This window comes from Pelophylax lessonae (assembly GCF_965119305.1).
Source record: "Pelophylax lessonae genome assembly, chromosome: 13".
NCBI classification, from domain to species: domain Eukaryota; kingdom Metazoa; phylum Chordata; class Amphibia; order Anura; family Ranidae; genus Pelophylax; species Pelophylax lessonae.
The window spans coordinates 19471153-19721152 of NC_138780.1; the positions used below are offsets into that span (position 1 = coordinate 19471153).

At 43.2% G+C, this 250000-nt stretch overlaps 4 protein-coding genes across 4 annotated transcripts in view; 2 read left to right on the plus strand and 2 right to left on the minus strand.

Moving 5' to 3' along the window:
* The first annotated feature begins 48933 nt into the window (after window positions 1-48933).
* MRPL24 (mitochondrial ribosomal protein L24) lies at window positions 48934-58811 on the plus strand. Its single transcript, XM_082242727.1, has 6 exons — window positions 48934-49030; window positions 52257-52444; window positions 54368-54463; window positions 56076-56179; window positions 57310-57440; window positions 58532-58811. The coding sequence occupies exons 2-6, from the start codon at window positions 52259-52261 to the stop codon at window positions 58666-58668; spliced, it is 654 nt and encodes a 217-aa protein (XP_082098853.1). The 5' UTR covers window positions 48934-49030; window positions 52257-52258; the 3' UTR covers window positions 58669-58811.
* Window positions 58812-73799: 14988 nt separating this feature from the next.
* LOC309569106 (Fc receptor-like protein 5) lies at window positions 73800-119722 on the minus strand (the record flags this gene model as incomplete). Its single annotated transcript, XM_082274870.1, has 8 exons — window positions 119630-119722; window positions 96000-96020; window positions 92733-92987; window positions 91788-92042; window positions 88965-89207; window positions 85539-85702; window positions 74811-74836; window positions 73800-73968 (listed from the first exon to the last, which is right to left on the minus strand). Exons 1-8 carry the CDS (start codon window positions 119682-119684, stop codon window positions 73800-73802), a joined length of 1188 nt encoding a protein of 395 aa, XP_082130996.1. The 5' UTR covers window positions 119685-119722.
* Window positions 119723-130377: 10655 nt separating this feature from the next.
* LOC309569107 (uncharacterized protein) lies at window positions 130378-176436 on the minus strand (the record flags this gene model as incomplete). Its single annotated transcript, XM_082274871.1, has 7 exons — window positions 130378-130535; window positions 135743-136000; window positions 139877-140122; window positions 143077-143322; window positions 146019-146267; window positions 159014-159034; window positions 176355-176436. 7 exons carry the CDS (start codon window positions 176434-176436, stop codon window positions 130378-130380), a joined length of 1260 nt encoding a protein of 419 aa, XP_082130997.1.
* A 67269-nt stretch (window positions 176437-243705) lies between these two features.
* LOC309569108 (uncharacterized protein) overlaps window positions 243706-250000 on the plus strand; it is a gene marked incomplete at both ends in the record, with an annotated part of 152652 nt that continues 146357 nt past the window's right edge. Inside the window, 4 exons of the mRNA XM_082274872.1 lie at window positions 243706-243747; window positions 244612-244705; window positions 247175-247192; window positions 248771-249019. Of these exons, the coding sequence (XP_082130998.1) occupies window positions 243706-243747; window positions 244612-244705; window positions 247175-247192; window positions 248771-249019 (403 nt within the window). The remainder of the gene's footprint in view (window positions 243748-244611; window positions 244706-247174; window positions 247193-248770; window positions 249020-250000) is intronic.

Below are 250000 nucleotides of genomic sequence, written 5' to 3' on the forward strand. Positions count from 1 at the left end.
CTGTGGCTCGCCTGGGGTCCCCCATCCCAACCAGCCTGCACGGCCGCCGAAGACCTGATCAAAGCCGCATTCTGATCGGGTCTCCATGCAAAAACCCGGAAGTTATGTACTGGCGCCAGATTAAAAAAAAAAGACAGCATTCAAAACAGCCAAACTTGGTGTTTTTGAATGCTTTTAAGCGCAGAGGAGGGCTCTTCTCCCCCCCCCCCCCCCCCCCCCAGTTCCCTCCACAAGAGTACCTGTCAAGAAGAAGACATATTTTTTTTTTTTTTTTTAAATGTACAAAAATATCGGCCAATATGCATTGGCCAAAATTTCAGTATCGGCAACGAAAAACCGATATCGGTCGATCTAGTCCAATCTTTCTATAGTGATGCACTGAAATGAAAATTTAGATACCGAAAAATCAGCATGCACTTGGCCAAAACTGAAATTGACGTTTTTTATAAAAAAAAGTGTTTTATAAATAGTTGTATTTAATTTGACTTTTTCTGAAAATGTTTTTATTGAATTTTAAGAAAGAACAAACAGTACAAGTAACATGGTGGATAACAAATAACATGTCATATAAATCACGCATAGACATTGCGTTCGGTCAATGAGGAAATTAAACGTACACATACAGAGCAAGTTATCAAAAAGAACATTACAGTGCAGTATAATCTGAGAAAAGATGTCCATAACGAGGAGGAAATCTGAGAGGGCAGCAATCCGCCAGTACAGAATTGAAAGGTTCACATTAACTTCTTGTCAAAATAAGTGCCAGAGCACCAAGGGTCCCAATCTCTAGAGAATTTACTGTGGCGTCCGTCTCTGATAGCTAGAATTTTTTCATACATGAACATCTCATTCACAAGTCTGATAACCTCTTTAATCTCAGGGGCAGTTGAGGATTTCCAATGTCTCATCACCGTTAGACGAGAGGCATGTAATATAAACATACACGTAGGCCTAAGGGAAGAGTGAAGGGCTGTGACTCCCAAGCCCAAAATAGCGAGTGCAGGGTCAGGTTTCAAGAGGTGTCCGGTAGTGTCGGACAGCATACGAAAGACCGCTGCCCAGAAGCTACGAAGATGCAGGCAGGACCAAGCCATGTGGAGCAAGGTGCCCACATGTCTGCAGCCCCTCCAGCATTGGTCAGAGGGGGGTCTACCTGATGGGGAGGTGAATTTAGCTAATAAGTATGGGGTGTAATACCACCGTTGGTGAAGCTTCTGGGCAATTTCCGTATGATTGGCGCATCTAGTAAATTTATAGTTGCATTGGATTGCTTGGAGCCATTGGACATCAGTGAATGACTTGTTAAGGTCCCTCTCCCATTTCATCATGTATGAGGTTTTGGTGAATGTCGCTTTGGACTGTAGTAAGGCGTAGAATAAGGAGATACCTTTACGTTTGGGTGGGTCTGCGGTAAAAAACTCCCAGACTTGGGAGGGTACAGTCACAGTAGCATAGTGGGAATTTTGCAGCAAATGTCTAAGCCGCATATATGTAAACTGTTCAGTTTGTAGGCGTGGGTGTGAGAGAACTATGTCTTCAAACTTTAAGATAACATCTGCCCGGTACAGGTCCTGGACATACAGAAAGCCAGAATCAGTCCAAGGGGTCAGGTCTAGGTTTTCCGTTAGGTAGGTCAATGACGAGAGGGGAGTAGGAATGGTTTGGGTGTTGGAGGGATTTATTGGTTGTGAGATAAAGATCTTCCATGCTTCCAGCGATGCCGAAAGAGTGGGATGGTCGTGATATTTGTGGGAAGGTAATTGTGGGGAGATTATCAAAAGGTTTCGTAAAGAATTAGGGTATACTGCATCACCCTCAATGGACAACCAGGCTCTGTCCGCGGAGGATCGGAACCAGTGTCGCAGTTGGTCCAGAAGGGATGCCAAATAGTAGTCCTTCAAGCATGGGAGACTCATGCCCCCCACCTGTTTTTGTCGAAACAACATAGTGGCCCGGCACCTGGGTCTCTTACCTGCCCAAACAAAGCTCGAGAGCAGAGATTGTAGCTTCGCAAAAAAAGAGGCGGGAAGGCGGATAGGAATTGTCCTGAAAAGATAAAGGATTTTGGGTAGCGATATCATTTTAAACGCCGCTAAACGGCCAGACCAGGAGAGAAAGTAAGATTTCAGTTTAGATAGTTCCCTTGTGATGTCTTGAATTAGTGGTTGGAAATTATACTGATAAAGGTGTGAGAGACTGGATGGGAGACATATGCCCAAATATTTAATATGATCCTGAGCCCACTGAAATCGAAACTGTTGGGATATCTTAAATTTGATGTCTGCTGGGATGCCCAAGCTCAGCATTTGAGACTTGGCGTCATTAATTTTATAAAATGAAATCTCATGGAATGTGGATAGGACACGTTGGATGTGTAGGAGAGATTGAAACGGGTCCAGCACAGACAGAATCACGTCGTCGGCAAACAACGTGATCCTGTGCTGGACACCTCTGGAAGCAATGCCAGAGATTAGTGGATGTGATCTAATTTTCTCGGCTAAGGGTTCCATAATCAGTGCGAATATTAAAGGAGATAATGGGCAACCCTGGCGAGTGCCGTTCGTGATTTTAAAGGGAGAAGAGAACATGCCATCCACAAAAACATGAGCCGAGGGTGATGAATACAACGCAGTAATCGCTGAATGGATTCGACCTGTAAAGCCAAACTTGTCCAGCACGTGCGACATATACCCCCAATGGACCCTATCAAAGGCCTTCTCTGCGTCCAAAGACAGGAGCAGAGAAGGCCTTTTCGATTTAGAAGATAAATGGAGCAAATTTAGCATACGTCTTGTGGCGTCGGGAGCCTGCCTGCCCTGTATAAAACCTACTTGGTCTTGGTTAACTAGCTTAGGCAAAAGTGTGGAAAGTCTACATGCTAAAAGTTTGGCATAGATCTTTACGTCCACATTTAATAATGAAATGGGACGAAAATTTTGCGGTTTGTCGGGGGACTTGCCAGGTTTGGGAAGAGCAACAATGGTTGCCGCCAGCATTTCAGGGGGGAAGGAGGAGTGATCAGCTGCTTCCCTAAAAATGGACACCAAATGGGGCAGGAGAAGCGGACCGAAGGATTTATAGTATTCCGATGAGAAACCATCGGGGCCAGGGGACTTTCCCGACGGTAGGGAGCCAATAAGCTTCTCAATTTCTTGTGTCGAGATTGGAGCATTGAGGTTCCCCAGGTCCTCTTCGGACAAGGAAGTAAGCTCAATGCTCGTTAGAAAATCCGTTATTCCAGGTGTTGAAGGTTGTGGGGTATTGGGGTCAGACTGTAGATTATACAAGGATGCATAGTAATGCATAAAAGCATCCGCAATGTCTTTGGGGTTATAAAGTTTATTTTTGCCGTCGGCATCTAGAATGTAGGGTAGTTTCTGTCTCACAAACTTATCTTTTAATTGGGTGGCTAGCAATTTACCTGCCTTATTTCCATGTCCATAAGAATTTGCTTTGAGGGACCTAAAGGCCCTGTCGTGTTGTTGAATAAGTAACAGGCGAAGGTCATGTCTAGCCTGAAAAATGTCTGATTTTATGGAACTAGAAGGGGAGCGTTTGTTCAGGGTGTCTAATGTAGTGATGTTCGTCAGGAGGTCATTTATCTGTTTTTGTCGTTGTTTTTTAGCTCGAGAGCTGAGTTGTGTGAGAATGCCCCTCATGTAAGCCTTGTGGGCGTTCCATAAAATAAAGGGATCCGAGACAGATGAGCTGTTTATGTCAAAGAACTCTCGCAAAGCGGCAGAGAGCTCCAGTTTTAGTTGCGGGTGGGACATGACGTGAACATCATTCCTCCACCTGTTGGCTCTAGTTTCTGCTCCGGTTCCCCCCAGCACCACAGAAACCGGAGCATGGTCCGACCACGTGATTGTATGGATCGTGGATTTGACTATCTTTTGGAGTAGGAACTTATCTACCAAAAAAAGGTCTATTCTCGAGTAAGTTCCATGTACCGGAGAGTAGAAAGAAAAATCTCTCTCAGATGCATGCTGGCAGCGCCAGACGTCGAAGGTGTCGGACTGTAACATGAATTTACAGAGAGTGGGCCTAGTCACCTTCGAAGTGTGGGCCGAGGTGCAATCTAAGGTGGAGTCGGGAATGGCGTTAAAATCGCCACAAACTATCAAGTGCCCCTGGCGAACCCTGGCTATCTTCTTCCAAAGTTTACAAATGTAGCGTATCTGATGAGCATTGGGGAGGTATAGATTAACAATGGTGTATAACACATTATTGATCACACAAATCAAAATAATAAACCTTCCGTTCTCATCACAAATAATTTCCTTCTGCTCAAAGGAGACGGAATCTCTAATCGCAATTGCTACCCCATTCCTCTTCTTAGTAGAGTTAGAAAAAAAGAGATGCGGAAAATGGTGGTTAGAAAAGGAAGGCGGGTTTAGAGAAGAAAAATGGGTCTCCTGTAAGCAGAGGACATCGGCGTGGAGGCGCCTCGCCTCTCGCCATAACATACTGCGTTTGTGGGGGCTGTTTAACCCTTTAACGTTAAACGATGTTACCTGAAAAGACATGTTAACGCTTTAGAGTAGAGACGACAAAGGGATAAGCTCAGCAGGTGAGGTAGTCCTTTGATACTAGTTGCTCGGAGTAACAAAACGTCCAGGGGTTAGCCTGATCCTTGAGAGCACTGTCGGACAACAAGGAGAAAAAACAACCAAAAAAAAAACAGAAGAGAAATACTAAACAACAAAACAGATGGAAATAGAGTCAACAATAGATGCAACCCAGGAGGATGCAAATGGCCCGTTAAGGGCAAAAATGTGGTGGTAGGTTGTTCCCACACCATAAAAAAGGACGATTCTATACGAATCCGGGCGGTCAATCTTGAAGAACCGCTAATGAAACGGGGGTCCAAATAGAAAAAGAAAATGCAAAAAGTCATACTGCAGGGCTTACCAGTCCTGAACAATAATCGTAAGTGGTTACGGGCAGCAGGATCAGCCCATGTTATCTTCCTGGTGGTGTTGCGGTGCCCGAGGGGTACTTGTCGAATGGGAGCGTGCATCGGACTGCGGATCAAGTATCTTCCAATCCTGGAGCAGACGAATGCCCCCCTTCAATGTGGATACCCAGTGTGTGGAACCTTTATACGTGATCATCAATTTGGCCGGGTAAATCCACCGATAAGGAATACGATGGTTGAGGAGGGGTTTGGTGATTGTCGCCAGCTGACGACGTTGCTGCATCGTGTATGCAGACAAGTCTGCAAATAAGGAAAGATCTGCCATGCACGCTGGACTTGAGTCCTTATTTCTGGCCACTGTTAGGAGTTGTTCCTTGATGTGAAAAAAGTGAATGCGGACGATAGTATCCCTGGGAGCATCCTCCGGGATGTGGTTTGGTTTTGGTAGTCGGTGAATTCTATCCACCACCAACTCCTCTAACGGTGCTTCAGGAATGGCATTCTTGAGGATATTGACCATAAAATGTTTAAGATCTGGAGGCTTCACTGACTCCGGGATACCGCGGATCTTAACGTTGTTGCGTCGCGATCTATCCTCTAAGTCGGCCAATTTTAGTTTGATTTTGTGGATTTCCTCATCCCTCTCATTATGTGAGTCGACCATCTCGTTGAATGTAGAAGCAAATTCGCCCATTTTATGCTCAATGTGGGTCACCCGTTGGTCAATTTCTGCCACTTCAGATTTAAATTGGCGGGCCAGCGTAAGAATGTCGGCGTGGATCGTGGTGCGTAGAGAAACCAGCATATCTTTCAATATTGTGTCCATCACCGGTTGATTAGAGGTAGGGAATTCAAGAATTGAGTCCTGCAATTCCCTAGTAGTATCAAGGGAGGAGGTGGATGTCTCCAAAATTTTGGAATGTTTATCATCATGTAGCTTAGGTTTAGTCTTAGCCGGGCTAGAGGACGTTGAAGAAGCGCTGGATCTGGCATCACCTGAATGTTGATGTGATTGAGAACGGTCACCATTAGGGTTGTCCGAGAAATCTCGTCGGTCCGATGGACCAGGAGGAGAGCCACGAGATCCAGTAGGGGATCCATGCATTTGGAATTTGTGTGGCTTATGGAAAAAGTCAGTCATTTTGCCAGGTCTAGACATTCCCTTCCTCTTCTTAGAAGACATAATCAGGCACACAAAGATATAATAAGGCCAGATAGGAGAAAATTGAGGTCCTGCTGCAGTAGTGTGACTGGCTTACCCGCAAGCTGGCGCTTCAGCAGTGCATGTTATTTACGGGTATTCTGTGTTTGCCAGGTCTAGAAATGTATGGTGTCAAGGAGAACAAAAGATAGTGTCCCACTATGTAGTTGGTAGAGACCAGAGTTCAAAGCCTAAGATGAAGCTGTAACGTTTGTAGGAGAAGGAAAGGTGGCCCGTGGTAGTCACCTAAGGGGAGGCTAAGAGTCCCGCAGCCCGGTGGAAAGGGTGAGTTGCACTGGCTTACCGAGTGATCGGCGGGTGAGTGAGAGTCCCGGTGCTGAGCAGGTCTGATGAGCCTCAGTGCAGGGATATTCCGGTTCAGGGCCGCTTCTGGGAGAGTGGTTATGGAGCGGGAAGGCCCGGGTCCAGGGCCAGTTCACAGAACGTCCTTACAGGCAGCCGCCCGCAAGGAGATCTCCGGGAGTGCCCGGCGTCCTGTGCTCTCAAGTCGGGAACCGGCGGTGTAGATCTACCGAGCCTCCTCTCCTTCAGATGCCCGGAGGATGGGCGGGTCGGGACTCGCAATGCAGCCGGGCCGCGCCTCTCAGGAAAGGCCGCGGCTCGCCCGTCTGCCAGGCCGCACTGACTCGCGGGAGGCAATCCGGACGGATCTGCTCCAAAAAGATCCCCAATCCTTTCCGGTAGGGGACCGTGTCTTGTGGGCACCTGGTCAGGGCTATCTGAGACCTGGAGACCGGAGGATGGATGTAGATTTCAGTCGGTTAGTGCGGAGCTCAGTCTTAGACGTCTTGCTCCATCGGCTTCCGGTCACGCCCCCCCTTAATTTGACTTTTTAATATCCTCATGAATGTAAATGAATAGGAATTGTCAGCCATTATTGTCACCTTTTTTGAAGCAGTTAAAAATCCCGCTTGATGGATTTTGGTGTATATTTGGCAAACCGCACCAAAAACCCACCTCTCCATTGCCATGTATTGAAAATGCAGTATTGCTTTTTTTTTTTTTTTTTTTTTTTTTTTTTTTGTGTCACATGGCCTTTTGAAAAAATCACGGCCATTATCAGCACTTTGTTCTTTCGGGAACAACGCTGAAAACCCTATTTTCGGACGATAATTTTCGGTGGACGAAATTTCAGTGCGCCACTACTTAATTTTTGGCAATACCATGGTCTGGATGGATTTCTGCCAGTCACACGCTGTCGCATCCTTCCAGCCTGTGTCTTAGAATAAGAGGGAGGTAAGGTTTCCATCAATCTACATGTAATATCCCGCCCTCATTTATCTGGAGGCGGGGGTGAGGAAATAGGCTGTCATTTCCAACTATGTATACGCCCACATGTGTGACTCTATAGTCATATGGCATCAGGAGGAAATGGGAAGCATAGAAACTCACTGAAAACTGAACATGTGCAGATCTCCCAACACTGCTTTGCAACATCCCTGGCTGAATTAAGAACATGGACAGAAGGGGGAGGTAGAGAGCAGCAGGATCAACCAGGTTTTTTTTTGCAAAATACAGAAAATGAATCTCGTAGTGACAGAGAGAACAGCATGCAATGCATTTCATCATCCTCATTATTATTATTTATTATTATTATTATTATTTATTATTTTTTTTTTTCTTGTGTGTTTAGTGACACTTTAACGTACCCTAAATGTATTTCTAGTCACTTTTTTTTTTTTTTTTTCTTGTCAAAGTGGCTCCTTTGCCACCAGGGGAGGATGTTTGAAGAGCTTTTCAAATCGCATTGTAAAAACTTAGTGGGGTAGAGGCCACAGCCATCAAGTATGGAACAGGAATCCTTGCATTGTTTCAGGATGGACAAATGTAACTATACAAAAAAACAGAAACCAAAAAACCATAACTACAATTCAGCTAGAACTGTTCCACTACATAAGTGGGTTCTGCTTCCTGCTTAGCAATGACAATGGTTTGGCCTTATCTTTCCTCTACACATGCAAGCATTGCAGCCACATGATTGGATTTTTGTAATGGGAAATGTTTGACTGCCGTTCCAATAAAGCACCTTTTTTAGAAAGGTAGAGATGGGTTGCAGTGTCGGTTTTGAAGGCCTGGTGGGAGAATGGCCAGCACCAGTCTGTCAGGGGCAGAGGAGGGAGCGCTGTACAGGGGATGAAGTGCTGATGCGGCAGTTTATATTGGGTATAGCTGCCTGGGCAGACTCTGCCAGATGGCTAAGAATACTCAGCCTTTGAGCGCCTGGCAGACTGCAACGTTCTTCGTAATAAGATTCTAGCTGGCTGCAGTACAGGAAACTGTGATAGAGCCTGGAGAATGGAAGGCCTGTGCTTCTCATAGTGACCAATCACATTCTAGTGCAGCAAAGAAATGTTATACCTGTAAACCAAAAGTAAGATGTGTGGTGGTTTTATATTTTTCTGGAACAGTCCCCCCCCCACTCAGAGTGGAATGAGAACTTTGCCATCGGTCGTGGGATCGCTCAATTCTCAGTCTTAAAGCCAGAAGAGGATAGCTGCAGCATCACACCACACCGATCCTACAGCAGAGAGAGGAGTATGGTTTAAGCACTTTCCATCCACACTATAGCTGATAGATTGTTACAGCAGGGACCTCCAGTTCTGGGAGGACGTCCTTCCATGTGTGTGCGCCTCCCACACACCCCTGAGATGCACATTGGGTGTGCTCTGTGACTGCCATGTGCTTTGGACACAGCTAATCTGGGTAAAGGGCTAACCCCAGCTGCCATTTATGTGATCAGCTGTCAAAATGTAAACAGCAGTTTGCTATTTATTGGCTGTTAACGCCTGATCGGGCCCCGCCGTGGTTGCAGCCTGATCGGGCCCCGCCGTGGTTGCAGCCTGATCGGGCCCCCGCCGTGGTTGCAGCCTGATCGGGCCCCCGCCGTGGTTGCAGCCTGAGCGGGCCCCCGCCGTGGTTGCAGCCTGAGCGGGCCCCCGCCGTGGTTGCAGCCTGAGCGGGCCCCCGCCGTGGTTGCAGCCTGAGCGGGCCCCCGCCGTGGTTTCAGCCTGAGCGGGCCCCCGCCGTGGTTGCAGCCTGAGCGGGCCCCCGCCGTGGTTGCAGCCTGAGCGGGCCCCCGCCGTGGTTGCAGCCTGAGCGGGCCCCCGCCGTGGTTGCAGCCTGAGCGGGCCCCCGCCGTGGTTGCAGCCTGAGCGGGCCCCCGCCGTGGTTGCAGCCTGAGCGGGCCCCCGCCGTGGTTGCAGCCTGAGCGGGCCCCCCGCCGTGGTTGCAGCCTGAGCGGGCCCCCGCCGTGGTTGCAGCCTGAGCGGGCCCCCCGCCGTGGTTGCAGCCTGAGCGGGCCCCCCGCCGTGGTTGCAGCCTGAGCGGGCCCCCCGCCGTGGTTGCAGCCTGAGCGGGCCCCCCGCCGTGGTTGCAGCCTGAGCGGGCCCCCCGCCGTGGTTGCAGCCTGAGCGGGCCCCCCGCCGTGGTTGCAGCCTGAGCGGCCCCCCGCCGTGGTTGCAGCCTGAGCGGCCCACCGCCGTGGTTGCAGCCTGAGCGGCCCCCCGCCGTGGTTGCAGCCTGAGCGGCCCCCCGCCGTGGTTGCAGCCTGAGCGGCCCCCCGCCGTGGTTGCAGCCTGAGCGGCCCCCCGCCGTGGTTGCATAAGTCTGTCTGCATATAGAGGAACAATGCTGCTTCTTTGACTGTATGGAAAAATCCTACAGCTCTTGGGAAATGTACAGCATTTTATGACTCGCTTTAATTGAAGGTTAGCTTATTGCTTTGATTGCACACCTAATGATGAGTTTGTTTACGTCCTAGTTAGTGCTTAAAGTCCCTAGTCATTGGCAGTGGGCAGGTTTGTGCCTTTTTTTTTTTTTTTAAGCCGGTTCACACCACAAAAGCATACTCTTGATATTTCATTTTAAGTGCGCCTTTTCCCCCCCCTCCTATTTTTAGCACTGCAATGCCTGTGTTCCAGTGCATTTTTGATGCGTTTTTGCTGTGTTCCATTACCAGTCAGTGCAGAAAAAATGTAGCTCATCAGGGTTTTTTTTTTTTTTTTTTTTTTTTTTTTTTTGGAACGCACTGCGTTTGTGTGGACTATGCTATTGGAACCCATATAACCTGTCGATGCAGGAAAAAACTGCAGTCCACAGTGCATCTGGTGTGAACTGGCTCTTTAAAGTGGTTTGTAAATCTTTCCATATACCCAGTGAAGAGACTTGTCTCGGGTGATACAGAGATTAAATGGATTCTCCTACATAAATTGTACCGGTTTATCTGCAGTCTTCTGTCCTGCACATCCATTCAAAGTGTAACATTTACACAGAATCTCTCCACTCTGAAAAGCAGGGGGCTGAAGTTACATCAGTGAGGAGAGCTGATTGGAGGGAAGGGCCCCCCCCCCATGAACAGAGCTGAGGCTGTCGCTCTGTCACAATTTTTCTCTGTCAGCATGATTCACTTCTGACAAGTTTTCCTAACAGAGGAAGGAGGCAGTGGACAGAAATGACACTTAGTGCTCTGGACTGAGACAAGTACACACTTTAGAGGGATATGCTTTGTTCATAGTTCATATCTGAGGTTTACAACCACTTAAGGGTCAGTTCACCTCAATGTGGTGTTTTTTTTAATACAGCTGGAAGCTGGGTCAGTCCCTGGCTTTTCATATGTCTTGGATATTCCCAGCAGTGAGATCTTCCTGCCATTTATCTTGAGTCTTGCTGTACACGTGAGAGTTGGGGGTACTGCAAGTACACCAAAGTAGTTGCAGTCCCGGAACTGGATTGCACGCTCGTTTTGTACCATGCACTGCGTTTGGTATGTCGCTACTTTTTTTTTTTTTTTTTTTTGTTTTGACATCTGCAGCTGATCGCAATGAACAGTGTGGTTGCAAACGCACAGGGGTCGCTGTTTCCCTTACCGTGCATGTGTTCACCTAGGCTGATGGAGAGACTCTTACTTTGGAAGGCTTTACCATCACTTCCTGTCCTGGGGACAAAAGGAAGGATGACATTTCTGTGGTGAAAAGGACCTTGTGGCTGTATGCGAAGACCTGTGGTGAAAAGGACCTTGCGGCTGTATGTGGAGACCTGTGGTGCAAAGGACCTTGCGGCTGTATGCGGAGACCTGTGGTGAAAAGGACCTTGCGGCTGTATGTGGAGACCTGTGGTGAAAAGGACCTTGCGGCTGTATGCGGAGACCTGTGGTGAAAAGGACCTTGTGGCTGTATGCGAAGACCTGTGGTGAAAAGGACCTTGCGGCTGTATGTGGAGACCTGTGGTGAAAAGGACCTTGCGGCTGTATGTGGAGACCTGTGGTGAAAAGGACCTTGCGGCTGTATGCGGAGACCTGTGGTGAAAAGGACCTTGTGGCTGTATGCGAAGACCTGTGGTGAAAAGGACCTTGCGGCTGTATGTGGAGACCTGTGGTGAAAAGGACCTTGTGGCTGTATGCGAAGACCTGTGGTGAAAAGGACCTTGCGGCTGTATGTGGAGACCTGTGGTGCAAAGGACCTTGCGGCTGTATGCGGAGACCTGTGGTGAAAAGGACCTTGCGGCTGTATGTGGAGACCTGTGGTGCAAAGGACCTTGCGGCTGTATGCGAAGACCTGTGGTGAAAAGGACCTTGCGGCTGTATGTGGAGACCTGTGGTGAAAAGGACCTTGCGGCTGTATGCGGAGACCTGTGGTGCAAAGGACCTTGCGGCTGTATGCGGAGACCTGTGGTGAAAAGGACCTTGCGGCTGTATTCGGAGACCTGTGGTGAAAAGGACCTTGCAGCTGTATGCGGAGACCTATGACGGTGTGGACAATTGTAGGACTTGCCTGCCAAGAGACCTTTGTCACACTTGTAGTCGCAGCCTGAATTTGGTCTCTCGGGGTCACAGCTACAACCTGCAGAGTGGAGTACACAGGTGTGCCGCTCTTGTTCTTGTTCTTTCTATCAGCAGAGGATCTATAAAAGCATACAAGCAACACCCATTGCCCTCAGGAGACTCACTCCTAGTACAGCGAGATTACCGCCAACTCCACTGCAAGAGGCTTAAGAGTTTAACACCCTGTAACATGTCAACACCGAGCCGTAAAACAGATTTACACAGAGCCAGCATGACTGTGCAGCCTGTCCCAATGCAGCTAGGAGCTTGCCTGTGTCAGGTCAATGGAGCAATGTCTTTTTGTAGGCCCCGTCGCTGCCTGTACAGCACAATGTCTTCTAGAAATCGCTCACTCGCGTGGCGGTCTGTAATATCCATTCACTATCCAGCTGCGTTTTTTTTTTTTTTTGTTTTGGCTTCCCCCTCATGCTGTGGTGATTTGACAATTACTCCCATCTTGCAAAATCTGTATTACTTTTTGTTGCAGAATGTAGCAAATAAAAATGTAGGGACAATTCAAATGCACCCAAAGTTCTGCTTTTCAGAAATGAGGTGATGGCTCTTTCTGGCGCAGTTTTGGAAGCGAGGCAGCAGCATATTGGTCATGAGGTGGTTAATCCCCATTTCTCTAGCGCTCATCGACAGACGTAGTCCTCGGTGATACACCACCTTCGGGTTATGTTACCTCCGCAGGAGCAGGACTAGACAGGAAATTAAAAAGCTCTGGCCACACCCTAGGGGCAGTCCCAGAGGGTATATCCTCTCTCTCTCTGCCTCAGCAAATCAGTTATTTTCTGTCTAGTTAGGAGTAAGGACCTAGATACCTTGCTGGGATCTTAGGTCCTGGCAAGAAATTTTTTTCTAAAGATTTTTGGACAGCTTTTTTTCTCCAGTGTTCCTGTGAGATCTTCAAGCAAGAAAGCTGAACTGGGCGACGGGCTGGATGTTGAGATCCGGTGGTCACCCCAGTTCAGCCTACGAGCGCGTGCAGGCCATAGCTCCGCGCTGAGTCGGCCGCGACAAAGTCCCATTAAAGGACTGAACCCGCGAGTTAAACGTCTCGCTGAAACGCCAAAGACCATGAGTCACGGCGTCTGTATCGGTCGACAGCCCTCCCGCCCCGGTGGAGAGGGGTACTGTCAGGAGTTGGTGCCCGCCTGGTTCCGGTATGGTGAGTAGTATGTTCCCCCTGTTTTCCCTGACGGGTTTTGTGGTGAACGCGGGCCCCTCTCTGTATGGTAAGAAAGAGTTTCTTTCTATCCTATAACATGTCACAAATCCTCCTACTTTGAGTGTGATTTTATGTGTGCAAAAGCCAGGAGGCTTGGTTTGGGAGCTAACAATCTATTGTATACATGTTTTAAAGATGTAATCTGTGGCATTCTGGGAATCTTATGGGTTAAGTATAAGCTACCTACCAGTCAGAAGCCATGGACATGTAGACTGCCTTCCAAGTCAGATCTCCAGCTAATAGCAGGCCTCCCGAACGGCCATGCGGTCCGCCAGGGCCGGTACCGCCAAACACGCCATATCCCCATGCAGAGAGAGTGTTGTGTGCCTGCAGCACACCGCTAGTCAGCACAGGCCGCCGCCATTTTTTTTGCTGGATCGCACGAGCCGCCATTTTGGCGTAGCCTCGTGTCTCCAGCATGGGGGCGGCCATGTTTTAGGTGATTCTACACCTCGTGGAGCTTGGGGGAGGCGCCGGAAGGCGTACAGAGGGGCGGAGCCGCCTCCTTTCTTCCTGGGCAGCCAGCCAAAAGACTTCCTGTTTGTCTAAGACAGCGCTGTAAGCTGTTGCAGTTCAACTCTGAACATCAAGTGGTGAGCCTGGGGGTCTATCTCTCTCTCTCTCGATCGATAGGGATCCCTAGCAGGTAACACTAAGGGGTTTTTTGTGGCGCTGAGGGTCAAAAAAAAAAAAAAAAAAAAAGTTTTTTCTTTACTTTGGATTATATCATCCAGGAAGTAACTGGAGTTATTATGGACCCTGCCACACAGATTCCCCCACCTGTTTCCCTCGAGGGGGCCTCGGGACCCGCCGGTGTACAGAGTATAGAGTCATTTACAGCAATTTTGGAGTCTATGGTGGCTCGGGTGGAGGCGGCCTGTCAGGGACGGGGGTCAAGGAAGCGACCCCCGCCTACCCCTATACTATCTGACACCTCTGACTCTGATTCAGAGATGGTCACTGCAGTTGCAGGTTCCTCTGCAAGGGTTGCTATCCCAGGTAAAGCCCCCTCAGACAGTGAGGAGGACGCTTCTTCTCCTGCTATAATTCAGGAAGAAGCATTGGTGGACGCACTAGTTGTGGCAGTGCAAGAAACCTTAAAACTTGAGGCTTTACCGGCAGAGGCAACTGAAACAGAGAGGCCTTTTGGGACTAATAAGCCCATCAAGACGGCAAAGGCTTTTCCTGTACCTAAATGTTTTGGAAATCAGATTAAAGGAGAATGGGAGCATTCTAAACGTACCTTTACTATTTCCAAGCGTATTGCTAGACGCTATCCGTTTGAGGAATCCATCATTAAGAAATGGACGGTACCACCAGTCGTGGATCCGCCTATTTCCAGGCTGAATAAAGCCACGGTTATTCCAGTGGAGGACACTTCGTCCTTTAAGGATCCGGTGGATCGAAAGATGGAAGCGGAGTCCCGCACTATCTTTTCTCTGATAGGGTCAGCATTTAGACCAGTAATTGTTATTGGTCTAGTTTCCCAGACACTTACAGAATGGGCGAAAATGGTACGCCAAGATCTTAGGGGAAAAGATATTCCCCAGGAGACATCTGATTTGATAGAACAGATCATACAAGGGCTATGGTTTATCTGTGACGCAGCCTTGGACACTACTCCCTTGTTAGGGCATGCATCTAAGTTAGCAGTGATCCTCAGACGTGTGCTGTGGTTAAAATGCTGGTCAGCTGACCTAGGTTCCAAAAAGACTTTGACCAATCTCCCTTTCCAGGGGAATCGTCTATTTGGAGCCAACCTAGATGAAATCATTAAGGATGCCACCGGGGGCAAGAGTACTTTTTTGCCACAGGCTGCAAAAGCTAAGGAACCTCGCAATAAGCGAGGACCTTTCTTTACCGCCCATAAAGGACGCCCGGCTGGTACTTCCGGGAAAGGCAAGACTCCTCCAGGAGGGTTCAAGAAGGGCTGGTCGGACAAGCAGAGGACCAACCCAGCCAAACCCGAAGTAAAGGAGTACACAGCCTGAAGGTGCGCCCCCACCCAATTTCAGGGTGGGGGGACGTTTTCACCGGTATTCAGGACATTAGATCGAGCATCAACCACTACTACCGGTGCGATTCTTCCCTTCCAACATTTAAGTACAGGAAGCGGTAGTTACCGTTCCCTGTATAGATCTTTTCCTTTACCTTTTCCTAAGATTAGTCCCGATACCTCACAGGAATCGGATCTGATTGACCAGATAGGCCAAGTAGCCTCTAGTCGGGTGACTTCGGTCCCTGAGGTTCAACCAGAAAAGATCACCTTGCCTGATAACTATCAGGTATCTGATAAATGTGTGGGAACAGAAAACGACCAGACTTTCTCGGATGGTCGGGGCCAGATACCTCTAGGGACGCCTGGTTCAGATCCAATCAGCGCCAGTGGTCCTAGAAATTCTAGGCTGGCCTCTTCAAGCCGGCCTGGCCGACTTGGACAGGTTAGTCGCAGACGTTCCGTGGGAACTTCGTCTCAGGGAGTGTCTGTAGTCTCAAGGACCTATTTACCTTCGTGCTTTACAGTCGCTGGTTTTAATGGCCTGGCCATTGAGACCCAAGTACTGAAGGACAGAGGTTTGTCTACTTCTGTCATTCCTACCCTTATTAAAGCAAGGAAAGCGACTTCCAGCAAAGTCTATTATCACACATGGAAGACTTATATTGCGTGGTGCGAATCTTTAGGATTTCCTCCACGTACCTATTCGGTGTCTCGAATATTGGCCTTTTTGCAACAAGGGGTTGAGCAGAAGCTAGCCTTGAGCACCATCAAGGGTCAAGTTTCAGCATTAGCAATCTTCTTTCAGAAACCTTTAGCTACCAAATCCTTGGTGCGGAATTTCATCCAGGGGGTGCGGCACCTGGCTCCTCCAGTCCGCGCGCCCTTACCGCCCTGGGATCTTAATTTGGTTTTGTCGGTTCTACAGAAACCTCCCTTTGAAAACATCAGGGAGATTCCCTTGCTTACTTTATCCCAGAAGGTGGTCTTCTTGGTGGCTATTACTTCTGCTCGCAGGGTGTCAGAACTGGCTGCATTATCATGCCAGTCCCCATACCTAGTGATTCATAGGGATAAGGTAGTACTTCATCCTAAGCCATCTTTTCTTCCTAAGGTGGTTTCAGATTTTCATCTGAATGAAGATATTGTACTACCTTCCTTGTGTCCTCAGCCCAAGCATCATCGGGAACATGCGTTGCATTCCTTGGATGTGGTTCGGGCAATCAGGGTATACCTGAAAGCTACGGAATCATTCCGTAAGACGGATTCACTTTTTGTGATCACGGATGGCCCCAGAAAGGGTTTGCCTGCATCTGCCGCGACCATTGCCAAATGGATTAGACAAACGGTGGTACAGGCTTATTCTATTAAGGGTCAGAGTCCTCCGTTCCCTGTTAGGGCGCACTCCACTCGAGCGCTCAGTACTTCCTGGGCCTTTCGCCATCAGGCGTCAGTGGTCCAGGTATGTAAGGCGGCCACTTGGTCGTCGGTACATACCTTTACTAAATTCTATAAAATTGATGTGACGGCATCGGCGGATGCCTCATTTGGCCGCAAGGTTTTGCAGGCCGCAATTTGAGGAGACCGGTGGTCTACCTCGAGGGTTTTTTTCTGTTTGAAAATTTTTTTTTTGTTGAGTCTCATCATTTAGGATGAGCATTGTAAACTTCTAGTTGGCACCGGTTGGGCCTTCTAGATTGGGATTTGATTTCCATTTTCCCACCCCTCAGTTGTGATACTGCTCTGGGACGTCCTGAAGGTGGTGTATCACCGAGGACTACGTCTGTCGATGAGCGCTAGAGAAAAATGGATTTTTGTAAAATCTTACCGTAAAATCCTTTTCTCTTAGCTCATCGACAGACGTAGTCCCCGCCCCTCTGTTTTGGAGTTGGGTTGGGTTAAATTCTCTAAGCACTGCTTTTTCACATAACTGATTTGCTGAGGCAGAGAGAGAGAGGATATACCCTCTGGGACTGCCCCTAGGGTGTGGCCAGAGCTTTTTAATTTCCTGTCTAGTCCTGCTCCTGCGGAGGTAACATAACCCGAAGGTGGTGTATCACCGAGGACTACGTCTGTCGATGAGCTAAGAGAAAAGGATTTTACGGTAAGATTTTACAAAAATCCATTTTTCACACTGCTGCTGCTTATCATGCAACTTGCGACACAAGCAGAGCTGCATGACAAGTCACAGCACATTCATTTCAAGGGGTGCCGTCTTAAAGCAGAATTTCACTCTCTCAATCAGCATTGAATGTTAGTATTCCTTAACCACTTGCCGACTGCCTAACGCCGATCTACGTCGGCAGTCAGCCCCCTCACAGGCTAAGTGACGTAGGGCTACGTCACTAGCTTGTGAGGGTCTAGGGAGCGAGCGCGTGGTCACGGACCCCTCCCCCCCCCCCCGCACGTGTGACCGGCAGACCCGATGTCCACCGGTCACTCTGCGATCGGTGGGGGAGAGGGAGAAAGTCGGGCGGCTTATGTAAACAAGCCGCCTGTCATTCTCCCCTGTGTATGAAGGATGATCATACGGTTCTACTATGTAGAACCGTTGATCACTCTTCATACATCTGAAGCCACAGCCAATCACAGTAGAAAGCACGCCCCTAGGGACACACATAGCCCCTCCCTTTCAAAAAAAGTTAACCCCTTCACTGCAAGTGTATTTTTACAGTAACAGTGCATATGTATAGCACTGATTACTGTAGTAATGTCACTGGTAACCCCAAAAGTCTCAATGTCAGTCAAGGGTCCGATCTGTCCGCCGCAATGTCGCAGTACCGCAAAAAAAAATCGCAGATCGCGCCATTTCGCGTTAAAAAAAAAAAAAAAACACAAAAATGACAAAAATCTTTCCCTTAGTAAACGCAATAACTTTTGCGCAAACCAAAATACGCTTTTTGCATTTTTTTTTTTTCCAAACATGGGTAGCATAAAACAAATTGGCCGAAAATGTTAAAAAATTTTGATTTTTACATTTTATTTGGGGGGAATTTCATATAAAAATATGTGAAAAATATTGTTTTGCAAAATTTACGCTCTTTTTTTTTTTTTTTTTTTTTTTTTTGATTATAGCGCGTGATCAAAAAATCGCACAGGTGATCAAATACCACCAAAAGAAAGCTCTGTTTGTGGGAAAAAAAGGACGCCAAATTCCTTTAGATACAGCGTCGCACGACCGCGCAATTGTCCGTTTAAAGTCACGCAGTGCCCAATCGCAAAATACCCCCTGGTCAGGAAGGGGGTAAAATCTTCCGGGGCTTAAGTGGTTAAGGCCTTTTCACAAGATCGGACCGATGGGGTCCGCCTGTCCATTTTTCTCAAGTCGTCTTCCAGGAAAGCCCATGAGACTTAAGGCTCCTCGGCTGTCCTGGAGGACTCGGAAAAGGAGTTACCAGTAAGTCTAATGGGCCATACACACAATACAATTGTCTTTAGATTTACCAAAACCATATAATATGAGGTCAAATTGAAACTCTTTCCATTTGTATGCAATCTGGCAGCCCCTTGCACTACATAGTTGAAGGTAAATCTAAAGGCAATCTAACAACAAAAGTTGTATAGTGTGTACCCAGCTTTACTCTGCTTTTCTTTTTTTTTTTTTTTTTTCTTTTTTTGCGGACCTGGTCAGGCCACCTATTCTTTATGGGGAGGCGGATGTCCACTGACACTGGCCTGGCATCAGATCTGACAAGATCCACTGAAAACAGACGAATGGCGTTATGTTCGCCATCCGCACAGCGCGTTGGATCGGATGAAAACGGACAGATTTCTTTTTTTTTTTTTTTTTCCCATCCCATATTCCCATAGTGGAGAGCGGGACTTGTACAGGTCAGTCTCTGCATGGTGAGTGGAGACGAACATGTCCTTTTGGAGCAACTGGAATGGTATCAGATCCAACAAGATCCACGGAAAACAGACAGGTGGCGATGCGTTCGCCATCCAGCCGATCGGATGAAAATGGACAGGCTGTCTGTTTTCATCCCATCTCCCTCCCCATAGAGGAGAGCAGGACTTGTACAGGTCAGTCCCTGCACTGTGGAGACGGATCTGTCATCCAGAGCAATTTCTCTCCTCCCATAATCCACCCCCCCCCCCCCCCAAGCAAGCAGGGTCCATCAAAACGCATCTGCCCCACTTGAAACGGGCTTTATGTTGCTAGCATTTCGTAATATGATAGGAAAGTATATCGTGTTTACTTGTTGTAATAGAAATAAGGATGACCGGTCCTCTTTAGGAAGCGGATGGCTTCACCATTATCCCAGTAAACTACTTGCAATTCCCTTAAAATCTTTTAGCTAAAGATAAGCAAAGGGTTACATCCGGCCCCAGGGCCACAGTTTGGAGACCACTGCTAGTTACTTTATTCAGTAAAATCGTCAATCGAATAGCCAAAATTTCTCTTCCAATTTTTTGATTTGGGACCCAATTTTATATCGCATTTATTTGAACTATTCTCAGCCAGAGTAGAAAATTATTGATCACGTTGCATCAATCGGCGCGCACTGGGATACTTTGTGCATCAATCGGCGCGCACTGGGATACTTTGTGCATCAATCGGCGCGCACTGGGATACTTTGTGCATCAATCGGCGCGCACTGGGATACTTTGTGCATCAATCGGCGCGCACTGGGATACTTTGTGCATCAATCGGCGCGCACTGGGCTACTTTGTGCATCAATCGGCGCGCACTGGGATACTTTTGTGCATTCATTTGATCGTATTTTTGATCTGAATATGAGTACATTGTGGAAATGCAGACGCAAGCGATGACCTGCGATTTGCATCCTCCGTCTGTGAATTGCTATCCACTTCCCTATATGTGTCCTATCCATTGAATGGGTTGTAGACTTGAAATTGATTTCCTACCAGGAGAGCGCAGTTGGAAAAGACAACAATCGGTAATTGAAGTGAGTGTGACCTCCCATGACTGCAGCCATTTTTATACTTGACCTCTGACAGGTGGGGAGTGGAATGTTTGCTTCTCTTGAAGAGCTCCAGGTGCTGATATGACACTTCCAGTTGTGATGAATGGTGTCTTTGGTTCCTCCTGCCGCCTTCTATTATACACTACAGAACACAGAAGTTATGTATTGGCTAGTGGGAAGAACCAGAGCGCTCAGCAGGTGGATGGGCTACCCAACAAAACCTAGAAATGTCTGATTGCAGTCTTGATGAGCTCTCGGTACCAATGCTAAGTTCTGTGTATAAAAGATGTCAGGATGAGTATAAGAGGTGGCAGGATGTCATTGCTTTATATTTGGCATGGTGACAGGTTCTCTCTAAACGTGTAGTCTACATATAGTCTATGCATGGATTGCTAGCTGACCTTCAGAGCAGCCTTTCTCAACACAGAGAAACCCTTTAAATAATTTTCAGGTCTCGGAACCCCTGATACATTACAACTCATGATACATTAGTGTGGTCAGTGGGATGAACTCTCCTTACACTTGTGGACATTGGGAAGAATTACCTTCTTCCAGATAGCTAAAAAGATCAATGGTGTCAGAGGGAACTTATCTGAGAGGCAGAAGCTGCCCATTGCTCAAGGAACCCTTAGCAACCTCAGGAGGAAGCCTGGTTGAGAAGCTCTTGAGTAATGAGTTAGTAAGCAGTGTATGTGTGGAAGCTGCAGCCCAATGCCAGTCCCCATCCTCGCTCCCTCTTTGTAAATTCATTATTTTTTCTCAGCTCAGACAGGCAAGAAAAACATTGGTTTCCTGCCCACCGCCTGCTGGCTTTGATCATTGGCAGAGTGAGAGTTATTCCTCCTGACAGCCTTCCTAAGACTGGACACATCACAGCTCCCAGTTTTCTGCACCCTCTCCATCTCTCTAATGGTTTTCCTGAGGTTTTTTTATAATACGCCATGAAGTGTTGTAATGTGATGCGCGCTCTGGAAGTGCCGCCGTCCCATAAAGGGGGTTGTGGTGATTCCACCAGCAATAAAGCCGTATGCGTCCATAATATTAACGCCTCCCTGGCCTTGTTAGTATGTAGCCCGTGGGTGTGGAATGACACACATGCTCTGAATGACGTGTACCCACGCTGTGCCGGGTGAGCACTACAAAATGAGCTTTGTTTGGTACTCCCGGCCAAAAAATTGTCATTATTCATGCAGAACTAAAAAAAAAAATAAGTCAAACACGGGTTGTACGAAGTCAGAAATCCACCCCATTTTCCTATAATCTGAGCTTCAATTTAGAACATCACTTAATCAACTTTGACTATTTTAAATCCTTATGCTGCTAGCATTATTATATAGATGGGGGAAGGATAGATAGAGATATATATATATATTCATATAATCTATCCATATCCAATTTTGCCAGGCCAGGAGGCAGAAGAAATTGAAACCCTGTGTCCTGAAATAAAAAAATTAGCAAAAAAAGGTTTATTGCTAGATAGATATATATAGATAGATATATATAGATATATATATATATATATATATATATATATATATATATATATATATATATATATATATATATATCTCTATCAATAAACTTTTTTTTGCTAATTTTTTTTATTTTAGTACAAAGGGTTTCAATTTCTTCTGTTACTTCCTGGTTTCTGGCCTGGCAAAATTGGGTCTTACATCCCAGGAGCTTTCAAGAGAGGAGGGGTCAGCTAGGCACACCCTCCTCCCTGCATGCCTGAGCGAAGTAAATGCTACATGAATCATCTGCCCTTACTTAAGATGGCCACGGCCAGAAATTCTAGGGAGCGTTTTTTCAAAGTGATTTCTCTGCAAAATTAAAGCATGGTGGCATGGATGGAAGGGGAAGTTGGCTTTTGAATGTTAAAAATGAATTAACCGCTTGCTGTGACCGTATGACGTCATCGGCTTACAGTGGCATCAATCCCGTTATCAGAATTTTCAGCTGGCGATTCCCTTAAAGGCAGAAGTGATTAGAATGGCTGAACAGCCACTTCTGCAGGCGGTGGAAGGGGGTTCTCCATCCCACTGCAGCCTTTCCCAGGTTCTCCCATCCAATCGTGGAGCATGGGAGTGATGCGGCCGGCTGTGACGGCTGCACAGCACAAATGGAGAGGAACTGACAACTATAGATAAGCGATATATGCACCATATATTTATCTCGTGTTATACTTGCCTGCTCTGGTTAACTGTGTTAAGCTCCAATCCTCCCCCCCCCCCCCCCCCCCTACTCTTCCTCCTCTTGGGGTCCCCAGCTGGTGCCCCCCCCCCCCCCCCCAGTTAGGTGGCTCCATAGCAAGCTGGCACTTGTGCGTGCCCGCCCACGCTGCCTAGTTAATTGATACACGCACACAGCTCGGCCTTGCCCCACTCCCTCATCACAGAATTTGATTGACAGCAGGGAAATAGTGGGGTGCCCCCCCCCCCTTAAGGGAATGCATTAAAGTGAAAAAACACTCTCTGCTGTAAAACCACATTAAGCCCACTTCTGCGGGAGCTTAAATGTGTATAATTTTACAAATGTGTGTAACAAATACATTCTTCCGCCTATTGGGTGCATGTAAAGGGAGAACATCAAATTTTAAAGTGATTGTAAAGTGTTTGTTTTTTTTGAAAAAAAAAAAGTGTTCTACTTACCACCTCTGTGCAGTTGGTTTTGCACAGAGCAGCCTGGATCCTCCTCTTCTCGGGTCCCTCTAGGACTCTCCTGGCCCCTCCCTCCCTTTTGAGTGCCCCCCCACAGCAAGCAGCTTGCTGTAGGGGCACCTGAGCCGAGGCACGGCTCCCTGTATCCATTCAGACACACAGCTGCGGGTTCGGCCCCACCCCCCTTCCCTCATTGGCTAACTGACTTTGACAGCAGAGGGAGCCAATGACACACCGCTGCTGTGTCTTAGCCAATGAGGGGAGTCCCAGATGAGGCAGTTGTGAACAATTCTGGATGCAGAGGGAGCTCAGGTAAGCATTAGGCTAATGCACATAGGTTTTTAACTTAATGCATTAAGTTAAAAACTTTCTGACTTTACAACTTCTTTAAGAATTGGGACTCGGCCGCACCATGTCTAAGCTATACTTTATCTGCATAGTTTAGTGTAAGGCAGGGGGTGTCCAAACTACGGCCCTCCAGCTGTTCAGGAACTACAATTCCCATGAGGCATTGTAAATCTGACATTCACAGACCTAGCTAGGCATAATGGGAATTGTAGTTCCTGAACAGCGGGAGGGCCATAGTTTGGACTTAGTTTAGTGTAAGGGCACATAGAGATCAGTTGCTCTCCATATAGGTGTGACGGTGAGCACTATGTAATAAAACTATGCATTTCGCAGCACAACACACTGCACACCGCATTGTAACATAACAATGTGCATAGAATTGAATGTAGGGTGACACAAGTTTAAAAAAATAACTAAACCGTGCATTTTGCTGTAACAATGCATTGTACTACCCAGCCCCTACTTTTGTACCCCGACACGTGTTTTAGGGTAGGTTGGGGTGAATTGCTCTTATAGTAGAAGAAACGTCCAGTACTGATGCATTCCTTACAGGGTAAACATTGAAGATTCTGACTGGTAGAACTCCTCTCTCAAGGAAAAAGTATTTTGCCTGTGATCTTTAATGCAGCTCTCCCATCACGTAACGTCTCAGTGCTTTGTATTAGCCAGGCCTGCTACCACAGGCTCATTGGATTTGTACTCTATTTTTATTCCATGCCAGCATCATGACCCCTTTTTTCTTTTTTTTTTTGTCTCCTCCAGATTGATGAAATCCTTGAGCCAGCGGCTAAGCCCACATCTATGAAATACCAAGTGTTCTTCTTCGGCACACATGAAACGTAAGTGGCTTAAAAAGATCTTTTTGTGTATTAGCCTTAATAGTGAGCAAATTCAGAATGGAAGGGCTCAGTGTTGGCTGTAAAACAGAGCTGAGTCTTGTTGGCCACCGGTCAGGACTGTTTTTAGGAAGGATCTATATTTTTACTCATAGTAGTAGTGCTACTTTTTTGCCTTTTTATACATTGCTGTGTGCTTTAATAAACTTGAATTCTCTTCCTTTCAGAGCAGAAATGTTAACCGCTTGCCGACCACCTAACTGGGGAAATACGTTATTAGTTTGAGGTTTAATACCAGGGTTATGGCTGCAGCTAAATGCCATAACCCCACTATTAAAATTTTTCTCTAAACAAAAAATTAAAAAAAGGAAAAATGGCCTTGTTTAGATCGGGCATGAAGGGAAGCGACACCATGGTCCGCCTAAGCCACAGATGAGCGTCAGCCATCTTTCCTCTGTACATCTGTGGCCAGCTGCCCCTGAATCAGTTCTCTGGCTTCATGAGAACCACCAGAAAGCAGCAGGAGTGGCAAATCAGCTGCTTAAAATCACTTGGCAAAAAAAAGTAATTTTAACCAGCTGATTTGCCGCTCCTGCTGCTTTCTGGTGGTTCTCATGAAGCCAGAGAACTGATTCAGGGGCAGCTGACCAGAGGTACAGAGGAAAGATGGCCGCCACTCATCTGTGGCTTAATTGAACTATGGTGTCGCTTCCCTTCATGCTCGATCTAAACAAGGCTTTTTTTTTTTTTTTTTTTTGTGCTTTAGATCAATGTTTTTTTTTTCTTTTGCATGTTTTAAATAAAAAAAAAAAAAAAAAAATAAAGGAACTGTAAAGAAAAAAATAGTAATGCCAATTTTTCTTTTTACACATCCAGTGTTGGTAAGCCTTACCCCCCCCACTCCCTCCTCATAGGAGTTTGACAACAGCGGGAGCCTATGGCTCAGCTGCCCTCAGTGTTTCCTATGAAAGCAGGGAGTGAGGGGAGAGGTGCTGTAATCAGACATAACCACTTTAACTCCGGGTTAGTGCGCCCATAGAGGCTCTCCTGTCACCCAGACTGCTAATGGGCAAACTTTTTAACAAACTGATACTTCAGCTTCGTTTCTTGTATTGCTGACAGCCTCTTTATGACAGTGTTGTTTTTTTTTTTTTTATTTGCCTTTCTGTTATGGATGCAGAGTTCAGGGTGGCCTGACAGTACTGTGCTGGTAGGGAGAGAATTCTAGTAAATACTGAAAAGAAATATAAGAATATGATGCACCATTATATGAAAAAGTGAGTGCAGAGTCTGCTGAAAAAGTAGAGAAGATGTGGTTGACGGGAATATCTGCTGTCTTTAGATAGCCTCATGTTTCAGACACTTGGGCTGGGTGGTGGGTCCTCTTCATGCTCTGAACTTGAGATGAATGGAAGAAGCGATCAGTTTAGATTTATAGCTCTAACTCGGAGGAGTGTCATATATATATATATATATATATATATATATATATATATATATATATATATATATATATATATAATATATATATATATATCATTTTTGCACTGTAATAAGCATTTTATTCCTATATGTCAGATATACAAATTGTGAAGGGGAAGCCGGGGTACGTTTTGTCTGAAACAGCTGGGATTTTATTTATTTTTTTACTCATTTACTTTTGTCTGACTGCAGTTATATATAACACATATTTATTTTTTCTGTTCTGTTTTTCTTTAGCGCATACCTTGGTCCTAAAGACATCGTCCTGTACGAAGAGACAAAAGCGAAGTATGCAAAGGCAAACAAGAGGAAAGGGTTTACCGAGGGCCTCTGGGAAATCGAGAATAACCCAACGGTGAAAGCATCTGGATACCAGGTACTACAACCTTTTCTGAGCCCTCTCACAGTTGCAATATTCTGGTATTTTTGTTCCCAAGATCAAAGTGTGTGTGTGTGTGTGTATCTTGTACACTTAAAGAGGAGTTCCACTGGCTTTTGTGTTAAGTCAGCAGCTACAAAAAGTGTAGCTGCTGACTTTTAATAGACACATACGCACTCGTCCATTGATACGGCCGGGGAGAGCTGTCCCTGCACAGAGAAAACAGTGAATATTGCTAGCTGCTCTAGCCGCTGGAAATATTTGGATGAACGCTCTGACATACTGGTTATAACCAAGTCAGTTGATCGACTTGACTTTGGGTACAGTCAGCCTGCCCATGCGTGGTTAAAATCTCAGGCCAGTCCCTGCAGAACCAGCTGTGATTTGGGGTGTTTTGATAGTTAAAAAAATATAAAATAAAAAAAATTCCAAATAGTCAAGTGGATCAAGCCTGCCGCCTTGTTACACAAACCACAGGTTTTTATTGTGCAACATTACAACTTTGGGCACTGTGTGAGCCAGTTGCTGGCATCTTAACTGATGTCATCTAAAAAATTCCAAAGAAACTGCGAAAGAAATGCACGCCATGACACCACCCACCACCTCTTATATATGAAATGCAGGCTTATCCGCTACAAGAGGACCTTCCAATGAAAGGGGTCAGCAGAGCATGTGGCCATTCAACCAAGGACCATTCTGAAGAATACTCTCGAGGCAGACAGTTTAGACAATGGCTGCCCAGGCAACATGCAAAAGATTCATCCCCGGGACATAGAAAAAAAATGCTTAAAATAGTGTAAAAACTTCTCAATATATTCAAATTGCACTTGTATTGATTTGTATAAAATATAGCACTATACAAACATCTATATTGGCAAGCATACATGGCAGCATGTTGCTCCGCCCTGCGTGTTTCGTCACACATCACGACATAGTGCCCTGGATGCCGCCGCGTGGGACGAAGCGCATAGGGAGGAGCAATGTGCTGACATCGCATGCTCCCGGAAGTGTGGGTGTATTCTGTACGCTCGGCTGATGAGGTTTGAGAAACTCTGATCTAGTTACAGCCATCCTAAACGCTGGATAATACCTTTTTAATGGCTGCATGCTAAGTGGGTTATTTTACAAAGAATGAGATGACTGCTCTAGAGTTTAAACCTTCAAAAATATACCCACCTTCAACAATAAAAGAAAATAACTTTGCTAACATGCTGGAAAATACAGGTTTTAAAATAAAATTTTTCCATTTAACCTCCTAATATTTTTAGCGTATTGATGTAGTCAGAATATGTGTGAAGAGAAAAAATAACAATACATGTGTATTTTGTCTGACCTCCTTTCTACTCGCCTGCCTTTGTGATCATTTCCTGGCCACAAATATAACTTTCACGTTTTTTTTGCTTTTCCAGCCCACTTCCCGAAAGAAAGGCGCTAAAGCTGGAGCTAAAGGTTCTAAAGATGGAGAGAAGGTATTCAATATTTATCTTTTTTTTTTTTTTTTATGTATGTCCATCTAAACCTCCAAAAATCTATGTATATGTGGATGTGTATATATGTGTGTGTATATGTGTGTGTGTGTGTGTGTGTGTGTGTATATATGTGTGTGTATATATGTGTGTGTATATATGTATATACATACATACATACATACATACATACATACATACATACATACATATGTGTATACATACATACATACATACATATATATATATATGTGTATACATACATACATACATACATATATATATATGTGTATACATACATACATATATATGTGTATACATACATACATACATACATATATATGTGTATACATACATACATACATACAGAAGAGAGCTGGGGTTTCCTATACAAGTTCAGGAAATATCATGGGCGCACAAATAGTCCCATGCTGCAGGTAGTTTAGTCCTACCGTGTATTTGGGTGTAGAAAATGATGGGCAGAAATCTAATTGTTTTGCCATCAGCATCTCCAATTGGGTCTAATCTGTCAGAGAATGCAACCTTGGGATAAGGTTTGCAAGGTGGTGACCTGGCTTCGGTTCTAGAGGACATGGAGACATTCATCAATTTTGCACATTTTCTATGTGGCGTACTACGAAGGGCCAGACCAGTTGGCAGTACATGAGATACAGTCAAAACACAGGGGGTGGGGACTGACCAGGTGTGGAAGGAGAAGCATCTGTCACATGTGCTCAGGGTGAACTTGCTCTCATCTGTGAAAAGCACAGGGTGCCAGTGGTGGACCTGCCAATTCTGGTGTTCAATGGCAAATGCAAATCGTGCTCCATGGTGCCAGGCAGCAAGCAGAGGGCCCACAGGCCACCCTCTTGAAGTCAGTTTCTGATTGCTTGGTCAGAGACATTCACACCAGTGGCCTCCTGGAGGTCATTTTGTAGGGCTCTGGCAGCGCTCATCCTGTTCCTCCTTGCACAAAGGAGCAGATACCGGTCCTGCTGATGGGTTAAGGACCTTCTACGGCCCTGTCCAGCCCTCCTAGAGTAGCTGAAGAGACAAGAACTCACTGCTCAAGGTGGTGTAATTGCCTGATGACTCACACCGGTGCATGCCCCGGCTCACCTCCATGAAAACTTGATAAAGGAAAAGGAATTGGCAGCACTCCAGGTTTGAGTCCAAATCCAGATTTATTGACTGGACATCCAAATATGACAATCGTGACAAGGTAGACGCGTTTCACACACTGCTTAATCATTAGTAATGATTAAGCACACAGTCAGTGTGTGAAACGCGTCTACCTTGTCACGATTGTCATATTTGGATGTCCAGTCAATAAATCTGGATTTGGACTCAAACCTGGAGTGCTGCCAATTCTTTTACCTTTATCCTAGAGTAACTGCCTGTCTCCTGGAATCTTATGCTCCGTACACACGTGCAGATTATCTGAAGACTTTTGTTTTCAGATTTACCTTTTCTATGTAGTGCAAGGGTCTGCCGGATTGCATACAAATTGAAAGTGTTTAGGTTTGACCTCATATTATATGGTTTTGGTAAGTCTGCAGACAAGTCTTCAGATAATCTGCACGTGAGTATGGGGCATAATCCATGCTCTTGAGACTGTGCTGGGAGACGCAGCAAATCTTCTGGCAATGGCACGTATTGATGTGTCATCCTGGAGGAGTTGGAATGCCTGTGCAACCTCTATAGGGTCCAATAATTAAGATCAGGAACTGTTTCTGTCAATGAATATCAGAGACATAGATTTTACGGTAAGTCCAAAATCCAATTTTGTTTCCACAAGAGGGCAATAGTGCTGACGGGGTTTTTTTTTTTTATCCCCTCTCCCATTTCAGCCAACTCCAAAGAAGAGCTCAAAAGATGAAGATGACGAAGATGCAGAGGAAGATGAAGATGAAGAGGATGAGGAAGAGGAGAAGCCAGAGGATGATGAAGAGAAGAGGGGGAATGCAGATGGCAGCAGCGATGAGGAGGGAAAATTGGTGATTGACGAGCAGTCCAAGGAGAAGGGAGGAAATAAGAGGAAAGCTGACGATGCTGCGGAGGTAAGTTATTAAATCAAGGCTTTGTGTTAAAATCTTGAAGTATAGGGGCCGTTATTGCTTCTGTAAATATTGTTATACCATTTTAAAGTTTTTGGAAGCCATAGGGTGGGTGATCATGACAGCCAAGCAGCTAATGTGTGTGTGTGTGTGTGTGTGTATGATATATATATATATATATTTTTTTTTTTTTTTATTAATAATAAATATATTATATATTTTTTCTAATTATATTTTTTATTATTTATATATAAAATTTTTTTTTTTTTTTTGTTAAGACTAAAATGTAGATCGTTGCACTATTTTGTCACACATTATTTGCTCTGTGGCCTTTCAAACTCTCGGAGCGGGGGAGGGACTTTATTGAATATAATAAATAACATTTACCCCTATTTTTCGTATAATGTGAAAGATTTTTACACCGAATAGTTACCTAACATGTCGTCGTGCTTTAAAATTGCGCATGCTCCTGGAATGACGGCAAACTACAGGACTTGGAAAAACTCCGTAGGCGACACTTCAAAGATATACCTGTGCTCAAATCCCAATGGCTTGTACATATATTTGAACTATCAGGTGCTAAAGGGGTGGGAAGGGGGGGTCTGGCGCTCATGCTTGAACTATTACCTTACATGTGTAGTTTGAACACTGTTTACATATACATATTTTTTACTTTAATTTTACACTGTCCCTTTTTTATTTTAATTACTTTAAGGCTCTCCGTTCACATCTAGGCGTTTTGGGGCGTTTTTGGGGAGTTTTTCTGCTCTAGGATCAGCTCTCAAAACGCCCAACTATTCATTTCAATGGCCCCTGTTCACATCTGAGCGTTTTGACGCTGTAAGCAAAACGCCCAACGCTCAAAAAAAGTACATGAGCTTCTTTTTGGGCAGATTACAGGCGTTTCCATTGGTTTCTATTCAATCTAAAAACGCCTGTAAATCGCGGTAAAAAAACGTGCGAAAACGCTACGCTCAGGTGTGAATGTAGCCTAATTCCTATTCCAAGGAATGTAAACATCCCTTGCAATAGAAGTATGACTGCCCCTCTGAGACTTGGGAAAATCTCGTAATTTACCTTTTTTAAAAGCAAGAGACATTTTTTTGCTTAAAAAAAAAAAAAAAAATGGGGAGAGATGGGGGGGGGGGGGTTTTAGATTTTAGATAAGAGAGAGGGAGAGAGATTCTCGATTTTGATAGAATGGCCTGGAAACTGGAATCGCCCTGGTCTTCCAATGGCATAGAGATAAGTGGTGACCTTCTTGGCTCCATTTTTCTCATAGCCCAGCTAACAGCTGCATCAGATTGCTCCTGAGCTTTACCAATGGGTCGGGAAAGCCTGAGAATGACTGGGGAGCGGCAGGTAGGGGGCAGCACCTCGGGCAATCTGCCCTCGTTACCACTTTTTTGTGAAAGGCCCAGCCATAGTAAAACAGTACTGGGGGTTATGTTAGCTAGCTGCTGCCAGAACACCTGTATTTAACATCCAAGTAATTACATTTTTACTATGGGTCGGTCGGCAAATCGTTAAACTTCGCTAAAACATCAGAATTCGCTTTAAGTTATGTCCTAAATCCCCCTAAATGCGTTCTCAAACCCTTTGCCAGTTAACAATAGGTTGGCTGATCTCTTATAGGGAGAGCTACAGGATAAGTGTACCCTGACTTGTCATGTCTTAGATTATAGGTGCCAAGTTTGTCTTCCTGCAGTGGGATGTACAGGAGGACACACGGGGTTGCACCTCCGTTATATGCTAGTGTAAGGATAGTGCCACCCTTGACTCTAATTTTCCTTGCCCTGTTTTTGCTTTGCAGAGTTCCCCCAAAAGGGTGAAACAAGACGATGACCAGGAAGCAGAAAAGACGGAGAGCAAGGAATCGGCGAAAGAAGCAGAAAAGCAGACGCCGGAGGCAGATAAAGAAGACAGTAGCGAGGCACCCAAGATAGAGGATTCAAAAGTAGAGGAAAAGGCAAAGGAGAAGGCTGTAGAAGAAGAAGAAAAACCCAGTGAAAAGGAGGCAAGGTAACTCCTCATAGTGTTATAGCTACTGGAAAGCTTCCAAGGAAGAGCGAAGAGAAGAATAAAAAAAAACGCCTATTGCTCTATGAATGGCTAACCAATTAAAGAGGAAGTAAACCCTATGATAAGACTTGCCTATAGGTACTGTAAATATCTCCTAAACATGCACCGTTTAGGAGATATTTACCTTACATTCAGCCAGTGACGTCACTGGCGCATGCACTCTGAAGGACCGGCCGCTCGTGCCGTTCCTTCAGAGTTCCGTGCCGTGACCGTCGGCTCCCGCGCGTGCGTGACGTCACCGCGGCTCCGGCCAATCAGATGGAAGACGGGCGACTGGACATGTCGCCCATCATGCAGGTAAGCGGACTGCATGGCGGGGGCTCGTTCTAAGGGAAGTATTTCATAATGAGCTAGTATGCGATGCATACTAGCTCATTATGTGTTTCTCTTGCAGGTTGCAAAAAAAAATAAAACATTTTTGGGGGTTTACAACCTCCTTTAAGCTCCATGCTTTTTTTCATTGGCACCTTTGTTGACATGTAAAAATTTGCTAGAAATATAGGAATCCCCAAACATTTTTTTTTTATATATATAACTCAGAGGCCCTAGAGAATTAATTGGTGGGTGTTGCGATTCATGTCGCATTGGTATTTGTGTAGTGGGTTTTCAAATGTAATGTCTCTATCGTTCATTGACAGACGCAGCAAGTTCCCGGCCCCTGGGGGTTGGTGACTGGGGCAGGGATGATCTTTGGCTCCCGGCGGTGGTTATAGGCTTAGGGGGGGGAAGCGGATGTTTCTTCATCCGAAGGTCTGCGTCTCATGTGTCTGGGTCGGGCCAAAAATTTTGTTTGTGGCCTACTAACGCTGGTCCGGGTACCTGAAGTAGCTGACTGGCGAGTGCCAGTCGGGGGGGGGGGGGGGGGGGTATATTTGTATGTTATGTGCTCTATTGGTATTTTCAGAACACCAATATTGCTTTTTTAATGCTTTTTTTTTCTATTTCTCCCTTGCAGTTAAAATGATTTCTTCACGACTGGGCAGGATCCTGACAACCTTTTCCTATATTGGGAGACGTGGGTGCTTTAAAGAGAAAAAATACTTTAAAAAAAAAAAAAGAAATACAGAAATTTGGGAATATACACTTCATCATCATTATCCACACCTACATATGCAACCTGACCAATTGGACGACAAAACGGCACTTTCAGGACCGAACTGGGGGGACAGTGGCTGGAATCTGATCACTCTGAACGAAAAGAATCTGTTCTCAGCACGTTGTTTTTTTATTTTAAATCTAAGGTTTAAATTTGTAATGTTATCACTGTCCACCTGTAACTGCCAGCGCCCCCCCCCCCCCCCCCCAATCATGATAAAATGTCCTGTTTTTATATTTGTCTATTGACTTATCTGCTCTAAGTTTGTTTTTCAGTTAAAACTTCTTCTTTTTTTAAAAAAAAAAATTTTTATCATGAAAAGAAAATATAAATGTAACATAGTTCAGACAAAATTTAACAAAAAAAAGCCTTAATGGGCTTCTAAACCTAAAAACAAATTTGATTTATTGCAGCTGATCTGTCATTAGATGTGGTGGCAGCGGCATTCATTTTCAGACTTTTATTTTTTTTATTTTTCCATTTTCACATGCCAATGACACACCTTGTCCTATGGTGACACTTTTCTGTATCTATAGAGGGGAGCCATGGTTGTCACCCTGGGTTGCTCTCCTCATTTTGACTACATAGAGCAGGGGTATTGAATTAAAATTTACAAAGGTCCAGTCAGTAAAATATTCTTCCAGCAGAGGTCCGAATCGCATTTTTGTGCAATGACCGCCCTGTATCCTCGCAACCAATCACCTGCTTGTTAACTTGTATAGCCCCTGCCCTCTGTCTATAGCTGCCCTGCCTCCAGCTTTTGGCTCTGTGAGACTGGCAGTGGTGATGGCTGTGGGCAGAACAGGTCTAAAGGGTGGGACCGCAGGGGTCCGGATGAGACATTAACTGGGTCCGGATTTGGACCGCGGTCCGCCATTTAGTGGTGCCTGACATAGAGTATGTTGCCAGCGTGCTATGTATCCATATTTTTATTCAGGGCCATACAGGACGACTCCTCCAGGACAGTTCTAAGTATCCATGGAGGTTGATTTGCTGAAATTGGAGAGTGCAAAATCTGGTGCAGCTTTGCACAGAAACCAAAAAGCTTTCTAGGTTTTATTTTCAAAGCTTAATTGAACAAGCTGAAGTTAGAAGCTGCTTGTCTACCATGCAGAGCTGCACCAGATTTTGCACACTCCAGTAAATCAACCCCATGGTGTCCTAAAAGTCCAGTGACTCAGCCACAGGCATGACATGCAGAGATATGGGATTTGTAGTTCACTACAGCTGTAGTTCTGAGGTTGCCTACCCCTGTTCTTGGATTTTCCCAGTAAAGGTTGATACACACTATACAAATTTTTTTTCCTTTAGATTTGCAAGAACCATATGAGTTCAAACCTACACACTTTTTTTCAATCTGTATGCAGTCCGGCAGGCCCTTGCACTACATAGTTGAAGGTAAATCTAAAGGAAATCTAACAACAAAAGTTCTATAGTGCGTATCCAGCTTAGAGCTGGATACACACTATACAATTTTCTTTACATTTTCCAAAACCATATAATATGAGGTCAAACCTAAACTCTTTCAGTTTGTATGCAATTAGGCAGGCCCTTTCACTACATAGTTGAAGGTAAATCTAATGCAAATCTAACAACAAAAGTTGTATAGTGTGTATCCAGCTTAAGGCCCTTTTTCAAACGAGCGGTCTGAGTCCACCTGTACAATTTTTCAGGCGGACCCGAACGGACCTTCCATTCTCCTTTTATGGAGCCACGGATGTCAAATAACTTGTCTCTAACCTCCAATCTGATCTGGCAATAAACAAACTGAAGGGGATCTGTTCCCCCTACATCTGGCTGGATCGGAGGGCAGTCTGTTTTCATCCAAATTCCTATAGAGCAGGGTGGGCTGTGTCCGTGTCCCCTCTGCATTAGCAGACACAGACCTATCATTTACCCGCTCAGCAGGCGATCAGCAGACAGATCCCCCTGCTGAGAAAACCGGATATGGCCAAAGTGAGAGGGGCTTAAAGCGGCGTTCCACCCACAAGTGGAATTTGGCACCTTCCGGGGGGGGTATCTGTTTTTGACGGGTACCCTTCCCCCACTTCCGGGAGACGGTGCCGCCCTATCAGAAGTTTGTCCCCTTCCCCTGCCGCCGAGCCAATCCGAATGCACAGCGTGCATGGGCAGTAGGGACCCTCCCATGAAGCCACAAGGCTTCACTGCTGGGTTCCCTTACCGGCAATGGCAGCGGCACTCGACTGCCGATGGAAACATCGGCTGCGGTGCTGACATTGCTGGACTCCCAGGACAGGTAAGTGTCCTAATAAGTCAACAGCTACAGTATGTGTAGCTGCTGACTTTTTTAATTTTTGGAGGGGGGTGGAACTTCGTGGAACCCTGCTTTTAAGAGGTGTGATGGGGACATTGTCCTAATCTGGACTACAAAAAAGCATTCCTCTCCGTTATGTTGCTGGGGGGGGGGGGGGGGTGGACTTGTAGTTTACAAAAGATGGCTTACAAGGAAGATAAAATTGTGCATTCAGCTCACAGGAAATGACAAGCACACTGTCTTTCTGGCAGGATCCTCATGTGTTTTCTGAACTTGCTGAAAAAAAATGAATGCAGCCACCACATCAAAGACATTGGTAGGCTAGAATGTTACATTTTTCATTTAGGGTTTAGTTAGCCTTTACATTTGATTGCAGCAGAATTTGAAAGAAATTAAACCGCCATCTAGGACACATCCAAATCTTGTGCCCCTCCCACTAATCGGTGAAGGTTCTTTTTAATCCCCGCCTTCCAGACATCCCAACGCAAAACTCGGCTCCGGGCCGCACCAAAGATGTTTAATATTTTTCTTCCGCAGCTGCTTGTAAAGTCTGCTTCCTGCACCTGGCGTAGTCTAGAGAGATAAATATTTTATATACAGGGTGGACAATACCACTAATTTTATTGTGCTTTTTTCTTTTCTCCTTTTTTCTTTGTAGAGCCTAGACATTTGATTTTGTATAAAAAAAAAATGCAATTACTTTTAAAATGTATCTGTGCTTTTAAGTTTGAACTAAAACTGGATATTTTTGCTTGCTCTATTTTTGTATTTGACTTTTTATTTTTCCTTTTTAAGTTTGAATTTTCCAATTAAAACCACTCTTTGGGGGTTGATTTTTACTAAAACTAGAGAGGGCAAAATCTGTAGCATGGTAGCCATTCAGCTTTCGAACCTCCAGCTTGTTCGTTTAAGCTTTGGCCATATAAGCCTGGAATCTGGTTTCTTTGCAGAGATGCACCAGATTTTAGTAAAACAACCCCTTTTGTGTGTTCTTGGAATGTTTTATCGAGGCTTGTCTGGTGGGTGTGACCTGAGCAGCGCCTACTTGAAAATTGCTCCCAGAAAACGTGTCGTTAATATGGTTGGCTTATGGGCACGGACGGCGGTGGAAGAGTGTGATTTGCGTTCTTGCGTGTGCATCACTCTATGGCAGGGATCCTCAAACTACGGCCCTCCAGCTGTTGTGGAACTACACATCCCATGAGGCATTGGAAAACTCTGATATTCACAGACATGACTAGGCGTGATGGGTATTGTAGTTCCTGAACAACTGGAGGGCCGAAGTTTGAAGACCCCTGCTCTATGGGATAATCTTTCTTAAAGCAGCAGCTGTACTATTATGTAAAATGAAAAAAATAAAAATTGAACCTAGACATACAATTCCCTTTAAGATGCCACCACCTTTTCTCCTTTACGATATGTTCAAGGAGAGAACCCTCTGGCGTTTACAGGAGCGCCACCAACCACTTTTTAAAACTTCCAGTGCCTGGTACTTAGGAATAGTTATGTATTGCTCCCACTGTAGTTCCTCTTATAGATAAGCCCATTCACACTTATGAATTCTTGTCTTACACAGGCTTCTCTCCTACTCTGATTTCACTGCACACAGTGAGCTTCTCATAATGTGTTTTAGAAGCTGCAGCAAGTCAGAGCCTGTCTAATTTCCTGGTCAGGTGATGACCAGAAGAGCCTAGCCCTTTTCTTCACAGCCTTGACTGTCCCTGGTCTGTCATGTTCCTTCAGTTTTGGAGACTCTGCATCACATGTGGGTGTTAACTAGGGCGGTCTGTATGTAAATACAGTCTGCTAAGGAACGCCCACTATTCCAGTCTGATATCCACCCATCAGGGCATTATATTTGCATAACTCCTCCCAAGAGCCAGCCCGCTGCTTGCATCACAGCTCGAGGCTCTTTGAGCCAACCCGCTGCTTGCTTCACAGCTAAGGGCTCTTGGGGCCAGCTTGCTTCACAGCCGAGGGCTCTTGGAGCCAGCCCGCTGCTTGCTTCACAGCCGAGGGCTCTTGGAGCCAGCCCGCTGCTTGCTTCACAGCCGAGGGCTCTTGGAGCCAGCCCGCTGCTTGCTTCACAGCTGAGGGCTCTTGGAGCCAGCCCGCTGCTTGCTTCACAGCTGAGGGCTCTTGGAGCCAGCTTGCTTTACAGCTGGAGGGCTCTTGGAGCCAGGCGGCTGCTTGCTTTACAGCTGGAGGGCTCTTGGAGCCAGGCGGCTGCTTGCTTTACAGCTGGAGGGCTCTTGGAGCTAGCCCGCTGCTTGCTTTACCACTGGAGGGCTCTTGGGGCAAGTCCACTGCTTGCTTTACCGCTGGAGGGCTCTTGGGGCAAGTCCACTGCTTGCTTTACAGCTGAGGGCCCTTGGTGCCAGCCCGCTGCTTGCTTTACAGCTGAGGGCCCTTGGTGCCAGCCCGCTGCTTGCTTTACAGCTGAGGGCACTTGGTGCCAGCCCGCTGCTTGCTTTACAGCTGAGGGCACTTGGTGCCAGCCCGCTGCTTGCTTTACAGCTGGAGGGCACTTGGTGCCAGCCCGCTGCTTGCTTTACAGCTGGAGGGCACTTGGTGCCAGCCCGCTGCTTGCTTTACAGCTGGAGGGCACTTGGTGCCAGCCCGCTGCTTGCTTTACAGCTGGAGGGCTCTTGGGGCCAGCCCGCTGCTTGCTTTACAGCTGGAGGGCTCTTGGGGCCAGCCCGCTGCTTGCTTTACAGCTGGAGGGCTCTTGGGGCCAGCCCGCTGCTTGCATTACAGCTGGAGGGCTCTTGGGGCCAGATTGCTGCTTGCTTCACAGCTGAGGGCTCTTGGGGCAGCGCACATCTTGCTTCAGAGAATGAGAAACTGGGGATGGCAATAATAAGTATAATCTAAGGCAGTGTTTCTCAACCGATTTTCAGCCAAGGCACCCTTTCAAATTATGGACAATCTCAAGGCACCCCATTCTCACTGGTACTGACTAGTATTCCATGGTTTCTCCTCTACCTCAGTTTCTTTCGATCACTCGGCTAATGTGACCCCAGTGTTGACTGAGAGGGGCAGAGGAGGGTCAAACAAGGATGCTGGGCAGGCGATCAACACCCTTATCACTGATGACATCACTTGTTAGGAATCGATGCTGGATGGTTGAAATGGTGCACAAGAAAAACCTTTGGCTTTGTGTAACTAAAAGGCAGGCTGGAGCCACCTGATAGCTTGTATACATTTTTGGGCACCCTTTTTGAAAAAGGCTGATCTAAGACACCCTTAGAATGGGGTTGCCAATGCACCAAAATAAATGGGGGGGGGGATGTTTAAAAAGAAACACGTAACATACAGTGTGTATGTTGTGCTAATGGTTCAGCTCTCTACTGAACAATGCATGGGGGTGCCATTCACATTAAATGGCACCACAGCACACACCAATAATGCATTGCTGTGTGTTGGTATCACATGTTATAATGCACGTTTTTAACCTGCATTGCCCCCTAGCATATCAGGGTGCAACCTATTTAGTGTTGGCCAAAAAGAAGAAACACTGTGGGCCCCACCGACTTTGATTGGACTAAAATGTCAACTCTGCTTCCTTACCCACAGTCCCCCTGCCCAATGGGAAAGGCTTTTGTTGTATATTAAAGCACTCTCTTCAGATATGGCGCGAAACCCCCCCCCCCCCCCCCCCCCCGGCAAAGCACCTTTTCCCCATGTTGATTAGGTGGACAGAGCTTGGCTGCAAAATTGGCCAGTAAAAGCATTTGAAAGGGAATTTACAATAGCACAGTTTCCCTGCTTTGGTTATTCAATCAAAAATACTGTCTGGATGTTTTACAGAGATGACTACACTGGCACACTGTCATTGAAGTGGCAGTCAGTGTTGTCACTCATCAGCTATTTGAATACCATGGGAAGTGACCTGCCCGCACTTGAAGTGCCTGGAAACCTCAGCATACTGTTCCCATCTAATTGACGTTTTTGGAGGGCTTGGAAAGCACAGAGGGCAAAAACTGCCATTTAGAGTCAATTTTAAGATAATAGTTTCAGTATTACTTTACATTTAACCTGTGAAACTAGTCTCAGAGGGGCGCACTAGACCTGCTGGTAAGGTGCTGCACCCAAAGCTAGCAAGGATAGGGCTTGAAATCCAAACTTTAGGGGTAGCTTCCTGTCAACTGCTGTATCCTTGGGGGTAAGTCTTTATTATACATAAGTGGCTTTTTCCCTTTCCTATGTGTTTCGGGAGCTGAAACTCTTCATCAGGGCTTAAGGCTACGTTCACATCTTGGCGTTGCTATTACAGGCGTTTTATGGGCGTTTTTTCAGGCGTTTTACAGGCGTTTTTAGATTGAATAGAGACCAATGGAAAACGCTTGTAATCTGCCCAAAAAGAAGCTAATGTACTTTTTTGAGCGTTGGGTGTTTTACTCACGACGTCAAAACGCTCAGATGTGAACAAAGGCCATTGAAATTAATAGGATTTGTCTTGTTGGGCGCTTTGAGAGTTGATCCTAGAGCAGAAAAACGCCCCCAAAATGCCTACATGTGAACGGAGCCTTAGTGTTGGCAGTAAATTAATAATGCTGGCCAACGCATTGTGTAATGAAAGGAAATTAGGTGTTACCTTCACTGCTCGGTGAGCTGCGTTAGCACAACGCATATCCTTCATTTTGGGATTTGTTTTCAAGTATTACTCATTTACTGCCATCACTGAAGGCCCGATGAAGGGAGTTTTGGCTCCTGAAACACGTTAGCCTTTATTACACATAATAGAAAAATAAAAAAGACAAACAAGACTTGTATTAGGTCTTTATTACACATAGTAGAAAAATAAAAATGACAAACATGACTTGTATTGGATCTCTTTAGCAAGTATAAGAGGAAAGGAAAGCCAACGTATTTCAGAGGCTGAACCTCCCTTCATCAGGGCTTCAATGTAGGCAGTAAATGAGTAATCCTGAACAACAAATTCCAAAATAAAGGCCATGTGTTGCGCTAATTCGGGTCACCAAGTAGTCACCCCAAGTACCACACCTCGTATTCTCTCATGCAATTTTGTTGTCCAGTATTACTCATTTACTACCAGGCATTGAGGCTCTGATGAAGGGAGTTTCAGCCCCCGAAATGTGTTGCCCTTTTGAGCTTTCGTCATATGCAGTAAAGACTTTCATTAGATTTGTTGCGCTCTCGTTTATTTCCATATTTATCAGTGGCACACTTTTTTTTTTGTCCAGTCAAGGTAGTGACTTGCACACTGTTCTATCAACTTTTATAAAACAGTCGCTAATCAGGGGTCGGTCCCATGTCAGTTCTTTATTGCGGTTTGGGGGAATCCCCCCCCCCACTTGTCCCAGTGACCGTCAGTACTCCGCTGTGATCTAAACTTCTTCCCTTGATCCTTTTGAGAAAAGAAGGCGATTCCACCTACGTTTCCGGTTCTGGCCCATAATCCTTCACTGTTCTTGGCCTGTCTGTGCTCATTTCCCTCTCGGGTTCTAATCCCTTGTTACCGCAAATCCCCCCCCCCCCTTTTTTTTTTTTTTTTTTTCTTCAATGGTTGCATCTTAAACCGGTTTCTGCCCAAAATGGTATCATTACAGTTGTACATCGAGTGAATTTAAATATAATTTTGTAGCTAATGTTTTTAATAAAATAAAAAGAGGTATAAAAAAAAAAAAATATACATCTGCTATGATCTATCTGGAAGAGTTTTTAGTTATTTTCTAGGTAGTTTTATATAATTTTTTTTCCCTCTCTGCTTTGCCTGGTTCTTTGTCTTTCTGCTCATCGTCTTTTCTTGCTATGTGATGTAATCCTTAAATTTGTAACATATGCAGAAAAATACAGGCTTTTTTTTTTTTTTCCTTTTCTTTCATTCTTGCGGCTGTGATGAGAGCAGTTGTTGAAATTTTAGCTTTTGGTATAGTTCTGAAAACTGTAGACTGAAGTTCTTTTGGACAAATAAACAGATTATTATTAAAAAAAAAAAAGGCTTGATTCTTTGTTCAGCAATCGAAAACATTTCTCTATCATTCATTGACAGACGCAGTTCCTGATGCATTATCAGTAGGTTATACTGCCCCCTACAGGAGTAGGACACTAGACAGAAAAAAAAAAAGTTCTAGCTACGCCTATGGGCAGTCCCACAGGGTACACCCTCTCTTCCTGCATAGGATGTCAGTTTGGCGGAGAGGGGTCCTGTCGGTTGATGGCGCCCGCCTGTGTTCCTGGTATGGTGAGTAAATGCTCCCTTCCCCTGGCGGATTTTGGTGTTGAACGCGGGCCCCTCCCTGGGACGGCCGGACTCTCACAATCCTGGGTTCCCCTCTGTCCTGTCACGCACCCCCTCTGTTACCTGCCCCCCATGGTGGGGGCTGTTGGGCCTAACTCCCTGGGGCTAAGCCTGCATTTCCAGGCCGAATGGGGGTCGGGGTGCGCCGGCGGACGAACAATCGTGTGGGGGATGGTCTCAGTCTGTACCTCCCAGGGCCCACCTGCTGATTGATCCCGCTGTGCAGTCGGGGGGCCTAGCGGCCTGCGAGCTAAATGTCTCGCGAAGTCGCATACAACCGTGTCTTGGCCTGAGTCGCATCATTCCGCCTGGCTGACAGCCCCCCCATTTTGATGGAGAGGACATTTTGTCTGGAGCGGTGCCTGCCTGGTTCCTGGTATGGTAAGTAACTGTCCCCCCTGGAGGGTTTTGGGGTGGATGTGGGCCCCTCCATGGGACAGCTGGATTCCTGGGTTCCCCTCCTTCCTGTTAGGCACTCCCCTCATCAGTCTGGTGGTCCCTGTGGGCCATCCCACCCCCTCTGCTGGGGCTGAGGGGTGGCCTCGTCCACCGCCTAGGGTGGAGGCAGGGGGGTGCGCTGCCGGCGGCTGGGCGATTGGCTGGGGGGGGGGGGGACTGTACCTGGTTGGGTGCTCTCTTCCCGTCTGTGCCATTTCTGAGGCCTAGGGATCCCTCCTTGGAGCCATGTGGGGCAGCCCTTTGCTTGTAGCCTGTGTGCTTCATGCACAGCGGACATTTTTCGGTAGTTTGCCATCTGAGAGAGGTGCCCTGGCCAACCAAGAAATGCGAGGACGTGCCCCGGTCAACAAGAGTCTGGGAAGTGACCCGACCAACCAAGAGATGCAGAGAGGTGCCAAAGCCAACCAAGCAATATGGAGGGAACTCTGCATGAGCCAGGAGAAACAATATAGTGTAGCTAGGGCTCTGGGATTTAGCCTTGATTTGTGTAGTGCTGGGATTTAGTTAAAATCCCAGGAGTCGGGACAGTCTGGCTGAATCTGGGATGATTGGGGGAGGTATGATACCTAGTCCTTTAGGTCCGGCCAATCAAGAGATGTGGGGAAGTGCCCTGGTCAACCCAGAAATGCAGAGAGGTGTCCTAGCCAACTGTAGCACCCTCCTAGGTAGGTGCTAGTGAGAGAGTATAGTTTTGAGCTCTGTCTGCTTACCAGAGGGGCTGCAGGTAAATCTATATTGTTCTCTGCCTACCAGAGAGCAGGATCTGTTAGTGAGGTTTGCTCATTGTGCTCAGTATGCAATTCATTCAGGCTAGAGAGTGTTTCACGCTGGTACAATAGGGAGGCATGTTGGACAGTGGGAGGAAACCTGATGAATGGGTGCATAGGCTTTTGATACAGTCCTGATGATTGGCAGAGGGTAGGTTGCCTTGGTGCATGCTGGGATACTATATAAAAGCACATGTGCTCTGAAGTCTTTCGTTGGAGAGCGGAGTACCGGAGGGAGGGCGGCTGCCTCCTCCTCTGTAGAGGTGCCATGCGGTCTCAGGAGGTCATTCTGAAGACTGGAGAAGTGGTCGACAGGAGCTGAACCCAGAGGTTCAGGGAAGCTGACTTGAGAGGGGAGACACTGGAGATCCTGTTTCTGCAGTATTGTGAGTACGGGACTCGTGTCAAGGGGCCTGACTTGAGGGGAGGCCACCCCTGCTCATATGATACTCAGTGGACAGGTGTCAGCAGAAAGAGGATGCTAGGGAGAGTATCCTGAAGATAAAATATTGTTCATTAAGTTGTCTTGTGAGAGAGGATAAAGAAAGCAAGAGACTTAACCTTATTCATCTAAAGCTGCAGGATTAATTAACAGCCTGGCTTTTCCATATCTACAAGTGGAGTTGTGAAGATAGAAATCCTCAGATATTGTGAATAGTTAAATTGGAGTATCCCACTGTTCCCTTCTCCTATCCCAATCTACAAAATAAACAACAAAAACCTTAATACCCCTGGACTGTTTATTCTTACCAAGAGGAATGTAGGAACTGTGCTTATTTATAACCGTGTGTTGGTAACCAGGGGAGCCCGCAGAATTAATATCCAGCAGTCCCTACGGGGGCAGTGCTACACAACCAAGAGATGTGAGGAGGCGTCCTTGCCAAAAAAGAGATGTGCGGAGGTTCCCGGCCAAGCAAGAGATGCTGGGGAAGTGCCCTGTCAACCAAGAGATGCTGGGGAAGTGCCGTGGCCAACCAAGAAATGCAGAGAGGTGCCCCGGGCCAACCAAGAGATTTGGGGAAGTGCCCTGGTCAACTAGAGAGATGCAGAGAGGTGCCCCGATAACCATGGGAAAGGGGGAAGTGCTGTGGCCAACCAAGAAATGCAGAGAGGTGCCCCGGCCAACCAAGAGATGTGAGTAAGTGCCCTGGTGAACTAAGAGATGCAGAGAGGTGCCCCAGCCAACCAAGAAATGCAGAGAGGTGCAGCGGCCAACCAAGAGATGTGGGGGAAGTGCCGTGGTCAACTAAGAGATGCAGAGAGGTGCCCCGGCCAACCAAGAGATGTGGGGAAGTGCCCTGGTCAACCAAGAAATGCAGAGAGGTGCCCTGGCCAACCAAGAGTTGTGGGGAAGTGCTCCGGTTAACCAAGAGATGTAGGGAAGTGCCCCAGCCAACCAAGAGATGTGGGGAAGTGTCCTGGTCAACCAAGAAATGCGGAGAGGTGCCGCGGCCAACCAAGAGATGTGAGGAAGTGCCCGGGTGAACTAAGATGCAGAGAGGTGCCCCAGCCAACCGAGAGATGTGGGGAAGTGCCCTGGTCAACCAAGAAATGCAGAGAGGTGCCCCGGCCAACCAAGAGTTGTGGGGAAGTGCCCCGGTCAACCAAGAGATGTAGGGAAGTGTCCTGGCCAACCAAGAGATGTAGGGAAGTGCCCTGGTCAACCAAGAGATGCAGAGAGGTGCCCCGGCCAACCAAGAGAAGTGGGGAAGTGCCCTGGTCAACATAGAAATGCAGAGAGGTGCCCCGGTCAACCAAGAGTTGTGGGGAAGTGCCCTGGTCAACCAAGAGATGCAGAGAGGTGCCCCGGCCAACCAAGAGAATTGGGGAAGTGCCCTGGTCTACCAAGAGATGCAGAGAGGTGCCCCGGCCAACCAAGAGATGTGGGGGAAGTGCCCTGGTCAACCAAGAGATGCAGAGAGGTGCCCCGACCAACCAAGAGAAGTGGGTAAGTGCCCTGGTCAACTAAGAAATGCAGAGAGGTGCCTTGGTCAACCAAGAGTTGTGGGGAAGTGCCCTGGTGAACTAAGAGATGCAGAGAGGTGCCCCGGCCAACCAAGAGTTGTGGGGAAGTGCCCCGGTCAACCAAGAGATGTAGGGAAGTGTCCTGGCCAACCAAGAGATGTAGGGAAGTGCCGTGGCCAACCAAGAAATGCAGAGAGGTGCCCCGGGCCAACCAAGAGATTTGGGGAAGTGCCCTGGTCAACTAGAGAGATGCAGAGAGGTGCCCCGATAACCATGGGAAAGGGAAGTGCTGTGGCCAACCAAGAAATGCAGAGAGGTGCCCCGGCCAACCAAGAGATGTGAGTAAGTGCCCTGGTGAACTAAGAGATGCAGAGAGGTGCCCCAGCCAACCAAGAAATGCAGAGAGGTGCCGCGGCCAACCAAGAGATGTGGGGGAAGTGCCGTGGTCAACTAAGAGATGCAGAGAGGTGCCCCGGCCAACCAAGAGATGTGGGGAAGTGCCCTGGTCAACCAAGAAATGCAGAGAGGTGCCCTGGCCAACCAAGAGTTGTGGGGAAGTGCTCCGGTTAACCAAGAGATGTAGGGAAGTGCCCCAGCCAACCAAGAGATGTGGGGAAGTGTCCTGGTCAACCAAGAAATGCGGAGAGGTGCCGCGGCCAACCAAGAGATGTGAGGAAGTGCCCGGGTGAACTAAGATGCAGAGAGGTGCCCCGGCCAACCAAGAGTTGTGGGGAAGTGCCCCGGTCAACCAAGAGATGTAGGGAAGTGTCCTGGCCAACCAAGAGATGTAGGGAAGTGCCCTGGTCAACCAAGAGATGCAGAGAGGTGCCCCGGCCAACCAAGAGAAGTGGGGAAGTGCCCTGGTCAACATAGAAATGCAGAGAGGTGCCCCGGTCAACCAAGAGTTGTGGGGAAGTGCCCTGGTCAACCAAGAGATGCAGAGAGGTGCCCCGGCCAACCAAGAGAATTGGGGAAGTGCCCTGGTCTACCAAGAGATGCAGAGAGGTGCCCCGGCCAACCAAGAGATGTGGGGGAAGTGCCCTGGTCAACCAAGAGATGCAGAGAGGTGCCCCGACCAACCAAGAGAAGTGGGTAAGTGCCCTGGTCAACTAAGAAATGCAGAGAGGTGCCTTGGTCAACCAAGAGTTGTGGGGAAGTGCCCTGGTGAACTAAGAGATGCAGAGAGGTGCCCCGGCCAACCAAGAGTTGTGGGGAAGTGCCCCGGTCAACCAAGAGATGTAGGGAAGTGTCCTGGCCAACCAAGAGATGTAGGGAAGTGCCCTGGTCAACCAAGAGATGCAGAGAGGTGCCCCGGCCAACCAAGAGAAGTGGGGAAGTGCCCTGGTCAACATAGAAATGCAGAGAGGTGCCCCGGTCAACCAAGAGTTGTGGGGAAGTGCCCTGGTCAACCAAGAGATGCAGAGAGGTGCCCCGGCCAACCAAGAGAATTGGGGAAGTGCCCTGGTCTACCAAGAGATGCAGAGAGGTGCCCCGGCCAACCAAGAGATGTGGGGGAAGTGCCCTGGTCAACCAAGAGATGCAGAGAGGTGCCCCGACCAACCAAGAGAAGTGGGTAAGTGCCCTGGTCAACTAAGAAATGCAGAGAGGTGCCTTGGTCAACCAAGAGTTGTGGGGAAGTGCCCTGGTGAACTAAGAGATGCAGAGAGGTGCCCCGGCCAACCAAGAGTTGTGGGGAAGTGCCCCGGTCAACCAAGAGATGTAGGGAAGTGTCCTGGCCAACCAAGAGATGTAGGGAAGTGCCCTGGTCAACCAAGAGATGCAGAGAGGTGCCCCGGCCAACCAAGAGAAGTGGGGAAGTGCCCTGGTCAACATAGAAATGCAGAGAGGTGCCCCGGTCAACCAAGAGTTGTGGGGAAGTGCCCTGGTCAACCAAGAGATGCAGAGAGGTGCCCGGCCAACCAAGAGAATTGGGGAAGTGCCCTGGTCTACCAAGAGATGCAGAGAGGTGCCCTGGCCAACCAAGAGATGTGGGGGAAGTGCCCTGGTCAACCAAGAGATGCAGAGAGGTGCCCCGACCAACCAAGAGAAGTGGGTAAGTGCCCTGGTCAACTAAGAAATGCAGAGAGGTGCCTTGGTCAACCAAGAGTTGTGGGGAAGTGCCCTGGTGAACTAAGAGATGCAGAGAGGTGCCCTAGCCTAGTGGTCCTCAACCCTGGTCCTCAGGGTCCACTAACAGGCCAGGTTTGCAAGATAACTGAAATCCATCCCAGGTGATATAATTTGCTGCTCAGTGATTGCAGTACTCTAGTCTGCATCTCCCCAAGGTAATACTTAAAATCTGGCCTGTTAGTGGGCCCTGAGGACCGGAGTTGAGGACCACTGCCCTAGCCAACCAAGAGATGTGAGGAAGTGCCCTGGTGAACTAAGAGATGCAGAGAGGTGCCCGGCCAACCAAGAGATGTAGGGAAGTGCCCTGGCCAACCAAGAGATGTAGGGAAGTGTCCTGGTCAACCAAGAGATGCAGAGAGGTGCCCCGGCCAACCAAGAGATGTGGGGAAGTGCCCTGGTCAACCAAGAAATGCAGAGAGGTGCCCTGGCCAACCAAGAGTTGTGGGGAAGTGCCATGGCCAACCAAGAGATGTAGGGAAGTGCCCTGGTCAACCAAGAAATGCGGAGAGGTGCCCCGGCCAACCAAGAGATCTAGGGAAGTGCCATGGCCAACCAAGAGATGTAGGGAAGTGCCCTGGTCAACCAAGAGATGCAGAGAGGTGCCCCAGCCAATCAAGAGATGTGGGGAAGTGCCCTGGTCAACCAAGAAATGCGGAGAGGTGCCCCGGCCAACTAAGAGATGTAGGGAAGTGCCCTGGTCAACCAAGAAATGCGGAGAGGTGCCCCGGCCAACCAAGAGATGTGGGGAAGTGCCCTGGTCAACCAAGAAATGCGGAGAGGTGCCCCGGCCAACCAAGAGATGTAGGGAAGTGCCATGGCCAACCAAGAGATGTAGGGAAGTGCCATGGCCAATCAAGAGATGTGAGGAAGTGCCCCGGCCAACCAAGAGATTGCAGAGAGGTGCCCTGGCCAACCAAGAGATGTGGGGATGTCCCCTGGTCAACCATGAAAGGCAGAGAGGTGCCCCGACCAACCAAGAGATGTGAGGAGGAGCAACCAAATCAATATGGGGAGGTGCCTGCACCAGCCAGGAGAAACAAATTAGTGTAGCTAAAGCCTCGTACACACGCATCGAAAATTGGCAGGGAATGTTCATCCGACGACCGATCTGTCGATTTTCGGCTTGTTAGTATGATGCTTCCGACAACCGACTGACTTTTCGGCCGAAAAAAAAATCTGGTGTGCAGGCTATAAAATTTTTGTTGGCCGTCAACATAACGTCCGATTTTCGGTCAGTCAGTACAGATTTCGACAGGGAAAAATCTGATGAGCAAGTCTGGGCATGCTCAGAGAAGAAAGAACACAAAGAAAGCAACCCAACACATGACATCACTTCTTAAGTAGAATTTTGTCGGGCGAGAAAATTCGTGTGCAGTCTAGGCACATTCCAACCAACAAAACACATCTCTGGACAAAAGACGGACGATCGGTTGGCCGATAATCGTTGCGTGTGTACGGGGCTTTAGGCTCTGGGATTTAGCCTGGAATTCTGGGAGCCAGTTAACATCTCAGGACAGACCGGCTGAATCTGGGACTATTGAGAGGTATGACACTTGGTCCTTTAGGTCAGTGGTCCTCAACTCCGGTCCTCAGGGCCCACTAACAGGCCAGATTTTAGGTATTACCTTGGGGAGATGCAGACTAGAGTACTGCAATCACTGAGCAGCAAATGAGATCACCTGGGATGTATTTCAGTTATCTTGCAAATCTGGCCTGTTAGTGTGCCCTGTAGGCCAGGGCTGAGGACCACTGCTATAGGGCAGAGGGTCCCTCTCCAAAAGCCAAACCATGCCCTTTAGGTTTGCTATGACTTTTTAAGGGGTCCCGTTCCCTTAAAGGTATACCAGACCCTTCAGATCTGGCAAGGCTTTTAAGAGGAACCCCAATTACTTAAAAAAAAAACCAAACCTGTGGGGTCCCCTCCTCAAAAGCTATACTAGACGTTTAATCGGAGCAAACTGCGGGCCCGGAAAGGGGGAGGGGAACATGTGCTCACCCTCTTGAACCATACCATGTGGTCACATGTCCTCTATATGAGGTGGGGGGACCCTGGGGACCCCCCCCCCACAATAAAGCACCTTTTCCCCATGTTGATGAGGAGCCTCTTCTCCACAACCCCGTCCGGTGGTTTTGGGGGTGACTTATAGGGATCTGGAAGCCCCCTTAACAACAAGGGGGTCCCCAGATACCGCCCCTCCCTCGAATTAATAAGAAAGGGGTCCCAATGTGTTACGCATTCATAAAAATAAACAGTTACAATAATAGTAAGTAAGGACAGCACACTGTGATGAAGTAATTTATTGATGTGACACACAGACACCATAACACTCCTTTAGTGGGGAGACTTCCGGTGTCCCCGACCAACTGCTAATCATCCTGACCGCTGCGTATTATCGCGGGAATACGTCACGTTACATCTTCCCCCCCCGAGAGGAGACCAAATGTACTGCTAATGATATCAGTGTTTGGTTGTTCACACCGAGAATGTTCAATAAAGCTTGTTAGAGTAAAAAAGAAAACACGCAAACTACAATTCCCAGGATGCAGTGGACAGGCTGCGTGCTCAGTGATAGGACGTGCGAGGGAGGGCGGAAGTGACGTTACTCCGGCTTCCTGTGGGGAGGAGGGGAGGTGTCATTGCTGTATGGAGGTGAGTGTGTGATCGCTGTGTTCTGCAGATGATGGAGGGCGCTGTGTGCAGGGAGGGGGGCTGCAGATTGACACCTGGATCATGCCTCCTAGGAACCCCTTCTCATTCTTCTGAATCCTTCTTTTTGGGGGCCCCTCCTGTGGATCTGGCTTTTCCAGGGGGCCCCCTTCTTCTGGATCTTGCATCCCCAGGGGGTGGGGGGGGCATCTTCTGGATCTTGCATCCCCAGGGGGGGGGGCATCTTCTGGATCTTGCATCCCCAGGGGGGGGGGCATCTTCTGGATCTTGCATCCTCGGGGGGGGGGGGGGGGGGCATCTTCTGGATCTTGCATCCTCGGGGGGGGGGGGGGGCATCTTCTGGATCTTGCATCCCCAGGGGGGGGGCATCTTCTGGATCTTGCATCCCCAGGGGGGGGGCATCTTCTGGATCTTGCATCCCCAGGGGGGGGCATCTTCTGGATCTTGCATCCCCAGGGGGGGGGCATCTTCTGGATCTTGCATCCCCAGGGGGGGGGGCATCTTCTGGATCTTGCATCCCCAGGGGGGGGGGGGCATCTTCTGGATCTTGCATTCCCAGGGGGGGGGCATCTTCTGGATCTTGCATTCCCAGGGGGTGGGGGGGGGGGGCATCTTCTGGATCTTGCATCCCCAGGGGGTGGGGGGGGGGGCATCTTCTGGATCTTGCATCCCCGGGGGTGGGGGGGGGCATCTTCTGGATCTTGCATCCCCAGGGGGTGGGGGGGGCATCTTCTGGATCTTGCATCCCTGGGGGGGGGCATCTTCTGGATCTTGCATCCCCAGGGGGTGGGGGGGGCATCTTCTGGATCTTGCATCCCCAGGGGGGGGCATCCTCTGGATCTTGCATCCCCAGGGGGTGGGGGGGGGGCATCCTCTGGATCTTGCATCCCGGGGGGCATCCTCTGGATCTTGCATCCCGGGGGGCATCCTCTGGATCTTGCATCCCCAGGGGGTGGGGGGGGCATGCTCTGGATCTTGCATCCCCAGGGGGTGGGGGGGGGGCATGCTCTGGATCTTGCATCCCCAGGGGGGGCATCCTCTGGATCTTGCATCCCCAGGGGGGAGGTGGGGGGCCATCCTCTGGATCTTGCATCCCCAGGGGGGAGGTGGGGGGCCATCCTCTGGATCTTGCATCCCCAGGGGGGAGGTGGGGGGCCATCCTCTGGATCTTGCATCCCCAGGGGGGAGGTGGGGGCCATCCTCTGGATCTTGCATCCCCCCAGGGCGGAGGTGGGGGCCATCTTCTGGATCTAGCATCCCCAGGGGGGAGGTGGGGGCCATCCTCTGGATCTAGCATCCCCAGGGGGACCGTTCTAGTCCGATTCCCCCATAGAGGACAGTGGGGACCTGACAGCGCAGAGACAGAGCTGCCATCCGCCTGCTCAGTGGGGGGATCGGCAGATCGATCTCCCGCTGAGAAAAACCGAGTCCGTCGACGGACTCCCATGTGTGAAAGGGGCCTAAGGCCAGTTTTATAGCTCCTTTAAACAGCACAACAGTTTTCAGCTGTGCCAACATTATTGTACAAGGGTTTTGTAATCCTCAAACAGCCTTTTAACCACTTAAGCCCCGGAGGATTTGGCTGCTAAAGGACCAGGGGTCTTTTTGCGATTTTTTACTGCGTGACTTTAACGGACAATTGCGCGGTCGTGCGACGCTGTACCTAAACGAATTTGACGTCCTTTTTTTCCCACAAACAGAGCTTTCTTTTGGTGGTATTTGATCACCTGTGCGATTTTTTGATCACGCGCTATAAACAAAAAAAGAGCGTAAATTTTGCAAAAATAACAATATTTTTCACATTTTTTTATATGAAATTCCCCAAAAAAAAAAGTAAAAATCAAAATTTTTTAACATTTTCAGCCAATTTGTTTTATGCTACCTATGTTTGGTAAAAAAAAAATCGCAAAAAGCGTATTTTGATTGGTTTGCGCAAAAGTTATCGCGTTTACTAACAAAGAGAAAGATTTTTGTCATTTTTGGTGTTTTTTTTTTTAACGTGTAATGGCGGCGATCTGCGATTTTTTTTTTTCGGTACTGCGACATTGCGGCGGACAGATCGGACCCTTGACTGACATTTTTGACACTTTTGGGGTTACCAGTGACATTACTGCAGTAATCAGTGCTATACATATGCACTGTTACTGCAAAAATGACACTGGCAGGGAAGGGGTTAACTTTATTGGACAGGGAGGGGTTAAGTGTGTCCTAGGGGCGTGCTTTCTACTGTGTAGGGACATTGCTATTGGTGTAAAAGCAAAGATCAACCGTTCTACATAGTAGAACGGTCAGATCTTTACTTTTACACAGGGAGAACTGACAGGCAGCTTGTTTACACAAGCTGCTCTGTCTTTCTCCCTTCACAGGAGCGATCGCAGTGTGACTGGCGGACATCGAGTCCGCCGGTCACACGCACTGACTTGCCTGTGAACGAGCTGCGGCGGGCGCGCGCCCGCCCGCGATAGGCTCGCAAGTCAGTGACAGGCGAGTGACGTACCGATACGTCACTCTGCCTGGCCGGGGCTGACCGCCGCCGTATATAGTCGTGCGGCGGTCGGCAACCGGTTAACATTAGATTAGCTAACACAATGTACCATTAGAACACAGGAGTGATGGTTGCTGGAAATGGGTCTCTGTACACACCTATGTAGATATTCCATGAAAAATCTGCCGTTTCCAGCTAGAATAATCATTTACCACATTACCAATGTCTAGACTGTATTTCTGATTCATTTAATGTTATCATTGGAAAAAAACAGCGCTTTTCTTTCAAAAATAAGGACATTTCTAAGTGACCCCAAACTTTTGAGCGGTAGTGTGTGGGATATACAATCGTATTTAAAATCTTTCCATTTTATTACAGATTTTATTTTAGAGCCAATGACGTCATTACTGGGTGTCTGTGCTTCTCCTAGACCAGTAATGGTGAACCTTGGCATTCCAGATGTTTTGGAACTACATTTCCCATGATGCTCAGCTACACTGCAGAGTACAGGAGCATCATGGGAAATGTAGTTCCAAAACATCTGGGGTGCCAAGGTTCACCATCACTGTGCCTATACAATGTAGGCAGATCATGGCTGGTTCTAGTGATGTGCTCACTCTTTCTGAGCTGCTGAGTCAGGAAATGGCTCTGAAACAGTCGTCAGACTTTATATCACACCGTATAAGCAAGGTGTACTCCAATATTTCCAATGTTTATTTCTAGACATGCGTCTGACGGGGCTCGTAGCGATGGCCTCCAAGGTGGTCAAATTACCTCATCTGTATCGGTTTGGTACCAGCCGGCCGTCTACCTTGGCTGCTCAGAAGAGGAACCCTCCGGGGAAGAGAAGACCCAGAGTATTGGTGGAGCCCATCAGCAAGAATGAATGGAATTACTTCCGAGGTGATGTGGTGAGTGGGTGTGAAGTGATTTGGGCCGAGTTGTTGAAAGGATAGTGGATGGCCCAATGTCTGATCGTAGGTGAACATACAGGGGGTTCTATATGTTGTTGGTGGTGGTGTTGGCTGTTCGTGGTGGTCGTGTTGGTGGTTCTTTGTGTTTTGTGGCTGTTGGTGGTGGTGGTTGGTTGGTTGGTGCTTGTTTGTTGGCGTTGGTTGGTTGTTTGTGGTGGTGGTATTGTTTGTGGTTGGTTGTTGGTGGTTCTTTGTGTTTTGAGGCTGTTTGTGGTGGTTGTTTTTTGTAGGTTAGTGCTTGTTTGTTGGCGTTGGTTGTTGGTGGTAGTTGGTTGCTTGTTGGTTGTTGTGTGATGGTGGTTGTTTGTGGTGGTGGTATTGTTTGTGTTGGTTGTTTTGGGTGATTAAAATGTATAATTCCACGCTATGGATGTGATCAATGTATGGCTGCTGCCCCCACTAGGACTAACCACCTGGGTGGCATCTAAAATTGATTTATGCAGTATATATTTTGCAAATATCTGTTTGTTGGGTGTTGGTTGTTTTTGTTTGGTTGGCGGTGGTATTGGATGATGGTGGTTGTTTGTTTGTGGTAGTGGTTTGTTTGTTTGTGGGTGGTTTAGTTTGTGGGTGGTTTGTTTGTTTGTTTGCTTGTTTGTGGGTGGTGGTTTGTTTGTTTTTTGTGGGTGGTGGTTTGTTTGTTTTTTTGTGGTTTGCTTGTTTGTGGTGGTGATTTGTTTGTTTTTTGTGGTGGTGGTTTGTTTGTTTGTGGGTGGTGGTTTGCTTGTTTGTGGGTGGTGGTTTGCTTGTTTTGTGGGTGGTGGTTTGCTTGTTTTGTGGGTGGTGGTTTGCTTGTTTTGTGGGTGGTGGTTTGTTTGTTTTGTGGGTGGTGGTTTGTTTGTTTGTGGGTGGTGGTTTGCTTGTTTGTGGGTGGTGTTTGCTTGTTTATGGTGGTGGTTTGCTTGTTTGTGGGTGGTGGTTTGCTTGTTTGTGGGTGGTGGTTTGCTTGTTTGGTGGGTGGTGGTTTGCTTGTTTGTGGGTGGTGGTTTGCTTGTTTGGTGGGTGGTGGTTTGCTTGTTTTGTGGGTGGTGGTTTGTTTGTTTTGTGGGTGGTGGTTTGCTTGTTTATGGTGGTGGTTTGCTTGTTTGTGGGTGGTGTTTGCTTGTTTATGGTGGTGGTTTGCTTGTTTGTGGGTGGTGGTTTGCTTGTTTGTGGGTGGTGGTTTGCTTGTTTTGTGGGTGGTGGTTTGTTTGTTTTGTGGTGGTGGTTTGTTTGTTTTGTGGGTGGTGGTTTGTTTGTTTTGTGGGTGGTGGTTTGCTTGTTTATGGTGGTGGTTTGCTTGTTTGTGGGTGGTGGTTTTCTTGTTTGGTGGGTGGTGGTTTGCTTGTTTGGTGGGTGGTGGTTTGCTTGTTTGGTGGGTGGTGGTTTGCTTGTTTGGTGGGTGGTGGTTTGCTTGTTTGGTGGGTGGTGGTTTGCTTGTTTGGTGGGTGGTGGTTTGCTTGTTTGGTGGGTGGTGGTTTGCTTGTTTGGTGGGTGGTGGTTTGCTTGTTTGGTGGGTGGTGGTTTGCTTGTTTGTGGGTGGTGGTTTGCTTGCTGGTGGTTGGCTGTTGGTGGTCGTGATGGTCGTAAATTATTATCAATAATGAAATAAAAAAAAAAATAAAAAATTCCTATTTTTTTATTATTAAATAAACTGTGTCTCACTGTGGCCGCTGACTAGCATTCACACAGCAGTCACTGATTGTGTATTATCTGTATGTATAGACAGGTGCGCCCTCTAGTGGTACATTTCCGTATATGAAAAATAATCTTGAAAGATATGACACGCACACCTTGAAATGTAAATGTATAATTTTTGGGTAGATATTTTATTGTCATTGTCTGAAGCCGTACTTCATTTTGGGTTTCTTTTCATCCAAGGTTGAAGTCCTTACAGGCAAGGACGCCGGGAAGCAGGGGAAGGTGACACAAGTCATTCGTGCTCGAAACTGGGTTGTGGTGGAAAATCTGAACACAGTAAGTAATTTAATATATGATGCAAGCTGATTCGTTAGCCATTTAAAACTGTCGTCCCCTTCGGTGAGGTAGGAGGTCCTTGATTTTTGTGCACTGCAAGAGAGCAGATCAGTATACAAGCTCACACCTAAAGCAGAACTCCGGCCTTCCCCCCCTAAGTCTTGCACAGTTGTACCGGCTCCCCCCCTGTGCTGAATCTGCTTACTCTGATTTCACTGCACACTGTGAGCTTCTCAGTGTGCATTAGAAGCTGCAGCAAGTCAGATGGAGGTCTCCTACTCCTATTGATCTTTCACTGTGATAGGCAACCCTGCTTGGCAATAGGAAACCAAAGATTGTGTGGAAGGGGCAGGCATGCTTCAGCACTAGCAAAACTTTGCCAGAACCGCCCGAAGTTTGGCAAATCTGAGCATCATTAATATATATATTATAATATAATATATGACATCTCACCAGACCTTCTATGTGGTGGCTGCATTAGTTTTAACCGCTTCCTGCCAGCCCGCCGCAGAGGGCGGCTCTCCTGCGCAAACTGATGTAGGTATACATCAGTCGCGCACCTGCAGCTAGGGGGTGAGCATGCGCCGCCGTCGTGCTCCCGCCCCCACTCGTCAGCGGGGACTCTGATGCACGGGGCAGGAGGCTCTGATTGCCGCCTGACACCCGCGATCGCTCCCCGCTGAGAGAGAAGGGTCGGCTGTTGTAAACACATCTGACCGTTCTTCTCTCTGGAATGATCAGAGCGCCTGTGATCCTTCTATATATGATCACAGGTCTCTATGGTCATTTCACAAGCCCCGCCCTCCCACAGTTAGAATCACTCCCCTAGGCTCACATTTAACCCCTTGATCACCCACACTGTTAACCCCTTCCCAGCCAGTGTCACTATTACAGTAGCAGTGCATATTTTTAGCACTGATTACTGTAGTAATGTCACTGGTCCCCCCAAAAGTGTCAAAAATGTCAGTTAGGGGTCCGATCTGTCCGCCGCAATATCGCAGTCCCGTTAAAAATCGCAGATCGCCGCCATTACTAGTAAAAAAAAAAAACAGTAAAAATTACATCTTTTCCGTAGTTAGTAAATGCGATAAATTTTGCGCAAACCAATCAAAATACGCTTATATTTATTTATTTTTTTTTCCAAAAATATGTAGCAGAAAACAAATTGGCCTAAAATGTTAAAAAATTTTGATTTTTACATTTTTTTGGGGGGAATTTCATTTAAAAAAAATGTGAAAAATATTTTTTCAAAATTGTCGCTCTTTTTCTGTTAATAGCGCAAAAAATAAAAATCGCACAGGTGATCAAATACCACCAAAAGAAAGCTCTGTTTGTGGGGAAAAAGGGACGTCCATTTAATTTGGGTACAGCGTCGCACGACCGCGCAATTGTCCGGTAAATTCACGCAGTGCCGAATCGCAAAATAGGGCCTGGTCTTTGAGCAGCCAAATCCTCCGGGGCTTAAGTGGTTAAAGTAACGCTGTGCCGCATCGCAAAATATGGCCTGGTCATTAAGGGGGGCAAATCCTTCCGGTCCAGAAGTGGTTAATTTTTAGGGTTTATTCACTCTTGAAAATTTTAATTCATTTTTTTTTATTCTTTTGCTTTTCAGCACTACCGTTATGTCGGCCGGTCGGGGGACTATAAGGGGACGTATGTACCGAGTGAGGCCCCTCTGCTGGTAAATCAGGTGTCACTAGTGGATCCCACAGACAAGTAAGTTTCCTCTGGGATCATTCCATACTGTGCATAGCCCGTTGTCAAAGGCTCGTGTTGATGGATGTTCTTGCCAAATGCTGCGTTTTGCTAGTTGAATGCAAACAAATGCATTCAGAGGCAAAAGCTACATTTGGTAAGCAAAGGCTGCATTTTTATTCTGCTTTGTGTGCAGTTCAAATGCACCTCAAGAGGTCACGCTGTATCTAAAGAAAAGCAAAACGCAGCAGGTCCAACGCAGCCTCTGACCTGCCATCTGCAAATCCATAGCATTTTGTTGACTTTTTGACATGTGTTCCAAATGCAAATCAAACCCAGGAATAAAACGCCTGTCTGCATGAGCCTATAACATGGGTGCTGTGATTTTTATAAATTGCTTTATTGAAATTCTATTGCAGCTGCTAAATGTAAAAAAGAAGGTAGGTTGAGGTACATATTGTGCATGACGTCATCGCCTGGGAGCCAAGATATCCTTAGACAACTTAAAGCAAGGGTAGGCAACCATGGAGCGGCGGAGCTCCACCTGAGGCCCGCGGGAGCGGCGGAGCTCCACCTTAGGCACTCGGGAGCTCCACCTTAGGCACTCGGGAGCGGCGGAGCTCCACCTTAGGCACTCGGGAGCGGCGGAGCTCCACCTGAGCAACGTGTTAACCAGTTTCTGCCTTCGCAGAAAGATGGCTACAGCATGGCTTTCCAGTTCTGGGTGGACATCCATGGACCCCCCTGGCGGTGCCCCCTGGGTGCTCTGTGACCATTGTGAACACAGCTGATCATGTGATAAAGGGCCAATGACAGCAGCCCTTATAGAGGCCACACCAACCAACTTACAGGACTTAAAGGATCTGCTTCTGACAGCTTGGTGTCAGATAGCACAGCATACCTTCAGAGGTCTAGTAGAGTCAATGTCTAGAGGGGTCAGGGCTATTTTGATGGCAGAAGGAGGACCTACTTAGTATTAGGTGGTCATCAAGTTATGGCTGATCAGTGTATATTTTATTCAGGACTGTCCTATTGTACATCTGTGCTGGTCATAGATTCACTGACCTCCTTTCTTCTTATAGAGCCTCCATAATTGTGTGATTTCTGGGATGTAATACATTGCTTCCTACTAACCGTACCATGTTCTTCAGGAAACCCACTGAGACAGAATGGAGGTTCACAGAAGAGGGGGAGCGGGTGAGAGTGTCGTTGAGAACTGGCCGGATCATTCCCCGACCCGTGTTCCAGAGACGAGATGGCATCATCCCCGAGCAGTGGAAAGGTGAGGCCCATGAATATAAATGCACACCATAATTTTATTTGTAAAAAAAAAATTGTTGGAAATCATTTATTATTTTCCTTCCACTTCACAATTATGGGACACTTTGTGTTGGTCTATCACAGGGATCCTCATACGGCCCTCCAGCTGTTGCAGAACTACTCATCCCATGAGGCATTGTAACACTCTGACATTCACAGACATGACTAGGCATGATGGGAATCGTAGTTCCTGAACAACTGGAGGGCCATTACTGACATCAGTAATTTATTCACTGCACCTGAGCAGTGCATTGTGGGACGGCTTGTGACGTCAGGTCACTATATAAGAGCTGTCAAAATCAAAACCGCTCATTCCTCTGGAGAAGCAGGAGCTTCTTCTTTCTTCTTTTCTTTCTTTTTTTTTCTTTTATTTCTTTCTTTTTTTTTTTTTTTTCTTTTTTCTTTTTTTTCTTTTTTTTTTTTTTCTATTTTTTGGGCGGCCAGGCAACTGATCATCGGGGGACAGTATCTTTTTTTTATTTTTTAGTTAAAGACTTTTCCAAAACTGGCTTTTGTCATCTATTTTTTTTTTTTGTACACAGTTTGAAGACCCCTGCTCTAGACTATTGTGTTCTGATCCATCACATAAAATTTAGACTAACAAAACATTGAACTTAAGGCTGTGTAATGTAACCAAATAGGTAAGAAGTCAAGGGGGGTAAATACTTTTGCAACTGGAGGGCCATAGTTTGAAAACCCCTGGTCTATCACATAAAATTCCAATAAAATACATTTAGATTTTTGGTTATAACACGACAAAATTGTGGGAAGTTTCAGAAATTAATACTTTATTAAGGCACTGTATTATTGGTTTTACATCAGGAGAGTTTAGTTCTATTCATTGTTGTTTATATGCTTCTGTGTTAGAGATAAATATCTTATCTGCATACTCCATTACTTCTTTCCCTGGTGCTTTATTCTTGCTTGCCTGAACTTCCCCCATCTCTTCACTAGAGGTCGCCATTCTACCAGTGCACCACAAGAGGCTGCACTACCACTAACTCTCCACAAGATGTCTCCCCATTACCATCTTTTTGTTCTGCTTTTGTTTAGATGGCCCCAAAGACACCTCAGTGGAAGACGCTTTGGAGAAGACCTTTGTCCCATCACTGAAAACATTTCAGGAGGAGATCATGGAGAAAATGGGCATTGTAGAGCCCAGAAGGCAAAGGAAATCCTTCTGGTATTAATGGACATGGACAACCTTCTGTCACTCGCTTTGGACTTCAATGCCAGCCCTGTTTTAAGACTTTTATATCGGATGAAGAATGTTGAAGATTGCTTCCAAGGAAAAGCTGTCTGCATTGTTAATATTTATTTCGAGGGGTGACGGCTCTCCTGACGGTAACCTGTCCACATGTCGGTTACATAGTGTAACAAATGGCAGCCATTGTGTGATAAGCTTTTTTTATTTTTATTTTTTTTGTTACAATAACAGTATAAAAAAAATAAATTTTGCAAATACATTGGGAGAATTTCTTTCTTTCCTTCATGGCTGCAGCAGGACTTCTCAGCACTAGTCCTAAGCGCGGGACCACCAGGTCATGTTTTCCTTTACTTCCAGGTAGGAGCACACGTGTGTTAAAGTTCAAGGGCGGGGTCAAAATAATTGGCAGCTGTGGCACCCCCCTTGTCTCAGCAGTGGAGACAGAACTCCTCCAGATCCTGCGATAATCTGTGTAGGCAGAGAGAGGCTTGTCCCTGCCCCCACCTTGTCTCAGCAAGCGGCAGCAGAGAGGACCGAACTCCTCAAGGTCCTGCAATATTACATAGAGTTATGGAGAGGCTTGTCCCTGCCCCCACCTTGTCTCAGCAGTGGGGACAGAACTCCTCCTCCAGATCCTGCGATAATCTGTGCAGGCAGAGAGAGGCTTGTCCCTGCCCCCACCTTGTCTCAGCAAGCGGCAGCAGTGAGGACCAAACTCCTCCAGGCCCTGCGATATTACATATAGCTGTGGAGAGGCTTGTCCCTGCCCCCACCTTGTCTCAGCAGTGGGGACAGAACTCCTTCTCCAGATCCTGAGATAATCTGTGCAGGCAGAGAGAGGCTTGTCCCGGCCCCCACCTTGTCTAAGCAAGCGGCAGCAGAGCGGACCGAACTCCTCCAGGCCATGCAATATTACATATCGCTGTGGAGAGGCTTGTCCCTGCCCCCACTTTATTTCAGCAGTTGGGAAAGAACTCCTCCAGATCCTGTGATAATCTATGCAGGCAGAGAGAGGCTTGTCTCTGCCCCCACCTTGTCTCAGCAAGCTGCAGCAGAGGGGACCAAACTCCTCAAGGTCCTGCGATGTTACATATAGCTGTGGAGAGGCTTGTCCCTGCCCCCACCTTGTCTCAGCAGTCGGGACAGAACCCCTCCTCCAGATCCTGCGATAATCTGTGCAGGCAGAAAGAGGCTTGTCCCTGCCCCCACCTTGTCTCAGCAAGCTGCAGCAGAGGGGACCAAACTCCTCAAGGTCCTGCGATATTACATATAGCTGTGGAGAGGCTTGTCCCCGCAGTCGGCAGCAGAGAGAAGGACAGGACTCCCCCCTACAGATCCCACACCTTTGTGCGTTCAGCTGACTCCAGTCCTTCTCCAGACCCTAAACTTTCTGCTTCCCATCTCCACCCCCAGCTTCTTCCTGGCGGCAGCACACGGTAAGGGGGATGTTCTGTGATGATAGGGAGGGTGGAGGACTCCTGACTTCTGATAGTGGGAGGTGCTTGCTCAGGACATCTATTAGTACAGATACAACCGGCTCTTTGAGGGCAACCATAATGCTGATCCGTCCCACCATGAAATTGAGTGTGACACCCCTGCCATAGGGTGTCACTTGAAGTGGTTGGTTTTGACTTAACCGCTTTCGGATCGCCTGCCGCAGAAATACTGCAGCAGGCAGCCCCTCTTGCGCGAACCGCCATAGGTATAGGTCGGTCTTGCGCCTGCAGCTAGGGGGTGAGCGCGCGCCCGCCCCCCTCGTCAGCGGGGATTCTGATGCAGTGGGCAGGCGGCTCCAATTGCCGCCTGACACCCGCGATCGCTCCCCGCTGAGAGAGAAGGACGGTCGGCTGTTGTAAACACATCTGACCGTTCTCTCTGGAATGATCACAGAGCCCCTGTGATCCTTCTATAAAGGCTCACCGGTCTCTGTGATCATTTCACAAGCCACGCCCCCATACAGTTAGAAACACACCCTAGGTACACATTTAACCCTTTGATCGCCCCTGGTGTTAACCCCTTCCCTGCCAGTGTCATTAGTACAATAACAGTGTATATTTTTAGCACTGATTACTGTAGTAAAGTCACTGGTCCCCCCCAAAAATGTAAAAAATGTCAGTTAGGGGTCCGATCTGTCCGCCGCAATGTCGCAGTCCCGCTAAAAAACGCAAAAAAAACAATAACAATGACACAAATCTTGCCCATAGTTTGTAGACGCAATAACGTTTGCACAAACCAATCAAAATATGCTTATTGGGTTTTTTTTTTTTTTTTTTTTTTTTACCAAAAATATGCAGCCGAAAACAAATTGGCCTAAAATGTAAAAACATTTTTATTTATTTTTTTTTTATTGGGAATGTTATATAGCAGAAAGTGAAAAATATAGATTTTTTTTCAGAATTGTCGCTTTTATTTATAGCGCAAAACATAAAAATCGCACAGGTGATCAAATACCACCAAAAAAAAGCTCTATTTGTGGGGGAAAACATGACGTAAATTTTATTTAGTTACAGCGTCGCACGACCGCGCAATTGTCCGTTAAAGTAACGCAGTGCCGAATCGCAAAATATGGCCTGGTCATTAAGGGGGGAAATCTTCCGGTCTAGAAGTGGTTAGGTACGAATTGCAAAAAAACTTTTTGCGCTTGACTTTTCTTCTATGCAAGTCACTGCAAAGCCCTGCCCCCCCCCCCCCCCCTCTGTGTGACTTGCAGCTGGTAAAGGAGACCCCCCCCCCCCCTCCTCAGAGCAGTGAAAAATGGAGAAGGTGGGAGATATGTTGTTGTATAGTCCTAAAACCATTCGATAGGAGGATAAAGCTGCATCACTAGAGATGGATATGTCAAAATTATTTCACAATTACAAGCTGAGATTGTGCTTCTCTCTTGGGGTCCCTTTGTACAGCAGCTGGTCATGTGTCCATTCTAGGTTTCACCTCCAAATAAATGACCCGGTGGAAAAAAAATTAAAAATATCATTACCTGTAGTTGGTTTAATCTTGTTTAGTGTATATATATATATATATATATGTGTGTGTGTGTGTATATATATATATACATACAGTGGGTACGGAAAGTATTCAGACCCCCTTAAATTTTTCACTCTTTGTTATATTGCAGCCATTTGCTAAAATCATTTAAGTTCATTCTTCTTCCTCATGAATGTACACATAGCACCCCATACTGACAGAAAAACACAGAATTGTTGACCTTGTTGCAGATTTATCAAAAAAGAAAAACTGAAATATCACATGGTCCTAAGTATTCAGACCCTTTGCTCAGTATTTAGTAGAAGCCCCCTTTTGATCTAATACAGCCAGGAGTCTTTTTGGGAAAGATGCAACAAGTCTTTCACACCTGGATTTGGGGATCCTCTGCCATTCCTCCTTGCAGATCCTCTCCAGTTCTGTCAGGTTGGATGGTAAACGTTGGTGGACAGCCATTTTTAGGTCTCTCCAGAGATGCTCAATTGGGTTTAAGTCAGGGCTCTGGCTGGGCCATTCAAGAACAGTCACGGAGTTGTTGTGAAGCCACTCCTTCGTTATTTTAGCTGTGTGCTTAGGGTCATTGTCTTGTTGGAAGGTAAACCTTCGGCCCAGTCTGAGGTCCAGAGCACTCTGGAGAAGGTTTTTGTCCAGGATATCCCTGTACTTGGCCGCATTCATCTTTCCCTCGATTGCAACCAGTCGTCCTGTCCCTGCAGCTGAAAAACACCCCCACAGCATGATGCTGCCACCACCATGCTTCACTGTTGGGACTGTATTGGACAGGTGATGAGCAGTGCCTGGTTTTCTCCACACATACCGCTTAGAATTAAGGCCAAAAAGTTCTATTTTGGTCTCATCAGACCAGAGAATCTTATTTCTCACCATCTTGGAGTCCTTCAGGTGTTTTTTTAGCAAACTCCATGCGGGCTTTCATGTGTCTTACACTGAGGAGAGGCTTCCGTCGGGCCACTCTGCCATAAAGCCCCGACTGGTGGAGGGCTGCAGTGATGGTTGACTTCCTACAACTTTCTCCCATCTCCTGACTGCATCTCTGGAGCTCAGCCACAGTGATCTTTGGGTTCTTCTTTACCTCTCTCCCCAAGGCTCTTCTCCCCCGATAGCTCAGTTTGGCCGGACGGCCAGCTCTAGGAAGGGTTCTGGTCGTCCCAAACGTCTTCCATTTGAGGATTATGGAGGCCACTGTGCTCTTAGGAACCTTAAGTGCAGCAGAAATCTTTTTGTAACCTTGGCCAGATCTGTGCCTTGCCACAATTCTGTCTCTGAGCTCTTCAGGCAGTTCCTTTGACCTCATGATTCTCATTTGCTCTGACATGCATTGTGATCTGGAAGGTCTTATATAGACAGGTGTGTGACTTTCCTAATCAAGTCCAATCAGTATAATCAAACACAGCTGGACTCAAATGAAGGTGTAGAACCATCTCAAGGATGATCAGAAGAAATGGAAAGCACCTGAGTTAAATATATGAGTGTCACAGCAAAGGGTCTGAATACTTAGGACCATGTGATATTTCAGTTTTTCTTTTTTAATAAATCTGCAACAATTCTGTGTTTTTCTGTCAGTATGGGGTGCTATGTGTACATTCATGAGGAAGAAGAATGAACTTAAATGATTTTAGCAAATGGCTGCAATATAACAAAGAGTGAAAAATTTAAGGGGGTCTGAATACTTTCCGTACCCACTGTATATATAAAAACAAAAATTTTTAATCATGAATATTGCTTACTTCTTTGCTCAAATACAGTTCATGTTGGTAGAGCCTCTGATTCAATAGTGATAAAGGGGGCAAAATGTCTGTTTTTTTTTTTTTTTAAATTAGTTATATTTATGGAAAAAAAAAAAAAAAACATTTTAAAATCATAATTTATACCCACTTCCTCTAGTGCTAAAAATTTAGGCAATTGGTCATGTAGAGTTTATATTGGTAGAGCATCTGATTCAATAGTGAACAAAAGGGGCAAAATGTTTTTTTTTGTATTTTTTTTTTTAATATAGTTACATGAGCAGTGCTGGAAGGAAAGGTTACACAGAGAAGCCCTGGCATAGGCAGTACAGCTTCCACATATATTTGCAAATGTACGCAACAAAATCCTCTGCTTTAAGACCCCGTTCACACTGGGGCGACTTGTCAGGCGACCTGGTCGCCTGACAAGTAGCCGTGGGTCGCCTGCCATAGATTAGCACAGGAGCCGTTCTAATAGGAGCGACACAAGTCGCTCCGACTTAGAAAAAGGGTCCTGTACTACTTTGGGGCGACCTGGAGCGACTTGCATTGACTTCAATGATATGAAGTCCGTGCATGTCGCTCCGAGGTCGCGGTGCGAGCTGTGCACCACAACTTCACAGGTCGCCCCAGCAAGTAGGGTCACCCCTATGTGAACCGGCTCTTAACATGAATTGTTATAGATAGGGTCAATTTTTTTTTTTTTTTTTACAGGCTAACTGGTAGGTGTGCTGGGAAATGTTTGCCTGTTTGTGATTCTCTCTAAAGCCGGCCATAGACCAGCAGAATTTTGTTTGAAACTTTTCTTTTTTGAAATATTTGTTTGATTTTTTAATGGTTACATAGTTAGTCAGGTTGAAAAAGTCCATCTAGTTCAACCAAAAAAAAAAAATTCATACAATCCCATATACACAATCCTATACCCGCAGTTGATCCAGAGGAAGGCGAGAAAACCCCAGCAAAGCATGATCCAATTTGCTACAGCAGGGGGAAAAAATTGGCTATACTGCCAAAGTGCATTAATGGTGACTATTCTGGGTCTAGGCTAGCTGGGACGTACACTTTATATGAATGATAGGGGATAGTAGAATTGCTTTGTAGGGGCAGTTCTTTCTTGTAATCTTCTGAAGGATATCGTTGGGCCCCATAAGCAGCGTTGGTGCACTAATCAACAGTCTTGCTGAATTAGCATGCAGTGTAGTGGTGGTGTGTGCTGTATGGTGAAATTTGCTACAGCAGGGGAAAAAAAAAATTCCTTCCTGATCCCCCCGAGAGGCAATTGGATATTCCTTGGATCAACTTTACCTATAAATGTAAAAGGTTAATAACTCCTTTTATTAGTCCTTATTCATCCCTCCTTGCCAAGACTGTTACCATAGATTGTATACAATATCAGTTTTATTTTCGTTGAACGAAAAAAAAAAAACAGCTCAGGTCGGAGTCACTGTACTAACAATCCGATGTTAGTGCAGTGATCTCCCCTGCTGACAGGGGACGCCCCCCCACACCACCACCAGAGCACTCTGATCAGCGCTCTCAGCCATTGGCTGATCAGAAGTCGGTTGGCTGCTGGTTTTCCAGCATTCTCGTTTGACAGAAGCCGGCCAAACAGCCGGCTTCCATCAGACCAGCTGCCATACACACGGGCTAAATGTCGGTAGGTTTTTTTTTAACTGGCCGATGACGCCCAGCATTTGGCCTTGTGTACTAAGCTTAAGTGATTTTAGCACAAGAATAACGTTTTTGGAGCTGTTTCTTCTTTTTATGTAGAAGTATAATTAGCATGAGGTATGAATAGGGGAAGTACAAATAAAATGGGAAGTATATGACTTAAGGGAAATGTAAAATTAGAGCATAAAGAATAAGGCTTGAGTCACGCTATGTAATAGTTTGGTTTGTATTAAATGTGGAAACAGTTTTTAAAACGAATAAATTAAGAGAGTACTGATATTTGTGCATACCTGCAGATGTGATTTGGTAAAAACCAAGAAAAGAATTCTGAAGATCAAGCTGATAGGTTTGTAAATAAGGGGCAGAAAACTGACATGACTATATAATAATTCAACTATAATATTAGATCTGGTGATGGGTCATATTAAAAAGTAAGAGAAATATACATGTATTTATTTATTAATCAAAAGTACTGTAACGGATCAACCGGCACCCGACCGGGCACCTCTGTTGACGGATGCTCCTAGTTCTTCCCGAGGGCTCCAAGCACTCCACCAGACACCATAGCCACCTCAGACCCCACAAACCACCGCAGCTTGGTTGGGGTCTCGCCGTCTCCTACCCACCCTGGACCTACGACAAGGCTCCAGGTTCCAGTGGGTGAACCTCTTTTTTCCCTAGAGAGGGCAGCAGGCACAGGTACAAGCTCTTACACAAGCTCTTACAAGAGCTTAGTGATTATCCAAGGGAGTATGAAGGACATAGCAATCCCTTGTAGCATATTCCCCCAATGAAAGACAGGACTCTAGATTGAGGGTGAAGTATAACTCAAACTTTAATGGTACAGCTGCTCTTTTATAGTTTTCCCCCACAATGTTACGGCCCAGGTGGACCTTGTTGAGGACAGGACATGACATTCACAATCCAATAGAAACAGGGTTTTACACTCAGTCATTCCCATACGGTGTACACAATCCCTCCCCCCTAACCTAAACTAATTATCTAGCCATCTGGACAGAACAATGTGAGGTCATTAACATTTAACAAGGAGAGTATGAAGGACATAGCAATCCTTTGTAGCAGATTCCCCCAATGAGAGACAGGACTCTAAATTGAGGGTGAAGTATAACTCAAACTTTAATGGTACAGCTGCTCTTTTATACAGTTTTCCCCCACAAGGTTACGGCTCAGGTGGACCTTGTTGAGGACAGGACATGACATTCACAATCCAATAGAAACAGGGTTTTACACTCAGTCATTCCCATACGGTGTACACAATCCCTCCCCCCTAACCTAAACTAATTATCTAGCCATCTGGACAGAACAATGTGAGGTCATTAACATTTAACAAGGAGAGTATGAAGGACATAGCAATCATTTGTAGCATATTCCCCCAATGAGAGACAGGACTCTAGATTGAGGGTGAAGTATAACACAAACTTTAATGGTATAGCTGCTCTTTTATACAGTTTTCCCCCACAAGGTTACCGCCCAGGTTGACCTTGTTGAGGACAGGACATGACATTCACAATCCAATAGAAACAGGGTTTTATACTCAGTCATTCCCATACAGTGTACACAATCCCTCCCCCCTAACCTAAACTAATTATCTAGCCATCTGGACAGAACAATGTGAGGTCATTAACATTTAACAAGGAGACAGGCAAAATCCACATTCCATTTCAATACAAAAACAATAGGCAAGTCTGCCAATGTCTGTGTGTCTCATAGACAAGCACATGGAATACCCTGTGTAAGGTGTACATGTATATGAATAGATAATTAATGTGCAACCACCAAAATTACAGGAATATTGCTCAGAAGTTATAGCTAAACAGATCTATCACTTTTAGTTTTGTACACAAAACACCACATAGCACTGAGGAAAGCCAGAATTTCCAAAAAGCCATAAACATGATACAAAATGCCATTAACACTAATAAGGTTTAAGACTTAGGAGGAGTAGTGTAGACATAAATTGCTTAGTGATTAAAAAAAAAAAAAAAACACTACGATACGGAATCATAATGTGGCTTTTTTTTTTTTTTCATTGCTGTTAGTTGGTTTGTTGTATTTATTTATTTTTTACGTAATGCTATATTAAGATATTTTGTTAATCACTTTAGCCCCGGAGGATTTGGCTGCTCAAGGACCAGGCCCTATTTTGCGATTCGGCACTGCGTGACTTTAACGGACGATTGCGCAGTCGTGCGACACTGTACCCAAACGAAACTGACGTTCTTTTTTTTTTTCCACAGAGCTTTCCTTTGGTGGTATTTGATCACCTGTGCGATTTTTATTTTTTTTGCGCTATAAACAAAAAAAGAGCGACAATTTTGAAAAAATAATATTTTTCACATTTTTTTATATGAAAGATCAAAAAAAATGTAAAAATCAACATTTTTTAACATTTTGGGCCAATTTGTTTTCTGCTACATATTTTTGGTAAAAATCGCAATAAGCATATTTTGATTGGTTTGCGCAAAAGTTATTGCGTTTACTAACCGGGAAAGATTTATGTCATTTTTATTGTTTTTTTTTTAACTAGTAATGGCGGCGACCTGCGATTTTTTTTTTGCGGGACTGTGACATTGCGGCGGACAGATCGGACCCCTGACTGACATTTTTGACACTTTTGGGGGTACCAGTGACTTTACTACAGTAATCAGTGCTATACATATTCACTGTTACTGTAAAAATGACACTGGCAGGGAAGGGGTTAACAGTACTGGTGTTCAAGGGGTTAAGTGTGTCCCTAGGGGCGTGATTCTAACTGTCAGGGGGCGTGGCTTGTGAAGTCATCACAAAGACATTCAATCCTATATAGTAGGATCGCATAGCCTCTGTGATCACCTATTACATTCCTCGTAATAGGAATAAAAATGATCAAATTTTATTATTTTTTTTAAAACGGAGTAAAAATAATAAATAAAATAAATAGTAAAAAAAAAAAAGAAAGCCCCCTGTCCCCGTTAGCTTACGCGCAGAAGCGAACGCATACGAAAACCCCGCCCACATATGTAAACGGTGTCCAAACCACACATGTGAGGTATCGCCGCGATCGTTAGAGTGAGAGAAATAATTTGAGCCCTAGACCTCCTCCGTAACTCTAAGCTGGTAACCTGTAGACATTTTTAAAGTGTCGCTTATGGCGATTTTTAAGTACCAAAGTTTGTCGCCATTCCGTGAGCATGCGCAATTTTGAAGCATGACATGTTGGGTATCTACTTACTCGGCGTAACATTATCTTTCACATTATGGAAACCACACGTGAGGTTTCGCCGCGATCGTTAGAGTGAGAGCAATAATTTGAGCCCTAGACCTCCTCTATAACTCTAAGCTGGTAACCTGTAGACATTTTTAAAGTGTCACTTATGGCGATTTTTAAGTACCAAAGTTTGTCGCCATTCCGTGAGCGTGCGCAATTTTGAAGCATGACATGTTGGGTATCTATTTACTCAGCGTAACATTATTTTTCACATTATGGAAAAAAATTGGGCTAACTTTACTGTTTTCTTATTTTTTAATTAAAAAAAGTGAATTTTTCCCCCAAAAAAATGCATTTGGAAGACCGCTGCGCAAATACGGTGTGATAAAAAACTATTGCAACAATCTCCATTTTATTCGCTAGGGCAGTGATGGCGAACCTTGGCACCCCAGACGTTTTGGAACTACATTTCCCATGGTGCTCAACTAAACTGCAGAGTCACTGCTCTAGGGTCTCTGCTAAAAAAAAATATATATATATATAATGTTTGGGGGTTCTAAGTAGTTTTCTAGCAAAAAAAAAAAAAAAAAACGGATTTTAGCTTGTAAACACCATGTGTCAAAAATAGGCCTGGTGGGTAAGTGGTTAATAGACTTAGGAGATCTGAAACAAGAAGTGTTGAGTCCTGGCTATTTAAAGCTTTAAAAGAGTAAAAGAGGAAGGAAACAGGTGACCACATTGAATAGGCATATAATGAGCATTTCGAGAAAAGTCAACTGTGAAAATTTTTTTTTTTCTTGACACGTGATGAATCGTGAGAACACAATTTATTTTGGCCAACGTCTTTACTCTAAATTATTTGTTTTTGAGAAGAAGCAATAATGGTTTGGGGTCAGTTTTAGTGGCTTTTTTAAGTTTATGAATTTTAAAATGGTGCAATATATATATATGTATATTAGGTGATGATGACAAAATCCTAGATGTAGTCCTGGACCAGACTCCCTTAAGGGTATAAGCTTACCAGATTCAGGTAAGAGAGAAGCAGATGCTCTATAAATCTTGTCACCTTGACACCTTTGAAAACGTCATCTGTGACGAAACGTCGTCAGGGCACGGCGCACTGACGTCATCCGATCGCGACCAGAGAGTGCGGGCGAGCGAAGCCGTCCGGCCGGCGGCTGCACACAATTGCTCATTCTATCCTGGTTTCTGTGAGTGTTCTTGCTTTTTATTTTTGGAATAAATTTTACTGTTTTACGCTATGGGAGCCTCTTTCTCTCTTTTTGAATGGTGAACTTTGGGAACATCTGAGGATCAGTTGCTCAAGTCTATGGTCGGACCCCCAACCATTTAATAACATACAGGCGTGGTTGATCAAAAGATCTGGTAAGAGGCGACCCCTACTGGTTCTTTTCCGGTACTGAATCTTGGTGTCTTATTGGAATTTGATTTTTACACACTTGGTTTTGCTTTCACATGGTAAGAGGCTCATCTAGCTGGTGATGGTTCTACACCTATCTCTCATCATTGTTTTTTCACTTTGGCTTATTTATCATTGTCGTCTGGTAAGAGGCAACTTCAGCTGGACTATATTAATTGTTTTATCTGCATCAACCCTTATTTTTATTTGGTAAGGGGTACATAACACATATCAATTTCTTCATTTATACACTTGTTCACTGACAATAGTGATCTTTGGTGGTGGTTTAATTTACACACATGTTATCCTCAAGTCACATTGGTGATATTTACCTAGTTGTTGGGTTTTACGCTATTGCGTATTTTACATTTTTTTCATGATCCAATGACCATTGAGTCTATCGCTCACGTGGGCCTGGATCTTCTTTCAAGGTGACAAGATTTATAGAGCATCTGCTTCTCTCTTACCTGAATCTGGTAAGCTTATACCCTTAAGGGAGTCTGGTCCAGGACTACATCTAGGATTTTGTCATCATCATTTATTATTGGGACTTTTTGGACTTTACATCTCCATATATCATACTTAGCGCAACTTAATTTACAAATATTCTACAGGGTGTGGTCACACTTGAAGTTGCTGCTGTTCAAAATTACTTCCTTTAAGCGCGGTTAATCCCCCTCTTTATACTATATGTATATTAGGGATCGTCCAATTATCGGCAAGGCCGATATTGACTTTTGCTGATATATCTGTATCGGCCCCCGGAACTGGCCGATATTGCCGATATTCCAAATATTGCTCATGTAAGGGTAAAATTATGTCACATAGCATAATTCCATTTACAAGTGTTATTGAATATGCCACTCACATATGTACAAATTAGGGATATAAGCAATGAAGTGATGTCATGACTTCCGGGAACTCTGCGCCAGATTAAAAAAAAGTGAGAGCATTCAAAACAGCCAAACTTGGTGTTTTGAATGCTTTTAAGTTCAGAGGAGGGGTTTGGGGTCTTTTAGACCCCCAGGTCCCTCCACAAGAGTACCTGTCAAGAAAAAAAAAAAAAAAAAAATGTTTTTTAAATGTATGAAAATATCGGCCCATAACGGCCGATGCCGATATGTAATGACCAAAATATCGGTATCAGTATTGGCAATGAAAAAACGATATCGGTCAAGCACCAGTTTGCATATCTTCTATAGATAATGAAAATATCGGCCGATACCGTTATGCAATGGCCAAAATATCGGTATCGGCAACGAAAAGCCGATACCGGTCGATCACTAATATATATATATATATATATATATATATATAAATATATAAACTTTCATTCATGGTGAACAAATAATTTGGGGTGTTTTAAAGAAAGGGCAAAGCAGATACTGTTTGCTGTTAGACCCTTTCTCTAGTTGAAACTTTGTAAATGAAATGAATGACTGCCTTGGCCCATCAGGTTGACTTAGCAAAGTAAATTTTCCTTTGGTAAATAAAGTGAACCGATGCCCACGTTGAATATCAGGTTTGAAGTTCAAAGTTGGAGGATATGCTTGGCTTTTAGTCACAGATAGTTGTTTTGGTAGCCTTACTGCCCTTTTTAGTCTTAGGTGGATAGGAGTCCTCAGCTTCTCTCTTGGCAGAAGCCAACAGCATTCTTGTAGCTGGACCAACATTTAAACAGTGGCGCAAGTAGGAGTGCCTTTAGATTAATGCAAGGTCCATTTTACAGTCCTTACAGCAACAGGCTCTATTTCGAAGTTGGGATGTGCACAGTCAAAATTCTCAGGGTGAGCCTGGGGGGGAGCAGAAGCAGACTCCAGACAAGCTAAAAACAGAAAAGAAACAGGCGCCCATGAGTGCAGACTGCTAGTTGCTTCAATATTAAAACAGAAGAAAAAGGTTCACACAAAGGACAAGGTTAGTAGGCACATAGGGTAGTCCAGTGACTGGAGGCTTTGCTTGTCCATCTTGGGAGCCGTCCTGGGACCAGATCCGCCATTCGTAGGACCTTCCTCGGCAGCATGAAGTGGCTGTATTTTTGGTATGTGGGAACGAGGGCTGGAACGCAGGCTGAGACACAGGTTGGACCACAGCATCGCCCGTGATGACGTCACCGGCCTGCTCATGACGCGTTTCGGAGCACTAGAGGGATACTGCCAGAGTGTGCTCCTTCTTTAAGCTTGAAGAAGGTCTACTAACCTTGTCCTCTATGTGAGTGTTTTTCTTCTGTTTTATTATTAAAGCAACTAGCAGTCTGCACTCAGAGGAGCCTGTTTCTTTTCTGTTTGTAGCTGGACCAAACTGTATAAGTCAGTGTTTCTCAAACTTTTTTCAGTCAAGACACCCTTTAAAAATCATGGCCAATTCGGAGGCACCCTTTAAAAATTATGGACAGTCTTTTCACAAAATTCACGCCTCTGACTCCCCGGACTGCTGGAGATGCGAGCGATTTCATCCATATATTCTGGACTTGCCCGGAGCTCTCCACTTACTGGACACAGGGGTTCTCGGTGATCTCCACCATCCTTCAGATTTCGATAGACCCCTCTCCTAGACTTGCCCTACTGGGCTTGTTGGACGACCTGCTGCCCAGGGTGGCTGACCGTACCCTCATGGGTCTCTTACTTTTTTACGCTAGGAAAAACATTGTGCTCCACTGGAGACAGCGCCCCCCCCCCCCCCCACGATCCAGCAGTGGAGGGCGCTGGTGGATTCGTAGACATGACTGTACCGTGACACTTAGTGCCATAGAGGTCGCCCTAAAAAACATGATGGGGTCTGGGCCGGGTGTCTGGCAAACTCTTCTGCAGCATTGGTTACCTAGCTGATGATTATACCTTTTGGCCCCTTGCCTCGAGGCGGCCAGTGATTTGGTGGGTTGCTGTCTGATCCCCCCCCCCCCCACTATCCAGCAGTGGAGGGCGCCGGTGGATTCGTAGACATGACTGTACCACAACACTTACTGCCATAGAGGTTGCCGCAAAAAACATGATAGGGTCTGGGCCGCGTGGCTGGCAAACTCTTCCACAGCATTGGTGACCTAGCTGATTATTATACCTTTTGGCCCCTTGCCTCGAGGCGGCCAGTGATTTGGTGGGTTGCTGTCTGATCTGCGGCCCTTCATTCACTCCTGCGTTGCTGGTTGCCCTCCTTTGGCCATTTACCTCGGCCCTGAATTACAATGTTATTTCTCGCCCCTGCGTGGGTGAACTGCAGCTGACTGTCATGATTACTCAACTTGTACTGTGAACCTAATGCACTTGTTTGTTGTTGTGTTTTGAAACTCCAATAAAAAGATTTTCGAATTAAAAAAATTATGGACAGTCTCAAGGCACCCCATTCTAAATTGTAAAAACTATTCTAACAGTTTTACATAACCCAGCACCATCCACACACGTAGGACACCCAACATTAGAGGTGATTTATTCTTCCAAAGCACATACACTTGCAAACTGGTGCTGACTAGTATTCCAATGTTTCTCTTCTCCCTCGGTTTTTCTCCATCACTCAGCTAATGCAAACCCAACACTGATGGAGAGGGGCAGGGAAGGGGGATACAAGGATGCTGTGCAGGCGATTGACATCCTCCATATCAACTGGTGGTGACTTTAGGATGCCGGCAGCTAGAAGGTTGTAATGGTGTACAATAAAACTCCATATCAACTGATGATGCCATTGGTCTTTAGGATGCCGGCAAGTTAAAGGTTGTAATGGTGTACAATAAAAACCTGTGGCTTTGTGTAACTAAAAGGTAGGCTTCATCCACATGCCATTTTGTATACAATTTTTAGGCATTGTGCCAAGGCACTCCTGAAGAAACCTCAATGCACCCTGGTTGAAAAAGGTTGGTATAAGGCATCAACACTGTCTAGTTTTGTAGTTCGTGGCCATAGGCAGGCAGATATTACCAAAGAAATACAGAATGGCTATTGCATTTAATTCTGGCACCTGTCATAATACATTGCTTGAAATTTTCAAGTCATTTCTGGCCTTAAATCAATGAAGGAACTTGATAAGATAACACAGGTCCACTTTGTTGTTGGTAGACTCTCAATATACAAGTTCCTCACAGTCTCTGGATTCGTAGAACCTCACAGTCTCTGGATTCGTAGAACCTCACAGTCTCTGGATTCGTAGAACTCAGAAGAGAATTCAGAAAAACACTTTGATCCTCTAAAAGGCAGGTGCTGTAGACACATCAGGGCCTGGACTGGATCATCTTCATGTCTCCATTTTCGACTTGATATCAGAGTAGACAACCTGCTAAAGAACAGAGAAGATTTGTAAATACATATGGGGGGACTTTTCTATTCTGTTGCCGACTTCTAGTGTGAATGTAGAGTCAGTACTGTATTAGGGTTGATTTACAAAAGGCAAATAGACTGTTCACTTTTCTAAGGGTATTTTCACCAGAATTTAGGGAATGAGGGGAAACTGCTTACTTCCATCATCTAATCGCGTGCAAACAAAATGCTGTTTTTTTTCTCCATGCCTGACGAAGGGGTGCTGCGCGGCTCCAAAACGTTGCACTATATTTTTCTAATGTGATCTTCTTTGGAATAAAGTTTTTGGACTGCTTTTGCAAGATCCTTGGTGTGCTGGCGAATATGTATCTACTAGTACCAGGTCGCAGTCTTCAGGATCACCCTACCAGGAGATGAGCAAGCCAGGGTCCAGTAGCAGATATAGCAGGTAGGGATCAAGCAGAAGCACAGTCAGTAAACAAGCCAAAGGTGAGGAACAATTGATTGAAGGTTGGGATCAAGAGGTCAAAGGTCAGTAACGGTGGTAGTGAAGATACGGAGATATTGGCTGAAGAAGAGCACAATAATCTGGCATACAGAAAGTGCAAAGGCATGTCTAAAATGGAAAATTCATAGGAGGAGCAAGGAGTTTGATGTTCATCAGAAAAAAGATCAAAAGTATGTTTGTCCAAGGTATCGGGCAAGGCATTGTCCTGCATCTCAGGTGGCTCAGCAAGAAGCTCACCTGCCAGATGCAGCAGAGGTTCTGGGTTCAGATCCTGGTCTAACGCTGCTAAATGTTAGTAAAATATTTCTTTTGAATAGTAAATAAATCGATAAGTCATAAATTTAACTTACATTTTTGGTTTCTTTTGGGTGTGCGCCTGAAAAGAAAAAGCAAAGTAGAAATGAATTGCCAAGAACAAGGGAATTTATCTGAAAATGTCATATCATGGTAATTCCACATTCGAAATTAGTCATTTTTTAACTTTTATAAACCATAAAGAAATATCTGCTCTTTGGATCTTTAAGATGGTAAAATGTCCACGTAACATGTGAATGAGAGGAATCACTGCACACCAATGGCTAGTAAAGAGAGATAGAAGAGAAGCGGTTTAACCTTAAACTGTGTAAGGGGTTCTATACCGTCAGAGCAGTAAGGATGTGGAATTTTCTTCCACAAGCAGTGGTATCAGCGAGGAGCATCGATAGTTTCAAAAAAACTATTAGATGGGCACCTTAACGACCCTCACATACAGGGGTATACAATGTACTATTGACATAAACACACACACACTCATCATAGGTTGGACTGGATGGACTGATGTCTTTTTTCAACCTCACTAACTATGTAACTATGAAGATACTGTACAGCCAATCAGAATGACTCACCTTTTTTACTGATAACAAGTTTAGCATAAGATATTTCTTCCTCCTCTGTGCTGGGGGCTGAAAATGAATAAAAGTATGGAGTCAGTGTGGCCAGGGCTGGGACGAGGGTTACAAATATCTCTATTGTCTTCCTGCTGACTTGCACAGTGGTTGGGCTTATTTGCTCCTCTAATCGCAGTGTAAATCTGTAGACACATCTGTCAAAATTTCACTTTATATATTATGGTTTCTATGGGAATGATTCACGGAAACAGGGAAAGAGTGCAACATTTTAATTTCTGCATAGCATCAATCAGATTTCTTGTTAATTTTCCAATAAAAAGAAATAAAAACTTGATAATTTTCTATAGATCATGGGTCCTTAAATGTTCCAAATAAAGGACTGGTTTACTCTCCTTCAGACCTTAAGTATACTGGACTGTGGTCAGTGTGAGTAAAAAAAAAAAAAAAAAATATAGCACCTGTATTCAGTAGGAGGAGGAATAGTGCCCTATCATTGGTATTAGTGGAAGGAATAGTGCCCCATCATTGTTATCAGTAGAAGGAATAGTGCCCATCATTGTTATCAGTAGAAGGAATAGTGCCCTATCATTGGTATCAGTGGGAGAAATAGTGCTCTATCACTGGGAGGAGTAGTGCCCTATCACTGGTGTCAGTGGGAAGAGCAGTGCCCCATCATTGGTATCAGTGGGAGAAATCGTGCCCCATAATTGGTATCAGTGGGAGGAATAGTGCCCCATCATTGGTATCAGTAGAAGGAATAGTGCCCATCATTGGTATCAGTAGAAGGAATAGTGCCCTATCATTGGTATCAGTGGGAGAAATAGTGCTCTATCACTGGGAGGAGTAGTGCCCTATCACTGGTGTCAGTGGGAAGAGCAGTGCCCCATCATTGGTATCAGTGGGAGAAATCGTGCCCCATAATTGGTATCAGTGGGAGAAATAGTGCCCTAGCATTGGTATCAGTGGGAGGAATAGTGCCCTATCATTGTTATCAGTGGGAGGAATAGTGCCCCATCATTGGTATCAGTGGAAGGAATAGTGTCCTATCATTGGTATCAGTGGGAGGAATAGTGCCCTATCACTGGGAGGAGTAGTGCCCTATCACTGGTGTCAGTGGGAAGAGCAGTGCCCCATCATTGGTATCAGTGGGAGAAATCGTGCCCCATAATTGGTATCAGTGGGAGAAATAGTGCCCTATCACTGGTATCAGTGGGAGGAATAATGCTCTATCATTGGTATCAGTGGGAGGAGTAGTGCCCCATCATTGTTATCAGTGGGAGGAATAGTGTCCTAGCATTGGTATCAGTGGGAGGATTAGTGGCCCACCATGGGTATCAGTGGGAGAAAGAGTGCCCCATCATTGGTATCAGTGGAAGGAATAGTGCCCTATCATTGGTATCAGTGGGAGAAATAGTGCCCTATCACTGGTGTCAGTGGGAAGAGCAGTGCCCCATCATTGGTATCAGTGGGAGAAATTGTGCCCCATAATTGGTATCAGTGGGAGAAATAGTGCCCTAGCATTGGTATCAGTGGGAGGAATAGTGCCCTATCATTGTTATCAGTGGGAGGAATAGAGCCCCATCATTGGTATCAGTGGAAGGAATAGTGTCCTATCATTGGTATCAGTGGGAGGAATAGTGCCCTATCACTGGGAGGAGTAGTGCCCTATCACTGGTGTCAGTGGGAAGAGCAGTGCCCCATCATTGGTATCAGTGGGAGAAATCGTGCCCCATAATTGGTATCAGTGGGAGAAATAGTGCCCTATCACTGGTATTAGTGGGAGGAATAATGCCCTATCATTGGTATCAGTGGGAGGAGTAGTGCCCCACCATTGTTATCAGTGGGAGGAATAGTGTCCTAGCATTGGTATCAGTGGGAGGATTAGTGGCCCACCATGGGTATCAGTGGGAGAAAGAGTGCCCCATCATTGGTATCAGTGGGAGGAATAGTGCCCCATCATTGGTATCAGTGGAAGGAATAGTGCCCTATCATTGGTATCAGTGGGAGGAATAGTGCTGGGAGGAGAAGTGCCCTATCACTGGTGTCAGTGGGAAGAGCAGTGCCCCATCATTGGTATCAGTGGGAGAAATTGTGCCCCATAATTGGTATCAGTGGGAGAAATAGTGCCCTAGCATTGGTATCAGTGGGAGGAATAGTGCCCTATCATTGTTATCAGTGGGAGGAATAGAGCCCCATCATTGGTATCAGTGGAAGGAATAGTGTCCTATCATTGGTATCAGTGGGAGGAATAGTGCCCTATCACTGGGAGGAGTAGTGCCCTATCACTGGTGTCAGTGGGAAGAGCAGTGCCCCATCATTGGTATCAGTGGGAGAAATCGTGCCCCATAATTGGTATCAGTGGGAGAAATAATGCCCTATCACTGGTATCAGTGGGAGGAATAATGCCCTATCACTGGTATCAGTGGGAGGAATAATGCCCTATCATTGGTATCAGTGGGAGGAATAGTGTCCTAGCATTGGTATCAGTGGGAGGATTAGTGGCCCACCATGGGTATCAGTGGGAGAAAGAGTGCCCCATCTTTGGTATTGTTCGGAGGAGTATTGCCCTATTGTTAGTGTCAGTGGAAGCAATTGTGCCCCATCATTGGTATTAGTGAAAGAAAAAATGCCCCATTATTTTGTGTCAGTGCCCGCCAAAGGTTAATTGTTACAACTACTGTTTGGTGTTCATTTTCTTTTCTCCAATTTGCATGAATCAGTCCCACTGGAGTTTAGCACCATTGAAAATAAAGGATTCTCGAAGATGGTGACATAATAGCAATCAGAATTATCACCTACCATTTTTGTTATGGGGAATATTTGGATGTTGAGTTTCCTCATCCTTGTCTTGGTCTCTGGATGTCACTAATGACACTAACAGAAATGATAAGAGTTACAAGCAGTCCTCCTACATTTTTTCAATCAGAGTGGCACAACGGTAAATGCATAATTGCCAACTCAATGCCAGTTTCCTGCTCATAGAAAAAAACTTTAAGGTTTTCTGTTGAATCTACTGTATGTATCTCTACTTTGGAGAAAAGTGGAAAAACAGTGTCGGACCCATAAGATTATCTTATTGGTTTTGCTATCTTAAAGCGGAGCTCCAGCCCCCCCCCCCCAAAAAAAAAATGAAAGGGCAGTGGCTACAAATACTGTAACTGCATAATGTCAGCACCCAAGTTGATTTTTCAAACTGCCGGTTCTCTACTGCGGGGAAGGAGGAGGGGGGCCGGACTTCTAGGGGACTTCACCGTGGCGAGTTCTCCCAGAAGATGGGATGGGTACCTGTCAAAAACAGGTACCCACTTCCTCCTTCCCCCCAAATATGGCAGTGGAGGGGGAGGGCGGGGAGGAAGTAAACAAGTGGAGCTTCCCCTTTCGGGTGTATTGATGGTGATGTAAATAATCTGGTTCCTGGGTAGATGGCTTCTACACCCCAGAGGATCTCCATTCCATGAGGTCCAGATACAACTTTATTTAAATAAAAGTCAGGGGGGCAATCTAATGGGTAACCAACGCGTTGCCAAAGCATCTGCTGCCAGGCCCAGTGCTTGTTATCACACTCTTTGCTGCTTCACAGCCAGCTTCCAACTGCACATGTGCGAGCCATGCTGCACTTTGTAGTTGACCCCACAACCTGCTTGGACCTGCAATGTTCCCCAGAAGGCTGTAGGCAGGTACCTACTTCCCTGCAAAAATTAAAAACATCCAAAAGTGTTAGAAAAGGGTGGGAGGAGGACATAAAATAGAACGTCCCCTTTTAGGGTGAAATTCTACTTTAAGGACTTCCAGCCCAAGGACGTCATATGAAGTCCTTGACTTTGAGTGGAGATATGTGAATGATGGGTGCAGCTGCAGACATCATTCAGATATCATCTTTTTTAGCATGTGATTCCCTGAACCACAAGAACAATCATAGCGGCACTTCAGCCGCTTGATCGTCCTACAGGCGGTGGGAGAAAACGTCCCCCACCCCCTGGCACCCTCCGGTGCTTCTACCAGCTTGCCCGTGCGATTGGCGATCTGGAGAAGGAATCCGCCGGCGGCAGAAGTTTACCATAGAGAATACCAAGGACCAGCTGGTCCCCGGCAGTCTCTATGACCTTCCTCCCGGGTGAAACGTTATTATGTCACGTTCGTCCCCATAGTTGTAAACACTGCCGTGTACTCGGCTGGATAGGCCGAGATCATTTTTTTTTTTCATCTCAGTCTTTCCAGCCTAGACCCCACATCTCTCCATAAAGAGGACCTGTATTGCCTTATTCCTATTACAAGGGATGTTTCCATTCCTTGTAATAAGAATAAAAGTTATAAAAATAAAGAGAAAGTGTAAGAATATAAAAATAAAATAAACAATAATACAATTTTTTTTTAAAGCACCCCTTCCCCGCCTGCTTGCATGCAGAAGTGAATGCATACGTACGTCGCGCCCACATATGTAAACGGCATTCAAACCACACATATGAGGTATCGCCGCCAACGTTAGAGCAAGAGCAATGATTCTAGTCCAAGACCTTCTCTGTAACTCTAAACTTGTAACCTGTAAACATTTTTAAACCTATGGAGATTTTTAAGTTTCCAAGTTTGGCGCCATTCCACGAGTGTGCGCAATTTTAAAGCGTGACATGTTAGGTATCTAATTACTTGCTGTAACATCATCTTCACATTATACAGACAAATTGGGCTATTTTATTTTTTTTTTATTATTTATGAAACTGTTTTTTTTTTCGTTCGAAAAATTACGTCGCAAATACCGTGTAACGTAAAAAGTTGCAACAACCACCATTTTATTCCCTAGGGTCTTTGCTAAAAAAAACATATACAGTAAACCCCCCTCCATTGCGGAGGTTACGTTCCGGGACCCAGCCGCGAAAAGTGAAATTCCGCGAAATAGAAAAACCCTATTAAAATGCATTGTAGGCATGTTTTTTTTACTGTTACTGTACGTGTAGAAGCATTTTAAGGTCTTTAAACACACTTTTAAAACAATAGAAACTCATTTAAACACATAAAAGATACTAAGAGACATAGCAAGAGCTATGGAAAACATATAAATATTTCATTTTTAATTATTTATATAGTAAAATAACATTACAAAAAAAAAACGCGAATTACCGGGACCGCAAACACTGAACCGCGATGGAGCCGGGGATTACTGTATAATGTTTTTGGGGGTTCTGAGTAATTTTTTAGCAAAAAAAATCTGATTTTTACATGTAGGAGAGGAGTGCCAAAAAAGGCACGGTATGGAAATGGTTAAACTCTGTTTGCACATGGTCAAATGTGCTACCCTCTAAGAAGCCCCAAATGGTCTAATCTGCTATCTTCTAGGAGGCCAATATGGTCCAAACTGCTACTCTCTAGGAAGCCCCAACATGGTCTAATCTGCTATCTTCTAGGAAGCTCCAACGTGATTGAATCTGCTACCTCTACGAAACACGAACATGATCTAATATGCAACCCTTCAGGCAGTCCCAACATGGTCTAATCTGCTATATTCTAGGAAGCTCCAACATGATCTAATCTGTTACCTCTAGGAAACATGAACATGATTTAATTTGCAACCCTTTGGAAGTCCCAACATGGTCTAATGTGCTACTCTTAAGGAAACACCAATTTGATCTAATCTGGTACCAACAAAGAAGCCCCAATCTTCTACCAATTAGGAAGCCTCCATGTGGTCTCCTCTGCCAAACTCCCTAAGAGGTCCCTAACATAACTATCTTCTAGGAGGCCAATATGGTCCAAACTGCTACTCTCTAGGAAGCCCCAACATGGTCTAATCTGCTATCCTCTAAAAAGCTCCAACATGATTGAATCTGCTACCTCTACGAAACACGAACATGATCTAATATGCATACCTTTAGGAAGTCCCAACATGGTCTAATCTGCTATATTCTAGGCAGCTCCAACATGATCTAATCTGCTACCTCTACGAAACACGTACATGATCTAATTTGCAACCCTTTAGGAAGTCCAAACATGGTCTAATCTGCTACTCTTTAGGAAACACCAATTTGATCTAATCTGGTACCAACAAAGAAGCCCCAATCTTCTACCAATTAGGAAGCCTCCATGTGGTCTCCACTGCCAAACTCCCTAAGAGGTCCCTAACATGGACTAATATGCTACCCTCTAGAAAGTCCCAACTTAGTCTAATCTGCAACCCAGTTGAAAGCCCCAGCACAGCCTAATCCACATCTGGCTCTTAAACTGTTTGCAAAGATTAGGGCATGTATGATCTCAAATAATGTATGCAAAGACATGATATGACAGGTGTCTAGTCCTGTATATCCAACAACCAAAGTCACTTACCTCTTCGTGTTCTGGCCATTTGTCTTTTGGAACTATGTGACTGGAACCATTTGCATGTGAAGAGGAAGACAGCCCAGATAATAAAAATGGCAAGGAATAAAAGAGGGATGGCGATTTTTAAAATGAAGACCTCCGCTTTCCTCTCTTTCACTAGAAGGAAAACAGGACTTTTTAGAGCCTCCTAAACTTTTCTACGAACATAATGTGCCATTTGGCCAGAATTAACATGCATGTAAACCAGAAGCACACACAGGAATATTAGACTGATTAAAGAGAATGTTTAGTGGTTCTGTAGTGGTTCTTGAAAAAGTATTCATACCCCTTGCAATTTTCCACATTTTGTCTTGTTACAACCAAAAATGTAAATGTATTTTATTGGGATTTTATGTGAAAGACCAACACAAGGTGGCACATAATTGTGAAGTGGAAGGAAAATGAAAAATGGTTTTCCAATTTTTTTACAAATAAATATCTGAAAAGTGTGGCGTGTATTTGTATTCAGCCCCCTTTACTCTGATACCCCGAAGTAAGAGATAGTGGAACTAATTGCCTTCAGAAGTCACCTAATTAGTAAATAGAGTCCACCTGTGTGTAGTTTAATCTCAGAATACTGAAAATGCAGCTGTTTTGTGAAACTATCAGAGGTTTGTTAGAGACCCTTAGTGAGCAAACTGCATCATGAAGGCCAAGGAAGACACCAGACAGGTCAGGGATAAAAAGTTGTGAAGAAGTTTCTAGCAGGGTTAGGTTATAAGACAATATCCAAAGCTTTGAACATCTCACGGAGCGCTGTTCAATCCATCATCCGAAAATGGAAAGAGTATGGCACAACTGCAAACCTACCAAGACATGGCTGTCCACCTAAAATGATAGGCCGGCCAAGGAGAGCATTCATCAGAGAAGCAGCCAAGAGGCCCATGGTTACGAAAAGAAGGAAAAAATTCCTCTATGCTAACGGGACTATATGGGGCAATTTCCAAATTTATAATTATATAGTATTAGATTTTACCAAAAACATGTAGCAGAATACATGTTGTAAGGGGGGATGGGTGCGCTGATAGTGTGTTGAAGCTGCTCCCGGTATTCAGTGCTTTTGAATATGGATAAATGTGTATGTAGTGTGGGGTGCGCTAAACAACAAATAAATAATGAATATATAACATATATCTATATGTGAACCAAATCAACAAAAGTAAATATATATAACATATATCAATCTGTGAAGCCAATTAATATACAAATCAATTGGTGCATAAACATAAAAGTTCATAAGTGTCCATAAATATTGTGCAGGTGAGTAGAATTGTATTCTATCCAAATAATACGTGTATCCACCACCGAGTGAAATTCATCCTTACCAAACGGAAATAAATAAGGTACAACTATATTTTCTTGTGCTGAAAAAATATCCAATCTCCTTGTGAACAAACACCACGTGTAAATCACCAAGAATTAGCCTCTTACCAGATGGTAATAGGTATGCACTTGTTCAGTGAAACCACCGCCTTGCTTCCTCTTTAAAATCCTGAAGTGGGATGTAGAAGTCTTATGGGAAGAAACCGGTCAGATTAGGAGGCGCACACATCACACACAACTTGCGGTCCGTGCTGCAGCCGGCCGCAAGCCTTTGCAGGAATTCGTATGCCTATGTTTATGCTGAATACAAGACATCTAATTGTAAGTGCAATATCAACTGTTTTTTGAATAAATCTCAAGGGTAATACACTATTAGTCCTCCTTTTTCCTTTAATACACGGTGGTTTTGTGAGCATGTGAAGAAGGAGGAGGTTGCGTTTCTTGCTGGTACTCGTTGCCATCTAGTGGAGAAAGAAAGGTAGAGCGGTTCTACATCCCACTTCAGGATTTTAAAGAGGAAGCAAGGCGGTGGTTTCACTGAACAAGTGCATACCTATTACCATCTGGTAAGAGGCTAATTCTTGGTGATTTACACGTGGTGTTTGTTCACAAGGAGATTGGATATTTTTTCAGCACAAGAAAATATAGTTGTACCTTATTTATTTCCGTTTGGTAAGGATGAATTTCACTCAGTGGTGGATACACGTATTATTTGGATAGAATACAATTCTACTCACCTGCACAATATTTATGGACACTTATGAACTTTTATGTTTATGCACCAATTGATTTGTATATTAATTGGCTTCACAGATTGATATATGTTATATATATTTACTTTTGTTGAATTGGTTCAAAAATTTGGTAAAATTTTACCAAAAACGTAGCAGAATACAAATTGACCAAAATTTTTGAAGAAATAATATTTTACAAAAAACGTAGCAAAATACATATTGACCTAAATTTTTGAAGAATTTCGATTTTACCAAAAACATGTCACAGAATACAAATTGACCTAAATTATTAAAGAAATATTAGATTTTACCAAAAACATGTAGCAGAATACAAATTGACCTAAATGTTTTAAGAAATTAGATTTTACCAAAAACATGTAGCAGAATACAAATTGACCTAAATGTTTGAAGAAATTCGATTTTACCAAAAACATGTAGCAGAATACATACTGACCTAAATTTTTTAAGAAATTAGATTTTACCAAAAACATGTAGCAAAATACAAATTGACCTACATTTTTAAAGAAATTAGATTTTACCAAAAACATGTAGCAGAATACATACTGACCTAATTTTTTTAAGAAATTAGATTTTACCAAAAACATGTAGCAAAATAAAAATTGACCTAAATTTTTGAAGAAATTAAATTTGACCAAAAACATGTAGCAGAATACATACTGACCTAAATTTTTTAAGAAATTCGATTTTACCAAAAACATGTAGCAAAATAAAAATTGACCTAAATGTTTGAAGAAATTAGATTTGACCAAAAACATGTAGCAGAATACAAATTGACCTACATTTTTGAAGAAAAACTATTTTAACAAAAACATGTAGCAGAATACATATTGACCTAAATTTTTGAAGAAATTAGATGTTACCAAAAACATGCAGCAGAATACATATTGACCTAAATTTTTGAAGAAATTCAATTTTTCAAAAAACATGTAGCAGAATACGTATTGACCTAAATTTGCTAAGAACCCATTCATAACCCATTCATAACCCATTCCTCTACATATGGACGTAAAACATCTAACAATTCCAGCTAGTGAAGGGAGACTTCGATTAGCTACAGCGAATAAAGTGAGGCTAGCTCTCTAAGCCTTTATGGTCAACGCAGCTTTCCAATATACATCAGTGAAATATCTCCTCCCCCTAGTTGTCCATATATATATAGGGGATCCCGACGCCTGCCCAGAAATACAGCTCTCCAGCCTGCCCTAAGCCCCTTGTGAGGCTTTTATCAGGTCGGCATTATTTAAAGCCATTTATTACTGTTTACACCAAGTATATGATGTGATTATAATATGTGATTATTCCCTTACTTCTTTAGTGCAGTGTCTTTCTGGTCTTTGTGGTGCCCTGAGGAAGCTATAAATTGCGAAACGCGTTGGCTTACCGGGGACCGTCAGACTGCACACATGTTTAGATCTGCATGATCTGGTATACTGTATAAACCACCTACAGTGGAAATCATGGATCTAATTTTTATTTATATATATGATGTGTAATTTGTGATGTCATGTTTTTTGTCTTTTTTAGTTTTCAATAAAGTTGTATATATTTTTTAACCAAGTGTGTTACTTGCATGCATCACTTCAATTGCTTGATGCCGATATAGTCCCGCTTTTCTGTCTTTCCTTTGTTTTTGCTATACCATTGGGGGCGATTGCACAAATATTACGGTACCTTTTTTTGCTCTAATTGGAAAGGATGCTTCATCGGTAAGAATGACATTTTGATCCCAAAATAATCTTTTCTCACATCTGTATCTTCCGGATACATTCTCCGATCCTGGAAGAATGAGAGAACCTCCTCTAGATGTCCTTCTGACGCCATCCTTGTAGAACGTTGTCTGGTATGGAACATACCCAGGAGGACTATGACATCTGAGGGTCAGTTCTTTTCCCTGGGAGATGTTGGATGGGGCCTGTAGAATAACTGGTCCTGCGATGATAAATTGACATCAAACTATTAAAATGCAACTAAAACAGTCCAAATAAGTCTCAAATCCAGTCACTTTGTCATGAAATGAACAAAAAAATTCCCATTACTGTCCCTGATTGAGCCAAGCCCTCCTTCATTTATGTCTCACACGCTCCCCCTCCCGGACACTGCAGCTCCCAGTGGGAGGGTTTCAGCAACAGAGGCGGTGCTGTCAGTCCAGTGGGCAGGACTAGGTGCAACCAGGTGAAGATTGACAAGTTAAAATTTTATAAAATCAGCAGAGACAATGCTATTAGCCCCTCCTCTTCCAACATTTTTTTCGTCTCACTTTTATACACAGCCTACATGAGAGTGGCAACTCAAACAATCTTAGGAAGCTGCATTGGGTGAACTTCACTGGCAGGATCAACAAGCATTTAACCACTTGCCTAACCAGCCGCCGGTTCCCGCGAATTGCTTCGGATCGGTCCTACTCGCCCACTCACCAGCGGGGAAGCCGATCCACTGGGGCCGGGCACCCGCGATCGCTGCCTGTGAAGAGAGAACGGCGGTCTGCTGTTGTAAACGCAGCAGACCGTTGTTCTCTCAGGAATCAATGCAGAGCTCCTGTGTTCCTCCTATTTAGGAACACAGGTCTCTGTATCGATTTTACAAGCCCATCCCGCCACAGTTAGAAAACGCCCCCTAGGCCACCTAGGCCAGTGATGGCGAACCTTGGCACCCCAGATGTTTTGGAACTACAGTTCCAAAACATCTGGGGTGCCAAGGTTCGCCATCACTGGTCTAGGCTCACACTTAACCCTTTGATCACCCACAGGGTTAACCCCTTCCCTGCCAGTGTCATTAGTACAGTAACAGTGCATATTTGTAGCACTGATTACTGTAGTAATGTCACTGGTCCCCCCAAAAGTGTCACACATGTCAGTTAGGGGTCCGATATGTCCACCGCAATGTTGCAGTCCCGATAAAAATTGCTGATCGCCGCCATTACTAGTAAAATAAATAAATAAATAAAAATGACATAAATCTTTCCCCTAGACGTGATAACTTTTTTCACAAACCAATCAAAATACGCTTATTGGGATTTTTTTTTACCAAAAATATGTAGCAGAAAACAAATTGGCCTACAGTAAAAGGATGAAAAAATTAGATTTTGTTTTGGGAATGTTATATAGCAGAAAGTGAAAAATATTGTTTTTTTTTCAGAATTTTCGCTCTTTTTTTGTTTATAGCGCAAAAAATAAAAATCGCACAAGTGATCAAATACCAAAATTTTATAAAATAAACAAAAAAAATGATTTTTTTTTTCAAACTTTTAGGTCCTTTTCTATTTGTTTAGCAAAAAAGAATAAACCTTGCGGTGATCAAATACCACTAAAAGAAAGCTCTATTTGTGGGGAAAAAATGAACATCAATTTTATTCGGGTACAGCTTTGCACGACCGCGCAATTGTCTGTTAAAGTAACGCAGTGCCGAATCGCAAAAAATGCCCTGGTCATTAAGGGGGTAAAACCTTCCGGTCCAGAAGCGATTAAAGGACTTTTCAGTGGCACTAAGATAAAACTGAAAAAACGTTTGTGAGAAGATATTGGGGATTTTAAAGACATTGACCCCCCTTCTGCCAGAATGATTACACCAACATGAGTTCACTTCATTAAAAACATATTTTCTATTACAAATTTATTAAAAGATTTCGGTATCAAACCTAAAAAACATCAATACAGCATGCCACACTGCTAAATGCCAACCCTCAGGAAATATGGCACCCCACTTCTCAAGTATGAATTATATTGTACATAAGATCTATTTGTATAACATCCAAATATAGGTAATCCACAATGTCCTGCATTGTAGAAAAAGATATAACGGGGTGCCTGAATCGAACACGTTTCGCCCTATGGGCTTCTTCAGGGATATATATGGGGTGCAGAGAGTGTGGTTGATTTTGCTTAGCTTTTACTTAGTACATGTTTTTACTTAGTTTAGGATAGGTGGGTTATCACATGTCACTGCGATAATATGAAACACACATTACATTACTTTTCTGTATGTGGTGCACATATTTAAATTTTAATTTATATTTAATGATTATTTATCTTTCATTATGCATAAATACCAGTCATGGATTATTTGTGTTGGCTCTGAACTTTTTAATTTGATTCTTTAATTGGCCGTATGGATTCTAAGCACTAGATGGAGCAGCACCTTTTGTACACCTTATTATGTACCACATGTGTGTAGCTTACGCTAGATCCATTTGCATACGATCCTTTGTTTCACTAGATTAGCTAATTACTACACAGACTGTGTTTCAATGGAGCGTGGTATCTGACGTTCGGCCTGCCCCTGAAAAGACATCACCGATGACGAAACACGTTGGGATTGGCTGTTACTGAAGACATCACTCTTGCTTAGCTGTTACTCTTTGCGTCCTTTCTCATGAGCTGACATTTGTGTCTGTTTACAGCTTATTGAAGGTACTTCATATATATTTTAAATAAAAGGACTTAAATGTTAGCAGGCTTTACTATGCTTGTTCATTTTTTATATTCTCGAGTGGATGGAGATGACAATCAGCGCAGGACCTCAGTGTTCCCCTATTTGATATGAGCAGAATAATAATTCTATACATATTTTACATATACGCTTTACATATACATTGCACATTCACATCAGTCCCTGCCCTCAAGGAGCTTACAATCTAAGGTCCCTAACTCACATACATACACAGTAGGGGCAATTTTTTTTTTTTTTTTTTTTTTACAGGATCCAATTAACCTACCAGCATGTCTTTGGAGTGTGGGAGGAAACCCACGCAGGCACAGGGAGAACATGCAAACTCCAGGCAGGTAGTGTCGTGGTTGGGATTCGAACCAGCGACCCTCTTGCTGCTAGGTGAAAGTGCTAACCACTACACCACTGTGCCGCCCATTACTTCACAATTTTCTATGAGTTCCTTTACTACTTACTACGCTTAAACAGTGTTTTTTTCTCTTCCGCATGTTTATTGTTTCTTGTCCATTGAAGAATTCCAGAAGCCACTGCCAGCTGACATCATTATACATATTGACATGCTGGGTTCATCTTAGTGTATGTGAGTGCAATACCTACCTTTCTGACATTTTTTTCCATCCGTATAACTAGCTCTCTCCCCCCTATCCCATTTTTTTTTGCCTTACAGGTATTGACCCATTCTGTAAATAATTGGAGTACAACAAAGGAGGAGTTAAAATACAGTTCTTTAAATAAAAGACCAACTCACCATCATTGACATCCAGTCTGAATGAGGCACTATTACCGAGATTGGTCCGGCATTGGTAGATCCCGCTGTGTCCAACCTGGGCAGATGTTATTGTAAAGTTCTTTTCTTCTGCAACCACCATACCATTCTGGAACCACTGATAGGTCACATCACTTCCTCCATGGCATGTCATTGTTATATTGTCTCCTGTGAGAAACTTGTTCCAGTCTGGTGTAAAGGTCACTGGAACTCTCCCAACATCCTCTACAAGACGAGACACAATTTGAAGAAGGAGAAGGCAGTGGTGGGTTAGAAGGTGAAGTGTCTTTCCATATAATCTCTAAAATTGTCAAAATATTTTTTTTTAAATATATTTTACTAATATTCCCCAAAGTAACAGGAGTTAAGGAAAGTGGATGAATAATGTTAGACCCATAGGGTTACCTTATGTTAAGGTACTGATGTAAGTAAGCTTTTTAACCGGCAGGCAGCTTCTACAATCTTAAGCAAAAAACTAAGTTGCGCTAAATGTGAGATATTATAAAAATTTACACAAATATTATCAAAGTATTGTGACAGAAAAAAATTGAAGAGTGAATTAATGTAACACCAGAAAGCAAGGAGACCAAAGCTCTTGATCAAGGTGAACGTCAGTGATAATCCAGGAAAATATGACTTGGTATGTTTCCGACCGATAGTTGATAAATGGACCGAAAACGTGAAGAAGTGAAGACTCCACCACCGATAGCAGGCTCCACCACCGCTCATATAACCTTCAGAAATGAAGACCACAAGGGTCAAAAACACTAGGATTATATACCAACATAGGCCGTAGTATCCTAAGGGAAAAATGAAGACCTCTCCTCTGTAATTCTCCAGATGGTGGGCAGCTTTTGCTGCTGTAGGTCTGCCGGCACCTGTGGTTCCACAAGCTTGTGATTATTTAGTTTCTACAATCTGAAAGATCTCCAAAGTCTCCTTGGCTTACAGTGTATTGTAACAAAAATGTAAATTAACCACTTCAGCTCCGGAAGGTTTTACCCACTTAATGAGGCCATTTTTTTGTGATTCGGCACTGCGTTAATTTAACTAAAAATTGCGCTGTCGTGCAACACTGTACACAAATACAATTGATGTTTTTTTTTCACCCCCACAAATAGAGCTTTCTTTTGGTGGTATTTGATCAGCTCTGTGGCTTTTAAATTTTGCGCAATAAACAAAAAAAGTAGCGACAATTTTTAAAAAAACGCCATATTTTTTACTTTCTGCTATAAAACATTCCCAATAAAAATTTTTAAAAAATCAATTTTTTATCAGTGTAGGCCAATTTGTATTCTGCTACATAAAAATCCCAATTAATTGGTTTGCGCAAAAGTTATAGCGTTTACAAACTACGGGATAGATTTTTGGATTTTTTATTTATTTTTTGTTTTTATTAGTAATGGCGGCGATCAGCTTTTTTTAGCGGGACTGCGACATTGCGGCGGACAGATCGGGCCCCTAACTGACATTTTTGACACTTTTTGGGGACCAGTGACAATAATACAATAATCAGTGCTAAAAATAAGCACTGGTACTGTATAAATGACACTGGCAGGGAAGGGGTTAACACTGGGGGTGATCAAAGGGGTTAATGTGTGCCTAAATGTGATTACTGACTGTGTGGGGGGGATGGTTCTGTGACAGGCACAGAGAGATCGGGGTTGTAGCTTAGCTGAAACTTCTGATCTCTCTCTGCCTGTCTAACAGAAGACTTGCCTGCTTTGTTTACATAAGCAGGCGGGTCTTCTGTCAGTTTATCTGACGATCGCGGGAGGCCGACGGCAATCGAATCGTCGCCGCTCCTCCTGCAGCCCTTAACACAGCGGGATCGCAGGCCTGGCGGTGCGCGCCGCTGAGACCTCGTGCACAAAATCACATAGTACTACGTTATTTTGAGCAGCCGAGCCGCCCTGCCGCAGTAACACTACGGTGGGCAGTCGGCAAGAGGTTAAAATGCCACACTACTGCTAAAAGGTCCAGATATGACTTTATTCTAGGTTACGGTCAGGAGGACGATCAAAGAAGTACTAATGCGCTTTGGGGTCCAAAACCAACCCTTCCATCAGGGCTTGAGATTAAAAATAATATAAATAGACTAATAGGGAGCTGGACCCTTGATTGTATTTCTTTCGGGGTGATTACAAGTAGACATGTGGGATTCATTTCGTACGAATCAAAATTTGGTCACATTTTTTGTTATTTGGAGATTTAGAGGTATCCAAATCTCCGAAATACAATAGTAATAAATTTCAACATATCCAAAATAAGAAAAACAACCAATTCACTTGTATTTTTTGTTTCATTTGGATGACAGGATGAAATAGTTTGGGCCTGTTGTTAATGTTTAACCATACAGATATACTGCGGCAGGTTATACGAAATTAATTCTGAATATATGAAACAAATTCCGAAAAAGAATTGTTCTAACATAACGCATATGACGAAGCAAAAAAAAAAAATGGAACAAATGAGTTCCGAAACGAAACCAAACAAATTTTTTTGTCATGCACATCTCTAATTACAAGCACAGGTCTTGTTTGCAGCTGGTTTGGCAATTTTGCTATTACTGCCGCGCACTTATTTTTATTTACAATATTGGCAGGGATTGGAATAATGGATGAATTTACTATTGGTTTTCTCAGTGAGTAAAGAGGTTGATGCCTGTGAGCTAGCTAAAGTTGGATGGAAAGCTTTGTGTGGTTTGTTGGGCAATTTTGGTAGATATCAGAATGCGGTTTGAATTTAAGTTCTGTTTTGTTCTTTTCCAAATGCTACAAGTCATGTTCTTATGTTGAAATCTACCTGTGTAAGAAACATGGATCTCATCGCTGAAAATACGATCTTTATGATTGAGCACTTCTTTTGTACACCTGTAAATGGCGGTCCCATCTGTGAGATTATTATCCAGTGAGATAGAGTCATTCATTGATGTCTGTAGGATTTGCTGATTCTTGTAAAATGTTGTCCGTCCCGTACGCTGTCTAGAGCGACTGTAACATCGGAGAGACACCGTGTCACCTTCTTTCACATGGACTGGTGCCTGTAGGATGACTTGACCTGAAAAGCAGAGCAACACAAATGAGATTAACAATTTATAATTAATGTGTGGTTACTGTATGAATATATATGGAAATTAAAACATGTACACTATATTACCAAAAGTATTGAGACGCCTGCCTTTACACACACATGAATGGTAATGAAATCCCAGTCTTAGTCCGTAGGCAGTGGCAGCCCATCCATTCGCCCCCCCCCCCCCCCTAATCCATGTGCTCGGCCCATAATCTACATGTAGGGCACCAGACGCATGGATTTCAATGTTTTTTATTTTTTGTAGAAGCACATGATTAGAGCCGGAGGCTCTAATTGTCTTGAAAAAGGGTGGGCTAAGGGCACAGATCACTGTGCCAAAAGCCCTCCCAGTTGTGTGACATTAGTGAATCAATATTCCCTAATGTCTTGCTGTTTCTCCTAATGGGCATTCAGGAAGCAGGCATGAGTCCCAGTTATTGTATTGTAACTGTATTGTCTTCCCTCACATTGTAAAGCGCTGCGCAAACTGTTGGCGCTATATAAATCCTGCATAATAAATACCACCAAAAGAAAACTCTATTTGTGGGAAAAATGGCCCTATAAAAATCTAATTTTAGGGGGCGATATATATAGAATCAGATCTGTCATTAGCAACTAATATATTCTTTCATACTGGAGGTTTTCTTTAATTGATTCACATTCCCATTGACTCACCATCAGTAACATTCAGTGTGATGGGTTCACTTCTATCACCATCAGGGACCTGACACTGGTAATCCCCGCTGTCTGATATCCGGGCATTGTGAATGTTATATTCTCTATCTTCATGTATGTTTTCATTATCCTTGTACCATAGGTAGGTCAGGTCTCCTCCATCTCTATCACCATCACAGCTCATTGTTATATTCTCTTCTGTGAAGATCTTGTTCCAGTTTGGGGTGAAGGTTAACACAGGCCTCCCTGAAGAACCTACAGGGCAACGCAGTATAAAACAATACAAAGTAAAACTCTTCTCATTAAAACCAATGGGGTCACCAAGATAAATTACGTTGTATAATTTCTAATGTGTCTCCATTACAGGACAAGCAAAGCATAACCTTTTAGCAAAAGTACCACACATGGCTGTTTCAACGAAAAAGGAAATTTCTCTTTTGGGTGGATCCTCAGTTATACATCACATAGAGAATCCAGACTTGAGATCTCTGCAGTTTTTAGGTTCACTTTGTAGGAGAATTTTTTATATTCTACTTTGTTGAGTAAATCAGGATACACAGGTACATGTTATCCAACATATTAAAAAAATGAAATAATTAGGCTGAAACGTGTGTAGTGCCCCCACCTTCAGAGACCTGATGGTGGCCCCCAGAGACAGGGAGGGCCGAGATTCCTCCTCAGGGTGTAGATTATTATTATTGGGCGCCAGTCACTTTTATGCTTAACCAAAGAGAAGTTTCTTTCTTACAACAGGAACAAAATGGGAGAGAAGGGTAGGGCACAGGACACCCTTAGTGAAAAATGGCAGATTGGCAGACTCCTTAGACACAAGTGTAGAATAGGCAGACAGCAGTACAGAAAAAGAGCCTTTAAGCGATGGACTGACCTGGGAGGCAACTCCTCTCCCCTGGGTCCAGTCTCCTGTAGCAATCTGTACTCTGTAGCATAGGATGTGGACTGACCTGGGAGGCAACACCTCCCCCATAGGTCCAGTCTCCTATGGCAATAGTATGCAACTAACGGAAGGTGCAGGAATTCTGTGGATGATTCGCTCTGGATGCTTTCCCAGGCTCTCCATGGTTCCCCGGTTCATGGCAGAGTCACCACTGGTACACCATCTCAGGTCTTCCTCCCTTCCTTCACCCTTTCAAGCAGTGTGCAGGCTCTTCCTTCCAGGGCCCTGAGCACATGGTTAGGCCTCAGACTTCGGGCCTACCCAGCAGCCGCTACTCCTCACACACCCATCCAGACAGGGGTCTGGGTGGTAAGAGACAGATCACCCGACTCCCTCCAAATAAATTGCCTCTCCCAGCATGCTCAGCTACCATTGTGATTGGCTGAGAGAAACATACATATTCATACCTGACTCATTGTAATTCATCACACTAATGCCAAAGGTAACAGTGCCACCTACTCACAGAAATGAGAATTACAGCCAAACCAGTATTAGGAGGGAAATCCAATGACCACAAGAATATAAATCAGCCAGACTAGCTACCACCTAGCACAACTAAATTTACTAGCAACCCTGCTTAGGACAAGGGTGTAGTAGTATTTCATTACAGAAGCTTGCAGGCGTTTTTTGTACCTTAATTAAACAAGAAGCAATAGTCCTTTTGCACAATTAAAAAGCCTGTACATATTGTAATGCTTACTAATGAACACACTTTGTGGATTTAAATCAATACAGTGTGAGAGTTGTTTTTTATGCTGGATTGTGGAACATGCTGGATGTAGACATGAGGATTGAGGTCATATTACCATAGGGAAGGACTTTTTACAGAATTTTGATTCATGAGTATTAGGACAAAAGGTTAACCCCACATTTTTGGAATTTAGTAGGACAACCTCGAGTCTCATATGTTACTTTACAGAGAGGTAGCACTTTATTCATCAAGTTTCTAGGCATTATTTCCTTGGGACTTCAATGGATGTCCAATTTAGAAATATTGTTTTCCTGGCATAAACAAAGTTGTAAACACGTGTTCTTGGCAATGCCCAAGTCAATATCACCAAAGATACCAAAAAGACACCACTTCATATTGCCAATATAGGGGATGGGAAATATATACATTATTTTTCCCCAAAAGCTTTATTGGACAAAATTAAATAATGTGAACAGACATTTACATTACGATTGGCAAACGTTGAAGACTAGGGTGCCCATGTGGGAAACAATTCTAGTGTCACCTGACTTGGTTTGACTTTGGGACATCCTAGACCATATGTAAAATGTTCCCACCTGACACCTGGCATTTGTGACAGATGGGGTGTATTGTTTTTTACAGGTAGACAGGAGTGAAGTGCGTCCCATGGAAATTATGCAATGGAATACGTTTATCCAACCATCCTAAAAAAAAGGATTAGACAATTCTTTCCAGACTTGGTCACTCCAGTCTGGGATATCTGCATTCCAACATTCTTGTATTTGGGGCAGTTTGAGGGTTTACCCTGCAACACATTACTATAGATTCTGGAGATCAGTTGTGTATGATTCGGTTGGGGCAAAATAGTCTCTGAAAGACTGCATCACATGGCCCTAACCAAATGTCAAAGTTGGAAATGCCTAAAATGCCAGATGTTAGGAATTTTGAAATCCTGTTTCAGTAAACAGAAGGACTTCAAGGTACCTTGTGAATATAGAACAAACAAATGGCCACTGCCCTCACCTATAACTGGCTTTTGCAGCAAGGAGCACATGGAAGGGCAACCTAACCAAAACAAAACCAAAGAAATTTCCGGCTCAACTTACCGACCACCCTGCTAACCAACCAAAGTTTCCTGTCTAACATTATGCATTAAAAACAAGGGTTTAGTTTGTTAATACAATCGTTGAACATATTTACACATCAACTTAGCCCTCTGGGGACCAAATGAAACCAATAAAAATACTCCAGTTAAAAATTAAACGAAAGGAGATTGTTAGGAGATATGGCCTGGGTCAATGGTGGAAGAGTCTGCAGATCTTTTTTTTTTTAGATGGCACATGAGGTATGTTACGACTGAAGTCCACAAAGGCAAAGCAACATAAGCAGCACTCAAAGGCAGCTCCTAAGAGATGTGAAGGGATCTCAATGATGAAAACAACAAAGAGTGCCAGTCTGGGTGCAGCATTAAAACACTACAAGTTTAATAAAATTATCAATTAGCCGAAAGTGACATCAGAACATGGGGAAGGAAGGGGGCGTTGCTGAGACAGGCCCCCTTCTGCCCCCTTCCTTTCACTTAGAAATTTCACTGAAGAAGGCATGAAAGACAAAAGCTTACCTGGTTTTCCTATTGTTAGATCTGTAAGAGAACACAGAAAATATTAGCGATATGGATTCTGTAGGGGATTGGAGCTATTTATAGTTTCAAAGCAACTTCAGTAGGTACATTCAGCCTGCACATACATGGTTGGAATCTTGGCTGATTCCTGCTGACCTGGCCGAGATTTGAACCATCTATGACCGGCCTTAGTCTACAGATGACTTACCTTCCCTTCCTTTCCTTACCATGTAGCTATTTTTCTTTTGCATTGATTGATCAACTTGGGTACAACCACCCTGTTGGATTTTATATGTGGTTATCACTAGTGGCTGGTATACCTGATAGCAATAATCATGTATAATGGGGAGGAAATACTGCGCCAACTATCAAAACTATTGGACACCTGCTAACACCACAGAAGACTTATCTGTGTACAAATATAAAAGGAAAAGAAGTGCACCCCAGATTATGTCTAATGAGACGAAACGTGTCAGGTCGTAACCTTGATGCCACTGCGATACCCATGATCTTTTGAGGTTCTTTGATACAAGCGCTTGTTGTCTTCTATTTTGAGTGAAGGAGATTACCATCGGCTGTATACTTTAATTGGAGGAGTTGAGGCGGTCACCGCTGGCTGTTAATGCTTTATTGGCCCATTGGGCGCATGCCTATTTGAGCCCACTACATCTGGTAAGCCCCCCTCTATTATTCGTGGTGGTTTATACATGAATGGATGGTCTTTAAGGATGAAATGTAAAGACTGTTGAAATCCATATAGCACTCTCCCCGCAGAGCTTTATCGCGAGGGATTTTGGACAGTTTTTTCTATTATCAATTTTTTGTACATGTTTTCTTTTGTTTATTTGTCTTAATTTGCACAGGTGTATTTAACTTTATAGGTCAGCACACAGTAAAAGCCAATCTTCGGGCCTAAACCAATTTTTCAACACAATATATATTTTTATTCTTATGAACATATTTCTATATGTTGACACATGGTGTAGGGATTATAAAAACTTTAATTCCATTTTAATTAAATTTTATCTTCACATTTGTGATATTTTATATATATCCAGACTGAGATTGTTGCAGGATTGTCACACCTGTTGAAGTCCCAGTTCTTTAATTATTTATTTATAGCGCTGCACTTCTTTCCCATTTATGATAGCAATAATCATTCTTTTTTTTTTTCCCAGAGGGACACATTTTTGTTTCTATTGTAAAGCATAGCAAAGTTATTTACCAAAAAAAAATTAAGACTTTTTGTAATTAAAGGAATTAAAATAAAGTCTAAAAAAATCAGGTTAAAAGACTTTATCCTTGTTCCTTACTAAGGAGAGTGTCTGCTTTACCATATGTGATTATAGGTTTGTTTTTTATATATCTTATATATAAATTTTGGATATTAGCATCTTTGATTCTTCTGTATTCTGTGTGTTAAAAGTATGTAATTGTATTTGCATATTTTATGAAAATGAAAATAAATATTTAAAAAAAAATAAAGATTTTTCAAACAAAATGTTTTTGTTTATTTCACAAAAAAAATTAAGGACCAAAAAAAAAAAAAAGAATATAAGAGAGTAACTATAAACCATATAATAATATATATATATATATATATAAATATATATATAAATATATACATATATATATATATATATATATACACACATATATATCTTTAACATGTTTATTGTATTTATTTCTGTACTTGCTGAAAAAGCCATCACAAATAAGAACTGCTGTCATAGATGACATTTTTATTTTTTGATTTAGAGGCACTTTAAATAGGAAAACACTTTTACACTGCCAAGGTTGCTGGAGCTCACATTTTACTAAAATGAAATACACTGTAACAATATTTTACAATGCATTTAAGAATTAACAACTTTTTGAAGCCTTCATTCAGAAGGAGTCACTTCCATTGTGAGTACACAAGCTTTGTTCCCATTTACATTTATCTGGTTGATTTGTTTTTTTAAAGCATATCCACTAGTTTGGCATTCAGTTTAAACAGGGACAAAAATTTACCAGAATTACCAGAAATGCATAGAACTAGACAAAACTACTACTGGCTTTAATATTATGCTACCAAGCAAATTTACTTCCCCATGGCAATCATCTCTTTAGCAATGAATTAAAATCAGAGTGCTACAAATGAGTCGATAGAAAAAAAAATCTTTAAAAAGTAATGGAATAGGATGGCATAGGATTAAAACTGCCTATGTTATTTATCCCAATTACCTGAAATTAATTGAAAGAATTAAAAACAACAAACATTTTGAATTTGTAATGGGCAGAAGAAGCATTGTTTGAAAGCTATATATAGTATATAGATAGGGCAGGGAAGCTCCTGTTAACTATTCCTGGCCCTGTCTTTGTGCCAGAAAATATCCCCTCATTAGCCTCATTATATTACTTTTCCCAAAGAAAGAAAAAGAGAGCAAAAAAAAAAAAAAAGTAAATTAAAGTAAAATGACCTCACACAAATAACAGTAACACACGTAAAAAAGTAAAATACAGTTACAAATTCTATGAACACTAAATTAAATAAATGAAACCAACTAAACTACCAAAAATAAACCACCCTAAATAAAAAATAAAACAAATACATAAATACTTATACCTAATAAATTAAAGAAAAAAAAAAGATCTCTCTTTTTTTTTTCTTTAAGCAATTGAACTTAAGCAACTCAAGGAGCAAAATTGAAAGTTTTGCAATTTTGCAAAGTCCTTGACACATTACTATGCAAAATCTAAAATAAACCACAGTATAAAAAAATCCTAACCTTCCACACGGTATTAAACTTACCTCTATCATTACCCTGGCCCCACATGAGAGTCAGAACACAACAGCTCAGAGGGGGAGATGGCTGTACAAACATCAGATTGTTAGTACAGCGCGCCCCAACCGGAGCTGTCAGTTTTTTTTCATTCAACCTGCTGGGTTGAATGAAAACAACTAGTGCTGTGTACCAGGCTTTAAGAACATTGGCAGGGACTCTACATTATGATACACATACTAAAGACACAAGAACTCAGGGGACATTGGCAGGGACTCTACACTATGTTACATATTCCAAAGACAAAAGAACTCAAGAGACATTGGCAGGGATTCTACACTACGATACATATTCTAAAGACACAAGAACTCAGGAGACATTGGCAGGGACTCTACACTACGATACATATTCTAAAGACACAAGAACTCAGGAGACATTGGCAGGGACTCTACACTACGATACATATACTAAAGACACAAGAACTCAGGACAGGAGACATTGGCAGGGACTCTACACTACGTAACATATTCCAAAGACACAAGAACTCAGGAGACATTGGCAAGGACTCTACACCAGTGGTTCTCAACTCCGGTCCTCGGGACCCACCAACAGGCCAGGTTTGCAAGATAACTAAATTACATCACAGGTGATCCCATTTGCTGCTCAGTGATTGCAGTATTCTAGTCTGGATCTCCCCAAGGTAATACTTAAAATCTGGCCTGTTAGTGGGTCCCGAGGACCGGAATTGAGAACCACTGCTCTACACTACGATACGTATTCCAAAGACATAAAGAACCCAGGAGACATTGGCAGGAACTCTACACTACGATACATATACTAAAGACACGAGAACTCAGGAGACATTGGCAGACACTCTACACTACGATACATATACTAAAGACATAAAGAACTCAGGAGACATTGGCAGGGACTCTACACTACGATACATATTCCAAAGACACAAGAACTCAGAAGACATTGGCAGGGATTCTACACTACGATACGTATACTAAAAACACAAGAACTCAGGAGACATTGGTAGGGACTCTACACTACGATACATATTCCCAAGACACAAGAACTCAGGAGACATTGGCAGGGACTCTACACTACGATACATATACTAAAGGCATAAGAACTCAGGAGACATTGGCAGGGACTCTACACTACGATACATATACTAAAGACACAAGAACTCAGAAGACATTGGCAGGGACTCTACACTATGATACATATACTAAAGACACAAGAACTCAGGGGACATTGACAGGGACTCTACACTACGATACATATACTAAAGACAAAAAGAACTCAGGAGACATTGGTGGGGACTCTACACTACAATACATATACTAAAGACACAAGAACTTAGGAGACATTGGCAGGGACTCTACACTACGATATATATACTAAAGACACAAGAACTCAGGAGACATTGGCAGGGATTCTACACTATGATACGTATACTAAAGACACAAGAACTCAGGAGACATTGGCAGGGACTCTACACTACGATACATATTCCAAAGACACAAGAACTCAGGAGACATTGGCAGGGACTCTACACTACGATACATATACTAAAGACATAAGAACTCAGGAGACATTGGCAGGGACTCTACACTACGATACGTATTCTAAAGACACAAGAACTCAGGAGACATTGGCAGGGACTCTACACTATGATACATATACTAAAGACATAAGAACTCAGGAGACATTGGCAGGGACTCTACACTACGATACATATTCTAAAGACACAAGAACTCAGAAGACATTGGCAGGGACTCTACACTACGATACGTATTCTAAAGACACAAGAACTCAGGAGACATTGGCAGGGATTCTACACTACGATACATATACTAAAGACATGAAGAACTCAGGAGACATTGGCAGGGACCCTACACTACAATACATATACTAAAGACACAAGAACTTAGGAGACGTTGGCAGGGACTCTACACTACGATATATATACTAAAGACACAAGAACTCAGGAGACATTGGCAGGGATTCTACACTATGATACGTATACTAAAGACACAAGAACTCAGGAGACATTGGCAGGGACTCTACACTACGATACATATTCCAAAGACACAAGAACTCAGGAGACATTGGCAGGGACTCTACACTACGATACATATACTAAAGACATAAGAACTCAGGAGACATTGGCAGGGACTCTACACTACGATACGTATTCTAAAGACACAAGAACTCAGGAGACATTGGCAGGGACTCTACACTATGATACATATACTAAAGACATAAGAACTCAGGAGACATTGGCAGGGACTCTACACTACGATACGTATTCTAAAGACACAAGAACTCAGAAGACATTGGCAGGGACTCTACACTACGATACGTATTCTAAAGACACAAGAACTCAGGAGACATTGGCAGGGATTCTACACTACGATACATATACTAAAGACATGAAGAACTCAGGAGACATTGGCAGGGACCCTACACTACAATACATATACTAAAGACATAAGAACTCAGGAGACATTGGCAGGGACTCTACACTATGATACGTATTCTAAAGACACAAGAACTCAGAAGACATTGGCAGGGACTCTACACTATGATACATATACTAAAGACATAAAGAACTCATGGGACATTGGCAGGGACTCTACACTACGATACATATACTAAAGACAAAAAGAACTCAGGAGACATTGGTGGGGACTCTACACTATGATACATATACTAAAGACACAAGAACTCAGGAGACGTTGGCAGGGACTCTACACTACGATACATATACTAAAAACACAAGAACTCAGGAGACATTGGCAGGGATTCTACACTACGATACGTATACTAAAGACACAAGAACTCAGGAGACATTGGCAGGGACTCTACACTACGATACATATACTAAAGACATAAGAACTCAGGAGACATTGGCAGGGACTCTACACTACGATACGTATTCTAAAGACACAAGAACTCAGAAGACATTGGCAGGGACTCTACACTACGATACGTATTCTAAAGACACAAGAACGCAGGAGACATTGGCAGGGACTCTACACTACCATACATATACTAAAGACATAAGAACTCAGGAGACATTGGCAGGGACTCTACACTACGATACGTATTCTAAAGACACAAGAACTCAGAAGACATTGGCAGGGACTCTACACTACGATACGTATTCTAAAGACACAAGAACTCAGGAGACATTGGCAGGGACTCTACACTACGATACATATACTAAAGACATGAAGAACTCAGGAGACATTGGCAGGGACCCTACACTACAATACATATACTAAAGACACAAGAACTCAGGAGACATTGGCAGGGACTCTACACTACGATACATATACTGAAGACATAAAGAACTCATGGGACATTGGCAGGGACTCTACACTACGATACATGTACTAAAGACATAAAGAACTCATGGGACATTGGCAGGGACTCTACACTACGATACATATACTAAAGACACAAGAACTCAGGGGACATTGACAGAGACTCTATACTACGATACATATACTAAAGACAAAAAGAACTCAGGAGATGTTGGCAGGGACTCTACACTACGATACATATACTAAAAACACAAGAACTCAGGAGACATTGGCAGGGATTCTACACTACGATACGTATACTAAAGACACAAGAACTCAGGAGACATTGGCAGGGACTCTACACTACGATACATATACTAAAGACATAAGAACTCAGGAGACATTGGCAGGGACTCTACACTACGATACGTATTCTAAAGACACAAGAACTCAGAAGACATTGGCAGGGACTCTACACTACGATACGTATTCTAAAGACACAAGAACTCAGGAGACATTGGCAGGGACTCTACACTACCATACATACAACTAAAGACATAAGAACTCAGGAGACATTGGCAGGGACTCTACACTACGATACGTATTCTAAAGACACAAGAACTCAGAAGACATTGGCAGGGACTCTACACTACGATACGTATTCTAAAGACACAAGAACTCAGGAGACATTGGCAGGGACTCTACACTACGATACATATACTAAAGACATGAAGAACTCAGGAGACATTGGCAGGGACCCTACACTACAATACATATACTAAAGACACAAGAACTCAGGAGACATTGGCAGGGACTCTACACTACGATACATATACTAAAGACATAAGAACTCAGGAGACATTGGCAGGGACTCTACACTACGATACGTATTCTAAAGACACAAGAACTCAGAAGACATTGGCAGGGACTCTACACTACGATACGTATTCTAAAGACACAAGAACTCAGGAGACATTGGCAGGGACTCTACACTACCATACATATACTAAAGACATAAGAACTCAGGAGACATTGGCAGGGACTCTACACTACCATACATATACTAAAGACATAAGAACTCAGGAGACATTGGCAGGGACTCTACACTACGATACGTATTCTAAAGACACAAGAACTCAGAAGACATTGGCAGGGACTCTACACTACGATACGTATTCTAAAGACACAAGAACTCAGGAGACATTGGCAGGGACTCTACACTACGATACATATACTGAAGACATAAAGAACTCATGGGACATTGGCAGGGACTCTACACTACGATACATATACTAAAGACATAAAGAACTCATGGGACATTGGCAGGGACTCTACACTACGATACATATACTAAAGACATAAAGAACTCATGGGACATTGGCAGGGACTCTACACTACGATACATATACTAAAGACACAAGAACTCAGGGGACATTGACAGGGACTCTACACTATGATACATATACTAAAGACAAAAAGAACTCAGGAGACATTGGCGGGGACTCTACACTACGATACATATACTAAAGACACAAGAACTCAGGAGACATTGGCAGGGACTCTACACTATGATACATATACTAAAGACACAAGAACCCAGGAGACATTGGCAGGGACTCTACACTACGATATATATACTAAAGACATGAAGAACTCAGGAGACATTGGCAAGGACTCTACACTACTATTCATATACTAAAGACACAAGAACTCAGAAGACATTGGCAGGGATTCTAAACTACGATACATATACTAAAGACACAAGAACTTAGGAGACATTTGCATGGACTCTACACTACGATACATATGCTAAAGACACAAGAACTCAGGAGACATTGGCAGGGACTCTACACTACGATACATATACTAAAGACACAAGAATTCAGAAGACATTGGCAGGGACTCTGCCCTATGATACTTGTGGTCGGCTAATTAATGATGATTAGAACCTGCAGGTATGGATAAGTCGGTGTGGTGTGCCGGAACCGACGTAGGGGGTAGGCCTGTAAATAAAAGAGGGCCCACCCGAGGGATAGAGTATTAAAAAAGGGTGAAGGTGGGTGGGGTGACAGCGTGTGACGCGGCAGGCGGGGAGGGGAGGAGCAGCGTCTTAAAGGCACGCTAGCTCCTCCCACAAATATAGGCCTGCGGCCTAACACTTGTGGTCGGCTAATTAATGATGATTAGAACCTGCAGGTATGGATAAGTCGGTGTGGTGTGCCGGAACCGACGTAGGGGGTAGGCCTGTAAATAAAAGAGGGCAAAAAGTAAGCGGTAAACACACTAATACTTGTCACAACTCACGATACAAGATTCTTGAAGGCTAACCTTACCTCTTTCCCCGGGTGAGGGGTGTATGCGTGGAAAATAGCTGATTCCCATCGCCCTGGTTATAATTATGTGCCCTGGTGTATTGGCACTAGAAGCAGCTGAAGCCGCCCCTGTTCTGAATGAATGTCCGGAATGCGAAGAGGGGTCCCAGCCTAATTCAATGCACAAAGAGCGAATGTAAAACATGAATTAGGTAGTGGTTAGGGGACTACCTGTCAGGGAGAATAGCGGAGAGCGGCTGGGAGAGCCCCGAGCTGGAAGATTCTCCGGATTCCAATTAGGCACCAGTTAACCTCGGTCGGGTAGACGGGGATGCCAACGGATGGAAAGTCTGCCCGGCCTATGAACGTCGGAGTGAAAGGACAGCGGACCTCTACCTACCTAACCTCTCGAGGAGGCACGATTGCCTAGCCGACCGGGTTGCAAAGGTGAAATCCCGGGACCAAGAGCCCATGGACTAATAAATGGAAGTTGATGACTAGGAAGTATGAGGTTCGAATGGTGACGTGTCCAGTACGCCAGAAGGTCCGGAATTCCCATCTAAGGGCAGCGTTTTATGTCTCGTGATGCTCTCCCTACCAAACCTGCAATACCTTCTTCACTGGACAACCCTGAGGAAAAGGAGAAAGGCTTGGAGCAGATGACAAAGAGTGGATTGTACGCTAGACAAAGTAAGTTTGCCCGTGTTAAAGAGAAGTCTGAGCTAAAAGGTGGCAAAAACAGCGAATGCGACCATGGTGAACTGAACGACCGTGTAAGACAAGTTCAATTGAGAACCTTGGAAGATGGTCAAGGCTCTGGCGTGAGTCCTCCTTGTGTCCGCAGATACGGCCACCCGGGACAATTGTCACCGTGAGCCAAAAACCGGGCTAGCCCAGGATCAACTTGACGAACTTGGGGAACTTGTGAATATCGCCAAAGAGGAAGAACTGACCGGTGGCTGCCTCCCAGGTCAGCCAGCGAACCAGCCTCATGATGATCAAAGAAGATGAACGGCCCTACTTGATCTCGTCTCGGCTGCCTAGTTGATACTAATACTTCACAGCCATACCTGTCCAGGATTGCCCCATGCGAAAGCCGGCGTTACTATCGGTAAAACCCTAAAAAGGCCGAAGTCTCACGAGAGGCGGATAAGTCAAGAGACCTAACCGGCCAACAAACACCTAAAGAAGAGTTTATGAGTGCTGCCAACCCGGTAACGGCGGCTGCGTCCGGCCAGACGTAGAGGGTTCGCCAAATGTGGAGGATCGGGCGGATCCCGGTGGGATGAACATGGAGACCCCATGCTGGTGAACCAGGAATACCAATCACATAGCCAGGACTACCCTAGCCGGGGAATCTGAGCGTCCAAGGTACATCTGGAAGGCCCGTTGATAAGCCCAACAGCCTAGAAATAAATGAACTACCTTGGGGAATAATGCGCGTAGCAGAATTCAAGGAACCAACCAGAATGAAGATCCTTACGAATAAGTTCCAACTAGTAGGAACTTAACTACTTCCTAGCGAAACGCCCGAGTTTGACCACGGGGGGACTAGACTGTGTGGCGTGGAACGAGTGTGACGCCTGAGAGGACTAGACTAGTGGTGGGTACAGTAGTCTTGTCTAGTGACAGGGGGAGGCCTAAGGTAGTGACGGTGCTACAGTGCCAAGGGATTGACAGGGTTGCAGTCGCTATGTGCGACCAACAGGAAATCATCCACGTGATGAACATCGTGGGGCAACTAGAGAAAAAGAGGAGGAACCAGCAGGGAGTCTCAGCAAGTGACGAAACTTCCCAGGCTACTCAAGGCCCCAAACGTGAGACTAACAGGAAGGAACATACTACTGCCCTTGACACCATGAACAAGGAAGGACGAATGGGTAGCAATTCAAGGCGTAGGGGTGACGGACTAACTGAGCCATGCGGCCCTACCTGCCTTCAAGTTGGCTTGGATGGCATGACCAGGGTGAAACGGTAAGGAGAGAATGAGTAGATAGAATGAGGGGAAAATACAGGCTCGGGTTAGTGGACGAACGAAGAGCAGACAGATAATGACAAGATGTTTATTGGAATATGCGCTGGAGCCTACCCCAATAGAGTTTGGCGGCATAGCAGGCCCATGGATTTGGCATGGGCCCAAGGCATATGGAACAGATGTGCAGCAGACTGCAGGCACTAAAATTACAGGCACCTCCATAAGGGTAAAGCACAATTGAGCCAAACAAATGACGGGACGACCAAGCCTGTCCCTTAGGCTACGTAGATCGGGTTTGCTAGCTCCCCCATGAGGAACCAGGAAAGGAGGGATCAGCCTCCGAGGGGCACAGGTCGGCAGTAGGAGAGGTGGAGGAGCAGACTGCCTAAGCCTGCGAAAAAATGCCTGAAAAATAGTTCTGAGCCCAAGAGGCTCCAGTGAGAACGGACGTAAAACTGGGCCAAGCTGCCACTGCTTGCTGATACAGATTGTGGAAGTCGAAGGACAAGAAAACCCCCGTACTGCCGCCTAAGTCAACCACCACAAGAAGTTGAAACCTAATACCTTCCGGCATTGCAACGCACGGAGCACGCAATGTCCCTGTGGATGCCGAAGGCTAGGACAAAAACTGGTATGGAAGCTTGTAGAGTCTTGGGTCTCCGGCCTTCATCATGATGGCCGAATCACCGTAACTGTACACCCAGTTTCCTAGATCAACTAGGGAGGCAGATAGTAAGGAAACCAGGTACACGTCCACCCCTCAAAAATGTCCTAGCGGAGTGCTGGGGGGACAATGTGCCGGGGAAAAGATAGGGGAAGCAGAAGGGAAGAAAGGCGAGGCTGGGGGCCTACTCCATCAGTTGTTAGGAGTGAGAGCCTGCAACGGCTTAGAGGGAAGTGGGACCATGTGGGATGGTCAGCGTTTCCAGTTTGGACAGTCTGACACTGTTTGATTGTAGTGAACAGAAGATGGAGTCTAGCGTCCTTTAATGTCCGTCCGAGCCCCCCCCCCCGAGAGCTGGTACCCAGTCCAGGAACCCCAGGATGTGCTGAGAGCTGTACACAGGATACAGCCTCCTTGCCGTAGCTGAAAAGGGGAGCCCGTATGGCTAAAAACAGACGAAGACCTGGGGATGGTCCAGGGTCTTACAAGGGGCCTGGCGTGGAAGGTTCTCGGAATTCCCTGGGGGTACCAGTTCTCACAGGGGTGGTAGGCTTAGCGGGTGTGCCTGGAGGGGATGACCCTTCGCCTACGATGACTGCTTGAGACATGCTGAAAAGAGAAAATAACACACAAGAAAAATTGGTTAAACAAACACCGTTGAGCTAAAACAGAACTGGCTGGCTAACTAGTGCCGAGGCGAAAGCTGACTACCCCGTGACAGGTGAGGCCCTGCTAGTTGCCGAGCGGCAGATGAGAGGCTCTATCTATGATTTGGGCGTGGGGCACGAGCCACTAGCGTGGTGGCGGGGGGTTGGCCTCTCGGTGACTGGTAAAAGATTAACGTGTGGCCGTGACAGGTGAGGCCCTGACTATGACCCCAAGAGATGGGTGGATGCGAGGCACTAACTATGATTTGGCCCGAGGGCGAAAAATCTCCGTGTTGAGATTGGGGTGTTGGCCTCGCGGGACCAGCTACCAGGGAGACTAAGGCCAGCGCCTAGCCCTAAATAGCCAGTTCTCTAACCCTATACGGAGGCTTGATGAAAGGGTAGTGCAACATACGAAGTAGTAGTAGTACACACGGAAGTAGTGTACGTAGTGTAGTAGTATGACAGCGGCACCACCTGCGTGCAGGAAGTCAAGTAGTGTAGCAGTGTAACCGTAGCACGGCGGTGGTAACAGCGTAGGTAGTGAAACAATAATGTATAGTGGTCATGTGGTGGGAATAGTAGCAATGATGATATAGCGTGGCCGTATGGTAGCGTCCATGGTAGTGACATGCATGACGGCATGTAAGCAATGGAGCATGAAGGAATGATATTGGCAGCGCCTCTGTAGGTGTAAGCAGTAGCGCGTGCGGTGGAAATAGAAAATGTGGCAGTATATACCGTCATGGTGCACACAGTACCGGCATAGCAGTGTATCGGCACGCAGTAGTTGTGGTATTTAACAGTATAGCCGTGTAGCTGAAACAGTAGAACACGACATGGGAGTGAAGTGGCACGAATAGCAGTAGACCAAAAAGATAACAGCAGTAACAGTAGTGACAATACATAGCAGCAGTACCCATGGAAATGGTATTACGGAGTAGTATGCCTAGTACCAATAGAGTAACAATACCCGTGTTGACAATAGTGTAAGAGTAGCAATGCCCAAGGCAAATAGTATAGCAGAGTAGCAGTACCCCTGGTAGCAACAGTATTAAGGTAGCCGTGCCTATAGTAACAATAGTATAAGAGTATCAACCCAAAGCACAAGAAACAGTAGTAGCAGTACCCCTAGTCACGACAGTATTAGAGCGGGCAGTGTCCATAGGCAGGGCAACAGAACCCAAAGTAGCAAATAGAAAAATAACAGTAACAGTAGAAGTACACAGCTAGTACAGTGGTACGGACAGAAAGAGTAGAAAGAAGCAGGGCCGTGGCCTGGTGCAGGCAAGGCAGAAACAAGACCCCCCAGAGACCCTCGTATGAAGTGTAGCCGAGGCCTGGAGCAGGCAAGGCAGAATCAAGCCCCCGCAGGACCCCCCCAGTAACATCCTCCCCCCCCCAGCAGTACCTGCCGCCCGGCGGCCGGACGGATGGACGGGCCGCCCGAGCGGAAGATGACGGTGCATGAGGCTGGAAGCAAGCTGCAGGCAGGCCGGGAGGAAACAGCGGTGGTGGCGGGGGCGTCAGCGGAGTGGCGGTGTTGGCCGTCAGCGGAGATGGCGGAGCCGGCCGTGACAGCGGAGATGGCGGTGACGGCCGTGTCAGCGGAGATGGCGGGGGCAGCGGCGGCTGCTGCCCAACCGGAAGTTCGGCTGTCCGGGGTGACAGCGTGTGACGCGGCAGGCGGGGAGGGGAGGAGCAGCGTCTTAAAGGCACGCTAGCTCCTCCCACAAATATAGGCCTGCGGCCTAACACATATACTAAAGACATAAAGAATTCAGGAGACATTGGCAGGAACTCTACACTATGATACATATTCTAAAGACAAAAAACTCAGGAAGCATTGGCAAGGATTCTGTACTATATAACATATGCTAAAGTCAAAGATAACAAACAAGATATGAAGAGTATTCAGAGTTCTCAGAAAGGAAGCGCATGTTACCACAGGCTCAGTGGTCATAAATAAAGCACCCTAAGAACAGCCAAGTGCAGGCCAAATTTTCCACACACTTGTTTTTTTTTTTTATCAAAGACCTGTGGCCTCTGGTTTTCACACTTATGCATACAACACAGCACAGAAGGGATACACATCACGCACTTATTACTATTATCTAGCCACGTGCAAGAAAAAAATGCTGTTAATTTCCTATTTCTTGGGTGGGTATTCTTTGCAAAGTAAAATATCACCAAATTCACTAAGCTCTGAAGAAAACAACATTTCACAGCAGAACTTTTTTTTTTTGATTATTAAATTAACCCCTCTGTGTTGGAGATTGCCTATAGACAAAATAAACACATAGCAGTGAATTAAATTCCAAAAAAAATGTACGGTGTTAATTTGTAAATATGATGTTGACTATTACATTTCATCTATGGGCCTATTCATTGATTGAAAACTTTATGATAACTTATCCCCTCTGAGCCTAAGGGTAAAAAAAAATATAAATGTCTAAGCACATTTTTGCAACTTTGACATTATTGTTGACATTGTTAGTAAAACTGCACAAATTATCACAACTACTTTGTGCATCCAGGTGGATTGTTTTTTCAGGACATATTGGGGTTTAATTTGGTGGTAAATGGTATTGGATATCTCTTGATTTTTTTTTTTTTTATTATCAAAGGAAAACTGGCCCAGTAAAAAAGTAAGAAAAACATTTTTTTTTTAAATTTAGCTGTATATTTCTTGCTAGTACCAGAACCTACTACCAAAAAAAAAACCCAAATTCTCCTGCTCTTACAATTGCAGTGATAATAAGTATGTGTATGTTAGTAGTTGTTTGTACCCGCAGTACAGCCCAAAAACAATAGTGCGCATTTTGCTTTTTTTTTATCCTACCTAAACACACTGACAATAATACTAATTTAAAAAAAAAAAAATCTAAGGACAACTGGCCCAGTAAAAAAGTAAGAAAAAAAATAATAATTTTTAAAAATTTAGCTGTATATTTCTTGCTACTACCAGAACCTACTACCAAAGAACAACCTAAATTAAATTCTCCTGCTCCTGGCAATTGCAGTGATAACAAATATGTGTATGTTAGTTGTTGTTTGTACCCGTAGTACAGCCCAAAAACAATAGTGCACATTTTGCTTCTTTTTATCCTACCTAAACCACACTGACACTGATACTAATTTAAAAGTAAATCCTGTAAAAAAAAATACTGACCCTGACCTTTGACCCAAATACTAACCCCGCACTGACCTAGATCAAACCTTGATCTAGGTATTTTTTTATTTTATTTTATTTGTTAATATTATTATTATTTTTTTTATTACACACACTGACCTATATCAAACCTTGATCTAGGTATTTTTTTATTTTATTTTATTTGTTAATATTATTATTATTTTTTTTATTACACACACTGACCTATATCAAACCTTGATCTAGGTATTTTTTATATTTTTTTTATTTTATTTGTTAATATTATTATTTTTTTCTATTACACACACTTTCTCTGCAAGGAGAGAGAGATACTAAATATCTCTCTGCTCCATTCACAGAGAAAGAAAACACTGGGGCAGGCTTCACAGTGACTGATCATTGTGATAGCCAATCACAGAGATCAGGTGACCCAGAATCAGGAGATCCAGGTCCCGATTGTTAGTACAGGGCCCTGGGCTCCCACTGAGACCTCGGTCCCTGTGCTGGGAGCACACCGTGCAGCACGCTCCCATCACAAAGGGAGATATGTGGCCCCTATGGGAAAAAAAGCCCAGTCCTGGGGGGCTTACAAATAAGTCTTTATTTTGACAATATTGTCTTGAAAATAATATTCCATTTCTTTGCAATCTATAGACAAAAATTTAACAAAACAGAAATAATATAATATATTAAATTATATATATATAATAAATTAAAATTAATATATAATAAATTATATATAAAATATAATATAATAAATAATATATTTCTTCTAGTTTTACTAATGTTCATTTTAAAGCAACAGGTGTTCCTGTTGACAAAAAGTATATGTTTTTATAAGACAAAGGGCAGGATAAACTATTACCCCAAAAAAAAGTTGCGGACTTTAAAGGCACATTATGGACAGGCAAAACAATTTTGTTTAAAAGATTAACATTTTATTGAAATATTTTTTAAAAAGGAGCCCAAAAATTATATATACATAAAATAGTACATTAAAAACAAAGCTAATGCTGGAGAAAGACCTCCATATGAGTACATAGTGGGTATACAAACATTGTACACTATTTGTTTGAAGAGGTAAGTATATTTTACTGGTCTGGAAAGGTCGACGCGTTTCACATTGCGCTTCTTCAGGACCAAAGACGGTTATATACTCTCTTAACAAGATAAACAAAATACAAAGTTAATTAACAATACATAGTGTAATATGCTTACATTATATATCACTTATTATAGTGACTAAAATATGACCATACGTTTTAATAAATCACTTCCCCTGTTTATAATGACAGTATAATTGTGTTTCTATTACAAAGCATAGCAAAGTTTTTTTCCCAATAAAATACAATTTTTCTCCAAAAATGTATGGGTTTTTGTTTTTTCCTTACAAGTGATCATTTCTCAATCACTCTGATTGTAGGCATGGGGGAACCGCATGCTGATAATTTACATAACTACTTTCCGCAATTGTTAGCATTTTGGTATCACTTTCATGTACTAGTAAGTGCCCCTCACGACTTGAGGCCAAATTACTTAACCGGGCCCCGCACCGGAAAATTTCCATCTTTTCACTTGCCAGTGACTCCTGTCCCGACACTGACTGCAGAGACATTTTTAGAGATACCGCATTGTTTAGCCCAAAGGCATGGAGGGAAGCTGATGTATACTTCATGAAGCCTCGCACTCCATGGTCCAGGCCCAATCCCTAGGAGAATTCTGTGACCAGATGTTATGCAGTGGGCCATAATATAGGGACCCTGCCACTTAGAAGGGCAAACCATACAGCCACCGGTTCACCCCTCCGACAGAACCTCCATCACTCCTCTCCTCAGCTGGCTGTTCTTCCTTCCCTTTATTTCCTACTCTCCATTACCCAGAAGGTAAAAATGAAGGTTTACACTTGGTTCTGCATTCCCATTCACTGTAGAAGCATACTTTCATTCTTTCTTCCCAAAGTAATTCAGACCAGATTTTACACTGAACCAGTAAAGGAAAAAAGGGAAGAACGGAGGCGCCTCTAAGTGTAATAGTACAGGATTTATTGGAGAATAAGCATTAAAACAACTCACAAGATACGAGGAGTTGAAAAGCCTGAAGATGGGTGTCCTGTGTGAACTGCCAATATTCCGAATGCGAAAGGGGGGGACCATGCTCCGTGATGTATCAGCTGGCTGTACGGTTGCAGAGACTTCCCGACTGATGCTGGCTGGTTGGTAGACGAGCCGCGATAGAGGCCTATAGCGCAAACACCTTGCTGGAGGAGGAAGTGACGTCACAAAGCCCAACGCGTTTCCAAGCTGGCTGGCTGGCTGCGATGACGTATGCAGCGACACTCCTTCATCAATAGCGAGGACAGTAAAAGATTGATTGATTTCTTGGACTTTTCATTTACTGTTGCCTCATTTACCATTGTTCTTTTCTGCTCTCCCATGCTTAATTTTTGGATGCCTTAGGGTTCATATCATGGTCCTGAGCAATTGCGTTCTTTTCCTTGTGTCTGCACTGAACCAGTACCTTCTTTTATTGAAGGAATTAGTTGTCATACAGCACCAATGTTCCAGTACAATTCACAAGACGATACAGTTCAGGCAACCATGACATTCTCCACTTTCCCTCAAGTGCCGTGGTGTTCCATACCTTTGTAAATAAACTTGTTTTTCATAAACTGGTCAATAAAGTTCAGTTCAGAGTCCTGTATCAGGGTCCTTCTCTGGGGTAGTCCCAAGCTTGATCACATTTGATGTGTAAAGTCCTTCTCCTAACTTCCCACAGACCAAAAAGAGAGCGCGGTCCAACCTTCAATAACGAGAAGGATTTGAAGGTACCCTGTGAATAAAATTGTTGAGCATAATTCAGCTTCAACTTCAACAAGCCCACTGGGGACCATGGGGGACCATTAAACAATGCTACAGTTGCAGATTATACCAAATGGGATTATTGGGAGAGATGGCTTGTGTCAATGGTGGAAATATTGGAGTCTGCAGATATTGTTTTTAAATCTTATATACATGTCCAGAATGGGGGTACTGTCAGTGGTGTGGAGAAGTTGTCTATGAATAAGGTGTAATGGAAGGAGACTATTATTCCTCCATGGCTGTAGCAGAATCACTCAGTTGTGGGAATAATCACCATTGCACAAACACCAGCTAGGAAGCAGAATCATTTATTTGCAAATTTGGTAGCGCCAAACTCCATATATAAAATGGAGAGCTGTGGGCAGACAGCCACAACATTGAGCAGATTTCATTATGCTCGTCTTCCCTAGCACTAATGCCCAGACTAAATCCAGGCAGTAGTATCTGATCTCAGATAGAGACATCTGAAAACTGATAAGTCATGTCTCTTATCGCTGATTTTAGGCAATTGTTTTATTAAGGTCTGTAAGCAAATATGTAATTAGGCTTTTATATTTACACCGGGTTAAGACCGGGTTCATACAGTATCTCACAAAAGTGAGTACACCCCTCACATTTTTGTAAATATTTTATTCTATCTTTTCATGTGACAACACTGAAGAAATGACACTTTGCTACAATGTAAAGTAGTGAGTGTACAGCTTGTATAACAGTGTAAATTTGTTGTCCCCTCAAAAGAATTCAACACACAGCCATTAATGTCTAAACCGCTGACAACTAAAGTGAGATACTGTATATATATATATATATATATATATATATACATATTTTACAAAGCCATCTACAGCTTAGCCCCCAGCTACATCACTAGCCTAGTCTCAAAATACCAACCTAATCGCTCTCTTCGTTCCTCTCAAAACCTCCTGCTCTCTAGTTCCCTCGTCACCTCCTCCCATGCTCACCTCCAGGACTTTTCCAGAGCCTCTCCAATCCTATGGAACTCCTTACCCTTATCTGTCCGATTATCTCCTACTCTATTAGCTTTTAGGCGATCACTGAAAACCCTCCTTTTCAGAGAAGCCTTTCCTACCCACACTTAACAAATATACCTCCATTTTCTCCATCAGCCCATCCTCCACGGTTATTGTCTTTTGTTTCACTTGACCCTCCCTTCTAGATTGTAAGCTCTAACGAGCAGGGCCCTCTAGTTCCTCCTGTTTTGAATTGTATTGTAACTGTATTGTCTTCCCTCACATTGTAAAGCGCTGCGCAAACTGTTGGCGCTATATTAATCCTGTATAATAATAATAATAAATAAATAATAATATATATATATTAAAAAAGAATAGCGCGCAAATGCAAAAGAAATTACTACCAAATCTGAAGAGAGTCCATAAATAAAAATGGGGGTTTGGTCCCACCATATGGCCATATCGTGCTCAAGCCCACTACTGCGTCAAAGTACCCCATTATCAGTGGGTCCTACACTATCCATGAAAAAGAGATGAATCCAGCCTTTCTAACCCTTGGAGATAACACTCCTTGCTGGGAAAAATGTGCAAATGCACTACAGGGGACTCCTCCTATATCCACTTGATGGTGGACACTGATTGAGTACAGGTGTGTGTGGGGGGTGGGGAGGGCTGCTCAACCTCGATAGTCTGGTCAGACCGAATACATAATAAACAGGCAAATTTTTTTTTCTAGATTGTAAGCTCTAACGAACAGGGCCCTCTAGTTCCTCCTGTTTTGAATTGTATTGTAACTGTATTGTCTTCCCTCACATTGTAAAGCGCTGCGCAAACTGTTGGCGTTATATTAATCCTGTATAATAATAATAATAAATAAATTATATATATATATATATATATATATATATAAAATTTTCGAGCTGGGACACCTCTGCTGTGTAACAAATTCTTTTAGAAAGGATTACATCTGATGTGGCACTCCTTTGCTTCCACCAGACATTCATCAAAAAAATTGGAGATGCAATCTCAAATTGTAGATATTTTGTTTTACTACATATCTTCATGCATTTACAGGTAAATATACGATTAACAAGAAAAAATACATAATAAAATGTGCACTTTTTATTAAGAAACCTTAAACCTGAAAAAACATTTTATATATATATATCTATCTATCTATCTATCTATATATATATATATATATATATATATATATATAAATATATATATAAATATATATTTATTTATTTTATATATATATATATATATATTTATTTATTTATTTATTTTATATATATATACACACATATCAAAAAAATTCGAGATGCAATCTCGAATTGTAGATATCTCATTTACTTCATATCTTCATGCATTTGCAGGTAAATATACATTTACAAGCAACTGCACAGTTTCAGACATGCATATGCTGCTTGATGAAGGACATATGCAGTCACTTGTAAATGTATATTTACCTGTAAATGCATGAAGATATGAAGTAAATGATATATCTACAATTCGAGATTGCATCTCAAATTTTTTTTTGAAATAAATAAATAAATAGATATATATATATATATATATATAAAAAATAAATAAATATATATACATATATATATATATATATATATATATATAAAATGTTTTTTCAGGTTTAAGGTTTCTTAATAAAAAGTGCACATTTTATTATGTATTTTTTCTTGTTAATCGTTTAAAGTAAACGAGATATCTACAATTTGGGATTGCATCTCCAATTCTTTTGATATATATAAAATGTTTTTTCAAATTTAAGGTTTCTTAATAAAAAGTGCATATTTTATTATGTATTTTTTCTTGTTTATAATTACATTAACATGATGTTTTTAGTTTAAAGGAGTGGTCAACAACCTACGGCCCTGGTACGGGATGCGGTTCTTTCTTACCTTTATATGGCCCCTGAGGTATCATTCCTGCCACTGACACCAACAATGTTGCATAATTCCTTCCACTGACAACAAACATGGGATACTATTCCTCCCAACGACACCAACTGTTTCTCCCCCTAAATACCTAAAAACTGGCCATTGTTTTCTCCCACTGGGCACAGTGCGGCCCCCCTAAAGTCTGGAGGTCAGTAAACTGGCTCTTAGAAAGTTTGGAGACCCCTTGTTGAAAGCATAGCAAAGGCATTAACCAATGAAATAAAGACTTTTAAAATAATGTTGTGCTTTTTTTGAAATGCGTCAGTAAAAAAAATAAGGAGCCAACGAATGAAAATGAAAAAAAAATAATAATAATAATAATTATCAAATGTAAAAGAATATAAATATTTTTTTTAACAGTTTTTTTTCTATACTTGCCGAAAAATAAATTGAATGCAGCCACCATATCTAAGGATTACTGCAACATATTACTTTTTTGTTTTTGAGTTTAGATGAGCTATAAATAGCAAAACATTTTTTACAATTCTGAGGTTGCTGGAGCTCACAATTTACCACAACTAAATGCACTGTACCAATGTTTTACAATTGTATGTATCTACAAAACCTCAATAAGGATGCCTTGAAGGAGTTTTTGCTCCTATTTACATTCATATGGTTGATTTTTTTTTTCTACAGCATATCCACTAATTTAATATAAGCAGAGGATTTTGTTGTGCCTACCCTAAAGAAAATTACTCAAAAATGGTGATCGTGATAAACCATCAAATCAATAAATAATTACGTATGATCAACAGAATAAAAAAATGTGCAAATATGCAAAATGTGCAAAAAGAGTCCCAAGTGAATATCTCAGTCTCTGAAATCTATAATCTTTATAATGTGATTTTCATTTCATCTTCTTCCAATATCTGCAGTGACTCCCGTTACCAACACACTCATGCATTCACCTATAGGTATGGACCTACAAAAAATCAGGTCACCTCTCTGGGACTACGCTCTAATTCACCTCCGCCAAACCTTCTCTCCACTCTTTTCTTCTGTAAACTCTAAGGGTGAGATAAACTGTATCCACATAAGTAGATGTATGGCCTTGGATCTCCCTGCAATTAAGCTCCCACAGCACAGGGTTCCTGTAGGTCACCATTTATTTATTTATGTATGTGGTTTGGTTGCGCGCTGTACCCCCCCCCCCCTTTTTAAAAATTATTCACGTTATTCACGTTTTTACGTTGCAGCTCACAGTTGGAATCCCCTTTATTCCAAACACAGCACATTGTTCACATACACTAATTTATTTATTATTCATTAGCGCAGATTAACACCAAATTTTTTCCACAAAAAAATGATTATGTATAGTTAAATACATAAATAGAAAAAAATTATATATATATATATATATATATATATATATATATATATATATATATATATGTATATGTATATATATATATATATATATATATATATATATACATATATATATATATATATATATATATATATATATATATATATATATATATATATAATTTTTTTTCTATTAATGTATCTAACTATATATAATTTTTTTTAAAATAAAAAAAATACATATATATATATATATATATGTGTGTATATATATATATATATATATATATATATATATATCTCCACATCTTCCATTGTAGCTGTATGTTTAGAATTTCTAAGGGAGATTAATAGTTTAAAGCAGCATTTCTCAACCAGAGTCCCTCCAGAGGTTGCTAGGTATTCCTTGAGCACTGAGCAACTTCTGCCTCTCAGATAAATTCCCATTGACAACATTTATCTTTTTTAGCTTTTTATAGGCGGGGGATTCTTCCTTTTGACCATCGCCCTAATGTACCATGAGCTATAGATATAGTCATTTTAAGCCGGGGTTCCCTGAGACCAGAAAGTTATTTCAAGGGATCGTCCATGGTAAAAAAAAAAAAATGTTAAGAAAGGCTGGTGTAAAGTTCTGCAATAATTAGAAGATGTCATTACAGTAATCCCCCGCTCCATCGCGGTTCAGTTTTTGCGGTCCCGGTAATTCGCGTTTTTTTTTTGTAATGTTATTTTACTATATAAATCATTAAAAATGAAATATTTTTGTGTTTTCCATAGCTCTTGCTCTGTCTCTTAGTATCTTTTATGTGTTTAAATGAGTTTCTATTGTTTTAAAAGTGTGTTTAAAGACCTTAAAATGCTTTTACACGTACAGTGACAGTAAAAAAAACATGCCTACAATGCATTTTAATAGGGTTTTTCTATTTCGCGGAATTTCACTTTTCGCGGCTGGGTCCGGAACGTAACCCCCGCAATGGAGGGGGGTTTACTGTAAAATTAATTTAAGTCAACGAGGAAGGCAAACATAAGGTGTTTTATTCACACTTTTAGGAGCACAGTGGGCTTTTAATGGTTCCTGTGGGGTAAGAAAGCTCAGTTCAACTATCCTGGCTCTGTTTTGTGCCAAAAAATGGCCCCCCATTAGGCTCATTACATTACTTTTTCCACAGAAAGAAAAAGACAGCCAAAAAAATAAAATAATAAGAAAAGTAACTGCACACAAATATCAATCACACACACTTAAAAAAGGAAAATAAAAACACAAATTCCATTAACCCTAGACTAAATAAAATAAATTACCTATAATACACCACTAAAAATAAATAAAAAATCTTACAATTAAAGAAAAAAAAAAAGCAATTTTTTTTTTCAATTAATTTAACTTGCAAAGTTCAGGGAGCAAAACTGAAACTTTTCACTTTATAAAAATGTTGAAATCTGCAGTTTTGAAAATCCCTCTGCCCACCCATATTTATCAATGAACAAAACCAAAAAATAAACCAAAAAAATGCTAACCTTCCACACGGTATTTGGCTTATATCTATCATAACCATCCTGGACCCCGAAAAAGACCAGACTCTACACTACGCATGAAATGTAAGACACGGAGCTCGGGAAATATTGGCAGGGACTCAACACTATGATGCATATGCTAAAAACAAAGAGAACCCAGGAAACATTGGAAAAATACTCCATACTTACAGATAATGATAGAAAACTGACATGGAACCCACAGTCTGCACATCACTCCAACCATTTCTGCAATCTTTCATGTGTAGGACAGCTATATAGAACTTAACACAAGATATGAAGACTATTTATAGCTGTCAGGGTAGGCGGAAGGAAACTCAAGTGACCACAGACTCTTCGATAATAAAAGAAGCATTTTAAGAACAACATAAGATCAAACCCTTTACACTTTGATTTGTGGCATCTCAAACTTTTATTTTTTGTTAAGGGCCAAAGCGATCTCCAGTTTTCACAATGATGCATGCAACTTAAGACCGAAGGGACACACAGAGCTTACTTATTATTAGAAGTAATGATCGACCGATATAGTTTTTTTAAAGCCGATACCGAAATTTGGCCATTGAATATCGGTATCGGCCGATATTTTTGTACATTTAAAAAAAAAAAAAATATTTTCTTGACAGGTACTGTTGTAGAGGGATCTGGGGGTCTAAAAGATCCCAAACCCCTCCTCTGCACTTAAAAGCATTCAAAACGCCAAGTTTGGCTGTTTTGAATGTTGTAATTTTTTTGAATTTGGCGCAGAGTACCCGGAAGTGATGTCGTGACATCACTTTCGGGTTTTTACATGGAGACCCGATCAGAGCCGAATGTGGCTTTGATTAGGTCTTCGGCGGCTGTGCAGGATGGTTGCCGGGGTCTCCTGGTGGGACGGGAGACCCGAGCAAGCCGCGGAAGGTGGCGGGAGGGGGGGACGTCCTCTCCCGCTCCTTGTAATGACAGCCGAGCAGCTTCTCAGCTGTATCGGTTGTCATTACAAGACAGCGGACCGTCGGCTATGGACGCCGGTACCTGGGTGATGCCTCTAGCTGCAGGTATCACTCCGGTACAGCACATTCCCGAAATATGGGCAATATTGGTAATGGTAACCTCAGGGGAAAGTGCATATCGGCCCCCGATATATCGGCATTGCTGATAATCGGTTGATCCCTAATTAGAAGCACTGGGGTTGATTTACTAAACCCTGTTCACTTTGTAAGAGAAGTTGAACTTTGTAAAGGAATTTTCCCTAGAGCTTATTAATTAAGGTGAAGCTCTGCTGACTTCCATCATCTAATCATATCCTAGCAAAAATGCTGTTTTTAAAAAAAAAATGTATTTCAGGTATTTATGTTCTTTGCCAATCAACATCTGCCTTGACACATTCAGTGGTGATTGGATTCAGGCAATTACATTATCCGTGTAGCCATAAATGTTTTTGGCACTCATTTTGATTGAGGAGGACACATGAATGAGTGGTGTGGTGAGACATCTTCAACATTGCAGAACTAATGTAGTTGCATGTGCTAACTGCTACAAGCCAACACTAATCTATATATCTGTCCAGTGTCATTACTGTGAGTGTCATCCAATGGCAGATGGAGGATTCTAGAGGGCACACTCTCCACACTGTGAGTGATACTGTGTGATACTGAATATAAAGTCAAATTTTGATTTAAAGCAACCCTGCCTAAAAAAGATCAAAATGGCAGGTCCCGGCAATATAATGGGCTATAGTACTCATGTCTCTGGTGGTCTGTGTCTCCTACAGTCTTCATTCTTTATACAAACCTGCAGCCTTGGTAGGGCTCTTCACCATTCAGCACTTTCAGGAGTGTCAGATGCCTGTGTCCCTCCACTGTACTCACTGCAGTAGTGATGGGGGGGTCAGAGGAAGGAACCAAGATGACATTGAAGAACACTGGCATCCAACCATCCCAAAAGTGTCAAACTCTGAAGCATCCAACGGGAGCTGCATTGCCTGAAAGGATGGGTAAGAAGGAGACATGGTCCACTGGAGAGGTGTGCACATTTTTTTCTTCTGTTGCAACGACCTAAACTGTTTAACTGTATGAATTTATTTTGGCTTGGTAATAGGGCATTTTTTTCCTGCCAGCAATATGAAAAAAGAAACATGAGTATTGGGTGGAGTTGGGCGTTATAGGTGTGAAAGGCATATACATCATACAGGCATTTTCTGTAATTTCCTGTCAGTTTGCCCTTTCAGGGCAAGGTAAAAAGTACACTTGACAGCCTGCCCCTTGAGTAGTAGATATTATTCATCAATATGCTCCTGTAAAATGTCCTGGGTTCTAGGACACACCCAGGTAAGATAACGTCTTTAGCTTCCCTACCTCAGCAGCTCAGAGAGACCACACCTAATGAGGCAAAGCATGCTAGCAGGGCAAGTGATCTGCAGCCAAGTGATTTGCCCTCCACTATCAAAAGTAGCAGTGGGTGTAGCACCCTCCTAGATAGGTTGCTAGTTAGGCTAGGATTCTTAAGAGTATATTTATTTATGGACTTTCTACACTCATTATTGCCATAAACAGTTTTATGATGTAGATATTATCAATTTGTTTTGGCACTACACCGTTTACTTATATGTTTTTTAGGTTTGCTGTACTACCTTTGTGTTAGCTGCCACTCACAAGCAACTGTTTGTGTTCTAAACTCTCTTACTTTACTTTTTACTTTTAGGAAATGTTTCTTAGTTAGTCTCAGTGGCGTATTTAGAATTTTTGCTGCCCTAGGCCTGACTAAACTTGTGCACCCCCTAATTTAAATATCACCCACCCCTTCCTGTAAAGGCCACACCCCTTCCTGTTTATGACCCGTCCTGTCATCTGTAAACCACAACCACAGTCTATCAGTGCAGCCTCATCAGCTCCCATAAGTACAGCCTCATTAGTGCCCATCAGTGCAGTTTATCAGTACCCACCATTGCCGCCTCATCAGTGGCCATTAAAGCAGCATATTAGTGCCCATCAGTACAGCCTATTAGCGCCCATCAGTGCAGCATATGAGTGCCCATCAGTGCCTGGGGGCAGAGGAGAGTATTTGGCTGCAGTGCCACACCTATTTGCATTGGCGGCCGTCGGGCCAGTTGTATTAAGTGTGGTTGGCGGCCTACGGTCTGTCCGAATTTCCTGACCGGCCAGTATTATCATACTGGTAGGTAGCAGTGTGACCGCTTTATGGGGGTACCAGACTGATTTGCCTCCTGGACCCTGCCCTCCTGCCCAATTCACCACATAAGACTGGCACTATACAAAAAGTGTAGCGCAAGCCGGCAGGGAACCTTTTCGTGCCGGGAGGAGGCTGTTTTTTTTTCCTGCAGGGTGCAGCTTTTTGCTGCCCCCCTGCAAAGTGCCGCCCTAGGCCTGGGCCTTGTTGGCCTAGGCCAAGATACAGCACTGGTTAGTCTTTCTGTTGTTAACGAGTCTTATAGAGACTGTGCTAAGCAAATTTATGTTACTCCGGTTGAGCTAAAGATGCTGTACAGTCCATGTTTGTGCATCTTTCATAATCTGTTTTGAATAATTTGGCAGGGTATGCATGCTCTTTGCCACTTTCCCTTTGGAGGTCTGGTTTGAAGAGCTCATGGGAAAAATGTCTGGCTGATATTGGAAGGAAGAATACAACTATCCAGGGACATTTGTGAGTACAGACTGGTGTGAGAGATCCCAATTACTGTGTGTGTTGGGGTTATCCCTCTTGCATCAGAGTCAGTTTGTGCTTAAAAGGGGCCCTCTATCATTCCATCAAAGATCCATTTGTCAGAATACCTGTAGTCTCTGTAATATAAGCGGAGCTTCCTGGTGTTCCAGCAAGTAGGCTGGATGTAGGTGGATCCCTTTATACCCCCTCCATCCCACTGATGTCAGACGTCAACACGAGATGAGGATGCAAATCAGAGGATCGTGTGTGCGCAGTGTGAGGCCCAGCTGCCCAGGTGCGTCATCCATTAGCCTGAAACCTCACCCATATGGACGTGGAAACACAAGGAGTCCACACCAACCCATCGCTCAGACAACTGAGGGGTGGGATGGGGAGGGGGAGATGTTTTGACATGGTGAGGCATGCAGTGGGACAGCAGGAGGAGAGGAGACCCCGCCTTCACACATACACAACACCCCCAGAAGGGCGGCACCCAGGTCAGCATCACCAAAGTGCCAGCTAGCCACAAGCCTGCATAATGCAGGCTCTGACATGCACCATTCATTGTGATAGCTTCCGCGGGCACTTCGGCTTCCATACGGGAACCCTAGGCTCTGCAGACAGTCTCTACCACCGTGTGGCAAGTCCCTCGTGACAGACTGTGTACATATTGAGTAAAAAGAGGTTAATGGCAAATGTATGATGTTTAGATGGGAACTCTGCAAGGAAGATCCGCCCAGCTTAATCACACATAAAATGGCAAATACAAATGTTCTTAAGAATATGACAGACACCATATAAATTACAAATGTATTACGACATTGACCATTGATACACAGAAGATAGTTAGAGTCCCATTTCCTCAGTGTACAAAATTTTTTTTTTTCCAAGGATATTCAAGGTAGAATAGAATGGACAGTCTGTACTAAAATAGATAGGGAAGGGAGAAGATGAGAATACTGACATCTCCTATATGGAGTAAACTCTAGGGTTAATATTCACAGGAAGGGTTTGTAACGAATTCCTTAATTTGATGCAGGATATTTGGTAGCCTGTAAAGAATATATCCACCGGGTCTCAATTTGTAATAATCTCCTATCCATATCACGCCCCCCGTTCATGTGCCAGAACATGTTCTAACGCACAGAAACCATAAGACTTAATGTCAAATTGATGGTAAAGTCCTATGTACCTGCTGATGGGTGTTTCCATCTTTTTATTAGTAATCAGGGATACTTGGTCCCTGATTCTTTTGAAGAAAGGACGCTTGGTTTTCCCTCTATAGAACGCATTGCATTGACATTTCTATGTTTTGGTGTCCGTAGTGAGTTATTGGGAAGCAAGATATCCCTGCCCTTCATAACGAGGGGACATAATTACATCTACCACAGGGAAAAGACCCCATTACTGAGGTTCCCCTATGTACATTGGTTGAATGATGGCTTGAAACGAGACTATCCCTAAGTTATTTGCAGCACTTTGTAAGTTATTTCCGGATACGGTTTGATGTATTTTTGGATCTTTTGATCCGAAGTCAGAAGATACCAAAATTTATTGTATATATGTATGCATATATATATATATATATATATATATATATATATATATATATATTGTAAATTAACCTTTTGATGTTGTCTACTGTATCTGGTTACAATTCTAGCTGTAGTACATTGTGTAGTTCTCTTGGGCTTATAGATAAGGAATATTCTATCCTGAGCCTTAACTCTATTAAAGGCTTTCTTTAGACTAGTTTTACTGTAACCCTGTTCTAGTAAACGTTTTTGTAGGGCATTAGCCTCTCTCTGGAAATCCATATCTGTAGTACAATTTTGTTTTATCCTCAAAAACTGGCTATAAGGAATACTTCAAACTAAGGGCTTAGGATATGAGCTTGTCCCATGTAGTACCGTATTGCCCACTGATGGTTTTCTATATAATGTGGAACAAAGAAGACCCATCTCATTGACATAAATCTCCACATTAAGGAAGGTAATCCTCTCTTAGTGGAAGTTTTTGGTGAATTTCAGAATGTATTACACTGCAAATATGTCAAAAATGATATTAAGTCCTTTCTTGATCCTGCCCATATCATAAAAATATCATCTATATAGTGATGCCATGATACTAAATTGTTCAGTGCTTCCACTTGTTTAACATCAGAGAAGAGCTCATGCTCCCACCCCTCTAGATACAGGTTTGCATATGAAGGAGCACATCTAGTTCCCATTGCAACACCCTCCACCTGGAAGAAGTGGGAGCTTTGAACTTATGTGGTTTGTGATCTGAGAATAAGTCAATTCTCTTATTACTTGCCTTCCTTCTTCTCCTTTTTTTTACATATAGATTTGGAATGAAAAAGGAATTAATGCATAGTGTTTGGCGTACCTTGAAATCTGAGTAAAGTGATTACATCCAATTGAGCAGCAATTAGAGTGCCATCTAGTGGAGGTTACATTATAGGTTTACCTCTATAACATGTAAGTGAACCATATAAGCTAAATTATGAACAAATTGTGAGTTATACGTTTTTTTTTTAAATGCCTTTAGACCTTGTTTGATGCAACGCTGTTGTCGATGCAGGTTTAACTGTTAGATTGCTGGCCGTTTACCCCCTCTGTGGGAGACCCATTTTGCAGACTTTCCCTGAATTCCACTGGTATCTGTAGCCCTGGGTGACAGACTCAATCCCACTTCCAAACTGACTACATTGCGCTGTACAGGTATACAGGTATGGAGCTATTATTTAGGAACCTCTGCAGGGTTGATTAGCTCAGCCTTTTGTGTTTTCTTTTTTTTTTTTGTTTTTGTTTTTGTTTTTTTTTTGGATCGCCACAACACTTTAGTTATGTATATATTTGATGTTCATTATTATTTTTCATTTATTCAGTAGTGTAATTTTTTCACACATTTCCCTGAAGAAGCCGTTATGCCGAAACCGGTTGGAAACAAAGCCGCAGTGAATAATACTACTTTTTATACATGGAATATTTGGCGGTATAAAATGATTTTATAGACTTTTTTTGACAAATAAATGTTTTAACTTTTAAAATAAGAACTTTGTGTTGTCATGTGTCTGAGCACCTCAAAAGTTGCGTATTCCACACCCCTTTTAAGCTATAGAATTTTGGATTGTGCTCATAGCTTATTTTTGGTCCCATCCACAATAACCTATATACCTATAGAGCTATGTGCTAAGCAACTTTATGTTATCCTGGTTGAGCTACAAATACAGTCCATGTTTGTGCATCTTTCATAATCTGTTTTGTATTATTCGGCAGGATATGCATGCTCTTTGCCATCCTAAACCTGTTTTGCATTATTGCTTCTAACTTTGCACCTCTTTAGTAAACTGCAATTACAGTTACTCCCTGTCTGATCTTTTGGCTGATTACTTATTTTGTTAAACTACTAATAAACTTATATACTAATGAACAAAATTAATTTGAGACATTGAGAATGGTGCTTGGTAGCTGAAGTGCAATGTTTGAACACCTTATTTGTTGGTGCTGGAGGTCAGATGTGCAGACCATGTGACTGGAGATTAGGTAGAGTAGTGGTTAGCGACTCAGTGAATTTAGGTAATGGAAAATATAACCACAGCTTTCTATTTCCATTTTCAAACACTCTAACGCTAATTTTGCTCAGGTAGCAGAGTAAACTTACTAAAAATGTTAGACATTGCAAAAAAATGTTTATTTTTCTTGTCAACAAAAGCTTGAAGCAGTTTCTATCGGCATTGTTTCTATGGTATTGGTGCTGCATGATATCCACGCAGTATCTGTATGAATTTGATGCAGAAGCTACCAGTTCAGGACAAGCCAGATAGCTAGCATAAAGGTGGTTGACAGTTCGTGGAGCAGGGTAAGTGTTAGGGCTCACTTTAGAGATAAGTGTGATGGTGGTGGGTATCAGATCCCTGCCCTTCTCACTAACTCGTGACCAAGGACCAGGCAATCTCACACCCTGCCGTCACGTGCGTAACAATGCCACTCTCAGCTGCACCTGGCACATAGATTTTCCAGCTTGCGGGACCACAATCTAGATGCCAGCAGGCTGAGAGCGATTGTCACTGGGCTAATTAAGCAATTAACCATTTCACTGCCACCACCGCTACGTTAGGGTGAGCCCAGCGGAAGCTCGTAATTTTAGAAATTCCAATTATGACTTTAGAATAATCATCTGTAACACGTGCTGTCACCACAGACAGGAATGTTCAGAGGATTTATTCTATACAGTAGCACTCTTCAAGAGACAGGTTCGTTGTTAGTTTGCACTAAGAGCTTAGGGACAAGATTAACACTTTTCAAAATAAAGTTTAATAATAAAAAGGTTAAAAATTGGTGCAAATAAAATATTTACAGAAAAAGTGTTTCAAAGAAATAGAGACACAATTCAGCAATTTAGAAAAACTAGGTAGAATTTAGAAAGAAGAATACTTGCATTCAAGGTCCTTGGGTTATCAATATTCAGAAGCTGAGCCAGTGTGATCGGTTCTCAAACTTGATAGATGTTACTTCTTGATGTTACCATGAGAACTCTCTAACCCCATCTGCCTCTCTCTTTTTCTCTGAGACCGCAGGGGGTGACAGAGGTCCCTGACCAATAAACACAGTGGCCATGGGCGGCCCTAAAGTTTACGACAATACCAAGGAACCTCCCGTATAGCCAGATTTATAACATAGTTCATATCTCGAATTATGTAATGCTTACATTCTTTAAACTGCTAGTTTATCATTCAGCATGTGATTTGGTTTCAAAAGATACTAAACATGAATATATTATCACACAGGGAATATCTTATTGCTATCTTCTATTCTGTATGTGATAGGGTGGTCATGCCTGGTCTTAATTCGATCAGTATGACATTTCTCATCCAAATATATACTTATTGTTAATGTGTCATGTTCCTGTCTGCATTTATGGATTGTGTATGTATTGGCACATTTCTAATGAACAGCTGGGCTTTGGTATTTACGACACAGCTCTGGCCAGCCTTAATGGCTTGCTCCGTTTATGACCTGGCCTGTCCTTGAAGACAACATCTGCCAGGGTTCCTGTCTGTGGAGATAAGGTCTCTTTGAAGGGCCGTTTCTTTGAAGTCGAAACTCTTCTGCATTCTTTAGTTAATTGGGGTAGGGTGAGGGGCTGTGTGAGTGAGGGTCTTTGTAAACTGTCATGGCAGAGCTCTGAACAAAATGGTTGCTGTGACAAAATGGTTGCTTGCGACAGCTTTTAGGATATCCAATGCAGGATATCATTAAAATAAGGTTGAATTGTAGTAGGCTTAGGGGGAAGAGAGACCCTGATAAGTCTTCAAAAATATATCTGCAAAAGAAAACAGACTACATTTATATGCTTTCTCCACTGCAGGTATCGCTCATCTGCAGCGGCAAAGAAGGTGGAGAAGTAAGTCGAGAGGAACCTAGTTCTTCCATGGTTTCCTTGGTCACAGGGAGGCAGCTATCTACATGGATGCTGACACCCCATGTGACTCTAGAGGCTATATTGGGGCAGGCAGAGTCTATTTAAGACCCTGGCTCCGGAGTTTTTTTTGCAAATGGCTAGATATCTGCAAAAGAAGACAGACTGCATTTATATTCTTTTCCCACTGCAGTTAGAGCTCATCCGCAGTGACAAAGAAGGTGGAGGATTAAGTCGAGAGGAACCTAGTTCTTCAATGGTTTCCTTTTCACAGGGAGGCAGCTATCTGATTGGATGCTGACACCCCATGTGACTCTAGAGGCTATCTTGGGTCAGGCAGAGTCTATTTAAGACCCTGGCTCTGGGGTTTTATTTTGCAAATGGCTAGAGTAGGGACAGGTAGCTCCTCTGTCAGGGACAGTGGTTAGCATCAGGGAAAGGTTCCGGAGGAGTAGAGAAAGTGCAAGGACAGGCCATCCTTCCTGGAAGCCTTCCCGTTTGGGTGCAAACTGGCCAGGCTACATTCTGCTCCTCAAGACAGATGCTGTCAGCACCTTTGGTCCACCACTCTACTGCTGCTTTGCTGTTACAGCTTGTGAGTGCTCTCGTCAGGTTGGTTTTCTGATTGGCTTGTTTGCTTTTGCTGAACTTTTGTTACAATATATTTTTGTTATTGCACTTGGACTGTGTGTTTTCTGCCACTGCATCATGCTGCACCTTTCCACACATTCACCTCTATGACAGCCTATTTCTTCTATCTCCTCTCTAATCTAGTGCTTCAAAAAGTAAAAGCTTCTTTGGCATCTTAAACTTCTGGAACTGTTAGAAGAGTTTAGGCTACAGTTTGCTGAATATATTTAGGTGTGAGTGGGCAACCCATCTCTTAAAGAATCAGACACTGCCTAGTCTAAAGTCATGGCATCTAACCTTGTTCATAAGATACTAAGGCGAGAAAATTGATTGCGACAGGAAGAGGTTAGCACAAGACTGTTGGCCTAGGATGGGAAATAGGGATGATTCCCATTAGTCTTTACCCCAGAGGAGCGTACAGTCTAATTGAAATATCCTTACTACACAGGCTAGGGTTAAGCTGATTACTGTTTTAGATTGCAGAGGTCAGAGAACATAGAGTGAATGTATACAGGTACTGCATGGAAACAGTAAGAACCATTTTCCACCCATGTAAGACATAATTATTTTTAATAAAACACCCTCCTAGAGTAGTGCAGCTCTGTAATCAGTGGAGCAGGGGCTGATTGTTTAGGCTGATTGTTGATTTGTCAATGTCTCACAGTCTGCTATTTTGATTACTCACCCCTGTATTCTAGAGGATTCTGGAAGTATAGTGAGAGGAACAACAGAGCAAGCAGCTTGAAAATGTATGGGACTCCAGCCACTGCCTGAAGAGGTGTGCCCAGAAGGTGGTGGAAGAGATCAAAAATAGTCTGGGGCCTGAGGCAGGAGGAGCAGAGTTCCTGGATACAGTCCTGCTGGAGGAGACCCCTGTGCAGGGGCTCTGATCTTGTGGCAGGATTTCTCAATGTGCCATCTAGAAGACATCGAGGTCCCAGCTGAAGCTTCAGCTGGGGTGGCCTATTCGCAGCAGTATTGGAATTCATTTGGATCTGGAGAAGCTCACTGGAGAGTGCAAGGAGGACCCTGATACTGGAAGTTAGTGACTGTGTGAAGCTCTATTCTCATCCACTGGGACAAGTCCTAGTCTCCTGCCAGCACTAGGGAGTCAGTGGGACATTCTTTTGTGTAGCTCCACAAGCTATAGAAGAATCCTCAAAGTGTTAATTTCTTTAGTTCTGGGGTATCCTATGCTCCCCCCACCCTATCCGCCTTAACCCACCTTAATCTCCGCTGTGTCTTATTGAAATGACATAGTCCTTTACCGTGTATATAAGGATGTTATCATGGTACCAAGAACATCCTAATGTATCAGACTCCACATTACAGGTCATCGTTATCACCATCACCATGACCATCACCACAGGTCTCTTTGCATATCCTGCAAGCCAATATACATTAGTGAACTAGAAAAAGTGTACCTGTCTGTGAAACAAATGTAGTTAAAGTAAATTTATACATTTTACATCTTGGATAGTACTAAACAAGTTGATTATGGGCAAACTCCTAAAGGTAAACATTTGCAAAGTTTAGGCAGTTTCTGGTGGTTAAGATCCCCCTTTTCCACCCTCTAATTCCATACATGTGTTTCAAGTGCTATATGCTGGGTGTCCAGTGCACCCCTGTTCAGGGGTGTTGCTAGGTAGGAAAAAGACCAGGGGCTTAAGCCCCATGAACCTATGTAGAACTTAACCTAGAATCACAGTACTGTATGGAAATAGCAAGAAACATTTTCTGCCCAGACATGTGTTGCACCCACCTAGGTTGTTGCTAGAATAGAGTATTTTTTGAGTCTTTCTGCTTACCAGGAAGATTGCCAGGAAAATTTATAGTGCTCTCTGCCTACCAGGGAGCAGGATCTATTGATAGATGTACTGTATCACATGCCTGACGAAGGGGTCCTGTGCGGCTCCGAAACGTTGCACCATTTTTGATGTGATCGTAACTTCAATAAATTTTGGACTGCTTTTGCAAGAGCCTTGGTGTGCTGTCGAATATGTATTTACCTGTATCTAATCCAGTTGCCAACTGGTGATCGCTTCAGCACCCAACACATAAGAGCCTACAAACCAGGAAGGTGTGCGATAGGAATATGTACTACACTATTGATAGGGTCTTCTCATTGTGCTCAGGTGCAGCTTAGTTTGTCTGAATGTTTCACACTGGTTCCATAGGGAGGCGTATTGGACAGTGGGAGGAAACCTGACAAGTGAAGGCGCAGGCATTGTTAGAGCCCTGGTGATTGGCAGAGGAAAGTGCCTCGTTGCATGGTGGGTGACTGTATAAATGCCAGGGGCACATGTACTTGGGGTCGTCGACTGGAGAGCGAGGTCCCGGAGGGAGGGGACGGCTGCCTCTCCTCTGTAGAAGCTGCCATGAGGCCTTGAGTGGTCGACCTGAGGGCCTGAAAGTCAGAAAGAAGCTGAACCCAGAGGTCATGCAGAGCTGACTGGAAGGAAGACACCAGGAAGGATCTAATTCTGACGAATGTGAGTCATGGGGCCTGTTCTGTGAGGGCAATATCTCTTCAACTAGAAGAGTCAGTGGACTGGTGTCAGTAAAGGGGATGCTAGAGAATGTCCTGAAGATCAAGTCTGTTGCTAAAGAGAGCAAGAGGACCTAATTCTTCCATACAAATGGCAGTATGGTAGAAGGAGTGTGACTGCTTCCACAAGTAATCCGGTGAGGCCAAGTGAGAGTTGTCCTTATCTACTGTGAATAATTTAGTTGGAGTATCCCTCTATTCCCTTCTCCCATTCAAGTTCCACAATAAATACAAAATCAACTACCCTGGACTGTTTATTGAGTAACGAGCAAACTGGAGTAAGGAGGGATAGGTGAAAATCACCAGCAACTGTCTGTAGGTAATCAGAGTGAGGCCTAAGAAGTCAACACACAGCAAGCCCTACAAGCACAGTGCTACACATGATTTTTTGAAAGCTACTTCCTAAAGCCCCCAGTCCTTTATGCATACGTAACCTATGTCTTTATGTGCCAATAAACAATGATAATAGCCCAAATCACCACAAACCCAGACAACACCACTCGTATAATGTTTGGGATAGTATACTTCTGGGCAATTTCCATTTCTGGATTTCGGTCTTCTTTTGATCTTCTCCCTATAAAAATATGCAATATTGTTTTTAGGATATCCATTATTATGTATCTCTGTCCTGAAAGAACTTACAATCTAATGCCCCCAGCACAGTAATATAAACATACATCATGGAAATGTGTGAGGTGAAATATTTCAACCTCTAGGTACGTTCTTGGGTTGTGATGACCACAGATAACACAGATAACACTAATGGCACTTTTCCACTGCAAGTACCGGCTCGGCTCTACTCGGCCCTGCTTGGCCCGGTTTGCTTTTCCACTGCTGGTACTGCATGGTACGGTGTTGGAATGGTTCGGTACGGTTTGGTATGGTTTGCTTTTCCACTAAAGTAGTACTAAAGTTAAGTGGGTGGGATAACAACGATTCTCTGACCAATCAGTGGCTAGTAGTGACTGCATGCAAAGGATTGTGGGATATGGTACCGGTATGGTACCTCTTGGAACCACAATCGAGGTGGTACTGTTTTAGAGAGCCATACCGTTCGGTTCCATGCAGTGGAAAGGCGCCGCCGTACCGTACCGAACCGTTCCTACACCGTACCATGCGGTACCAGCAGTGGAAAAGCACAAAAGCGAGCCGAACGGTTCGGTTCCATGCAGTGGAAAAGCTCCATTTGGAAGCCCAGACAAACACGGAGTGAAGATACAAACTCCATATAGGAATTTATCATTGCAAGGCTAGAGCAGTAACCTGTGAGCTACAAAAAAAAGTCAGCAAAGGGGTTGATTGTCCGAAAGACTAGCAAACAGAATAAAGTACAAATTCCTAATGGACCCTGATCTTTCCCAGTGCAGTTTGTCAGATCTACCTATCTTTTCCCAACAGCAGCTTCCAATACACTTACAATACTATAGCCGTACTATAGCTTCTATAAATGAAAAATGAATGGATGAGGGGGACTTTTCATTCATCCAACCCATCCTCCATTTTTAGAGTGCTCTCATTCACAGAAGCTATAGTATGGCTGCTATGAATAGTTGGGGGAGAAGGGCGGCCATTGTCAGTACCCAGGATGAGGGCTTGTTGACTCCCTGGAATGCTGTCTCACGTGCGTTCCACAAGGAGACAGGAAGTGACATGATTGGTTAAGGTAAGCCGGAAATTACGTCAACGCGTTTCACTCACCTTCTCGAGCGTCATCAATGGACTGGTCCATTGATGACGCTTGGGAAGGCGGGCAAAACACGTTGTTCGTAATTTCCGGTTTACCTTAACCAATCACGTCACTTCCTGTCTCCTCGTGAAACACACGTGAGACAGCGTTCCAGGAAGTCCATTGTAATTGCCTTACTGCATATTTTTACCTTTGCTTTGTGAGTATATTTGCTACTTGCACAAATAAATGTTTTTTTAAATTGTATTACACTAGAATTCTCTCATTCCATTTGGTCTGAGCCCGCCAAGGAAAATACCATTGGTCACTTGAAGTAAACGTTATTGCTGGATGATACCCAGGACTCCATACTCACCATAAAGGCTACATTTGACCCAGAGAGGGTCTTCATTTCTGATGAGTAGGGGTGCAAGAGGGGAGAGTGGCACCTTTACACAGTTAAGCACCTTCCAGCACTAAGAAAACAAGGCACTTAAGAATTTTTTTGAAAGCACTTTGGCCCATTTTTTTTGGACATTTCATGAACTTTAATATTGTATGAATCTATTTATGAATTGAAGTATTTATTCCTTTGAGCACATTTTGCCCATTTATATATAAAATTTATTCAATATTTATTATTTATTTACATATATAATCTTTTTATACTTGCATTTTTCAAATGTGGATTTATTGCATATAGCACTTTTTCAAGCACATTTAGCACTTTATATATTATTCATGTATTTTTTTAGCAAGCGCTGTTAATATACATTTTTTTTCAGTCCCTTCTCCTATTGGGTGAACAGCAGCTGCTTATTGTTTTTTTTAGTAATTAACCAAGCACAGGTTTTTTTGTATTACTAGAGGTGCCCCATAGTGTGTCCTACTGTGTGACCCATGCCTTACTATGTGTACCAAGTTCCCTTGTGTGCCTTGTGATGTGCCCTGAGCCCTACTGTATGTCTCCTAATGTGCCCTGTGCCCTGCTGTGTGTCATGTGATGTGCCCTACTGTGTGCCCTTTGCCCTGCAGGCTACCCTGTGCCCCGTAATGTGCCCTGCTGTGTGCCCCGTGATGCATCATTTTGTGCCCCATAATGTGCCCTGCTGTGTGCACCATTCTGTGCCCTATAATTTGCCCTCTTGTCCCCATGTAATATGCTCTGCTGTGCCTCATAATGTGCCCTGCTGTGCCCCATATTATGACATGTTGCCCCCCCCCTTATGTGCTCTACTATGCCCCAGAATGTGCCCTCATGCCCCTATGTAATTTGCCCTGCTGTGCCCCATGATGTGCCCTCTTGCCCCCATGTAAAATGCCCCATAGAATGCTCTGCTGTACCCTATAATGTGCCATTCTGCCCCACATAATGTTCTCTGATGTGCCCCATAATGTGCTCTGCTAGCCCCCTAATGTGTCCTGCTGTGCCCCATAATGTGCCCCTCTGCCTCCCCCATGTAATGTGCCCTAGTGTGTCCTACATTGTTCCCTGCTGCCCCCCCCCCATGTAATGTGTCCTACTGTGCCCCCCCCACCTGTATTGTGCCCTGGTGTGCCCCAAAATGTGCCCTGCTGCTCCCTATGTAGTGTGCCCACCTGCCCCCCCCCCCCACACTCACACACATATTGTGCCCTCCTGACCCCTGTGCTATGACCTGCTGACTCCTGTACTTTACCATGCTTCCCCCCATGTTCTCCCCTGCTGCCCCCATGTACTATGTTTGGTTGACCCCCTGTGCTTTGCCCTGCAGCCTCCTGTGCACTGCTTATCTCAGGTTCTACCCAAAATTGGGCAACTGCCCAGAATGATGCAAGCACAAGTTTCACATTAAATAGGTAAGTTTTATTATTTATTCCATTTTTTATGCTATTTCTAAGAATAATTGTTATATCAACAGCTCGCTGATCATACCAATGTTCCATAAGCTGTGGAACTGAACATTTTTTCAGGGGTTCCCTGAGATCTCAACATTTTTGCCAAGAGTTCCTTGGTAAAAAGATTGGGAAACCCTGCTTTATTGGATCTCCAGCTTTAGATCTCCCCTTCTTTAGACACCCTCTTAAGCCTGTCATGAACTAACCAGTTTTGATCCCGTGGAGGATGCGTCAACATAGTGCAAGCTGGGGGTGGGGCTAGGTGTAGGTGTGGCTTGAGTATGGGCAGAATCACAGGGGGCCCCATGATCTCCTGTTGCCTGGGGGGCCCCTTGAGTTGTCAGTCCACCCCTGATATAACCACAATGCTCACACCTTCACTTATTGCTCCTGACACTTGTAGAGTCCGATTGAAGCTACTCACTGCCAATATGTTGAAGCAATTGTTGGGTATACTCACACCAGACTCATAGAGATACATTTGTTGATGAGCACTTACCTCTGATGTGTAGGGACACTTCATCTGTGTAAGTTACGTATTCATCCCAGGATAATGTTCTCTTACATCTGTATCTTCCAACCTGGATACTGTGCTGTGGAATAATAACTGTACCGGAAGTACCGGGTAAAGTCTGTATGATTTTATCATCCTTGTAGAATGTCGTATTGAGGACCCTATACCCAGGACGGCTGTGACATCTTAACACCAGATCACTACTGCGATACACAAGGGGAGGAGCCTGCAGGATGAGCGGACCTGCAATACAAAAACTATTATCAGACCACCTTTAATACAGACAGCATGATTCTTTGAAACAAGCATGTCCAGTAACCTATAGCAACCAGTAACTTTCCTTTAACCTCTTAAGGACCTCCCCAGAGTCCCCACGTACATTAACTGCTGCATGGCGGCCCTTAAACCCAGAATCACATACCTGTACGTTATTTATTGTTTCTAGTATGGGGCGCGCACGGCGCCAGGGGCCCGCTCGCGCTGTGATTGGACATTGGCCAATCACCGGGTCTGGCGGACCCAATGTCTGCCGGGAACCCAGCTATCATTCGGAGAGAGGCAGAACGGCAGTCTGCCTATGTAAACATGGCGGTTTTTTGAGGAATGTTTGTTGGGCGCTTCTGCTGAAAAAACAGTCCTCCAACTAGATCTTGGTCGGAGGAGGAAAAAACAGGGAGATGAGTGGACTTCCGATAGTGGGCAAGTGCACTGCGTTGACACTGAGGGCAGCTCTTGGGAATAACAGAAGCAGTTCCAACTAGCAGGCAAGGAGAAAGAAAGACAACACTTTATTGTACAAACGATAAGAAGACTTACAATTAGGATAACATTCGTCCTCACGGCTCGGGGTCTCTTCCTGGTCCCGTGACTCGTCCCGTCTTCTGACTGTCCAGCAGCAGGAAGAGGACGCCAGTAGGGGAGCCCAATCAGGAATGGGGGATCAATACAAGGCTGTAGTGGAAGTCCGGTTTCAAGTGTTTTCAATTCATGTGTCATCTCTTTCCCTTATCGGTCTGACGAAGCAGCACTACTGCGCATGCTCTGAAACGCGTTACCGCCCTCTTACGTCACCACGCTCTGGTGCGGTCCACTAGCGAGGCATGCCTTCCACCGCAGCCTCATATTGATCCACCTTTTCTGATTTGGCTCCCCTACTGGCGTCATCTCCCTGCTGCTGGACAGTGGAAAGACGGGACGAGTCGCGGGACCAGGAGGAGACCCCAAGCCGTGAAAACGCATGTTATCCTAATTGTAAGTCTGCTTATCATTTGTGCAATAAAGTGTTGTTAGCTACACTCAGAGGCGCCTTTGTTTCTCCTTATGTAAACATGGCGGATCGCCGTTCTGCTAGTAAGGAAGACAGAGATCTTGTGTTTCTGCTAAGCAGGAACACGGATCTCTGTCTTCCTCCAGTGCAACCATCTCCCACACAGTACGAAAGCACTCCCAGGGAACACATTTAACCCTTTGATCACCCCTGATGTTAATCCCTTCCCTGCCAGTGTCATTAGTACAGTGACAGTGCATTTTTTTTAGCACTGAGCACTGTATTGCTGTCACTGGTCCCCAAAAAGTGTCACTTAGGGGTTTATTTACCAAAACTAAAGAGGGCAAAATTAGTCGCAATTTTGCAGAGAAACCAATCTGCTTCTAACCTCAGCTTGTTTAATTAGGGTTTGGCATAAAAACCTGGAAGCTGATTGGTTCCTCTGCAGAATTGTGACTAATTTTGCACTCTCTAGCTTTAGTAATTAAACCCCTTAGTGTCATATTTGTCCACTGCAATGTTGCAGGTCGCTGATCGCCGCCATTACTAGTAAAAAATATAAAAAATAAATAAAAAGTCCATAAATCTATCTCATAGTTTGCAGACGCGATAACTTTTGCGCAAACCAATTAATAAATGCATATTGGGATTTTTTTTTACCACAAGAATGTAGCAGAATACATATTGGCCTAAACTGATGAAGAAATTGGATTTTTAAAATTTTTTTTATTGGATGTGTTTTATAGCAGAAAGTGAAAAATACAGTGCATTGCGAAAGTATTCGGCCCCCTTGAACTTTTCGACCTTTTGCCACATTTCAGGCTTCAAACATAAAGATATAAAACTTTAATTTTATTGAAGAATCAATAACAAGTGGGACACAATCATGAAGTGGAACAAAATTTATTGGATATTTCAAACTTTGTTAACAAATAAAAAACTGAAAAATTGGGCGTGCAAAATTATTCAGCCCCTTTACTTTCAGTGCAGCAAACTCTCTCCAGAAGTTCAGTGAGGATCTCTGAATGATCCAATGTTGACCTAAATGACTAATGATGATAAATAGAATCCACCTGTGTGTAATCAAGTCTCCGTATAAATGCACCTGCACTGTGATAGTCTCAGAGGTCCGTTTAAAGTGCAGAGAACATCATGAAGAACAAGGAACACACCAGGCAGGTCCGAGATACTGTTGTGGAGAAGTTTAAAGCTGGATTTGGATACAAAAAGATTTCCCAAGCTTTAAACATCCCAAGGAGCACTGTGCAAGCGATAATATTGAAATGGAAGGAGTATCAGACCACTGCAAATCTACGAAGACCTGGCCGTCCCTCTAAATTTTCAGCTCATACAAGGAGAAGACTGATCAGAGATGCAGCCAAGAGGCCCATGATCACTCTGGATGAACTGCAGAGATCTACAGCTGAGGAGGGAGACTCTGTCCATAGGACAACAATCAGTCCTATACTGCACAAATCTGGCCTTTATGGAAGAGTGGCAAGAAGAAAGCCATTTCTTAAAGATATCCATAAAAAGTGTCGTTTAAAGTTTGCCACAACATATTGGACTAGGTGGGACTTTATGTGAGACCCAAGCTGGTGTTGCCCGGCGTCTCCATCCCTATAACAAGAAAAAAAATGAGGTTGAAGGATTGTAAGAGGTGCATGAAAGTCAGCCAGCCCCCAGTCTGATGTACTCACCCTCCAGTCTGTCACCAACCAAATAAACCTGTCTCTTGGTACAAAGAACAGGGGTTTAGTTGACACACATTTGCAAACGCATGTGAAAGCTGCAGAGCCACTTTACGGCACCCTGTTAAATCTGCAGTCCTAACACTCCTAATTTAGTGTCCTCACACTGGAGGCACATGGCCGCTAATGGATGGATGGGGGGACAGGTGAGAGGGAGACAGCCCAACCTCCCCCAACCCACCCTCATCCATGACTGGTTGTTGTCTCAAAAACTCAAATAATTAGGTTATAATGATGGTACAAACTGGAAGAGACCAGCTGAAAAGCATTACACCTCCATCCCCTTGGTGGATGCAGTATAAAGATAGGAAGGGATTTTATGTATGGGGCATGGCCTGTAAAGCACAATGCCTTTCAATCCCTAATTTCCTATTTGGGACTTTGTGTGAGACAAGCAGGTCATGCTATTGGTCTCCATCCCTGTATACGGAAAACACTAAGGTCAAATCAAAACTGCATCCACCAAAAACGCACGAAAATCGCACGGTGGGACTTTATATGAGGCACCAAGCTGTAAGCAAGGCGTCTCCATCCCTGGTTGCTTAAACATATTGGACTACGTGGGACTTTATGTGAGACCCAAGCTGGTGTTGCCCGGCGTCTCCATCCCTATAACAAGAAAAAAAATGAGGTTGAAGGATTGTAAGAGGTGCATGAAAGTCAGCCAGCCCCCAGTCTGATCTAAATTTAAAATATTAAATTAAAATGACGTAAATCTTTCCCCTAGTTTGTAGACGCGATACCCTTTGTGCAAACCAATCAATATACACTTATTTTTGTATTTTTTTTTTTTTTACCAAAAATATGTGGCAGAATACAAATTGGCCTAAAATGATGAAAAAATTTGATTTTTACATTTTTTTTATTGGGAATGTAATCTTTTTTTGTTTATAGCGCAAAAAATAAAAATCGCACAGGTGATCAAATACCATCAAAAGAAAGCTCTATTTGTGGGAAAAAATGACATCAATTTTATTTGGGTACAGCGCAGGACCTCACAATTGTTGGTTAAAGTTACGCAGTGCCGAATCGCAAAAAATGGCCAGGTCATTAGGGGGTGAAGTGGTTAAATAAGGAGGATTTAATAAGTAATCAACTCACCATCACTGACATCCAGCCTGAATGTGACGCTTTTTTTACTGGTTTTTGTCCGGCACTGGTAGATCCCGCTGTGTCCAACCTGGGCAGATGTGATTGTATAGCTCCGTTCTTCTGCCACTTTCTTATTATCTTTATACCAGTAATGCTTCACACCATTTCCTCCATTGAATGTCATCGTTATTTTCTCTCCTGTAAGTAACTTGTTGTACTCTGGTGTGATGATCACCGAATCACCATCTCCAGGATCTGACACAGGAACATGAAAGAGAAAATATTGAACTTATATTACCAAATTCTGTTTAAAGAGATCATAGGACACAAATGTATAAATCAATGATTCATCATGATTCATAATAAAGATATAATAGAAGAAATGTACAAAGTATACAAAAACAGGAAATAGTAAGCTCAAAAAAATCTGCATAAAAGGAGTTTATTGAAAACTATCATTATTTATTCTAAGGCTTCATGCACACTGGGCTTTTAGCTGTGGGCACAAGCATAACGTGTATAGCATGTCAAACACTATGAGAGTATGACAGCCCCTGAAAAACAACCCTACACCATAATCCCCTCCACCAAATGATTTGGACCAGTGCACAAAGCAAGGTCTGTGCTGCTACACAAATATGTAAGATATAATATAATGCATAGTTATGGTAATGTCTTATAATTAGTCATTATACTGCCATCTTGTGGTTATTTTGGTTGTTGCACTTGCCTTTCCCTTCTGTGTTCTTTCCTGTCCCCTCCCATTTATGATGTATTTCCTTTTCCTGCTTCTTTATGCTTGTGGGGATAGAGATGGCCACATCTGTCTAGGCCTTCATACAATGTGCTTGCATCCGGGAACACATTACCATGTTTTGACCTGCAGATACCATCCTTCACTCATCTGCCACATTTTGTTGTCTGCTATACCTACTGCTTGCAATAAAACCTACGTGGATGGAAAGAAACGGCATCTGGTGAGTTCAGCTATCTGATAACGATTGTCTGCGGTGATTGTATCTGCTCATACAGGCCAGGAATAGGTCTCAGCAAGAGATAAGTCACTAATACAGCAATTAGAGTCAGAATAAGGTCCATAAAGACATGGATGAGCGATTTTGGGGTGGAGGAACTTGATTGGCCTGCGCAGAGTCCTGACCTCAACCTGTGGGATGAATTAGAGAGGAGAGGATCACTACCGCAAACCGCCGTACAGGTATGGCGATTTGAGGTAACCTGCCGCCGTATATAGGTGGCGGCTGGTCGGCAAGTGGTTAAAAAAAGAAAATTAAAGTTTCCACGTCCTCCTGTGCTTGCATGCAAAGGTGAGAGCGTGTGTGGGTCGCGCACGTACGCACGCACGCAAATAGTGATCGCCCCACACTTGTGAGGTATCACCGTGAACATCAGATCAAGAGCAATAATTCTAGCACAAGACCTCCTCTGTAAATCCAAAGTGTTAATCTATACCGTCTTTTATAGCGTCGCCTATGGATAGTAAAATTTACATTGTTTGTTGCCATTGCATGGGCGTACGCAATCGTGGCTGGGATGGGACAAATTTAGATGGGGAGGGAAGGGCACCTGATTTTAGTTTTGCCTAGGGCCGCACAAAACCAAGATACGCCACTGGGTAACAGTCAATTGTTACAGTACTTAGCCAACAAACAAGCAACCCTTGTAATAGATATGCAACAAATCAATCATTACATATACAGGCAGATGAGGAAATTTGACAACTAAAATAAATGTTTTAAATCTTACTTTCGCTTTCATTTTTGTTACAAAAGGTGTACTGTGCTTTTTAGTCTTTGCCCTGGACAGCTTAAGTCTTGAATGAATTCAGTTGGACCCTACCACTCCAGGCCAAGGCCATGGTTTGATCTGGTCCTCACCCACCTCCCCCTTAGTAACTATCAGGATCTCCTTACTGCCACGTGGACCACTCCTATAGAACAAAAACTTGGTCTTATACAAGATATTGGCCACGTTACTCCCTTTGAGGAACAGTTTTCACCACACCATCCACGGAGTGGGTTCCTTACACACAATAGATTTGAAATCATTTTTCTTACCGCAGACCTATTTGGTTATCAACCTTCTCAGCTTGAGGTTTACCTCTGACATTAAAATCCTCTTACATAGATTGTTAGAAGATTCTATTATGGTTACTAGTTTATCTATTGTGATATTTGTAAACTGCTCACAGTCTGTTTAATTTGGCAAAAGACCGTGCTCAAATAAATTAATAAATATCAATCCAATAAGTGAAAATACAAAAAAAATATTCAAATATAAATATAAATATGAATCAATCCAAATTAAAGTGAATCGTGAAATTCTGTGATAGATAAATAGATAGTAATAAATATTGTTATAACGTCCAATGTGGCAAAATAGTAGGGGGCTTTTAGTGCTTAATATATTTAGTATTGGTGGGTTAGTATCATTCACCGACATCCATTCAGTGGGTATATGCTTTCCTCCACCTCCACTGCATGCACAGCCCACTTACCAGATACCCCCTTAGGGTATGGCGTTTCTATGGTATCCCGCTCTGAAACACTCAATACTAAGCACGGTTCCAGGATACAGATAGCCCTTTAGGTGCCCACTATGGTCCACTCGTTATTTAGCGTGGTTAACAGGTTCCCAGCATAAATGGATAGAATGTGGGGATCCTTATGGTGTAGTATTTCCAAGCATCATTTTATAAAAAAAATAGTAGTAACTTACATTTCAAAGTATAACAACCGGCTGGTTCAAATTGCGCCTCACAGGCCGGAAGTGACGTAGTGGCGTTCACGGGACCCGATGCGTTTCGTCAGTGTGCGTCTGATGTCATCAGGAGCCACATGTCAGACGCACACTGACGAAACGTGTCGGGTCCCGTAAATGCCACTACGTCACTTCCGGCCTGTGAGACGCAATAGGTCTCTGCCAGGAACTAGTCACATGGAGTCATATTGATGATATTTTCTGGCTTCATCCAGACAGGCCTGTTGAGAACATGGACGCAATGTGCTGGAACCAAACTCAACCTATTGCTAGCACTGAGCATAGAGAATCTGAACTAAAGTTTGGTTTGTTGGCTCTGCAGGCAATAAGCCTGTTCATCAAGATAATAGTTCTTGTTTGTAAGTAGATCATTTTCATCTATTATTAACACTTTTGGAAACAGATACCTGAATAAATAGAACAATATTTACCTGTGTAGGTTATATTGGTATCATCAGTAGTATAAGTATTGTAGAAAGTAGACAGGACTTGTTTTGAACAGCTGTAGGTAGATGGCAAGTCTGTAGATTTTATAGGAAGTAGATCAGAGTCGTTGATCTGGATCATCTGATTGTTCTTGTAAAATATTGTCTGTATTGCAGGATATGGTGAGTAACATCGAAGAGACACATCATCACCTTCATATATATAGACTGGAGCCTGAAGGATGACCTGACCTGAAACATAACATCGCATCTGTTATATCCATTATCTAATGTGAAGTGGTGGGGTTTTTTGCGCTAATCAAGGATTGTGATAGCAATTATTAAAGTGAGCTGCTGCACAAAGGAAACATAGAAGTACCAACAAAATATGCAATCAAAAAATGTGCTGCGCTACAAAAGAAATCACCCAAATAAATGGAAAAGTGCTGATCTATCAAATACTTAATATATGATACAATCTAGAATGAGAAGCAAAAATGTGCACACAAATTATAAATTATCAGTGTGAAGAGAAAAGGGTGTTTTGAGTCCCAATAAAGTCCGTAGCTTTAGAACGTGAAAATGGTGTTCAAAAGAAATCAACCAAAAAAGGTCCCAGAGGCTGAATCCAGATGACACTTTTTAAGAAGATAGGGGAGACACCGACGTGCAGATCACCAGATACAGAAAACAAGATGGCTGCTTACCAGAGCTATATGGTCTCTCAACCTAATGAGCTGACCAAAACGAGCTTATGTGTAAAACCAGGGATAATCACCGGATATTTCCTTATGGATCCAGATACTGCATCTATCCTCTATATCCAGGCAATGGAATTTGTTGGTAATACCGCAATAAGCCACAAGGTGTCTCTCTATGCACTCACATACGATATCCACATCATGAAGTAGAGCACACAATCTGGAAGATTCCTCCCTCTAATACCAAATGATGAGGCACTATTCCTCCCTCTAATACCAATGATGAGGCACTATTCCTCCCACTAATACCATTGATGGGGCACTACTTCTCTCACTGATACCAATGATGGGGCACTATTCCTATCAGTTATACCAATGATGGGGCACTATTCCTCTCACTAATACCAATGATGGGGCACTATTCCTCCCACCAATGCCAATGATGGGGCACTACTTCTCTCACTGATACCAATGATGGGGCACTACTGCTCTCACTGATACCAATGATGGGGCACTACTGCTCTCACTGATACCAATGATGGGGCACTATTCCTCCCACCAATGCCAATGATGGGGCACTACTTCTCTCACTGATACCAATGATGGGGCACTACTTCTCTCACTGATACCAATGATGGGGCACTACTGCTCTCACTGATACCAATGATGGGACACTATTTCTCCCACTAGTTCCAGTGATGGGGCACTATTCCTCCCAGTTATAGCAATGATGGGGCACTATTACTCTCACTAATACCAATGATGGGGCACTATTTCTCTCACTGATACCAATGATGGGGCACTATTACTCCCAGCTATACCAATGATGGGACACTGATCCTCCCACTGATACAAATGATGGGGCACTATTCCTCTCACTAATACCAATGATGGGGCACTATTTCTCTCACTGATACCAATGATGGGGCACTATTCCTCCCAGCTATAACAATGATGGGGAACTATTCTTCCCACTAATACCAAAGATGGGCACTATTCCTCCCAATAATACCAAGGATAGAGCACTATTCTTCCCAGTAATATCAATGACAGAGCACTATTCCTCCTACTGATAACAATGATGGGGCACTATTCCTCCCACTAATACCAATGAAGAGGCACTATTTTTCCCACTGATACCAATAATGGGGCACTTTTCTTCCTCTTACTGACCACAGGCACAGTGGTGTAGTGGTTAGCACATTCACCTAGCAGCAAGAGGGTCACTGGTTTGAATCCCAACCATGACACTACCTGCCTGGAGTTCGCATGTTCTCCCTGTGCCTGCGTGGGTTTCCCCCGGGCACTCCGGTTTCCTCCCACACTCCAAAGACATGCTGGTAGGTTAATTGGATCCTGTATAAAAAAATGGCCCTACTGTGTATGTATGTGAGTTAGGGACCTTAGATCGTAAGCTCCTTGAGGGCAGGGACTGATGCGAATGTGCAATGTATATGTAAAGCTCTGCGTAAATTGACAGCGCTATATAAGTACCTGTAATAAAATAAATAAAACATTTTACTATCAACACCACCAAGCCTGACGCATTGTTTACTTGCCATGAAGAAGGTGCGCGGCTGCCCTCCACCAGGCAGCAAGCATGCTCGGAAATGCGTCGCATGCAGATGACATCATCCAGGTTCGACTATTCACCAAGCCTCGCTGTCAAGCAAATACACCTACTTCCTGGTTCTAACCTTGCCGTACAAGCCGGCCACGGCGAAAGGATTTTGGCTCCAGCAGGACGGATGTCCATGACCGGATGATGTACACTTCTCCACACTGGAACTTTGTTTTATGGGCATGAATATATACTTACTAACGTGAGTGCATCATTTAATTCATTAAACCTGTTGCATAAAGTCTACACTTAGAGCCGCCTCTGTCTGTCTTTGCATTGTTTACTCCCACTGATACCAGGACATTTTCTTCTCCCAGTGACCACAACCCAGCCACCTGAAGTCGGAAGCACAGTAACGACAGTCTGGATACTCCTAACAGCTTATTGGGTCAATCAAGAAATTGGGTCAATCAAGAAATTTGGTCAATCAAGAATGTTACCTTGGTTATCACATGGACCAGTGTGAACATTCCAAAAGCTTTGTAATTTCAGACACTGCCATCATATATGATACCTTGCTAACCTCAAGTAAACTCCTAAAACACATAGGTGAATAACACTAAGGGTTCATAAGGGATAAGCATTTGAGGACCGAAGTATGGAATTTTCACTTTACATCAACTCACCGGTGGTAACATTTAGTGTGGCAACCTCACTTCTCTCTCCAGCACGGTTCTGGCACTGATAATCTCCACTGTGTCTTATCTCAGCCAATGAAATTACATAGTTCTTTCCTGTGTATATCAGGATATTATCATGGTACCAGAAACAACCCGATGCATCAGACTCCACATCACAGGTCATCGTTATCTTCTCTCTTGTGAGGATCTTATTACAGTTTGGAATGACCATCACAACAGGCCTCTTTGCATATCCTACAAGGCAATGTACATTTGTAAATTAGAAAAAGTGTACCTGTCTGTAAAAAAAAAAAAAAAAAAATCTTAAAGTATATGTACACATTTTACATCTTGGATAGTACTAAGCAAGTTTTGTGGGTCAAATAGGATTCCAATTTGAACAGGTCAAACCACTAAAGGTAGAAATTTTCACTTTTTCGTGGTTGACATTCCCTCTTCCACCTTATAGTTCCATACATGTGTTCCAAGGCCCCGTTATGTCCTTCTTTTTTTTTACTGCAGCTGGTTAATTGAACAATACAAGGAAACATTTTCTTTATAACTAGGCATTATATTTTGCCTAAGGAGGCAGTGGAGCTGTGTGAGCACAACTAACATTTAGAATGATGTGAAATTTGGCAAGAGATGTTCTAATAAAGAGGGGGAGGGCGTGGAAAGCATAACTGCCCTGTTGATGAAGTTGGTAGGGTTAGGCAAAGCCAATTGCTCAAGTTGGAAGGGTATAGGCAATGCCAATTGCAAAAGAGGTAGGAATGATAACCTGAACAAAATAACAGAGTGGGCAACTACATGGCAAATGAGGTTTAATGTGGAGAAGTGTAAGGTATTGCACTTGGGGACTAAAAACATAAATGCCCAATACACTTTAGGAGGGGAACCCCTGGGGGAATCAAAAATGGAGAAAGATCTGGGAGTCTTAGTGGAAGATAGACTTAGTAATAGCATGCAATGTCAAGCTGCAGCTGCCAAAGCCGGCAGAATATTAGCATGCATAAGGAAGGGATGTATTCCAGAGATAAATCTATAGTCCTTCCACTTTATAAATCACTGGTCCAACAACATCTGGAGTATTCTGTTCATTCTTATGGGCACTAATTCCACCTTTTACATCACTAAAGGAAGGTTATCTCTAAAGCTGGATACACACTATACAACTTTTGTTGTTAGATTTCCTTTAGATTTACGTTCAATGATGTAGTGCAAGGGCCTGCCTAAATCCATACAAATTGAAAGTGTTTAGGTTTGACCTCATATTATATGGTTTTGGTAAATCTTATGGGCCATACACACTATACAATTGTCTGTAGATTTTTTCCTTTAGATTTACCACAACCATATAATATGAGTTCAAATTTAAACACTTTCAATATGTATGCAATCAGGTAAGCCCTTATACTACATAGTTGAAGGTAAATCTAAAGGAAATCTAACAACAAAAGTTGTATAGTGTGTATCCAGTGTTGGGGGTAACGAGTTACAAAGTAACTGATTACAGTAACTACATTACTTTTTTGGTAACTAAGTAATGTAACTAGTTACAATACTAATATTGGTAACTACACTACTTTACTAGGCTATAGGGGGTAACTAAACTACTTTACTAGGCTATAGGGGGTAACTAAACTACTTTACTAGGCTATAGGAGGTAACTACACTACTTTACTAGGCTATAGGAGGTAACTACACTACTTTACTAGGCTATAGGAGATAACTACACTACTTTACTAGGCTATAGGAGGTAACTACACTACTTTACTAGGCTATAGGAGGTAACTACACTACTTTACTAGGCTATAGGAAGTAACTACACTACTTTACTAGGCTATAGGAGGTAACTACACTACTCTACTAGACTATAGGAGGTAACTACACTACTCTACTAGGCTATAGGAGGTAACTACACTACTCTACTAGGCTATAGGAGGTAACTACACTACTTTACTAGGCTATAGGAGGTAACTACACTACTTTACTAGGCTATAGGAGGTAACTACACTACTCTACTAGGCTATAGCAGGTAACTACACTACTTTACTAGGCTATAGGAGGTAACTACACTACTTTACTAGGCTATAGGAGGTAACTACACTACTCTACTAGGCTATAGGAGGTAACTACACTACTTTACTAGGCTATAGGAGGTAACTACACTACTTTACTAGGCTATAGGAGGTAACTACACTACTTTACTAGGCTATAGGAGGTAACTACACTACTTTACTAGGCTATAGGAGGTAACTACACTACTTTACTAGGCTATAGGGGGTAACTACACTACTTTACTAGGCTATAGGAAGTAACTACACTACTTTACTAGGCTATAGGGGGTAACTAAACTACATTACTAGGCTATAGGAGGTAACTACACTACGTTACTAGGCTATAGGAGATAACTACACTACGTTACTAGGCTATAGGAGATAACTACACTACTTTACTAGGCTATAGGAGATAACTACACTACTTTACTAGGCTATAGGAGGTAACTACACTACTTTACTAGGCTATAGGAGGTAACTACACTACGTTACTAGGCTATAGGAGATAACTACACTACTTTACTAGGCTATAGGAGGTAACTACACTACTTTACTAGGCTATAGGAGGTAACTACACTACTTTACTAGGCTATAGGAGGTAACTACACTACTTTACTAGGCTATAGGAGGTAACTACTCTACTTTACTAGGCTATAGGAGGTAACTACACTACTTTACTAGGCTATAGGAACGCGCTTTCCTGCGTTACCCAAGCCGTGCGATACAATCGTTATTTGGAAGAATAGAGAGTGATGAAGTTTATGACTTTTTGTTGCACTTTATGTTTTATTCTGTTTTTCAGGTTTTGTTCTCATTTTTCCCAAAGCCTGTGTTTATACAATAAACTCTATGCAGAAAGAGTGTCATGGATCTTCTTCTACACGGTCAGTTAAGAAAGAGGAAAGTAAAGTAATAAGTAGTGAAGTTACTTTTCAAATGCAGTAATTAGTAAAGTAATCTCGTTACAATTTACAGAAGTAACTAGTAACTAGTAACTAGTTACATTTTTTGAGTAACTACCCCAACACTGTGTGTATCCAGCTTAAAGGAAAAAAATCTAAAGAGAATTGTATAGTGTGTATCCAGCTTAAAGGAAAAAAATCTAAAGAGAATTGTATAGTGGGTATCCAGCTTTAGGCTGGCCATACACTATACCATTTTCTTGATCAATTTTCCCTTTAGATTCTTATGGGCCATACACACTATACAATTAAAAATTTGGTGAAGGCGCCTAGCCCTTAAAAAAGATATTAAAAACCTGCTGCCCCTTTAATTGTTTAAAACAATAAATAAGTATATATAGTGGGTAAAAAGGCGCTGGTAATCTTTTATATTGCTGGATACAAATACTACCGTATCTCGTATTTTATAAATATTTGAAAATAGTATAAAAGATGTACGTGCTGTGTTGTACAAAGTGCAAATATAATTAATACATATCAAGGTGCTAACTAGTGCATCAACCTAAAATTACAGGTGCTGGCTTTTACTAGTGCACAAATTACATAAATATATTGTTATTATTTAGTTAGTGCAACAAGCAAATAAAAGTGCTTACTGGTGCATAAACATAATATATTTAAAGTGCAAGTGCTGACCTTGATTATGCAAGGATTATAATAAATCAAAAGTGCTTACTAGTGTATCCACAAATAAATTAAATCACGTACAATTAAATTATAACAATATTAAATTATCGTGCTCACTATTACAGTGCTCCAAAACATGTGAGAAAATGTCTCTAAAATTAATTCTGAGCAATTCATGCAACCAAATTGTGCTTTTATAGTCTTGATTGTTTAACCACTTAAGGCCCGGAAGATTTTACCCCCTTCCTGACCAGGGGGTATTTTGCGATTCGGCACTGCGTGACTTTAACAGACAATTGCGCGGTCGTGCGACGCTGCACCTAAACGAATTTGGCGTCCTTTTTTTCCCACAAACAGAGCTTTCTTTTGGTGGTATTTGATCACCTGTGCGATTTTTTGATCATGCGCTATAAACAAAAAAAGAGCGTCAATTTTGCAAAAATAACGGAAAATTTATATCAATACTTACCGTAATTTTCCTTTCCTGATGGACTCCATGGCAGCACACGTATGGGTAGGCTCCGCCTCCTCTCCTACCCTATAGGACCCCACTCCCATAAATCTTTGCTCCATACCAGGAGCCGTGTTCCAAAACTAGAACTACTCCAGCAGATGGGAGGGGACTCCTGCTGCCATGGAGTCCATCAGGAAAGGAAAATTACGGTAAGTATTGATATAAATTTTCCGTTTTCCTGACAGACTCCATGGCAGCACACGTATGGGAAATAACTAGCCATACACACCCGGGCGGGTAACTGCTGGTTTAACAGAAAAAGGTTTAATTTGCACCGTCAACAGACAAGACTTTTAAACCAAAGTTGACCGAAGATAAAGAAGCCGGTTCAACACAGTAATGCGACATAAAGGTATGAATTGATGACCAAGAAGCCGCTCTGCAAATCACGTCAGGAGCTACATGAAGAGAAGCTGCCCACGACGTAGAGATCCCTCTAGTGGAATGAGCTGTCACCACCTCTGGAGGAGCCAGTCCCTTGGCTTTATATGCCCACTGGATGGTCTGAACTATCCAACTTGCTATAGATCTTGAGGAAGCTTGTTTGCCCTTGTTTTTTCCACAGATGAGGACAAAAAGATGGTCTGACTGGCGGAAAGGAGCTGTAGTCTCCAGATATAGCCGAAGAGTTTCCCCCACGTCCAAAGGATGGACAGAATTTTCATCTTGAGATTTGAACGTGGGTAGGACAATTTCCTGGTTGACATGGAATACCGACATTACTTTCGGATTGGAGCCAAGCATCGGAACCAATACTACCCGATCAGGGAAAAACGTAAGGAATGGTTCCTTGTAACCCAAGGCACCGAGTTCAGAAACCCGTTTGGCCGAAGTAATAGCCACCAGAAAGGCTGTTTTCATGGAGATGTTTTTAAGGAAGAATGGATCCTTCTGATTCAAGGTAAGTGAGGAAAGAAACTCCAAGACCGTAGGAAGATCCCACTTAGGGAACCTGGGCTTTCTAGGAGGTCTTAACCTAGTAGCGCCTCTGAAGAACTGGCGAACCAGGGAGTGTTTCGCCCATGCAGTCCCAGTGTAGGCCGAAATGGCTGAAATTTGGACCCGAAGGGAGCTTACTGCCAATGACAGGTCCAGACCGGACTGGAGGAAGCCCAAAATATCCTGGATTCCTGGGTCAGAGACAGAGCTAGATCTGCTATCCACATAATCCTTAAACTTGGACCAGATTTTTTCATAGACCTTGTTCGTGCCGGGTCTTCTGGCACTCATCATTGTAGCGATTGCCTCGTTTGGACAACCGAGCGCTTTCAATCTTTCCCTCTCAACAGCCATGCCATGAGATGAAGCTGTGCTGGGCAGGGGTGAAGAATAGGCCCTTGGGACAGAAGGTCCGGCCTGACTGGCAGAGGTATCGGGTCCCGACAGCTCAGCTGGAGCAACAGAGGAAACCACGGTCTCTTTGGCCAGAAGGGAAGAATCGCTATGATCTGCACTCTCTCTGTCCTGAGTCTGTGAAGAAACTTGAAGATGACCGGCACTGGAGGAAACGCATAGGCCGTTTGAAAATTCCAATGATCCGTCAGGGCGTCTACCCCGTAGGCCTGGGGATAACGCCACCTCGTGTAGAATCTCTCCGGTTTGGCATTGCTTGGAGATGCGAACAGATCTACCTCTGGACGGTAACCTAGAGACATGACCCATATGAAGGTCTCTGGATGGAGTGACCACTCGTTGTTGTCCAGAGCAGACCTCGAGAGGAAGTCTGCCTGGACGTTCTGGGCACCCGGAAGATAGGCGGCTGACAAGTTGGACAGATGTCTTTGAGCCCAATCCATAATAGGTTTCACTTCTTTCAGAAGAGAAGGACTGCGGGTGCCCCCTTGTCTCTTGATGTAGGCGACGGCTGTCGTATTGTCCAGTCTTAGGAGGACCGAGGCATCGGTCGCCAGATGCTGAAAGGCCTGGAGAGCACAGAACTCTGCCCAAAGCTCCAGCACATTCGAGACCACCCCGTATGTAGGGAAGTCCCATCTGCCCTGGGCCACCTCCGACAGGCAATGCGCTCCCCATCCCGTCCTGCTGGCGTCCGAGGACATGACCAACCAGGACGCTGGAACGATTGAATGGCAGTTTAAAAGATTCTTTCGCTGAAGCCACCAGGTTAAGCTGTCCTTCATGGACGTAGTTATCCGAATGAGGACTTCTGGATTCTCGAAATTCCATTGTTGGAGGAATCCCATCTGAAAGGGCCTCATCTTCCACTGTGCCCACTTCACCATGGGAGCAGTGGAAACCATGGTCCCAATTATCTTCATGCACTGGGACGCCCGGAGATGAGAGGCTGATAATGCCGGACGAATCCTGTTGCGAATTGTCGGAATCTTCTCTAATGGAAGGGAGATAGTGCCTCTGGAAGTGTTGAAGAGGGCCCCTAGGAAGACCAACGACTTTGTGGGTTCCAGATGACTTTTTTCCAAATTCAGGAGCCACCCGAACTCTTGAAGGGTGGAAATTACTTGAGATCTGTGAAGCAGAATTTGATCCTGATGTTCTGACAGAAGGAGCAAGTCGTCCAAGTAATGGTAAAGACGAATCCCTTTTGCTCTGATCAGGGCTACTACAGCCAGTAAGATTTTGGAAAAGATTCGAGGTGATGTGGTAAGCCCGAAAGGGAGACAGGTAAATTGAAGATGCACCTGACCCACTGCGAATCGGAGAAATTTTTGCATTTCTGCTGCGACTGAGACGTGAAAGTAGGCATCTTTCAAGTCTATGGATATCATCCAATCCTCTGGCTGTACCACTTGCCGAATTGTAAAAAGTGTTTCCATCCTGAACCTCTCTTTCTTGATGAAGGTATTTAGGTGTGTTAGGTCTATAACCGGCCTCCAAGAGCCGCTTTTCTTCAAGACCATGAAGAGCGGAGAGTAGATGCCTTGGAACCGTTCCTCGGTTGGGACAGGCACTGCCGCACCCTGGGCAACCAGGGATTCTACATAAGTAAGAAGAGTTGACTTCTTCTCTTCTGAACGGGGTAAGGCCGTAGGAATGAAGCGAAGAATGGGGCTTCTGTCGAAAATCCACACATGTCCGTATGATACGGTTCTGACGGCCCATTGATCTTCGATCGAGGCTGCCCAGACGTGCGCAAACTGAAGCAAGCGTGCGCCTACCCGCACCGTCTGGACAGGTTCGATGTCAAAAAGACTTCGTCGCCTCTCGGCTTGCTGAAGATTTTCCTTTGGAGAACTTCTGCCCTGTAGACTGAGGGCGCTTCCAGTTCTTCCTGAACTCACGACCGGGCCTGTAAAAACGGGCCTCTCTGGCACGATCAGGATTTTGTCTGTTTTGAGGTCTTCTCTGATCTATCAACCGGCGATCCTGGGGAAGGAAACCAGATTTAACACCAGTGGCACGGGTAATAGCACTGTCCAGTTTATTACCAAAGAGGGAGGAACCCTTAAAGGGAATTTTGCACCAGGCCTGCTTAGAGGCAGGGTCGGCCAGCCAGGGGCGCAACCACAAGGCGCGTTTGGCCGTGACAGAGGACAGCATGACCCGCGCCGCCAAGCGGATTATATCAATGGATGCCTCACCCAAGAAAGCCGTTGCCAGTCTCAACTCCTGAATGGCTGAACTCCTGGCCACCTCTTCGGAGACACTCTGAAGTGTAGCCTCCACGCTGTCTACCCAGGCTTCCATTGCCTTGGATGTGGCTGCCAAAGCCAGAGCCGGCTTACACGCCATACCTGCGGAGAGATAAATCTTCTTAAGATCTGTGTCAATCCGCCTGTCAAGAGCGTCTTTGAATGAGACTGAGTCTTCCAATGGTAAGGTTACGTGTTTCACCAACCTCATCAAGGCCGCATCCACCGTGGGAGCGGAGTCTAGATGTTTCACCTTATCATCCTTAAAGGGATACATTCTGGAGACCTTAGATGACAAAGAGTTTCTCTTTTCAACTCCCTGCCACTCGTCTGTAATAATTTCTCCCAATTCCCCTAGGAGGGGAAAATGGGAACGCTCTTTTTTGAGATGTTTGAAGTATTTCTTCTGTTTAGCTGGGGACTCAGCTGGATCTTCCCATTTTAATGCCTCCTTAACCGCCTTAACTAGCGGTGGGACCATAGCAAGTTCAAAACCTACATTCTGGTCTACCAAATCATCTTCACTGTCTGTAGAATCTTCTGACAGACGACTTGGTTGGGAAGTACCTGGCTCCACTTCATCCCTTGGGAGGAAACCAGGAGCCTCTGAAGAGTGACCCGAAAGCCTGCTCGAATCCCAATCTCTAAGGGATTCTTTTACAATCCGCCTGACCATAGCCTCCACTGGTTGTGCAGTGTCTTGCTTTTCCCTCAAAACCCTGGAATAACAGGTATCACATAGGGATCTATCCTCAGGGATATGGGCTCGACAGCCCCAGCATGATTTCCCTGAACTGCGGTCAGAATGGCGGGATTGCCGCGGAGCGACTGAACTGGAAGTGTGCTCATGTCGTTTAGACCTGGAGCTAGACCTATGACCAGACTTTGATGAAGAATGCCGATGGGCTGAAGGAGAACGATCCTTTGATCCAGAAATAGGGCGTTGGTCAGACCTAAAAGGGCTAAATAGGGAAAGAAAAACACACTTAGGCTCCATTCCACCAGCCAACGCAAGCAGGTAAGGGTTAAGAAAAACTAGCTCACCTGTTGCGCAGGGACTGGCCACCGGGGGGTGGTGAAGCATCCATTTGCAGATAGAAGCAAAAGCCTGCACAGGAAGAAAGTAAGCATACATGTACTGACTTTCGTCTCCACACCAACCCTTTTACCCCAAATGGCACCTGGATCAAAGCATGACTCACCGCTGAAGAGCAGAGAAACAGCACGGGGAAGCCACCGCAACGCCCGCAGACATCCCATTGTAAACAGGAATGACAGCTGCTTAAATCTCCCGGGCGCCGCAAAGCCACGCCCCAAACGACGCAATATCGTCATAGGAGATCGGTAGCGATGCGCGCGCATGCGCAGACGATACCAGGGCCAAGCCTCATCCTGGACAACCAATTGAAGGTCCAGCGAGGCAGGGGAGGAGCCTAAGCGACGATCTGGAACGCAGGAGCGCTCCACCGCACAAACAGGAAATGCAATGAAACCAAAAGAAAGTTTTATACTTTACCACCATGACGATAAACGAACAGTCTCAGGCCTGGATGAATTCATGCGTGTGTGACAGGGCACCAGGGCCTATCCGCTCAATAGCAAGGACGTAATGGCCATCAATGCAGCCCACCTCTCATTCAGGATTTACGGCATCTTCAGCATTTTAAAATAATATTGCCCGGGTCCACCCGATAAATATCGAGATTGCTGGACATAAAACAGGAGGCATCCGACATCAACAAGGTCCACACGCCACCAGCTCGCCTGAAACCGATAGACGTCCTATAATGTAAGACTTCCTTCTCGCAGGAGGAGGACGAAAAAGGAACACGGCTCCTGGTATGGAGCAAAGATTTATGGGAGTGGGGTCCTATAGGGTAGGAGAGGAGGCGGAGCCTACCCATACGTGTGCTGCCATGGAGTCTGTCAGGAAAACAATATTTTTCACATTTTTTTATATGAAATTCCCCCCCAAAAAAATGTAAAAATCGAAATTTTTTAACATTTTCGGCCAATTTGTTTTATGCTACCTATGTTTGGTAAAAAAAATCTCAAAAAGCGTATTTTGATTGGTTTGCGCAAAAGTTATCGCGTTTACTAACAAAGGGAAAGATTTTTGTCATTTTTGTTGTTTTTTTTTGTAACGCGTAATGGCGGCGATCTGCGATTTTTTTTGCGGTACTGCGACATTGGGGCGGACAGATCGGACCCTTGACTGACATTTTTGACACTTTTGGGGTTACCAGTGACATTTCTACAGTAATCAGTGCTATACATATGCACTGTTACTGTAAAAATACACTGGTAGTGAAGGGGTTAACTTTATTTGGGAGGGAGAGGCTGTGTGTGTCCCTAGGGGCGTGCTTTCTACTGTGATTGGCTGTGGCTTGAGGTGTAAGGACACTGATCAACGGATCTACATAGTAGATCCGTGTGATCAGTGTCTTTATACCGAGGAGAATGACAGGCAGCTTGTTTACACAAGCTGCCTGACTTTCTCCCTCTCCCCCGCCGATCGCAGAGTGGCCGGCGGACATCGAGTCCGCCAGTCACACGCGCGGGGGGGGGGATCCGTGACCACGCGGGAGCGCGCCTCCGGGGGCTCGCGCTCGCTCCCTAGACCCTCACAAGCAAGCGACGTAGACCTACGTCAGTTTGCCTGTGAGGGGCTGACCGCCGACGTAGATAGTCGTGCGGCGGTCGGCAAGTGGTTAATTCTAAAGTGCTCCAGGTGATGGGGTGTGTCACACGTAGCCTCTTACCAGCTTCCGACAGGTCACAAGGACCCCCAACGCCTGTGATCCCTTTAACTGGGTGGATCAGACCTCTCCTCGATTTCTTTTACTTGAATATCCTGCTCCTACGTTACTCGTACATGGACCATATAGTCCACACATATAAAGATATGAAAGATTTTTATTCAAATAAACAATATTTCACTATTGGAGGCTATCTTTCATATCTTTATATGTGCGGACTATATGGTCCATGTACGAGTAACGTAGGAGCAGGATATTCAAGTAAAAGAAATCGAGGAGAGGTCTGATCCACCCAGTTAAAGGGATCACAGGCGTTGGGGGTCCTTGTGACCTGTCGGAAGCTGGTAAGAGGCTACATGTGACACACCCCATCACCTGGAGCACTTTAGAATTAACCACTTGCCGACCGCCGCACGACTATCTACGTCGGCGGTCAGCCCCTCACAGGCAAACTACGTTGCTTGCTTGTGAGGGTCTAGGGAGCGAGCGCGCGCCCCCGGAGGCCCACTCCCGCTCCCGCGTGGTCACGGACCCCCCCGCGCGTGTGACCGGCGGACTCGATGTCCGCCGGCCACTCTGCGATCGGCGGGGGAGAGGGAGAAAGTCAGGCAGCTTGTGTAAACAAGCCACCTGTCATTCTCCTCGGTGTAAAGACACTGATCACACGGATCTACTATGTAGATCCGTTGATCAGTGTCCTTACAGCTCAAGCCACAGCCAATCACAGTAGAAAGCACGCCCCTAGGGACACACACAACCCCTCCCTCCCAAATAAAGTTAACCCCTTCACTACCAGTGTATTTTTACAGTAACAGTGCATATGTATAGCACTGATTACTGTAGAAATGTCACTGGTAACCCCAAAAGTGTCAAAAATGTCAGTCAAGGGTCCGATCTGTCCGCCCCAATGTCGCAGTACCGCAAAAAAAATCGCAGATCACCGCCATTACGCGTTAAAAAAAAAAACAACAAAAATGACAAAAATCTTTCCCTTTGTTAGTAAACGCGATAACTTTTGCGCAAACCAATCAAAATATGCTTTTTGCGATTTTTTTTACCAAACATAGGTAGCATAAAACAAATTGGCCGAAAATGTTAAAAAATTTTGATTTTTACATTTTTTTGGGGGGGAATTTCATATAAAAAAATGTGAAAATTATTGTTATTTTTGCAAAATTGACGCTCTTTTTTTGTTTATAGCGCGTGATCAAAAAATCGCACAGGTGATCAAATACCACCAAAAGAAAGCTCTGTTTGTGGGAAAAAAAGGCCGCCAAATTTGTTTAGGTACAGCGTCGCAAGACCGCGCAATTGTCCGTTAAAGTCACGCAGTGCCGAATCGCAAAATACCCCCTGGTCAGGAAGGGGGTAAAATCTTCCGGGGCTTAAGTGGTTAAACAATCAAGACTATAAAAGCACAATTTGGTTGCATGAATTGCTCAGAATTAATTTTAGAGACATTTTCTCACATGTTTTGGAGCACTGTAATAGTGAGCACGATAATTTAATAATGTTATAATTTAATTGTACGTGATTTAATTTATTTGTGGATACACTAGTAAGCACTTTTGATTTATTATAATCCTTGCATAATCAAGGTCAGCACTTGCACTTTAAATATATTATGTTTATGCACCAGTAAGCACTTTTATTTGCTTGTTGCACTAACTAAATAATAACAATATATTTATGTAATTTGTGCACTAGTAAAAGCCAGCACCTGTAATTTTAGGTTGATGCACTAGTTAGCACCTTGATATGTATTAATTATATTTGCACTTTGTACAACACAGCACGTACATCTTTTATACTATTTTCAAATATTTATAAAATACGAGATACGGTAGTATTTGTATCCAGCAATATAAAAGATTACCAGCGCCTTTTTACCCACTATATACACTATACAATTGTCTTTAGGATTTTTTCCTTTAGATTTACCAAAACCATATAATATGAGGTCAGACCTAAACACTTTAAATTTGTATGCAGTCAGGCAGGCCCTTGCATTTCCCAGTTAAAGGTAAATCTAAAGGAAATTGAACAAGAAAGTTGTATAGTGTATGGCCAGCCTTAAAGGTGCCTAATACCCAATTACACCTTTCCCTCTTACCATGCTATATGGGGAACAGAGCCACCTAATGGCAGACAAGCTAACTGTACCTGCCTTACAGCTATATACACACATGCTGAACAGAACGAAACCAGTGCCTGAAGCTCCCTAAATTATAACTGGGAGCCACAGGTGAGAGAAGGAGTGTGTGAAGGCAAACTTTAAGACTTATTTACCATCAGCCACATGTCACCAATAGCAGGTCCAATAGTAGACATAAATCATGTAAAGAATTATTGTAAAGACAGGAAAATATTGAAAGCTAAATACTGAAGATAGATCTATGAGCCACCAGTAAGCATCCGAGAGTTTATGCAATTTTCATGGACCAAATAACTATGAAAAAACAAGAACTTACCTGGGTGTTCTATTATTAGACCTGCAAGAGAACAAACAGTTGTATTATTATACAATGTACTACAGTAATCAGATTATCTGGATCAGTATTCCAAACTTTAATCCTCAATGGCTATTAAAGATTCATGCTTTAAAGTTAGCGGTCCTGAGGACTAGCTTAGAAAACGCTGTGACTTAGACTGGCTGGACACACGCGTGTCATTGTATGAGGATGCAGGATGTTTACATATAATTTTCCTGTATGATGTGTAAGTAGAGCATGCCATGTGTATTGCGTCCTGGTATGTACTGTACTCTATATTTATTTGTTTGTTACTTTACTTGATTTTGATTACTTTATAGATTTTAGATATTGATAATCCCCTAAAGAAGAGGGCTACAATTTTTCTTAAAAATGCATTGGGTTCACCGCTAGACATGTGCAGAATGAAAACATTTGTTTCATTTCATTTCGATTCGTTATTTACAGAAATTTGTTTAGCTAAATTAGATTAATTTGTTTTTGGAATTTGTTTATTCAAAGATCGTCATATTGTTATTCTATTCAATTGTGTACTCTATTCTGTTCTATTCTATTCTATTCTTTTCTAATATTACATTTTCTATTCTTTTCTATTCTATTCTATTCAATTCTTTTCTATCCTATTCAAATTTGTTCTATTCGAAATTTCAATTCCAGAAAATGGTTATATTGTTTCTATTTAATTTCATTTTTTTTTCTATTCTATTCTATTGTTTTTTTTCTATGTTATTCTAATCTATTCTTTTCTATTCTATTTTAATTCAAATTGACTCAATTCGAAATTGGAATTTTGAAAGGTTAGATTCTTTCTATTTTATTCTATTCTATTATTATTATTATTATTATTATTATTATTATTCTTTTATGATATTTTCTATTCTATTCTTATTTTTTATATTCTTTTTTTATATTCTATTTACATTCAAAATTATTCTTTTTGAAATTTGAATTTCAGAAGATGGTTATATTTTTTCTATTCTATTCTGTTTTTTTTTTTTTAAATCTATTCTTTCCCTATTTGTTCTATTCCATTTTATTCTGTTCTTTTATTTTCTATTCTATTTTGCTCTGTTTTACTTTTTTCTATTCTTTTTTTTTTTCCTTTTCTTTTCTATTTTTTTAATTATTTAATTTAATTGAATTTAATTTATAAATAATAAATAATAATAATAATAATAATAATAATAATAATACACCATTTTAATAAATAATTAAATTTAGTTTCTATTATGTTCTGTTTTACTCTATTATATTCCATTCTTTTATTCTATTCTGAAGTTCAAATTCAAATTCAATTTGAAAATTATTCGAATTTGATTTGAAAAATGATTCAAATTTCATCAGAAATTTTAATTTCATTATTTTGGATTAATTTAAACTCATTACTATTGTAATTTGGAAATTCAGAAACATCTGAATTTCCATTTAACAAAAAAAATTGTCCGAATTTTGTTTTCGGAACCACAAATGCCTATTCATTGCCCCATTGTTTCATACTCTGTAGAACCTAGGGGGTCTTCCACTAGATTGTTCACCCCATGTGGGGGCAGTCTCTGTATGTTATAGGCATTGTTTTTATACTATGTATATTTTTGGATTTTATATGTGATTAACAAAATTGAATATTTTTTACTCTTTAATACTCCTGTTACACATTTTTTTAATTTACCCACAAAATCCCTGGGGGTCATTTTCCTTTTGGTATTGCTATTTTTGGATGTGGCTTAATTTTAGGGTTGGTGTCTTTCTCCCATTCATTTTTACATAATCGCTTGTATAGAAGACAGAAGTGTCTCCGGTTAGGCAGCTCCTGTGCATGCAAATGGAGCTCCAAAGGGGACCCATAAAACATATATTAATTGAGCACCTAACCAAACGTATAGAGTCTAATAAGCATTTTATTTATTCATATAAGTTGAGAAATGTAAACCAGTGGGGTAATTTACTAAAGGCAAATAAGCTTTGGGAATTTGGGAATTTTGGGAATTTGGGAATTTTCACTTTGCAAGGGAATTTTCCTCAGAGCATAGTGAATGAGATGAAGCTCTGTTGACTTCCATTATTCAACCATGTGTAAGCAAAAATGCTCTTTGCACGAGATTGAATATTTTTTTCAAATTTCACGTGCCACGCTTAGCTCTAACGCAGGTGCTCAGGCACTATAGCTGTCTCCTGTGTTCTTCACCTATAGGAGCCTCCTTTACCATAAGGCAAGCAGGGCCTACCAGTACTCAGTTGCCTCTAGGACTTATATAGAATGCTATAGTGCCTGGCTACCACACCAGGGCAGGTGCAAACAGAGCGCAGAGTACTGAGTACTTGTGGTTGGCAGAGCAGTTCTATGACAGTCCAGGTACAAGGCAGGCAAGATTCAGAATAGTCAGGGTCAAATCTGTAGTCAAAAGGCAGGCAGAGTTCCGAGAGTAGTTGATATCCAATCCGAGGTCATAAACAGGGAAATCCAATCAGCAGAGAGAGACAAACAGGGAGCTTGGAGCATGTGTTACAAAACACAATATCACAAGCATGAGACTGTAGGCTTGGCTGGCTTAAATCGGAATTTGGTCTCCATCCAGAGACTGGCTACATCAATCAGCTTGCAGGTGGACAGACAGACAAGAAGAACGTCACAGCCAAAACCAGGATACTGGAATGAGGACCATGAGTGCTAGACGCTTCTGACATCACGTGACTGTAAAGTTTCACCACATTCACTAACAACTCTTGCCTTTTGTAAATAAACCCAAATGTGTTTTTTGAAGGCATCCCTCCAGTCCCTCTTTGTCACCATGACGTCATCACGTATATGTTTCTATAATTGGTCTGTTTGACGAGAGAGTTTGGAGGGAGGTCTGGAGGGATGCGGCTACACATAATATTACACATATGTGCTGATTTCATTGTGAGTTTGTGAGTGCAATTCCTTTTTATCAATTAAACAAGTTTTATATGTACTACACTATGGAAGTGTTTGTCTATTTCTCCCCACATACACGGGATGCAGACCCATCAGCTTTTCCCATTAAAGCGGAGTTCCGGCCACATACACATTTTTTAACTAAAAATACCCCCCCTAATCCTAAGCTATCCCCAATTACCCTAACACTAACCCCACATTACAGGTCATTACAGTTATAGAATAAAGATACCTTAAATACCTACCTTTAAAATTTATTGCAGAGCGCGGCCATCTCCGGTGTGGGCATCTGAAGCCGTGGTGTCCCCCGCTGTGTCCCTCTTCCTGGTTCCTGGCTACCCAGAATGCCGATCGCAATCTCGCGCATGTGCTGTAGATTGCGATTGGCAATCAGAGTAGCGGTGGGGGCCGCTCCCATTGCATCCTGGGGTTGATGATGCTCACCTCCCAGGATGCAATGCAAAGGAGGAAGTGACGTCAGCGGACGTGTCCACACAAGGAGGAAGAGGAAGGAAGGTAAGTTTATTTTAATAAAAAACAAGGTAAGTGTAAAAAAAAAATGTATTAACTATCCAATTCTTTTTCAGGTTTTTTTATGCTAACTGATGCTGTAAAATTAATTTTTAGGGTGGAACTCCGCTTTAAAGCTCTGCACCTGCCACAGCTGATAGATAATTATGAAACCACTCCCATTAGACCCACTCAGCACAGAGGAACAGACAATGATTTCTTTAATATAACAAAGGGTAGGAATCTGCAACAAAGTTTGTTAAAATCCTTGCAATGTACAGAGATCACCCAGAGGGGAAAGTTTTTTTCTCAACAAAAGTGTTTTTTACGCTTTAAATATTAAAAAGGTATTTCTTTTGAGATTAGAATTGGTATTCAACAAATATTTGTATTGCACTTATTATAGGTTTTTTTTTCTTGTTATAAATATATGCTGTATTTCAGGTCCTGTGTAGTAATTAGGGGGTTGTTCAATGATATTCTTTTCTGTTTGGGGAGGGGACCCCATAAACATTTTGCTATGTGTCTCCATGATTGCATTAGACCTGGCTTTTTTAGGGACAGATCCATGCACACAGATGGTGAAACTGGAAGAAGACTGGAAGAAGACATAGAGCATCCAATAGCCGTTGGTAATAATATTAGTAATAGTTTCTGTACTTACAGATCAGGATGATTACCTGGCATGGACCCCACAGCCTGCACATCACTCCGGCTTGTCTCGGAAATTCTGCATCTGTAGGTACCAGCCGTTCTTTAGCAATATAGGCAAAGCATGTCTGAAATTAAAGGTGTGACACTCAATTCTTTAGAATTGTCAAGTTGCAAGAGGAAGGAAGAAAGGCAACCACAAAATGGGCAGATGATAAATGAGCATTGTCAGGCCAGTCAGATTAAAAAAAAAAAAAAAATCAATGAGTTTTAACCACTTAAGCCCCGGAGGATTTGGCTGCTAAACGACCAGGGGGTATTGTGCGATTCGGCACTACGTGACTTTAATGGACAATTGCGCGGTCGTGCGACGCTGTACCTAAACAAATTTGACGTCCTTTTTTTCCCACAAACAGAGCTTTCTTTTGGTGGTATTTGATCACCTGTGCGATTTTTACTTTTTGCGCTATAAACAAAAAAAGAGCGTAAATTTTGCAAAAATAACAATATTTTTCACATTTTTTTATATGAAATTCCCCCAAAAAAAATGTAAAAATCAAAATTTTTTAACATTTTTGGCCAATTTGTTTTATGCTACATATGTTTGGTAAAAAAAAACGCAAAAAAGCGTATTTTTATTGGTTTGCGCAAAAGTTATCGTGTTTACTAACAAAGGGAAAGATTTTTGTCATTTTTGTTGTTTTTTTTTTTAACGCGTAATGGCGGCGATCTGCGATTTTTTTTGCGGTACTGCGACATTGGGGCGGACAGATCGGACCCTTGACTGACATTTTTGACACTTTTGGGGTTACCAGTGACATTTCTACAGTAATCAGTGCTATAAATATGCACTGTTACTGTAAAAATACACTGGTAGCGAAGGGGTTAACTTTATTTGAGAGGGAGGGGCTGTGTGTGTCCCTAGGGGCATGATTCTTACTGTGATTGGCTGTGACTTGAGGTGTAAGGACACTGATCAACGGTTCTACATAGTAGAACCGTGTGATCAGTATTTTTACACCGAGGAGAATGACAGGTGGCTTGTTTACACAAGCCGCCTGACTTTCTCCCTCTCCCCCGACGATCGCCGAGTGACCGGCGGACATCGGATCCACCGGTCACACGCGCGGGGGGGTCCGTGACCGCGCGGGAGTGGGAGCGCGCCTCCGGCGGCGCGCGCTCACTCCCCAGACCCTCCCAGGCTAGTGACGTTAATTAACGTCACTCTGCCTGTGAGGGGCTGACTGCTGCAGTAAATATACTTGACGGGTGACGGGGCCCGGGCAGTAACACTTGCCTAGCATCGGCGCCAAGCCTGACGCTGCACACATGACGTCATGACATGTGCGTGTCCATACATCTTGGCTGATAAACATGGGGAGAGTTTTTTGGCGCCAACAGCGGACGGCTTATAGACGCCTAAATGGAGATGCCTCTCGCTCATCAGGCCAGTGTGATGCTGGTAGGGACCTGCATGTGCTTGGATGCCTACACAGCATGACCTATGGTTTTACCTCTTTGCAGCCATATACCTCGGCATTTGACACTGTATCTCTCTACTTATATCAGGTAAACACTTGGGGACTTCACTTTTTCTTTTGCATTCACCCTTTTTTCCTTTTTTTATGCTTGTTCACCTTTTCTGGGTTATTCTTAGTTATTCACATTCATACCATGGCTTCACTCTGTGCACACATTGGGTGATGGCTGTATTGGCACACACAATGCATTCTTCATCTCCTTTTTTTTTATATATTTTTAAGTTGCAACCTCTGCACACTCCCCATGGTTTTGTTTTTTACTTTGATCTACATGAATACTATGTCTACATGTATTTTTTTCTTATTATTTCACAGATACTTGTGAGATATTACCTTTTTACCCCACCCATACCATGGGAGACTACACTTTGGGTTACCCTTTTTCTGAGTGTCCACTCTACACGAGGGTTCATATCTACCTCAGGTCCCAGACAGGACGATATCAGCAACCCTGGTTTAGCATGACCGCACATTGGTGGTGTAGTAGCCCCATGTAAGTAATTAGGATTGGACCAAATCCTCTCCTTTTTTATTTACTCTATATTTTGATATTCTATCTTACCATCAGATTTATTGATATGTTCATCTCTCTGTAGATACAGAGTAGCATCAGCTCCTGAAGAAGTGATTCATATCACGAAACGCGGTTGTGTCTGGGATCCGATCCTGAGACCTGGTGTTCCTTGGACAGTTCCCTATTGCCTGTGCCACTGCTGAACTTCCTTTTGAGTAACACCCTTGTTTTTCTACTCCTTGAGTTTGGTTGCTGGCCCCACCTTGTGCCCAGCTGTTGGATGTCATCTAATCTAGTGATCCTATAAATCTTCACATCCCCTTCCTGTCTTCGCCCTAGTATAGGTCTTGTTCCCTGGGTGTTGGATTTTGTTGATTGCTGTTGCCGACTCTGCCTGTTCCCGACCTTGCCTCTTGGACTACTCCTTTGGATTTCGTTGATTACTGTTGGCCAACTCTGCCTGTCCCCGACCTTGCCTCTTGGACTACTCCTTTGGATTTAGTTGATTGCTGTTGCCGACTCTGCCTGTTCCTGACCCTGCCTCGTGGACAACTCCTTTGGATTTTTGTTGATCTTGTTTCTCTGACTTCTCTCTCTACTAACCGTTAGTGCTTGTTTGGTGTTCCTTGATATAGCCTGTGTGCACTTTCTATTGAGGTCCCATATTTCTGGCTTTAGGATCTCAACAGCCCTTCCCCCTGATACTGGGATAAGAAGACTACTGGTCAGGAAACCGGAGGGACGGTTAGAGCCTCCTGACAGACCTGACAGCGTTGAGCTGTACATGATGCAGCAATACTTACCGATCAGAGATCTCAAGATGTAGCTACACATATTTATCATATTCACCAATTTTTTATATCATCAAACCTCTACCCATTGCAACTACCTATTACATGGAGTACTACTATTAATGGTTTACATATTGTTATACGTTACTTGCTGCTACATTGAATTTTGCATATATATGTATTTTATTTTATTTATGTACTTATGCAGGTAATTACTGATATTTGACATGTATATACTGTAATGTGCCAGTATATGCCATTAAATACTCAAGATATAATTCATAGCCAGACTGTTGTCAGTTGCCTCACTCAAAGTCCCAATTCCCTTTCTTAATATCCAACATTTCTGGACTGTTCCATGTCTTTGAAGAAGGGTGATGGTGTGCCATTCAGGCACAAAGCGGCATATGCTGGAAGGCGCAACATGGTTAACCGCTTGCCGACTGCTCACAGTATATTTACTGCGGCAGTCAACCCCTCACAGGCAGATCGACGTAGGTCTACGTCGCTAGCCTATGAGGCTCTGGGGAGCGAGCGCGCGCCGCCGGAGGCGCTCTCCCGCTCCCGCGCGGTCATGGACCCCCCCGCGCGTGTGACTGGCGGACCCGATCTTCCGCCGGTCACTCGGCGATCGTCGGGGGAGAGGGAGAAAGTCAGGCGACTAATGTAAACAAGCCGCCTGTCATTCTCCCTGGTGTAGAAACACTGATCACACGGTTCTACAATGTAGGACCGTTGATCAGTGTTCCTACAGCTCAAGCCACAGCCAATCACAGTTAGAATCACGCCCCTAGGGACACACATAGCCCCTCCCTCTCAAATAAAATTAACCCCTTCCCTACCAGTGTATTTTTACAGTAGCAGTGCATATGTATAGCACTGATTACTGTAGAAATGTCACTGGTAACCCCAAAAGTGTCAAAAATGTCAGTCAAGGGTCCGATCTGTCCGCCGCAATGTCGCAGTACCGCAAAAAAAATCGCAGATCGCCGCCATTACGCGTTAAAAAAAAAGCAACAAAAATGACAAAAATCTTTCCCTTTGTTAGTAAACGATATAACTTTTGCGCAAACCAATCAAAATATGCTTTTTGCGATTTTTTTTTACCAAACATATCTAGCATAAAACAAATTGGCTGAAAATGTTTAAAAATTTTGATTTTTACATTTTTTTGGGGGGGAATTTCATATAAAAAAATGTGAAAAATATTGTTATTTTTGCAAAATTGACGCTCTTTTTTTGTTTATAGCGCATGATCAAAAAATCGCACAGGTGATCAAATACCACCAAAAGAAAGCTCTTTTTGTGGGAAAAAAAGGACGCCAAATTCGTTTGGGTACAGCTTCGCACGACCGCGCAATTGTCCGTTAAAGTCACGCAGTGCCGAATCTCAAAATACTCCCTGGTCAGGAAGGGGGTAAAATCTTCCGGGGCTTAAGTGGTTAAGGCCATAGGGAGGAAGTGACCTATGACTTCGCTCTGGTCCTCCAAGGCCATAGAGTGGAGTGGAGGCCAGCTTGCCAAAACTCGACTTCCTGCCTAGGAGGTGAAAGGACCGGATCGTTTTCCCTGCTTTACCGATGCCTCTGGTAAGCGGGAAAAATGACCGGGAAGTGGCAGGATGGGGCACCTCTCCCGCTACCCATAAAAGTGATCCAGCGGTGAATCTGCCGCTGGGACCACTTTTATGAGAAAGAGGACCGCCCACCCAGTAAAAAAATACTAGGGTTATCTGCTGCCATAACCCCGGTATTTAAAGTCAAATTAGCGATGTATACCTGCGGCGGGTGATCTGAAAGTGGTTAAAATGTGAGAGCCAACGACGAAGGCCCCCTCTTTCTCATCGAGCCCAGCTGAGAGACGCAGAATACTGAGGAGGGACCTACATAATGTATCATCTCTGTTTTTTTTTATTTTATATGCTCTGTATTGTTCTTTTAGTTGTCTATGTTTGTGTTCTACTTGTATATAAAAAAGACCTTTGCTTCTTTGAGCATTGTGTTTATTTTTACAGCTAATATTGGTATCACATCATCACCATTAATATTTTTAGAGCTTTGGTAGACTAGCTAACTATAGGAACAGACAAGATAATGCATATTTATAAGTCAAATAGGGTTGAATCCAAACCCCCCCCCCCCTATTTGTTTCAGTAGTGTTAGACAAAGGTTGTCCTACACCAGTGATGGAGAACCTTGGCAACCCAGATGTTTTGGAACTACATTTCCCATGATTCTCATGCACTCTGCAGTGTAGTTGAGCATCATGGGTAATGTAGTTCCAAAACATCTCGGGTGCCAAGGTTCACCATCACTGGTCTATACATACTGTGACAGGAAGTCAGGTAAATCTATGGGTGTTGTCACCGACGGGAGATATATTTCTGCTTGGTTTAGACAATTCACCAACAGGTGTCGGCTGCAGAGGTAGGCAGGAAGGTGTACGGAAGTTGAGAGAACTTTCAGCTGTTCAGAATGAGGCAATTAAGACCTCTATAATTTGTCCAAAGGAAGTCTATTGATTGCTGTCTCCTGAGGCTGTGTAAGCTGGGGAGAGCAGTCAGATGAGAGACTTCTAAAGGTGAGGTGTTGAACTTTTTCTGTGTAAAGAAAACACAAATGGACATTTGAGTGTTTGCTGTAGGATCAGCAGTGTCTGCCCAACATTAGGTAGGTTCCTGTGTGTGAGAAGGTAGACGCCCACAGCGGCCAGGATTTATTTTGTGTTTTGTTTTATTTTGATGTTTTGCTGCATGCACTTGTTTGAAGAAATTGGAAGACTAAACCATAAACTGTTGTTTTAAACCACTCCTCGGCTATCTCCCTGTGTGACGAACCCCCCCCCCAAAGGGGTTATCCACACCTGCTATCGAGCTAATCCCTCACATATGGTGGAGGATGCGGGCAGTTAAAGTGAACCCAAAATGGAGGAGATACTGAAACAACTGATTATATCGAATGCAGCCCAACAGCAGGCAAATGCAGCTCAACAGCAGGCAAATGCGGATTTTCAGCGGAGCTTTGCAGCTCAACAACAAGCTCACCGAGAGGCCATGGAAGGCTTGGAACAGAGACACCAGTAGCAAATGGAGGCCATTGTGAAACAGCTTCAGAGACAGCAGACCGAGGCTGGGAGTCAAGCCAGTAACATACCGACTTTTCGGGTACACCACTTATTGCCAAAGATGACTACAGATGAGGACCCTGAGATGTTTCTGACCACGTTTGAAAGAACAGCGGAGAAAGAGAGTTGGCCTAAAGAACAGTGGGCTGGACTAGTGGCCCCCCTATTAGCTGGAGAAGCCCAAAAGGCATATTTTGACTTGGAACTTGCAGATGCAAAAAACTATGATCGATTAAAAGTGGAAATATTGGCACGTTTTGGGGTAACCTTGGATGTCCGTGCTCGGCGGGTCCACAATTGGAGTTATCAACTGAAGAAACCACCCCGGTCGCAGATGTATGACCTCATCCATTTGGCTAAGAAATGGCTGCAGCCAGAAATTCTGTCCGGACCAAAAATTTTGGAGCGAGTAGTCATGGACAAATTTCTTAGGTCTCTTCCTAACACCCTGCAGAAATGGGTAAGCCATGGTGGTCCGGAAACCGCAGACAAATTAGTAGACCTGGTCGAAAGGTACCTAACAACAGAGAATTTGACTTCTTTTTCCAGAGATGCAAAGACTTTTCACCCCAAGACCAGACCCTCCCCACCGATAAGTAAGACTACGTCAGGGGATGGGGGTGGAGAGAGGATCCAAAGAGCAACTAGAGGTATTAGCAGGACTACTACTAATGTTTGGCGAGAGCGGCCTGGAAGACCCATCCCACAGGAGAGGACCGGAAGGTTGATTTGTCACCGTTGCCGGGAAGAGGGACATGTAGCAGCGGTTTGCCCAGCGGTTTGCCCAGCGGATGATGAACCCATGCATTGTGACTTTCTGACAGAGAGACGACAGTCCTTTTTTGCAACCACATACACTGCAGTAAAGGGGAATGAGAAACCTTTATATAGAATGTGTTTAGATGGTAAAGATGTGGTGGTATTGTTGGATTCAGGTAGCCTGGTCACCTTAGTGAGAAGTGATCTAGTGGTGAAAAAAAACTTACATCCTAGGAAAATGGCTGTAGTTTGTGTACATGGGGACACTCGAGAATATCCGGTGACTACAGTTACTTTTGAAACATCCCTCGGTATCCTGTGTCACCAAGTGGGTTTAGTTCCCAAACTGCCACATGACGCCATTGTGGGAAGGGATTTCCCAAAGTACTGGGAACTCTGGGATTGCCCAGATTGCCCAGTAGGTGGTTCCTCTGAGCCTGAACCATCTACTCCAGAATCCTCTAACTGTGAGGATTATCCTGAGTTTCCGTTCTCAGTCTTAGCCGGGGAAACACCAGTCCCTAGGGAGGAGCCTGCTACCTCAGAAGAGGAACAGCGGCCGTTAGGGTTGGATGACCTTAAGGTGCACCGAGAAAATTTTATCACTGAGCAATTGAGGGACCCCACATTGCTAAGAGCCCGGGAGAATGTAGTGAAGATAGATGGGGAGCTAGTTAACCCTGACGAGAGGATTGCCCTCCCTTACTTCATTATTGAAAGGGACCTCTTATATCGAGTGTCACAGAGGATAAAGGACACCATTGAGCAACTGGTAGTGCCTAAACCGTACCGCAAGATGGTTTTGGAACTGGCCCATGGGCACATTCTTGGGGGACATTTGGGAGCAGAAAAAACCCGGGAGAGAATCACCCAGAGGTTTTATTGGCCTGGGATCACTAAGGAAGTGGAATTGTACTGCTCTTCCTGTCCAGTGTGTCAGATTAATGCACCCATGCCCCATTTCCGCAGTCCGTTGGTACCCCTGCCCATTATCGAGGTTCCTTTTGAGAGGATCGCCATGGATTTGGTTGGGCCCTTACTGAAGTCCACTAGAGGGCACCAGCACATGTTGGTAATAATGGATTATGCCACCCGTTACCCAGAAGCGATTCCTCTCCGAAATACCTCTGCTAAAACCATAGCCAAAGAGTTATTTCAAGTTGTCACCCGGGTGGGTCTGCCTAAGGAAATCCTAACTGACCAGGGCACCCCGTTTATGTCTAGGGGGACAAGAGAACTTTGTAAACTCCTGAAAGTGACCCAGTTACGTACCTCAGTATATCACCCTCAAACAGATGGGTTAGTGGAGAGGTTTAATAAAACGTTAAACCAAATGTTGAGGAAGGTGGTGGATAAAGACAGAAAGAATTGGGATTATCTGCTCCCTTATCTGATGTTTGCCATAAGAGAGGTTCCCCAATCATCCACAGGGTTCTCTCCGTTTGAGTTGCTGTATGGGAGGCACCCCCGGGGCCTACTGGACATTGCCAGGGAAACATGGGAGAGTGAGAGTTCCCCTCATCGAAGTGTGATTGAGCATGTGGCACAAATGCAAGATAGAATTGCCCAAGTGATGCCGATTGTGAAGGCACATTTAGCCCAAGCCCAGATGGCTCAACAAAGGATTTACAATCGTGGGGCCCAGGTCCGTTCTTTTGCACCTGGTGATAGGGTGTTGGTGTTGGTCCCCACGGTCAAAAGTAAATTCCTAGCCAAATGGCAGGGGCCCTATGAAGTGTTGGAGAAAATAGGCATGGTGAATTATAAAATTAGCCAACCGGGAAGACGAAAACCTGAGTAGCTCTATCATGTGAACTTGTTAAAACCATGGAAGGATAGAGAGTCCTTGGTCGCTGAGACTACCCGAGTTTCTGCTCCAGTTAACCTGGCTGTCCCTGAAGTTGGGATAGCAGAGACTCTGTCCAAAATTCAGAAACAGGAGGTTAAAGAATTTGTGCTCCGTAATAGGGAGAAGTTTTCAGACCTGCCAGGTTGGGTCTCGGGAGTTAAACATGACATTATCACCACACCAGGGGATAAGGTCAAGTTAAAGCCTTATAGAATTCCAGAAGCCCGGCGAGAGGCCATTCGCCAGGAAGTAAAAAAAATGCTTGAGTTGGGGGTGATAGAAGAGTCAAATAGTGATTGGTCCAGTCCCATTGTCTTAGTGCCCAAACCAGATGGAAGTTGGCGGTTTTGTAATGATTTTCGCCGCCTGAATAAAATCACTAAGTTTGACACCTATCCTATGCCCCGCATAGATGAACGAATTGATCGCCTAGGCACTGCCCGGTACATGACCACGTTAGACCTTACCAAGGGTTATTGGCAAATTCCTCTCTCGGGGTCGGCCAGGGAAAAAACAGCATTTGTAACTCCAGACGGATCTTTCCAATATCGGAGGATGCCTTTTGGGTTACAGAATGCTCCTGCCACATTCCAACGCACCATGGATAAGACCCTTCGGCCTAATCAAGCCTATGCTGCTGCATACCTCGATGACGTAGTCGTTCACAGTGAGGATTGGGACTCACACTTACCAAAAGTTCAGGCTGTGTTGGATTCCATCTGGAAAGCTGGGTTTACAGCCAATCCAAAAAAATGTACCATTGGGCTAGAAGAGGCGAAGTATCTGGGGTATACCATTGGTAGAGGTCTAATCAAGCCCCAAATAAACAAAGTTGAAGCTATTAAGGATTGGCCACGTCCCACCAGCAAGAAACAGGTTCGTGCATTTTTGGGGATTGCAGGTTATTATCGCCGTTTTATTCCCCATTTTGCCTCACAGGCTGCTTCCCTGACCAATTTGACCAAAGGGAAGGAGTCTGTCATGATCAAATGGACTCCCGAGGCAGAAACAGCTTTTCAGGCTTTAAAACAGGCCTTATGTAGCCAGCCAGTTTTAAAGTCGCCTGACTTTTCACGAGACTTTGTGGTCCAGACAGATGCATCAAATGTGGGTTTAGGGGCTGTGCTGTCCCAGATTATCAATGGGAAAGAACACCCTGTTATGTACCTCAGCCGAAAGTTGAAGGCCCATGAGGAGAATTATGCCACCATTGAGAAAGAGTGTTTGGCGGTGAAATGGGCCTTGGATTCTCTCCGGTACTACCTCCTGGGTAGACAGTTCGAACTGGTGACGGATCACGCCCCATTGAAGTGGATGGCACAGAACAAGGAGACCAATAGGAGAATAAATAGGTGGTTCCTGGCCCTTCAGGAATTTAGGTTTGTGGTAACGCATCGCCCGGTGTTCAAATGGGAAATGCAGATGGTTTGTCCCGAGCACATGCGTGCCTGGCAACCTGTGTCCAAACCCTAGGGTTGAAACAAGAGGGGGGGTATGTGACAGGAAGTCAGGTAAATCTATGGGTGTTGTCACCGATGGGAGATATATTTCTGCTTGGTTTAGACAATTCACCAATTACTATCAGGTGTCGGCTGCAGAGGTAGGCAGGAAGGTGTACGGAAGTTGAGAGAACTTTCAGCTGTTCAGAATGAGGCAATTAAGACCTCTATAATTTGTCCAAAGGAAGTCTATTGATTGCTGTCTCCTGAGGCTGTGTAAGCTGGGGAGAGCAGTCAGATGAGAGACTTCTAAAGGTGAGGTGTTGAACTTTTTCTGTGTAAAGAAAACACAAATGGACATTTGAGTGTTTGCTGTAGGATCAGCAGTGTCGGCCCAACATTAGGTTGGGAAGACTTCTTAGGTAGGTTCCTGTGTGTGAGAAGGTAGACGCCCACAGCGGCCAGGATTTATTTTGTGTTTTGTTTTATTTTGATGTTTTGCTGCATGCACTTGTTTGAAGAAATTGGAAGAATAAACCATAAACTGTTGTTTTAAACCACTCCTCGGCTATCTCCCTGTGTGACGAACCCCCCCCCCCCCCCCCCAAAGGGGTTATCCACACCGGCTATCGAGCTAATCCCTCACAATACCCTCTGAGTGAAATATACTGCTGCCTGAGAACCTGGGCAACAAACTGATGCAAGATGAAAGTTGATTTACTTCTAAATATTACTGCACTTTGAACATTTTGTTTTCCCCTACTGGAAACATATTATTACACAGCGGAACTGAGGGACTGCCAAAAAGCTATACAGTACAAGCTAATTTGAGACAGTGAGAATTGTGGTCCGTGGTTGTAGTGTAACAATTGAACTTCGTGCAGTTGATGGTGCTGGTGGTCAGATGTGCAAAGAAGTATAGATAACTGACAACAATTGGTAAGTTATAGAATATCTATAGTAGTAGCCAGCAATGAAGTGAAGGCACAAAACTGAAAACTTGAGCATGTTTTCTCCTTTTCCGTTTAGCAACCTCAAACCAATGTGACTCTAAAAGCATTCAACTTTCATAAGAGGTTAGACAATCCAGGACAAAACTGATAAAATGACGAGGTTTAGTATCATGTTAACAATGCAGCACTGGGATATTATATTTGTGGGTTCAGGCACTGATGTGGACGAAAAAGGCCTGGCTCACAGCCTAGTCCCTGCTCTAATTCATCCGAAAGGTGTTCTATTGGGTTGAGGTCAGGAATCTGTGCAGTTCAGTCAAGTTTCTCCACCCTTAACTTGCTCATCCATGTCCATATTGACCTTGCTTTGTGCTCTGGTGTGCAGTCATGATGGAACAGGAAGGGGCCAACCCCAAACGGTTCCCACAAAGTCGGGAGCATAAATTTGTCCAAAATGTCTTGGTATGCTGATGCCTTAAGAATTACCTTTACTGGAACTAAGAGGCCAAGCTGAAAAACAACCCCACACCATAATCCACCTCCACCAAATGATTCGGACCAGTGCACAAAGAAAGGTCCATAAAGACATGGATGGGAAAGGTTAGGGTGGAGGAACTTGACTGGCCTGCACAGAGTCCTGACCTCAACCTGAAAGAACACCTTTGGGATCAATTAGCACGAAGACTGCGAGCCAGGCATTCTTGTCCACATCACTTCCTGACCTCACAAATGCACTTCTAGAAGAATGGCCGAACATTCCCATAGACACACTTCTAAACAATGTGGACAGCCTTCCCAGGAGAGTTGAGGCTGTTATAGCTGCAAAGGGTGTGCAAACTTAATATTGAACCCTACGGACTAAGACTGGGATGCCATTCAATTTCATGTGCGTGTAAAGGCAGGTGTCCCAATACTTTTGGTGCTATAGTGTTAGCATGCGAAATCTAATATCTGTCACACTAGGTGAAAACTCCTGAGGATGTCCTTTATGATTCCAAACTTTTTTGATATTTCATCTGTGTATATTGCGATTTGTATCAGTAACACACTCTGAGGGCCTTTCATCTGGGATATATATAAGATGCAGGGCTTTTATTTCAGGAGGAATGTAGGGGAACACGGTGTCGGCACCTTCAGAACTGAATGTATGTAATGGCAAGGGGTATTGGGGTATGCTGGGAGGTCTGTTGTTGCTGGCAGGGCCATCTTACGGAATGGGCACGCTGGACAGTTGCCCGGGGGGCCCCACCTGCCCAGGGACCCAGCCAAGCATTAGTCACTATTCCCATGTGCATCCCAACTTAGCAGTTGGCAAGCGCCCTGCTCTGCTGTCAGGTCACTTGGAGTGGAAACTCACAACTGCAGGAATGCCTATCTGCCTCCACGGAAACAGGCACACACAGGACAGTCAAGTCTGACTCCCATCCATGTGTGTGTTCACCGGACCCAGCCGCCGAACTTTGAAGCTGTCATTAGCCTGGCATTTATTTATTATGTACCAATAAATATCGCCTTATTGATAATTTGCATTTTTTTTCTTGTTGGTGATTGTGTAGGCAGGGCCCCAGTGAACTGCATTGCCCGGGGACCTTTAATGCTCTTAAGATGGCACTGGTTGCTGGGGGAATCAATTATTGAAGGAGAGGTCTATTGTTGCTGGCTGCTGGAGGCTCTATTGTTGCTGGCTGCTAGGAAAATCTGTTGATGTCACTGGGGGTCTATTGCTGCAGGGGTGGATCTATTGTTGTTGTGGTGGAATTTTCTAACGGGTGGTCCATTGTTGCTGGGGGTTTATCTGTTACTGCTGGGGTGGGGGGGGGGGGGTCTATTGTTGCCGGGTTGGGTCTTGTTGCTGGCTGCAGAGGATCTATTTTACTGCTTTTACTTGCTCTCATTAACAAATTCCATACAAATGTTTTAGCACCACAAAATGATACTTGGTTCTATACCCTCTAAAAGGGCCAGTACTGGGAGGTGGGTAGGGGGTGGAACCAAGGGACAGTGCCCAGAGGTGGGTAGTGGGCGAGACAAGGAGTGAAGGGGAGAGTTCCTGCACCTATTATCTGAGAAAAAAGCCCTGATGAGATGTGACATCGGATCTCCATCTATCTCTGTCCACTGCCTGCTTCTGATGTTTTTCAGATTTCATGATTGCTATGGTGCGTACATTAGAAGTAGATTTATACTGTACACATACCTTGTGAACTTCTATAACACATGTCAGTATATTTCAAAACCTGTTATCTTTTATACAGAGTATATCTCCTTGATACCTCTGCTCCCACACTTGCTGGGGGGCTTGCTTTTGGTACTGTTTTGCATGCTGACATCGTTGCTGGGTAAGAGGGACCTCATGATTGCCCCAGTGGCATTGGCAATGCTGAAAGTGTTTGTTTTAAAAAAATTTTAAAAATTTTGTTTATTACTATATATTATTCTGTTTTCTACAGATTATCTACTCCCTCAATCACTCCTGAAGAAGTGGTATACAGGCGAAACATGGCAGGGCGGGGAGGTTGCTTTTGGCACTGTTTTGCATGCTGACATACTTCATTGCTGGGTAAGAGGAACCTCATGATTGCCCCAGTGGCATTGGCAATGCTGAAAGTGTTTGTTTTAAAATATTTAAAAAATATTTTGTATATTGCTATATATTCTACTGTTTTCTACAGATTATCTACTCCCTCAAATACTCCTGAAGAAGCGGTATACAGGCGAAACATGTAGAGAAGAACTGGTAAATGATTGTCACAATGATAGCATCAATTTATTGGCACTCTTTTAGTGCCATTACCACACAATAATCCGGATATTGGAGAGAGTCAAAAAATGGGATTTCTAGACATTAACTGTTTGTCTATTTTTTTAAAAATTTGTAAATACAAATAAAATATATTGATTGTAAATGATATGCATTGTTGTGGTGTCCATGGGAGTACCATGAAAGTCCGTTCTGCCTCAAACTCATCCCTTTGTACTGTGTCCCCCCCCCCCCCCCCCCCACCGAAGATAGGACCGGGTCTTATACTCATTTAAGCTACAAAAAACACACTAGGGCTTCTTTTCAGGGGATGTCTTATTTATTTACAGTATGTACAATAATCTATCCTTATTCAAATACAGTTAGGTCATCATGATGATCTTAAAAAAAAATATATATATGTATATCCTGATCCTTTAAAGCATGATAGACAGCACAGTGCTTGTGCTGTATTATTTAACCATGTCTATGTTCTAAAAAAACCTGGAATAAAACAATAAATGTTTTTTTTTAAAAAGTTCCTGTGTCTCCCCCTCTCCCCCTATCAGGAGTCAGCACTATGAAATTCTGTAATTCCAAAAATAAGCCCTGGTTAAAGTCATTGTAAAATGATGTAATCAGTTTTGTAAAAAGATTATATAATGTGCAATGTGTCTTCTTTTGTAACTTTAGAGTGAAAATTACCCTATTTACAGCGCCACCGGGTGCTCACGTGACCCGCCGGAGCTCTTCTACCCCGCTCTGAGGACAGCAGAGGAAAGAGCCGAGATCCCTGCTGATGTCAGCCTGGTCCAAGCACTGCAGAGTGAGGAGCTGCTGACATCAGCCGGGAGGTGTGAAGATCTCTGGTGGGTCACGTGAGCGCCCAGCGGGCACTGTAAATAAGGTATTTTCCACAATAAATTTACAAAAGGGGACTCACTGCACATTATATAATCTTTTTACAAAACGGATTACATGTTTTTACAATGACTTTAACAAGGGCTTATTTTCGGAGTTTATATTGCAGCCATCCCAAAAAGTAATGCTAGGTCTTATTTTCGGGGTAGGGCTTATTAGTGGGATGGGGATAAGGGAGATGCTGGTGCCTGGGGTGCAGGGCAGATGATGACACCCCCACTGGATGATCCCCCACTGCAAGTGGGAGAGGCAGAGCCAACTACGGTATGCGGTGGGCTACTAGAGCCAACTGAGTGCTTCAACTTAATACAACAACAAAATCAAGACCTGTGAAAGACTATGGAGGTTTTAAGGAGGTGGGAAGAAGATGGGGTCGTGGAGGGGGCAGTAGAGGAGGGGGGGTGCATGCAGAGGTCAGAGCTGAAGAGGGGTGAAAGTGTGATGTGGATGGGGCATGCAGAGGTAAGCACATGTGGAAGAAGGCTGAGCTCCGCACTCTTTGTTTAGCGCTCCCCCCCCCAGAACTCTGCAATCTTTGTGCAAGCCTCTCCCATAATGCACTCCTGGTATTTAATGCCCCTTTAAAACCCTCCCACTGTTAATGAAATTTGACCACACCCACTATTTGATGCGGTTTGGAGGGTGTGTGTGTGGGAGGGGGGGGTGGTTTGGGGGTTGTGGTTGAGTTCCGATACCTATTTTCCGAGAAAAAAAGCCCTGGTAGGCAGTACAATAGAAGGGTGGATACTGGGGTTTGATTTAGAGCAGGTTAAATAATAAAGGAGACCTATACCTGATTCAGGCCAGGCATAGGGCATTATGCGTTTTAGAGTTGGAAATATAGTTTATGTATATTTAATGATTCTATTCTGCTGCTTTGGTTACCTTCCGGCTACCTACTGTTGGGTACTCATTGCTTCAGTCCCAGCATCTTTCGTGCATTTTCATTGGCAGAATAGTGTACCACGTGCTTACATTTTTACCACACTTGGCCTAAGAACGATAATGTTCGTCGAGTTAGGCAACAGTTTCTTGTTGGTTCTAGGTGTAGCAGAGAAAAGACAAACCATATTTTTCGGCTTCTCTGCCTAGCCACTGTGCACCTTAAAAAATATATCCTATAAAATCAGGGGAGGACTGGGCCAGGGGGCAGGGGGGCAATTGCCCCCCGGGCCACTCTGATGCCCTGTTAAAAGGCTGCACTGCTTCTTCCACAGACATGCCTAAAGGATTCTTGGTGAAGAGAAGTAAAAAGTCCCCACCGCTGACTTACTGAGTGCGGGATGAAGACAAGGACAGAGCTCAGGTCTCCCCCCCCCCCCCCAGCATGGATGGTGTAAACTATGTCTGAACAGGGGCCAGTTTCATGCCCCACTAGAGACTCTCCTTCACCAAGCAGCTTCGACAAAGCTGTCCTAGCTCCCGCCAACTGCCCCCTGCTGGCCAGGTCAGGAACCCGGATTCGGCCAGTGGAGCAAGCCTTCAGCCTGGAATGGGGGTCTGGAGGAGGCTGGGAAGAGGGAGAGTGGGAGGGGGGCTGAGTCACTGCACCATGGGCCTCTGGTTTGTACTTACCCCCTGAACCAAAAGTTGCCAGTCAGCCCCTGTATAAAATCCAATCCTGTTATTGAGATAATAAGAGTAGCCAGGTGTGGTAGAACAGAGTGGGTACACCACAGTTGAGCTATATAACCCTTACACTGGCTTTGATGGAATTTAAATCTGAGCTTTCTCAGTGTGTGAGTTACATAGTTACATAGTCGGGTTGAAAAAGAAACCCAATAAAACCAACATAACCAACCTAAAATTTAAAAAAAAAACCTTGCATTAGCAGAACATTAAATCAACAGTTGATACAGAGGAGTTATGTTTTAGGGATGAAGTTGTAGCAGGTCAATATAATGATTATGTTGTGGTAATGTCAAGGTTATCTGAGTCGGCATAATGTGTAGACTTTTCAGGTTGCATCATAAAAGGCTAGTTTTTTCATGTTTGTGGACAAGCAAGGAGAAGCCAGGGCTCTAGGCAGTCTCACCTTGGGAGTAAGAGGTGACTGTTAGAGGGTGCCGCTGAGTCAGTGATGCTGCTATTGTCAGAGTTTGCTGCGGTGTTGGAGTGAGACTGTGCTGTAGAGTGGCCCAAGCCTTCTGAGAGACCCAGAAGGCTGGAGGAAAGGGACATCACTGGTTTTGTGAGAGATCCACAGTCCACAGTCACCACCACATCATCGGAGGGCAGAAGGAGGCTTCTTAACAGGCTACATAGTGGTGAGAGGCCACTGGCTACAACCTCCCCAATCTCCTCTTAAAAGGACAGCGCCACACCCTAAATTGGGACATAGTTTGGGGAATAACGCCCTTTACAGTGGGATACAAATAGATCTGAGTGCTCCAACACAAGACTGAGCCCCAAAATGTAATATTACATTGGCCAGCAGGTTAGGGTTTTGGAGAGACTCAAGGTCCTTTTAGCTTCTAGTACCAAATTTAGTTAGGACTAGTGATCGACCGATATCGGATTTTCGTTGCTGATACCGATACCGATATTTAGGCCATTTTGTACATTTAAAAACATTTTTTTTTTTACACTTGACAGGTACTCTTGTGGAGGGATCTTGGGGTTTAAAAGACCCCAGACCCCTCCTCTGCACTTCAAAGCATTCAAAACAGCCAAGTTTGTCTGTTTTGAATGTTTTCATTTTTTGAATCTGGCGCCGAATACCCGGAAGTGATGTCATGACATCACTTCCGGGTTTTTACATGGAGACCCCATCAGAGCCGAATGCGGCTTTGATTGGGTCTTTTCTTCGGCAGCCGTGCAGGTAGGATGCCCGGGTCTCCCGGTGGGACGAGAGACCCGGGCGAGCCGCAGAAGGCAGCGGGAGGGGGGAACGTCCCCTCCCGCACCTTGTAATGACAGCCAAGCGGCTTCTCAGCTGCATCGGTTGTCATTACAAGACAGCCGACCGTCGGCTATGGACGCCGGTACCAGGGTGATGCCTCTAGCTGCAGGCATCACTCCGGTACAGCACTTTCCTGAAATATCGGCAATATCGGTAACCTCTGGGGGCCGATTCCGATATGTCGGGAAAATTGCAGATCGGCCCTCGATATATCGACTTTGTAGATAATCCCCTAGTTAAAACCCCATAAATTTAGGGTTCAGATACAGAAATACTTTGTTCTTTCATTGTTTGTTGCCGTTTTCTTATTGCTGCCTTATAGTATTTGGGTGTGTAGCCCAAATAAATCCTCCTTTTCCAGCCTTGGTGTTTCAGGGAGTGTAGCGTTGCCAGAAGGATTATCTTCATCCAGAATCAGCAGCTCCTTCAGAGGTAAGCTCTACACCAGTATTTCCTGTTCTGTTCATATAATTCCATTTATATTTCTGATATAGTCACACCTGGTGAATTGTCTATGCTTAAAACATGTGAGCAATACAAAGTGATCTACATCCGACAGTATGCCTCCCATGTTATGTTTCCAGTATCCAAGTACACATGGAAGTGATATATCCATAGAAGGAGTCAGAGAAATTTCAAGACTGCCCAGAGAGTTTATAGATGGAGTATTTCTGTAGAGATATCTGTACCTTGTGAAGTAACACGTAACAAGAAGAAACTTGCAACCAAACTTGAAATCAACTAAAATGATCTTAACTCCAAACTAGTCTCCTTAAAATAAATATTGTGTCCAATAGGTTTCCACAGACAGATCATTAGTAGTTTCCTCTTAGCAGTATTTAAAGATGATACAACAGCAGGCAACATATATAATGAATGCTGCCACAAGTCTTGTTATGTTCATCAACTCATATCTTCTGTACTTTCCACCTTAAAAATATAGAAAAATGTTTATACACTACAAATACAACATAGAATTTTCATTTAAGGGTACAATTATCTATTAAAGTTGTAACTGACACTTTATCAATCACATACAAAATGTTAATTTCATCAGGAGAGCAACCTAGGCTTAAGTGGATAGAGAATTGGGAAAGGGATTTAAATCAAGCCCTCACGAAAGAAGAGGAACAGCGGATCTTCAGGTTCGCTTTTAAACCGGCAAAATGCACGAAAATACATAAAACCAACTTTAACCACTTTACCACTAGAGGATTTTGCTGTCTTATGTCTGGGCCACTTTTTGCGATTCGGCGCTGTGCGACTTTAACTGACAATTGCGCGGTCGTGCGACACCATACCCAAATGAAATTTACGTCCTTTTTTTCCCACAAATAGAGCTTTCTTTTGGTGGTATTTGATCACCTGTGCGATTTTTACTTTTTGCGCTATAAACAAAAAAAGAGCTTAAATTTTGAAAAAACAACAATATTTTTCACATTTTTTTATATGAAATTCCCCCCAAAAAAATTAAAAAATCAAAATTTTTTTAATTTTTGGCCCATTTGTTTTCTGCTACATATGTTTGGTAAAAAAAATTCACAATAAGCGTATTTTGATTGGTTTGCGCAAAAGTTATTGCGTTTACTAACAAAGGGAAAGATTTCTGTCATTTTTGGTGTTTTTTTTTTTAACGCGTAATGGCGGCGATCTGCGATTTTTTTTGCGGGACTGCGACATTGCGGCGGACAGATCGGACCCTTGACTGACATTTTTGACACTTCTGGGGGTACCAGTGACATTACTGCAGTAATCAGTGCTATATATATGCACTGTTACTGTAAAAATGACACTGGCAGGGAAGGGGTTAATTTTATTGGAGAGGGAGGGGTTAATGTATGCCTGGTGCTTACCGACGTGTGTGGGGGGAGGTGACTATGTGACACAAGGACAAATCCTGGGTTCAGCTATGCTGAACCCTGCAATCTGACCCTGCCTGTCACTTGGGAGATCTGCCCGCTTGTGTTTACACAAGCAGGCGGATCTCCACACTAGATCCCCGACGATCGGGGAAGAGCATTGGCAATCGCCGCTGCTCCTCCCCTGGCCCGACTCCCGCTGTGACTGAATACAGCGGGAGCGAGCCTCTGGCGGCGCGAGCGCGCCGCCGAGAAAGGGGAGTGTCTGACGACGTAGGTCTACGTCGTCAGACGATAACGAGCCATTTTGCCGCAGTAGTACTACGGTACTCAGTGGTAAAGTGGTTAAGATTATCACTAGGTGGTATATTACACCGGATAAACTACATAAAATGTACCCACAAGAGGAGGAGGGGTGCTGGAGGTGCGGGATGGAGAAAGGCACGTTCCTCCATATCTTTTGGAAATGTATAAAGATAAGATCGTTTTGGTCGAGAGTAAGTTCTTTAATACAGAAATTTACAAGTTACAGTGTTGAGGAGGATCCGGCCTTTTACCTCCTGCACATATCCAACATCCCGACAAAAGAATATGAGAAATCCCTGATCCCACACTTATTAGATGCAGCTAAGACTTGTATACCGTCGCATTGGAAAAAAACCACAACTCCGTCTGTGTCAGAATGGGTAAGGAAAGTGAAATACATCAATAAAATGGAAGATCTAATATGGACCTCACAAAATAAACAGGATAGATATAACAAAATATGGGGGATTTGGAATCAGTTTATTACCTCTGAGGAAGGTAAAGAACTCTTGTGAAATGATCTAGGGTAAATATAAGAGGTAGAGGGGGGGAGTCGGGCGTGTCCTCCATCTTGGAGAGGAGGGGGGAGCGGGTGCTCCTCTCCCCCTTCAAGAGAAGGGAGAGGGGAAGAGAAATTTTTCCCTTTTTTTTTTTTCGTTGGGGTTGAGTTACAGGGTCGAGTTTGAGGGTTATGTTTAGGGGATATTTTGTAAGAAGAGGCCGAAATGAACTGAGCAATAATAGGACAGGAATAAAGAAGAGGAGAAAATAAACTAATTATAAAAATATGGAATACTAGAGATACAGTATATAGTTGTGGATATAAAAAAAAGTGGGTTATGCATATTTAAAAAAAAAATAAATAAATGAATATGTAACTGACTACTCCAGCATAAACTCTATACTTTATGACTAAGGAGAGAAAATGCTAAAATAATTACTCTGTATTCCTGAGATAATGTATAAGACCCACATTTTGGGCCTCTGTTTTAAATTGTTGGAAAAAAATTAATAAAATAATATTTGATTTTTTTAATATTTTTTGTCAATATTTCCCTCTGAGTTCCATTTCCCCGCCTTTTGCCATCAGACAAAGATCTGAAATATTGCAAGACTACAATGAACTTTCCTCATTAGACCTGGGGATTCCAAAGATCTTTTGTAGCAGGTTTGTTAGTTGTAGTGTCTAACAGTGTCGGTGTAGGGGAAACCCCAGAACTCATGGATTTCAGTAACATTTTGACTGTTGAAGCCAGATTGAAAATTCTATTTATTAGACAAACATGTAGGTAAACATGTTTGGAGAGCAATTCAGTTACATACATTCTGGTGGATTGATAAACATTGCTTTAACTTGCTAAGGACTTGTATTACAATTTATACATTCTGAAGTGGGTGGCACCTATCTATCTAAAGTTTCTTTGAAGTCACATCTGAGTCTTTGGTGACATTCTTTGATATGTGGATAGTCATTAACATAGATTCGTCACTTCCAAGTCGTTTGGCTAAACAGGTCTTCAAAGGTCGAGATAGCAAGGAGGTGTAAATGGCTTTTGAACATAACAGCTGTTATACAATATGACTTCTCACAACATATACATCCAATATATCGGCTTAATCATAAATACATGTTTGATAATTAAAATGGCTGTTCCCTTTTCCTCATCATCGGAACAAGGTCATCTAGCACCCAGAGCAAAGACCCTAAATGGTTCCCACCGCCCAAAATGTATGAGCGTTATGTATCAGCAAAAATCCTCTACCAAAGTCAAAGTGGATAGGAGATTGGGGTGGATAAATGAACACTGCACAGTGGCGATCCGGCAGTCCCGATCCAGGAGAGCTTCAGTGGCAGGAGGGAGGAGCTGGAGCGGGAGAAAGAGCCCGACCTGCACCTCCTCCAGGCTCTGCTTAGATCTGACTTGTCTCATCCAGTGCCAAGCTGACAGGAGTAGTGAAGCTGCCGTCACTCCACCTGTCAACTTGTAGGTAGGATAAAACATACATAAGTGCAGCGCAATCAATATAAACAATTAGGATAATCAGTATGAGATAGTGAAGCCCAAAAGTCCCTTGTAGAAAAGAGGGAATCATATGACGTATGAGGTATAAGATCCAGAGATCCACTTCAGGTGATGTGCCTCCACCCTGAGTAAAAATATTGCACTCACCTCAAGATCAGACCCCTGTGTTACCAGAAGGTCTAATAACATTTGTCTTTGGGATCAATCACAAAAAGAGAGCCGCAAGGTCCCAGCCAATGGCCTGTAATCCAGGGAATGCAGCTGAAGAGACCAGGCACACTTCATAAGCCAGAGCTTCCCACAGACATCGATGTTTAGAAATAAAAAAGATAATCTAAGAGCTTATATAAAAGCGAACAATTTATTTAAATGATTCCACTTACAGGACACTCCAGTAGGCAACGGCATGAATGTAATACTGATAGCCGGAACTCCAGCAGCTGACTGGGAGATTTGGCAGCAGGTGAAATCAGACCGGAAGCTCCCCCCCCCCGTACACGTTACGTCCAATACTACTTTGTCAGCGGGGTGGAACTACGTACTGTATCACCCCTTTATTTGTTTTATGCTTTATATTGGGTTTGTGATTTACTTTTTGTGTTCAGCTGCAATTGTAATCATTTCATGGGTCTACTCTTTGCACTGATTGTCTTTTGTATATTAACTTGTAGGTAGGAACTCTCCAAGCAGTGCCCTACCACCTCACATGATACCAGGGCACCCAGAGCAGCCTCCCTCCTGCCCACCCCTTGTCTCAGGCCTTGTTGTCTAGCTTTGTAGCCTTATTTCTCTAATATTTATTGTAAGCACCTCCTCTTTTCAATGAACCGTCAGGCTGAAAGCATTAGTTTGACATGGCAGAGTTGATTTACTAAAGGAGTGAAGAATGTTCACATAGCCGAGTGCAATTTTACATAACTTACTGAATAAGTCAATAGTGTGCTAACTTGGAATACATTTGCTTAGCACGTGACTGGATGATTGAAGGGAAACATTTTTAAATTTTTCAATAAGTTAGGTGAACATTATCAACTCCTTTATAGAAATAACCAGTTTGGCTAATAACTGTGGTTGGGTCATGTATCTTCTGTACCTATCATTAATCTCACCCCAATTACAGGTGTTAAAATATGTTCATTTTTGACCATTGGTGTGTGCAGCCTATGGCATTAAGGGTGAGCACTCCAGAGCATAAACACACGTGTGTGTATATCAGCAGAGCAGTGGGCAGTGTCAGTAGAGCAGAGATTGGTGTCAGTAGGGCAGTGGATAATGTCAGCAGTTTTTTATTTGTATTATTTCTTACAATTTTATTTTTTTATTATTTTTTAAAATATTTTTTATTGTGTTTTTACAATTTTTTTAGGAGTTTCGTTGGGGGGTCTTTGGTGAACTATAAAGGGTCAAATAAGACAGCGATTGCCTAGTCCCTTTCTCTGCAGCCTCAGCTGCACTGGACAGTGAATGAGTGGGAAGTGCTCTGTGCTGAACGGCTTCTGTGCTGAACGGCTTCTTGTTCATTCACAAACAAGTTTACTATGCTTCAGTAAAGAATGAACACATGAGTGATCGGTACCAGGGCTTTTTTTAAGCTAGAACTTGATGGGACTTAGTTCCACCACCTCTGGCCCAGGCACTCTGCAATCTGCTTACCACTATTACTTGTAAACACAGAAGTCCAGCTTCTGTGTTTACAAGTGACAGCTTGTCTCCCAACGGCTCCCATAGATCTGATCTCCTGAGTGTCCCCCACTGAGTGCAGGATGGGGACAAGGGAGATGCAGGTGCCCAGGGTGCAGTGCAGATGCCAACAACCCCAGTGGATGATGGAAATTAATAACCGCACTAGTGGAGATCAAATATAAAGCTGCAACTTCAAGTGTGACCACACCCCAATAAATAGTTCTATATCAAGTCGCGCTATTAATAAGTAATGGAAAATAAAGTCCATAAAAGTCCATAAATTGAAGAATCACAATTTCCAGACCAGGCTCCCTATGGATGTGTGCTTACCAGAAAGGATAAATTTATGTGCAGGTTCTCTATAGTGAATCTTGTCCCCTTGATGGAAGACTGGAACCAGTAAACTCGTGGTGATTCAGTGGTTGTTGAATCATAAAATAAAATATAAAAAACGCAATAGCGTAAAACCCAACACAAATGATATTAAGTGACTTGAACACCAATGTGATCATTCAATGTTTGGTTCAAAAAATTGGTGTTGTGTAGATATAACAGGGGCGTAACTACAGGGGTTGCAGGGGTTGCAATTGCTACCGGGCCCTATGCTCCAGGGGGCCCGGTAGCAAACCAGTGGGCGAACTTCCAGGATCTCAAAGGTCACACTTGCGACCGGGCCCTGGCATTGCACCACTGTGGGGAGGCCCCAAGATTGCAGGAAGGGGGCCCACTGCAGAACTTGTGAAAGGATCCTGCTGCGGGACCATAATAAAAGGCCATGCAACGAGAGTAAAGAGCCCCAGGATTAGTGGGAAGAGCCCCGGGCTTGAAGGGAAGGGCCCCGGCCAGGGGTCTGGGGGCCCCTTCATGGTTTCTTGCATCGGGGCCCTGAAGGTTCTAGTTACGCCTCTGAGATATAACCACCACCAGTGTGAATGCTCACAAGCCAATAGTTAAAGAAAACATAGAAAAAGAATATATAGAAAAATAAATGATCCCATACGGTGGGACACCTAAAAGGTACCCCCTAGCAGAGTGAATAAAGCAAATGCATATGTCAATATGGGAGAGTGCTATCCTTCACCAGCTGAAATTGCCTCTTACCATGCGAAGGAAATTAAAACGCCAAAAGTGAATGGGAGTGGTCACACATACACTATATCTTCCTTGCTAAACCTTCACCAGCTGAAGTCGCCTCTTACCATATATAAATGATAAATAAGCCAAAGTGCAGCAGAGCAATCACGTATATCACCCAAGAACCAGTGCCATCCTTCACCAGTAGAATTCGCCTCTTACCCCATATGGATATTAAAATCGCCTGTAGATGTATCAGACCTCATGGAGAAAAACACTTGACCTGAAGCAAATTCCAACTCGGATGACTCCAAAGGGTAGCCAAGGTATTCACCACCATAAAAGGAAAACAGCTTCCATAGTGTAAAACCGCTTAAAATGTATTAAAGATAAAAGAATAACACTCACAATGTATCAGGAAGTACAGAGCATTGATTGTTAGCCACCGGCCGGACGACTCCGCTCGTCCGCACTTCCTTGTCGCAGTCAGATGACGTCAGTATTCCGTGTCCTTACGACGTTTCGTCACAGATGACCTTTTCAAAGTGGATGATCTCCCTGCAAGTGAGAGAGGCAGAGCCACCCCCAAACTCTGCACTCTATTTGTAAACCCCCTGAACTCTGCACTCAGTACATAATGCACTCCTGGTATTTAATGCCTTTTAAAAACCCTCCCACTGTTAATGAAGTTTGACCACCCCCAATATTTGATTCGGTTTGGAGCATGTGTGTTTGGGGGGGGGCATGGTTGAGTTCCTGTACCTATTTTCTGAGAAAAAAGGTCCTGATTGGTACCGATCAATTACTGTGTTCATTCAGAAAAGGAAGGGGCCGGTAAATGAAATATTTACTGGCCCCTTCCCCTGCTCTCTATCCTGAAACATCTCCCGCAGCAGCCGGCAGGAGAGGAAAGGTGGAAAGCAGGAAGCACTGCAGGGGGGAGAAAGGGGGCACCACATAACAGGGGGGATCGGCATATCCAGCACACCCTGTGCGCACGTCTATGTTTTTGACGCATATTCAGTGTTCCACTGTTAGCCGCTTGCAAGCTCAAAGCTTCATTTCACAGTCATTTCTATCTTTTAAAGCAGGCTTTCTCAACTAGGGTTCCTCCAGAGGTTGCTGGAAGTTCCTTGAACAATGAGAAACTTCTATATACAAGACTCACCCAAGCTCTGTCGCCATATAAATGATGTGAAGACAGAGTGCCAGTGCTCAGGCCAACCAGTCCACTATAGATAAATCCAACAAAATGCCGGCAACTTGGTGCTTCTTCTTAAAAGATCCTTTATTGATGCACAACTGCAAATACAATGTCCATAGATGCTAACGCGTTTTGGCCTCAGCCTTACTCATAGCATATGCTATGAGGAAGGCTGAGGCCGAAACGTATTAGTATCTATGGACATTGTATTTACTGTTGTGCATCAATAAAGGATCTTTTAAGAAGAAGCACCGAGTTGCCGGCTTTTTGTTGGATTTATCTACAATGAGAAACTTCTGCCTGTTAGATGAGTAACCACAGACAACAGTGATCTTTTTAGCTATTTGTAAGGGGAGAATTCTTCCCACTGATATAAGGAACGTTCTTTACGGTGAATAGAGATGTGCACGGCGGATTTGGATCCATTAGTTAGGTTGATAATATTGTTTCTTCCTATTCCTCATGTTGGAATGATTCGCTTTCGGAATTTGTTTCATACATTCATTGTTCTAAAACAATTTTGCATTTCGGAAGTTATTTTGGAAGATTGGCTACATTCCTTTTAACGTGTTATTTTGTTATTTTGGGAGAATAATTATGCGCTCTGTTTGGGTTGGATAGAGGTGCATCCATCAGAATCTCAAAAACATAACAATGGAACACAATTAACTTCTGATTTATTATTATATTATGATTCGGAGAATCTGATGGATCCACCTCCATCCAACCCAAACACAATAAGTAGAAATCTTATTTTACTTTTATATCTTACTGTATTTATTGCAATTTTTTTATAATATTGAAAACCCACCCCCTCCATCCCCTCCATCTCCTGATTGGCTCACTGGATGTGATTGGCAGCAAATGGTTCCTGCTGCTTCCAAAAGCCAATCAGGAGTGTGAGTCCCTGGGAAGCCAAAGCTCTAGTGGACATCGCTGAAACGAGAGGGGGTTCAGGTAAGTATTGGGGGGGGGGGGCTGCTACACACAGAAGGTTTAGAATGTATGAAAGTAATATACCTTGTGGTTTTACAACCCCTTTAAGTTATTTAAAACTTACCCTGAACCTGGATATTTAACTCTTCACTCCTCTTCTTTACACTGTTGACCGATGTTCTCACTTCACAGGAATAATTACCGGAATCCTCCGGTTGGGCCGAATGGACTTCATATTGGTCAGATAAGCTAAATCCCTGGACATCCCGTCCATCTCTATAGAAAGCAAACAGCAGTTCTGTCTCCTGTCTGAGCGGACTGAGACTTGTGTTACATATAAGAGTCATGGGGTCTCCTTCTACCATTGGATATAGGATTGGTGTAATGTATGGTTTGGAGAAAAGTTCTAGAAAAACCAAGAATCCAAAGTACAGATCATATTAAAAAAAAATAAAAAAATAATAATTGTATTAATAATTAAGAAATTTCAGCACATTTTCAGCACTTTCAGTACCTTGTATAAAGACATAGAGCTCTTTGCTTGTTTTCTTAACATTGTTGTTTAAAGCCTTGACTTCACAGGAGTAATTCCCAGAATCCTCCTGCTGCGCGCAGCAATCTCCATGTTGGTTAGATGAACTGAGTCTCTGAATTCCTCGTCCTTCTTTATAGAATGCAAACTGCAGCTCTGTTGTTTGTTTGAGTGGACTTAGACTTGTGTCACACGTCAGGGTCGTGTGATCACCTTCTACAGCTGGATATGGAGTCAGGCTTATTTCTATGGTTTGAAATAGATCTGTAAAGAATGTATAAGCACATATATAACAAGAAGAAGGATGGAAACACAGGGACGTTGGTTGTAGAGGTGTTGAAAATGATTGCCAAGTCGATGCATCGTGATGCAGCTTTGAACGTTTCTGCATCGATGCAGAGAACGGCCACATGGTGATTGCATGAATTACATTATCCCGGTGCGCCCTGCCTCTCTTGGAAGAGCCCTGCCAGTGAACTCTAAAGTAAAAAAAAATCACTGCCAGCCATGGAGTTCTTCTGACTGCTTGAATTTTTGGATGAAAACCATGGGCAGTAATTGTGATGCATTGCAGAATCAAATCCTTGACAGGATAATCGTAATCGAATCAAATCGAATCAGAAGACCAGTGAAGATGCGCACCTCTAATTGGTTGCATGCCTAAACACAATGCTTTAATATTTCACAATGAAATAGGCACATCACATATCCCCTCCAAAAAAATAAATAAATAATGTGCTTAGTAAAAATTGACAAGTTGTAATATTGAAGAACCCCCTATTATATATGGCACAGTTACATAGTTACATAGTTAGTCAGGTTAAAAAAAAGACACAAGTCCATTTAGCTCAACCAATAAAAAACAAAAAACAGTAAAGAAAACCCAACCATACCATCCCATATATACACAATCCTATTCCTGCAGTCATCAGGCCTGTGACATTTCAGCGAATCCAAAGGATGCTGAAGGAGTGCTCCAGTTTTAGTAAAACATTTTCATGAACCCATGCTGATTACTACTAATAATACCATTTTCATGACTAAAGTCTTGTATGTGGTCCCTTAACATCCCCTCCAAAATCTTGCAGACTACTGATGTTAGGCTACTCTGGGTGCTATATTCACAGGTGCTGTGTGTGTCCATGTATAATGAACAATTGACTACAAAATCTTTGCAAGATATTGGGTCCTCTTTGGACTTTAATGGATAGCAAATAAGTTCTAAACACCAAGCAAGCTAGTTTATTAGGATGTTTACCTAGTATCTGGATATGTATTGCTTTACTCATCTTTCTTACTGTAGAGCTTGAGGTTTTCACCTCACAGGAATACTTCCCCGTATCCTCCAACTGAGTGGCCTGGACTTCATATTGGTTTGATAAACTGAATCTCTGAACATACTGTCCATCTTTGTAAAATGCAAAAAGCAGTTCTGTCTGTTGCCTGAGCGGACTGAGAACTGTGCCACAGGTCAGAATCAGGTTGTCACCTTGTGTCATCGGGTATGGAGTCTGATTTATTTCTGGACTTGAGAAGAGGTCTACAAGGAAAAGGACAATTTTCAACACGTTGGCTTGAATTTTGCAACTCTCACAAAGAAATGTAGCAACTCTCACTCTGAAATAGTTCTACTGTTAACCACTTTAACACTGCTCACATTGCTGCTACTGCAGCAATGTGGCTCGTTATCGTCCAGCGACGTAGACCTACATCGCTGGACTCCGCCCCTTGTGGGCGGCGCGCGCGTGCCGCCGGAGGCTCACTCCCGCTGTTTTCAGTCACAGCGGGAGTCGGGCCAGGGGAGGAGCGGCGGCGATTCCCCGATCGTCGGGGAATCTAGTTTGGAGATCCGCCGGCTTGTGTAAACAGAGCGGGCGGATCTCCTCAGTGACAAGGAGTGACAGATTGCAGTGTTCAGCATAGCTGAACATGTGATCTGTCCTTGGGTCACTCAGTCACTTCCCCCCCCCCACTCGTTAGTAAGCACCAGGCATACATTAACCCCTCCCTCTCCAATAAAATTAACCCCTTCCCTGCCAGTGTCATTTTTACAGTAACAGTGCATATATATAGCACTGATTACTGCAGTAATGTCACTGGTACCCCCAAAAGTGTCAAAAATGTCAGTCAAGGGTCCGATCTGTCCGCCGCAATGTCGCAGTCCCGCAAAAAAAAAATCGCAGATCGCCGCCATTACTCGTTAAAAAAAAAACACCAAAAATGACAGAAATCTTTCCCTTAGTTAGTAAACGCAATAACTTTTGCGCAAACCAATCAAAATACGCTTATTGTGATTTTTTTTTACCAAACATAGGTAGCAGAAAACAAATTGGCCAAAAATTTTAAAAAATTTTGATTTTTACATTTTTGGGGGGGGGGGTTTCATATAAAAAAATGTGAAAAATATTGTTATTTTTTCAAAATAAACGCTCTTTTTTTGTTTATAGCACAAAAAGTAAAAATCGCACAGGTGATCAAATACCACCAAAAGAAAGCTCTGTTTGTGGGGAAAAAAGGACGTAAATTTCGCTTGGGTACGGCGTCGCACGACCGCGCAATTGTCAGTTAAAGTCGCACAGCGACGAATCGCAAAAAGTGGCCTGGACGTAAGACAGCAAAATCCTCCGGTGGTAAAGTGGTTAAAGAAAGAAAAGAACCATAAGGAGGTGTTTTATTCAGTCACATTCAATTATGTGTTCCATGACTAGGAACATAGAAGACTTGCTGATCAAGAAGTATTGCTCTTATGGAATACATGATGGCATGACATAATTCAAGTACATGATGGCATGACATGATTCAAGTACAAGCATTGTTTAATTGTTCAAAAGAAGAAAAAATCACAGATACCCACACCAAATTCTTGAAGATTATGGACTAATGGATAGCCTACAATGACCACCTAAACCTGTACCGTTCTTTACTTTCCATATCGTCAAACAAAAGAAGAAAACACTGCGCTAGCCCGCAAACAAACTAAGAAACTGTCATATGAATACAAGAGCTTCTAACAAACTATAACAAGGCAGCCAGCACAACAGATAACTAATCTGGAGAAAAAATGCAAAGATAAAGTGCAGCGCCAATAAACATTTAGGATGAGGCTAACAGGATTTAACAGTCCTGGTATAAATAAGTCTCTGGTGAAGATTAAATGGTGACGATAGGAAGCCGCTCCCCACTGCAAGAGGATATTCCACCACCGTGTCATAAAACAAGATAGGTACCCTTACCAGCACCTTTGAAAACGTCTACGATGACGAAACGCGTCAGCCACGCATGACGCAAGCACGCTATCGCCGCGGCCATCTCTGTACACATGCTGTTTTTCATTATATGATATGTGAGTACCTGTCTTTTATTCAATAAACACTATTTTTTGGAACGTACTGCACCATTGGATTCCCTTTTTGTCCTTGCATTAACTGTTTGTGGAGGAACTGAGGATTATCTCGTACATACGATCCTTTACATCTGGTCCGGTATGAAATGCTTCTGGGTGGTGAAGATTCCTTGAGCTGATCCCTGTCTCATATGCTTGAGTGACCCATCATTAAGTTGAGGGTCCACGGCTGCTGGTAAGGTACTGATACCTATCTTGTTTTATGACACAGTGGTGGAATATCCTCTTCCAGTGGGGAGCGGCTTCCTATCGTCACCATTTAATCTTCACCAGAGACTTATTTATACCAGGACTGTTAAATCATGTTAGCATCATCCTAAATGTTTATTGGCGCTGCACTTTATCTTTGCATTTTACTTTCCATATGACTGCTTGGATGGCCCATTTTTGGATTCTATTATGACTTGGACCACATGGGAATTCTCCCCTGTCCCCTCCCCCTGACAAACTTCCTGTTCCCTCTACTTTTCTCTCTTTACTGTTCACTGAGGTCTCCAGGCGGTTATCCTCCTTTTTTCTTCTCCTTTCTCTGCTCTTCTTTGGGCTCCAGAGCAGTTTCCCCCCTTTCTCACCTTTATTGAGGTGAGTGCTTTCCCTGGTAGCATTTGTTCCTACTGACCCATCTTCCAGCCATACTGATGATGGAAATGTGTGCTCCTCTGTACCTTTTATAACCTGTGAAGTAGTTGTATGTGTCACCCTCTCATTTTTTCACAGATTTGCTACTGTGTACTTGTCCCTGCTTCCTTCTCTTTTAAGCACTCCTCTGTACATTGTAGATTTTCTATATCTTAAGAAAAAAAAAAACTTGAAAAACCCAATAAATACTTTTTGTAAAATAAATAAGAAGGAGGAAGGAAGCTCAACCTCTCAGGTAATATGATCCATACTGTAGAGTGTCAGCTCTATGGTAGAGACTGTAAACTTCCAAATCCTTTGTTGTTAATAGGCCATGGCCAGACGGTGATACAAAAGATAACGTGTTTCGGCTAAGCAGCCTTAGTCATAACTCTACTTATAAAGCATCCTTACGAATGTTCCTTAAGTACCTTAAGTAAGTCTTAACCATCAACTATTACAATGAAGGCTTTTGGAATTTACAGTTGACGCAAGCACTCCAGGGCTTGCAGTATTTGATTGTTTTACCTTTGACATAAAGGAGTGATTCGTCAGAGTAACCTGTGTCAGAGACCTCAGATTTCTTCACACATTTGTACTTTCCCGCTGCATCTTTATTGACATTACGAATAAATAGGTTGGTGTCTGCCTTCAGTGGTCGTATGTCTGTATTGTCCTTGAAAAACATGGTGCGTCGCACTGAATAACCAGGCCAGCTGTAACATCTCATAAGGACATCATCTCCCTCATACACAAAGGGAGGAACTTGTAGAATCAGATAACCTGAAAGAAAGAAAACATTGTCAAAGGGTCCATTTTACGTCTTTGTTAAACATGTTGAAGCTTGGGTGGCACATGTATTCTTAGCTTCTTCAAATGTTGTCTATTGTATCCTTTTAAAAACTGCTCAGCTTAGAGTAACACTAGAAACTATCAGAAGAAAGTTGATCCTGCAAACCCTAATTTAATTTATACTAACAAATATCCCTCAAATCCAGGGCTTTTTTTCTCAGAGAATAGGTTCAGGAACTCTTCTCTTTTAAGTCACCCTACGCCTCTGCCCCTTACCCACCTCCAAGAACCGTTCCCATCTTCCGCCCCTTTTAGAGAATATAGACCCAAGTATAATTTTGTGGTGCTAAGTATTTTGTATGGAATTTGTTAATGATAACAAAAAAGACAGTAAAATAGATCTAGCAACAATGGACACTCCAACGACAATAGATCCAACCCAGCAACAATAGACTCCCAACAGCCAACATTAGCAGCCAGCAACAAATACCCCTCCCTCAACAGTACATCCCTGCCAGAAACAATTGACCCCCTGCAACATAAGATTCACCCCCAGCAAAAATAGATCCCTACCAGCAACAATAGACCCCCCTCATATGATCCATAAGTTCCAATTAGGACCACTATACAGACACCTCTGTCTGTTAGAGTTATACTCAAGACTTAGGAGTGGAGGTTTGTGTATTTTCATCTGCTGCTCGACATGTTTCCCTGATTGCTTAGCTTCCTCAGGACCAACTTATAGAGTATCATATTCTTCTAAATACAAAAATGTATCAGAATATGATTGTGACAATATTGATTCTAAGCTTACTTAATAGCTTACTAACGCAATGACATTATTTTAAGTAGGGATTGACCAATTATCGGCAAAACCGATATATCGAGGGCCGATCTGCACTTTCCCTGATATATTGGAATCGGCCCCAGAGGTTACCGATATTGCCAATATTTCGGGAAAGTGCTTGTACCGGAGTGATGCCTGCAGCTAGAGGCATCACCCCGGTACCGGCGTCCATAGCCGACGGTCGGCTGTCTTGTAATGACAACCGGTGCAGCCACTCGGCTGTCATTACAAGGAGCGAGAGGGGACGTCCCCCCTCCCGTCGCCTTCCGCGGCTTACCCGGGTCTCCCGTCCCACCAGGAGACCCGGGCATCCTACCTGCACGATCGACGAAGACCCAATCAAAGCCGCATCCGGCTCTGATCAGGTCTCCATGTAAAAACCCGGAAGTGATGTCATGACATCACTTCCGGGTACTCGGCGCCAAATTCAAATAAAATGACAGCATTCAAAACAGCCAAACTTGGTGTTTTGAATGCTTTTAAGTGCAGAGGAGGGGTTTGGGGTCTTTTAGACCCCCAGATCCCTCCACAAGAGTACCTGTAAAAAATTAAAAAATTAAAAAAAACATTTTTTTAAATGTCTGAAAATATCGGCAGATATTGGCCAATACCGATATGCGATGACCAAAATATCGGTATCGGCAATAAAAAAGCGATATCGGTCGATCACTAATTTTAAGAATATTGTAAATTTGTTTCTGGGGGTGCATGCCAATCCACCTCCTGCACTAATTCTCTTTAGCACTTTATTTACCATTGTAACATTTATTTTAGTGCACACACACTTGTGTAGGGGTCATTATTCCCCTTTTTTTCTGGAGAAATTGCTCAAACAGGTAGCGCCTTATACAAACTTTTCTCTCCTCATACACATCGTGCCCTTGGTCCTCCACGGGTTGGTTTGTGGCTGCTTACACCTGTACTCATTCATTTTTTACACTTTAGATATTCCATAGCGCTGGTCACCTTTGTCTTTTACTATGTACCTTTACTGGCCTAAGTAAGCACCTAGGCAAGAAAACCACTGACTACTGTCTGCAGGGGCCCAGAGGGCCACACAGCAAGTTCTAAAGGGCTGCAGGTTGGGCAATGGGCTTTACATTATGGCATAGGTCACTTTTCTGTGCCAATGTACTGGAATAGGGGAGGATCTGTCGGAAAGTCTTGTGCTCTGCAACCATGATCCACTGCCATTACTCATGCATACAAAGTGGGGTAAGTATAACAGTTTAGTTTTGTAGAGTTTAATATAAACTTGTGTTTACCAATGCAGGGTAAAGAAAAAGGCCCACTCTAAAACCCCTGTTCACAAAGGTATTTACTTACAGTATCTTTCCTCCACTGGACCATTTAGCTACCAGGAGTGGTAGGATCTAAGTTGGCTCCAGTGAAAGCTGACATAGCATGAGGGTTCTCTTCCCTCCCCTTGTGACAGTTCTGGGCCAATCCACACGCATGAGCGCTGTCACATGGAGTAAGTCACAAGCTCATTAGCTTGGTTATCGGTGGCTAAATGAAAAAGTGGGAGAATTAAGGTGAGGCAAAAATATGCTGTTGGGAAGGGGGTATGAAAGCAAACTTGCTGCTTTACACCACATGGGCAATGGACAGGCTTGCACAAAACTAATAAAGTGTAACAATTTTATATTATTATATTATGTTAATATTCAATTATTACTCAATTGATTCTATTCCTATACTTGCAACTTGTCTACTTATTCTAATGGCGCTTATTCTCTTTTCTGCAAACTAGGTAACTGTTGGTCTATGTATCAATTTGAGACCAGTGTGGTAAACCAGACCTGTACAAGATGAACTTTGACTGTTATAAGCTATTTTTCACTTTCAATTTGAGCCCTTTACTGAATTAGACTGCACATGCATGTCTTTTATGATTCCTTTTATAGGTATAATAAAGACCCACACCATCAGGCTCAACCAATAGGGAATTAAAAAAAGTTAAAAACCTGTATCCATAGAACCCTAAACCCACAGAAGATCCAAAAGAAGGCAAAACCTCTAATGATTCAGTTTTTTGCCATATGGAATAACATTTCTGTGATGCCCTTAGGCCAGGGGTGGGGAACCTACGGCCGGGGGGCCGTATGCGGCCCTCAAAGTCATTTGGTCCGGCCCCCCGTGCAGCTGAGTCTGTGTCTCTCAGCTGACCTGATAGAATGGAGCCGATGCTTCCTGTATAGTTTCGGCTCCGTTCTGACAGTCTGAGTGAATCACAGGCGGAGTGATATCAAATGCACTCTGTGACCAATACGGGAAACATCACCTCTTCCTCCAGCACGGCGCCGCTGCTAGCCAGCATTTCCCGCCAGCCACACACACAGCTGTACCAGCCAGAGCCAGCAGTACCAGCCAGAGCCAGCAATACTCACAGCAGTACCAGCCAGCTGTACCCACCAGCAGTACCAGCCAGCTGTACCCACCAGCAGTTCTTTTCAAAACTTACCACCACAAAGAGTCCACTGCGTTCCAGACTAACCAACGCAAATCTGGAAAACCAGTTGCCAGTAGCAACATCATCAATACCAGCTAACATCACACACCTCACCAAAGAGAAGCAGTTGCAGCCATCAGATTAGGGTGAGTAAATTAAATGTTTAACCAAATATAACAGGCACATTTTAAAATTGATAATTTTGTACGGCCCCCGAATGATTTTATAAATACCCAAATGGCCCTTGGCAGAAAAAAGGTTCCCCACCCCTGCCTTAGGCAATTTGACACTACCTGAATCAATAATCTACAGTATTATCTCCTATAGGTATTCATAGCCAGCTATATTATGTGAATTAAGATTCAAAATAAGTGTTCGCAAGAACCAGCTCCTGTAGGAAGCTATTTCACATTTAACAGCTCTAACTTTAAAGGAATCTTTCGAAATGTGGTGGTTAGACCTCTTCTCCACTAAGCAAAAAAGAGTGCCATCCAATTTCTATAGAAAAGACAAAAAAAGTGTATCATCCTAACTACGGAACTTACCATAGATGACCTCCAGCCTACTAATAGCACTAGTTTCATAAAAAGATGTCCCGCACTGGTAATTTCCAGTATGTCCAGTTCCGGTATAGGATATTGTATACGTTTGGCCATTAACGGATAACTGCTTATCGTCTTTGTACCAAGAAAACGTTTGATTTTGATAGGCTAAGCTTACGTAGCACATCATAGTTATAGACTCTCCTGTGAATACTTTGGCCCAGTTGGGATTGAAAGTCACTATTGATCTTTCTGCAGCTCCTGGAAGACAATATGTTACTCATGTGATACAACAGGAAAGCCATTAAAACAGTATACATTTTGGAAGAATAAATCACACACTTTACAAGCAGTGAATGTACTTCTCTCTACAAGCAGAAACAATTTGTTACTTGGCCTGGCCCCATTGGATGACAATTTTATGGCATGTAGAAATTGAAGCTTTTTCTGTGCCCAACAACAGGTTGCTATTGTTAGCCATTAGCTTAGAGGTTAGGTTGGGACAACTCAACTCAAATGGTGTCATGTGTTAGGTGGTAAACCTGTACTCCAGAAGTAAACCCCCTTCCACTCTTGCTCTCCACCAACTATATTACCTTAATAGAGCCTGCAGAGGAGGAGGTTCCTCCTTGTTGCATACACGTGCACATTACTGCACGAGTGACATAGATCCTACCTGCTGGCTCTCCAGCAGTGAATGTCCTCTTAGGTCCTGAAAACTGCAGTGCTGAATGCCATTATGAAGAAGCAACTGGTCTACATAGACACAGTTAAAGATTTAATGGGTTCCACGTCTTGTGTCTCTTTCCCTGCAGGGGAGGAGGGTCCTCCTTGGGGTATACACATCACTACATGGGTGACATAGACACTACCTATTGGCTGTCCAGCAGTGAATGTCCTCTTAGGTCCTGAAAACTGCAGTGCTGAATGCCATTATGAAGAAGCAACTGGTCTACATAGACACAGTTAAAGATTTAATGGGTCCCACGTCTTGTATATCTTTGTCTGCAGAGGAGATGGGTCCTCCTTGGGGTATACATATCACTGCATGGGTGACATAGACACTACCCATTGGCTGTCCAGCAGTGAAGGTCCTCTTGGGTCATGAACTGCAGTGCTGGATGCCATTACGAAGAAGCAACTGGTCCACATGGACACTGATAAAGATGTACTGGGTTCCGAGTTTTGTATCTCTTCCTCTGCAAAAAAGATGGGTCCTCCTTTGGGCATACGCATCACTGGATGGGTGACACTACCTATTTGCTTTCCAGCAGTGAAGGTTCTTTTAGGTCTTGAAGACTGCAGTGCTGAACATCATTACGAAGAAGCGACCAGTCCACATGGACACAGATTTTGGCACTGCACCCCTGAAAGTGCCACTAGTAAGGAACACAAGCCAGAGAGTCAGGTGGCTAAAAAAAATGTAATTGGGTGATATGGAAGTGGGGGGGATTGAGTATGAGATCAGATTTAAAGTTAGGGTTGTGTATTAGGGTGTTAAAGGTTAATTGTCAAGACAAAGTGTTAGGGTTAGGTAGGGTTTCAAATGCAGGGTTTAGAAATTGAGTGAAAATTAGGTTTACCTGTTAAGGAATCAGGATATGTATTTCATTAAAGATAGGCTGGAGGTTCGGCATATTAGAACACAGTGGGGTTGATTTAATGATTGAACAGAGGCTGTTCGCTTAGCAAAGTGTTTAGTCACTATGCAAAGCAACTGTTAGAAAATAAGATGAAACTGTTCGCTTTGAGTACCCGAACTAGCTTTTCAAGATAAAACGGTACCGGCGTCCATAGCGGACGGTCGGCTGTCTTGTAATGACAACTGATGTAGCTGAGAAGCCGCTCGGCTGTCATTACAAGGAGCGGGAGGGGACGTCCACCCCCCCCCCAATGCCTTCCGCAGCTCGCCTGGGTCTCCCGTCCCACTGTTCCCGTCTCCCGTCCCGTGCATCCTACCTGCACAGCTGCCGAAGAGAAGGCCCGATCAAAGCCGCATTCGGCTCTGATCGGGTCTCCATGTAAAAACCCGGAAGGGATGTCATGACATCCCTTCCGGGTACTCGGCGCCAAATTAAAAAAAATGCGAGCATTTAAAACAGCCAAACTTGGCGTTTTGAATGCTTTTAAGAGCAGAGGAGGGGTTTGGGGTCTTTTAGACCCCCAGATCCCTCCACAAGAGTACCTGTCAAATAAAAAAAAAAATATATATATTTTTTTAATGTACGAAAATATCGGCCAATATCGTCCGATACTGATATGCGATGAACAAAATATCGGTATCGGTATTGGCAATAAAAAAGGATATTGGTCGATCACTAGTTCTGTGTACTGTGGGGATATAGTTAATGCAGGTTCCAGGGTTTAGTAACACTTGGTGAAAGAATCAAAATATTTATCCAAGTCTTTTAGATGTTGCTCTATAATTTGGGGTTCGATCTTTTAAAATTAACATACTCTGAAACTTACCTTGACTGTATGTCATTATCCCTAAAAAAAAAAGAAATTAAAAAAAAAAAGTAAGATTTAGAACCACCATTCATAATCTAAAAAATTTCAAAGGAAATCATAATTTTTTTTGGTTAACTCAATTTTTTTTGGAATGGAAATAAACAATTTTTTTAATATTTATTACAGGGTGTGATCATAATGTTTTAAAATTCACAATACTATGTAACATATATTGCATGGTACACAAAATGCATATACCTACAGATATCTACCGTATGACTCTACCTTGACACTCATAACCCACAATGACAGCTACATTGCGCCTCATCTGGACTGATCGCTACGTCCCCCTGAAATGAGGGCTCTGATAGCAAATCACATTGTATAAATAAATACATAATATATGTACTATATGGCCAAACATACAGTATGTGGCATCTCTCCAACTTACTGAGTTCAGATGTTTCCAGTGAAGAGTTAAAAATGCAGCATGCACAGACCTTTTAGTCAACTGTCTGCTTCCAACCTTGAGACAACAGTTTGGGGAGGGTTCTTTTCCCAGCATAAATGTGCCCCTGTGTACAAAGCCAGCTCCATAAAGACATGGTTTGACCAGTTTGGTGTGGAGGAACTTGAGTGTTCTGCACAGATCCATGAACTCAATCCTACTGAACAAACACCAATTGTGAGCCAGGTCTTCTCATCCAACATAATCACCTGGTCTCACAAATGTTTTTTTGGCTGAATGGGTACAAATTTCCATAAACACAATCCAAAATCTTGTGGAAAGATTGGAGGATGTTATAGCCACCATTGGGGGGGGACCAACTCCACAATAGTGCCAATTATGATGTCCAATAAGCTCATATAGGTGTGATGGTCAGATGGTCAGCAGTGATGGGCTGAACACTCCCCTGTTTGGTTTGCCACCAGAATAGACAAATAGGGGAAAGGTTCAGAACTGAACACCGAAACCTATTGGAGTCTATAGGACCCAAGTTAAAAACAAATCAGAAGTCCAGATTTTGAAAGCTCATATGCAAGTTATTGGGCATACAAATAGTATGCTGCCCTGGGGGACACGTATCAAGGCAAAAAATAAATTCTAAAAAAATATTGTTTTTACAAGAGCATGTGATTTTAATGAAGCTTAAAGTGAAAAAATAAATGTAAGGAAAAAATCTTAGTGCCTGGGACGGTCCCCTCAGTCTGCCTGTAAAGTGGCCTATCTGTACCATGTATAGAACCTGCTGCAGCAAAACTGACATTTTTAAAGAAAAAAAGTTACAACGTCTTGGGGAGCCAGCTATGATGAGACCACATTTTAGTGCACTCGGTTTATGGGCAGGTGGCATTCCCACTGAATTTCAGCCAACCAAACACTGACTGTGTATTACCACCTGAAATGGCTACAGACTCTCCTGGCCTGCCTTAGAAGATCTTGCAACTCTGGGTACCTGTTTAAGAAATGCTGCACCACCAAATTGAGAACATGTGCCAGGCATGGTACATGTGTCAACTTTCCCTGTCTAAGGGTAGACAGGAGGTTTGTGGCATTATCGCACACCACCATTCTTAGCTCAAGCTGCCGTGGCGTGAACCACCTCTGGGCCTGCCCCTGCAGAGCTGCAAGAATCTCTGCCCTGGGGGGTTCCTGTCCTTTAGACAGACCAGCTGAAGCACTGCATGGCATATTTTAGCCTGACTTGTTGATTAACCCCTTGAATGCCGTTGTTCAAGTCATCTCAGCGTCCTCATCATCATCATCCCCTCCATCCTCATCACTGGACCCAACCTGGAAATACGCTATGGCTGGGGGAGCACAACTGCCAATTTGTTGTTTATGAGTGTTCTCCCCTCTCTGTAGGCTCATATTACTACCTTCTTCAACCCTAGAACTAATATCAGAATTATGTAATGCCTGTGCATCCTCAAGAATCAAGTGGCTGATGCTGTGATCAAATAATTCAGCTGACTCCTCCATGCATGATGCTGGGGCTATGGCAGGAGTAGCTGTGGACAAGGAGGTAGAAAAAGCTGTTCTGGCAGCTGTGGTGCACTGTGCACTAGTGTCAGCTTGGGTGATGGAGGATGAGGAGGATGAAGATGGTTTAGTATACCAGTCCACCACCTCCTCTGCATGCTGTGGTATATACAGCACTGTATAATGTAAATGTATTGTAATGCAGCTAAACACTGCACTGCACTATACTCACACTACACTGACTCTACACTATACTCACACTACACTATACTCCCACTACACTATACTCACACTGTACTATACTCACACTACACTGACACTACACTATACTCACACTACACTGACACTACACTATACTCACACTGTAGTGACACTACACTATACTCACAATACACTATACTCATACTGTACTGACACTACACTATACTCACACTACACTGACACTACACTATACTCACACTGCACTGACACTACACAATACTCACACTGCACTGATACTACATTATACTCACACTACACTGACACTACTTTATACTCACACTGCACTGACACTACACTATACTGACACTACACTAAACTCACACTGTACTGACACTACACTATACTCACACTACACTGACACTACATTATACTCACACTACACTGACACTACACTGACACTACACTATACTGACACTACACTATACTCACACTGCACTGACACTACACTCACACTGCACTGACACTACACTATACTCACACTACGCTGACACTACACTATACTCACACTATACTCACACTATACTCACATTAAACTGACACACTACACTATACTCACACTATACTGACAGACTACACTATACTCACATTAAACTGACACACTACACTATACTCACACTATACTGACAGACTACACTATACTGACACTACACTATACTCACACTATACTCACACTACACTATACGCACACTATACTGACAAATTACACTATACTCACACTATACTCACACTATACTGACACACTACACTATACTCACACTATACTGACAAACTACACTATACTCACACTATATTCACACTACACTATACTCACACTACACTATACTCAAACTATACTGACAAACTACACTATACTCACACTACACTATATTCACATTATACTGACAAACTACACTATACTCACACTACACTATATTCACATTATACTGACAGACTACACTATACTCATACTATACTATACTATACTCGCAGTATACTGAAAAACAAACTATACTCACACTACACTAATACTCTACACTCAAAATCACAAGAATACACTGACTAGCTATCACTGAGCCCTGCTCTATCGCCACACCAACAAAACACTAAAAAAAGCTTCCTTTGGGAGGAAACCTTTTATAGCGTGGGGTGTGGACTTTGAGCACTGAGCCGTGATTGGACAAAGTGATCCACACTTTGTCCAATCAGGGCTCTGACAGTGCTCTAATTGGCAAAACCTTGCACCTGACCAGCAGCCAGGTGAGAGGCTTTAGCAAATAAGGACTTACAATGTAGTGCCTTGTAGGGCATTCGGTGGGGGGGGGGGATATCCCACTGAGTGCCACGGAAATTTGGGAGTTCGCCGAAAGGGAGAACAGGCAAATTTTGGGCCCAACTTTTGCTTGACCCAAACTGTTCACCCAACACTAATGGTCTGGTGTCCAGTGTCCACAAACGTTTGGTTATATACACACACACACACAAACACACATATATAATTGCAACAGTTTTACTCTCCTCTCTCTTTCTTAAGCCAATGAAAAACAGATTTGATGCAATGCATGACATGTGAAGCATACCTAATCATACTGAATGATACATTGGGGTTGATTTACTAAAGGAAAATAGACTGTGCACTTTGCAAAGTGCAGTTGCTCCAGAGATTAGTAAATGAGCAGAAGCTCTGCTGACTTCCATCATCCAATCATGCGCAAGCAAAAAGTTTTTTTTTTCCTTGCACGTAATTGGGTATTCTTTACAAAGTGAATCTTTACATCATTTACAAAGCTCTGAAGCAACTGCACTTGCAGAGTGCAACCGGATTTTGCGACGTGCACAATTTATTTCCCTTTAGTTAATTAACCCCTATGTATCAGATTTGCTTTTCATTGCCTTGAGAAAGACAGGAGTTCAAATTGTTGCAAATTCTCCTGTAATGTCAGAATCCAAATATATATTTTGCAGTGGAGCCTCAATCCTTGTTGTGGATTTTATGTTACAATAATTTACTACACCAATAAAAGTGCTATACAGTAAAACCTTGGATTGCGAGCATAATTCGTTCCGGAAGCATGCTTGTAATCCAAAGCACTCTTATATCAAAGCGAATTTCCCCATAAGAAATAATGGAAACTCAGATGATTCGTTCCACAACCATTTATTCATAAATCCTTCAATTTATAGTCCATATAAAAAGATTATAGCATTGCGATAGGTTGTGTAACCATAAAATGTCCATCCACAAATAGCCACTTCCACAAGGGGATTGGAAGCAAAATCCAGCAGGAGCTACAGGGTAGCAATATGGTTCCATTTAATGAAGGTACAACATTTAGCAACTCACATGGTTGATGAATAAAACAGGCACATCTAAGTATGCAGGCATCTGGGGTAAAGCTGTCCACATAGACCATATTCTGCACCGCCGGCTGCCAGTCTGTAATCCTGACCGGGAAGACCACCCTGCAGTAAAGCGATCTGAAAGCGAGGGGCAGCATGGAAAGGATGACGTAGATAATGGTGCGGAGGATGGTCCTATGTGGACAGCTTGACCCCCAGATGCCTGCATCCTTAGATGTGCCTGTTCCAATCATCAACCATGTGAATTGCTAAATGTTGTACCTTCATTAAATTTAACCATATTGCTACACTTAGAGGCGCCTCTCTTCTCTTTTATACTTAGCTGTGACTTGAGGCTACTTGTATATCAAGACATCGCTTGTATATCAAGTCAAAATTTATTTGAAAATTTTGCTTGTCTTGCAAAGCGCTCTTAAACCAAGTTACTCTCAAACCAAGGTTTTACTGTATATTAAAGACACACATAGATGTAAATTTTCTTTCTTCATTTTTATAGCATACCTACATATTTCCTTAAAGGGTTAGGATCCTTATAGGGTTCTGAAGGGTTAATTGATTCGACATGAGAAGGGTTAATGTTACGAATGGACAATATTGTCAATACTGCCCTACATGCTAATGAACACCGTCTGTTATGCCTAATGTAGCTTAAATAGTTTTATAGTTTAAATGCTAATTAGCTCTGCTTGCATGAAAACTGTTTAAATCAATCAGGTATAAAAAGGGTTAAATGCAAAGACGGACATCCAGCTAAAATTGCCTTGTATGCTGAGAAGTATTGTCCTTTGTAGCTGTAAGGTGATCATTGAGCTCAGAACGGGTTAAATGATTAGAGAAGAGAGGATTGATAAACCAGTCTGCCATACCGTGTGGCCATCCCCTGTGACAAAGTCGGAAGCGATGAAACGCGTCGGAGTGTGGCTACACGGCACACCGAAGAATCTGTCGGAGGCTGCTCCCTAGCGTACGGTATACCAGCGTGGAGGTGGTGAGGACTAAGGAAATGCCCCAGACCCCCTATGTGACGGGAGTCACTTTGGTTGGGGGGCCTATGGAACTCAGCTTACCTTAGAGAGGTTGGGAAATCCCTCTCTCAGCCCCCTAGGCCACTTTAATGTGTAAGTCACCCTGTGTCTATTAGGGAGACAGGGTGGCCAAGGAAATTATGGACTTAATGGACACAGATTTTTTATGGTTTGGATGATGATGATGATGGTTTGGATGAGTATGGTTTGGATTACTCAAATGGGAGAGTAATATTTATCAACAATATATCTCATGAAATCTGAAGATTTAATCCCACTTTACACTGTGAGACCTAGACTGTTGTAGACTGTTGCCATGAAGTCTGTGACTCCTAAATAATGTGTATTCCATGTACTTCAATGTAGGAGACAGACAGACTGATAATGGAGTCTCTTGCCATTGTCTGTATAAGAAGGTGTTCTGTTTTTTATTACTTAGGATAATGTGTAATTTTGTATTTTGTTTTAGCTTTGTTGCCGGCAGTCTGGTCCTCCAGGCTGATTTAAGTGTGCTGAGTTAATTAGCATGTGAATGATAACCTTGTCTAGATGGGATTAGCCCTAAATCAGCTGTACCTCGTTATCTAACCATTGTGTGATGTTTTGGGTAAATATTCGGGTCATTGTTCATGTAGTGACTGACATACTTCTCATATATATATATATATATATATATATATATATATATATATACTTATATATATGCTTATAAGTATATATACTGTACTTATATGTGTATAAAATGTCTGTTTCTTGTTCAATAAAGGAGTTAGTGGTTTTCAGAGACATACAAGCTAAGTTCAGGCCAGTTTTGTATGCAGGGTGGCTGGACAATCTCTATATGTTAAAGACTGTAGGAAGCCATATACTGACAGAAGCTCACAAACACAGTGTGGGTTGAAGTTTCCACCACGGGGTCACCTATTGTACCTTGTTGATATAAAGCCTGACACCTGCTTAAACATTTTTTGGATATTTTTAGTCACTTCATCACCTGTGCACTATTGGACTTCTTTTGATTTTTTTCTTTTATACCACCACCATTTTTTGATACATGCCACTTATTTGCATTTGTATATACCAATACCATTTTTAGGTAATTAATACAATTTGTACTTCCGTACTCACCATCTTGTGTTGATTGCACTTGTCACTTTTTAGTATATGAGTTTATATTATATGCACTTGTCACTTTAGTTCATGAGATTTTTTTCACTTATCTGTGGGTCTTTATGCACTTTATTTTTGACTGCATGTCTCTCATGGATTTGATGTTTACATATGTATAGGTATAGCATTCTGTGTATGTTTTCACTGAGCCCATACTTATATTTATTACACATTTATGCACCTAGCACCTTTTAGGCCCCGTTCACACTGGGGCGATCCGACTTCCCGGGGCAACCTCCGAGGTCGCGGTGCGAGCAGCGCGCCGCGACCTCGGAGCGGCCGGCACGGACTTCATAACATTGAAGTCTATGATGGTCGCTCCGGGTCGCTCCAAAGAAGCTCCGAACCCTTTTTCTAAGTCGGAGCGACTTGTGTCGCTCCTATTAGAACGGGTCTGCAGCTTCCCTATGGAAGGCGACCTACGGCGACCTGTGAGGCGACCAGGTCGCCTCACAGGTCGCCCCAGTGTGAACGGGGACTGATTCTCATATATTTGATCCACATTTTATATATTTTATATATTTACCAGTGTATATTTTTTATACAGTTCTTTATTTCTCTTTTATACATTGTCTTATACCATCTAGGATTTTTAACATATTTATCTCTCTCTCATACATGGTCATACATCATTCATAATTTTTTATATATTTATTATTGGACATTACTCATTTTAGATACTAGACAGTGCCATTACCTCCACCCCCTTTCACATTTCTTATAGTCTTTCGACTATAATCAAGGGAGGCTGCAGTCTAATATTAATTTATATCCGTATCACCCATAAGCACGGAGTTTATTATTATTATTTTTTTTTATTATTCATATACTGACAGAAGCTCACAAACACAGTGTGGGTTGAAGTTTCGTTACACCCTATTTTTCATCTATGCACTTTACATTATGACACCTTGTGAGTGCATTATTTGTGGGATTTTAATATTAATAAATTGATGCAAATACAATATTACACTAGTGGAGCTCTTTCTTTTTCATGGTTTACACTGATGGGCTATTTATGAGAGAGAAAAGGACGTTGGCGGAGAACGATTTAAGGACGATCCTTGTACTAGTGTTCCCACTGTGCATGAGCCCTGACCATGAGAATGGGGGGAAATAATTTGTAGTGAGTTGCCAACTGATGGGAGTGATATCATGATGGTGGTGGCTTCACGGGGCTCTCATTATGTGGTGACCCTTTTACCATTTCATAAGAACTGCACTATACACAGAGTATATTGGACTGGTTCCCTTGCAGATCTATTTGAAGACTGTTGTCTTTTTAACATATTTCACTAATATTATGTGATATATTTGCACATGCACTTTCTAATGCGAAGCTTAGAGGTTGTTGTTTTTGAATGGGAATCACTTTCTATATTTAGTTATTTATTTTGAAGCTGCAGGAATATATTTGTATTTACTTTTATTTGGAAATTTGTTGAACTCACTGAAAATAGTAAGTTATACACACAATCGGAGCGCGGGAGCTTTCACTTTATATATTTATATTTAAACACCTACATATTTGTGCTCTTCTACTTTAAAATGATAATGGTTGAAGCGTGCCCCCCTCACTAGTGTATTTTCTTTTCTCACCAACCCGATTCGCTCTGTGCACCAGATGACACAATTTTGCTAATTTATACATATACACTGTCTATATATAATATATAATATATATATATATATATATATATATATATCTATATCTATATCTATATATATATATATATATATATATATATATATAATATATGTGTATAAATATATAAAATGTACATATATATATATATATATATATATATATATATATATATCTACTTTAAAATGATAATGGTTGAAGCGTGCCCCCCCCCCCCTAGTGTCTTTTCTTTTCTCACCAACCCGATTCGCTCTGTGCACCAGATGATACAGTTTTGCTAATTCATACATATATACTGTCTATATATATAATATATATATATATATATATATAATATATGTGTATAAATATATAAAATGTCAGTGCGCATGCGCCGCCGCCGCTCGGGAAAGCCCCTACACGTTCAGCTATTCCCGGGCAGACGGCGCATGCGCAGTGACGTGTTGGCGCCGGGCGGCGCCATTTTTTAAATGTAAGGTGGAAAGGTAAGTGAGGCTCCTCCGCAGCCCCTGCATCTCCTCAGTAGATGCAGTGCTGTGGGCATGGTACAGGAGATTCTCCTGTACCATGCCCACAGTACTGCATCTCCTGTACCATGCCTGTACCATCTGTGCCATGCCTGTACCATCTCCTGTGCCATGCCTGTACCATCTCCTGTGCCATGTAGAAACCATCTCCTGTGCCATGCCTGAACCATCTCCTGTGCCATGCCTCAACCATCTCCTGTGACATGCCTGTACCATCTCCTGTGCCATGCCTGTACCATCTCCTGTGCCATGCCTGAACCATCTCCTGTGTCATGCCTTTACCATCTCCTGTGCCATGCCTGTACCACATCCTGTGCCATGCCTGAACCATCTCCTGTGCAATGCCTGCACCATCTCCTATGCCATGCCTGAACCATCTCCTGTGCCATGCCTGTACCACCTCCTGTGCCATGCCTTTACCATCTCCAGTGCCATGCTTGCACCATCTCCTGTGCCATGCCTGTACCACCTCCTGTGCCATGCCTGCACCATCTCCTGTGCCATGCCTGAACCATCTCCTGTGCCATGCCTGTACCATCTCCTATACCATGCCCACAGCCTTGCATTTCCCACCCTAGGTTTATACTCGACTCAATAGGTGGTAAAATTAGATGCCTCGGCTTATATTCGGGTCGGCTTATACTCGAGTATATACAGTATACATAGATATATAAATATTAATATATATATATATCTATATATACTGCATTTAGTATATCTTCAGTTACATGCACATTGTTACACACATACAGATAATTAAAATCTAGGTACACAGTAACAGTGAAAAAAAAATTGCTTGAGAATGTGTAGAAATCTAAAAAGTAAGCAAAATCCTTATATGATAAAGCACATTATAACTTATGTGTAACAATACAGACCAATAAATATATATTATTGCAAACTTACCAATTAGGATGACCCATATCAGGGCTAACCTTGTACCTCTCATGGTCTCTTTAGAAATGTCTGCCTGGAATGGTGCCGTTTGGTCAGAACAGGAAATTGAAATGTTTAGCATACACAAGATGATAGACGACTAGTTTATAGTGGAGGTTTTTGTGTATTACGACCACATTTCCAGGAAGCCGCTAGTTGTACAATAATATACCAGTATACCATATATAACATTAACATTATAACTATACAATATGCTGTATAAAGTTAATACAGTATATAACTATACAATCTATGACAATAAGATATCACTACACAATATACAATTTAAAACACTAATCTATAACTATAAAAAAAAAGTAATCTATAACTATAAAATATACCGTATACCATTAATATAAAGCTCTACAATATATAACATTAATATATAACTACAATATACATTATATAACACTAATATACAGTATAACTATAAAATAACTATCATTAACCACTTCAGCTCCGGAAGGTTTATCCCCCTTCATGACAAGGCACTTTTTATGGAAACAGCACTTCCTTATTTTACCTGATATTTGTGCTAGACAATGGCACCCTGACTGCCATTAGGCATGGGGATGAAATCCTTGGACCCATTGTTAGACTCTACGCTGGTGCAGTGGGTCCTGGGTTCCTCCTGGTGCACAACAATGCCCGACCTCATGCGGGGAGAGTATGCAGCCAGTTCCTGGAGGATAAAGGAATTGATACCATTAAATGGCCCCCACGCTTGCCTGACTTAAATCTGAATAGAACACCTCTGGGACATTATGTTTCGGTCCATCCCCCCGCTGCCAGGTTGGATCTCAGTCTGTTCAGGAGCTCAGTGATGCCCTGGTCCAGATCTGGGAGGAAATACCCCAGGACACCATCCGTTGTCTCATTAGGAGCATGCCTCGATGTTGTCAGGCATTCATATAAGCATGTGGGGGCCATACAAATTACTGAATATCATTTGGAGTTGCTGCAATCAAATTTCAGCAAAATGGACTCGCCTGCTGCATCATTTTTTCACTTAGATTTTTGGGGTGTTTTTGAATTCAGCCCTCTGTAGGGTAATGATTTTCATTTCAATCAAACAATGTGGCATCCTTTTCTTTCAATAGTTTTTATTAAGGTTTTCAAAGAAGAAGATTCAAACAAGAATGAAAACAATTACAATGCAAAGGTATAGTCAGGCATATAAGGAACAACAATTAGCCGTAAAACATGGGTTCTCAAGGAGATCGTGAGGAATGAGCTAGGCAATTGCATATTCAAATACAGTTAAAATCCAAGCTGCGGGAGGGGGGGAAAAGCACAGCCATAGAGCGGTATCCCGCATCAACCCAATGAAAAATTCGGGAGGACCGGGGGGGGGGGGGCAGCCTAACCGCCCGGACAGGACCACTCTCAGCCTGTCACCCGAACCAGAAGTCGAGCCCCTACAAGGTGGCGAAACATTCAACCCTAGTCCAGGAATCCGGCAAGAGAGCCCCACCGGAGTCAAAAGTACTAGCACAAAAACACTGAGGAGGGTAGTAGGAACAGTAGAAAAGGAGGAAAGGAGGGGTAAGATAGGATAGGACGGACAACGGGAGAGGAACAAAGTCTTAGGATTCAAAGTGGTTAGGGGATCCCTGAGGGGAGAGGGCGTCCAACCGACAGAAGTGGCGACTGGCCGCTGAGTGTAAGCGTTTAGATAGTGATTTGAACATATTTAGCCCAGGGTTCCCAGGTGGATTCAAACTGCGCCACTCCATCGGCAAGGATGCTGGATAATTTCTCCTGGGACATTATCAAGGAAATTTTCAATTTAGCCTCCCTAACAGAAATGTTAGGTCTTTTCCAGGCCTTGGCAATGGTGAGTTTTGCACCCAGGAAAATAAAATGAAGGAGTTTCTGGGAGTGTTTAGAGATACCAGGGACCCTACCGTTGAGCAGCGCAATCTGAGGAGATTGGTCACTAGCATGATCCAGGACCTTCCTGGCAATATGGAACATGGCTGACCAGAAGGATCGGATCCTCGGGCATGACCACCAAGTATGGAGAATATCCCCCGTCATCTCACACCCCCTAAAGCATAAAGAGGAGGCGTTCAGAAACATACAGACTAAACGTGAAGGAACCAAATACCATTGGGTAAACAACTTAACATTGGCTTCAATCAGGGAAACATTCAGAAAACCTTTAAAGGAACGGTGAAAGCGGTTGCTCCAATGGTCCAGGTCTAGCTCCACCCCCAGGTCCCTCTCCCAATCTAGCATGTACTTGGGTTTATCACTGGCGTCGGCGAGGGCGCTGTAAATCAACGAGATACCCCCTTTAGGGTCTCCAGCCTCCGAGCACCATCGCTCATAGGGGTTGACCCGGGGAGGGTCAGGTTTAGTGTGCCAGATGGAGTGAAGATAATGAGAGATTTGCGAGTGACGCAATCTCTCAGTCAAGGGCATTTTGAGGGAGCTAACACAGTGTGGAAAAGACAAAGGACCCATAGAATTGAAGAAATTTCCTATGCGAAACAGACCTTTGTTAAGCCACCAGCCAAAGGCTCTAATGTTCTGTCTGGGGGGGAACTCCGGGTTATGAAAAAGGTGCGTAAGTGGTTTCATGGTTGATGTTAGGTTGGTATGCTTAGAGAGGGAGTCGTGGAGGAGAAATGAGGGCGACAGCGTAGGGGAAAGAATCGGAAGTCTGGATTTAGGGGGGCACCAGGCTAGAAAATCCAACGTGTGGTTAGGAGTAGCCTGCCTTTCTATGTGGACCCAATCAGGTTTGGCACTTCGTCTGTAGATGGCGGAAAACTGAGCTAGTTGGGTAGCTTGGTAGTACAAGCGGAGATTAGGGAGAGCCAGCCCTCCGTTTTTCCGGGGACGATAGAGTATGGATTTGGCAAATCTGTGGCCCTTAGAGCCCCAAATGAATTTGGTGATGGCCGTCTGGAGATCGGCCAGGTGTGAGGTCTTGACAGGGATGGGGAGGGACCGGAACAAATATAGGATTCGGGGAAGCAGTGTCATTTTTATGGCGTAAACTCTACCCAGCCAAGACAGCGAGTGAGAGGACCAATTAGTGAGATCAGCTTTAAGTTTCCTAATGAGAGGGGGGTATTCGTGGAGTAAAGGGAAGCAATAGAGGGCGTTAAATGGGTGCCCAGGTACGGGATAGATTCAGCGTTCCAAGTAAAGGGGAAATCAGCTTGCATAGATGCAAGTTGGAATTGATCTAGGGAAACATTCATCGCCCAGGATTTTGACAGGTTGACCCGTAGACCCGAGGCTTTGCTGAAAACTTCAAGTTGCCGCAGTATATTGGGTATGGAGGCCACAGGGTTGGTAACAAAAAGCAAAAGGTCATCCGCAAATAAAGCGCATTTGTGTTCCTTGTCCCCACAGCAGACCCCGGTGATATCTGGGTTGTGTCTAAGGGCTATTGATAAAGATTCGATCACTATCGCGAATAACAATGGCGAATAACAATGGCGAAAGAGGACAACCTCTAGCTATGGGGAAAGGTTTGGAGTAGCAGCCATGTAGACGCACCCGGGCTGAGGGGGACGAATACAGGGCCCGCAGAGTGTTTGTGAAGCGGGGTCCAAAACCCCACCTCTCAAGCACCACAAAAATATAAGGCCACAAAACCGTGTCAAAAGCTTTTTGGATGTCGAGAGAGAGGAGAAGTCCTTTCTGAGGTGGTCCCCCGTCCCAAGCTGAACCCAAGACCGAGATTAAATCGATTGCTCGACGGATTTGATCCGTCCCCTGTCTGCCAGGCATGAACCCAGCTTGATCCTTGTGGACATATTGCGAAATAAAGGTGTTCATTCTATTAGTAAGGAGTTTAGTAAGGATTTTGATGTCATTGTTAATGAGGGAAATTGGTCTATAATTGGAGACATCACAGGGGTCTTTAGAAGGCTTAGGGATCACAGACAGGAGGGCAGCATCAAGTTCCTTGTGCAGGGGTTCGCCTGACGTAAGGGAATTAAAGAATTTCGTTAAGTGGGGGACTAAAGAGTCGGAGAATGTTTTATAATACAATGGTGAGTAACCGTCAGGGCCTGGGGCCGAGGACGCTTTCAAGTTTTTAATCACTGCAAGGACTTCCGCTTTACAGATCGGTTCCTCTAGACTATTTCTATGTGAGGACGAGAGTGTAGGCAGAGGGACCGCATCGAGAAAGCGTTTGATTGCAGCGGGGGTGTCCGGGCTTTTTTCGTATAATTTAGCAAAAAATCCCTGGAAAGTTGCCATGACAGGGACTGGATTTTTTGACAGGACACCAGAGGATAGTCTTATCCTGGGGAAAGCATGGGGCCGGGGCCTAGGAGTCAGTTTGGTTGCTAACCGTGAGCTGATTTTGTCTCTTTCCGAATAGAAACAAGCACCAGTCCAACGCAAGTGTTTTTAGAAACATAGAAACATAGAATGTGTCGGCAGATAAGAACCATTTGGCCCATCTAGTCTGCCCAATATATCTGAATCCTATGAATAGTCCCTGGCCCTATCTTATATGAAGGATAGCCTTATGCCTATCCCATGCATGCTTAAACTCCTTCACTGTATTTGCAGCTACCACTTCTGCAGGAAGGTTATTCCATGCATCCACTACTCTCTCAGTAAAGTAATACTTCCTCATATTACTTTTAAACCTTTGCCCCTCTAATTTAAAACTGTGTCCTCTTGTGGTAGTTTTTCTTCTTTTAAATATGCTCTCCTCCTTTACCGAGTTGATTCCCTTTATGTATTTAAAAGTTTCTATCATATCCCCTCTGTCTCTTCTTTCTTCCAAGCTATACATGTTAAGGTCCTTTAACCTTTCCTGGTAAGTTTTTTCCTGCAATCCATGTACTAGTTTAGTAGCTCTTCTCTGAACTCTCTCTAGAGTATCTATATCCTTCTGGAGATATGGCCTCCAGTACTGCGCACAATACTCCAAGTGAGGTCTCACCAGTGTTCTGTACAGCGGCATAAGCACTTCTCTCTTTCTACTGCTTATACCTCTCCCTATACATCCAAGCATTCTGCTGGCATTTCGTGCTGCTCTATTACATTGTCCTCCCACCTTTAAGTCTTCTGAAATAATTACTCCTAAATCCCTTTCCTCAGATACTGAGGTCAGGACTGTGTCAAATATTCTATATTCTGCCCTTGGGTTTTTACGTCCCAGGTGCATTATCTTGCACTTATCCACATTAAATTTCAGTTGCCAGAGTTCTGACCATTTTTCTAGTTTTCCTAAATCCTTTTCCATTTGGCTTTTCCCTCCAGGAACATCAACCCTGTTACATATCTTTGTGTCATCAGCAAAAAGACAAACCTTACCATCGAGGCCTTTTGCAATATCACTTATGAAGATATTAAACAAAATTGGTCCCAGTACAGATCCCTGAGGTACCCCACTGGTAACATGACCTTGTTCTGAATGTTCTCCATTGACTACAACCCTCTGTTGTCTGTCACTCAGCCACTGCCTAATCCACTCAACAATATGGGAGTCCATGCTCAATGACTGCAGTTTATTGATAAGTCTTCTATGTGGGACAGTGTCAAAAGCCTTACTAAAATCTAGATATGCAATGTCTACTGCACCTCCACCGTCTATTATTTTAGTCACCCAGTCAAAAAAGTCTATAAGATTTGTTTGACATGATCTCCCTGAAGTAAACCCATGTTGTTTTTCATCTTGCAATCCATGGGATTTAAGATGTTCCACAATCCTATCCTTTAATAGGGTTTCCATTAATTTGCCTACTATTGATGTCAGACTCACTGGTCTATAGTTGCTCGATTCCTCCCTACTACCTTTCTTGTGAATGGGCACGACATTTGCCAATTTCCAATCTTCCGGGACGACTCCTGTTGCTAATGATTGGTTAAATAAATCTGTTAATGGTTTTGCCAGCTCACCACTAAGCTCTTTTAATAATTTTGGGTGTATCTCATCAGGACCCTGTGACTTATTTGTCTTCACTTTAGACAGCAATCTTAGAACGTCTTCCTCTGTAAAGACACATGCATCAAACGATTCATTAGTCATCCTTTCAAGTGGAGGTCCTTCTTCTTTTTCTTCTGTAAAAACTGAACAGAAGTATTCATTAAGGCAGTCGGCTAGCCCTTTATTCTCTTCTACATACCTTCCGTCCTTTGTTTTTAATTTAGTTATTCCTTGTTTTAATTTCCTTTTTTCATTTATATATCTGAAGAATGTCTTATCCCCCTTTTTCATAGACTGAGCTAGTTTTTCTTCTGCCTGCGCTTTAGAAGTTCTTATAACTTGCTTGGCCTCTTTCTGCCTAATCTTGTAGATTTCCTTATCTTCATTGCTCTGGGTTTTTTTATAATTACAAAATGCTAGCTTTTTATTTTTAATGATTTGGGCCACTTCTGCTGAGTACCACAGTGGTCTCTTCCTTTTTTTGCTTTTACTGACAAGTCTAATGCACTTTTCTGTTGCCTTCAATAATGCACCTTTTAAGTAGTCCCATTTCTCCTGGACTCCATGTAATCCGTTCCAGTCTGATAAGGACTCATTTATGACTAATTTCATTTTTGAAAAGTCTGTTTTTCTAAAATCTAAAACTTTTGTTTTTGTGTGGTGCGACTCTTTCACAGTTCTTATATTAAACCACACTGACTGGTGATCACTGGATCCCAAGGTTTCGCCTACAATGACATCATATACCGAATCCCCATTTGTGAATACCAGATCCAAAATGGCCTCCCTCCGGGTTGGCTCCTCAACCACTTGTTGCAGAGACAACCCCAGTAGGGAATTCCGCTGCCGTAGTGAGAGCCAGGTTCAGAGCAAGTCTAGCTGCGTCTAGCTGTTGTAAAGAATCCGCTGTAGGGTTTAATTTGTGGCTTTTGCATATCGACTGGAAAAAGCGTTCGAGTTTAGTCACGTCTAGCCGTCTTTCACGTTTGAGTTTGGACGCTAATTGAATGATTTTCCCACGGGTAACCGCCTTATGGGCCGCCCAGAGGGAGACCGGGGAGATATCGTCGACATCATTCAATGCAAAGAATTCCTTAATCCCATTGTCAATGATAGTACAGTGTACCGGGCTAGATAGGAGAGATTCGTTAAGTCTCCAGTAGGAGGATCCCATAGGATGAGAAGGGAAGAGAAATGAGAGGGAAACAATAGCGTGGTCAGATAACGGCGTGTCTCGAATCTCGGATTTTAAAGTGTTGGGGATGAATGATGAAGGGACAAAAATATGGTCGATACGAGCATAGGTAAGGTGAGGGGCAGAATAGTGTGTATAGTCCCTAGAGGTAGGGTAAAGCTCTCTCCAGATATCTACAGGGCCCAGGGAAAAAAATGTTTTAACGACCCTAATGCTCTGCCTGGAGGGCTGCCTATAAAGGGAGGTTAGGGGTCTGGATTTATCTAGGCTACGGTCAAAGGCTAAGTTGGGGTCCCCCCCATAATCAATGTACCCACTGCATGTTGGGAGACCAGGGTGGCCAGAGCCCCGTGTTGGGGGTATAGTAGGATAAGAGGGTAACCGTCTGCCCATCAATGTCACCTATCAGAAATATGTAACGCCCATTCGGGTCACGTACCGTCTTGGTCGGGGAGAACTTCACTCTACCCGAAAGGAAGACAGCTATTCCTCTAGTCTTAGAGTCAGAATTTGCCAAAAAGAACAGTGGGTATTTTAGAGTGAACAAAGGAGGGGTTGTATGTGGCTGGGAAGTGAGTTTCTTGTAGCAAAATGTTATAGTGTAAGGTAGGGTAGTATTGGAATAACTTACACCTCTTGAGTGGGGAATTAAGGCCCTGGTCATTATGGGAAGCCAGCCGTAATGGTGGTGGTCGGAGGTCAGAGGTAGCCATGGAGAGGGGCAGTATTCATCTTGGATGAAGGATCTGCAGACGATGGACAGAGGAAAGTTCTCGGGGTGCGGAGCTGGACCTGGAGGATCCCGGTAGCCCGTTGTCCTAGAATAGTAGGAAGGAAAGCAGTCTCAGAAGAGAGGGAAGGGAGGAGGGTAAAGGGAAGAAGTGGGAGAAAAGGGGGTAGCAAAAGGAGAAATACGGCTGTTAGTGAGAACCAAATCATAAACCATACAGTTGCATCAACATCAACAGATAAAGACAATCGTGACAAACAGTCACATCCGGGGTCACAACCGGGAGAGCAACACCCGGAGGTGAACCCGGAAAAACACACCGGGATCCATGGTAAGGGACCCGGGGGCGCCCCAGTGGGGCACAAGATATCCATCTCGTGAGTCCGTTGGGGCAAGAGGAGGAGCATGACAGCCGCTCCAGCAAAGGCTCGAGTATAAGTGGAGAAAGCCCAGTGGGGAGAAAGGTCCCCCGCCAGGCCTTCCGATAAATTTTATTGCACAGTGCGCAAAAATTGGCTCAGTTAGGCACCAAGACGAAATGTAAAAAGGCATATATAAAACAAGGTAAGAAAATAAGCAGGCAACGTCCGAACTGAAGTCCAGCAGAGCCGGTGAAAATCGGGACCAGCCAACCAAAAATGTTAGCATGGAGAAAAGGTGAACCTCCCCGATGGGGGGAAAAATAGGAGAAAAAAAAAGACAAAGGGTTCAAAGAAAAAAATCAAGGTGGCCTAGATTCCTTAGATCGCTTGTGTTGCTGCTTTTGCCACAGGGGAACCAGAGGGCTTGTAGGTGTGGGACGCTTGGAGGATGACGATCTTTGTGAGGAGGGGAGAGAAGCTTCCTGGTTGATGATGCCCAGATGAAGGAGTAGCTTCTCGCCGTCCACCATGGAGAAAAAGCCGTAGGTCTTCTGCTGGAATGCGAAGCTGAGGCGAAAGGGGAATGACCACCAGTATTTGACGTTCTTCTGTGTAAGGACCGTGAGAAGGGGTTTGAGGGAGCGCCTCCGCTGAATAGTGTACGGTGAGATATCCGCGAATATTTGGACAGCGTGTCCCATCACGGTGAGTTGGGGGGAAGACCTGGAGAGCTTCATAATGTCCTCTTTTACCGAGTAGTAGTGGGGCTTCACAATTATATCTCTAGGTAAGCCATCTTTGTGAGGGGGCTGCAAGGACCAGTGGGCCCGGTCAAGTTCCAGACGATGTGCTGGCATGCCAGGAAATAAGCCAGAGATAAAGGACTGAACTGTGGCTGTGACATCAGTGATGGATTCCGGGAGCCTAAAAGTTGTCTGGAAAGGGAACAAAAATCATTCATTTTAGACATACTAAATTTTGCCATGACCCACAATTTTTTTTGGTTAAATAATATTTATTATTTACAGTATCGTGGTGTGGCTATGGGGGCAAAATTTGCCCCAAGCCTAGCCAATTTGTTTATGGCTAGGTGGGAGGAGGATGTCATCTATAAGGACCGACCGCCACAACTTGTTTTGTGGCGGAGGTATATAGATGATATCCTCCTCCTTTGGGATGGTGACCAAACATGTCTTGATTCCTTTATGTCCAGTTTAAATACAAACAATAGAGGAATTAAGCTGGACTGTACCAGCAGTACCACACAGATCAGTTTTTTGGACTTGAATCTGATGGTAGATGGGGACAGGTTGATCACTTCAACCTTTTTTAAAAAAAAACAACCGTAACGGTTTTATTCCTGTGGACAGCTGCCACCATAATTCATGGCTGAAGGCTGTCCCCAGGGGAAAATGTATGAGACTGCGGCGAAACTGTACCCATTTGGGTGACTTTCTTAGGCAGGCCTCTAATTTGAAAACAAAGTTTCTAGATAAAGGTTACCTTCATGAAATTTTGGGTAAAACCATCAGGGAAGTGGCAGACCTAGACAGATCGGTTTTACTGGTCCCAAGCACACGGAAAAATCAAGAGAATAAGTCTTTCAAAAATTGTTTTGTCACATCCTTCAGTACACAACACTATGCAATCAGGAATATCATACGTAAACATTGGTCAATAAAAAATGAGCGTATTTTGGGTCCAACCCTTCCCGAGCAACCTAATGTCATATTTAGGGGAGCCCCTTCTTTAAGACACCAAGTGGCTCGTAACATTATTGAAAAACCCACAAAACCTCTATTTTTTCCTGAATTCAAGGGCTTCTACCTTTGTAAAAGATGTAATATCTGTGCCCTCAATTCTTTCAAGGGTAGAAAGATAGAAAAAATTAGATCTAACACCATGGGTAAGGAATACACAATCAATTCCTTTATAACATGTTCCACAAAGAATGTTGTCTACATGCTCCAATGCAAGTGCGGCAAACAGTGCATTGGTCGCACTTTGCGTACCATGCAAATACGCATGGGGGAGCATGTAGCCAACATTCACAAGAGATTTCCAGGCATTTCAAAGCATTTTGACATGTGTCACCATAGAAACTCTCAGAATACCTTTTTTGTTGCTTTCGATCGTTACGTCCCTAATTGGAGGGGAGCGAACACTAAAAGAAAATTGTCCCGTGCTGAAACACGATGGATATATATCCTTAAAACTTATGTCCCCCACGGCTTGAACGTGGAATGGGACATTAATTGTTTCATTAATAATAGTTAGACTGGGTCTAATTCCTTTTATGCACTTGTAGAGTACACCTGGTTCACATATTCTGGAGCTTATATATTTTTTATGTTTTTATCTTTTTTTAATTTTATTTTGAATTTTTAACTTTATATGTTTCTTGATGCTTTGTCATTTTATCAAATTGTCTTTTATGACATTGTGAGGGGGTGTCGCGACATGCACCTCTATCCGTTTAATTTTGTCTGTTGTTTTTAGTACTTTCCAGATGGTATCTGTTAGTATTAATATCATCTTCCAAAATTAATACAACTTTTTGGCACTAGATGGAGCTCTATACTCCTCTGGTATAGTTCATTAGTAAATACAAATTATCTTGAATTTTTTCACAGAATACACTATCAATGTTAATGATTTTGGTTTATATATGAGAGAGATTGTGATATAGGTCCTTTTGTGTGGATATGGGGTTTTTTTTCATGCTGTCCGTATATCGGATCAGTTCCGGTGCGAGATAGTTCGCCACAATGCCTATCTCCTCTGGGATATATATAATATTTTTTTTAGTGCAATAATCATTTTAATACACACAATATTACTAATTTTCAGCCATTCATGGTTGTTTATATTTCTCATTTCCGTTTCATGCCGAATGAGAGTGCCTTTGGATATTCCATTCCGTTTGCCCTTAACTGATGAGGTGCTTCCGCCCATAGTCTGTTTTAATTGGTTGTGACAGCGGATGTGTTATCATCTGTGGGGGATATAATTGGCGTGGTGGCGGCGTCCGGTAACCCCCCCCGAACGACGTCACATATGACGAAACCGGTAGGGCGGTACCGGACGCTACGTGACCACGCCCCCCTGGACGCCGGCTCAACCTACTACTCGCGTTTTTATGAATTTTGCCTGGATTGTGCAATTTAAATAAATGCTTTTTCTCATTTAAACTGGATTATGCTATGTGCTTTCTCACTCTCCCTTCTCACACATATGGGTCTGTGCATTGCTGGAGTTGTCCATGAGAGTCTATGAGAGTCTGTGAATTTAACCCCTGATTACCTGGAGAAAAAGATCACAATACACATCTGCATATAAAGTGTTTGTGGCCTGTCTATTAGTTTGGGGGCCCACGCTTTTTGGTAAGCAGCCAATTTGTACCATTCCTCACGGGTGTTTTTTCCTGCCTCACCATCCTTTGGGAATTCTACCTTTGGGACACCAGCCTTTGTTCATCATCCACTCTGGGACTTATTGTTTGAATCCTATAAATCTTTATAGCACTTTATATGTTGATGCACGGTTTTTGACACACTGTTTATGTTAACTTTTGTCACTTGTTTATGCATTATATTCACTTGTTTATGTATATTCATCAAAATTTTCACAATTTATGATTAGCGCTACACGATTGGTTGTACATACCAGTATAGATCCTAACACATTACCCAGTCCATACCAGTATAGATCCTAACACATTTCCCAGTCCATACCAGTATAGATCCGAACACATTACCCAGTCCATATCAGTATAGATCCTAACACATTACCCAGTCCATACCAGTATAGATCCTAACACATTACCCAGTCCATACCAGTATAGATCCTAACACATTACCCAGTCCATACCAGTATAGATCCTAACACATTACCCAGTCCATAGCAGTATAGATCCTAACTCATTACCCAGTCCATACCAGTATAGAGCCTAACACTTTACCCAGTCCATACCAGTATAGAGCCTAACATATTACCCAGTCCATATCAGTATAGATACTAACACATTACCTAGTCCATATCAGTATAGATCCTAACACATTACCCAGTCCATACCAGTATAGATCCTAACACATTACCCAGTCCATATCAGTATAGATACTAACACATTACCCAGTCCATATCAGTATAGATCCTAACACATTACCCAGTCCATATCAGTATAGATCCTAACTCATTACCCAGTCCATACCAGTATAGATCCTAACTCATTACCCAGTCCATACCAGTATAGAGCCTAACACATTACCCAGTCCATATCAGTATAGATCCTAACACATTACCCAGTCCATACCAGTATAGATCCTAACACATTACCCAGTCCATACCAGTATAGATATCCAGCATGAGATTTTTCTCCATTGAGATCTGATGCGGTTTTTAAAGTGTTCCTTTAATTTTTTTGAGCAGTGTATGTATATATATACTGTATATATATATATATATATATATATATATATATATATATATATATATATATATATATCATCATTCCAAAATGCAGTTTAGTAGGTCCCTTTATAAAATAAAATACACCATTATAGTTTTTGCTTTAAGCCAATATGTGTGTTGCACCTTCTTGAAGATCTATAAATTCACTAGAGGGTCAGATTTTTTAGAAGCACATAGAGTAGATGGTGTTAGAATGTGGTTTATTTTAATGAAGACACATCACTTCCCTATTTATTACAAAAACACATCACAAACAGGAAGGCTTAGGGACATTGCCACATAGCATCTCAGGATCGCCTTGTTCTCTCCAGATCTGTATTGCTGAGATTCTATTACTCGGTATAAAAGGTTCCAATCTTTATCAATATTTATTCATCTTTAAAGGACATCAACATTAAGAAGATCTGTAGGATTTCCAGACATCTTATTACATGACCAGGTAAGATAAATTAATGTGCAGTGTTTACTGCGCTCACCCTAGATTCCTACTTTTGAGTATAGTATATCATACTGTACTACTAGGAGGTCTTTCCTGCTTTTTCTTCTCACATGGAAGAGAAAATGTCTCTGTTGCTGCACTTCACTGTTGGCAGTAGGGTACATATAACCAAGGACAATTGATACAGTAAACATGGGCAACAACACTATGGCCAGCCATAGATGGTTCGAATCCCGATTGGTTCAGCAGGAACTGGACGAGATGCAAACCATGTATGGGCGGGCTGAATGTACCGAGTTGACCAATCAACTTGGGTACAACCAGCCTGGTATAGCCACTGTCTTCTCCCATTTTGAACGGCTTTGCCCCCCCACCCTGCTGGGAAAAGACAATAGCTCACCATTAGAGATTCTCCTGTCAAAACTGTTGTGGTTGCAGGAAAGACATTTGCACCATGTATGCCTACCTATGTAATCACTGTGCACTGGGTTAACCTTATGGTACCTTGAAATAAGAGACGTAGCAAGGGGCATATCACTTGACTTTGTGTTGTTACCTTGTTATTTGATGGGAACGGGTGGCAGCTATGTTAGATCTTCTCCCTCCTCATTGGTCTCATCCTCCGAGTCTTTCTCAGTGTCAAGGCCAGCAGGTTCTCCTAAGTCCCCAGAGCATACACAACGTCCTATTGAAAACCTTGCCATGCAATGCTACGGCTTTGCCTGCCCCACCCTGCTGGGAGAAGACAATAGCTCACCGGGAGGGATTCTCCTGTCAACACTGTTGTGGTTGAAGTAAAGAAATTTGCACCATGTATGGCCTGCCTATGTAATATTCACTGTGCACTGGGTTGACCTTATGGTACCTTGAAATAAGAGATGTAGCAAGGGGCATATCACTTGACTTTGTGCTGTTACCTTGTTGTTTGTTGGGAACTGGTGGCAGCTATGTTAGATCTTCTCCCTCCTCATTGGTCTCATCCTCTGGGTCTTTCTCAGTGTCAAGACCAGCAGGTCCTCCTAAGTCCCCCAGAGCATACACGACGTTCCATTGAAAACCTTGCCATGCAATGCTATGGCTTTGCCTGCTCCACCCTGCTGGGAAAAGACAATAGCTCACCATTAGAGATTCTCCTGTCAACACTGTTGTGGTTGCAGGAAAGACATTTGCACCATGTATGCCTGCCTATGTAATATTCACTGTGCACTGGGTTGACCTTATGGTACCTTGAAATAAGAGTAGTAGCAAGGGGCATATCACTTGACTTTGTGCTGTTATCTTGTTGTTCTCCCTCCTCATTGGTCTCATCCTCCCGGTCTTTCTCAGTGTCAAGACCAGCAGGTCCTCCTAAGTCCCCCAGAACATACACAACGTCCCATTGAAAACCTTGCCATGCAATGCTACAGCTTGTGAGCCTGGGGGAAAGAAGCCAAGTCAGGCCAGAGCTACTGGCATTTCTCTGCCATATACGGTGCCTTGAAAAAGTATATTTACTCCTTGAAATTTTCCACATTTTGTCGTGTTACAACCAAAAACGTAAATGTATTTCATTGGGATTTTATGTGATAGACCGACACAAAGTGGCACATAATTGTGAAGTGGAAGGAAAATAATAAATGGTTTTCAAATTTTTTTACAAATACATATGTGAAAAGTGTGGCAAGTGTGTGCATTTGTATTTAGCCCCCTGAACCTCTACCAGCTTTGCAAATCTAGAGAGTGAAATTTGTGTCCCTTCTTAAGCTCTGTCAGATTGGATGGAGAGCGTCTGTGAACAGCAAATTTCAAGTCTTGCCACAGATTCTCAATTGGATTTAGGTCTGAACTTTGACTGGGCCATTCTAACACATGAATATGCTTTGAACTAAACCATTCTATTGTAGCTCTGGTTGTATGTTTAAAGTCGTCATCCAGCTAGAAAGGTGAACCTTCGCCCCCATTCTCAAGTCTTTTGCCAAACAAGGAGAGCGTCTGTGAACAGCAAATTTCAAGTCTTGCTACAGATTCTTAATTGGATTTAGGTCTGGACTTTGATTGGGCCATTCTAACACATGAATATGCTTTGATCTAAACCATTCCATTGTAGCTCTGGTTGTATGTTTAAGGTCGTCATCCAGCTAGAAAGGCGAACCTCTGCCCCAGTCTCAAGTCTTTTGCAAAACACCAAAATAAGACGGCGCTGCCCTGATGTAAAGTGAGCTAAAAAGCCTCAGTGGATAAAACAAATGGCAGTGATGCCTACCAGCTGCCCCTTTAGGATGTAACAACACCCTTTGATAAACAGAAAAAGACAGAAAAGAAAGGTGCTTGGTATGTAGTGTATGATACCCAATAATGAGGTAATCCCAGAGAAGGATCATTGTGCAACATGTTTATTTAAAAAAAAAAAAATTTAATACAAAAAAATACAAAAACTACCCTGTGTCTGTGAGGCACCAACACATACTGCCCAGCTAATGTCCTTTACAGCAGTGCGTCCCCTTGGCCACCGGGTCGCCGTGTATGCCAATAGTGGAGAGTCTGCAAGTCTTTTACAGTTTCACAGGTTTTCTTCTAAGATTGCCCTGTATTTGGCTCCATCCATCTTCCCATCCACTCTAACCAGCTTCCCTGTCCCTGAAGAAAAGCATCCCCACAACATGATGCTGCCACCACCATGTTTCACAGTGGGGATGGTGTGTTCAGGGTGATGTGCAGTGTTAGTTTTCTGCCACACACAGCATTTTTCTTTTAGGCCAAAAAGTACCTTCTTCCACATGTTTGCTCTGTCCCCCACATGGCTTCTTGTAAAGTACAAACAGGACTTCTTATGGCTTTCTTTCACCAATGGTTTTCTTCTTGCCACTCTTCCATAAAGGCCAGATTTGTGGAGTGCCGACTAATAGTTGTCCTTTGGACAGATTCTCCCACCTGAGCTGTGGATCTCTGCGGTTCTTACAGAGTTACCATGGGCCTCTTGGCTGCTTCTCTGATGAATGCTCTCCTTGCCTGGCCTGTCAGTTTAGGTAGACAGCCATGTTTTTGTAGGTTTGCAGTTGTGCCATATTCTTTCCATTTTTGGATGATGGGTTGAACAGTGCTCCGTGAGATGTTCAAAGCTTGGGATATTTTTTTATAACCTAACCCTGCTTTAAAGTTCTCCTCAACTTTATCCCTGACTTGTCTGGTGTGTTTCTTGGCCTTTATGATGCTGTTTGTTCACTAAGGTTCTACAAAGCTCTGAGGGCTTCACAGAACAGCTGTATTTATACTGAGATTAAATTATACACAGGTGGACTCTATTTACTAATAAGATGACTTCTGAAAGTAATTGGTTTCACTAGATTTTAGTAAGGGGTATCAGAGTAAAGGGGGGCTGAAAACAAATGCACGCCACACTTTTCACATATATACTGTATTTGTAAAAAATTTTGAAAACCATTTATCATTTTCCTTCCTCTTCACAATTATGTGCCACTTTGTGTCGGTCTATCACATAAAATCTCAATAAAATACATTTTCGTTTTTGGTTGTAACTTGACAAAATAAGATACAGTTGTTGCATATACATGCAACTGAAACACCCCTCCGGGACTTTGACGCAGTAAAAGCTCGTACACACTATAAGAAAATCGGCGAACATGTTCGTCCAAAGAATTTTCGTACAATTTTCGTATAGTATGTACAGAACTTTCTACAGGCGGTTCAGAATTTCGTACGAAAATTCTCGAAGGGATAAACTCCAAAATGTTTCTAGTATGGGAAAAAACGAATGATTTTCGTTTAATGCGTACCATTTTCGTACGATTTTTTAACAAGAAAAATCAGAAAAGAAAGACTGCGCATCATCAGAAACAATAAACAACAAAAAAAGCCTTTGTCGTAGGAGAATTTTGTACGAATTTTCGTACGGAAATTCTTTCATGGGCTCCAATTTGCTGTGAAACAACAAGGAAAATCAGACAATCGTTCGCCCGATTTTCTTATAGTGTGTACTCCACTTTACAGACAGCGTGATAAAGTTGAAAAGACGAGCGCCAAATTTTATTTGTACAAAACAAATACATAAATAAATATGAATGCAAAGATTTCATGTGAGGAGTACCCTAGACTGGAAGATACGACCTACAATAGCTGCCCATATGTAGTAGACTTGCTAAGGGCATCTTACAGTCCAACCCAACATGTTTTGGGTGATTCCTTCTTCTGTGGATTTTGGGGTACAGAGAAATCTATGAGGTAATACATGACAGAAAGAAAAACGAAAAAGAAAAACTCTATGTGTGATTATATGCAAATGTAAGTAGCCTCTCGTACTGTATTATGATGCTTTTACACACCAAATATATCACCAAGTACATTACAGATGACTTACTCTAATTGTCATGCATTACCTCATAGATTTCTCTGTACCCCAAAATCCCCAGAAGAAGGAATCACTCCAAAACATTTCGAGTTGGACTGTAAGATGCCCTTAGCTAGTCTACTACATACAGTACCTTGCGAAAATATTCGGCCCCCTTGAACTTTTTGACCTTTTGCCACATTTCAGGCTTCAAACATAAAGATATAAAACTGTAATTTTTTGTGAAGAATCAACAACAAGTGGGACACAATCATGAAGTGGAACGAAATGTATTGGATATTTCAAACTTTTTTAACAAATAAAAAACTGAAAAATTGGACGTGCAAAATTATTCAGCCCCTTTACTTTCAGTGCAGCAAACTCTCCAGAAGTTCAGTGAGGATCTCTGAATGATCCAATGTTGACCTAAATGACTAATGATGATAAATAGAATCCACCTGTGTGTAATCAAGTCTCCGTATAAATGCACCTGCACTGTGATAGTCTCAGAGGTCCGTTTAAAGCGCAGAGAGCATCATGAAGAACAAGGAACACACCAGGCAGGTCCGAGATACTGTTGTGGAGAAGTTTAAAGCCGGATTTGGATACAAAAAGATTTGACTTTTGTATGACAACTGTATGGACAGCTATTGTAGGTCGTATCTTCCAGTCTAGGGTACTCCTCATATGAAATCTTTGCAATCATTATTATTTATGTAGTTGTTTTATGGACTTTTGTCCATTTCTATTATTGTATACAAATAAAATTTGACATTCGCCTTTTAAACTTTATCTCCCTGTCTGTAACTGCCTCAAAGTCCCAGAGGGGTGTTTCGGTTGCATGTATATGCAACAACTGTATCTGGTTGCTATTGGGATGTTGACAGCTTTCCAGATACTCCATGTGGCTTTTTCCTCTTCTCTAAGGCTCCATGTACACGGGACGCTGGAAATGGCCGTTTAGGAGAAGTTGGGCGTTTTTTTTAGAAGCCCCTGAACCCATCTACATTTTATCTTATCTGACCATGTACACAGGGTCGTTTACAGTCATTTGCAGGCAGTTGCGTTCAGGGACTTTTTTTAGAACGCAATTATTTGCATTCGAACGTGTGTTTCCCGGCGTTTCAAACGCACAAACGCGTCCGAACGCGTCTGAGCGCGTCCGAACGCGTCCGAACGCGATGACCCGTGTTTAGCGTTCGCGTTTTTCCATTTTAAAGGGGACTAATTTTTTTGACCTCTAGGAACGGTTCTAAACGCAAACGCCCGCAAAACGCCCGCTAAACGCGGGTACAAACGCGACCGAACGGACGTTTCAAACGTCCTAAAAATTCCAGCATTCAAAGGGACTTTTAACAACGTCCCGTGTACATGGAGCCTTACTTGACAAAATGTGGACAATTTCAAGGGTTATGAATGCTTTTTCAAGGCGCTGTACATTGCAAATAATCTGTGGATCCATTGGACTTCTTTCTATCTTAACAATAAAGAGATAATAAACCCAAAAGCAAACATTTTTTTTTTATATTACATAGTTACATAATTTATCTGGTTGAAAAAGACATTCGTCTATCCAGTTCAAACAAAAAAAAAAAACCCCATACACACAAATAGAAAACCTCCTTATACACAATCCTATACCCACAATTGATCTGGAGAAAGCAAAAAAAAAAAAAACACAATAAAGCATAATCCAATTTGCACCAGCATGGGAAAAAAATCCTTCCTGATCCCCCAAGAGGCAATTGGATATTTCCTGGATCAACTATACGTATAAATATTAGTATCCAGTAATATTATATATATCTAGAAAATAATCCAGGCCTTTTTTTGAGCAATCTACTGAGTCGGCCACAACCAGCTCTAGAAGGAGGCTATTCCATATTTTCACAGCTCTTACTGTGAAGAAGCAGTTTCTATATTTGGGGATTACATTTTCTTCCAGAGGTAAAGAGTGCCCCCTTGTCCTCTGTGATGACCTGATGACCTTAACCACTTTAAGACCAGGCCTATTTTTGACACTTTTTGTTTACAAGTTAAAATCTGTATTTTTTGCTAGAAAACTACTTAAAAACCCCAAACATTATATATATATATATATATATATATATATATATATATATATATATATATATTTTTTTTTAGCAAAGACTCTGGAGAATAAAATGGCGGTTATTGCAATATTTTTTGTCACGCGGTATTTGCGCGGCGGTCTTTAAAACGCCATTTTTTTGGAAAAATTACGTAAAATCACATTTCACTGCATATAAAAAAAAAAAAAAAGAAACAGTAAAGTTAGCCCATTTTTTTTGTATATTGTGAAATATGATGTCACGCCGAGTAAATAGATACGCAACATGTTATGGTTTAAAATTGCGTACACCCGCGGAATGGCGACAAACCATGGTCAATAAAAATCTCCATAGGCGACGTTTTAAATTTTTTTTTAACAGTTACCACTTTAAATTCAGAGTGTAGCTATTTTTTTTAAATTATTGCTCACGCTCTGGCAATCGCGGCGATACCTCACATGTGTGGTTTGAACAGCGATTTCCATATACGTTTTCTTTCATGCGCGAGCTAATGGCGACGGAGGGCGGCTAAATTTATTTATTTTTCCTATTTATTTTATTATTTTTTTAAATTTTAACACAGGTTTTTAAAAAAAAAAAAAAATCTGATCACCTTTATTGGTGTCACAAGCATTGTAAACATCCCTTGTGACAGCAATATGCAGTGACAGGTACTCTTTATGGAGGGATCGGAGGTCTAAAAGACCCCAAACCCCTCCACCACACTTCCATGTATTCAAAACGCCGAAAACTGCATTTTTGAATACATTCACTTTTTGAAACTGCCGCCTTTAGCAGCCGAGTAACCCGGACGTGACGTCATGGATGCCGCCTCCGGGTTACGTCCTCGGAGACTCGATCGAAGCCGCTTCCGGCTTTGATCGGGACTCCATCCAGCCGGCGGACGCGACGGCTGGGTGCTCAGGTATCCCAGTGGGACGGGAGACCCGGGCAGAGCCGCGGAAGGTGGCGGAAGGGGGGATGTCCCCTCCCGCTCGCCGGGGTAATGATCGAGCGGCTCCCGAGCTGCATCGGTCATTACCGCCGGAAAGCCGACCACCGGCTCTAAAAAACGGTACTGGGATGATGCTAGCTAGAGACATCATCCCAGTATGATACCGCAAAGCCAGCTGACGTAGGTCTACGTCGCTGGTCGTAAAGTGGTTAAGGTGAATAACTCTACACCAAGTTCACTATATGGACTATTTATGTATTTATATGATAATATCTCCCTGAGAAAACTTTTTGCATTTTGCAGAACCCTACACACACACCTTTAAAATACATGGTTATTGAATGTGTAGCCCCTTCAAGATAGTTGCTGATTTATGTATTTATTTATTAATTTGTTCAATTGAAGTTGATTCAAAAGTTTGGACAACATTCAACTTGGAGAGAATTTCATATTTATGGATGGACACATTGTAGATTTCTAAAAGGCTTCTGGGAGAAAGGAAAAAAAGGCAATGCCATATATCTGCCTCTGCTGTTGCCTGAGCACCCTTAGCATGATGGCCTGTGCCACCAGATCTCATGTGTTTAAGTAAATGGCTCAGAATGTTTATTAACCACTTGGCAACTGCCGCACGACTATATACTGCGGCATTCAGCCCCCTACAGAGCGTGCTCATGTCCCCGCTCGTTCCCTGCCTTCCCCGTGTGTGTGACCGGCGGCTCCGATGTCCGCCAGCCACTCGCGATCTCGCTCAGGAGAGGGAGAAAGACAGACGGCTGATGTAAACACAGCCGTCTGTCATTCTCCCTTAGATCATCACAGAGGCTATGCGATCCTCTGCTATGTAGGATCGTATGTCTCTGTGAGGATTTAATAAGCTACACCCCCTGACAGTTAGAATCACGCCCCTAGGGACACACTTAACCCCTTGATCACCAATAAAGTTAACCCCTTCCCTGTCAGTGTCATTTTGACAGTAACAGTGCATATTTATAGCACTGATTACTGTAGTAATGTCACTGGTACCCCCAAAAGTGTAAAAAATGTCAGTTAGGGGTCCGATCTGTCCACCCCAATGTTGCAGTCCCGCAAAAAAAAAAAATCACAGATCGCCGCCATTACTAGTAAAAAAAAAAAAAAAAAAACAATAAAAATGACATAAATCTTTCCCGTAGTTAGTAAACGCAATAACTTTTGCGCAAACCAATCAAAATACGCTTATTGCGACTTTTTTTTTTACCAAAAATATGTAGCAGAAAACAAATTGACCTAAAATGTTAAAAAATTTAGATTTTTACTTTTTTTTTGAGAATTTCATATAAAAAAATGTGAAAAATATTGTTATTTTTTCAAAATTGTCGCTCTTTTTTTATTTATAGCGCAAAAAGTAAAAATTGCACAGGTGATTAAATATCACCAAAAGAAAGCTCTGTTTGTGAGGAAAAAACGACGTCAATTTCATTTGGGTACAGCATCGCACGACCGCGCAATTTTCCGTTACAGTCACGCAGTGCCGAATCACAAAATAGGGCCTGGTCTTTGAGCAGCCAAATCCTCCGGGGCTTAAGTGGTTAAACTCCATTGTAAAAGAAATAAGATGCGCTGTTTTTGACTGAGATTCTATTCTAAAAGTGATTAGGTAACAGACGCAATAAACAATGTGCAATAAGAAAAATCAAACAATAGTGAATGTTCAAATGGCAAAGTGTCACTAAATATGTGAAACTCTGGCTGCCTAGAACGGTGTATCAAGTGGATTGCATCAAAAATAATTTTTATTGTGAATAAGTAGCCCCGATCTGTTCACAAAAAATTACAAATAATAAATGGTGCAAAAAGTTCATAAATAGTCCAGTGCTCCACAATTTAATGTGTTTAGTGAAGAGATGATGATCCAACTTTCCCACATGCCAATACAGCAAACTGTTTGTAGCGCAGCTGAAATAATCCACAATGGAAAGTGTGTTACTGCTGTGCTCTATATGTGAAAATTGCTCGCTTACCAAATCAAATGATCCCACCAAGAGATCATATGCGTGTGAGTGAAAGCGCCTCTGAAGACAAGTGGTTAGCCAGCTCCAGGGAATGTATCCAGGCTTACGGTATCTCACAAAAGTGAGTACACCCCTCAAATTTTTGTAAATATTTTATTATATCTTTACATGTGACAACACTGAAGAAATGACAATGGCTAAAATGTAAAGTAGTGAGTGTACAGCTTGTATAACAGTGTATATTTGCTGTCCCCTTAAAATAACTCAACACACAGCCATTAATGTATAAACTGCTGGCAACAAAAATGAGTACACCCCTAAGTGAAAATGTCCAAATTGGGCCCAACTAGCCATTTTCCCTCCCCGGTGTCATGTGACTTGTTACTGTTACAAGGTCTCAGGTGTGAATGGGAAGCAGATGTGTTAAATTTGGTGTTATCGCTCTCACTCTCTCATACTGGTCACTGGAAGTTCAACATGGCACCTCATGGCAAAGAACTCTCTGAGGATCTGAAAAAAAGAATTGTTGCTCTACATAAAGATGGCCTAGGCTATAAGAAGACTGCCAAGACCCTGAAACTGAGCTGCAGCATGGTGGCCAAGACCATACAGCGGTTTAACAGGACAGGTTCCACTCAGAACAGGCCTCGCCATGGTCGACCAAAGAAGTTGAGTGCATGTGCTCAGCATCAAATCCAGAGGTTATCTTTGGAAAATAGAGGTATAAGTGCTGCCAGCATTGCTGCAGAGGTTGCAGGGGTGGGGGGGTCAGCCTATCAGTGCTCAGACCATACACCACACACTGCATCAAATTGGTCTGCATGGCTGTCGTCCCAGAAAGAAGCCTCTTCTAAAGATGATGCACAAGAAAGCCCGAAAACAGTTTGCTGAAGACAAGCAGACTAAGGACATGGATTACTGGAACCATGTCCTGTGGTCCGATGAGACCAAGATAAACTTATTTGGTTCAGATGGTGTCAAGTGTGTGTGGCAGCAACCAGGTGAGGAGTACAAAGCAAGTGTGTCTTGCCAACAGTCCACATGGTGGTGGGAATGTCATAGTCAGGGGCTGCATGAGTGCTGCTGGCACTGGGGAGCTACAGTTCATTGAGGGAACCATGAATGCCAACATGTACTGTGACATACTGAAGCAGAGCATGATCCCCTCCCATCGGAGACTGGGCTGCAGAGCAGTATTCCAACATGATAATGACCCCAAACACACCTTCAAGACGACCACTGCCTTGCTAAAGAAGCTGAGGGTAAAGGTGTTGGACTGGCCAAGCATGTCTCCAGACCTAAACCCTATTGAGAATCTGTGGGGCATCCTCAAACAAAGGGTGGAGGAGTGCAAGGTCTCTAACATCCACCAGCCCAGTGATGTCGTCATGGAGGAGTCGAAGAGGACTCCAGTGGTAACCTGTGAAGCTCTGGTGAACTCCATGCCAAAGAGGGTTAAGGCAGTGCTGGGAAATTTGGACTGGGGGCCAATTTGGACATTTCACTTAGGGGTGTACTCACTTTTGTTGCCAGCGGTTTAGACATTAATGACTGCGTGTTGAGTTATTTTGAGCGGACAGCAAATTTACACCGTTATACAAGCTGTACACTCACTACTTTACATTGTAGCAAAGTGTAATTTCTTCAGTGTTGTCAGATTAAAAGATATAATAAAATATTTACTGAGATACTGTATGTGCTCCTTAATCTCGTTAATCACATCATGTGGTTATAAAAGATAATGAAAGGCGCTTATAGTGCATTAATGTGTAAAAAGCTGGTTTATTAAATAAAAATTGCACTTACATCAAGGACAATGAATTTGAGCGATATGGGATAAAACTTTATCGCTCTTCTTCCCCAACCTGCTTCAGAGGCTGTGAACACATAGGAGACATGTTGCATGTATGGTGGGATTGTCCCAAAATTAGAAACTTTTAGAATTAAGTCTTTAACAAGCACTGAAAGATTTTGGGCTTATCTATCACAAAATCCCCTCATATTGCGCTGTTCAATTTCCCAATAGCCTTTGCCGCTAAAAGTCTTCAACTACTTATTTTATTCATATTAACAGGAGCTAAACTGACCATTGCCAGTGCATGGAAGTAACCATATGTTTCCTTCACTAGAGCTAAGAGAAAAATCTCCTGGATTATGGCCCAGGAGAAGATGGTTAGCAAGCTCATATACTCCTCAGAGAACTTTGAGACGACCTGGGAACCATGGGCCCCCCGTAGACTCATCAGCTCACCATGTCCTCAAACTTGTTCATTCCACCCTGGTCTCCTATCCTTACTCTCTGGAATCTTTCCACCCTTTTATCCTTCTTGTCTCCTCCTCACGTTCTCTCTGACCCCTTTTATCTCTCCTCCCTCAATAACCCCAGAGGACTCAAGGCTCATATATTAAGAGTCAAGTTAGGCTCTGTCTGGTCTCTTCTTTTCTTACTCCTCTTGGCATTATTGTTAGTATCCATCCTATGCTTTTCGACATTATTTGTGGTTACTTCTGTGCTGCAGGGCTTTTATCCTATTGAAAGAAGATGAAAGCAAGGAGTCTTGTCACCCCCCCCCCCCCCCCGGACACAGTTTGATCCCAGCTAGGGTGTCAGGGGGCATTGGACAAATCCCTTCACCTTATTACCAATACGCACCACAGATGCTACTGTCCACGATAGTTTGTTATTATGTTAGCTCTGCTGTACATACATTTAGGTCTACCCTTACTGTTTTGTAATGTTCAACAGATTCATCTCTCTCTTTTCTATGTCTTTTATCTGTTTCATTCTGTTTTGTGGAAAATTTCCAATAAAAACATTGAAAGCAAAATCTTGCAAGGCCTTCATCCCAGTTGATGCCTTCTGAGAGGAAACGCGTTGAATTGGAGCTATCAAAGTGACGTCAACCTAGCGCAGACCCCACTGACGGCGGCCGTGCAAGATTTTATCCCATATCACTCTAATTTATTGTCCTTGATGCAATGGGCATCTAAATGGGGCACTAAAACTAACTAACTTTTTTTTTTTTTTTTTTTTAATTATGCAAATTCTTTTTTTTTTTTAAAAGGACAGATTGTGAAGATTGATATCAATGATCTCAATCGTTGTGTCTTCCGTCCACCTTCTCTGCAGCCACCTCTGCTTCCTTCCTCTTCTAGGCTGGATGTAGCTGAGCTCTCACTGTAACCTGATTTATCACATCAATTAAGAGCTCTTCACATAGGCATTTGTTCACATCATAGAAACAAAATTATATCTACGCTTGGTTAATCAATTTGAGTTTGCAGCTGGCACCAACAGGCTTGATCGTACACCCACAATACAAATTTATAACGAAGGGTACAGTGCCAACAAAAAAGTCCTGTCAAACACTATATGTAAAGTCTACACTTTGCAACTAACAAGAATGTTGAAGGAAATCCCCACACCAACTGAAGTGAGAAGAGTGCACACGTCACCACCATGGGAAAGCGGGGCAATTCCGCTTAGCAGATGGTGTTGACCCTCAGAAAATAGAGAGGTCAATAACTGCATATAGGAAGCCAGGACTTGATGGATCCACAACAGAGCCAGGCACACAAAGCATCCTCCACTGCAGTATCTAGAACCAGGTACACCCCACATTTGTAGTATAGTGAACTTCCACTCCCAAAGCAAAGTATGTAACCATAAGCAATAAGCCTTAAAGAAATAAAGCACTGCAATGGTGTAGGAGTTCTAAAATTGCCAAATGAGCTAATTTATTATAACTATGATGCACCCACATTCATTAAAAATATCACAAGTGTGTCAATATAGTTAAAAGATGGCCGCGGCATATAACATGCTTATATCATGTCGTTGGATCCAACTTGCACGTTTCGTCATATGAAGATGTTATATGACAAAACGTGTAAGACGACTCCAATAACATAACGTAAGCATGCTATCTGGCGTGGCCATCTTTTTACCATATTGACACGCTTGTGATGTTTTTATTGAATGTGAGTGCATCATAGTTATAATTAGAGTTGAGCGAACACCTGGACGTTCGGGTTTGGCGGGTTCGACCGAACTTGAAAAAAAAGTCCGGGTTCGTAACCCGGACTTAACCCAAACTTTGTCCCGATCCCGAACCCCATTGAAGTCAATGGAGACTCGAACTTTTGAGCACTAAAATGCCTCTAAAACAAACATGGAAAGGGCTAGAGGGCTGCAAATTGCATCAAAATCATCTTAAGAGCATGGCAAGTGCTCTGCAAATAAATGGGGATAGGGAAATAACTTAAAAGAACATAAAAAACAGAAAAATAAAAAATAATCATCTTGAATGATGTAGGAGGAGGACGAGGCCCATATGGAGTAGGAGGTTGAGGTGGATGTGGTGGTGTAGGTAGAAGCGGCGGTGGAGGAGGACGAGGTAGCCAACACTGGTTTTTGTTTTTAATTTTATTTCTTTTTAAATTTGGGTACATCCCAAAAAGAGTGAGAAAGATCAAAAATACAACAATGGCTGGGTAAGGCCGGTATGCATGTCTATTCTGCACAAGGTACGGACAAGTCCTGTGGGATCCATGCCTGGTTCATTTTAATGAACGTGAGCTTGTCCACATTGGCTATGGACAGGTGACTGCGCTTGTCTGTGATAACGCCCCCAGCCGTGCTAAATACACGTTCTGATAATACACTGGCTGCAGGGCAGGCCAGCACCTCCAAGGCGTAAAGGGCAAGCTCAGGCCATGTGCCCAATTTGGAGAGCCAGAAGTTGAAGGGGGCAAACCAGTCATTCAGTATGTCTAGGCGTGTGCACACATACTGCTCCACCATGTTAGTGCTGGGTCATGGTGCTGTTGGTGGAGCTCCTGTTGCAACGAGAGGACGTGGTCGATCTGTGGCAGCTATACGCACAAGTGAAACACCTTTCTCAGCTGCGAGTAGCCGACAGAACCTTACAGCAGTATTTGGCAGGGCCTAATGCACCTCTACAAATGTTGAGGCCAGAACAAGTACAGGCTATAGATAGTAGATTGGGTTGCTGACAGTGCCTCCAGTTCCTTCACATTGTCTCCCACCCAGTCTTCTGCTAAAAGGTCAGAGTTGGCACCTGCAGCTGATGTCTATCAATCTTTCACCTCACCCCCTTGCAAATCAGCCAAGCTGTCTGAGCCCCAAGTCATGCAGCAGTCTCTTCTTCTTTTTGATGACTCTGTTAGCATGGTTTCCCAGGGCCATCCATCTAGCCCTGCCCCAGAAGTGGAAGAGATTGAGTGCACCCATGCCCAATCACTTATGTCTCAAGCAAGATGAGTACATGGGAGGACCATCGCAGCACGTCTCGGATGATGACGAAGGTGCCAACTGCTGCGGAATTCCGAATTGTGGAGACCGACAAGGGTTGCAGGGGTAAAGACTGGGTGGAAGATGATGTGGAGGACGATGAGGTCCTCGACCCCACATGAAATGAACGTCATGCAGGTGACCTGAGTGGTTTGGAGGAAGAGGCGGTGGTCGCACAGAGCCACCAGCACAGCAGATGAGGGAGCAGGGTGCAAAAGCGGAGCGGCCGTGCCCTAGACACTACGCCTGCTACTGTCCAATGCAGCAAGGGACCGAGCACACCAAAGCCAGCTCAAAGGAGTTCCCTAGCATGGCAGTTCTTCAGACAATGTGATGATGACAGGACACGAGTGGTTTGCACGCTGTGCAATCAGAGCCTGAAGCAAGGCATAAACCTTCTCAACCTGAGCACAACCTGCATGATCAGGCATCTAAGTGCAAAGCACGAGCTGCAGTGGAGTGCACACCTCAAAAACCAAGAAAGGTCTCTGGCTCCTCCTGCTTCCTCTTCTGCTGCTGCAGTCTTGGCCTCTTCATCCACCTCTGTAGTGAGACCGTCACCTGCCACCCCGCAAACCGAGGATCTGCCAGCAACACCACCACCTGGGTCACCAACAACCATCTCCAGAATGTCCCGTGTAAGCGTTCAGCTTTCTATTTCCCAAACACTGGAGCAGAAGAGGAATGGCAGCATTTTAAAATTCCTGGCATTTGAAATGCTGTCATTCCGTCTGGTGGAGACGCAGAGTTTTAAAAGCCTTGTGGCGGTGGCTGTCCCACAGTACGTCGTGCCCAGCCGCCACTACTTTTCCAGGCAAGCCATCCCTTCCCTGCACAACCAAGTGGGTGACAAAATCAGGTATGCACTGTGCAACGCCATCTGTGGCAAGGTCCACCTAACTACGGATACGTGGACCAGTAAGCACGGTCAGGGACGTTATATCTCCCTAACAGCACACTGGGTAAATGCAGTGGCGGCCGAGGCCTGAGGCGGATAGCAGTTTGGCGCATGTCCTTCCACCACCGAGGATTGCAGTGTGTTTCAGTTTGCCTCCTGTTCCTAACTCCTCCTACTCTGCTTCCTCATCATTTACCACCTCCTCATCTGGTCAGTGTAACACCTTCACCACCAACTTCAGCACAGCCGTGGGTAAAAGACAGCAGGCAGTTTTAAAACTTGCCTGTTTGGGGGAAAAACCACACACAGGAGTTGTGGAGGGGCATTGAATAGCAGACCGATGAGTGGTTGGTGCCAGTGAGTCTCAAGCCCGGACTAGCCGGTTTGACACACATCCCTTGCCTGGCGCATGTGCTGAATTTGGTGGTGCAGAGTTCCTTATAAGTTACCCTGATATGTCAGAGCTGCTGCGGAAAGTGCGGGCTGTCTGTGTGCACTTTCGGCGTTCTCACCCTGCTGCTGCTCGCCTGTCAGCGCTGCAGCGTAACTTTGGCCTTCCTGCTCACCGCCTCATGTGACGTGCCCACAAGGTTGAACTCCACCTTGCACATGCTGGCCAGCAGCAGGCCATAGTGGAGTTTCAGCTGCAGCACGCACGCATGAGTCGCTCTGCGGAACAGCACCACTTCACCACCAGTAACTGGGCCTCCATGCGAGACCTGTGTGCCTTGTTGCACTGTAACATATGCAGACTAGGCCGCAATGTAATATTTTTTCCCTAAATGGGTGTTTATTGAATAGCGGAATAGAACAACAGTATCCAACGAGTGTATCTCACAGTAGAATATACAGACAAAGCCGCAATGTAATATTTTTTCCCTAAATGGGTGTTTATTGAATAGTGGAATAGAACAACAGTATCCAACGAGTGTATCTCACAGTAAAATATGCAGACTAAGCCGCAATGTAATATTTTTTCCCTAAATGGGTGTTTATTGAATAGCGGAATAGAACAACAGTATACAATGGGTGTATCTCACACGTACAGATACAGACTAGGCCGCGATTTAATATTTTTCCCTAAATGGGTGTTTATTGAAAAGCGGACTAGAACAACAGTATACAACGGGTGTATCTCACACGTACAGATACAGACTAGGCCGCAATTTAATATTTTTTCCCTAAATGGGTGTTTATTGAATAGCGGAATAGAACAACAGTATCCAACGAGTGTATCTCACACGTACAGATACAGACTAAGCCGCAATTTAATACCTTTCTGTCCCCTAAATGTTTTTTTTTTTATTGCAATGCGCAATACAACAGTATGCAATGGGTGTATCTCACTGTAACATATGCAGACAGGGCCGCAATCAACTTTTTTTGCCCCTAAATGGTTTTGTTTATTGCAAGGCGCAATACAACAGTATGCAATGTGTGTATCTCACTGTAACATATGCAGACAGGGCCGCAATCAACTTTTTTTGCCCTTAAATGTTTTTTTTTATTGCAATACAACAGTATGCAATGGGTGTATCTCACTGTAACATATGCGGACAGGGCCGCAATAAACTCTTTTGTCCCCTAAATTGTTTTTTTTTTTATTGCAAGGTGCAATACAACAGTATACAATGGGTGTATCGCACTGTAATGTATGAATGAAAAACTGAAAAATATTTGTCCCCTTAATTGGTGCTTGTTGAATAGCAGATTTGAAATGCAGTTTCTGTCTAAACGCTGTAAGTCACAGTAAAATATGAAGGAAAGAAGTTTTTTTCTTTTTAAAATGCAGATTAAGCAGACACATATGCTGAGGTAGCTGAGAAATGCCCACTACGCACCGCACGCCTAACAGGTTGGATACTGTTGTTGCTCTATTCCGCTATTGAATAAAAAAATAAAGAACAACCCATTTGAATGAAAAATTGAAAAATAATTTTTTAACCTAAATACTGAAAAATAATTATTTTCCCCTCATATTGGTGCTTTTTGGATGCAGGATAGAAAAGCAGTGTCTATCTAAAGACTGTATGTCAAAGTTAAATATGAAGGAAATTTTTTTCTTTTTTAATGCAAGCTCAGTGCATATGTGTCTGCTTAATCTTAATCGACTTGAGGGCATGGAGAGTGCTAGTGAGGAGCTTAACCCAGAGGTCCGGTGAAGCTGACTGAAAGGGGAGACACTGGAGAATCTGATTCTGCAGTACAGTGAGTACAGATCTGTGTCAAGGGGCCTGACCTGAGAGGGGCCACCCCTGCAGCTGGAAGAGTCAGTGGACAGGTGTCAGTAAAGGGGATGCTAGTGAGTGGCCTTAAGATAATGTATATAAACCAAGTCTATTGCTGGAGAGAAAAGAGCAAGCAGTATGGATTAAGCAGTGCAGCTGCTTCCACAAACAACCTGGTGAGGCCAAGTGAGAGTTGTCCTTATCCATTGTGAATATTTACAGTTGAAGTATCCGAATATTCCCTATTCCCATCCAAGTTCCAAAATAAATACTAAAAACCAATACCCCTGGACTGTTTATTGTGTGATGAGCTATTGGGAGTAAGGACGGATGTGTGAACTGTTCCCTAAGTGACTGTGTGCAGGTAATCAGAGGAGGCCAGATAAGTCATGTTACAGCAAGCCCAATGGGGACAGTGCTACATGAAACCTTGCAGGTATTCTTTATTTTGTATATAATGGCGTGGAGAGACAGTCTGTATGATGAGGCCACAATGTAGTCCACTCGGAACAAGATTCGAGATTTTTTGCATAAATTCTCTATAGCAGAGTTTGGATAGAAGTGACAGGTGCGGACAAATTGGGCTTTGGGTGCTGGTGGTACCTTCACACCGTTCACTTTTGCCTGTGAACATAGCCACTGCCTGCCCCCTCATAGTGCCATGGGAACGTCTGCCTTTCATTGTTGGCCTCCCTGACATGATGGGGGGGCTTATTAACAAAATGTAATAAAGATGAAGAAATGTGTACCTGGATGCACTTTAATCAATGGAAAGTGGTGTTTGGTGCACTTTACCTTGATTATTTACTAGACACACTCCACTGACACACTACAATATATTGCAGTAAACTGCACTGACACACTGCAATATACTGTGGTAAACGTGCACTAAGGCACTGAAATATACTGCACTGAAATATACTGCGTTAAACGTGCACCAACGCACTGAAATATACTGCGTTAAGAGTGCACTAATGCACTGAAATATACTGCACTGAATTATACTGCGTTAAATGTGCACTAACACACTGAGATATACTGCACTGAATTATACTGCATTAAACGTGCCCTAACGCATTTAAATATACTGCATTAAATGTGCACTAACACACTGCAATATAAATGTGCACCTACACATTAAAATGATGTGCGTTAAACGTGCACTGATGCACTGCAATATACTGCGTTAAACATGCACCAACGCACTTAAATATACTGCGTTAACCGTGCACCAATGCACTGAAATATACTGCATTAAAATTTGGATGTTTACGAAATGGGTGAACACTACAGCCAATGTTTGACCCAAACTCATGCTCGGGCCGAACCACTCGCCCAACTCTATTTATAATGTTTTTGAAATAGAGTTAATCCAGAATTTTGGACAGAATTTTATGGATTTGGATAGTCAGATCTGAATTTCAGTTCAATTTTTTGTGGTTCGGATTTCCAACAGGCTTCTGGGAGAAAGAGATTAAAGGCTGTTTCTTTCTTATAGCTGCTTCTGTTGTTGCCTGAGTACACTTAGCTTTAATGCCCATGTCTTTGTATCCCTGGAAGAATGGTTAAAGGAAATGCTTCCTCTTTTCCTCATCAGACAGAGGTGAGAGCAGCCTCCATAACCATTTCGTACAACTTTGTATCATTTGCTGTTTTGTGATACGCACTTTTTTTGGATAGTGGAAGTACTGCCATGACTTGCAGTGAGTTGAGTTTTGCACTTCTTCTTTAGGAGTTAAATGATTGTGAAAATGAATACCAATGATCTGGCTGTAGCTGCACTCTCCCTGACACCTGATTCATAACATCAATTAGGAACTGTTACATAGTAGGTGAGGTTGAATAAAGACCATAGTCCATCCAGTTCAACCTGTGTAGGTTGGACACTGGCATTTGTTCACATGAAAACTGCTTTTCTCATTCATTGTAAATATGAAATAGCACAACCCAGCTAGACTTAACTTAAGACGGGTGAGGGTCAGAAGGTGGCCAGACGCAATAGTGAAGGAACTCAGAAGCATCGGAAAATGATCTCAAATGCAAGCCAAATGCATAATACATTTGTCTACTGTATATACAGAAGCACTTAATATTATACATGTTTATTGGTTGTATTTTTCTTTAGAACAAAATCAGCATTGTGTAATATGGGGATTTATGGACTGCAGCTTCCATTTCAGATCCTCCTTATCTGTAAGTAGGTGATTTTCTCAATGTTTGTATTTTTTATATAGTTGTATATAGTTTTAATATGTATCGACTGTATAAACTAAAGTTCAAATGTTTAGAATCACTCAGCAATGTTCATGTTTTTCTTTAAAAGTTATATATTTATTCCCCAAAGTAGGATTAAGTTGGTCAAAAATTATAATAAGTCCTTTTGCCAATACCATCGCATTTTTTTGTTTTATTTCCTTTAACTCTTATGTTCATTAGACTTTACATTTATAAAATAATCCATTTGCAGCTATTACAGCATGCTGACCTTACTACTGATATCTTGGGGAGAATCCAACCACCATCTTTAGCTTTTCCATTTGGTAAAGTTGTTCCAACAAGAGGTAAATAGAGTTGAGATCTGGCAGTTGTGCCAGCTAGTCCATCAAAGATAATACTCCGGCTTCCTTTATCATAGTTTGGCATAGTTGAGAAGTATACTGATATCTTGGGGAAATTCCAACCACCATCTTTAGTTTTTCCAAGAGGTGATCTTGTCTTTGACCCTTTGGTAGAGCTGTTCGCTCAATAGGTAAATAGAGTTGAGATCTAGCAGTTGTGCCAGCTAGTCCATCAAAGATAATACTCCTGCTTCCTTTATCATAGTTTGGCATAGTTGAGCAGTATACTTCAAGTTGTTGTCTTGCTGTATTGTGAAATTTGCTCTAATTAAAGTCTAACTAAATGTACATTTTTTTTTCTGTTTTGAATAGAGTGGAGAGGGATTAGAACCCCTCTCAGTTTTTATTATTGCCTGTTACCCCTCTCTTATTGTCCTTTGTATCATTATTATTGAAAGGTCAACTGCAGGTCAAAGTCACCCATCAATGATCTGTGAAGGATCTCAGAAGCATCTCAAACTAATCTCAATGCAAGAGTAATGCACCTGAAAAAAAGCTTGCACTTGACAACATTGCCAAAGGCTGGTGACAGAGACACTTGGACTTATCCAATTGATAATACAGTAAAACCTTGGGTTGCGAACATAAATAGTTCCAGAAACATGCTTGTAATCCAAAGCAGTCTTATATCAAAGCGAATTGCTCCATAAGAAATAATGGAAACTCAGATGATTCGTTCCACAACCATTTTTTCATAAGTCCTTCAGTTTATAGTCCATATAAAAAGATTATAGCAATGTGATAGGTTGTGTACCCATAAAATGTCCATCCACAAATGGCGCCTCCACAAGGGGATTAGAAGCAAAACCCAGCAGGAATCACAGTGTATAAAAGAGAATAGAGGTGCCTCTAAGTGTAGCAATATGCTTACATTTAATGAAGGTTCAACATTTAGCAACTCACATGCTTGATGATTAAAAGAGGCACATCTAAGAATGCAGGCAACTGGGGTAAAGCTGTCCACATAGACCGTCCTCCTCACTGCCCGCTCTCACTGCAATAGTGACCGGGAAGGCTAAGTGATCTGAAATCGAGGCTTGAAGTGCTCATGGAGCACAGAGTTGAAGGGATGACGTAGATGGCGGTGCCGAGGATAGTCTATGTGGACAGTGATCTATTGTCCAATGCCTGTGTCATTCTATAAATTGTAACCATTTATTTTTATTTGCTAATTTCAAATTTCAAGCATTTTCTTTGAAAAGCTGGCGTTAAGGTTTTCAAAATCTCACTGTTGTCTTTTTGCCTTTCAGCTGACACACATTTTTGGCTTGTTTGATCATCTTGTTCCCCACTCTATTCATATATTAAAGAGAACCTTCACCCTGTAAACAAAAAATTTAAAGTCTGCAGCTACATATACTGTAGCTGCTGACTTGAAAAAAACACACTTACCTGTCCCAGGATCATGCGATGTCCTCATCTGACCCAGCTCTTTTCCTGTCTTCGGTTCCAAGTGTTGGCATCTTAACTATTGGCAGCCATCTGTGACTCCTTGCAGCTTCACAGGCAGCTACCCACTGCCCATGTGTGAATGGTCCTGGAACCTCCTTGGACCTCTGATGTGTTCCAAGAGGCTGCGGGCAGAGGTGGAACTACCTAGGCGGTCTGAGCGAATGTGGGAGCAGGTATCTGTCAAAAGAAACCCCATTGGAATCCATGCGTCCGGTACCCTGCATGTAGATTAGGGGGCCGGTGCCCCTGCGCCCCCAATGGACAGGCCGCCACTGAATTCGCATATGTGTGAACCCAACCTTAATGTTCTCAGGTTCTTTGTCTTGAAGAACATTAATCTAAATTCTAATGTAAACTAGGTGTCCACATCTGTAGGCGCTTCTAGTCTCAAGACTCAAGACCACATTGTCCCTGACAGTGGCTGGTCTACACTAGATATCAAGAACCAGTCAGTGATTCTAATTCATGGGATCACCATTGCAGCCAATAACGATGACTACATGAGGGTGTTTTACAAACATACCTGCTGGCTTCAGATATCACTGCCTTGTACAGAAAGAGGGACAGTGACAGCTAAGGGCAGCAGTGCAATGCAGTAAGTAAAAAAATTGAATTACTGTTATGTGTAAAATTAGAGAAAGTGAATTTTCGAAACCCTTTTTGCCCATTTATCAGCTTGCCCATTAGATGAAGTGACCGTTTATCACATAAGGATTGAGATGAAGATATGGGCTGGAGGGGATTTGGATTTTAAAGAAAAAAATCTATGTCAATTCAGCCGCCCATATCTCTGGATCTAGTAATTATTTTGACATAATCAGTTTTCTCTGAAGATCATTTCAACTTACGTATTCTTTTATCATACGCTCAATTTCAAATTGGCCAGGTTTGGGAAACATTTATTTTACATAAACCACAGGAAATATTTATACTTCTTTTTTTCTCTGTTTCCTCTAACAGCTCTGATTGGACAGCTAGGTAAGTTCACATTTTTCATTCACATACTGAGAAATTTTGTATCACAGCATTTTTTTTTATATAATGTTGGGGTATGTAGTCTTTCACAAATGAAGTTAGCAAATATTCTGTTAATAGTTAGACAATTGTAAACATACAAAATTAAAAAAAAAAAAAATTCTTAATGGTTTACATTAGCTTTGCCCATCTACCTTTCTAGGGATGTCCTGATGATCCCCCATTATGTCCATCCCCATTGCAACACTACTGTTTACACGATTAACCAATACAGGCTGCTTAGAGAAAGGGGAGAGTTGATTTAGGATTTACTATGCTACAAGGAACATTAAGAAATGTTCCTAAGCATTCCCCTGAATAATGTTCTTTTTGTCTTGAATTCCTCCTGAAAAATAGCAGTACGCTTACTGGTATGTGAGGGTGCCTAGGCACCCATGTGCATACAGCTTTATTACTGTGTATCTGCCGTATTAGAGGCACTGCTGCCTCTAACTGATAGTCTCTTGAGATTTGGAGTGAGACGAGGTGATGTCACTACTGCGTTGCTCATTGTTCTCCTTCCTGGAGGCTCTGACATAAGGAAGCAAAGTCCTCCCTCTAACAAGCTGGTGGCCTTCATGCAGACAAGTGGTGTAGAACACGGTATGGTAAGCTAGTAACTGAAAAACGATCAGCTGTACGGAGACCACAGGAAATATTGATAACTATTTCTTTGTCTACTGCATGTCTTTCCTTTTTACACAGCTTCCAGAGTTCAGTTCTTCTTTAGTTATCCAGCCTTAAAGCGGAGTTCCGGGCACAAAAATTTTTTTTTTTTTGTGCCCCTCCGCTAGGTAGAGCTCACCTGAAAAGGAATTGGATAGTTATTTTTTTTGTTTACTCACCTTTTTTATTGAAGATCGAAGATACTCACCTCTGACTGCTTCCTCCCTCGGAGCCGCGGCTCACCCCGTCACTTCCTGCCTCGCGATGATTCCTGGGAGCTAAACGTCATCGCTCCCAGGAATCAATGCCACGGCACCGGCCCCGCTCGTCATTTCCGGGCGACGCCGCATTCCCCTGCTAAACAGCTTCTGGGCATGCCCAGAAGCTGTTTAGGAATGCGGCGCCGCACCGGAAGTGACGAGAGGGGCAGGTGCAGTGCATTCTGGGACACGAAGACGCGAAAGAAGACAGAGAAGAGGACCGCGCCGGCTTCAGCTGCCCACAACAGAGATGGAAACGCTGTGGAAGAAATCTTCTAAGTAAGTATTTCTTCTAAAAGGTAAGTGCGAACCGGGACAGATCAGAGGCTAGCCATTGTGGAATGTGCTAGCCCTGACTGTCCCGGGGGTATGTTCAGCAAAAAATCGTTTCTCTGCCCGGAATTCCGCTTTAAATAAAGCTGTATAAAAGGAAATATTAGTATATTGTGGTACACAGCGTTAGATGGCAAGACAGCCATGGAGCTTGTGCCTTAGTAAAATTTTGACCAAGGAACATCCTATATTTTTATTGTAAACAGGTTATCTTTAAATTCCTTCTGGTTAACCAGCAGATAGATGTTCCTAGTTTTTATAGTTTATAATTAATATCCAACAGGATCTGCGGTGAGACCAGTGGTGACCTTCAATACAAAATGGAATAAGATCCCCATAGGACAATCTATAACAATGACCTGTAACGTGGAGCCTCCTGCATTGTTCTATCACTGGTACCGTAATAACACCAAGATATCTACAAACAAGAACTATGTGGTTGTATCTGCCAGGACGGGAGACAGCGGGGATTATAAGTGCCGGGCCGGCATTGGTGATACAAGTGAGGGTGTCACACTGAGTGTTAGTGATGGTAAGGCAATCTAATATCAACATTTATAATGTTCTCTTCAGTTGTCACTAACATATTGGAGATATTAGTTTATCTGGTTCACATTTTCTGCATAGAGTTTGCCTTATTCTATGTTGTGTGCATAGATACTAACTCGCGCCTCTGGGGTAGGTATCTGAATTGGTAAGCTGCAAGTCCAAATAACTGTAGATCTAGTTATATACAAATGTGTAGGGGAGATAACTGCGCTAACCTCTGATGGTAGGGGGTAGTGATGAACCTAAAATTCGCCGTTCGCGAACGGCGAACGCGAACATCGGCAAATGTTCGCGAACCGGCGAACTGGGCGAACCGCCATAGACTTTAATAGGCAGGCGAATTTTAAAACCCACAGGGACTCTTTCTGGCCACAATAGTAATGGAAAAGTTGTTTCAAGGGGACAAACACCTGGACTGTGGCATGCCGTAGAAAAAAAAAAAGTTCTTAAAAATTGTAATTTTTTGATAGAGAGCCAATTATTGGAAAAATTAAAAAAAAATAAAAATAAAAAATTTCTTTGGATTTAGCATCTGGGGGGGTCTAAAAAGTGTACCTGTGAAGTTTCAGCTCTGTAGCATGTCCGGAACCAGAAAAAAATAAGAATTAGGGTTAGGGCTAGGGTTAGGGTTAGGGCTAGGGTTAGGTTTAGGGTTAGGGTTATTTTTATGGCTAGGCTTAGAGGGTTAGGGTTAAGGTTAGAGGGTTAGGGTTATGGTTAGAGGGTTAGGGTTAGGTTTAGTGTTAGGGGCTAGGGTTAGGGTTACGGTGAGATACTTAGGGTTAGAGTTAGTAGCCCTACCCCTACCCCTCTAACCCTCTAACCCTCTAACCCTAAGCACTAAAAATAACCCTAACCTTAGCCCTGACCCTAACCCTAACCCTAACCCTAACACTAACCCTAATTCTATTTTTTTCTGGTTCTGGACATGCTACAGAGCTGAAACTTCACAGGTACACTTTTT

Coding starts and splice junctions, on each gene's coding strand:
- MRPL24 (XM_082242727.1), top strand. CDS start 52,259: ATGCGTCTGACGGGGCTCGTAGCGATGGCCTCCAAGGTGGTCAAATTA. Junction 54,464..56,075: donor TGGTGGAAAATCTGAACACA/GTAAGTAATTTA, acceptor TTTGCTTTTCAG/CACTACCGTTATGTCGGCCG. Junction 56,180..57,309: donor CTAGTGGATCCCACAGACAA/GTAAGTTTCCTC, acceptor CATGTTCTTCAG/GAAACCCACTGAGACAGAAT.